The sequence below is a fragment of the Suricata suricatta genome, chromosome 4 (assembly GCF_006229205.1).
Source record: "Suricata suricatta isolate VVHF042 chromosome 4, meerkat_22Aug2017_6uvM2_HiC, whole genome shotgun sequence".
Classification (NCBI taxonomy): domain Eukaryota; kingdom Metazoa; phylum Chordata; class Mammalia; order Carnivora; family Herpestidae; genus Suricata; species Suricata suricatta.
The window spans coordinates 106,465,814-106,739,472 of NC_043703.1; the positions used below are offsets into that span (position 1 = coordinate 106,465,814).

General features: G+C 38.1%; 3 protein-coding genes and 2 pseudogenes across 10 annotated transcripts in view; 1 reads left to right on the forward strand and 4 right to left on the reverse strand.

Moving 5' to 3' along the window:
• FAM161A (FAM161 centrosomal protein A) overlaps positions 1-22,359 on the reverse strand; it is a 48,627-nt gene extending 26,268 nt beyond the window's left edge. Inside the window, exons 1-7 of one of the 6 annotated variants that reach the window (XM_029937442.1) lie at positions 21,833-22,359; positions 14,185-14,423; positions 12,522-13,682; positions 11,992-12,159; positions 9,861-9,960; positions 2,202-2,356; positions 931-1,506 (exon numbers count right to left, since the gene is read on the reverse strand). In XM_029937442.1, the coding sequence (XP_029793302.1) occupies positions 1,368-1,506; positions 2,202-2,356; positions 9,861-9,960; positions 11,992-12,159; positions 12,522-13,682; positions 14,185-14,423; positions 21,833-21,991 (2,121 nt within the window). In that variant the 5' untranslated portion in view covers positions 21,992-22,359 and the 3' untranslated portion in view covers positions 931-1,367. Of the gene's footprint in view, positions 1-930; positions 1,507-2,201; positions 2,357-9,707; positions 9,961-11,153; positions 11,273-11,740; positions 11,892-11,991; positions 12,160-12,521; positions 13,683-14,184; positions 14,424-21,832 lie in introns of those variants that run through there. The other 5 variants (XM_029937443.1, XM_029937444.1, XR_003907836.1 and 2 more) reach the window with 5 other exon arrangements.
• Positions 22,360-34,040: 11,681 nt separating this feature from the next.
• Positions 34,041-49,185, reverse strand: CCT4 (chaperonin containing TCP1 subunit 4). The gene is made up of 14 exons (XM_029937447.1): positions 48,926-49,185; positions 46,455-46,507; positions 45,417-45,506; positions 44,393-44,501; positions 43,170-43,312; positions 41,870-41,991; positions 40,707-40,839; positions 39,370-39,509; positions 37,345-37,441; positions 37,157-37,267; positions 36,931-37,061; positions 36,571-36,805; positions 34,855-34,968; positions 34,041-34,627 (listed from the first exon to the last, which is right to left on the reverse strand). The coding sequence occupies exons 1-14, from the start codon at positions 49,050-49,052 to the stop codon at positions 34,613-34,615; spliced, it is 1,620 nt and encodes a 539-aa protein (XP_029793307.1). The 5' UTR covers positions 49,053-49,185; the 3' UTR covers positions 34,041-34,612.
• Positions 49,186-56,306: 7,121 nt separating this feature from the next.
• COMMD1 (copper metabolism domain containing 1) lies at positions 56,307-243,245 on the forward strand. 3 transcript variants are annotated; one of them, XM_029937449.1, is made up of 4 exons: positions 56,307-56,523; positions 136,464-136,745; positions 138,434-138,553; positions 243,006-243,079. In XM_029937449.1, exons 1-3 carry the CDS (start codon positions 56,347-56,349, stop codon positions 138,506-138,508), a joined length of 534 nt encoding a protein of 177 aa, XP_029793309.1. In that variant the 5' UTR covers positions 56,307-56,346; the 3' UTR covers positions 138,509-138,553; positions 243,006-243,079. The 3 variants fall into 3 exon arrangements, with proteins under 3 accessions (XP_029793309.1, XP_029793308.1, XP_029793311.1); XM_029937448.1 differs by lacking the exon at positions 138,434-138,553 and having other exon boundaries at positions 56,312-56,523; positions 243,006-243,245; XM_029937451.1 differs by lacking the exons at positions 56,307-56,523; positions 138,434-138,553 and adding an exon at positions 104,765-104,891 and having other exon boundaries at positions 243,006-243,245.
• Positions 135,485-136,256, reverse strand: LOC115289863 (annotated as a pseudogene).
• LOC115289865 lies at positions 141,691-141,944 on the reverse strand (annotated as a pseudogene).
• Positions 243,246-273,659: the final 30,414 nt, after the last annotated feature.

A 273,659-nucleotide genomic window follows, 5' to 3' on the forward strand; every position in this document is an offset into this window, starting at 1 on the left:
GTCAGTTGGGTGTCTGACGTTAGCTCAGGTCACGATCTCAAGGTTCGTGAGTTCAAGCCCCGCATCTGGCTCCCTGCTGTCAGCGCAGAGCCCACTTCAGATCCTGTCTCCATGTCTCTGCCCCTACCCGACCTGTGCTCTCTCAAAAATAAAACATTTAAAAAATGATTTTTTTAAATAATAAAAGTTAAATTTGTATTTCTTGGGAGATTTGCCTTGGACAAGTTACTATGTACAATTTCATCATATACACGACAGTGTTGATATTTACCTTCAATTAAGATAACTCAGATGTTTATAATCACTTCCATCATAATACTTGGTGTAAACATTTTTTCAATAACTTACATATCAAAAATAATTTGGAATAAGACTAGGGATAAAAAGTAATGAGAGGGGCACCTTAGTGGCTCAGTGGGTTAAGTGTCCGACTTCAGCTCAGGTCATGATCTCACGGTTCGTGAGTTCAAGCCCCATGTCAGGCTCTGTGCTGATACCTTGGAGCCTGCTTCGGATTCTGTGTCTTCCTCTCTCTGCCCCTCCCCCACTCACACTCTGTCTCTGTCTCTCTCTCAAAAATGAATAAATGCTAAAAAAATTTATTTTATTTTATTTTTATTTTTTTAATTTTTTTTCACACATGCAAAACCAAAGGGCTTTATTATTATTATTACGGGCTTATAAGCTCAGGCTCACAGACTTCACCAACATAGTGGATCAAAAAAATTTTTTTTTTAAAGTAATGAGAGTGTGGATAATTTAATAGCAAACTCTCAGTGCAGAAATGAATGCAAATTTGTAACTATATTTTCTGTATTTTATTCCTTTTTAAAAAAAATGGTTCAGATAAGAAACTTAAAATAGCCAGTAAAACAAGTGCGAGGATTCATTTTCTGAGATGTACTGCAGAGAAAAAGAATGGGCAAATAGTAAAATTTTAAGATTTTTATTGATTCGGGCTTCCCAGAAAAATGATTTCAAATCACCAAAAGCTAATACTTCTTGCTGCTCTCAATGCTAAGCCACTTTTTTTCCCATCCCAAAAAAGGAAGTAACACATATTTTTATAACTTTTTTTTTGTGACAACCGCAATTCTCAAACGCTTTTTAAAAATACAAGAAGATCAAAGTCACACAAAAATTATATGTAGTGATTAAAAAACCTGAATAGCCAAAGCCTTACTCTGACCCAACAACCATTCATTTGGCTGGATTCGGCCTTTTCAGGCTACATATGACCTTGCTCAAGAGCCCTGCACGTTACCCCAGGGTCCCGATGACATTCTGAACAGCAGGAGCGCAGATGCTAACGCCCAAGGCTGCAGTCGCCTGCAGGGGCTCACACAGGAGACCCCGCGGATTCCATGTTACTCCTTAACAGATTTCTCATCTCCACTCTCTTCATCAGCTTCCTCTTTTTCCTTGTAAGAATCCTGGCTGTTGGTATCAATAAAATAATTTTCTTCCCCATTCTCTCCTTCTTCTATTCTTTCTTCTTCATTAAGGCTGAAGGAAGAAATTTATCAATCTTTCACAAGAAAAATGACTTGGTTTAAAGGTCAACAAACCCTTTGCAATGTATGCCATCAAGTAGTCAGTCTTCCTCAAGTGTACCAACTCCGATTCATCAAGAAAACGCTATAAAAGTGCCAAGTGGGAACTAATTTATTTCAAACCCTGATTGACTCTCGAAACTCCATTTGAAAGCATCTTAACTATTTTCATCATTTATGTCTGTTAGAATTTAAATTATTCTGCTTTAAAAACAAGATATCTCATCACCATGTAATGTTTTGAATGTGTCAAGCGTTGAAGTATCAATCTTTTACAACAGTTCACATGTATTTCGTGAGGTTAAAAGATCTTTTAAAAATCCAGAACAGTTTTATGCTTTCCTGTAGGTAAGAACTTTTTCAAAGGTAAACCATTTATTTTTTTAATTTCTTTTTTATTTTTATTTTTTTTATGTTTTATTTATTTTTGATACAGAGAGACAGCATGAGAGGGGAAGGGGCAGAGAGAGAAGGAGACACAGAACTGGAAGCAGGCTCCAGGCTCTGAGCTAGCTGTCAGCACAGAGCCTGTCGTGGGGCTCGAACCCACGAACGTGAGATCTGACCTGAGCTGAAGTCGGCGGCTTAACCGACTGAGCCACCCAGGCGCCCCAAAGGTAAACCATTTAGACATCTTATATATGTTACCTTTCTTTATCTTCAGTGAAACTTTTCATCTCTTGATTGATGATGTACTCAAATATTTTTCCACTTTGGCCTTTCTTTGAAACAAACTCATCAGATAGTCCTAGTGCTTTTAGGGTGTTAGAATAATGCTTTTCTGCTGCCGTTCTTGCATTTTTCTATAGGAAAGACAAACCTTTTTAGATGAGAACAAAAGACTTTAAATTTCCATTATAAATGTATGGGTTAAAACTCCAGTGAAAATTAAATTCATTAATCACAGTTGGCTGAAAACAGGCAGGCTCTCTGACCAGCAAACCTACTTGCAGGCATATACCCAGAGACGGTCCTACAGATGTGCCCCAGAAGACATGTACAAAAACATTCCGGATAATTCAGTTTGTAAACAACCCCTAACTGGAAACAATCCAAATACCTATCAATAATAGCATGGCTAAATAGTGGTCTATTTACACAACAGAGTAAAAGAAAGCAGAGATGATGAGTGAACTCTGCTTGTCCATGACAACATGGATGGATCTCACAAACATAATACCAAGCAAGAGAAGCAAACCACTAGAAAATACATACAGAATGTAGGATTCATTTACATAAAGTCCCCAAACAGGAAAAACTATACTGTGTAGGGATAGGTACATAGGAGGGTAAAACTGCAAAAAACAACAAACAAACAAACAAAACAAAACAGTAATGACAAAAACCAGAAGTAATCTCAGAAGTTAGGGCGGTGGCTCCCTCCAGGGGAGTGGGGGAGGGGTTCAATCTGGGAAGGGCACGCAGGGTTTTTGAGGTGCTGGCAATGTTCTACTTGTTAACCTGGGTGGTAGGCACTTGAGTTTTGACCTATGGTTATTCTTTACACTACACCTGTTTTATATACTTTTTAAAAATAGGATATCTGGAAGAAATCAGGAAGAAAAGAAGTTTGTGAGTTGTCAGAGGGTTCTTTTATTTTATGCACCTCTTGTAATTTTTACTCTTTACATGCCACATCTCTAATTCACCAAAGATGATAAAATCTTCACTGTTGCCTTTACTCTGGAGAAAGCAATGGATACACCAAGAAGAACAAGAATTTTGAGCTGGGCTCAAATCTCCAGAATGTTGTCTCCTGGCTTTGGGAGTGTGATGACCCTCTCCTACCTGAAGCAAGTCAGGAGTCATCACAGTTCCTGAGACCACAGGCTTTCCAGGGTCACAAGATGACAGAGATTCATGCTAGCGCCTCAGCTTTAGTCAATTTTTACCTCCTATGAGTGGATATGAACTAGTCAAGGGCCAAGAATTGCCATGTGGGGGTCCCTGGGTGGTTCAGTCGGTTAAGCATCTGACTTTTGGTTTAGCTCAGGTCATGTGATCTCACGGTTTGTAGGATGGATCCTCTTGCTGGGCTCTGGGCTGACAGTATGGAGCCTGCTTGAAATTCTCTCTCTCTCAATCTGCCCCTTACCTGTGCTCTCTTTCTCTCAAAAAAAAAAAAAGATTGGTCATCTGGACCTCCAACTAAAACAAGGTGACTAGAAATATACCAATTCCAGCACACCAATGGCACCCCATATTGGAAAGGGTGTGGGGAGTACCCCGTCTCACCCCAAATTTAACAAATAAAGAAATCAAGACACTCCCTCCACCCCCACTAAGGTTACGCAGTTTGCTTAAGGTCACAAGGGTAATGAGGGTAGAACCAAGTCTCTTGACCAGTTCCTGGGTCTGTTCCACTATCATATTGCTTTCTCTAACTAGTACTAGTCATCCTGGAGTTTGAAGGCGGCTTAACCCTGACTTCAGCAATTCAGGTGTCACACATTGATCTGACTAACCTAGGGACCCCAGCATAATGAGGGAACATGGCATCTAGTATTTCATGGGAGAAACAAAAATAGCAAAGACCAATTGCAATGGATAAACTACCCCCAGTGATTTTCTGATGCTCTGGAAAACTGAAAAAGCACTGCTAAATGCACCCACTATGAATAACAACAAATTTTAGAAAAATAAATTAAAATGCAATAAATAAAAATGAAACGTAAATTAAAAAAGAGGCTATGAATATCAACAGACAACCCTCGAGGAACTAAAAGCCATGGCAAAGTTAGAAGATAAGAACTATGCCTCAAAGACAGTAAAGTAGAATAAAGAAACTCCAAACCTAACCCTAAATGCATTAAGAACAATATATGCTTATTTAAACAAATTAAATATAAAAGAGATTAAAATGATACCAAAGCTAGTACTCAGAAGTCTTCATTTGAATTTGGTTTAGAATTTAACATCTACTCAATAAATAACCCTGTGATTTCTAAGAAACAGGACAACACGGTTTGTTCTGTATTGGATCATAGGCTTACTCAGCTAGAGAATAACTCAACAGCAGCAAGACCACAATTAACACTAATAAGTGGACAATGCATAAAGTTGTGAGTGAATTTATGAAATAACAGCTGCTAATTAGCAGCAAAAGTCACAGCAAAACAGACTGCAAGAAAAAAATTGTACTAATCTATGTTAACAAAACCAAAGCAATGGTGAGTCACTGCCAGTCACTCTATATATAGAATTAATTACCCTTTAATATTCTATATCACGGCGAATAGTGTATAATTACTCTTTGTTAATTTTTTAGAAGTTTACTTATTTAGAGAGAGAGGGAGAGAGAGAGAGCGAGTGAGTGAGCAGGGGAGAAGCAAAGAGAGAGGGAAAGGGAGAGACTCCCAAGCAGGCTCCACACTGCCAGTGTAGAGCCCAGCACAGGGCTCGAGCTCATGAACCACGAGATCACGATCTGAGCTGAAACCAAGAGTTGGACACTTAACCGACTGAGCCACTCAGGTACCCCAACTGGGTAACTATTCTTAATTGAAATAAACATTTCTTCTTTGCATTTCACCATACAAAAAAATTGTACAGACTATGAAGTAAAAGGGACAATTAAAATAACTGCAATTATTTTATTTTATTACCAAATACTGTACAAAAATAGTGTTTTTTTTCTTCAGGAAATCAAAATAACATGCAATGACAAGTTTGTCTATAAATCAGTGCCCTTATCTGAAGGGGCAAAAGCACTTATTTTTCATAACTATAAGTTTCATTTACAGTAATTATGTCATTTATTTAATTACTGAATACGAATTTTGTAACAATTTCTCATGGGAGGTAGAGGGTGAGGAGTCAGAAAAGTGTTTTGGACAGGGGAACAGGGTATGTGAGGGCCAGAAGTGACAGAAGTAGAAGCAGCTATGAAACTGACCTATGTTTTCAACATTTAAAACTTCTTTACAGGATTAGTTTCACATGCACTACTTATTTTGCCTCATTTTCTCTATGCTTAGAAACGGAATTAACAGCATGGCAAAACTGCTTGCTCATGCTGAGACTCATCACTAGTAGGTCAGGGCACTGCTCTCAACCTGGGCTAGTCCCAGAAGAAAATGAGAAGTCATCATTTGGCTACTTTGATCATAACAGTTCAGTTTTGGTTCAACAAATGTTTAGCATCTCTGCTGTCCCAGACGTTCTTCTAGGTGCTGGGAATACAGAGATGTGACCACAACCCTCAGAGAGACCCTGAAACAGTTAATTCCCACACAAAGCAGCAGGAGCAAAGACAGAGGTATGCTGAGGGCAATAAAAAACAGAGGAAAGGGTACCCAATCCAACCTGGGAAACAATGCAAGAAGTGATTTTATAGGAAAACTTGAAAGATCAGGAGGAAAAATAGGAAGAGGTTCTAAGAGTGTTAAGAAACAGCATCAATAAAGATTTCAAGTTTGAAACTAGTAGTCTGGTATGATCTGAGAGAAACTAGTAGTCTGGTGCGGTGGGGGCTGGAGGGACGCTGCGGTAGATGATGTAATAGGTCAGAATGTAGAGATCTATACATGCTAAGGCTCATGGAATTATCTTCTGGGAGAAAGCAGGACACCTTAGTGTTAAGTGTTTGGAAGGGATGACTTGGGTCCAATCCTAGTTCCATTACTGACTAACTATAAACTTTATTAGTTACTTAACATTCTTTGAACTTCAGTTTTTTCCTCTGTAATACAGGAATACCCACTTTGGGAGGTCAAAGACTCTGGCTTTGGCTCAGGCCATGATCTCATGGTTTGTGAGTTTGAGCCCTGTCTCAGATTCTGCAATGACAGTGCAGTGCCTGCTTTGGATTCTTGGTCTCCCTCTCCCTCTCTCGGTCCCTCCCCTGCTTGCACTCTCTCAAAAATAAATTAAAAAAAAAAAAAGGAATACCCACTTCTTAGTATTATATGAAGAAATTAGTGACAAGATTTCTTCTTCTTTTTTAATTTTTTAGGTTTATTTATTTTGACAGGGAAAGAGGGCACAAGCTGGGGAGGGTCAGAGAGAGAGAATCCCAAGCAGGCTCCACACATCAGTACAGAGACTGACACAAGTCTCAAACTCACAAACTGGGAGAACGACTTGAGCCCAAAACTAAGAGTCAGCAGCTTAACCGACTGAGCCACCCAGGTGCCCCAAGATCTCTTAATACCACTCACTGAAAATGAGAATGAGTGGAATCAGTGAAAATGGATGATCGTCATTGTTTTCAGAGTTATTTACTATGAATTCAGGGTTAAGATTTGTCAAGGGAATGGGAATGGTAAAATGAAGATAGAATGGGTGGCTTTGCAAAGAGCAAGGGAGGAAAATGAGTCAAACCATTAAAATAACTCAGAGAGGAGATTATGATAGAGACTTCACCTAGCATTTCACCAGCGGGAATGGAGAAAGGAAGATCCAAATACTATTTAGGAAGAACAGTTTCCAGGTCTCTCAGTAGCAATTGAAAGAGGGAGGAAAGGTGGTTCCCAATCACCAAAACTGTGGTCCAACAGAAATAGGAAATCAAAGAGGAAGACCCTAATTTCAGCAAGATGAATGTAAGATGCCTGTGGGAAATCTGTGTTGAGAGAAATACCAGACAGACAGACATAAAAACCTGCAGCTGGGAACTGGAAATAACTACTTTAGGAGCTAAAAGTCCATCACTTTATGCTAAATAGAACAGCTTATGATGATTTTTCCAAGTTGACACCAAAATATTAAAAAGAGACATCCACCCCTTAAAATGAAAAACATTACATAAAATTATACCCAAATCTGTAAGTAAAGGGTTCCCATAACTTTCAGAGACTGTGATATGTAAATTCACTTACAATACATGTCTGTCTTCAGTGAGTCATTGGAAAGAACTGTCCTATAATGCTGGCAGGAAGCTCCAAATATAACAGGTTGAAATTCAAAACACAATACCTGTAACCTCCAGTGATTCTGTCTATTGTTAAGCTCTGTCACTCATAAGAACACCTCCCTTTTGAGTACAAAGGAAAAGAGGGTGCGAAACTGACAAATATCTCTTAGGGGAAGATTGTAAAACTGATTATAAATTTAGTAAAATCAGGATTCACTGTCCATAGGATCTAATTATTTTCCAATGAAAAGCAAGTCCTTTCAGTAACTGTAAATAAGAATGAAAATTATTGATTCACTTAAAAAATCAATATACAAAATAAAAAGGCAATGTACTGGAGAAAATATTTGCAGATCATTTATCTGACAAAGGGTTAATATCCAAAATATATAACGAATGCATACAAGTCAAAAGCAAAAAAACTAATAATCCAATTTAAAATGGGCAAAGGACCTGATTATTTTTCCAAAGAGGATATTCAAATAGCCAACAGGCACATCAAAAGGTGCTCAATATCACTGGTCACCAGGGAAATGCTAATCAATACCACATGAGATACTACCTCACACCTGTTAACAATGGCTATTATCAAAAAGACAAGTGAGGATGTAGAGGAAAGGGAACCCTTGTGTACTGTTGGAAGGAATGGAAATGGAAAATAGTACAGAGGTTCTTCAAAAAAATTAAAAATAGAAATACAAAGGGCACCTGAGTGGCTTAGCTCGCTGCATGTCTGACACTTGGTTTTGGCTCAGGTCATGATCTCGCCGTTTGTGGGTTCGAGCCCCATGTCAGGCTCTGCACTGATCATGCGGAGCTTGCTTGGGATTCTCTGTCTTCCTCTCTCTCTGTCCCTCCCCTGCTCTATTTCATGCTCTCTTTCATCCTCTCAAAAATAAATAAATAAAAATTAAAATAAATAAACAAAAGAGAAATAGAAATATAATAGAATCCTGCAATATCCAACTTCTGGGTATTTATTTGAAAAAAAACAAAATCACTATGTTGAAGAGATTATCTGCACCCCCACATTCAATGCAGCATTATTTATAATGACCAAGATATGGAAACAAAGTAAGTGTCCATCAGATGATTAATGGATAAAGAAAATGTGGTATATGTGCAGTGGAATACTGTTCAGCCATAAAAAAGGGAAATCCTGCCACGTGCCACAATATAGATAGACTTTGAGGACTTTATGCTAAGTGAAATAAATCAGGGGAAGCAAAGTCACTATATGTGCACTCTAAAAGCAAAAACAAAAGAAACTCCTCTAGAAAAACAGATCAGATTTGTGGTTATCAGGGGAGTTGGATGAAAGTGATCAAAGGTATAAGCCTCTAAGTTATAAGACAAATAAGTACTGGGAATGTGATGTACAACACGATGACTCTAGTTAATACCACTGTATGGTATATTTGAAAGATGCTAAGAGGGGCACCTGGGTGGCTCAATTGGTTAAGCTTCCAACTTCGGCTCAGGTCATGATCTCACAGTTTGAGTTCAAGCCCTGCATCAGGCTCTCTGCTGTCATCACAGAGCCCACGTTGGATCCTCTGTCGCCCTCTCTCTCACCGCCCCCCACCCCCCGCTCACACACTGTCTCTCTCTCTTTCAAAAATAAACTTTAGGGGCGCCTGGGTGGCTCAGTCAGTTGAGCCTCTGACTTCGGCTCAGGTCAGATCTCACGTTCATGGGTTTGTGCCCTGCGTCGGGCTCTGTGCTGATGGCTAGCTCAGAGCCTGGAGCCTGCTTCCGGTTCTGTGTCTCCTTTTCTCTCTGACCCTCCCCTTCTCATGCTCTGTCTCTCACTGTAATAAAATAAATAAAACATTAAAAAAAATTTTTTTTTAAAACTTTAACAAATATATTACTTAAATTAAAAAGCTGCTTAGAGAGAAAATCCTAAAAGTTTGGTAACTATATTAGGTGACAGTTATTAAGTAAACTTAAGGTGGTAATCATTTTCCAATATATGTATATCAAGTCACTACACTGTACACCTTAAATTTATATAGTGCTCTAAGTCAATTATATCTCAGTGAAACTGAAAAAAAAAACCTGGCAGAAATAAATCTGATTCCATTAACATTTTGTTTTATTTTTTAATTCTTCAAAGACTTACAAATCATATCATGAAGACTCACCTTAATATCTGACTAAGTTGGTATTAAAAAGAAAAGCCTAGCCATGAAAAACAGGTTGTGAAACATTTTGAATATGACTGGATTAGCAGCATGTTATCAGGCTGACACGTCTTATCAACAAGATTTAATGTTCAGATTTGAGCAAAAACTTACTTGTCTGATTTGATGAAGCTGTCACAGAAACAATATGTCTCAATAAATTATATACGACATAGAAGAAAATTGGACTGTAAATTAGGAGCTAGAGATGTTAAATTAAAGAAAAAACCAAACTGACAGTAGCTCTTAAATTCCAACGAACACAACCTGAGCAACTCTTTCAAATAGTAGTGGCCTGGTTTTTAATTTTTCTTCTCTCTCTTCTAGTTCTCGTTGGTATTCTCTCATCCTTTCCTTTTCACTCTTTCTAAAATCAAATAAAAGGAATGGAATTTTAAAAAGAAATAATAACTTGCACATATAACATTTAGCTTAGATGATAGATCAGAAATTAAATTACGAGCACAGCTTACAGTTTACCACAATTCCTTCCCTAGACTCGTACATTTTTGTGGAATGCAGAGTAAAATCCCTAGGTTATGAGAGCACACGTTTTACACACAGAGAACAGTCTGGAAACTCTGATGTTTCTGAAATCTTCAAGATTAAAAAAAAATTATGTATTAAAATGCTTCAAACTGGTATGAAGAGATGAATAAACGACCTCTTATCTCATTTGTAAGTGCAAAAAAATCAAGAAAATTTAGTATGAATTAGATATCTTCTCTTTAAGGAATTTCTTCTGAAAAACAAGACCTTGTTCTTCTTTTTTTCCCCTAAGTGAGATCTCCAATAAATCAGTAGCAAAGTGAATTAAATGGGAACAGGTCAGGGGAGAAATGGGGAATATGTTCCATAGAACATACAGAGGAAAAGAAGCAAAATACATAAATTCACAGTAAATGTCCTCACTATTTGGACAAGATCCTATAATGAATTAAACTATGCTATTTCCTCCATGTAAAATATACTAATATTACCAATATTTCATGGGTTAGAGAAAATAATTGTACTACAGAATGACAATTATGTTTAATTATACACAAAATTGGTATTATGAAAAATCCAGTTTACTTTCTTAAGGCGTATAGTCTATTTCTAAAAATTTATGCTCAAGTTCATCAAATTAAGCTCCCTCTATCACTGAATTACACTGATATACGTTATAAGGGATATAAACATAATATACATTATAAATAAATATAATTATTATTAAAATAATTTATTATTAAGAAGGAATACTCATAATTAAAAGCAAATATAGGGGTGCCCAGGTGGCTTAGTCAGTTGAGTGTCCGACTCTTGATTTAGGCTCAAGTCATGATCCCAGGGTTGTGGGATTGAGTCTCAACTCTGCACTGAGCATGGAGCCTGCTAGGGATTCCCTCTCTCTCCCTCTCTCTCTCTCTCTCTCTCTCTTTCTCTCTCTCTGCCTCTCTTCCTTGCTCCTGCCATCTCTAAAATAAAATCCTAAAATAAATAAAAAATATAAAAATAAAACAAACATAATTTGGGGGTACTTATAAATCAGATTAAAAATTAATAAATCATATTACTTACCTGGCTTTGGGGGAGATATTTTCCTACTTAAACATGAACATTTTTACATAAAAATGTTCCTCTGGAACACTGGTTTTCAAACTTTGTACTGCAGAATTCTAGTGTTCTGTGAAGGGGTTCTGCAAATATTTTTATTTATTTATATTAAAACTGCAACAAAATGCAATACACACCACTGAACACTTATACACACGTGTTAACTGACACATCACATAAGTGTGTTAATTTGTGATATTAGATTTCATGCAGACCTCAGAACAGAGCTCTCTGACATATTTATTGAAGAGTATTCTGAGATTACATGGCAAATTACTAAAAAAGAGCTTTGTCTGTGTTAATCAAGATTTTTCTATGTTAACTATACTGCAAATTAAAATTCAAAACTTAAAAAAAAAGATTTTTCTCAATATTCTGCTGTGCAATCAAAAATGGCCTAAAGGAGGGGCACCTGGCTAGCTCAGTTGGTAAAGCATGCAGCCCTTGATCTCAGGGTTGTATCATGTTCAAGCCCCACAGTGGGCATGGAGCCTACTTAAAAATAATATGTATAAAGAAAAAGAATAGATACTGACATAAGATTACAACTATTAACTAATGCCACAATGTAAAAATGTTCCTATTCATCAATATGGCTTGATGGTCCTTACCATGAGGTGAGCACATGTGGCGGTTCCCACGAGGTGAGCGCCAAAGAGAATGTGTGTTCGTTGAGTATAAGTAACTGATAGCAACTTGAATCTGGAAATTAAGTTCTAATTAATCTATTCATATATCGTATCCACTGATTAAAAAAGAAAGTTTGAAAACCAATGATCTTGGAGGTTCAGTACTCTTTTACCTGAGAGACAGGACTCTGGATTTAGACATTTGAGCTAAACTTTGATGTGAGTCATAAGCCTTAGCCCGGGTTGTCAGGAGTTTCTGCAATTCTTTCATTCTTTGCTTCTGTTTAGTTAGGATCCGATTTCTCTCTTCTTCCAACATTTTCTTTTCCTCAAGTGATCTCCTGAGGGCAACAAACTAAGGCTTAATTCACGTCAAGCCAGTGAGAATGCTATTTAGCACAGATTTAACATGGGAAAATCCAAAGGCTGGAAAAAGGCAACCTTTTGAGAAGGCTCTGACTTGCTGGAACTAGAAATCAACAGGCTGACTATAAACTTCTCTATCCCCAAAGATTCATAAAATAGAAAATACATTCATTTCTTAGCAGAACACCCTCTGGCAAAATGCTCTATACTATAGTGTAAAATATATCACCAAATGTAATTTCTTCATATTTCCCAATTCACCAACATAAAATCAATAGAGTTGCAAACACGATTTTAGCAACCAGGAGTCAGCTGGTCCGGTATCCTAGTTATTTACCTTGTGGCTTGTTCTCTTCCTCTGGAAGACACTGTGGGCATCGGAGGGTTGCAGTTACAAGGCACAGGCTTTGCACTTGTGCTTCTTACTGGTGACTTGTGCCTTGGCGACAGATAAGGCCGTGTTTCTTTTAAATGTTCTTCATCTGCTGCAATGTCTGCCAAAATTTTTTCTCTCTCAATGGATGCATTGGAGGCTGCGTGAAGATCAGACAGGTTACGGACAGTTAGGAATTTTGAAAACTTCTGTTCCTGGAGGCATTTCTGATATCTCTTGGGAAGGTCTTCAAAGTCAGCAGTTTGGTACTTAAAGTTGTATTTACGCTTCAACTTTTCAGCCTGTTCAGGACCCTTGGGCTTCCTCGTGGCACAACTTCTGTGACCTGACCTGCGAGGCAGAGGAGACGAATTCTCTAAAAGCTCCTGGGCTCTCAGTTGCGTCCTAATATTTCCACAGGGCTCTTCTTCTAACTTTCCACTGGTAACCGAACCATAAGTAGATCGAGGTATAGGTCTGGCCTTAAATCGATTTGTTTTCTTTTTAGACTTAAACAAATCTCTCATCTGCTTATCCCGGATTGCTTGCTTCTGTTCCTCCCTTGCAATAAACTTAAATGGCTTCTGTGAGGCCAAAAGGGCTTCTTTGTTTTTCTCCTTCATATATCTCCTGCGTTCTTCATTCTGCTTGACTATGTCATGATAAAGGGGGAAAAAGACGAATGCTGGAACTGGATTGGCTCGGAACTTTTTCTTACACTCTGACTCCTCCTCTTGTTTTTTGAGCAGTTGGTGTACCATTTCAGTATGTGATTTCGATTTCATGTTCTCTTCCTTTTTCCTCTGTTCCCTAATCATCATTTGGAAAGGCTCAGGTACTGTAATCTTCGGCACCCATTCTTTTGGTTTCTTCTTTGTTTTTCCAACTCGGAAGTCAGCATGTCCACACCGAATATAATCTTCCACAGAGAAGTTTGTCCACATGTTGTTGATGAGCTCTTTAGCATAGCTCATCGCTTTCGTTTTCTCAGGATACTCTTTTTCTAAGTTGGGCAACTCGTCTTCAGAGGAAGACAAAATCAAGGAGGGAGCCTGCCATAAATCAGGCTCTGAAAAGGATGTCATTAACGAGATAGGGTGATAGGAGTTCTTTTCTGATTCAGACCTAAACGAGAAGAATAGTTTGGTTACACTCTCAGTTGCATGTGACCAAATATACAAATTAAGAACTACTTTCTTTTTTTTAATTTATTTTTACTTATTTTTAATGTTTAATTTTGAGAGAGACAGAGTGCGAATAAAATCCAACATCTGTATATCATTAAAAGTACAAAGAGGGGTGCCTGGGTGGCTCAGTCGGTTAAGCGTCCAGCTTCAGCTCAGGTCATGATCTCACAGTTTGTGGGTTCAAGCCCCACGCTGGGCTCTGTGCTGACAGCTAGCTCAGAGTCTGGAGCCTGCTTTGGATTCTGTGTCTCCCTCTCTCTCTGCCCCTACCTCACTCGTGCTCTGTCTCTCTCTGTTTCAAAAATAAAGTATATTAAAAAAAATTAAGTAAAAAAAAGTACAAAGGGACAATTGAGAAAAGATATTGAGATAGTTCTGTTCTGCACTTTTAAGTATACATTTTATTTTATAGCTCACAAGTAATGCATGTATACAGTTACCTGGAAGGAACACTAGAAGCTTCTTCCCTGATGACCACTGGCTGAACTTCCTTTAAATTTAATTTATTCTGGTACATTTTCTCTAATTTTGCCATAGCTTCCAAGTGGGCAGCTTTCAGCTCTTCTAGTTTCCTAAAATACTCTTCATTAGAGTGGTAAACATCAGAGAAGTCCACCAAGTCCTCACCACGTACGTGTGCTTGTTCATCCACGTCAGAAATGGTGGTGTTAAAATCAGTCTGGTAGGAAGGGGGAAAAAAACCTGTTACAGAGTGTTTGTAATTGAAAGACAAATTAAATTGACACCAAATTCCCAATGCTGCTTCTTAAAGTGTACATTTCATTAGGTTATATGTTACCTGTGGGCTACATACATGTAACAAATTCTAAGTTACTTGTGGGCTGTGTATTTTTCTTCTAGTGACATTTTGTTAAGAATGAGAGAGACAGGTGCCTGGGTGGCTCAGTCAGGCATCCAACTCTTGATTTCAACTCAAGTCATAATCTCAGAGTCATGGGATCTGGTCCTGAGTCAGGCTCTGTGCTGACAGTGTGGAGCCTACTTGGGATTCTCTCTCTCCCATTCTCTCTGCCCCTCCCATGCTCATGCTCTCTCTCTCTCAAAATAAATAAACATTAAACAAAAGAATGAGATAGATATCAAGTTGCCAGAAAATAAATGCTATTTAATTCACTTTATAAACGATGGCTAGATTTCCAGATCATGTACTAAACCTTACACTATCACAGAACAAAACCAAACCACCCTTTATAAAGAGCTTCCTTCTGAATTACAAGGTTTTTTTTTTCCCAAAGGCAAGTTCTTTATTAATTATTTTTGTTTTTTAGAAAGAGAGCATGTGAGCAGAGGAAGGGGGAGGAGGAGTAATGGGACCTGCCTGCACTCACACAGCTAGGAATGAACAGAGCTGGTATTCAATCCCAAATCTGTTATGCTCCAAAGGCACACAAAAGTCCTCCCAAAAACAGGAGAGGTTTTTTATCCACAATTGGAAGGAACAGGCATTATGTGTTCAGAGAGGTAGTCTGAGCGGGGGTGGGAAGTTGGGGGTGATGAAAAAGGCAAGTTGAGAGCCCCAACCAAGACCCCAGGTGGCCAGGCCATAGCCAACAGGAGCCCTGAAGAATGTGAGTAAAGCAGTGGCATGGTGATGCTCAGGAGTCTTTGTAGCACATAAGGAGGAGGGAGTGAAAGAAGGCAGCAATTAATGGGCTATTGCAAAGGTCTGAGTTAGAGATATTAAGGGCAAAATGAAGGGAACAGCATCAGGAGCAAAAGAAAGGAGGCTTGATAATGGCCTTGATGGTGGGCAAGAAAGTCAAAAGCTTTCTGTGTGGAGTACTGTCTAGGTAGATGATGGTGCTGCCTTTCATCAATATAGGGAAGGAAACTAATCTCTGTCTTAGACACACTGAGTTGGAGGGGAGGGGAGGGCAGCCAGATGTCCAGGAAACCACAATGCACACAGATGTGACAGGTACAGTCTTGGATGTGGATAAGATTGCCTAGGGAGAGCAGAGCAATGAGAGACAAGAATCTGAGGATGGAAATGATGGCAAACACCAACATTTAAATAAGCAGGGAGAGGAGGACTGATATGAAGGAAAACGTGATCATGAGAGATACAAAGACCCAGTGATAAGGGTTTTCAAATAAAAGGAGCTTTAGTTTGGTTTGAGTTTGGAAGATAAAGGAAGGCTTCCAGGAGGAGGTGATATATGAGATGAGTCAGAGAATGGAAGAACCTGGGGGGGTCAGAGAGAGTGAAGGAGGAAAAAGGAAAAGGGGTACTCCAGATGAAGTTAAGTGACATTTAGCCAAAGCAGCACAGGTAGGTGACATGGTGGGGAGCAAGGTACAGGATAAGAGGAGAGTAAAATGCATAAAGCAATTCTGGGGACAAAGCTTGTACAGGGAGGTTAGGGTAAGCAGGAAGCGGTTCCCATTTCTGATCTAACTACTGGCTCCTAACCACTCACTGGTCACCTGGTTTCAGCCCCCTTATAACCCTTCAACAAGAAACAACTGTATGGAGGTTAAATAACTTCAATTTATCATGCCTTGGGAGAAAGATTACAGACATGGTTTCAGAATTCTCATTCAAGCCTACGTTCTGCACTTTTTTTAGCCATGTGACATGGGCACTTTCAGTTTTATGATATGTAAAATAGGTTTGCCAGGTGTTAAACTATTGTTTCTTGGCTCCAAAGCCTCCCTTCTATAGCCCGTTATGTGATGCGGGAGATGGGACTCTGCAAAGAATGTTTCTCTTTTGCCAGTTGTTCCCCCACTAGACTGCCAAAAGTAAGGCTAGAGGGAAACTGAAGAGCCGGAGGAGGAAGAAGGGACTTTATCCCTTCCTGTTAGTTCTCTGTTGACTGAGTCTCCCTAGCAATGGTTCTTCCTCTAGGCAGTAGCAGTAGTTCATTCTAGTAGCAGTAACTGACTCCAGTTTGTAGTTTTTCCAATGCTCACTGAATCAGCAAAATCATCTCAGGACCTTTGCACTTGCTATTCCTTCTCCCTTCAGGTACTTGCACAGCCCACTTTTTCACTCCTTCAGGTCTTAATGAGATGTCATCTTCTTAACAAGGTTTCACTGACTACCCTATTTGAAATTACAATCTCTTTCCACCTCATTGTGAACCTCCCTTTTCTGCTTTATTTTTCTCATAAATATTCACCTCCAGATGACATTCTGCATGAATTTACTTTTTGAGTACCAGATGCCTTGCCTCCCTACCAAAAAGTAAGCATCACAAAGGCAATGATTCATCTGCTTTGTTCAAGGCTGTGTTCCCAATGCCTAGAGAAGTATTTGGCCAATGGTAGATACTCAAATATTTGTTGAATGAATGAATATAAGCTAAAAAAATTAGGTTTACACAGATGGAAGATAAATATTCCTTCACATAGGTCTGAATCATCTGAAGAAATACTGGCTGCCCTAAAAAGCTATATTCTAATCAGTATAAAGGAAAGGGCGTATCTTCCAAAGACTATAATTAATATTCCAAAGAACTGATTTTAGGCAAAAGCATCCATGTGCTCTTCACTCATTCTTTTAGAACGTCTCTTAAAGGAAGTCTTATAACAATCATTTTCACACAAAGGATAAAATATATTTGGACCTGGAAAAACTGTTTGAAAAGGTTTTAGAAGGATTAACTAGCTTCTGACAAGATGGGACAGTAATCTCTACAAAGTAATGCCTACAAATTATACTTGGGCATTGATTTTGGCATAGTATCCACTCCATTTCAGATTAATACTTCTAGCTTTTCAGGTAAACTGATGTCACAACGTTTTATCTAAAACAGATGAAAGGTGGGGTGCCTGGGTGGCTCAGTCAGTTGAACATCCAACTTTGGCTCAGGTCATGACCTCAGTTTGTGGGTTTGAGCCTTGCATCAGGCTCTGTGCTGACAGCTCAGAGCCTGGAGCCTAGTTTGGATTCTGTGTCTTCCTCTCTCTTTGCCCCTCCACCACTCACACTCTGTCTCTCTCTCTCTCCTTCAAAAATGAATAAACATTAAAACATTAAAAATAAAATAAAACAGATGAATGGTTGAAGCACCTGGATGGCTCAGTCAGTTGTGTCCGACTTTGGCTCAGGCCATGCTCTAATAGTTCGTGAGTTCGAGCCCCGCATCAGGCTCTGTGCTGACAGCTCAGAGCCTGAAGCCTGCTTCGGATTCTGTGTCTCCCTCTCTCTCTGCCCCTCCCCTGCTCTACTCTGTCTCTCTCTCAAAAATAAACATTAAAAATTTTTTTAAGAAAAAAAAAGATGAATGGCTAATAAGCAATTTCTAATTCTAATTTCATCTCCATCTCTACACAATATTTAGTAAATATATAGAAAATATTTAGTAAATCAAATTACCTAGGCCAAGGGCATTATTTTCCAAGAACTTAAAACAGTACCCTTTCCCTTGAATTGTTCAGCTTTCTATGGAATGTTGTACATGCAGCAGCCACCGGATTAGAGGATAATCTTGCCTAGACTGGCCTGACCTATTTAGACGATGACTCCTTCTAGCACATGTTGCTTCATTAGTAACTAGGACTCACAATTATTTGTGCTATAATTCTATCTAGTATCATCTGCAGTTCCCAAATTTTTATTTAAAAATTCTTTTGCATTGAAAAGACTTCTAAGGGATAAGGTAGATTTATATATACTAACATGGATAAACCCCCAATAAATGTAAGAGAAAAAGCAAGCTGCAGAACAATATGTGTAAATAAAATGTGACCATATATTAAAATATTATGTACATAGGAGATATGAAAAAGCCCAGAAGACTGTACATCAGTTTCAAAACAGTGGATATCAATGGGGGTTGGGGGGGTCAGATCTTCTTTTTGGGGGGAGAGGTGTTACAAGGGCCTATGCCTTATTTGTAGAATTTGAAAAAAAGTTTTAAAAATGTTTTATTTATTTTTGAGACAGAGAGAGACAGAGCATGAGAGGGGGAGGGACAGAGAGACAGGGAAACACAGAATGTGAAGACAGGCTCCAAGCTCTGAGCTGTCAGCACAGAGTCCGATGCAGGGCTCGAACCCACAAACGTGAGATCATGACCTCAGCTGAAGTCAGAGACTTACCCGACTGAGCCACCCAGGTGCCTGAAAAAAAAACTTTTTTAAGATTTTATTTTTGGGGCATCTGGGTAGTTCAGTCAGTTAAGCACCCAACTCTTGGATTCAGCTCAGGTCAAAATCTTGCAGTTCATGGGTTCAAGCCGTGCACGGGGCTCCCTGCTGCCACTGCTGATGTGGAGCCTGCTTGGGATTCTCTCTCTCTTCTCTCTCTCTGTCTCTCCCCTGCTCACACCTGCGTGCTCTCTCTCTCAAAATAAATAAACCTGAAAAAATTTTATTTTTAAGTAATTTCTATACCAAACATGGGGCTTGAACTCACAGAGTTCAAGAGTTACATGCTCCACCGAATGAGTCAACCAGATGCCCCTGTAGCATCTGAAATTTTAAAAGGAGAACGTGTTCATGTATTACTTCCATAATTAAAATGTAACTTAAAAAATAAAATGAATGTTTTGTGAATACTAATACTACATTAAAACCGAACAATTTCTAATGGATACTGGGTTTGCCTGGCACCTCCATACATATTCCTTCTGGAAGGTGGCGCTCATCCTCTCCCAGCAGAACTGCTACCTTTCCCTTGCTCTTCTATTACTCTCACACCCTGCCCCCAACTACCCGGAACTCTTCAATTTCTTTAAGAGGACAGAAACCATCAGATGGAAGTTCACTCACTTCCCCATCTACAAAACTGCCCCCTTTGTGTCCCTTTTCTCCTTCCCTCCTGCTTCAGGGAGGAAATGTCCCTTCTCTTAGCAGCACTTAACCCTCTCCCTCATCACTAAAACCAATGAATAGGAAACTTGCACACCTTGCTAATAACCCTTTGCCACTGTAGCTGGTCCTTAATCTCTTTTGCCCCCCCTTTCTCTACCTATTAAATGCTAAGTTTTTTTTAAGTTCATTTATTTGTTTTGAGAGAGGGAGAGACTGCACAAATGAAGGAAGGGGGAGAGAGAGAGGGAGAGAGAATCTCAAGCAGGCTCCGTGGTGTCAGCATAGAGCCCAATGCAGGGCTCAAACTCACAAAACTATGAGATTACGACCTGAGCCCAAATCAAGAGAGTCAGAGTCTTAAGTGACTGAGCCACCCAAGCACCCTTAAAAAATATATATATATTATATTATATATATTATATATATACACGCACGTATATATGTATGCATTTTTTAAAATATATTTTAAGTTTTATTTATTTACTCTGTGTGTGTGTGTGTGTGTGTGTGTGTGTGTGTGAGAGAGAGAGAGAGACAGAGAGAGAGAGAGAGAATGAGCAGGAGAGGGGCAGAGAGAAAAAGAGAGAAGGAGAATCCCAAACAGGTTCTGTGCTGTCAGTGCGAACCATTGAGATCATGACCTGAACTGAAATCAAGAGTCAGATACTTAACCAACTAAGCCACCCAGGTGCTCCTTAATATATGTATATTTTGTTAAGTAGACTATGAGAAGTAAGGGAGATGATTCATTTTCAGAAATACCAAATAAAAGCTGAACTGTCTAGTTAACAGTAGGTTTACAACCTGCTGGAAATATGTACAAACCCTCCCTGACAACGGAGTCCCAAACCTTCACTTCACTTCATGGTCTTCTTCCCGTCTCCATTTCATGGGCGTATTTTCACGGGCTTTGCAATGAGTATGCGCCAAAGAACAAAGGGACGAGGGACTGAAAGTCGCTGTGTCACCTCAGGGAATGTACATTTGTTCTAATCAGACTTTTTGCTTTACATGGGCATAGTGACATCTTGGTAAGGCTGTAACCTCTGTAGTACGCAGCCAATGAGGAACCAGGGAGGGACTTGCATGCTATGAAATAAATTGTCTGCTGTAACTGCCCCAAGGGTGTCCATTAGACACCTGCTCTTGCAAGAACGTTGATTAAAGCCTCACTTCACTGTGCTCCAAGCCTCTGCATCCCTCCTTTGTGTTGATGGGCATTTTTCTAACAGACTCCTCACCCAACACAGGGCCTAAACTCATAACCCTGAGATCAAGAGCTGTATGCTTCACCTAATGAGCCAGCTAGATACCCTTTAAATGCTAGGTTATTTTTTAAACAAAAAATTTAATGTTGGGGTGCCTGGGTGGATCAGTCGGTTAAGCATCTGACTTGGCTCAGGTCATGAACTCCTGGTCAGCGGGTTCGAGCCCCTTGTCAGGCTCTGTGCTGACAGCTCTGAGCCTGGAACCTGCTTCAGATTCTGTGTGTGTCTTTCTCTGCCTCTCCCCTGCTCGCCCTCGGTCTCTCTCAAAAATAAATAAAAACATTTAAAAAATGTTTTTAAAGAATTTTTAACTGTGGGTAAAGAGGTTTATACCTGCACATGAGAATTAAAATTCAATGTTCCAAGTCTTTTAAGCGAAGAGAGTAAATGGCAGACTCGGCCCTCTACCTGATGGGCAGGTGTTCAGGACACATGAGAGACTGAAAATTGATCAGTGCAAAGGTTGTCTCACTCTGAAGAGTCGTTTAGGAAACAGTAATTTTCTTCTTTGGATGCTTAATTTTAATCTGTATAATTTTGATCTGCTCACTGCACTCTTAAATGGTTTTAAAACCGCCTCTCATGTACAGTGTTAAGATCCCCTAATAACCAAGACTTTTAAGGTTACAATAAAACACACCCGACAGCACAGCTGATTCACCTGAATTTTATGGGTTATCCGCTATTGGGACATCAGTTTTCCCCAGGTTGAAAAGAAAAAGAAATAACTATGCCCAACAGATGCTGGAACAAAAGGAGTAAACTTCTGTACTTTGTACTCTCTAGAAATAAAGTGAATGCTTTCCAAGAAATTTTTACAATCTCTTCAGAGAAAATGAAAGATTTCCCAACGCCTCAGCTTAGAGTATTTTCCGTGGGGGCAGAAAGAAGGTGGCGGGTCAGGTTTACCGGGTAGGGAGGAGCTGGACTGGGTGCCGCGTATTCCAACCGGTCCTTCACCTTGCGCGAACGCCGACCAACCCCCACCGGCACCGGGCGGATGCCCAGCCCCAGCCACGTCCCGCCCCCGCATTACCCGCGCCCGCGCCGGCCGCACTGCCTTCTCGTCCGGTTCGCCTTTCTCTTCCAATACGGCCGCCGCCCCCAGGGCCTCCGAAGGCTCTTGGCGTTCGTACTGGGCGTCCTGCGCTCTGGTGCTGGGATTTACCGGAGTTTGGAGGCTGGAGGCGGCCATCACCTGGCCGCCGAGGCCTGAGCGCCAGCGCTGGCCTGCGGTGGGGAAGCTGGCGCGGCCTCGGGCAACCCAGGCGGCTCCTCGGGGCGGGCGGTTACTAAGGGCTCGGTAACTAGGGACGCTACAGGGGCCGCAAGGGGCCAAAAGTCATTCAAACTCTTTCTGGCTGCGGGGAACCCAAGATGAGCGCCTCTGGATAGGGAGTACTAAATCTTTGAAGGTTTGTAGGGTTGGCGGGCAGAACAGGGTACCTCTTGGCCAGCTTCGCGCTTCACCTAACCGCGCACTTCTCACATTACACCAATGAACCAGCTCGTTTTGTAGGAGAAAAAAGGCGCATTTTCACTTGTTGAAATAACACTTTAGAAGGAGAAACGGCTGCAGAGGAAAGCAGAGGATGTTATTGTGTGGCAGTCTCATAATAGAGGCAAGGTTTGCTTCTGTTAATCTTAACACGTCTCCCCTGGGAGCCAGAGACTGGAAGGACTGAGGTACACTTTACTTTAGTTGACTTGAGAGCTAGCAGCAATCAACCAATCCGAAGGAGGCTTCTAGTTACATTCGCATTTCCCCTCCTGGTTTGACCAATAAAAGTCCAGAGTTGGATGGAGCCTGGCCCACCCACCGGTGACTGATAGTGCAGGTGTAGGAACCTGGCGTTTGCTGGTTGGTTCCATCCACTTTATAGTGGTGGGGTTGAAGGGTGCAAGCGCTAAACAGTAACCACAAACACACCCCATCTCCATCTCACCCCATCAACAGCTCCCACTTAGTATTTGGGCATTTCAAATGGCGCCTTCCCCCTACCTCAGAAGGCTGTTTAAAAGAGGCCTAGCCTTAAAATAGCAGGCGTGATATAGTCTAAGTCCCTACTACCACAGGCTGAGGCTGCCTCTACCCTCTCCTCCCTATTCTTCAGCCTTTTCCTGCCGCCAGCCCTACAACTAGCCATAGCTACCATGAAAGGTATAGTGACATCTAGAACCTACGTATCTCTGAGGTCCGAGCCCTGTTTTTTAAACTTTTCTTTGTTTTTCATTTTAACCAAACTTTACAACCATTGTGGGGCTCTGCTTAAGGAGCCAGTGCCCCTGAGGCCCTCCCCCTCCTTTTTTAAATAACACTTTCTTTTTTAAAAAATGTTTTTAATGTTTATTTTTTGAGAGCGAGAGAGACAGGGCATGAGCAGGGGAGGGACAAAGAGAGAGGTAGATACAGAATCCAAAGCAGGCTCCAAGCTCTGAGCTGTCAACATAGAGCCCTATGCGGGGCTCAAGTTCCTGAGCCACTAGATCATGACCTGAGCGAAAGTCAGGTGCTCAACCTACTGAGCCACTCGGGTGCCCCTACCTCTGAGCCCTTTTTACCAAGCCTTCCTTGTTCAAGGGGCTGGACTGTGAGCACCTGCAAAATCTCCCGCTTTACCACCTCCTTCAGGCTGTTCTTGTTTTGGCTAATAATTGCTTTGCACACTGGCACAGATACTGGCTAGATTCAGAGCAGAAGCCAGAGCTAGAAGCTCATAAGATATGAACACCCCAAGTGACCAGAGTAGAGACTTCTAGTCATTCATGTGCAGATGATTCTGTGGCCACAGGGGCCCCTCTTGGGATTTGGTGACCCCAAATAGCAAGACAGACCTTCATACAGAGGCATGGCAAATGGAAGATTAGAATATAGTAGAAGGAATGAGTGTGGAGGACACCGTCATGTATGTAAGTAGAAGACCAGAAAAGTTTCCATTCACCAACAATATTCTAAATTTGCATATATCTAATGATATAGCTGCAAAATATATAGAGCAGAAATGGACAGATCTACAAGAACAAAATGACAAATCTCACATCATCATAGGAAGAACTTTTCATACTTTTGTATTGAGATGTAATATATACAGTGAAGTGAATAGATCTTAGATACATAGTTGTATGTATTTTGACAAATGCATACACTCATGAAATCATACCACCATTAAGATATAGAATATTTCCATCATCCCAGAAAGATCTCCTGTGCCCCTTCCCAGCCTGTCCATTCCATCCCCTTGACTGTTATAGAACTTCATATGAATGGAATCATACAGTATGCACTTTTTGCTTTAAGATTTTTTGCTCAGCATACTAATTTTGTTTAATTCATTCATGTTGTATATATGAGCAGTCTGTTCCTTTTAAAGTGCTGAAGAGTATTCTTTACTGAAGATATAATAGTTTTCCAATACTGGTAGAATTTTTATTTTTTAATCTTTTTGTGCTCTCCATAATGTAATAGTTACATACATATGTAAGGAATACTCTTAAATTTAATCTGCACTATTAACTATTATAATAATTTTATTTTAATAAAAAATTTTTAGTTTTTTGCATGCTTTTCTTTTTTTGTCCTAAATGTTTATTTTCAGAGAGAGAGAGAGTGTGTGTGAGCAGGAGACAGGCAGGGACAGAGAGAGGGAGAAAGAATCCCAAGCAGGCTCTGCACTGTCAGCACAGAGTCTGACTTGGGGCTCAGTCCCCCAAACCATGAGATCATGACCTGAGCCAAAATCAACAGACACTCAACCAACTGAGTCACCCAAGCACCCTTCTTTTTCACTTTTTAAAGTTTATCCATTTACGGTTGATGGTCATTTGGGTTGTTTCTTTTTCTTTTTCTTTTCTTTTTTTTTTTTTCTCTCCCAATTTGTTTCTATCAAGGAGCAGACACCAAAAAAGAGTCAGAAGTGCAAGAGATTTACTGGGGGAAATTCCTATGAAAGATTAAAGGAGAAGTAGGGAAAGTCTTCAGGCTAAGATCAATCTGACACTTGAGGAAAGAGCAAGAAAGAATAATTGTGTAGGAGGAGTTTGAAACTGCAATGTAACTCTGAGAAAGTCTCAGCCAACTAAAAAAAGAGCTCTAGCATAAGGATTGTTCATGGAGGAGTTCCACAATGGGCAGAAATGGCCAGACCCCACTAGTCCTGCTGTCTCATCATTGGCTACAGCTCCCTGCAAAGAGCATGTTTTGGGATGGAACACTGCGGAGAATCCTAAAATGCTGTGGCTGGCTGCCAGCTGTAAGCTAGTGGAATGCTGATAAATGGTTAATGACCAGCTCTCTCTGGGGGAAGGTGAGTGAGGGAGTGATTGTGTGTGTTTATGCTTTTGATAAATTTTAGTGATACAGGCATACATTGTTTTATTGCACTTCGCAGATACTGCATTTTTTTTTTACAATTTTTATAAATTATAATCCTGCATTGAGCAAGTCTGTCAGTTTCATCTTCCAGCAGCATTTGCTCACTTCCTAGCTCTATGTCACATTTTGGTAGTTCTCACAATATGTCAAAAATTTAAAGTTATTGTATTATATATGTAACATAATATATTTATTATTATACTTTAATATATAGTATTATATCATTTACGTTATATAATATTATATGTAATATATAATACCATATGACATTGTTATATATAATAACATATATAACACCACATAATATTATTATATATGTTGATCTGTGATCAGTGATTAAAACTCCCTGAGGGGCGCCTGGGTGGCTCAGTCGGTTGAGCATCCAGCTTTGGCTCAGATCATGATCTCACGATTGTGGTTCAAGCCCCATGTCAGGCTCTGTGCTGACAGCTCAGAGCCTGGAGCCTACTTCGGATTCTGTGTCTCCCTCTCTCTCTGACCCTCCCCTGCTCACGCTGTCTCTCTCTGTCTCTCAAAAAAAAAAAAAAAATTAAAAACACATAAAATTCCCTGAAAGCTCAGATGATGGTTAGCATTTTTTAGCAATAAAGTATTTTTTAATTAAGGTATATACTTTTTAAAAGATATAATGCTGGGGTGCCTGGGTGGCTCAGTCAGTTGATCATCTGACTTCAGCTCAGGTCATTATCTCACGGTTCTTGAGTTCGAGCCCCGCATTAGGCTGTATGCTGACAGCTCAGAGCCTGGAGACTGTTTTGGATTCTGTGTCTTCCTCTTTTTCTGCCCTTCCCTGGCTCTCACTGTCTCTCTCTCAAAAATAAATAAACATTTTAAAAAGACATATTGCATACTTAATAGACTATGTATTTATTTATTTTAACATAACTTTTATAAGTACTAGGTAGGAAATCAAAAAATTCATATGACTTGCTTTATTTTATTGTAATATTTGCTTTTTGCAGTGGTCTGGAACCAAACCCCTAATATATCCAAGGTATGCATATAAAGGGTTGTAGCACAGAACTTCTAAATAAAATATACTATACTCTTTACTATAAATTCCTTATAAACAGTTGATTCTCCCAGAATACATTTTTTTATTGAAGTCTTCTATCTGTAGCCTACCTATGGTTGCAACTGATCAACAATGTAGTTCTAGCATGAATGTTGGTTGATACTTTTATTTAATGAAATGAAAGTGAAACATACAAGGTGTAAGTCACAATTTCAGTTGTTTGTCAAAGTTGTGAGAACTTCTTTGCTAAAGTAAATACTTTTCTAATACTGGAAAATTTTTCCTTAATTTTTTTGTGCTAATCACTTAAAAACCACAGATTTTTAAGTTTTTCTGCATTATTAACATTTTCTCCATCACTTTAAGTTTAAAGGCAAAGTCGTAGGGGCACCTGGCTGGCTTAGTCAGTAGAGCATACAACTCTTGATTTTGGAGTTGTAAGTTCCACGTTGGGTGTAAAGATTACTTAAAAAATACAATCTTAAAAAAATTTAAGGGCACCCGGGTGGCTCAGTCAAACATCCAAATCCTGATTTTGGCTCAGGTCATGATCTCATGGTTTGTGGGTTTGAAACCATGTTGGGCTCTGCACTGAGAGTACGGAGCCTACTTGAGATTCTCAATCTCTCTCTGCCCCTCCCCTGCTGATGCTATCTCTCAAAATAAATAAACTTTAGGGGTGCTACAGCTATTTTAATTTCTGCAGCCATTGCTGTTCCCACAGCCACAGCAGCACAGGAAAAAGGAGGGGCAGAGCCAGACTAAGAAGGAGACTGTAGGTAAAGCTGAGGATAGCCTTAATGATTTAAAAATCACCTGTGTGGGCCCTGAGATCAATGTGGAAGACTCAAGTGTCCCTGGTCATAGATGGAAATGTTTGTTATTATGTAAAATTTGTTTGGTTTGTATGCAATTCCATACTGAAGTTGCAAAAATGTGTTTGTGCTTTATAACATTTGTTGTAATAAATGCTAAGTTGAAGTCTGCAATGTTAATACGCGGGGGGAGAGGGTGCGGGCACCCAGGGGTGGCTCAGTCCGTTAAGCCACCACTGATCATGTCCTGAGCCAAAACCAAGAGTCAGATGCTTAACCAACTGAGCCACTCAGCTGCCCCAGCATCTATATATGTTTAAAACAAAACTTTAAAGAAACTAGCAATAAAAGGAAATTTCCTTAACTAAGTAAAGGGCATCAACAAACAAAAAATAAAACAAAAAAATAGCAATTATAGTTAATGGTGAGAAGATGGGCAAAACAAAGATGCCCACTGATTAGTTATTTATGTCATGCTGTATACTATACTACCCTAAAACAATAAACATTATTACTTCACCTAGTTTCTAAGAGTCAGAAATTTGAGATTGCTTGGCTGAATGGTTCATGCTCAGGGTTTCTTGCAAGGGTAAGTCAAGTTGTTGATTAGGGATAGTATCTCAAGGCTCTGCTGAGACTGGAGAATCTGCTTCCAAGATCACTCATGTGATTGTTGACAGGCCTTAGTTCCTTACTAGCTATTGGCTGAAAGCCTGCATCCATAAAGCTTCCCCATAATATAGCAGCTAGTTCTTCTCAGATCAAATAATTCAGGAAAGAGCAAAAACCAAAGAGCATCCAAGACAGAAGCCACAGTGTTTTATAATCTAATCCTGGAAGTGACATGTCACTTCCATTCCATGGTTATTGATCATATGCTATCATTAAACCCTGGTACAATGTGGGAGTGGGTGAAGGTTATGCAAGACTGTGAAAACCAGAAGGCAGGAATCATTTCACTGAATTTTTCATTTGTAAACATTTCACTTGAATCTATTTTATATCCTTCATTTCTCTCATCATGTTCATATTTTCTTTTACATGCTTGAGTACATATGGAAAATTTATAAAAGCTGTTTTTAAGGCACCTGGGTGGCTTAGTTAAGCATCCGACTCTTGATTTCAGCTCAGGTCATGATCTTAAGGTTTGTAAGTTTAAGCAAACTTTGGGCTCTGCACAGACATTGTGGGGTCTGCTTGGGATTCTCTCTCCCTTTCTCTCTGCCCCTCCCCAGCTCACATTCTCTCTTTCTCAAAAATAAACTTTTTTTAAAAAACTGTTTTTAGGTCTCTGTTAATTCTGGGTCTGTTTCTCCTAGTTGATTTTTTTCTCCTTTATGCAGTTTCCTGCTTCTTTACATGACTAATATTTTTTCAATTTGTTTTTATTGTGGAAAAATATGCTTAAAATTGACTATCTTAACAATTTCTAAGCATATAGTTCAGTGGTATTAAATACATTTACATTGGGGCGCCTGGGTGGCTCAGTCGGTTAAGCATCCAACTTCAGCTCAGGTCATGATCTCATGGTTCATAGGTTTGAGCCCTGTGTCAGGCTCTGTACTAACAGCTAGCTCAGAGCCTGGAGCCTGTCTTAGGATTCTGTCTTCCTCTCTCTCTGACCTACGCCTGCTGATGCTCTCTCTCTCTCAAAAATATTTAACAATTTTTTTTTAACATTTATTTATTTCTGAGTGAGAGAGACAGAGCACGAGTGGGTGAGGAGCAGAGAGAGAGGGAGACACAGAATCCCAAGCAGGCTCCAGCCTCTGAGCTGTCAGCACAGAGCCTGATGCGGGGCTCGAACCAACAGCAGTGAGACCATGACTTGAGCTGATATTAAACACCCAACGAACTGAACCACCCAGGCATCCCAGTGCCCCTCTCTCTCAAAAATAAATAAAACATTAAAAACAAATTTACATTATGTAACTGTCACACTATCCATCTCTAGAACTTTTCCTTTTGTAAAACAAATACCATACTCCCAGAATGGAAACTCCCCATTTTCCATTCCTTCCAGCCCTGGCAACTACCATTCTCACTTCCTATTTCTAAGATTTTGAATACTCTAAGTACCTCATATAAATGGAATTGTATTTATCTTCTTTGTGAATGGTTTATTTCACTCAGCATAATGTCCTCAAGTTCATTAATGTTGTAGTGGATGTAAGAAATTCCATTTAAGCCTGAATAATATTCCACTAAAAAAACCCTTATTTATTTTGGGGCGGGGGGGAGTGCAGAGAGAGAAGAGAAAGAATCCTAAGCAGGCTCTGAACTGCCGGTGTGGAGCTGAATGCGGGGCTCAAACTCACAAACTGTGGGATCATGACCTGAGCAGATGTGAAGAATCAGATGTTTAACCAACTGAACCACGAAGTGTCCCTGAATAATATTCCATTGTATGTATACATTATATTTTGGACACTTGAATTGTTTCCATGTTTTAGCTTTTGTGAATGATGATACTATGAATAGGGGTATACAAATAGCTGTTTGAGACCCTTTCAATTCTTTAGATTATATACCAAGAAGTAGAATTGCTGGATCATATGGTAACTCTTTTTATTTCTAAAAATTTTTTAGTGAGAGAGTGTGTGCGAGGAGGGTCAGGGAGAGGGAGAAACTGAAGTACGCTCCATGCTCCAAGCAGAGCCTGATGTAAGGGTTGATATCATGACCTGAGCCAAAATCAAGAATCGTATGCTTAATTGAGTCATGCAGGTGCCCTGGTAATTAAATTTAATTTTTTGAGGAACTGCCATACTATTTAAAAAAAATTTTTTAGTGTTTATTTTTGAGAGACAGAGAGACAGACAGACAGCAAGTGAGGGAAGGATAGAAAGAGAGACCAAGAATCTGAAGCAGGTTCCGGGCTCTGAGCTGTCAGCACGACCTGAGCCAAAGACAGATGCTTGCCCAAGTGAGCCACCCTGCCATACTATTTTTTTTTAATGTTTATTTTTGAGAGAGAGACAGAGAGAGAAAATGAGTTGGTGAGGGGCAGAGAGAGGGACACAAAGAATCTGAAGCAGGCTCTAGGCTCTGAGCTGTTAGCACAGAGCTCAAATATGGTGCTCAAACTCACAAACTACAAGATCATGACCTGAGCTTAACCAACTGAGCCACCCAGGTGTCCCCCAAATTATACCTATATACACTGTGCGCCCAAAAACATAAATTCTTTTAAATCCATTGTCTCTGAATTATGTAGAAAGACTGAAAAGTTACAAACTAAAGTTACATTACGATCTTTTAGACTTGTAATTTTTCTTTAAATGTTAATCAGTTTCCTAAATCATACAGAAGAGAAGAAGAGTAGTTATGAGCCATTGTTACCCATGTATTCACCTTTATTGAGATCCTTGTTTCTCCATACAGCTTTGGGTTAGTCTTAGGTCCTTCCATTTGCGTAACCAATGCTTTTTTTTATTGAATGCCAGATATCAAGAATTTTAGACTACTGAGTGCTAGAGTGCTGGCTTTTATCATTAAAAGTTCTAAGTTTTGTTCTGATACATAGATAAGATTTGGGATTAATTTGATCCTTTTTTTTTTTAATTTATTTTTGAGAGACAGCATGAGCAGGGGAAGGTCTGAGAGATAGGGAGACGCAGAATCCGAAGCAGGCTCCAGGCTCTGAGCTAGCTGTCAGCACAGAGCCTGACCCAGGGCCCGAACCCACGAACCATGAGATCAAGACCTGAGCTAAAGCTGGAAGCCGGATGCTTAACCAACTGAGCCACCCAGGCACCCCAGTTTGATCCTTTTAAAGAAATCTTGTTATGATGAGTCTAGGGCACTCTTTATTCTAGAATTAATTTAGTCTCAATACTAAGGCAATAGCTTACTGTAGCTCTATTCCTGACTCTCTATAAACTTTATCTACTACTTTCCAGTGGTTGTTCCATGGATTTTGCAATTTTACCCCCCAAATATAAAACTGAGTATTTGGTCAAGAACTCAAGACTATTCCTACACACCCCTCTGGAGCAATCCCTGTGAAATTTCCTCTTACACTACTTTGTGACACACTTCTAGCCACCTTAGTCCTTCTGACCTTTGATCCCTATCCCCTCAATTCAACAAGACCACTGGAAAAATAATCTGTATACTCAAGAAGAAAAAACTCAAAGGATTCACACTTAAGACACATCATTGTAAACATGTCAAGAGAGAAATCTTAAAGCAAGTGAACAATCTGAGCAAGATGCTACTTTCAAATATGCTCGTAATTTCCTTAGAAGAAAAAGGTGAACCCAAGAAAAATACACCCAGCTGAATTAAACTACCTAGTAACATACATAACATACAGTATCTCAAATACCTTAGTACATCAATTCACCTTTATGAGCTACACCCATTAACACCAGGTATTACAATTTTGTCGTATTTCAGGTACCTTTTTCTCCTCCTTTCCAACGACAGCTGCAACTTCCATTCCCTGCCACAAGCAAACTTTATGTTTTTCAAGGTAATGTGGCATTAACATAGTATGTATCTTTTAATGTTTGTTTATTTTGGGAGAGGAGGTCAGAGCAGGGGAGAGACAGAGATGGAGGGAGAAAGAGAGAATCCCAAGTCTCCACACTGTCAGCGTGGCACCCGATGTGGGGTGTGACCGAAGTCAAAACCAAGAGTCAGGGGTGCCTGGGTGGCTCAGTCGGTTAAGCGTCCGGCTTCGGCTCAGGTCATGATCTCACGGTTCATGGGTTCGAGCCCCGAGTCAGGTTCTGTGCTGACAGCTTGCTCAGAGCCTGGAGCTGCCTCAGATTCTGTGTCTCCCTCTCTCTTTGACCCTCCCCTGCTTGCGCTGTCTCTATCTCTCAAAAAAATCAATAAAAAACAAAAAACCAAGAGTCAGATGCTTAACTGTGCCATCCAGGTTCCCCACAGTTATTTCTTAATCAGTAACATGTGGCTGGGCGCCCGAGTGGCTCAGCCGGTTAAGTATCTGACTCTTGACTTTGGCTCAGGTCACTACCTCACAGTTTCTTACTTTGAGCTATGCCTCAGGCTCCATCCACACTGATCACAGAGGGTCACTGGATTCTCTCACCCTCTCTGCTTCTTTCTCAAAGTAAATAAATTCTAAAAAAAGAACTCCCACGCACGTGTAGACCTGTTTTGTACGTTTATTTTTGAGAGAATGAGCAGGGAAGGGGCCGAGAATCCCAAGCAGACCCAGCACTGTCAGTGCAGCAAGCTCACTCACAGTGGGATTATGACCTGAGCCAAAATCGAGTTGAGTACTTAAACTGAGTCACCCAGGCACCCCACGTGTAGATGTTTTTATTAGGTTTCTTTTGTGCTGATGGAAGTTTTTGAGTGTCGTGCCCTTAAACCACATTCCTCTAAGTCCTATGGTTTCTACTGCAAAATTTTGTAGATCATGATTTTTAGGAATGTCATGTTAGAGAACTGTATGGCAAAATGTCAATTGTTAAGTTTAGACAGAGGGTATATACTGTTTGTGATATTCTTTAAACTTTTATTTAAAAATGTTCATAATAAAATTAAAAAAATAAATAGCACTCAGGAGGAAAAAAGTATGCAAAATCTCTGCCCTATTAAAGTACAATAATAATCCTTTCTCATTATTAAAAAGCACATATTTTGGGGAGCCTAGGTGGCTCAGTTGGGTAAGTGCTGGACTTCGGATCAGGTCATGATCTCACAGTTCCTGGGTTCGAGCCCTGCACTGGGCTCTGTGCTGACAGCTCAGGGCCTAGAGTCTGCTTTGGATTATGAGTTCACCTCTTTCTGCCCCTCCCCAGCTTGAGCTGTCTCAAAAGCACACCTTTTAAATATTTAAGAATTGTAGAGCTATATAAAACTTTCTGAGCAGTCTCATTTGGTCTCCCATTCCTTAAAAATATAACTTGGATTACTTCATAAACTATTGTAAAAGTTGAACCAAACCCTAAACAAAGTGGTTGGTGGCTTAATTTCTATCATAACAAATTCAATAGAAAATATGAGTAATAAACATTTGTCTTGGGTTCCCTTTAAAAATTTTGTTATAAGGGCACCTGCGTGGCTTAGTCAGTTGTACATCCAACTTTAGCTCAGTTCCTAGCTCATGGTTTCTGAGTTTGAGCCCCACAAAAGGCTCAGAGAATAGCTCAGAGCCTGGAGCCAGCTTCAGATTTTGTGTCTCCCTCTCTCTGCCCTCCACAGATAGCAAGCACTCTTTCTCTCTCAAAAAATAAACATTTAAAAAAAGTATTCTTTTTAAATTAAGAATTTTGTGATATAAACAACTTCTATTACTTAGGTATTGCCTACAAACCTTGTGTTAACTGATAAATAAAGCTCAAAATGTAAATCATTTGGGTTTGAGCTTTTTAAAAAATTGTATTTTTGAAAGAGGGACAGAGACAGAGTGTGAGTTGGTAAGGGGCAGAGAGAGACACACAGAATCCAACGCAGGCTCCAGACTCAGAGCTGTCAGTATAGAGTCCAACGCAGGGTCAAACCCATGAACCCTGAAATCATGACCTAAGCTGAAGTCGATGACTTAACTAAGCCACTCAGGCGCCGCTGGATTAGAGAAATTTTTTGACTTAATGAAGACTTAACCATTTACCAAATTAATTACTTTAGTTCATTAACTAAATGAGTTACCAGATACAAAACAAACTTCATACTGGTTGGCTGCAATTATTTCTCCACAAATTATTGAGGGCCCCAGCTGTATTCATAATAATCTTTGTGAAATACAACACAGGAGATGGTGGGCCAACTGGTAGCAGATTGTATAGGCCCGAGTTATGGTCTACATCAAAAGTCTGGCCTTTATCCAAAGGTAGTCAGAAGCCATGGGAATGCCTAACGTATTTTTAAAAATCACTAGAATGTATAGAACTGATTGGAAGAGAGCCAAAGCAAGAAAAGAGTAGTTTGAAGATTCTACATAATTCATGGCAAGAGATGAAGCTTGTATCACGACAGAGGCAATGAAAGATACTATAAATCACTGAAGAAATGATATATTAATCCCTCTGCACAAATAAGATTTGATACACATATGCGTATGGTTTTATTTGTAAACGGAATCCCAATTATCACAATAATGGTTTTCTTGGAGGAAGGGATTAGGATGATATGGTAAAGAGAACTTTTCATTTTTCACTTTGTATCTTCTTACATTGTTAACTTCTAAAATGGCATATATAAGACTTTGCTATTTTTGTGTAAATGGGGATTTATCAGAGTGATGAGCATATTGGGCCATTTAAAATTCTCAATACTTGTTTAAAACAAACAACGTAAAGTACTCAGGATTGCAACCTCAAAGAATCAACAGGTGAATGTGAATTCATTTTCTTCTTATATAGGTTTTTCAAGAGTATCAGAAGTAACAGACTATTGAGAAGGGCCGATAAATTAATCTGTCTTTTGAAAGAAAACATTTAATATTTTAATTAAATTGTGTCAAACAATTTCAAGCAAGTGCCAACTGAAGACCAGGCCTGGGAATTTGTAGAGGAAAACAATCTTCCAAATAGCAAGGAACACCAAGGTGATCTTCCACTCCAGACATACTGTTAGTGGCTGTGATGGTATCAGTTGGCCAGGGTTATCTGATTATCGAGTGTTTACCTGACAAGAAAAAAACTTGAGTTCCACAACTTGTAATGATAAATTTTTAACGCTAGTTTAGGGCAATCACGAAACCACTCCTATTTTTATAAGCAAGAAAAGACTAAGTATGAACTGTTATCACCTGATGACCAACAAAACATCATTTACTACCCTGCTCCCTTCCCAAGACTCTTTAAAAAATATGCCTTTCTGACCTTGTAGAGAAATTCACAATCTATACTTACCACATCATCAATTTTCAGAATGCTCCGGACAGTTTCAGTTGCTAGAGTCAGTGCACTGACTGAAACCAACAGAGGCTGGACAACCAATTCCTCCAAAATGTTGGAAATACCACCCTGCCAAATAGCACAAACTGCTTTTAGTATCTGTAATTATTACTTACATTACCAACTACAGTTACCAATATGACTTAATAAGCCCTTTTAAACCTAGTTTTACCCTACTCCAGTCAAAAGTACTCTCTACTAAGCTCTTCTCTATATTATAGGTTGTATTTAACTAAAATTTGGAAGAATTAAATTAATGCTAGATCCTCCCAATCCTAACCCCAAAACAACTCTTATTAAATTAAAAATAGGCAAAAATTAATCATAGTAATTAAAAACTTAATAAAATCTTTAATGCTCAAACCATCCCTGAATCCTAATTCTAAATTTGGCCAAATCTGATCTGCTCTGCCTTTACATCTCTCTCAACTCCTACTTTTAAATTGTTATTGCCACTATCTTAGTCGCCCTTCTTTCAAGATCATTGCATTAATTTATGATGGCCATACTTTTCATCATCTTAGCTTCTGATTAAAAAAAAAAATTAGTAGCTCCCAAGTATTGGACTAAAAACAACCTCACCCCATACCTGTCCCAACACTAAAAGGTGTATTTAGCTCTTACCTAAGTTTCCCAAGCTTAAATTCCAGTGTATCACCAACATATAACCCACTAAACAACATGAGTAACTTCCTGGACCCTTTCCCTGTAAAGTATTTGCTTCTTCACCTGAATCTCCTCATTTCCTACCAACCAAAGTTGTGTCTTCATGAAGTGTTCCTTAACCAGGCAGCACCCTTCCTTTGAAGTTCTGTACCATTCAGAAAATATTACCATGGATGTTCAGTTCTTTTTTCCATTATATATTATTTGTCTCTTCAATAAAGACACATTAATACAAAAGGGGAAATGATTATGGTTGTATGTGTTTACCCTCCACAACCATACTTGGCTGCTGGCCACAACAGCAGCAATGATTAACATTTACATAGCGTTTACTCTGTGCCAGGCACCTTAGCAAGAGCTTTCTAGTTGGTAATACATTCAATCCTCACAATAGGCCTTTGAGGAAATTGTCTTTGTTTTTACAACTGAGGAAACTGAAGCACAGACCAAGTAACAAACTAAAAGTTACACGATCCTTAGGTACCAGAACAATACCAGAATAATAAAGAATGCTTTTCAATTAAGGCATCATCTTCATTCTTACTCAATGGCCTAAAGTAATCTGCAGGTCTCATACTTAAATCCAAGATTACTTTTTTTTAAAAAAAGTAACGTTGGGGAGCCTGGGTGGCTCAGTTGGTAAAGCGTCCAGCTTCAGCTCAGGTCATGATCTCACAGTTCGTGGGTTCAAGCCCCGCACTGGGCTCTGTGCTGATAGCTCAGACCCTGGAGCCTGTCTTCAGATTCTGTGTCCCCCCCTCCCCTCCGCTGCTCACATTGTCTCTCTCTCTCTTTAAAATAAATAAAACATTACACCCAATGTGGGGCTCAAACTCACAACTCAGAGATCAAGAGTCACAAACTCTTCCAACTAAGCCAGCCAGGTGCCCCAAATTTCAAGATAACTTTTAATTAGAAAGTTTTTCATTTAACAGATGATCGTGAAGCTTTTAACATTGTAATCAACATTTTTTTTTTTACAGTAACTAAAGACTAAATTATTACCTTTCGGACATTAATACCAGTAGTTTTTTCTCCTTGGGCATGTCGGTTTCTTAGTTCTGTTACTGTAGAAATGGGATTCAAGCCAGCATTTTCAGCTAGTGTAGATGGAATGACTTCCATAGCATCTGCAAAAGCACGAACGCAGTAGGATTCCATGCCACTCAATGTTCGTGAATATTCAGTTAACCGTAGGGCCAATTCTATCTCTGGAGCACCACCTCCTGCAATAAGAGCTCTGAAATTCACAAATTTTTAGGTTATTTTATCCAACAGAAAGGTAATTCTAGTAAATATTTATACCTTGAACAGTCAAAATGAAGAAATTTAATGCTCAAAATATTACTCAGTAACTTGTATTACCTCTTCTTCACTAAACAGCGAATAACACAAAGGGCGTCATGAATGGAGCGCTCAGCCTCCTCAATCACCAATTTGTTAGAGCCGCGAACAACAATTGTAACTGTTTTTCCAGGGCTTGCACAGCCTGTAATCTTTAGTATACAAACTCCAAATTAGGTATTTAAAATAAAGGCTAAAACAAACAAAATATCCAGAGAAATAAAAAGCTTTATTGTAATACTGTTACCTTGAGCAGTTTGCCAGAACCATTTAAATTGACCTCCTCAGCTAACTCAGCGGATCCCAGCATGTCGGCAGTAAACTGGTCAATATGAGCAACTGGCTTGGTTCCAATTGTCTAGAAAAAAGAGCAATCCACAAATTAAGACATCTGATTACAACAATATTTTCACACAGATGTTAGGAATATTTTACCTTACAAATGAATTCAATGTCTTCTCTTTCAATATCCTTAACCACCATAATCTTCATTTTGTTCAGAAAATGTAATGCAAGGTCACTAAGAGCATCTCTGAAATAAAAATCAGGGAATATGTCAATGCTAGATTAAAATAACCATTTTGCCATTCAACTGCTTTTTATTTTGTCATTTGATTAAAAAAAAAATTGTTTTAAAGCTTGTTTATTTGTACTGGGGGGGGGAGGAGGGGGGAGCTGTGCAGGGGCAAAGCGAGGGAATCCCAAGCAGACTCTGCACTGTCAGCACAAAGTATGAGACAGGGCTCAAAACTCATGAGCCGTGAGATCATGACCTGAGCTGAAACCAAGAGTTGGACACTTAACCATGTGAGCCACCCAGACAACCCCCAAAATTTACATATAACTTATTACTCCCCCTGCCTTTTTTAGAGAGAGTATACATGAGCAAGGGAGGGGGCAGCTGGGGGAAAGGAAGGGACAAGAATCTCAAGCAGGATCCACACTCTCAGCTCAGAGCCTGTCAGAGGGCTTGATTTCACAACCCTGGGATCACGATCAAGCCAAAATCAAGTGTTGTATGCTCAACTGAATGAGCCACCCAGATGTCCTGACCTCCCGCAGACTTAACTATTACTAATTTGAAGATCAGAGCCATACGGAAAACATAAACACTTAATATTTTGATGTTACATGTAGTAAATGCTGTATTTAAAAAAAAATTTTTTTTGAGAGAGAGAATGCAAGGAGAGGGACAAAGAGAGAGAGAGAGAGAGAGAGAGAGAGAGAGAGAAAATCCCAGGAAGACTGCACGCTTAGCACAGAGCCTGATGTCGGGCTCAAACCTACGAACTGTTAAGTCATTACCTGAGCTGAAATCAAGAGTCTGATGCCTAACCAACTAAGACACTCAGGCACCCTTACACTGTATTCTTAGTACAGCTAGAGAAAAGCAAATGTTAAGAAAACCACGAGGAGTGGTACCTAGATGGCTCGGTCAGAAGAACATGTGACTCTTGATCTCAGGGTCATGAGACAAGGGGGGAGGGGGCAGCACCTTGTGGCTCAGTCAGTTAAGCGTCCAACTTCAGCTCAGGTCATCTCACGGTCAATGAGTTTGAGCCCCGCATCAGGCTCTGTGCTGACAGCTCAGAGCCTGGAGCCTGCTTTGGATTCTGTGTCTCCCTCTCTGCTCCTCCCTGACTTGCGCTCCGTCTCTCAAAAATAAATATCAAAAACTTAAAGAAAAAGAGCCACAAGGAAAATATATTTACAGCACTGTAAAAAAAAAAACACAAACAAAAAACAAAACAAAAAATCCCAACCACATTTAAGTGGGCCCACAATTCAAACCTAAGTTGTTCAAGGGTCAACTGTATATCACACACACTTAAATCATCACAATGGGAAGACAACCTATGTTAGAGGATTATCAGAATACAATGTTGTCCCACCAATGCAGGTTCATCCTAGATTTCCAGTGATTTACTCACTTTCAATGTTTCTTACAATTGCTAAAGATCCAAAATAAATGATCATTAAAAAGAGAACAAAAGATCAAGGAAAAAAAAAGTGAACAAAGAGGGTAGCCTGGTTGCCCAGTCATTTTGAGGCTGGATTTCAGCTCAGGTCATGATCTCATGGTTTGAGCCCCACATCACGTTGCTGTCAGCATGAAGCTCAGTTCGGATCCTCTGTCTCTCTCGGCACCTCCCCCTCACATGCTTTCTCTCAAAAATGAATATATAAATATATAAATATTTTTTAAAATTTATTTTTGAGAGAGAGAGAGAGCGAGCGAGCGAGCAGAGGAAGGTCAGAGAGACACACACACACAGAATCTGAAGCAGGCTCCAGGCTCTGAGCTAGCTGTCAGCACAGAGCCTGATGCGGGGCTCAAACCCACGAACCGTGAGAACATGATCTGAGTTGAAGCCGGAAGCTTAACTGACTGAGCCACCCAGGTACCCCTCTCAAAAATAAATATTAAAAAAAAAGTGAACAAAAGAAATAGCCCCACACCTCAGGATAGACTTCTGTATGAGAAGGACATTACATCCTGTTTTTTTAATTTGCTTCACTAAATTTAAAATATAGGCTCTCTCCTCTCGCAGCACTCGGTCCATCTGGACATAGTCAGAAACTACTATTTGATTATCCATCTGTTGAGAAAAAGAATAACATATTAATCAATTGCCTTGTAAGAGTTGGGGTTTTTTTTTGCATTTAGGAGATTTTTAGTGAAAGACAGACTTTTAATGGAAATATCACATATCATGTAAATTCAACCAAAATCATACCAAGTAAGAAGTCATACAGGCACACCCAGAAAAGATCTAGGAAGATGAATACAAGCCAACCATAACTCAGGTCTTTAACTTTCATCTCTACACCTTGCTGTCTATATTTTTTGCCAGTACATTTTTGGGATTTGTAAAATGATTGTCCTATTTTATGAATATGTCAATTTTCTTCATACAGATATGTGCATGCCTGAAATAACTTCAGTTAGATCCTTTTTACTCTATGGCTTGTTATTCAAACAAAACAAAAAAAACTGGTATGCTGAAAGGAGGTACCAGGGACAAATCTTGTTAATCAATGGTGTATAAAACAATTTTTCTACGGGTTAAACTTTTGGGAAACACAGGATTAAATAAGAAACATAAAATACAATACAATGTAAAATGGGAACAAATCTGAACCAAGTGAAAGGATCAACCAACCACCCCCTTTTGGAAATGGCACTTATGAATAAAAAATATGAAAACACTTAAAAACATTCCTTTAGAGTATAAATAGTAATCTGGCTTAGTTTCATCTGTGATAATGTAGGACAAAAGATCTGTTGCTATATTGTGGGTGGAAGTTTCTCAGAAACCTAGAAAGAACCTAGAAATCTTTTCCATAATCTATTTCTTACATAGCCTCTGTTGCTATCTGCCTTCATCTATGAGGGTTGGCACTTAGTTCAATGACAGCCAATTGAAGTTAAAGATTTATCATGTCTGTCATCAACAATTTCTACTTTTGTCTCAATTTTATTTAATATTTTATTTTTGAGAGAGAAAGAATGGGGGAGAGGCAGAGAGAGGGAGACAGAGGATCCAAAGTAGGCTCTGCACTAATAGCAGAGCCTGCTTCAGGGCTCAAACTAAAGAACTGCGAGATCGTGACCTGAGCTGGTCAGACACTCAACTGACTGAGCCACCCAGGCAACCCCTCATTTTTAATTATTTTGAAACCTATGGTTTTTATTAGTAGTATCAGTATTTTTTTTATATTACCAAACAAAACTCTAACTATTAAAAAGTTAAAACACACGAACAAGGAACCAATTTCATTTGACTCTTACTTACATCAGTTTTGGGGGCAGATAAGCAAAACTGAATAAGCCCAATCTTAGCCTTTTCAACTCTGGTTATGCCAGAATTTGCCACCTTCTGTGTAAGTACCAGCCCTTCCACCAGCTCACAGTCGTCAATCGTCCCACTAAGAAAAAAGAAAATAAGGAGATAGTTAACAGGGGGTAGAAATCTGTTAAGTTTAACAGATTGCTAATAAGGTCACTCCTGGGTCAGTTGCGCGTCTGACTCTTGATTTAGGATCAAGTCATAATCTCACAGTCACGATATCGAGGGCCCAGGTCACGCTCCATGCTGAGTATGGAGCTTGCTTGGGATTCTCTCTTTGCCTCTCCCTCCATGCCCTCTCTCAAAATAAATAAACATTAAAAAAAAAATACAGTGAGCCAAACAAAATCTGGGAGAAATAACTATTTTTTTTAATGTTTTATTTATTTTTGATACAGACAGAGACAGAGCATGAGAGGGGGAGGGGCAGAGAGAGAAGGAGACACAGAACTGGAAGCAGGCTCCAGGCTCTGAGCTAGCTGCCAGCACAGAGCCAGATGCGAGGCTCGAACCCAAGAACGTGAGATCTGACCTGAGCCGAAGTCGGAGGCTTAACTGACTGAGCCACCCAGGCACCCCGAGAAATAACTATTAAAAATAGATCACTAATACATTAAAAATCATTAGTTGAATAAAATGGGAGTCACACTTATTAGTGCCCCCATCCTGAACTTTGATCACACCACTACCTTGCCATCATAAAAGGATATAAACTCTTGGGGCGCCTGGAGTCTGCTTCTGGTTCTGTGTCTCCTTCTCTCTCTGCCCCTCCCCCTCTCATGCTCTGTCTCTCTCTGTATCAAAAATAAATAAAACATTAAAAAAAAAGGATATAAACTCTTGAGATTCCCATATTAATACAAATTCTTAAAATTAACTTTTCCTTAAAAAGTTTATTTATTTTTGAGAGCAAGTGAGGGAGGGGCAGAGAGAGAGAGGAAGATGGAAGAATGCCAACCAGGCTCTGTGCTGATGTCCTTAACATAGGGCTCAAACTCATGAATCATAAGATCATAACCTGAGCTGAAATCAACAGACAAGATGCTTAATTGATTGAGCCACTCAGGGACCCCTTAATTTTCACTAAAGTTAAAATCAGACTTACTTACCCAAGTTTCTTAACTATTTTAATATCTCTCAGATCTACACTAGTAGCGGTGGCTGGGTCAATCACTTTCATCACTGCATTTACACTCATTGGAGAAAGCAGACTTGAATATTGAGAGACAACCTAGAATTAAAAAAATAATACAGTTAGCTTCACAACAGAAAGAAAATACTCGTTCTTTAATGATAAAGATTTTCAAGAGGTGATCCTAGCTACTTTTCTTGGGTTGCAGAGGGAGAGCGAAACATGAAGACATTCCATACAAAATATCTTATCCACTCATGTTGTCAGTCACCAAGGGCACAAAATATGTACACTTGCTTTCCTGTTTTATTAATTTAGTAGATAGACTGTTTGAATTACTAATAATTCTATAGAAAATCCAAAAGCCAAGTTAACTTTATGTAGACGATTCTTATCTAAAATGACCTTAGCCCTTAACATTTATATACTCACTCAATCTTCAGATGAAGAAATTCGTAGAGTCACACAGCTTAGTCTAGTGATGAACCCAGCACTAAACCCAAGCAGTCTAGACTCTAGGACTAATGCTTGTAATCAAGCTATTCTATGGTTCCATACTACAACTGTGGACATTCAACAATATCATGTATGTGACTAACACTATCTAAGCTCCCCCATTTAACATCGAAATAAAATGAATGTATCGATATAATGCTGATGAAAAAACGGGGAAAATATGGGAGGGGTGAAGAGAATGTGACAGAAAACAATTAGCATAAAATGTGCAAGAAATTCTTAAAAAATCAGTGCTTCAAATTTGAAAACTAAGAAAAGCAGCACTGATTATTAGTTAAGAGGGACTATGGATAAGCAAACCTGTACTGGGTTCCAATTTCAACTTACCCCTTATTTTTTACTTATTTATGAGAGCGCAGAAGCATGGGGGGGGCTTGGACAGAGGATCCAAAACAGGCTCTGTACTGACAGAAGAGAGCCTGATTTGGGGCTCAAACTCAACCACTGTGAGATCATGACCCAAGCTGAAGTCGGACACTTAACTGATTGGACCATTCAGGTGCCCCCCCCCTCCGCAACTGACCCCTTATTGATAGGTCTTGGGTTAGTTACTTACCTTCACTACATCTATTTTCCCATTTGTAAAATAGGGATACAATTTATTTGAAAGCCTTGGAGGAAATTTGAACTAATTTAGTTGTACCAATCATTCAGTTACCTAGACACTCCACACCTAACATTTATGAATTGTTTAACATCAAAAATCACAACATAGGAGTTGCAATTCTTAATGAAGTTTGGTCCCTTAGTACTAATCTTACCTTTGAGTTCAATGAAGTGGTAGCACTATTTAATAAAGTTTCTCTGTCACTCAGTTCCACAGGTCGAGACATGTCAGTCAAGATTTCAATACCCTTTTCCAAAGCCTTCTGGAATGACTCAGAAATGATGGTTGGATGAATCCCTGTTTGTTAAAATTTTGTTAGTGTAACATATAAACAACACTTGACACATATTATAAATAGAAACTTTCCATTATCATTTCAAAGCAGTCATAATTTTAAGAAATTTTTGAAAGTTTACTTTGAGAATGAGTGAGTGGGAGATAGAGAGAGCACAAGAGCAGGAAAAGGGCAGCAAGAGAGAGAGAATCCCAAGCAGACTGCATGCTGTTTGTAGAACTTGATGTGGGGCTTGATCTCACAAATCATAAGATCATGACCTGAGTTGAAATCAAGAGTTGGATGCTTAACCAACAGAGCCACCAGGTGCCCCAAAGCAGATATACTTTTTAAACGATCTAAACTGAGGCTTCAGTTATAAATAAAATGGTCTGAACAATATTAGCTGCTATTATGGCTAATAATTTATTTCCACTTAATTTGGAACAGATCAATGCTGCACTTCTGATATTTAAGACCAAAGCCAAATTTTATAATTTTCAAAACATCACAAATCTGCTTAAGAAGTAGAATAAATGACAGAAGAGTCGCTACTATGATTAAGCACTATTTACCAGTAGAACTATTTCTCCCAAATCACCGTTCTCATTTAGAGCCTAAGATCAACAATACCATCACAACTTATTTTAGAAAAGCAAAATTCAAACATGTTCCATTCAAAATGAAACCTGGTTTAAAAAAAAAAAAAAGGAGGGGTGCCTGAATGGTTCGGTCAGTTGAGCATCCAGCTTCGGCTCAGGTCATGATCTCGCGGTTTTTGAGTTCGGGCTCCGCGTCGGGCTCTGTGCTGGCAGCTAGCTCGGACCCTGGAGCCTGCTTTGGATTCTGTGTCTCTCTCTCTCTCTCTTATCCTCCCCTATTCCCACTCTCTCTCCCTATCTCTCAAAATTAAATAAAAGAACATTAAAAAACATTTTTTTTAAAAAGGAAAAGAAAAAATTTCTTATTCATATGATAAACAGCAAAAATTAAACTAAAAGTTCCTAATAAAAAGATCTGTTATTCCAAATCAACTATCAAATCTCCTATTACTTAACAACTTTTGGCCTTTATTTAGTAATAAAACATGTCCCGTGTCCTACCTTTCTGAAGAAGCTTGGTGCAGGAATCTAAGAGAGAGCCAGCAATGATGACCACTGATGTGGTGCCATCTCCTGCTTCTATATCTTGTGCCTTGGACAGCTCTACCAGCTAAGTAAACAGAACGTGCTAAGTTGCTCAATGAGAAATGCGAGGACCCAGTAACATCTAATCGAAATATAAAACGAATGGCCTTCCTATCAGGGTCACAAACAATTTGACTATTATCAACACTGTAAGATTCAATAAAATTCTTGATTTCTTAGGTTTCATTTTAAAATGACTAATATATTTGTGACACAAAAAATTCTGCTTATATACTCTCTATAAGAAATTACATTATGATTTCTGGTTGAGACTATAGTATTAGTCTATTGTAATAGTTCAGACTATTGTAAATTTTTTTTCCCCAGCTATTAAAAAAGGTTCTGTCAGAAAGCATAAATGATGTTGTAGACTTGGAAGCTAAAAAACGAAGCATTCTAGATGATTAAGTGTCAGTTTGGAGTCCTCTGGAAGCTTATCCGAATTGAATCTGTTTAAATATAATCTGATTTGCTTCAAAAGTCAACTTTCCGTAACTAAATAGAACTTTCTGATAGGAACTTCTTTTCATAGATATGGTGATTTCTCACTTGACACTGGAATCATCATCACACTTAGTTGAAAGGGTAATTATTTTTTAATAAACAGTATAAGTTTAGACTTGTGATTTATTTTGCACAAAATTAAGATTACATTGCTCTCTTCCAACTAACACCCACTAAACAAATAATTCACACCATTTCATGTTTTTATCTTTTTCCTTAACTACCTGGCACATTCCTGTGGACAAGGAATTACAACCTTGCACTGAAGAGCACAATGCTAGGCACACAAAGCACCCTAAAAACATGCTTGCTTAACATAAAGAAATTAAATTCACAATGCTTAAATAATACAATGTGATCTAATAAACACATTTAACTGTTTACAAGTATCAAGCAATACACTTAAAACACCCATGTCATCTAAAATTATACTTACCATTCTGGCTGCTGGATGTAACACTTGCATTTGTTTCAGAATGGTGGCCCCATCATTTGTAATGGTCACATCGCCTTTTCCATCTTGAATCTGCAAAGTTTCATTTTTTGAAAAAGCTCTATTTCAAAAATTGTTTTCTTTACACTGGACCACGACACCCTAAAAGCTCTACTAACTTTAAAACTCCTCAGTAGAAAAGTTAACCTATGTTTGCATAGCTTACACCTGAGCTTAATATCAAATTCTCTTCTTTTATGTTAGTAGAATAACTTAAGAATATACAGCAAAAAGTTAACTTTACAAGTCAATACTCGGCATTAGCTATTTTTTTATTTGTTTGAAGTGAAGGAATCTAGACAGTAGATAGAATTACTATCATTCCCGGGCTCATATCCATAGTAAGAAATGATACCATGGATCTCCAAAAAAGAGAGCATCATGAACATAATGAATACCCTTCTCACAGTTGACAAAGAAACTTATTTCTTCATATTCTCAACAAAGGGCAAACATTACTAGCAGAGGCAGATTTTAAAATATTGAGAGGGAATAATGATCTTATATCATGAAGACAATCCTTCATACTGTTTCTTTAACTCTTATTTTATATCTCAATCAGCACTGAATTTGAGGGTATATTTCTCAAAAGTTACTGGAATCCACTGAAATGTTGTATGCTACCAGCCAACCAAGGTCGAAGAACAAGTGAAGTTCTACAGACCCATAGAAGATCACAGTTAGTTATCAGTAAGAAAACAGTGAAATCAAGCGCTCACAGCTATAGCCTTATTATACTTTCCATGTTTCCAAAACAACAGACAACTACTCTGGCAGACGTACTTTCAATGTTAAAAATGTCAAACAAAATATGAATTATGGTTAACTCCTTTTCACTCCAAAGCAATCTATTATTCTTCTAAACTTTCAAAAGCAACTTTCTAATACTTTTGTTCTTTAAGCAGCACATCCTAACCCTCTATCTAGAGTATACAGTGTGGACAGTAGCCTCAATATATATGGAGTAAGTCAGGTTTTTACCATTTTATCCATTCCTTTTGGTCCAAGGCTCGTTCTGATAGCATCAGCAACAGCTGTAAACAGAAGAATTCAAGACTCTTAAAAAAAAGCAAAGTACCTCTCCTTTCAAATGATCATTTTGTCCCTATTAGGATACAGTATACAACTGTTTAGAGTGTGCCCACTAAAAAAAATTCATTAATACTAATCTACTGGAAATAGTAATTCCTTGAATTATATGACATTTCACCCTTTGTCAGTAAAGTCACTGAAAATTATATTTATGACCTACCTATGACAGAACAAATGGAGGATTTACCTGATCTTCCTCTAAATATCAAAATAAGTACAATGTAGTCTGAGTGAAGACTGTATTTTCTCCATTCCTCAAGCCTTGCTAATAAGCTATGTAATTCCACTTATTTGTCTATTCTGTCTCTCCATCTTTAGAGAGTAATTTCTGAGGATAAAGAGTTTGTTCACTAATGTGGAGCTACTATATATACATAGCCCAGTAAATATCCTTTAGACACCCTTCACCCCTGCCACCAAATAAACCAAAACAAACAAAAAGCCCAAATCTTAACCCAAACAAAAACCCAAAACTAAAACCCTAGCTTTCAGTCAACATCAATACACTATGAAATATATCTGGATATGCAATCTACCATTTCAAAGTTACTTATTCTTATTATTTGTCCCTAGAATGTTTCTATTTTAATAGTCCATTTACTATTTTCTAAGAAAAATTAGATGTGATGAACAGTCAGTCAAGTCAAATCCCCTTTCCTCTGACAAGCCTAAGACAAATAATTAGACCTTGTCCTTCCTTACACACCACCTCACCCCATATACACAAGGCTGAGATTGTGCCCTAATCACTGCGCACTCCACAACCAGCGTAATACTTCCCCCTTTATTGTGTGAATAATAAAGATCTTCAGAGTAAGTATGTGCTGTAATTTAAAAATTATTTTCTAATCAATTATTTCATAATTTTAGGCTGCTGTTCCTAATTATACAGTCAATATTATGCTTTCAGGCCACTGTAGTGTACTCACATGGCCATAAAGAATTATGGCCAAGCAGTCCAATTCACTTCAAGAATGCCCTCACATTCTGGGCGCCTGGCTGGCTCAGTAGGTAGAATATAGTGGGTTCAAGCCCCATTGTGCGGGTAGATTTACTGAAAGAAAAAAAAAACACCCCAAACTCTTGACATTCACCCACAAGATGTTAGAAAACACATACTACTAAAAAAAAAAAAAGATTTTAGACTGCTTACATCTCCAAAACTGTCTGATGTTTAACATACTGTGTGACACACAGTACAGACTGTTAAATGACTCATGCTGAATACTACTAAATTTTTTTTGACATTATCAACCAATTTGGAGGGGGGCACGTTTTATAGATAATATCTAAATATAAACTGGCTCCCTGAATTAAACCAAAAATGCACCTAAACTTAAGCAACTTTCTTAAATCAAGTGTGTTGAGTTTTGTCTGATTTGGAAAGACAAGTTGTGTCTGTTCTGAGTTCTCTTCATTTAAAAAGGTCAGGTTCACCGATAATTCATATGGCCTCTGCTCACCACGCCCTTCAAGATTGGTCCCATTCTACCCTTACAAATTCACCTTTCACGTCTGGAATACTGTGTTTCAATACTCAACACACACTAGGTAAGATCTCCAAGCCTTCGGTCTCATTTTTCCTTCCAGACTCTTCTATCTCAACTCGACTACTCCTAATTCACACAATTCTAAAAAGGAGCGAACATTTTCCTCAATTTTATGGGTGAGGAAACCCTGGCTAGAGGTCGAAGGTCACAAGGCCACGGAAAGAATGGTAACTCAGATCTTCCTTTCTACTACCCACCGAAATATTCTGTAAGACGAAAACACCAACATGCCTGCCACATTTCTAGACCTGTTTGGTTGGTTGCACACGCAGCGAGAACCTAAAAGCAGAGCCCAGCTTTCCATATTCCCGAACGGGACGAGTAAGTCTTCCCCACAGCCCAACACAAAGGGCCGCGCCCCAAATTAAGCGCTAAATTCTCGTTTCATTAGCTACCCCAAGAGCTAACTTACATGGTTCTTTTACAAGGACAAGAAACTAAAATGTATTGTGCAAACAACATTCAACCAGTGGAACCAATAAGCAGATAAGCGACAGGGCTCTTGTGTCAGATCCCAAGTGACTGCAGCGTGCGGGCCTCGGCCGCTTTCTACTCAAGGGTGCGGAGCGACCGAGGACGAAAAATAACAGGGGTCTAAGACCAGAATGGGGCCGGTCCAACGATCTCCGTACGAGGCGCTGGGGAGTACCGGCAGAAAACAGCACAGGTCCCTGCACAGAGAGACCTTTCCCTCTACCGCTGGAAAGACAAGATCTCAAGGAACAGAAAATGAGCCTTGGCAACCCAAAATCAGAATGAGAGTGCAGAACTCGAGTCCGCAAGGCCGCAGTCAGACCCAGGGAGCGATACCTTTGGCCGCGGAGATGTTGCTGAAACGGATCTGGGCCGGCTTGTCGCGATCCTGATAGGCACTTTTGTTGCGGCCGCCGGCAGCCCCGGCGGGCGCCCCGCTCCGGGGAGCCGCGTTCTCGGGCATGGCAAGCTTGGCTGGGTCTGCGTGGGCTTGGGGTGGACGGATGGACCTGGATTCCGGTCGGGTAACGGAACGCGCCCACCGCCTTCACGAACCTTCCAGAAAGCGGCGCGAGCGCCGGGAGGAGGAGGTGGAGAAGGGGGCCTGCCGGCTGGCGCGGCGCCGACGTGACGTAGCAGGCTGCCCGCCGCGCGCCGGTCGAGGTAGTTGTGCCGGGGATCTCGGGGTTTACAGGGAATGTTGGCCCCGGGCCCTGGGGGTGGAGGCGCGGTGGGCAAGGACTCTTGCGGGGCCGACCCGCCATCCCGTGATTTTTAAAGGCGGGTGTTGGGCACCCACGTCGCCTGGGCTCTATGCTCGCCCGTAAGGTCCCTTCCGTTAATTCAATCTGGAAGCGTCTGGGCCGTGGGGTGGTTTCCCGGGTGACTCTGGAGCGGGCGGGGCTGAGCCGGTTTTTGTGGGGCCCGCTTAGTCTTGTATTTTATTCATTTTGAAATAAATGACTATGCGGTTTTGTTCATTTTGAAATAGAGTCGGAAGAAAGAGATTTGGAATGGGTATCTTTTCACATGCTTGAAGTGTTGTCTATTGATTGATACTGAGTGGAAGTTAGAGATTTAAATGTACCCTTGCTAAAGCTCAGGAAATTTACACGTTTTAAAGCTATGATTGCCTGCCAAACCAGCAATCCCTGAGCAGTGCAACCTTCTCGTTGCGTACTGGTTTCTTATACATAACATAAGTCACTCACAGGGAGCCAAAGCATTTTAATTACCATCATTTAGTTCAGTTATGTGCTAGGTGCATTGCTAAAACCCTTTACATGTTTTATCTCATTTAACCTTCACAATACAATAATTCTATGAAATGAGGGCCATTATCTTTTTTTTAATGTAAAAAATTTTTTTAGTAGATAAGGGAACGGAAACACAAAGAACTGAAGCTCAAGGGATACCTGTAAATAGATTGAAACTGTATTCCCATACAGAGCCACTAACTTCCCAGGTAATGAGCTAAACTGTTGGGCTTCTATGACTACTGTGTTTTATTATGGAAGTTCATGTAGGCAAAGTTCATTCAATATTTATTCACAAATACTTATTAAGAGCCCATAAAGTGGTAGTTGCTTGGGATAAGTTCTAGGTTAAATACTTAAATCTGTGATCACACTCATTCAGGAAATTAGCAGTAGAAGATAAATCTTCCTGGATGCTCTCTGAGCTGTATGCTTTTGACGCTGACTTCTCTTTTATTCATTTATTTTTAATTTTTTGTTTTATTTTTGAGAGATTGTGAGTGGGAGAAGGGCAGAGAGAGAGAGAGACAGAGAGAGAAAATCGGAAGGAGGGTCCAGGCTTTGAGCTGTCAGCACAGAGCCCTATGTGGGGCTCAAACTCATGAGCTGTGAGATCATGACCTGAGCTGAAATCCGACACTTAACCAACTGAGCCACCCAGGCGCCCCAAAAGTTTGCATATTTTTAATACTTACTGCAATCCAATTCTAATGAGGAATTAATGTATATCAACACTTTTAAGCAATCAAATTTTCAGCATAAGTTGGGGGGGAGGTAAGTAAATCCAATTTGTTACAGAAAAAGAAAAAATACATTTATAACTTGAAACCTTTAGGATAATCAAAGCAACTGTCTTACCCATGGAAACTGTCCCAAAAAGCCACTAATGGCACCTTCCAAATTCTGCTCTGTCCTTTACATCTAATAGGTCTACTCCTTACACTAATAAAACTAGTAGAGTTTAAGCCTTTAGAGATCATGTAATTCAATCCTATTACATAGCTGATGAAAATGAGACCCAGAAAAGTTAAATGACTTGCCAAAGATCACGTAACTAATTAGTAGAAGAGTAGAACTCAAAGCCAGGATTTTTGGATCCACAAATTAATGCTCTTTCCATCATCACACACTTGTTTCCATCATCCCACATCAGTTGTCTCAAAAATAATCATAGGACGTTTATGGCCACATGGAAAAAGTCTGGACTTTTTGTTTATGTATTTTGAGAGACAGTGTGTGAGATAGCACAAGTGGGGAATGGGGGAGGAGCAGAGAGAGATGGAGAGGGAGAGAGAGAGATGAGAGGGAGACACAGAGAGAGAGACACAGAGCGAGAGAGAGAATCCCAAGCAGGCTTCACATTGTCACTAGAGAGCCAGATGCCATGTGGGGCTTGAACACACTAACCATGAGATCATGACCAGAGCTAAAATCAAGAGCGGGAGACTTAACCTACTGAGCTGCCTGGGTGCCCTGATGTCTGGTCCTCTTAAAAGATAAGCCAGGGGTGCCTGGGTGGCTCAGTCAGTTAAGTGTCCGACTTCAGTTCAGGTCATGATCTCAGTTTGTGGGTTTGAGCCCTGCATCAGGTTCTGTGCTGACACTTAGCTCAGAGCCTGGAACTTGCGTTCGGATTCTGTGTCTCCCTCTCTATCTGACCCTCCCCTGCTCACGCTGTCTCTCTCTCTCTCAAAAATAAAATAAAAACATTAAAATAATTTTAAATATGCAAACTTTTGTATGCTATGCAAAGCACTGTTGCTAGTGAAGGATGGAAATATTGAAAAAATCCTATCAGAACCAAGCAGACACAAAGCATGAGAATATTGGCAATAGTAATAGCCTTATGGAGTTTCTTTAATGATTTGTAAAGTAGGTTTTATAAAACAGTGATAGTTGGCAAACCATCCAAATGAGGGTTGCCTTCTCTAAGGATGGATACTGAACCACTTACTAAGCCCTAATAACAAGACTGAGCTAGGCAGTGGTAGAGGTTGGCAGATGAAGGAGAGATGTGTATATATTCTCTCTTTTCACACCAGAGACAATGATAAAAACTTTGGTGGTGTGAAAACAATGGTTATTATGTATTATCTTTTTTTCTTCTCCCTTTCTTTAAAGTTACTGATACCACCATTAAGCCCTATTTTCCTTAGCCATATTGCTTGCATCATACTTTTGTTTCTTTGTTTACCACATTACATGAAGCAGGGGCCTGTTTTCCTTAAATATACTTTGATTTTCCTATTTTTCCCTGAAGGATTTATAGTTCACATTTTTATCACTTTGTAAGTTTCCCAGCGAAAAAAATCCCTGTCTGAAAATGGGAAGAGGAAAAACCAAAAGGGAGTGCTGGCAAACTTATAAGCTTCATGACCTGTTGTAAGTAAACCAGATTTTCTATTTAAAAATAGGAATGAACTAATGTTTATTGTGGTATTATCAAGAGCTATAAATATTGCAGATTTGTGGGAAAAATAAATGTTGTTTTGGGGGTCAAGATGTGGGAAGTACACAAAAAAGTATCCAATGGAAAGAAGAAAATTGAACCTAAATCTAATCAAGTTCCTAGATCTGATTTCTTTTTTTTAAATTTTTTATAATTTTTTTCATGTTGTATTTATTTTTGAGAGAGAGAACAAGTTGGAGAGGGGCAGAGAGATAGGTAGACAGAGGATATGAAGCCTGCTCTGTGCTAACAGCAGTAAGCCTGTTTTGGATTCAAACTCATGAACTGTGAGATCATGACCTGAGCCAAAATCCAGAGTCAGACATTTAACTGACTGAGACACCCAGGCACCTCCCTAGATCTAATTTCTAATTTATAGATTAATAAAACATACAAGGGTAGAATATAGTTTTATTTATTTTTAAAGTTTATTTATTTATTTTGAGAGAGAGAGAGAAAAAGAGCACAAGTGGAGCGGAGAGAGAGGGAGAGAGAGAATCCAAAGAGGCTCCTCACGGTCAGCGCAGAGCCTGATGTAGGGTTTGATCTCATGAACTGTCAGATCATGAGCTGAGATGAAATCAAGAGTTGGTAGCTCAACCAACTGAGCCACCCAGGCATCCCTGAATATAGTTTTTAAAAATGATACCATAAGGATACGATCAATAAAATATAGAATGTGGGAAACTCTTTAGGAAAAATGACCTGCCAATAAGTTACAAGAAAAGAAAAAAACCCATGAAGATGGAAGAGGGATGTATAGATTAAAAGATACTTCAGATAAATAAAGAATGGGGCACCAGGATGGCTCAGTCAGGGGAGCATGTGACACTTGATCTGGGGGCTCTGAGTCTGAGCTGCATATTGGGTACAATGAATGCTTAAATAAATAAGTAAATAAACTTAAAAAATTAAAAGTATGATACAAGCAATACGGTTTAGTAAAATAGGGTTTAATTGTGGTCTCAGTAACAAACTAATGTAAGGGAGAAGAGAACTAATTGTTTCTTACTGGTTAGGCAAGTACTTAAATACTCAGATGATTAAAAAATAGGAATTTTGTGAGATAGAAGTCTGAATATCGATTTATATTTATTTACTTTTTTTTAAGTTTTTAAAAAAATGTTTTTTATTTACTTTTGAGAGAAGGAGAGAGACAGTGCTAGCAGGGGAGGGTCAGAGAGATAGGGAGACACAGATTCCGAAGCAGGCTCCAGGCTCTGAGCTTGCTGTCAGCACAGAGCCTGATGTGGGGCTTGAGCCCACGAACCGTGAGATCATGACCTGAGCCGAAGCCGGACGCTTAACCAACTGAGCCACCCAGGCGCCCCTCAATTTATATTTAATAAGTATTAAGAAAGTTATATTTTTATGTGGGATAATTATTATGTTTTTAAAAAAGCATTTCTGGGGCACCACGGTGGCTCAGTTGGTTAAGTATCTGACTTCAGCTCAGGTCATGATCTTGTGGTTCATGGGTTCGAGCCCTGGATTGGGCTCTGTGCTGACAGCTTGCTCAGAGCCTGGAGCCTGCTTCAGATTCTGTGTCTCCCTCTCTCTCTCTGCCCCTCCCCTCCTCTTTCTGTCTCAAAATAAAATAAATACATTTAAAAAGTTCAAAAAAAGAATAAAGGGAACTTACTTATGTGGCTTGTCTTGGGTGGCTGCAAGATAAGTAGATTTTTGTATGTATAATCTTAAAGTTTATATAAAGTCCTTAATTGGGATCAGTCACATATACCATCCAGATAGTCTGAACAACACCTTACTCTCTATAGTCTATGTCCTTGGAATAGTTCCCACTGTGGGAACTGGGCAGAATGTGCATTCCAAGGACAGGGAGTGGGTGAGGAGCCTCTGATTGCCCAGGTCCAGCTCATGGGTCAACTAGTATCATGTCTTCTTGACTATCTCCTTTAACACTACTCATCATTAAGCCATTCCTTGATATACACAAATAAGTTAATCAATTTTCTTTTCTCTACTATCAAATCTGATAGTTACTTCTAGGTACTGAGTATTGTATTTTGATCATTTGCTTAAGTCAAGGAGTAAAAAAAATAATTTTCCCTTTATTCTTGTAATTCTTAGCTGGGACTCCTAAAACAAAAGGCAGACTAATGAGAAAAACAAAACAAGTTTATTAACATATATCCCTAATGTATACATGTAAGATACCCAGGGAAAAATGAGTAACTCAAAGTAATGGCTTAGAACTCTGATTTACATACTATCTTCAGCTAAAGACAAAAGAAAAAAGATGTAAGGAAGGCCAGTTATGGGGAGATGTCCACAAAAAGCACAGTAAAGAAGAATAAGCTTTGTTACCCAGTTTTAATTCCATGCCTTCTTCATTAGTAAGGGTCTACAGTTGTCTCCTGCAATTAACTTTGGTCCTTCCTGGTAGACACCTTTGAAATTTACATTCCACTTTCAGGCAAATAGTGCCAGAAGCTTTTTTTCTGTTTTTCTTCACTGCCTTTAGCTCAAAATAATCCTTATGCCAAAATGGCATATTTTAGAGTGGCATATTCTGCTCCCCTTCATTTTTATATAGAATCTTCCCTTACCAGAATGTAAGATTTTAGGACAGAGATTGTTTCATTCATTTTCGTATCCTCTGACGGCTAGCAGAATGACTGGCACAGAGCTTTCTGTTAATAGCTGCTGAGTGGCTGGCTGATTAGAGAGCGAATGGTAATTAAAGTAGAATTTGAAAAGGTAGAGTAGAGACAGAGAACAGGAAGAGTTTATCACGAAACTTTGGGGCCCTTATGTTTGCCCATTATTTCAGTTCACATTTCTTATTTTAACATTTTCAGAGATGGGAAAACCTTACAAAAACATCTATTTCTGGTCTAAGATCAAACAGCCTGTGAACCATAAAAGGAGTAGTGTAAGAAAAATGACCAGTTACTTAATGGAACTTAGAATGGAAATCTATTTGGTCATAATGAAAAGGAACCCTGTTTCCTGGAAAGGCTGTCTTAGGTGTTTGTGTTTTTCATTTGAGCTAGGGCTTCAGGTTTTTTTCTTTTGCTGTTGCCTTGCTTAGGCAATTCTTTTTAAAAATTAATTAATTAATTAATTTTAGAGAGTGAGAGAGAACAAGCAGGGAAGGGGGAGAGGGAGAGAGGGAGAGAGAGAGGGACGGAGAGAGGAGGGGGGAGGAAAGGAGAGAATCTTAAGCAGGCACTATGCTCAACATGATGACAGACTTGGGGGCTCAATGCAACAAACCTGGGATCATGACCTGAGCTGAAATCAAGGTTCGGGGTGCTCAAGTGACTGAATCACCCAGGCACCCCTCACTTAACATATTTTTAAGATTCATGCATGTTATAGCATGTCTCAGTACCTCATTCCTTTTCTTTCTCTCTCTTTCTCTTTTTTTCCTCATTCCTTTTCATGTGTGACTAATATATTGAGTTTTTGAAATTATATGGGTAGAAAGTTATATAATCTATGCATTTCATTTCAGGATTGTAAAGGCGTTAACAGAATATTTATTATAAAAAGCATTGGATCAAGCTGCTGATCTAGCTAGAAAGACAAGACACACACACATATATAAAGGCAAGTAACAAACCTAGAAAATACATTATATTATTAGGCGTTAGTTAACTTTTCTTGGCCAAAAGGTGGACAGGTAATGATCAGGCAGAGATTACATCTGAGTTATAGAGCCTGTTCAGATAGGGATTGGCAAGGCCTGGATGAGATGCAGCCATTTGAAAGTTAAACTACCACCTTAGTTCATTGAATAGTTCCCCATCTCAGGTGATCTTTCCTTTCAGTAGGCCTTGGAGTAATGAAGGGAATCGGCGGAGTAAAGTGATTCTTTCAGAACTGAATGGATAGCTCCGTGGTGGCAGCTCAAGGCGAGAGATTTTTGCAGAGCAAATCTGGTAAGCTACCAATACCGACCGCTGGTGGAATTTCGCCCTCATTTGTTCCGCGCTCTTTTGCCCGGGCCATTTCGGCCCATCCCGCGTGCCGTAGTGAGGCTGTGCTCAGCTGTTGAGGGGCGGGGGCGGGGCCCCCAGCTGACCATGGCGGGCGAGCTTGAGGGTTCCAAACCTCTGAGCGGGCTGCTCAGCGGCCTGGCCCAGGAAACTTTCCACGGGCATCAGGGCATCACAGAAGAGCTGCTGCGGAGCCAGCTGTATCCAGAGGTGTCGCTCGAGGAGTTCCGCCCCTTTCTGGCCAAGATGAGAGGGATTCTTAAGGTACCGGTCCTCCCTGCAGTCGCGGCCACGGAGCCCAGTTCCTTCCCCACCGTCCTCAGATTGGTTCCCCAGAAGCTGAAAAGGCTTTCCTTCTGACGCCTCCACTCCGTGGGCTCTACGTTATGTTTTTTCAGATCTGAGGCGCTTGCCCCTTCGCCTCTTCTCACTTTCTTAGGGGTGACCCTTTTCTGCTCAAGCTCCCAGCCTCGCAGCAATATTGACCAACACGCACTGGAGAGGACTCTGGGGTTTTTTCCTCAACTTTTTCTCTGTTGTTGTGTGGGAAGCAATTTCGAGTTGCCTCGGCATATCTATCTGTGCGCCCCGTATTAAAATGAAAAGTTAACTACTAAATCAGCTTCCCCAGGTTGTGGAAGTGGAGAATGTTTAAGTGAGCCACTATATGCTGGGATAGGGGTGGATTAGTTGGAGTGAACCCCTGGGAAGTAGTGTACTGTATGGCTAAGAGAGCACGTTTATCAGCTTGAAATCAAAGTATAAGTCAACGTGTCCTATAGAAATGTAATCAGAGCTAAATATATAATTTAAAAATTTCTAAAAGCCACATTAAAAAAGTAAAAAGAAACTGATGAAATTGATTTTATTTCATTTAGCCCAGTATATACAAAGTATCTTTTTGTGTAATCGACATACAAAATGTTAATATGGTATTTTTTTCACCAACTCTTTGAAATACTAAATGTATTTTACACTGAAAGCACATATCAATTTGTATTACCCGGATTTCTTAAAAAAATAAAAAAATTTAAATGTTTTTAATTTATTTTTGAGAGGCAGAGAGAGCGCGAGCAGGGGAGGGTCAGAGAGAGAGGGAGACACAGACTCTGAAGACAGGTTCCAGGCTCTGAGCTTGCTGTCAGCACAGAGCCTGATGCGGGGCTTGAACCCACAAACGGTGAGATCATGACCTGAGCCGAAGCCAGATGCTTAACCGACTGAGCCACCCAGGCGCCCCTAAAAAAATTTTTTTTTGAATGCTTATTTATTTTTGAGAGTGAGAGACAGAGTTTGAGTGGGGGAGGGGCAGAGAGAGAGGGAGATGGAATCTGAAGCAGGCTCTAGGCTCGGAGCTGTCAGCACAGAGCGTGATGTGGGGCTGGAATTCGAGAACCGCGAGATCATGACCTGAACTGAAGTTGTATGCGCAGTAGACTAAGCCAGCTAGGCTCCCCATATTTTATTTTTTTTAAAGATTTTATTTTAGTTTTAGTTTTTTAAATTTTTAATTAATTTTTTTAATGTTTATTTATTTTTAGATAGAGAGCAGGGACTGGGCAGAGAGAGGAGAGGCAGAATCCCAAGCAGGCTTTGCACCATCAGCGCAGAGCCCAAAGCAGTGCTTGAACCTACAAACTGTGATATCATAACCTGAGCCGAAAAGAGTTGGTTGCTTAACCAACTGAGCCACCCAGGTGTCCCTATTATTATTATTTTTCAAAACATGTATTTATTGTTGAGAGACAGTGAGACAGAGTGCCAGCAGGGGAGGGGCAGAGAGAGAGGGGGACAATCGGAAGCAGGCTCCGGGCTCTGAGCTGCCAGCACAAAGCCTGATGCAGGGCTCAAACCCACAAATTGTGAGATCATGACCTGAGTGGAAGTCTGATGCTTTATCAACTGGGCCACCCAGGTGCCCTAAAGATTTTATTTTTAAGTCATCTCTACACCCAATGTGGGGCTTGAATTCACAAACTTTGAGCTTAAGGGTTGCATGCTCTACCGACTAAGCCAGCCAGACACCCACCCCTATTCTGAGTAATTTTAGTTGATAACATAAACACTAATGAATGTCTTCTGTTTCTATCAAATCTTATTCGTGAGTGGTCGGAAAAGGTTTCCTAGAGAATTTGACTTATGTGGGTTTCTGAGGTGTTTGCTAGGCTTGTAGGGGGAATGAGGATGACAGACTGCAGGCTAAGAAGTAAGAAGAGCAGGTGTGCAGCCAGTGTCTCTGGAACTCCAAACATTGGGAGCCACTACTCTCTAGATGGACAATATTTTGATTCTTTCATTTGATTATGAGATAAAAATTGGAGGATACCCAGAGAAGACATTGCCTAAAAACTCTCTTCCTTGTTTTCATTTAAATATATTGCTGAATAATATCCAGGTATTGCTATTTCTCCTTCCAATCCTCTGTCTGAGGATGGGATACTTCAGTTTTCTGAGTAATTCTGGGCTGAAGAGCTAGCGTGGATCACTTGGCGTAGGGAGTAGAACAGAGGATTTGCCTGTGCTTTGCAACACAGCCTCTGGATTGAGATGCCAGGGAAAAAGCATTTGATTGTTTGACTTAGGACCGAGACTAGATAATACCTAGTTCCAATATTCATTTACTTTCTTAAACAACACTGAGGTTTAAACCTCTCTCTAATTCTTAAGAAAACATAAAAAGCAAACAAGATTTCTATTTTTATTATTTATTTTGTTAAATGATTATTTGTTTTGAGAGAGAGAGAGAGAGAGAGCGAGCAAGCGAGCACAAGTGGGGGAGGGGCAGAGAGAGAGGTAGAGAGAGAATCCCAAGCAGGCTCTGCATTGTCAGCACAAAGCCTGATGTGGGGTTCTGTCTCACGAACCATATGACTTGAGCCGAAATCAAGAGTGGGACGCTTAACCAACTGAACCGTCCAGGCATCCTGCAAACAAGATTTTTAAACAAAAGGCTTTGAACATGTCCTTCTGCAATAAAAGAGAACATACACAAACAATCATGATTCAGGGATACTATAGTATTTGGAAATAGGGGGCCGAGTAAACTACTGTAGACAGAAAGAGGTATTAGTTCTTTGAGACCAGTTTCTTGAGGATGTCATTTTTGCTATTCTCTGTTTTCTTTTAAGTTTTTAAAAATGTTTTTTATTTATTTTTGAGAGAGAGAGAGAGACAGCGTGAGCAGGGGAGGGTCAGAGAGAGAAGGAGTTACAGGATCTGAAGACAGGCTCCTGGCTCTGAGCCAGCGGTCAGCACAGAGCCTGACACGGGGCTTGAACCCCCAAACCGTGAGATCATGACCTGAGCTGAAGCCGGATGCTCAACCAACTGAGCCACCCAGGTGCCCCATTTTTGCTGTTCTTGAAGAAAGTGTAGGATATTTGAACCTGAAATGATGAGGAGCCACATAGGGCATTCTAGGTTAAGAAAATAGCAGGAGTGAGATAGGAGACTGTAGAAGCAGGTTCAAGAAATGGTAAATAGTCCAGTCTGATGATAGCACAGTGGTAGCCAGTATGGAGTACTGGTGGAGGAGCCAAGAAAAAAATGAAGCAACCTTTTATTTCTACTAATCTCAATTCCTGCTCTTAAACAAGGCATTATTTTTTTCCCCACTGTGGTAAAATACTTATAAAATTTATAATCTTAATCATTTTAAAGTGTACAGTTTAGTGGTGTTAAATACATTTATAATGTGCATCCATCGCCACCATCTATATAACTCTTCTCATCTTGTAAAACTGGAAATCTATACCTATTAAACAATAACTCCGCATAACTACCCACCTCCGACAAGTCTCTGGCAACCATCATTCTACTCTCTATTTCTATGATTTTGACTACTCTAAATATCCTGTGTAAATAGAATTATACAGTGTTTTTTTTTTTTGTGGCTGACTTATTTTGCGTAGCATAATGTCATCAAGGTTCATGTTGTTGCATATGTCAGAATTTCCTTCCTTTTAAAGGCTGAATAATATTCCGTTGTGTGTGTATAGCACACTGCTTTATCCATTCATGTCATTGGACACTTTGGGTGCTTCCATATTTTAGCTATTGTGGATTATGCTGCTGTGAACATAGGAGCGCAGATATTTCTTTGAGACCCTGCTTTCAATTCTTAGGGAGATATACCAGGAGGTGGAATTGCTGGATCATATGGTAATTCTATTTGTAATTTTTTGAGAGGAACTGCCATTCTCTTTTTCACAGTGGCTGGACCATTTCACATAACAGTACATAAGAGTTCTGATTTTCAATTTCTTTATATCCTTGCCAACACTTGATAGTTTGTTTTTTTTTGTTTTTTGTTTCGTTTTGTTCTTTTGATACTAGCCATTCTAATGAGTATAAAATGGGCAGGGTATACATTTTTACATACTGATGACAGTAGAAGTCAAAACATTTTTTCTTTTGTCTTTGAGACTCCGTAGAGTCTCAAACACGCAGGCTAGAAGAGCAGAAAGGAAAATACTGAAAAAATGCAGGAGTCTAAGCAAAGAGAAACAAATTGAGGATAAAAGTGAGTAGTATCTCCTCTTATTTGGTGACCATACCTTTCAGTCACCTATAGAGAATTAAGTTCTGTGAAGAAAGTGAAAATGAAGAGGGACAACAGGGGTAGGAGGAAAGAAAGGAAAGGATAACTCCCAGCAGGGAATAGGCAGTGGGTATACGTGTTAGGTATCGCCAGCTGCCTGCATTCATTGTTTCAGATCTCCTGAGCTGCAGTCTTTCCCTTTAACCTTCATATTGTGTGCCCAGATGTAATGCACTGATTGTTGGCATTTGTACTGATTTCTTTTTTTCACTTGGAAGGAGCTTTCCTACATTACTTGGCTGGGACATGGATCCTCTTGAGTATTACCTATTGCTCACAAAAGGGCAAATCTTCCTTCTGCTTGTAGATATATGAAGCTGGCCATTCATTTGCTCTAGCTGCTCCTGCGGAGAGTGAAACCAGTGAATCGAGGGGTGTGTTTAATTAGGGAGATGACATTGTATATAAATACTCTGCCATTTTAGCCTATTTTGGGTGTATATTTATAATTTCAACTTCTTCTAGATATGCATTTGCATATTTTCTATTCTTGTTTCTACTGTTAACCTTGCAGGGATGCTCCTTGTAGTTTAATGGAATTCTAGAGAAATATCTTACTTTACTGAAGCTAGATCACTTTTTGTATACTTATGTTCTGTATTCACGACTGCCCTGTTGGTGATAATTTTATGTTCCCTCGCTGAAATTTCATGTTAAACAAAAAAAATTATTAAAATTTTATTTTAATTCCAATGTGGTTAATATTCAGTGTCACATATTAGTTTCAGGTGTGCAGTATAGTGATTCAGCAATTCCATACATTACCCAGTGCTCGTCTTGACAAGGGCACTCCTTAATCCCCATCACCTATTTTATGCATTCCCTCACCTGCTTCCCTTCTGGTAACCATCAGTTTGTTCTTTATAGTTAAGAGTCTGTTTCTTGGTTCCTCTCTCTCTCTTTCTCTGTCTCTTTTTTCACTCATTTGTTTTGTTAAATTCCACATAGGAGTGAAATCATATGGTGTTTGTCTTTCTCTGCCTGACTTATTTTGCTTAGCATTATGCTCTCTAGCTCCATCCAAACAAAAAACACTCCTATACTACAAAAGTCAAGTTATAGTCAAAAGTTAACTTATCATGGGGTGCCTGGGTGGCTCAGTCGGTTAAGCATCTGCCTTTGGCTCAAGTCATGATCTTGTGGTTCGTGAGTTCGAGCCCCACATTACAGGCTCTGTTGACAGCTCAGAGCCTGGAGTCTGCTTTGGATTCTGTGTTTCCCTCTCTGTATGCCTTCCCCTGCTCATGCTCGCTCACTCACTCGCTCTCACTCTCTCTTGCTCTCTCAATAATAAGTAAACGTTAAAAAAAAGTTAACTAATCCATTTCTCTTTTCTTGTATGATTTGAATTTAAAAGTATGTTTAGAACTTTTTTCTTTTTTCTTTTTATTTTTTTTAAGTAGGCTCTATGCCCAACCTGGGCTTTGAACTTACAGTCGTGAGATCAAGAGTTAGTTAACATGCTCTATTGATTGAGCCAGCTAGGCACACCTGTTTAGATCCTATTTTAGAAGTCTTGAAATGCAAGCAACAGCTTATGGATTGATCTTCCTGTTCCACTCTTAGCCCCTGTAGTCTGTTCTCAGTACAGCAACCAGGGACAGCTGCCAAGGTTTATTGTTTCAGATAAACAAGGTTTATTGAGATGTAATAGACCACTGATCCTTTTAAAACACATATTGTATTTCTTTGGTCTTTGGTTTTCAACCATTCCACATTCATGGCTTCTTATCAAACTTACAATAAAATCCAGTCCTTTTACTGTTGTCCATAAGTCTTTGTGGTCTCTCCCTATCTCTTTCTTTGATCACATTTTCTCCTTTCCAGCTACACTAACCTTCTTGTATTTATGTAAACATGTTAAGTGCTGACTCTTCAGGGCCTTCGCGGTTGTTCCTCTGTATGCCTACAATAATCTTCTGCCAGATAGTTCTATGGATTGTTCATTTGCTTCATTCATTCTCTACTTAAAACTGCTTTTCTGTGGCTTATCCAAAGAGTCTCACCTTTCCTCCTGTACTGTTTTTATCCTACTTTACTTTTCTTCTTACTCAGTACTACTTGAAATTTGTACTTATTAGCTTGTTTATTTGTTGACTTCCCTATTGGAATTAAAGCAGTAAGAGGGCAGGACTTCATTATTTTTACCTTTTTTATTATTACTTTTAATCCTGTTTCTAGCATGTGGGAGTAAAAATCTGTAGGATAAGTGAATGAGTGGACAATACTTAAATATGCAGATTGTGGTTAGGAGGATAAGCCTCAGAGAAACCTACACAATTTCTATGTGGAGAGAACAGGAAGGTATAATAGTCTAAGCCAGGGGTCAGCAAACAATGGCCCATGGGATGAATCTGGCCTGCTGTCATTTTTATTTTTTAAATTTATTTAATTATTTTTATTTTTTAAAGTTTATTTATTTATTTTAAGAGGGAGAGCATGGGAGGGGCAGAGAGAGGGAGAGAGAAGCCCAAGCAGGCTCTGCACTGCCAGCCTGGAGCCCAAAGTGGGGCTTGAGCCCATAACTGTGAGAACATGACCTATGCTAAATTCCAGAGTTGGGGGGTGTCTGGGTGGCTCACTTGGTTGATCGTCCATCTTCAGCTCAGGTCATGATCTCATAGTTCATGGGTTTGAGCCCCGCATCAGGCTCTGTGCTGACTGCTAGCTCAGAGCCTGGAGCCTGTCTTCAGATTCTGTGTCTCTTTCTCTCTCTGCTCTTCCCCTGTTCATGCTCTGTCTCTCAAAAATAAATAAGTGTAAAAAAAAATTAAAAAAAATCCAGAGTTGGATGTTTAACTGATTGAGCCACCCAAGCTCAAAATTTTATTTTTAAGTAATCTTTACACCCAATACTGGGCTCGAACCCACAACCTGAGATCAAGAGTTCTACCAACGGAGCTAGCCAGGTGACCCCGCTGCCATTTTTATAAAGTTTTATTGGAGCATAGTCATATCCTTATTTGTTTACTTTTTGTCTGTAGCAGTTTATATTATTAACAACAACAATTTAGCGGTTGTGACAGAGATGTGGCCTTCAAAACCTAAAATATTTACTATCTGAACCTTTACAGAAAAAAATGTGCTGACTCCTGTCTCAACATCTATTCTTAAACTCCTGTTTTTTTTAACTTATTATTTTTTTTAAGTTAAAAAATTTTTTTATTGTTTTATTTACTTTTGAGAGAAAGAGAGAGACATCTTGAGCAGGGGAGGGTCAGAAAGAGAGAGAGAGAGGGAGACACAGAATCTGAAGACAGGCTCCAGGCTCTGAGCTATCTGTCAGCACAGACCCTGATGCGGGGCTTGAACCCACAAACCGCAAGATCATTACCTGAGCTGAAGCTGGATGCTCAACCAACTAAGCCACCCAGGCGCCCCTATTTTGTTTAATTTTAAAAAATTTTTAAGTAGACTCCATGTCTAGTGTGGGACTTAAGATGAGGCTTGAAATCATGACCCTGAGGTCAAGACCTGAGTTGAGAGCCGGAGTTGGATACTTAACCAACTGAGCCACTCAGGCACCCTTTAAACTCTTATTTAATATTTGGAAACAATATACTATATAAAAATATTTTTTTAATGTTTATTTTTGAGAGACAGAGTGCGAAGAGGGAAGGGGCAGAGAGAGAGGGAGGGAGATGCAGAATCTGAAGCATTCTCCAGGCTCTGAGCTGTCACCACAAAGAGTGACATGGGACTCAAACTCATGAACCACGAGATCATGACCCCAGCTGAAGTCAGATGCTTAATTGACTGAGCCACCCATGTGCCCTGAAACAATATACTATATAAATTATGCTTAGAAGTTGTTTACTTGATAAAAAATCTGAAAGCTGGAAATAGGGACTATTTGGTGTCCTGTCTTCTTGGGGAATTTCACTTCTTGTTCTTTAGGTTCATGAGATCTGTGGTAAATAAGAAATGAGCCTTAATGTTTCCGTGGGACTAAGTGTCTGTTCTTCATAAGACATAGAATTTGAATTTGGATTTTTAAAAATATTCAGATTATGTTAAATTTATGTGTTTATTAATATAAAATAATACAAAATGTAATGTTATAGATCTGCAAATCAAGTAAAAACTATCAACATGGAAACTGGTTTAAACTTATGTAGGAAAGTAACTTATCAATAATATAATATTAAGACTTAAGGGGTGCCTGGGTGGCTCAGTTGGTTAAGCGGCCGACTTCAGCTCAGTTTATGATCTCCTGGTTTGTGAGTTTGAGCCCTGCATCAAGCTCTGTGCTGACAGCTCACAGCCTGGAGCCTGCTTCAGATTCTGTGTCTCCCTCTCTGTCTGCCCCTCTCCCACTCATGCTCTGTTTCTCTCTGTCTCAATAATAAATGAAAACATAAAAAAAAATTAAAAACAAAAAGATTTAAGGGGCACTTGGCTGGTTTAGTTAGAAGAGCATGTGACTTTTGATCCCAGGGTTATAAGTTTGAGCCCCATGTTGGGTGTAGAGGTTACTTAAAAACATGAAATATTTAAGGGATACCTGGCTGGCTCAGTTGGAAGAGCATGTGATTCTTGGTCTTTAGGTTGTGAGTTCGAGCCCCATGTTGGGTACAGAGGTTACTAAAAATAAACAAATAAACTTAAAAAAGATTTATAATAGTAAAAAACTATAAAAATATTTCTGTTTTGTCTTACCTTAAATATTTCTATTTTAAATCCCTGGTTCTGTTTCTCTTCTTGAAGCCATAAGAATTTGTAGTTTGAGAATTAGATTGACTGGAAAGAAAGGACCTGTGGTAATAGAGGATTTGTATATCATGTAATTCAGGCGTATCACCTGAAGAATGCTGGATTTGACTTTTTTGTTTTATAAATATTGAGCTACCTGTGTGTTTTCCTTTACTAATTTTATTATATACATTATTTAGCCTTATTAAAGAAAGTTTAGAAATGTGAGATGTGTAAAAAACATAATGCCATGTGGTGACATAACCACTATTAATGTTGTTGTGCATTTACTTATACCACAACTATTATTAAGCATCTTAGTACGTGCCATGCCCTGTGTTTGGGATACAGCATACAGCAATAAACATCACAGATACAATCTCTGCTCTTGTGGAATACATAATTCCTGAAAAATATAGACATTAAGCCAGTGGTTATCTTTTGAAACAGCAGCCAGAGTGTGCCAACTGATGCTGGTAGTAGGCAGTTTAGAGTGGTTCAAATCCACGCTACAACATGAACAGAGAAAGAAAAGCTGGGAAAGGTCTACTTATTAGATACAATGAACTAAAAGGACAGGACAGAAACAGCGCAAAAGTAATTTACCTCAGGTCCCAAGGTCCGGGGTTTCTCATGAATATGGTTGACTACAATCATGGTATCTTTACTAAATGAGGTTTGGACTGCTTTGGCACCTTATTTTAAGATTCTTGACTTGGTCTTTAAGGCCACATTCGCTGTCAGAACATTACCCGAACAGTCCAATATGCACACTTAGAGTAGCTCCATCTTCTTGCTGGGCTCAGCTTGCTTTTTCTGTCTCTTCTCAGATCTTGGAGCATGTTCTCACGTAGTTCCTTAAGAAAAGGTATATGAGAGGTCAACTTTTTTTTTAATCTTAAAAGACTATTTTTATTCTAGTCTCATACTTAATTGCTAGTGTGGTTGAAAATGCATTTCTAGGTTGTGAAATTGACTCACAGTTTTGAAGTTGTGACCTTCTTCTCTGTAAGCTTTTGAGATTTTCTTTTTATCCTTTATTTCCTTAAGTGTCCTTGGTTTGTGGTTTTCTTTTATTTCATCATTTTGGCCTCTGTGGACCTTTTGTATTTGGAGACTCATGACCTTTACTTCTGGGAAAAGTCGTATTCCTACTTTGATGATTTTTTTTCCCCTCTTTTTTTCTCTATTCTCTTTTTAGCACTCTGATTTCAAATGTTAAGCTTTCTAGACTGAATTCATAATTTTTCTTTTAACTTTCTCTTTTCCATTTCTTTGTTTTTTCTTCTACTTTTTGATCAATTTCCTAAACTGTATCTTTTAGCATTTTAATTGAAATTTTCACTTGATCATGTTTTTAATTTCCAGGAATTTTTTTTGACATGGATAGTATACTACTATGTTTAGTCAATATATGGGAGAAAAAGTTTTTTCTTGATCCTCTTAGGGACCTGGCCATGTCTGAAAATTAAACTGACAAAGACAGATTAACAGGAGAAAAACATACAAATTTATTTCATATAAGTTTTGCGTGACACAGGAGCTTTCATAAGGAAATGAAGATCCAAAGAAAGAGTTAGACCTGAGTATTTTATGCTGGGTTTGGTGAAGAGGGGACAGTCACGAGAGGAGCAGGGGAGTGTGAGGTAATTGTAGTAAACTGGGAGAAACAGCTAGGCCTGTTTGTAGGGTTCTTCTTGGCGTCTCTTTGTTTTTGGAGATGAGGATGCTCCTTCTGGCTGTAGAGAGGGCACCTCTCACATGTCAATTTTCTGACCTGTTTCAGGAAAAGGGAGTGAGGGAGAAGGTCAGAGTGACCCTCCTCTGCCTTTTCTCCAACTACTTCATTTTCAAACAATCTGTATGCCAGCTGTATTTTTGGGTAGCATGCCCTGAATTCCATCACTAATAATCTTTTCTCTTTTTTTAAACACAAGGGGGAGCATACAACACATAATTTTCTTCATTTGAATTAAAAAAAAATTTATGGGGTACCTGAGTGGCTCAGTCTGTTGAGTGTTGACTCTTGATTTTGGCTCAGGTCTAGGGTTGTGGGATTAAGCCCTGGGTCAGGGTCCTTGCTGAGTGTGGGGCCTGCTTAAGATTCTCTCTGTCCCCCTCTGTCCCCCTCCCCTGCTTGCACGTTCTCTCTCAAAAAAGAAAAATTATCATGAGTGATTTTTGTATGGGATTTTTCAGTATTAGGAATTTGGTACACTTGTACACAGCACTAGTGAAAGCTTTTTTTCAGAGGCTTTTAATGAACATTGTATTGCTGAGATGTTTTAGGGTCTGATATAAGTAGAAGATGTTAACTTCTGGCAGAGGGATACCCTACTTAATCTTTTTAATATTCCAGTTGTTTAATGTTTTTCAAACTGTGGTGTGTATTTTTGATTTTTAATATTTGTTTATATTATTTTAATTTTTTAATAATGTTTATTTTTGAGAGACAGAGAGACAGAGCACGAGCAGGGGAGGGGCAGAGAGAGAGAGGGAGTCACAAATTCCAAAGCAGACTCCAGGCACTGAGTTGTCAGCACAGAGCCCGACGCAGGGCTTGAACTCATAAGCTGTGAGATCATGACCTGAGCTGAAGTCAGATGCTTAACCGACTGAGCCACCCAGGTACCCTGTTTATATAATTTTAAAAGCACAATTTAACCCTAGTTTCCAGATAACCTGGAAATTTTTGTGGAAAGTATTTTATAGTAAAAGCTTTTTTTTTTTTTGGTAAAATCCGTAGCTTAAAAGTTCATTTGGTATTGTTTATAAAATGACTTGAGTTGACTGCTCAGTGATAATTTTTAAAAAATGTTTAGTTTTGAGAGAGAATGCATGAGCAGGAGAGGGACAGAGAGAGAGGGGTACACAGAATCCAAAGTGGGTTCTGTGGTGACAACAGTGAGCCTGATGTAGGGCTTGAACTCACAGACTGTGAGATCATAACCTGAGCTGAAGTTGGTCACTTAACTGACTAAGCCACCCAGGTACCCTGATAATTTTTTTTTATCATCAAAGAATGGTATTTCAGCTTCTGGTTTTATTTTTTTTAAGTTTGTTTGTTTTGAGAGAGAGAGTATATAGAGGAGCTGCAGAGAGAGAGAGAAAGAGAGAGAGAGAGAGAGAGAGAGAGAGAGAGAGAGAGAGAGAGAGACAGGGAGACTATCCTGAGAGAGAGAGAGAGAGAGAGAATGTCCTAGGCGGGCTCCATGTCAGCACAGAGCCTGATGATGCAGGGGGACAAACTCACAAACCATGAGATCATGAGATCATGACCTGAGCACCTCTCAGCTTCTGTTTTGAAATTTATCTTGTGGAATGTATCTTGTACCTCATTCTTGTGGGGAAAAAAAACCTAGGATACTTAAAAAAAAAAAACCGTATTTATTTATTTTGTGTGAGAGAGGTAGTAAGTGTGAGCAAGGTAGGGGCAGAGAGAGAGGGAGAGAGAATCCCAAATAGACTCTGAGCTATTAGCACAGAGCCCTGACGTGGGGCTCAATCTCACAAACTGTGAGATCAAGACATGAGCTGAAATCAGGAGTTGGACATTTAACCGCCTGTGCTAGCCAGATGCCCTAAAAAAGCCAGAATGCTTTTTATTTTTATTAAATTTTTTTCAGATCGTTTTATTTTAATTGAAAAAAATTTCAGAATCCTTTAAAATTTTGAGCTTTCTTGTGTTTCAAATAGAGTTTCTGCATTTATTATATAATGTAGAAAGATTTTACTGTATAAGATACTTTTTAATACATTATTGATCTGTCTTTACAGTTGAACAATGTGTAAAGCAGCATCTTTTTGACACTTCAGTGTAAGAATGAGCTTCACCTTTAAACAGTTCAGACAGCAAATACTAAATAATAAATCAACTTGATTATAAATAAGAATGCAAAATATTTGGTCTTGAAATGTGTAGATTAAGAGACCTGGATAGAAGAGACTGAAAATATTGACTTATTCTGATAGGTTTTCAGGATTCATTTGTCTTTGTCTTCATCATTGTTTCAACCGTAAGCAGTAGTAGTTCTGCTTTTCTGTGCTAGGCGGCAGTAGAATATTGGCTTGCTAACATTGCTGGAAGCAACATCATGTTTCAAATATTTTTTCTCTTGAATTGTTCCAGTTAAGAAAACAAGGTTGGCTACTCAGCAATAAGAATTTCTTATCCAAAAAGGAGTGTCAATATTTTGTTTTATATTTTGAATTCAGAAATACCATTCTCTGGAAAATTTAAAGCTCTATGAACACATTCCTTTTGCTACCATCTCCTAGTTTTTTGTAACTAAAGGTTGCTAGTTTCATTGAATACTTTTATGAATTTAGATTATAACTTGTGAAATGCAGTTCTACTTCTCTGAAGGATTGGGAAACCACTGTTTAGTAAGATGTTACTTTTTTCTGTGTCACTGGACATCATATGGTAAAGCAGCAATTGCAGATTACCAGCTGGGATTTATTTTAATGGGCTCAGATGAATGCTATGAAGGGTGTCTGGCTGGCTTAGTTTGTAGAGCATGCGACTTGTGATTTTGGGGTTGTGAGTTCAGGCCCCACTTTGGGCATGGAGCTTATTTAAAAAAAAGAAATCAAGTGACTCGTAGGAGGTGTTCTATAAATTTGGCTGACTCAGACGGAGGAACATGCAACTCTTGATCTCACATTGTGAATTTGAATCCCATGTTGAGTGTAGAGATTACTTAAAAAAAAACCCAAAACTTAAAAAAAATTAATTGAAGATCTGTTTTTGATTTTCTTCCTCTCAAACCATTCTGGGTCTGCAAACTTGATGGGTTGAAGGAATTCCCGGATAGAGAGATTTTAAAGAGAACTTCTGTGTTTGATTTATCTGCCTAATATTTACTGAGCCCCTAATGTTCTGTATACCTGGCTCTGTACACAAAGGTGAGTATCACAGTCCCTTTCTTAAAGAATCCTGTATTATTTGGTTAATGCCATAAGAAATATATAAAGGTGAAGTGGATCCTTATTTTATTTTATTAATTTTTTTTTAACATTTATTTATTTTTGGGAGAGAGAAACACAGAGGGTGAGCGGGGGATGGTCAGAGAGAGAGGGAGGTACAGAATCAGAAGCAGGCTTCAGGCTCTGAGCAACCGGTCAAGACAGAGCCTGATGCGGGGCTTGAACCCATGAACTGTGAGATCATGATCTGAGCTGAAGTTGGCCGCTTACCTGACTGAGCCACCCAGGCGCCCGGATCCTTATTTTAAATTATAGAAATATGAGAAAGCATTTTTTTTTGTCCTAATAAAACACCTTTAATTTTTGGCTTTGTCTTAATGTAATTTTTTAAAGAACGCAATTTTTATTAATTTGACTTCATTATTTGTTTCAACTAATTCCTTTAAAAATGCCATGTTATACTAAATTAAAGAAATTTTGGTATGGGTTGTGTTATGTGTGCTTTATGTATGGTTAACTTAAAATTTTTTTTAATACCTATTTTTGAGGGAGAGCAAGAGAGAGAGTGTGCGCTTGTGGGAGCAGGGCAGGGTCAGAGAGCGAGGAAGACACAGCATGTGGGGCAGGCTCCAGCCTCTGAGCTGTCAGCACAGAGCCTGATGTGGGGCTCAAACTCCCAGACTTAAAGATCATGATCTGAGCCAAAGTCAGATGCTTAAGCACTGAGCCACCCAGGAGCCCCATATGTGTGATTAACTTTTAGTGTTTTTGTATGCCAGTCTGGAAATGGCTCTGAAAGATTATTCTGTATATTATTCTGTTATGACATCTGATCATGGTACCATTTATGAAATCCTTATTTCCATTTTGTTTTCTGAGGGTACGTTACTTGAGAAGTTATCAAACCATTTAACATTTATTTAAAATACATTCACTTATTCAAATTAACACTTATTGAGCACCTACATGCCAGGTCCTATGCCTGGCATCAGAAACATCAGTGAATCAAACAGATAACTTTCTTATCTCTTAGACTGGTCATTGAAGGAGGGTAGGAGTATCCTGATAGGAAACAAGAATATGTGCATAAAGGAATGATGGCAGAAAATGTATTGATTCGTTTTTACATACTTCTTTCCCTTTACTTCTGATATTGTTTTTGATTCCTTAAAACCAATGGAAGACAGGTGCCTGGGTGGCTGAGTTGCTCTTGGTTTTGGCTCTATTCATGATCTTATGGGTTCCTGAATTTGAACCCCATATCAGGGTCTGGGCTGACAATGTGAGGCCTGCTTGGGATTCTCTCTCTCTCTCTCTCTCTCTCTCTCTCTCTGTCTCGCCCTCGCCCTCGCCCTCGCCCTCGCCCTCTCTTCTCTGCTCCTCCATCACTCGCTCCATCCAAATAAATAAATAAAACTTAAAAAAAATGAATGACAAACATTTACCTGGGATAATCTGTTTTATATCATTACTGTGTTTGGTTTGACAGAAAACTTTAGTTATGGGGTCCCTGGGTAGCTCAGTCGGTTAAGCATCCAACTTTGGCTGAGGTCATGATCTCACTGTTTATGGGTTTAAGGCCCACGTTAGACTCTGCACTGACAGCTCAGAGCCTGGAGCCTGCTTCAGGTTCTGTGTCTCACTCTCTCTCTGCCCCTCCCCTACTTGTGATCTGTCTTCAAAAAGAAATAAAAACAGGGGCGCCTGGGTGGCTCAGTCGGTTAAGCCTCTGACTTCGGCTCAGGTCAGATCTCACGTTCATGGGTTCGAGCCCCACGTCAGGCTCTGTGCTGGCAGCTAGCTCAGAGCCTGGAGCCTGCTTCCGGTTCTGTGTCTCCTTCTCTCTCTGCCCCTCCCCCTCTCATGTTCTGTCTCTTCTGTATCAAAAATAAATAAAGCATTAAAAAAAAATTAAAAAAAAAAGAAATAAAAACATTAAAAAAACTTTACTTAGAATCAAGGTGATAAATGTTAATATATTTTATTTAAATTTGATGTTCAGAACAAATCTAGTATTTTATTTTTAATCATCAAGATTTGCTTAGTATAAAATAAATTACTTGATATACAAATATAAAGTGACTTCATTTTATTATTCAGAATTCCACACTGAGGGTTCCTTTCCCACTCATATATCATACATCTAATTTACTTTCCTTTAGATTCATTTTAATTATCTGTCTCTAAAGTCTTTGTATCATTTCTGGGATTTTAGCTAGTTCTCTATAGAGAGAACACTTTAATTTTATTTTTAAAAATTGTTATTGGATATAGCGTATATACAGAAATATACACAAATTACATGTGTGCAGCTTAATGAATTTTCCCAAACTGAATGTATGCATGTAACGAGCAGCCACATCAAGAAACCAAGTGCTACCAGCATCCTGGAACCCCCTTAAGCTCTTTGCTAATCACTAGCTTCTCCTCACTTTACTAACTTCTAATACCACAGATTAATTTTACCTGTTGGTAAGTCTTATATAAATGTAGTCTTACAGTACATATTCTTGTGTCTGTCTTCTTTCACTCAATGTTATGCTTATGAGAGTCAGCATTATTGCATATAGTTGTATATCATTCTTATTGCTGTAGAGCAGGGGTAAGCAAACTGATCCACAGGCTAAATCTGGCCCCTGCCTGTTTGTGTACAGTCAGTGAGCTGTTTTTGTTTGTTTGTTTCTTTTTTTTTTTTTACATTTTTAAATAGTTAATAGAATTTCTTGTGACCTAAAAAACACATGAATTTCAAATTTTAATGGCTTATAATAAGATACATGGTTGCTTCTGCTCTATAAGGGCAGAGTTAAATAGTTGCATCAGAGACCGGATGGTTACTGTCTGGCCCTTTATAGAAAAAAATTTAAGTATAGTATTGCTGCCTGTAGGTGCAATGTTGTACAGCAGATCTCTAGAGCTCATTCATCTTGCTTAATTGAAACTTTTATGGCTATTGATTAGTAATTTGCCATTTTTCCCTTTCCCCAACTTGTATACCACCACTCTGATACTTTGATTCCATGAATTTGACTATTTTAGACGCCTTCTGTAAGGGGAATCATGCAGTGTTAATTTTTCTGTGACTGGCTTATTTTCACTTAGCATATTGTCCTTAAGGTTCGTTCGTGATATTGCATATTGTGAAATTTCCTTCTTTTTAAAAAAGATTTTGTATTTAAGTAATCTCTACACAACTGTGGGACTTGAACTTAAAATCCCAAGATCAGAGTTGCATGTTCAACCAACTAAGCCAGGTGCCCTGAATGTCCTTTTTGTTTTTCACAGATTTTATCTTATTTTTAGTTTTTTTTTAGATTTTATTTCTAAGTAATCTCTACACTTAGTGTGGGACTCAAACGTAACACCCTTTAGATCAGGTGCACATGTTGTATCAATTGAGCCAGGCATGCACCCCAAAATGTCTTTCTTTTTATTTATTTTATTAAAAATTTTTTAACGTTATTTATTTTTGAGAGAGAGACACACAGAGCATGAGTGGGGGACGATCAGAGATCAGAGAGAGAAGGAGACACAGAATCAGAAGCAGGCTCCAGGCTCTGAGCTGTCAGCACAGAGCCTGATGCAGGGCTTGAACTCTTGGACCGCAAGATCGTGACCTGAGCTGAGGTTGGCCACTTAACCTACTGAGCCACCCAGGTGCCCCAATGTCTTTCTTTTTAAAGGCTGAATAGTATTCCATTGTATGAGAGCCATGTTTAATCTACTTGCAGGTTGATTTGACAATTAAAAAAATTTATTATTTATTTTTAATTTTAAAAATGTTTTGTTTATTGATTTTGAAAGAGCAAGCACACGTGAGCATGTGTTGGAGAGGGGCAGAGAGAGAGGGAGAGCAAGAGAGGAAGAGAGAGAGAGAAAATCTTAAGCAGGTCCAAGCTCTGCACAGAGCCCAATGCAAGGCTTAATCTCATGACAGTAAGATTGTGTGACCTGAGCTGAAATCAAGGGTAGATGCTTAACCAACTGAACCACCCAGGTGGCCCTTGAGAAGTTTTTATATAGTTTTTTGGGCTCTGTTTTGTCCTTACAAATAGATTGGAGATAGGAACCATGCCCTGAGTGGTATTTCTTCTAAACTCCTGTATACCTGAGACATGTTGTGCTTTGAGGCTGCAAATAATTAAATCATTCTTCTTCTTCTTAAGTTTTATACCTTTCTCTTTTTTCTACGTTTTATAGCCTGTCCAATAGTTCTTTAATGGCCTTTATTAACTATGGCCACAGCTAGTGTGGCATTTTTGTGTTTTCTCTCATTCTTATTTTTCTTAAATTTTTTTTAATGTTTTTTTATTTATTTTTGAGAGACAGAGAGAGACAGTGTGAGCGGGGAGTCAGAGAGAGAGGAAGACACAGAATCTGAAGCAGGCTCCAGGCTCTGAGCTAGTTGTCAGCACAGAGCCTGATGCGAGGCTCGAACCCACCTACTATGAGATCATGACCTGAGCCGAAGCCAGACGCTTAACTGACTGAGCCATCCAGGTGCCCCGTCTCATTCTTATTTTTCTTAATTGTTAAGTATTTAAATTTCTACAGGCTCAGGACTGCCTCTCTTATTGCAGACCTATGAATTTAAGGTGGTAGTGGGGCTCTGGTTATAAGAGATGACCTCTAAACAATTTGGTTTCTTAAACAGTGATTTTTTTTTTTAATTTGAGAGCAAGCACAAGAAGAGGAGAAGGGCGTGGGTGGGGGGGGAGAGAGAGAGAGAGAGAGAGAGAGAGAGGGAGAGGGAGAGAGAGAGGGAGGGAGGGAGGGAGAAAGAAAGAATCTTAAGCTGGATACACGTGGTGCTCTATTTCACAACTCGGGGATCATGACCTGAGCTGAATTCAGGAGTTGAATACTGAACTGATTGAGTCATCCAGGCGCCCCAGTAATTTTTTTTTTTTACATAAGTGTTAATTTATGAACTTGAATTGGATACTAATCATATGCTCTTTCCCCAGAGAAAGGTTTATGGTCTGTCAATGGTACTGCAGAGGAAGGGAAGAGGGGGTATTTTTTTATTTTGTAATTGCTTCTGGAGACTTTCCCACACTTACGTCTTTGAGCTAGCCACAGAATGTTCTTTGAGAAAAAGCTAAATTCTTTCTCCATGAAATTAAAGAAAGGCTAATGTATTGCTTGGAGTGTTCATTAGGAGGAAACATTCATTGTTCTTCTTAATGGTTTTTTTTTCCGTTGCTGACTGAGATAGAAGTCCTACCCAAAACTAAAAGAACACAGATGATCAGTAGATTATTGGATAAAAATAACTTGATAGAATGAAAGCTAGTTAGTAACAGTGAGCTTCTATTACTAAAGAGAGTAATTTAGAAGTATCTAGAACATCAGTGTTTTTCCTCTGGCATAAATAGCCACTTAACAGATCCACATCATTTTGGTTTTCCAGTGAGTATATAGGGAATCCTATAAGAGTTTTACTAGAAAAAAATCCTGGGTTTACTCAAATATATATTTTCTTTCTTCAGTTATATTCCTGGGAGGTAAACATTTGTAATCACTTAAAATGTGTTAAATTCTTGAGTTTAGTTATTTACAGAAGTATCAAAGTGTCCTATAAATACATCCTGTTGGTCATTGTTTCTAAGAATTAGTCTAACCAACAAATATTATTTTGGGCAGGAAGGGTGATTGATTAATTTCATTTACTTTTCTTGTTTTGCATGGTTTTTTCATTTTGATCTCTAAGAAGCAGTCCAAAATTGGCAATGCTACTGTTTCTTTTATTTCTTTTATTAATTTACTATGTTTTCTTAGTTACATAGTTACAAACTGGAAATGTAGGTTTTTAAAAAATATATTGATTTTGAGAGACAGAGCACAAGTGGGGGAAGAGCATAAAGAAGGAGAGACAGAATCCCAGGCAGTCTCCATACCATCAGTGCAGAGCCTGATGTGGGGCTGAGCCATCCAGATGCCCTGAAATTTAGTTTTTTGAGCCCTTATTTAACTTTTAATTTTTTTCTTGTGATGGGTTTTATAGAGCATTTTGGGCTTGAATATTTGTTATCTTTTTACTGTAATAACATTGTATAAGAAGAAATATAGAAGATAATAATTAGGTTTATAGCTCTTTTAATACAGAAAATGACCAGATCTTGGTTTATAATTTGTATTATGATACTAGAAAGCTTGGTGACTTTTGGCATTTAAAATTGATATGGGGTTTTGTTTTGGAGGAATCTGGCCCAATGTAGGAAGCATTCTAAGAATTTGCCCTGAAAACAGAACCTTAAATTTTCAGTTTTTTTAAAAAAATATTTTGTTTTTAAGTAATGTTTACAATCCAGTGTGGAGCTCGAACTTACAACCTCAAGATCAAGAGTTGAATGCTCTACCGATTGAGCTAGCCAGGTGTCCCATTAAATTCTGTTTGGTTTTATAGATTCTGTTTCTACCTTATTTATATAACTTTGTGGCTATTATCTTATAAAAGTCCTTGTGGTTTAGTTCCTTTTAGAATTTTAGGAAACTTGAATTTAATTAGAATGTGGAATAATTCAGAGATGCTATTAATTATAATTATTTTAAAAGACCCTTTATACACATCTAGCCAATGATTGCATATTACCTATGTAAGAGAAGGTTAAGATAGGGATAGACATCTGTTTTGAGGAAAACAATTAAGAATCAAATTCATAGAATCACCATTGACTTTGCTTTGCATGATTACTGGGTTAGTATGTAAATTTGTTCTGGAGTGGCTAAAACCGTAGATCTTTTTGTTGAATAACAATGTAATTTAATATAATCCTAATGTGGTGTTCTGTAATTAGACTTGGGTAAAATGGAAGGTAGCAAATTGCTTTCAGGATATATGGCCTCAAGAGATTTTGCTGAAGCAGATACTAGGCTGCTCTTTTGGGCATTAAGAATATTAAGATTTGAAAGCTGGCTTGATTAGTGGACTTGAAAACAGAAAGCATCACTTTTTGTAGAATATATGTCAAAGTTTGTTATTAAATTGTAAACCCTTTTAGTACTCCATCAGGTTAGGCCTATAAATTAATTTTTTTCTGTCTAGGTGAATGATAGATTTTAATTACATGGTGAAATATGTATGCAGTCTTTCACTTATTTTTATATTCATTAAACTATGTGCAAAGTATTGTGCTCAGTCTGGGGGGGAATATAAAATTAGTAAGAAGGTATGTATTTCACTTGGAGCCTGTAGTTTACTGGAGTAGGTTAACAGGTATGTAAATGATAAGAATTAAAAGCAAAATATGAAGCAGAATCAGTGAGTTGTAATTAGTTTCGATTATTAGAATGTAACACCATTTGTTTGGTCTACTTTAAGTTTGGTCTAGAAGGTAACCTTGCCACAAGCCGAATAAGGGATTGTTGGTGTAGAGAACTACATTAAGACCTGTAAGTATGGAAATGTGTGTTGAGTTCAAGGACTGGCAAGTTTACTCTCAGACTTGTGAAATACAGTATGATAAAGGGGACCTGATTGTCAAGAATGCTCTGCTAATGCATTTGGACTTTATTCTGTCGGTAGCAAGTGATGAAGGAGCGTGGGACAAGCTTAGGGCAAAAAAAGGCTGACCGCACCCCTCCGTCTCTCAGGTGGAGTATGTGTGATATTTCTCAGACACTCCTGGCTACACAAGAACAAAGGAAAGGGGTTAAAGTGCTTACATGGTGATATTGGAAACGAAGGCAAATGAAAAATTAAATTCCCTTACTGCCTATAGTCCATTGACAAGTCCTTGAAACACGCAGAATGACTTCCCTCTGGGATCTCAGCTGACTCAAGGATGACACTTCGCTGGGGGCAAAAGAGAACCTTGGCTTAAAATTATCCCAACCTCAAGGATCCTGTAAATCTACTTCCTTTATTTCAGCTGCCCCAAGATATATGCTGGCAATCATACTCCAAGCTTATGGCTCTCTGATACACATCTGAAGGGTCTCATGACAGAGGTTTTATTTAACAGTAATAAATGGCATTTCCCTAGCAACAGCTTGCCCCTTCAGGTCCTGGCAACCTTGCTTCCAAAATGCCTTAGAGACTTACTGTGTCCCTGACCCCCTTCCAACCTGAGAGAATATAATGAGTTACCCATCACGACCCCAGTGCAGCTCTTCCTGCCCACAGGTCCTGTCCCTGTGTTTTAATAAAATCACCTTTTTGTGCCAAAGACGTCTTCAACAATTCTTTCTTGACTGTTGACTTAGGACCATCCCATCATCACCACAAAACTTCATCAGCAAGGAGCCAGTGAAAGGTTGTGATTGGATAAGTGACATAAAATCAGATTTATATTTAGAAAGAAAATTTAAGTAGTCTAAAGCATGAACTACTTCAGTGTAGCCATCCATTGATGTAGTTCTCTAGTGTTTGTGGTAGATTTACTTATTTGTGAGTAGACCACATGACCCACCTACCCTTACTCATTATAAGATTAAATTCCTGGTTTACTTAGCAAAGTAAATGCAGAGAAAAATGCAAACACATTTCACTTTAGCTTCTCTTGGCCACCAATGTTTCTCTGCCTAAAACTTAATTCTTGGTACACACCTGCCCTTTTATATGACTCACATCACCATTCCAGAACACCTGATCTGCCATGTTTGCGTCAGTGAAGCTTCATTTGCATCATTAAAGTTGCTTAGAAGGATCAAAATCAGTTTACATTTCACCACATCCTATTGCTACTTACTCAGCCCAGATTTTCAGTAAACAACAAAATGGTTACATGACTGCAGCAAAAAGAAAGCAACTGATACAATCCACAAGATGAGAGGTTGATCCTGAATTGTGAAGTTGATGTTCACAGTACAAAATAGTGAATTTTTGATTGCTCTAGTACCTTTTACTTATTTCCTGCCCTATTGTGAATTTGCATCCATTGTGTAACAAATTGAGTTAAAAAATTAGTGGGTATAAATCTGGAAGTCCTGGGCCTGAAGACTCAGTGGTTTGAATTAGGCTGTAATTGGGACAAGCCAGTAGATATGCATTTAGTTTCCTCTATGTCTTAGTCTTCTTGGGCTGCCATAACACAGTTCCATAGATTGGGGGTTTAAGCAAAAGAGATTTATTTCTCATGGCTCTGAAGGCGGGAAGTCTAAGATCAAGTGCCAGTTAGGTAGGTTCTTTTGACTTGCAGGCAACTGCCATCTGACCCTGCATGTATAACCTCTTCTTTGTGCACTTAGACAAGGAGGGAGGGGAAACTCTCTAGTGTCTCTTATAAAGGCACTAATTCCATGACGAGGGTCCCACCCTTATGTCCTCATCTAACCCCATCCTCAGATACCATCACATTGGAGGTTAGGGCTTCAACGTATGAATTTTGGGAGGATACGCACAGTTCATAACACACAGCAGACATTTTGTCTCCATAATAAGTTGTTTTGATACTGTAGGTTTGAGGAGGATATTAATCTTTATGCTTACTATTTGTGTATACATTTCTCCCTGGGAAGTTAATAGCCATCAGAATCTTTTAGCTAATGAGTTTGACATATTTAAACCTGTGTGATGCTCTCATTCTGAAGTCTACCAAATTTAAATTTTTTTGTTTTTTGCACAGAGGGAATAAGCAGTAAACATAACAAGAACTAGACATGTTTTTAAGCTGTAGTGCTGGCTTGCTCTTTTGACTTTGCTAGAGGTAGATAACAGTGTCAGCTCCTGGGAAACAACTCAGTCTCCTGCTCCCCTCCTCCCCATTTTTAAGGATATTAATTTTTTAAAATAATCTCTACATCCAATGTGGGACTCAAACTCACAACCTGGAAACCAAGAATCCTAAGTTCTACTGACTGAGTGAGCCAGCTGGGCACCCTTTCCCTGCTCTCTTTAAAAAATAAAACAATGGGAACTGAGAGTTGAAGGGGAAGGGGGAGGGGGAAAAGAGGTGGTGGTGATGGTGGAGGGCACTTGTGGGGAAGAGCACTGGGTGGTATATGGAAACCAATTTGACAATAAACTATTTAAAAAAAAAAGGATTCTGAGTTAATATTATACTCAGGTGAAATAATACCCTTGTCAACTTGTTATTATGTCATAGGCATGCTATAGGAGAGGATATACACCTTCCAGATGTGTCATTTTCATTAAAGCTTTATGTTATAAATACTAAAATAAATAAATAAATAAAAATAAAACAATGGAAATTTTTCTCTTGACCATGTGTGTCTCTTGATATGAAAACATGCATTTACTTTTTTCGTGGTAACTGGGATCATTAAAACACATTACTATTACTTTTAAAAATGTAAATAGATTTGGTATTTAGAATAGTTTTAAGTTTACTGCAAAGTCAAGCAGAAAGTGCAGAGTGCCCATATATTTTCTACTCTTACACATGCATAGCCTCCCTATTCTCAATATCCCACCTCTGAGTGGTATATTTATTCCAATTGATGAACTTACACTAACATACCATAATCACCCAGACACCATAGTTTATATTAGAGTTCACTCTTGGTATTATACATTCTATTATGAGTTTGTTCATGCATGTTTAAGTAAGCTCTATGCCCAGCATGGGGCTTGAACTCTGGACCCCCAGATCAAGAGTTGCATGCTCTTCGAACTGAGCCAGCCAGGCGTTCCCCGTTGTCCCCATTATGGGTTTTGACAAATGTGTAATGATGTGTATCTAGCATACACAGAGCGTTGGGCTCTGTGATAGCAGCTGTGAGCCTGGAGCCTCCTTCAGACTCCATGTCTCTCTCTCTCTCTTTGCCCCTCCCCTGCTCATGCACTGTCTCTCTCAAAAATAAATTTAAAAACATTAAAAAAAATTTTTTTTCGTGACATAGATATATTTACCCAGAATAGAATCTAATTGCAAGTGCCAAGTAGTCTTGAGTTGTGTCTAAATGTTTATATTACTTTAGAGTATATCTGTATTTTGATTACATATTATATGTGCATATAGATAAGAGCTAAAAGGGAACTTGAAGTGATTTGTTGGCCTACCTTCTGTTTTCATTAGAGTTTGTAAAGGAAAGTAAAGGGAAGCTTGAATAGTTTACCTTTTAGGGTGTGTTAGAATATTTGATATTTGAGGTGATTTAGTTATAATTCAGGTCATTTGTGAAGTCTTTGTGACATTTGTGGTAGATATACATTTGAAAACTCTTTTTAAAAACTTGGTCATTTTTTGCTGTATGCTTGATTATATTCCAGAAACACAGCAACTTGAGAAAAAAAATGGAATATGGATTTTAGTGGCTTTATACATTTAAAATATTAATGATGCCTAACGTACCTAAAATACCATACCCAGGGGTCTGTAATTCAGGTTGTTAATGATTTCTCACCATAAAATTCTTAAATTCCACTCCTACATGTATTTTTATGTTCCTTTGAAATTTGTCAGATGTTCTCTTGGATTGTGTTTTTCTTCAAACAAAGCAAGAATAAGACTTGAAAACAAATTATGTCAGTAGTGTGCTAAGTCTAGTTGCAACAGAAAAAGACCACAGATTAACAATTTAAAAATAAAGATTTTGCTATTTGAAAAAATTTTTTTAATGTTTATTTATTTTTGAGAGAGAGAAAGCACAAGTGAGGGAGAGGTAGAGAGAGTGAGACAGAGGATCCCAAACAGGGTTCAAACTGACAGCAGAGAGCTTGATGGGGGCTCGAACTCAATGAACTGCGAGATCATGACCTGAGCTGAAGTCAGCTGCTCAACCAACTGAGCCATCCAAGTGCTTCTAATGATTTTGCTGTTATAAGAACTGCATTGCACAAAGGAAGGAGGGGAGTGCTTACCAGTTACAGGTTGAAGATTACTACCCCATTTCCTTAGTATATCAAATTATATTTTTTAAATAGGAGACCTTTTCTTAATGTGTGTATGGGGGCATGGGGAGTGAATTGATTTCCTGCCTGACCCTCTGGTAGGAAAGAGGAGACTGGAATCTCAGAGGACATGAAATCTCATGATACTAGGCCTTGAAAAAGGGACAGAGTCAGTAGTCTTATGTTAGTAAACTTTGTTAGGCAGACTGATAACAAGTATTTGAAAAAGAACATTGTGTTTGTTCAGTAAACAGATTTATCTGTTATTTAATTCTTATTCTTTAACCATTGAAATTTTATTGCTTTATCATGGAAGATCTGCTTAAAAAATTTTTTTTTAAGGTTTATTTTTTTTTGAGAGAAAGAACAGAGAGAGAACGAGTGAGCAGGGGAGGGGCAGAGAGAGAAGGAGACACAGAATCCAAACCAGCCTCCAGAGTCTGAGCTGTCATCACAGAGCCCAACATGGGGCTTGAACTCATGAACTGTGAGATCATGACCTGAGCCAAAGTCGGAGCCTCAACCAACTGAACCACCCAGGCGCCCCACTGATTTTTTAAAAATATAATTCAGTGAATACCAGAGTTCCCACACAATACCAGTCCCCAAGTTACTTTTTTTTCAAGTTATTTTTTGGGGGGAAAAAACCCCCAAAAGCATTCAGTGATCAATTATCATTGAATATGCTACATACTGTATTCCTTTCTCAGAGATGGGTATTAACATTAAAGACACCCAGATATTCTGCATAAAGAAGCGTATTTAGGGGTGCCTGGGTGGCTCAGTCAGTTAAAAGTCTCACTCTTGATTTCAGCTCAGGTCATGGACTCATGGTTGTGAGATTGAACCCTGCAGTGGGCTCTGTGCTGGGTGGTGGGCTCTATGCTGGGCATGGAATGCTTAACGTTCTCTCATCCTCTCCCTTTGCCCTTCCCCTACTGGTACTCACTCTTGCTCTCTCTTTTTCTCAAAAAAAGCATGCTGAACTTTTTTGACTCGGATTTCTCAAACTTATTTCATCATTGGAACCCTTGTTTCTTTTTTTTCTCCCACAGTAGGAGAAAGAACTACTTATATAATTCTTACTGAAAGCTGGGTACTCTTTTAAGTGCTTTATATATATATTAACTTTGTTATGTCTCCTATCTTTTGTTTCTCCCTACCCCCAAGTACTAGTACCTCACAAACTGATGCATGGAACCAGAGGCAGTGTAGTATAAAAGATTTGGAGCTAGTCCAGATTTGGGTTAGAATCTAGCTTGCCATTTATAGCTTGTGATCTTAAGCAAGTCACTTAATCTGTGCTTCAGTTTTTTAAACATAGAAACAAAAAAATTTGAGTTCTGAAATTCTGTTAAACAAAATTCAATTAATAAATTTAAAGATCTAGGGGCACCTGGGTGGCTCAGTCAGTTAAGTGTCCAACCTTGGCTCAGGTCATGATCTTGTGGGTTGTGGGTTCAAGCCCTACATTGGACTCTGTGCTGACAGCTCAGAGCCTGGCGCCTGCTTCAGATTCTGTATCCCTACCTCTCTGCCCCTCTCCCACTCATGCTCTGTCTCTGTCTCTCTCTTTCTCTGAAAAAGAAATAAACATTAAAAAAATTTTAAATAAATAAATTTAAAGATCTAAAATATGTTTATTCAATAATTCGTGAATCAGGCAGCATTTCATCTAGCAAATAGAAAGGAACTCTCAGGAGCTGTGCAAAATGGAAGGTTTTGGGGGCATCTGAATGGCTCAGTTGGTTATGTGTCCCCAGGTTTTGATCCTTGTGGTCATGGGATCAAGTTCCACATCAGGCTCTGGGCTGAGCATGGAGCCTGCTTGGGATTCTCCCTCTCCTTCTACCTCTCTCTCTGCTCCTACCCTGCCTATGTGCACTGCAAATGTACTCTCTCAAACAAAACAAAACAAAACAAAACAAAACAAAACAAAACATTTAGAAAATCCAAAAACAAAATGGAGGTTTTTATAGGCAGAAGGGGGCAGTCTTTCTAGCAAAGAGAAGATTGTTTCAGACAAAGTTATCTTCCTATGGGGGATGGAAAGAGTCTTTTTGGGTAGATTAGCTCACTGGTGCTATCCAGGTAATAACAGATTGACTGGTTAAAGATTGCATTTCTGGGAGAAGCTGAAACTACAGTTAGGTTACATACTAAGTCTTGTTTTTCTGATGTGAGGCTTAGCACAAGTGACTCCATTTTGTGCCTTTTGTTTCTTTTTTTAACATTACAAACATAAGAAAAATAAGGAATAATATACCCTTCACCTCATTTAACAATTAACATTTTGCTAGATTTTCTTTTCTTTTAAAAAAATTTTTTTTAACATTTATTTATTTTTGAGAGATAGAGACAGACAGATCATGAGCAGGGGAGGGGCAGAGAGAGACACACACAGAATTGGAAGCAGGCTCCAGGCCCTGAGCTATCAGCACAGAGCCCGATGTAGGGCTCAAACCCACGAACTGTGAGATCATTACCTGAGCTGAAGTCAGACGCTCAACTGACTGAGCCGCCCAGACGTCCCTTTCTTTTCCTTTTTAACTGGAATTTTTTAAAGTATACGTACTTAATGATATTTAACTTTAACTTTAGTGTGTGTCTCTAAACCACATACCATAATGTTGGAAATGCTGTAGTTTAGAGCTGATGGCCAAGAAAGAATTCTTGGAACATCTTAGGTGCAAAAAGTTGGTTTTATTAAAGCATGGGACAGGAGCCATGGGCAGAAAGAGCTGCACTGGGCTTGTGACAGGTGATTGATTATACACTTTCAAGTAGGGATAGCACAAGCCTTCAAGGTATTTTGGAAACAAAGTTTCCAGGATCCTGAGGGGCTAGTTGTTAGGAAAAGGCCATTTATTACCGTTTAGTAAAAACTCAGTCATGAGATCCTTCAGCTGTATGTCATTGGGCCATAAGCTTGTAATGTGATTGCCAACAAATATCTTAGGGGGGAGGTAGAGATAAAGGAAGTTTCCAAAGGCATTTGTATATATATGTTAAAGTAGACTTACAGGATCCTTGAGGGTCGGGATAATGTTAAGCTAAAATTGCCTTTTGCCTTTAGCAAAGTGTCATCATCCAGGCAGCTGAGCTCCCAGAGGAATGTCACTCTGCCTGCCACCCGTCTGTCAATGGGCTGTAGGCAGTAAGGAAATTTAATTTTTCACTTGCCTTTGTTTCCCACATCAATATGAGTATAAAACTGACATGTTAATAATTCCTTAATATTCAGCGTTCCCCTAAATGTCCCCTAGACATGTCTTTATTTTTTATTGTTTATTTTTGAAAGAGAACAAGAATGAGCAGGGGAAGAGTGGAGAGAGAGGGAGATAAAGAATCTGAAGTGGGCTCTGCGTTGGCAGCACAGAGCCCGATGTGGGGCTTGAACTCACCAACCGGGAGATCATGACCTGAGGTGAAGTTAGATGCTTAACTGACTGAGCCACCCAGGTGCCCCACCCCTAGACATGTCTTTTATTGCTGATTTATTCAAATGAGTATCTGGCTCCAGACCGCTCGTTGTATTTGGTTGTTATGTCTGCAAGAAAATTTAGAAGTAAAGATGAGGCTGAGGGAGCCATTTTGGGATTTTAGTGATGAAGTAACACCTGAATTCCCTACAGAGCTTGAGGAGTAGGAAGGAGGTTTTGGAGTCTAGACTAGAAACTGGAAAAGACTTGGAATACATACACTAAAGATGGAGAAATAGATACTAGATAGCTTTGGTGAATGAGAGGCTAGCAACAGAAGCGTTGAGAGTTAATAATCGACATTATCTTAGATGATCAAACTAAGCATCCTCAAGAGACAAATTGACATTTGTGCTTGTTATATAATATTTTTATTCAAAAATATACAAACTGACTCTAAAGAGAAAAAATCCTTGCAAAACAGCCAACCTAGACTCTTCAAAAAGTCAGGAGAAGATAGGATCAAGGGTGTAATCTTGGAGGCTGGCTACTGCAAGGAGGAACAAGTTTTCTAAGCAAAGAACACCATTTATTTTGGAATACTCAAGTGAAGATTCTAGAGGGCTTAATTAAATATAAGGAATATGGGGTTTAGGAAAGATCAAGACTGGAAGTCATCATGATAACAAGGATAGTACTGTTAAAATGTAATTTTCCAAAAAAAGTCAAATTGGACTCCGAGATACAAAAATGAACACACGTTAAAGAATTTATTTTACTCATATGAGGCAATAGGCAGATATAACATGTTCAAAGGAAAAAATCAAAACACATTTATATAGAGTGAAGGAATGGAGATGAATTGCCATTTGAGACTAGATAAAACCTGATGTTTTCCTACTCTAGGGAGGAGAGGAGATGTCAAATTACTATTCGATAGAACACAATTTGTATATCTGTCAGGAATCTACCACTTACAAAGAGTTGCTACATAGCTCACGGGCATATTTATCTGGACTAGAATCTGATAGGCTGGAAGAGTGTGCTGTAAAGGATACATAGGATACGTAGGATTTGTTCTGTGTTCCTCAGTTAATTCTGACTACAGTCCAGTAAGGCAGATGTTGTTATCTTCATACAAGAAATGACAAAGTTGGGGTTCAGAGTAGATGAATAACTTGCCCAAAATCTTAAATAGGGAAGTGGAATTAATACTGAACATAGGTTATTTTGACTCTTAGTTTGTGGTTTTAATCACTCATAACAGATATGGAAATGGTACTGTGTAGATAAAGGAGGAAACCACTAGTTTCCTGAGCTATGTTCTAAAGGAGTTGGAGAAAAAATGGGGGTTGTTGGGGGTATTACAGCCAGAGGAAGCAGCATGACTCATGGCACTGACTTGTAAAAGATCATGGGGTATTTGGGAAACAGTAAAAAAAGTGTCTGAAACTCCCATCTTCCTACTTTTAAGAGTACCTTCCATTGGTGACTGAATAAGAGGTTTGGAGGACACCTAACTCCTTTTACGAATTTGTGAATTTTAGGAGGCAGTTTATTACTGTAGAAATAATAGGATCTAGGAAGCAGCAAGACCTTAGTTAAAAAATCTCAATACTATAGTTTATTAAATGGGTAAGGACAATTAATTGCTTAATATTGGCTTCAGTTTCTTTACATGCAGAATAAGAAAAATAATTTCTGATTCGGCTACAACTACTAATTAATATATGTAATTGTCTATATATATTGTGTATGTAATTGTATATATATATATGTGTGTGTGTGTGTATATATATACATATATATATATACACACACACACTTCCTAAATAGTACTTGGTGTATGGTCTATATTTAAGAATTGCATCTGTTATTGTATTCAAATTCTGTGTGGTAAAGTGTTAATAATCTTTATTCCTTTAGGAAAGCCATTTACTTCAGGGATCTGAATTTAGATCCCCTGGATACAGAATATATTACAAGGGTCCTTGACAGCCAAAAGAAGAGGCCAGGAGGAGGGCACTTATGGGGAAGAGCATTGGGTGTTGTATGGAAACCAATTTGACAATAAACTATTTAAAATAAAAAATAAAAATAAAACAATAAAAAAATAAAATTAATCATAAGCATTTTCATAAATAACATACCAGTAAGACTTTCCTCATTATATAGTTAGATTTTAGTTATTTGTCTTTGAGAGCTACATCCATCTACAGTATACAGTTTTAGACACAATGGTAACAGTCCTGTTAGAAGCTAAGTAAGATGCAGGTAGGAGCATTTTAATATCTTGTTTCAGTATCCTACAGAGCTAGCGAAAATTTTCAGTTTTGGAGAAGGAATTTGTCATATATTATTGACATTTTTGGGAGTATGACCTTATCTATATAATCACGACCACATGTTATTAAAGTTCCAAGTGACTGCTACTGAAGTTCAAGAAAAGTGGGAATTACCCAATAGATAGAAGCCAGCTGACTTCCAGGACAGTCATTTTTGCAGGGCAGAACTTGAACAGTCATCAGGATTCAGCCTTGATGCTGTACAGGTGCATCTCTTTTGTCCTGATGATGTGGAAATGTTGGGGGTTTGGAGCAGTCTTTCAAGAAATAATTCCTAAGACATCTTCAGTGCAAAAAGGTGGTTTTATTAAAGCATGGGACAGGACCCTTGGGCAGAAAGAGCGGCACTGGGGTTGTGACAGGTGACTGATTACATACTTTCAAGTTGGGAGGCAGTCAGGGATAGTGTAAGTCTCTAAGGAATTCTGGAAGTAAGGTTTCCAGGACCTTGAGGGGCTAGCTCTTGTTAGGAAAAGTTTATTTATTACACTCTAGTAAATCCTCAGTCATGAGACCCTTCAGATGTATATCAGTAGGCCATATGCTTGGAGGATGATTGCTAACATGTATCTTAGGGGTAGAGAGAAAGGAAGTTTCCAAAGAAGTTTTTATATGTTAAACTAGACTTACAGGATTCTAGGGGGGTGGGAGGAGAGACGGGATAATGTTAAGCTAAGATTTCCTTTTGCCCTTAGCAAAGTGTCAACATTCAGGCAGCTGAGCTCCCAAAGGAAGGTGACTCTGCCTGTACAAGGACTTATTAATGGCTTGTAGGTAGTAAGGAAATTTAATTTTTTCTTTTTTCTTTGTTTCCCATATCACTGGCTTCCAGAACTGTTCAATTTATCAGAGAATACTTTAGGTAGAGTTTTAAGTAGGCTTCTAAGAGACTGCTAGGTAAGCCAAAGGGCATTTTTTTGGGGGGGGGGGTCACCTTTTGGTTGAGCTCAGCTGTCCATTGACTAAAATCTTTGTGTCCATCATTCAAGACCCTTCTTTCTATCATTGTGTTACGTGGAGCATTAAGATAGTAATTGGATGGTTGCTTTCATTGCAACAGAGAGAGTTGAGGCGTTGTGGCCCTTTGGGGTTCTTTGGATAAGAATCAAGTGTTAGGTATGCTGAGGATCTAAGAGACTTTATTGAGAATTGGATAAAGTTCCAGAAAGCTTGGTGAAGTGTTGTTAATTTCATTTAGTAAAGGCAGCTTGGGGAATTAGTCTTGAGAAGATACGGAACTTTGTATTTGAGAATGTAGCTGGGTATTGCAAGATTTCTATCATGATTGTGTGTCTCTAAGACCCTTGAAACACCCCATGGTCTTTATCAAGCTTAGTGGTTTGAACAACAGCAATACCCAAGCATTTGATAAATGAATACCTAAATATTTTAATTTGTAGTAGATAGTAACATACTCATAGCTTTATGGTCTTTCTTGGTTCAGATAGTCCTCTTTTGTCTTACATCATTTCTGCTCCATGTCAAGATCTTGGGGTCTCCTAATATAGTTCCAGAGGCACAGTACATGTCTCCAGATTACCACAATCAGCTTCTCCATTTTCCTGGAATAACGCCTTAGATTTCAGTGTGAACAATCACATTTGTTTGTGTAGTTATTTTCAAGTTAAAGTTTAGTAGATTATTAATAAGACAATATATTCATTTAACAGAAAGCACTCTCTTTCTGTTATTTATTATGATTTAAAATTTCCTTTTTTTTATCCATTATGTATATAGAAACTTGAGGTACTATTGCAGAAACTAAACTTGTGTCTTTCTCTTACTATTTAACTTTGGGAATTTGACATCGATGGGAATGAAAACCACCTTCTCTGCAAACCCTGACAATTTAAGAGAGCTTGTCTTTTTTGTCAAATTGGCTGTAAAAGTTTTTTTCCTTCTCTGCTGACATTCTTATCTGACAGTATGTCTAAATTTGCAAAGTTCTTTGGATATAATGTATAGGAAAGTGGATTTCTATAAAATGGTACACTCATTCCTGGCATTTTCTTGTTATTTCAGTTGTCTAACTTGCTAAGAGAGTCAAATACCACTCATGTTTTATAGACCTCTCAGTAATAAAACAGACAGCTGTATTCCATTCATAGAGTTCAGATGAGACAGATGAGTTAAATACTGGTTGGCTATGGACTCTGTTCCCTCCTTTCAGTTCTTGGTTCACCACAGACACTGCTGAGGCTGGCGCTAAGTCTGAGGAACAAAGAAAAACAGGGTAAAGGCAACTTTCATTTTTCTTTTTTGGTATAAAACTAAAATACCTAAGTCCAGTTTAAGCATCAGCAACTATATATTTAAAACCAAAATGAGGGGTGCCTGGGTGGCTCAACTGGTTGAAAGTCTGGCTCTTGACTTTTGCTCAGGTCATGGTCCCAGGGTCATGGGATTGAGCCCCACATTGGGCTCTGTGCTGAGTGCAGAGCCTGCTTAAGACTCTCTCTTTCTCCCTCTGTCTCTCTCCCTCCTCCTCTGCTCCTCTCCCTTTCTCCCAAAGGCGTTCAAGCTATTTCTACTCTGTCCAAAAAAATAAAAAAGAAAGAAAGAAAAAAGAAAGAAAAGCAAACTGAAGGTGCCTGGCTGGCTGGGCTGCCTTCATTGGTGGAGCATGTGACTCTGGATCTTGGGATTGTGGGTTTGAGCCCCACGTTAAGTGCTGAGATGCTTAAAGGTAAAATCTTAAAGAAAAAATAAAGGCAAAATGAATTTAAGGGGTATTATGTGGTGTGTGTATGTGTGTATATGTGAGTGTGATGTAGAAGTAGAGTGAAAAATACATTTTACTTATTAGAAGGCCTATCCCTTAGATGGAACAGTTGGGGAGGCTGCCCTGGAAGGACCATGGGAGTGCTGCCTTATAAAGAGAGCTAGGGCATACGTATCCCACACACATTAATGGAGTTTAGTCTCAGGCTTGTGCTCTTCTAGGCTACCAAATCAGTAATAAGCTCATAAATGAGACTCATTTTTTCCTTTTAAAAGGTTTAACAAGTTATGGGTTGAAATTTTCAATTAAGGGAGAATGATATAAGTCAGGGATATGAAATTGAGAAGTAAGCAAGATAGACAGATGGCTAGGGTATTGCATCATTTACTGGTTTGCCTTAGTGAATTAGTGAAAGACCTACCAGAGTCAAATATTACTCTCCAGTGTTCATAGTCTTCAGACTACTGAGGTTATTTGTATTGACTAGACTCTATTGAGAAGGCTATCTTTCCTGTTTCATTGCTTGATGTTGAGAGTAAAACTTAAACTTGGGTGCAGTGGTTGGGGCCTGCAGATTAACTGACAACAGATTAACAGGATAGAAGACTAAGTTTATTTGGGATTGCCTGGCATTCTTGAGGGAGTGCTCAATAGCCAGTGACAAAAGTTTTGTATGCCAAACTTAAAGGTAGTGGTAGTGGTCTTTAGGGCTTCACTGGAAAGGTGTGGGAGGTTCCATTGGGCTTTTTGATACTAATGGAATGGACATTTATATCCATGGTAGCTGTAATTGCAGTAAACTTGGGGGGTGGGTGATAAGATCTGGCTTAATGGCAGCTATGTTTGCAGGAGGCTCTGCTTTAAGTCAGATAAGGATGGTTTAGATAAGATTTCCTTCTGTATCTTCTTTAGCTCAAATGTTTTCACTTTAATATAATCTTTATAGCAATTCTGAGGATTTGCGTGGGTCTCCACATTTGTTCCATTTGAAATTTCCCTAGAAGTTTCACCTTAAAAAAAAAGAAGCTAGGTTGATTGCAGTGGAGAAAAGATTTGAGCTAGAAATTGAGAGGTAAGAGATGGGCAAAGAGAAAAACATAGATTAAAATGAGGAAACAAAAATAAAAACAAAGATTAATGGTTCAAATAGACTGTAATCCATTTTCCGAGTCCAGAGAGCAGCCAGCTGAGATTTCTGTGTGTTGGGCTCAAAGGGTCTTTAGGTGGTGGAGTAAGAGATCAGTGTCTGGTTATTTCCCAAAGCAGAACATGGAAGTTTGGTGAACTTCCTGAGTGGCCCAAACTGTTGTAGTAACAAGCTCTTTGAAGTTAATACCTAGTTGCCCAGCATCAAAAGTTTGCAGGCCTTTGGGACAAGACAGCTTAGAGCCTGAATAAGGATCTGGACAGTCAGGTTTTAGTTGTCAGTGATGTCAAGTCAGGAGAGTGACAGAAAAATTGTAAACACTAATTACTGACAAAATATGCAAGATGGCAGTATCTATTTTATACAGAAACGAAAAATAGCTCAAAGACAATGAACAGAACTACTAGTATCTGATATCTTGTGGGTTATGGTTTTCTTATTTATTTATTTGTTTATTTATTTAGTTACTTACTTAGAGAGGGAGTGCAAGCAGGGGAGGGGCAGAGAGAGGTAAATAGAGAATCCCAAGCAAGCTCCTTGCTGTGTGCAGAGCCCAATGCAGGGCTCAGCTTCACCAACCATGAGATGAGGACTTAAGTTGAAATCAAGAGTTACACTCTGTCTTTCTCTTTCTCTCAAAAATAAACATTAAAAACATATAAATTAAAGTCCATTTTGTCCTCTACAAGTATTATGACCCTGGCTGCCTTTTCACTTCCATTTGCATGATAAATGCTTTTCTGTCCCTTCACTTTCAGTCTGCATGTGTCTTTAGATCTAAAATGAGTCTCTTATAGGCAGCATATACATGGGTCTTGCTTTTTTATCCATTCTGTTACCCCACGTCTTTTGATTGGAGTGTTTAGTCTGTTTGCATTCAAAGTAATTATTGATAGATATGTTATTGCCATTTTGTTACTTGTTTATGCTTGTTTTTATAATTAAAAAATGTTTTTTTCTGTTTTTTATTTATTTTTGAGAGATGGAGACAGCTCAAGCAGGGGAGGGTCAGAGAGAGGGAGACACAGAATCTGAAACAGGCTCCAGGCTCTGAGCTAGCTGTCAGCACAGAGCCTGACACAGGGCTCGAACCCACGGATGTAAGATCATGAGCTGTAGTCAGATGCCCAACTGACTAAGCCATCCAGGCACCCCTCTTTCTTTCTATTTTGAATGGTAGCCTTGCTGGATAGAGTATTCTCTTTTTCAGATTTTTTTCTTTCAGCACTTTGAATATGTCATAGCACTCCCTACTGGTCTCCAAAGTTTCTGTTGAAAAATCAGCTGATAACTTTATGAGTTCCCCTTTTAGGTACCTGTTTTCCTTTTTCTTGCTGCTTTTAAAATTCTCTATCACTACTTTTTGCCGTTTTAATACTATGTGTCTTGGTGTGGACCTCTTTGGATTAATATTACTGGGGGGGGCCTCTGTGCCTCTTGGGTCTAGATTTCTGTTTCCTTTTCTGGATTAGGGAAGTTTTCAGCTATTATTTCTTCACATAAATTTTCTGCCTACTTTTTTCTCTTTTCTCCTCTGGGATCCCTATAATATGAATATTATTATGCTTGATGTTGTTGCTGAGTTCCCTTAGTCTGTTTTCATGTTTTATTACTATTTTTTCCCCTCTCCTGTTCAAATTCAGTACTTTCCATTACTCTATTCTTTAGGTTATGGATCCATTCTTCTGTTCCTCTAGTCTGCTAGTGTACTTTAAATTTCATTTATTGAGTTATTCACCTCTCATTGGTTCTTTTTTATGTTTTCTATCCCTTTGTTGAGGTCTCAACTGAGGTCCTCCACTCTTTTCTCCAGTTCAGTGAGTATCTTTATGACCATTACTTTTTTTTAAAATGTTTATTATTTTTTTATTTTTGAGGGAGACAGAACACACAAACAGGGAAGGTGCACATAGAGAGATAGGGACAGGGGATCTGAAGTTGGCGCCATGCTGAGATCAGAGAGCCCGATGAGGGGCTCATACTCATGAACCATGAGATCATGGCCCAGGCGAAGTCAGATGCTTAACCAGCTGAGCCACCCAGATGCCCCTATGACAATTACTTTAAATTCTCTATCAGGCATTATACTCATCTCTGTTTCAGATAGCTTTTTTGCTTGATTTTTGTCTTTTTTTTTCATTTGGGACATACTTCTGTATCTCCTCAATTTGTCTGCCTTTGTGTCTGTTAGGAAAGTCAGCTATGTCTCTTGCTCTTTCAAGTTTGGCCTTATAAAGAACAGATTTTGTCGTGTCCTGTAGTGCATTGTCCACTGTTCACCAGAACCTGACACTTCAGGAGTTCTCCTGTGTATGTTGTGCTTCCTATTGTTTTTTAAAAAAAATTTTTTATGCTCTTTATTTATTTTTGAGAGACAGAGGAGAGACAGCGCGAGCAGGGGAGGGTCAGAGAGAGAGGGAGACACAGAATCTGAAGCAGGCTCCAGGCTCTGAGCTAGCAGTCAGCACAGAGCCTGATGCGGGGCTCAAACCCACGAGCTGTGAGATCATGACCTGAGCTGAAGCCATACGCTTAACCAACTGAGCCACCCAGGTGCCCCGCATGCTTCCTATTGTTGTGGCTGAGCTGCTTTTGCTTTCAGCCCAGTCATCTACAATGTCCCTTTTTGCCTGTTGTGGGCAGGATTTGGTCCCTGTGTTATTAGCCATTCTGGGGCTACCTTGGGCTTGGGTTGAGTCAGACTAGGCTTTTGCCATTGACTTAGTAGCACTGAACTGCAGGGTAGTTTCCCTGTCTTGTTCTCTGAGAAATTTTCATTGGTGGGTAGGGTCTGTGGTCCACCAGATGTCTGCCTCAGCCTCCTACCAGGGCTGTAGTTGGACTAGTGTGTGTGGTTATTGTCCCTTCTCCTCAGGAGGAGTCACTTTGGAGTGGTGCTTGCCCCCATCTGGGCTGCTTGCACACTGCCTGGCTTGCGGCACCACTTAGAATGGGCTCCAGCCAAGGGTGTATTGGAGGGGACATGTCTGCAGAATACGGGGGAGGCTTGGTTCCAGCAAGGTCCCTGCAGGTCTCTGCAGGTCTTCTGTGGGAGAGGGCCTGCAGCTGCCTGGGAAAACTCCTGTGGAGGCTGGGTTAGTGGGCACAGAAACACAGAAGCATGTGGAGGTGTTGCACAGTCTTAATAAGCTAGGTGGAGATTGTGGGTACTGTGCTGTTTCCTGCAGGTGTTTGTGTATCTAGGCTCAAGGGTGGGGGAGGAGAATGACACTTGTCAGTCTTTTTGTTCTTGGAGAATTCTCCCAAGGATCCCCACCCCTCCAATACACACTCTGAGATTAGTAAACAAATCTCCCTGTTGTGTGGCCCAGGTGTTTTCCACATTGCTGCTTCTAAGTTGTGTCTCAGCAGGGCTATTTGTTGTGCTGTGTTTTTTAATGGTGGATACTCCATTTCCTGTTGCCCTCCAGGCTCTCCTAGATTCTAGCTTGCTGATTTTTAAAGCTTCATGTGGTAAGTTCCACTGATTGAAAGAACTTGCAAAGTTAGGCCCCTTTAGTTTTCAAGTCACATGTTATGGGTATTCATCTTCCCAGTGTGGGTCTCCCATGCCTGTGGTGCCTGGTGTGTGGTTCTGCTCCTTTCCCCTATATGCCTATCACTTCCTTCCTTCCTGCAGACACTCCCATGAGTCCATTTTGTTCCTGACTGTGTCTCTGCCCTTCCTGCCCTCTTCAATGTGGCCTCTTTGCTACCTTTAGCAGTGGAGAGGGTTCTGCCAGTGTTTGGTCATTTTCTGGTCATTATATCGGGGCAGGGGGGCGGTATAATCTAGTTGTATCTGTGGGACAAGGTTAACTTAGGATCCTCCTACTCAGCTGTCTTTCAAAGAATTGTTTTTGCTCTTATCTTGTTCATTCTGTGTCTGTTTCTCCAAGTGTAGTGAGTCCATCTGATGTACTGTTCATGGCTGTGAACATATATTTAAAACCTTTGAAAGAACACAGTACACTAGGGGAAATACATAGTGATGACTGTCAGGAGAATAATACCAAGAGTCTGAAGTATACTACTCGTTAGTCATGACCCCCATGAACCAGACTAGTTGATATGAAATAATGTGACAGGTGAATTGTTTGCTTATTTCTTAAGGTGTAGGTCCTGGTATAGAAAGAGGTATTTGCTGTGGTACAGTCTCCTCTTTGTTCAGCCAAAAGATAATCTAAAACAATTCTATTATCTAAAACCACCGCAGCCAGAAAGCCTATGGATTTTTATAGTTTATCTATGACCTTAGGGGTACAGTCAGTGGTAGGTGTCAGAGTTTAGGAGCATTGTTTTCTTGTGAATTGGCAGGGTAGAAAAGCTAGTAGTAGAACAGGAAATGAAATAAAGTTTCATATTGATAATAAAGATCTTGATCGGTGGTGTTGGGAGAGCTGTCTTTCTCAAGACATTGTTTGCTTCTGAGGAGGAACCTCTCCAGTCAGTTTTAATTTGAGATCCCCAGCTGAATAGTTCTAATAGTTTGGAGAAACCCTTTGTAATTGGGAGATGTGGACCCGATGTTCAAGGTCTTAAAGTTAGGGTCTGTCTGGGTAGTAACTAGGTATGCTCCCTTCCGGTGGAGTTCAAGGGCAGTCTTTTTCTTGGTGATCTCTGGTCAGAAGGTAGGAGAAAATTGGAAACATCAGCTTGGAGAGTTGTAGCCAGGTATTACAGAAAACTGGAAAAATTCAGGGTTCAGTCAAGCTTACAGGTAGATAACAAAACCTCAAAGACAATGAAAAGGACCAGAACTAATACCCACAGGGTGTGGTATAATTTACCATTGAAACTTAATTTTTCTTTGTATATTACCCCCATTTCTATCAGTGGTAATAAAAAAGTAAGACTCATTTGTATGCAGAATAAGTTTAGTCTCCTTACTTGTATTGATTATTTCCATGAGTGCAGTATGAATGAGAATTGACCATACAGGTTATTTTTAATTAGCTGTGTAACTTTTCATAAGGAATCTTGAATTGGACTTTCAAAAAGTGTTGTGAGGCTAGGAAGATAAGCCAAGGACTCACCATCTGGCATTGTCTAGAACACCTGTAGATTTGAGTATATTCTTCTCTTCTTGAGATCCCCAAAATATCCTGATGTTACTGGGGATGCCAGAAAGTGAACTTTCTTACTAGTAAAACTTGGGGGGGCACTGGGGTGGCTCAGTTGGTTAGGCTTCCAACTTCGGCTTAGGTCATGATCTCACAGTTCATGAGTTTGAGCCCTGCATGGGGTTCTGTGTGGACAGCTCAGAGCCTGGAGCCTGCTTCAGATTCTGTGCTCTCTCTCTGCCCCTCCCCTGCTCATGCTCTGTCTCTTTATCAAAAATAAATATTAAAAAAAGTTTTTTTTACAAAAGACTTGGAAACCTGCAAGCAAGATACCACATAGTTTTTTCAAGGGGCTTTATTGATTCCATTAAGTCAACATTAATTTTATTTAAATGTTTGGACATACCTGATTTAATGGACATCATTCTCAAAGATAACATTCCAGTCAAAGCTTTGGTAATATAATGAATGTTTCTAATTATGTCCTGTTATAAGGGAAATAGATTTTTCTTTTCTTGAACTTATGAAAATAACTATATTGCCATTAAAGTAAGAGTAAGTTTCCAAATTCTGGTGGGGTCAAGTATGGAGGAAAAGTAAATGTTCATACTTTATCAAATTGCTTTATGTCATAAATAGCTTAAGAAGAAAGAATGTTTTCCTTATACTTGGAAAATCAAAACATTAAGGAGCTAGCAATGTTTCAAACAGAAAGTCCTACAAAATTATAATCATCCTTATCACTTCATTCAGTCTCATGTTATTCTAATTGAACCCACTTTTTCCAATAAGATTGTGTGAAATTCTTAATCACGTTTAGTGCTATGATCTTAAAGTTATCAGAAACCTGTATTCCGGAGTACTTGTCAGTCATTTCCATAACTTTTTCTGAAGATGAAGTACTTTTGCAAATGCGTTGAAGTAAAGCGGTAACTGTAAATGATAAAAGACTTAGGAAAGTGACCATGGTTAAAGATCTGAGGAGAGTTTATTTGATAAGGAAATTTATTTCTGTGACATCCAACAAAGTAAGATAATTGAATAATGAGAGTATTGACAATGTCCATGATCTTCAAACAATTTCTGGAATACTTATATCCACATATGTACAACAGTGGCTTCCCAACTGACTTAACATGGCAACAAAACATAATTAATAATTACTTTTTTACAAGGTGAGAGAAATTCTTTGAGATTTCTAGGGACCCTCTGGGAAATATAAAGTTAGTTTGAGGTCAGAGAGACTCCATTTAGAATTTGAATTGCGGGGGTTACCTTGGTGGCTCAGTTGGTTAAGCATCTGACTTCAGCCCAGGTCATCATCTCACTGTTTTTGAGTTTGAGCCCCACATTAGGCTCTGTGCTGACAGAGCTCAGAGCTCAGAGACTGGAGCCTGCTTCAGATTCTGTGTCTCCCTCTCTCTCTCTGCGCTCCTCACCTTACTCTCTGTCTCTCTCTCAAAAATAAATAAACATTAAAAAAACAAGAATTTGATTTGGGAAGTTGCCAACAGTGTTAAAAGGTTTGAACATTTAATTAAATATGATCATAAATGATAATGAAATAAATAGCATTTCATAATATTTGTTTATTATCTGCTTAACCAAAGTGACCATAGGTTTTATAGGCAGAGATGAAAGGTTACAAACCTTAGCTCTTTTAATAGCAATAAGACTCCCTTCTTCCAAGTAACCAAAGATCTGAGAGGATAATTAACCTGGCAAGACATAAAATCTTTGCTTTCCAGGTAGATTGTTCAAAAGGTAAAGAAATACCTCTCATAATCTCTTATCAAGAGCAGACCAATCGTTCAAGAAAATTTTGTACTTTTAACAGAGAGAAAACTAAATTCTAATTTTATGCTAGTGTATAAAACTCATTAAGACTCATTCTTTAAAAACTCAGAGAAGTTCTTCCCAACTTTAGCTATCTTGACTACACATACATTTCTTTTTTTTTTTTTTTTAAATGTTTATTTTTGAGAAAGAGACAGCCCAAGCAGGGGAGGGGCAGAGAAGGGGACAGAGGATTCAAGCAGGGTCTGCATTGTTAGCACATAGCCTGATGCAGGGCTCGAACCCATGAATTGTAAGATCATGGCCTGAACTGAAGTTGATCACTTAACTGACTGAGCCACTTGGGTACCCCACAACACATAAATTTCTATTTTCTTTTCAGTAAATTTTATTTTTTCATTTCAGTAAATTTTTATTTACTGAAGATTATCCTAGATCACATGAACTTGAAAACCATTTAGGTTAGTTTCTGTATTTCTGAACACTTAACTTATATAAGCACTTATTTATCTTTATGCCAATTAAATAGAAATCTTTTACAAATTATTAGAAGTACTACTTGGAGGTAGAAAAAGCACACATCTATATAATGTGCATATACAGGCATACATAAACATACAGACATATGCAGACTTACAGCTTTTGTTTTAAAATTTTAGCTAGGGGACAGGTACGATAATAGAAAACTCAGTAGTTTATAAAAGAACATCGGGATCCAAATTGTGTTTCTGGCAGCTGAAATAAGATTACCTGCTCAGATGACTTCAAGTTTTTACTATTTGTAAACCAGAATTTTAACATTTTTCACTCACCTAGTTTCCAAAAAGCTTTGTTTTTGTCCTGGTAAGAATGGTCTCCCTGATATTTGCATTTTAGAGAGATGGCTTTTGGTCCCTACAGAAGGCCAGGTAGAACATTCACATCTCAAAGGCACAGTGAAGGGTTGTAAATTTTCTCCAAAAAGGAGTTTTGTTTACACCTGGACAGATCTTCTGCAATATCTGTAAGCATTTTGAGTTGAAAATGGGAGATTTGGGATTGATAAAAAAGATAGATGGGCTTTGAATGCTTTGAATTGTTTCTAGAGTTGGATTTCTGTAAAGATATGATTTGTAAGACAAGGACAGTTGTTTTTAATTCCTCAGAGAATTGTGTTTCAACCTCAGTGATCTAGGTCTCACCCACTTGCCCAACTACATTATCTTCAGTTTGCTTCTTTAAATTTCCAAATTCCAACATATGGATTCCAAAGCATTCCACTGTGCATCTTATCCTAGGGGAGAAGGTCTAAAACAAACATTTCTATCAGCATCTGAACATCAATTTCTAATTTTGCCACTTTTGTTCCTACAGCTCATTTAAAATCTTTTCAAATATCTTATTATCAGGTTTTGTACAGGAAAACAAAATATTCCTGGTAGTACTGAACTCTTAAAAAACTTACTATTTTTCTCTTTTTCTTTTATACCACAGGTAACTATCCTATGACTTAAAACCAGAACCAATGAGCCTTTCATGATCTAACTGTGGACAGAGGTGTCCCCAAAGAGGATGTGAAAGATGTAGCCCTCCCAACATCCAGAACCACTCTGAATGAAGAAAGACTTAGATAGTTCCTGTGAGAACTGGCATCAGTTGATAGGATACTCAGTGCAATTGGGTTGCTTCTGTCCAGTCAAATTGTTGGGGTCCCCCAGCTTTATGATTGAGCTGCCTGCACATATAAAAAGTTGATGATCTACATACCCAGACAGGTGGAAAGTTAAACCAAATTCACAGGACACAAAAGAAGACAAAGAAGAAGGCAAGTAGGAAAGAATTGATAAATAATGAATACCCCCAATGAACAAATTCATAAGAGTATGAATTTGGAAAGGAAGAGACAATGTGAAATTTTACCTTCCTGTCTTGACTGGTCACTAAGGACAGAAATCAAGAGAGCTGACTTTGGATCTCATTTGCAGGCTCCAGAGTGAGTGAGGTACCTTAGTAAGTCCCATCCTGGTCATCAGAAAATATAGAGGAAGAAAAAGAATTTCTCTACTCTGGCTGAAACCTTTTTTCGCTAGGGTACCTCAGAAATGCATAAATTTATCTAGGTAAAAGTTTCCATGCTGGCCATTGTAATTCAGGATTATCTTTGGTAAAGCTATCCACTTGTTCAGAAAAATATAGGTCTAGGCCTGTAATTTTTATACATATAGTTAAATAAAGTCCCAGGTGAAAGCGACCTCAGACTCTTTGGATTCATAGGAAACCAGTTTTCTCTCTCTCCCTCTTTTTTCCCTTAAAACAAAATTTTATTTGCCTGAGGGCTCATACTGGACCCAGTCTCATTTTTTGAACCCAGTGTGACTTTGGACCCAGTCTGAACAAAGAAATGCTCTTAACATAGTCTGAGAGGTCATGATACAAAAGCTATGGAACTCAAATATCCTACAGGGACTTATTTAAGGAGAAAGCAGTGAGTGCATGGACCCAGTGAATTCTTAAGATGTGTTCATTGCTTTTTGCTCACAGGAAAGGTCAGTGGTCTTTCTTAGATTCCTCTTCTGACACCTGAATTGTTAAAAGATAAACTGAGGCATATTAAAACTTTTAAGAGTTTGAATAGAAATTGATTAGAAGCAAGCAGCAATACAGTTAAATTGCTTTTATTAAAATCATAAAGACTGGTTCAAATTATACTGCAGTTGGGAAAATAAAGCCCTTTAAAACCATTTATGATAAGACAATTTTGGTAAAAGCTTAACTATCCACAATGTCATCATTCTACCAAAGCAATTTTCATTTTAATAATTTTTCTAGGCTTTGTTTACATGTTAATTTTTATGTAGTAGTAGTCATATAAATTGTAACCTGATTTTTACATGAAAATGCAGAGTTCCATCTTAGATTTTTCTAGAGGCAGACCTCATGTTTGTTATCCTGGTGTCAGAATATGTTAGGTCATATTAAATAATTTTTTGGCTCAGAAATACCAGTTTCATGTTTCTGTCTAGTGTTAGTAATTATTTTTATTGACCATTTAACCTTGTAGTGTACTTATTTAGTGCACATTTGGATTATTTCTAGAATTTCTTATGGATAAAATTTCAATTAGTATTTTTATACATAGTTTTTCCTTTTGTTGAATTATGGATTTGGTTTATTTCATAGGAATAAGTTATTAGATGAAAGCTCATGAGCATACTGTGTTTTGTCATGTTACTTTCCATGAGGTTTTCCCACTTTATAAATAACTCACTGTACTAGCTTTACTGTTTGGGGTTAGTATTGTTTAAAATTATGTTTGTTTTTGTTAATTTAGTTTTACATAGTATCTTAAGACTTAAAAAAGTTTTTACTTATTTATTTATTTACTTTTTCATCCTCAAGTTAGTTAACATACAGTGTAATCTTGGCTTCTGGGGTAGAATTCAGTGATTCATCTCTTACATATGACACCCACTGCTCATCCTGAAAAGTGCCCTCCTTAATGCCTGTCACCAAATTAACCCACCTCCCCACTCCATTGCCCCTCAGTTTGTTCTCTGTATTTAAGAGTCTCTTAAGGTTTGCTTCCCTCTGTGTTTTTATCTTATTTTTCTTTCCCTTCCCCTATGTTTATCTGTGAAGTTTTTCAAATTCCACATATGATTGACATATCTTTCTGTAACTTGTTTTGCTTAGCATAATATCTTCCAGTTCCATTCATGTTGTTGCAAACGGCATTCTTTTTTCATTGCTGAATAGTATTCCATTGTGTGTGTGTGTGTGTGTGTGTGTGTGTGTGTGTGTGTGAGAGAGAGAGAGAGAGAGAGAGAGAGAGAGAGAGAGGGAGAGAGAGAATGTGTGTACACACGCACGTACCTATGTATACATACCTCATCTTCTATAAAGGTTATTTTTATCTACTTCTTCTATTAATATTACTTTATATATATAAATGTTATTCTACAAATGCTATTTTATACATGTTATATGTTCTTCTGTAAATGTTATTTTATCTAATTCTTAACAGCACTGTGAGTTTGATATTTCCCTATTTTGCAAATGAGGAAACAGATTTAATGAGCCTCTTCTAAGAGTCATACAAAGTTGTTCATAGAAGCATCATTATTGAATTGGTCAGTTTTTTCATGGCTGAGAAATATTACCCACTTTGTACACTTTGAATCTAAAAACTCATGTCCTTTAGTTATATTGGATCATTTCCTTCATACCATTTTTTTCTTTTCCTGTTATTGAACTCAGGGTTAGGCCTTTTTGCCAGATTCCTTTCATTTTCTTAGTCTTTTTTTTCCCCTTATTTTTTTATATCTATGGTTTTTTTCACTAACTTTCTGAAAATTTTCTCAGCTGTTCTCTTTTGAATTTTCTATTTCTGCTCTTTAATTAGTAGTTCTTAGTTGTTCTTTAATGTTCCTTAAAAAAAAAGGAGTTTGTTATATTTGTTATATGAGCAGTTTCTTCTGTATTTTTGATAATGTTAATAATAGGCCATTTCATGGATTTAATAACATTTTTTGAATTTTCTATTTTTTAAAAATACTTTCTTAATGTTTGTTTTTGAGAGAGAGATAGAATCCAAAGGCTATAGGCTCTGAGCTGTCAGCACATAGCCTGAGACGAGGCTCGAACTCATGAACCACAAGATCATGACCTGAGCTGAAGTGGGATGCTTAACTAAGTCACCCAGGTGCCCTCTGAATTTTCTATTTTTTTAATTTTCTGTTTATCTTGGTCTCTGTCTTTCGTGTCAGATGCTTTCCTCAAATATTTGGTGCCTCTTTGTTGTTCATATTTAAGAATGATGTATTAAAAGGTTGATTGGGGGGTGCCTGGGTGGTTCAGTTGGTTCAATGTCCAACTCTTGATTTTGCCTTAGGTCATGATCTAATGGTTGTAAGATAGAGCCACGCATTGGGTTCTATGCTGAGCGTGGAGCCTGCTTGAGATTCTCTCTTTCCTTTCTCTCTGGCCCTCCCCTTCTTACTCACGCACACTCTTCCTCTTTCTCTCAAAAATAGAAACCTTAAAAAATATTCTGAAATATTTGAATTTTTTAAAAATTTTTTGAGAGAGAGAGGGGTATGTGTGTGGGTACAAGCAGGAGAGGGACAGAGTAAGAGAATATTAAGCAGACTCCACACCCAGCATTGAGCCAGCTTGGAGCATGATCCCGTAACCCCATGAGTATGAGATCATGAACTGAGCTGAAATCAATAGTTGGATGCTTAACAGACTAAGTCACCCTAGCACCCTACTTTCTGTAATTTCAAGGTGACAGTTATAAGTATCTTATTTAATGGAGAGGACTGTTTGGGTTAGCAGGTTGATTTTTCTGCTAGGTTTAGCTACCCAGTGAGACTGTTTCAAAAAACCAGAGCTAAAACTATTTCAACACAAAAACCCACAGTGATCTATAGGCCTCCCACTAGACTGTAAACATGGTGTGAACAGGTGTTTTAACATAGTGTCAAGCTATGTGGACCATTAGTAAATAGTTGGTGATTAGTTATTAACTCTGAATAAAGTATATGAAGTACATGGCCAAGAAAGATCATACATAAAAAGCCAAGTGAAGAATTTTCAGTATTTTGTTAATTTTTTACCTTAAAAAAACTTTAGTAAGAATTTTTAGACATATGAAAAGGTAAATAAGTTGCTGATAATGAAGTATCAAGACTTGATTTCATTAAGGAAACAAGTAGGTTCTGAATACTGCCTTGAAAACGCCAGGAAGTTGGCTGGGTTTGCCTACTAGCTAAGCACACCTCTTAACATATTAAAATTCTTGTCTGAGCACAGATTAAAATTCCTATCAAAGACCTTCCCAATTGCCTAAGGTTGTTTTGAAATTGTGGATGTTTAATCTTCAGTTGTTATGGGTATTCTATTACATGCTGTGTGAATATATTTAACCAGATTCCACACTTACTATAATATAATATTTACTTTTATTTTTTCTCATTCCCATCTTGCTCTCTATCCAGATTTGAGCTTGGTTACTTGTCCAACTGTCTGCCCCTTATGGAACATTAGAGCAGCCAGTAAACTGTGAAGTTCCTTGTAGAGTGTCTGTTAATAGTTGCACAAGTGATTCAGCTTTAGAATATGTCCAGAGGTGCTCTAGGTAAGTCTGTCATTGGCCAAATTTTTGTCTTATGAAACCAAATTAGTTTCTTGTTTAATGTGTAAATTTGTTAAATTAGCTTGCAGAATATGGAAATAATGCCCAACTGAAGCACCGGTCAGTTATGTGTTAAACCTCTTAATGGGAAATATGAATTTGTCTTTGAAATATGATTTGATTTAACTTGTTTTTAGCTATTTCAAATTAAACAAAGTTGGACTTTGTGTACAAAGGCTCCAGTAATTTCCCAAGTCTTAGAGACATCAAATAAACAGAGACTTTATTATATAGATGGCAACAAATAGGACTAATTACACAGATTTGTGTATTCATTCACAGGGATGAACTTGTCTGTCTACTTCATAGCTCATTTTTTGCTCTAGCTTCCTTTTATTGGTAATTTTCAATTGCTGAATAATTGTGTAAGTTGAGAAATTCTAAATGAGTATAGACTTTTTTCTTTTTTTCCCCTGTAAGAGAAGCCAGGCATAGTCAATAGTGGTTTATAAGTTTGCTGTCAACTTGAAATATTTTCCTTTCTCCTCAGTGAAAAGTAATAGCCTGTTTCTCCTTTCTTATTTTTAGTTTTGACTTTAACCTTTCTGACTTTTCCATAGCCAGCACCTTATTTACTTCATGGTACTCTTTTTTTCCTTTGTTCAAATATAACCTGGAGTTTTATAATAAGTGGAAATGAATCCAATTAGCTATTAGTTGATAAAGTCTGATAAAAAGTAGTTTTGCTTTAAAATGCAACTCACCTAAACTGCAAAGGCAATACAACCTCCAGTATGTTGGAGTGTTTGGGCGGTTCAGTTGGTTGAGTGTCCAACTCTTGGTTTCAGCTCAGGTCATGATTTCATGGTTTTGTGGGCTCAAGCATTGCATTGGGATCTGTGCTGGTAGCACAAAACCTGATTGGAATTCTCTTTCTCCCTCTCTCTGTTCCCTCCCCACTTGGGCTGTCTCTGTCTCTCTTAAATAAATAAAACTTAAAAAAAAAAAAGTATTTCAAAACCAAAAAAAAAAAAAAAGAAAAAAACCCTTCCAATATGTTTACCCTCAGTAGCAGTGCTTCTTTAAAAATTTTTTTTATTGGGTTATAATTGGTTTATAACATTATGTTGGGTTTAAGTGTACAGCATAATGATTCAACATTTGCATACATTATGTATTGATCACCACAGTAAATCTAATTACCATCTGTCACCATATATGTATAACTTTTAGGATTTACTATCTTGACAACTTCATGAATGCTCTACATTGTTGATGTTAGTCACCATGGTGTTCTTTACATCTTGTGACTCACTTATTTTATAACTAAAATTTTGTACCTCTTGACCTCCTTCTTCTGTTTCACCTACTTCCCAACCAGTATTCTGTTCTATATATCTATGATTTCTGTCTTATTTTCTTCATTTTTTAAAGATTCCACTTATAAGTGAAATCATATTTGTTTTTCACTGCTTGAAATATTTCACTTAGTATAATTCCTTCAAGTTCCATCCATGTTTTATGACTGAGTGGTATTCCTTTGTTCTCTCTCTCTCTCTCTCTCTCTCTCACACACACACACACACACACACACACACACACACCCCATATCTTCTTTATTGACTCATCCATTAGTGGACACTTAGGTTGTTTCCACATCTTGGCTATTGTAAATAATGCTGGGATGAACAGAGAGGTACATATATCTTCTTGAATTAGTGTTTTAACTCTTCTCAGGTAAATACCCAGAAGTGGAAGTGCTGGATTGTGTGTTAGTTCTATCTTTAATTTTTTGAGGAACCTCCATACTATTTTTTTTTTAATGTTTATTTATTTTGGGAGAGAGAGAGAGAGCAAGCGAGGAGGGACAGAAGAGAGGGAGAGAGAGAGTCCCAAGCAGGCTTCACATGGTCAGTGCAGAACCTGACATGGGGTGCAGTCCCTTGAACTGTGAGATCATGACCTGAGCCGAAACCATGAGTCAGATGGTTAACTAACTGAGCCACCCAAGTGCCCCTCCATATTATTTTCCATAATGGCTCTACCAAGTTAAATCCCCACTAATACTGCATGAGAATCACCTTTTCTTCACATCCTTGACAATACTAGTTATTTCTTGTCTTAAATAACCATTCTGACTGGAATGAGGTGATACTTAATGGATTGGATTTGCATTTCCCTCCTAATTAGTGATATTGGCCATATTTTCATGTGCCTATTGTTCATTGTATGTTTTCTTTGGGAAAAACATCTATTAGGTCCTCGGCCCATTTTTTAATTCGATTATTTTTGTTGTTGTTGTTACTGAGTTACAGGCGTTCTTTTTTTACATTTTTTTTTAATGTTTATTTTTGAAATAGAGACAGAGCGTGAGCGGGGCAGGCACAAAGAGAGATGGAGACACAGAATCTGAAGCAGGCTCCAGGCTCTGAGTTATCAGCACAGAGCCCAGCATGGAGCGTGAACTCATGAGTTGTGAGATCATGACCTGAGCTGAAGTCTGACACTTAACCAACTGAAGCACCCAGGTGCCCCAAGAGTTCTCTATATATTTTGGATATTAATCCCTTATTAGTTATATCATTTACAAATACTTTCTCCCATTCGGTAGGATATCTTTTAATTTTGTTGGTGGTTTTCTTTTTTCTGCAGAAGTTTTTTAGTCTAATGTAGTCCCACTTGTTTGTTTTTGTTTTTGTTGCCTTCACTTTTTAAAAAATGTTTATTTTTGAGGGAGAGAGAGCTCATGCACATGCGTGCGTTCAGATGGAGGAGGGGCAGAGAGGGAGACACAGCTCTCTCAGCAAAGAGCTGACACGGGGCTCAAACTCATAAACTGCAAGATCGTGACCTGAGCTGAAGTTGTATGCTTAACTGACCAAGTACCAAGTTGCCTTCACTTTTATAGTCCTATTCAAAAATTAATTGCCAAGATTGATATCAAGTAGTTTGCCACCTATGTTTTCTTCTAGGAGTATTATTATAATTTCAGGTCTTTATTCAGTTCCTCAGTCCATTTTAAGTTAATTTCTGTGTATGGTGTAAGATAGTGGTTTAGTTTCACTCTTGCAAGCGGCTGTCCAGTATTCCTAGCACCATTTGTTGAAGAGTCTGTCTTTTTCCCCACTACGTATTCTTGCCTTCTTGGTCATAAATTAATTGACCCTCTATGCATGGGTTTATTTATGACTTCTCTATTCTGTTCTGTGGATCTCTGTATCTGTTTTTATGCTAATACCATTTTGTTTTGATTACTAAACTTTGTAATATAGTTTGAAATCAAGGAACATGATGCCTCCAGATTTGTGCTTTCTCAAATTGCCTTGGCTAGTCATTTGTAATTCTACATAAATTTTTAGCATTATTTGTTCTAGTTCTTCTTTATTTTAAAGTTATTTTATTTTGAGAGAGAATGAGCATGAGTTGGGGAAGGGCAGAGAGAGAGAGAGAGAGAGAGAGAGAGAGAGAGAGAGAGAGAAGGAGAGAATCCAAAGCAGGCCCTGTGCTGTTAGCACAGAGTCCAATGAGGGACTCAGTCTCATGAACCATGAGATCATAACCTGAGCTGAAATCAAGTAGGACTAACGAGCTGAGTTACCCAAGTGCCCCTTATTTTTTCAGCTTCTGTGAAAAATGCCATTGGTATTTTTGTACAGATTGCATTGAATCTGTATGTATTTTTTGGGTAATGTGGACAATTTAACAATATTAATTCTTCTAATCCATGAACATGGAATATATTTCCTTTTCTTTGGATCTTCTTTAATTTCTTTAATCAGTGACTTACGGTTTTCATTGTACAGGCCTTTCACCTTTGTTAAATTTATTCCTAGTTGTTACTACTATTTTTTAATGCTCATTTATTTTTGGCAGAGAGAGGGAGGGAGGAAGGGGCAGAGAGAGAAGGGGACAGAGGATCCTTTTGTGCTGACAGCAGCAAGCCCAATGTGGGGCTATACCAACCTTGAGATCATGACCTGAGCTGATGTTGGATACTCAACTGACTGAGCCACTCAGGCACCCTTTCCTAGTTATTTTTGATGCAATTGTAAGTGGAATTATTTTCTTCATTTCTCTTTCTGATATTTTGTTGTTAGTGTGTAGATACACAACTAATTTTTGTATGTTAATTTTTGTATCCTGATACTTTATTGATTTTATACCCTGATACTTTATTGACTTTATTAGTTCTAACATGTCTTTAGGATTTTGTAATATAAAATTATGTCTTGCACAAATAGTAAACATTTTACTTCTACCAGTTCAATTAAATGTCATTTACGTGTGGTTTTGTTTTTTGATTTTTGTTTTCTTATTTTTCGCCTAGTTGCTCTGACAAGGACTTCCAATACTATGTTGAATAAAAGTGGGGAGAAGGCATCCTTTTCTTGTTTCTGATATTAAAGAAAAAGCTTTTAGCTTTTCCTGTTGAGTATGATGTTAGTTGTGAGCTTGTCATATTGTGTTGAGGTACCTTTTCTCATTACCCACTTTGTTGAGAGTTTATTATAAATGCATAACAAATTTTATCAAATGCTTTTTCTGGTATCTATAAATGATAATATGATTTTTATTCTTCGTTCTGTTAATGTGTTGTATCATGTTCATTGATTTGTGAATATTGTACCATTTTTGCACTACAGGACTAATTTGGTTTGCTGATATTTTTTTGATGATTTTTGCATCTGTTTTCATCAGGGATATTGGCCTATAATTTTCTTTTTTGTGATGTCCTTGTCTAGTTTTGGTATTAGGATAATGCTGGCCTTGTAAAATGAGTATTGAAGTATTCCCTCCTCTTCAGTTTTTTGGAAGAGTTGGAGAAGGATACATATTTAATCTTTGAGTGGTAGAATTCACTTTTGAAGGCATTTGGTCTTAAACTTTTGTTTCTTTGGGAGTTTTTTTGCCCTTACTAGTAATCAGTCTTTTTAGTTTTTCTATTTCTTCTTTATTCAGTCTTAGAAGATTGTATGATTGTAGTAATTTACTTTTTTTTTCTTAGATTGTCCAGTTTGTTGTCATATAATTATAGTAGTCTCTTATGATCCTTTATATTTCTGTAGTATGTGTTGTAACCTCTATACTTTTAAACCCAATTTTATTTGAGCCTTCTCTCCTTTTTTTCCTTTGGTGAGTCTAGCTAAAAGCTTGTCAATTTTGCTTATCTTTTCAAAGACCATCTCTTAATGTCATTGATCTTTTCTATTGCTTTTTTTAATTTTTTTTAATGTTTTATTTATTTTTGATACAGAGACAGACAGAGCATGAGAGGGGGAGAGGCAGAGAGAGAAGGAGACAGAACTGGAAGCAGGCTCCAGGCTCTGAGCTAGCTGTCAGCACAGAGCCTGACATGGGGCTCGAAACCACGAACGTGATATCTGACCTGAGCCGAAGCCGGAGACTTAACCGACTGAGCCACCCAGGCGCCCCTCTATTGCTTCTTATCTTTTATTTCAGCTCTGATCATTATTTTTTCCTTCTACTAGCTTTGGACTTCATTTATTTTTCTTTTTTAGTTCCTTTAGGTAAAGAATACAAATTGATCTTTTTCTTGTTTCTTGATGTAGGCCTATAAATTAACTTCCCTGTTAGAACTGCTCTTGCTGCATCCCATTGATTTTGGTATGTTGTATTTCCATTTGTCTTTACAAATTTTTTTCCCTTTTGTTTCTTTTTTGATCCAATAGTTGTTTAGTAGTATGTTGTTTAATCTCCACATATCTGTGATTTTTCCAGTTTCCTTTTTGAAATAGATTTCAAGTTTCATTACAACCTTTCTGGTTGGAAAAGATGCTTGATGTGATCTCAGATTAAATTTTTTGTGATTTGTATTGTGGTCTAACTTGTGTTCTCTCCTGGAAAATGTTCCATGTGCACTTGAGAAGAATGTTTTCTGCTGGTTTTATTTTATTTTATTTTTAAAATTTTATTTATTTATTTACAGTAAGCTCCATGCCCAATGAAGGGCTTGAACTCACAACCTTGAGATCAAGAGTCATATGCTCCACTGACTGAGCCAGCCAGGCTCCCCCTGTTCTGCTGCTTTTAGATGGAGTAATATATATATATTTATCTATCTATCTATCTATCTATCTGTCTGTCTGTCTATCTATCTATCTATATCTATTAGGTCCAGTGTGTCATTTAAGGCTGATGTTTCCTTATTGATTTATTTTTAGCCTGGATGATCTATCCATTGTTTTAAGTGTGGAGTTAAAGTCCTTTGCAGTTATTGTATTGCTGTTAATTTGTCCATTTAGGTTTGTTAATATTTGCATTCTTTATTTTAGTGCTTCTCTGTGAGGTTCATATATATTTACAAATGTTAAAACTTCTTGTTGAATTTATCATTATGTAATGCACTTTTTTCTTTTAAAGTCTATTTTGTCCCATATGAGTGTGCCACACCACCTTTCTTTTTATTTCTGTTTGCATGGAGTAATTTTTCCATCCCTTCTCTTTCAGTCTTTATGTGTCCTTACATCTGAAGTAAGTCTCTTTTAGGAAGCATGTCAGAGTCTTGTTTTTTAATCCATTTGGCCACTCTATGTCTTTTGAGTGGCAAATTTAGCCCATTTACATTTAAAATAACTATTCATAGGTATGTACTCATTGCCAATTTTTAATTGTTTTCTGGCTCATTTTGCAGTTCTTTTCTGTCTTCTCTGTTCCTTTCTTCTTTTGCTCTCTTTCCTTGTGGTCACTGTGTCTTCTCCCCAGTTTGGTGAGCATCTTCATGACCATTATTTTGAATTCTTTAGTCAGGTAGATTACTTATCTCCATTTCTTTAAGTTTTTTTTTTTGAGGTTTTATCTTGTTGTCTCATTTGGAACACATTCTTCTGTTTTCTCAATTTGTTTGACTCTCTGTGTTTACAAGTATTAGGCAAAACAGCTACCTCTTTCTTTCTTGGAAGAATGGCATTCTGTAGGTGATGGACCTTTTTGTTCATCCTTGGCCTAGCTCTTGGTTATTTCTTAAATCTTTATGGTTGTCTCAGTAGCCTGATATATTCTCTTTTTTTATTTAAAAATTTTTTAAAAATTTATTTTTGAGAGACAGCGTGAGTAGGGGAGGGTCAGAGAGAGGGAGACACAGAATCAGAAGTAGGCTTCAGGCTCTGAGCTAGCTGTCAGCACAGAGCCCGACGCAGGGCTTGAACCCACAAACTGTGAGATCATGACCTGATCCAAAGCCAGATGCTTAACTGACTGAGCTACCCAGGTGCCCCCTGATTTATTCTTAATAGATCCCCAGTGTTGAAGGTGTTCTAAGACCTGCCTGTAATCCAATGGGAGGGATCTTATTTGACACCTAATTTTAGGCTGATTGGAAATCAGACCCTCAGACTGCAGCTTAAAAATATATACAGTCCTGTAGGGTCACAATTGTAAACTCTGCTGGCCTTTAGACCAGAAGCTGGAGGTGTCCCTTGGGAGACAGTTGCAGATCAGCCTTCTAGTTATATGTATAATCTCCTTCTGAGGCCAAGGGAGTGTGCAAGGATAGTGTCTCCATTCTTACATTCTCTGAGAGCATCTCAATAGCCTCTAGAATGCATGGTAGACCTGTAGCTTGTACTTTAGGAAGCTCTGGACTAGTAAGTGGGCCTTTTTCTGAGGAAGACTGGGGTGTGTTTTAGCCTACTGTTTATGCAGTGCCCTGGCGGGTGGTAGCCTACCAAGAACTGTCTTTTGGGTTGTTTCAGCCCAGTGGAGCCCAGGAATACAAACCCCCTTGGCCACCAAACCAGGCGATCAAGGGGTGTCCTTGTATGGATTCCATGTGCCTGTCAGTTTTAGTGGAGTAGGTGGAGAATGTAGAGAGTAGGGCAAGCTCTCTGGGTTTAGCAAGGTAGAAAGAAAAATACCTTGACTACATGCTCACCAGCTTCAGTGGTATATCAGGAGAGTGCATGTTCACATGCAGGGGTGCCTGGGTGGCTGAGTTGGTTAAGTATCCTACTTTGGCTCAGGTCATGATCTTGCAGTTCAAGGGTTCAAGCCCTGCCTCAGGCCCTGTACTGACAACTCAGAACCTGGAACCTGCTTCAGATTCTGTGTCTCCCTCTCTTTGTCCCTCCCCTGCTTATGTTCTGTGTGTCTCTCTCTCCCTCAAAAATAAACAAGCATTAAAAAAAATTTTTTAGGGGCACCTGGGTGGCTCACTCAGTTAAGTGTCCGACTTCGGCTCGGGTCATGATCTCATGGTTCATGGGTTCGAGCCCCACGTCGGGCTCTGTGCTGACAGCTCAGAGCCTGGAGCCTGTTTCAGATTCTGTGTCTCCCTCTCTCTCTGCCCCTCCCCCACTCATGCTCTGTCTCTGTCTGTCTCTCTCTTTCTCTCTCTCTCAAAAGTACATTAAAATTTTTTTTGTTTTTAAAGGACCGTCTCCATTCCCTGTAACCTTTTGGGTCCCTAGGATGATAAGCCTTGTTGGTTTTCTAAGCTACATGTTTTGGTAGCTCTTCTCTCCAGTGTAGGTTCTAAGGATTGGGGTTCCTTACTTGAGACAGAAACCTCTTGCTTGTTGGAAAGAAACTCCAGACTGTGAGGTCCCTCCCTGTTGTTGGTTTCCATTCCAGGAATGGGGTTTTTGGCAAGACTGTGTCTATGCCTTTTATCGTTTGTTGTGGAGGAGCAGTTCAGCTAGTTTTTAGTTATTTTTCACAGGGAATTGTTCCATATGCAGATACAGATTTGGGGGGTCTGTGGGAGGAGTTAAGTTCAGGACCTTTTTCAAATCTTGGACTGACCTTCCCCTTCCTCCTCAGACCAATTTTAGTTCTTCTTGAATAATGCCCTTTGAGGACTGTGTGTGTGTGTGTGTGTGTATTGTTTTTGAAAATTCGGGGGCACCTGGTAGCTTAGTTAGTTGAGCAACTGACTCTTGGTTTTAACTCAGGTCTTGATCTTATGGTTCGTGAGTTCAAGCCTACGTTGGGTTCAACACTACATTGGGCTCTATGCTATGACAGTGTGGAAGCCCGCTTGGTATTCCCTCTCTCTCTCTCTCTCTCTCTCTCTCTCTCTCTCTCTCCCCCCTTTTCCCTCTCTCTCTGTACCTCCCATGTGCTCTTGGTCTCTCTCTCTCAATATAAATTTAAAAAACCATTTTTTCAATTTCTCAGCAAAAATACATAAAAATAGAAGATCCAGTTATTGTATTATTAGATCAATTGACATAAAGTTCATAAAATTACTATCAGATTACCACACAAGTTTTAAATGGCTACTTTCAGTTTCTATAATCACATCACAGAGGACTGGTAATGAATTTGTGGGCTGGCACTGGTTTGCTAATCACAGTTTGGGCAGCATTGCTCTGAATTTTCTCGCTAATTGGGAAAGCCAAGGATGCTTTTAGTAACATCAGATTGAACAATTTTCTCAGGAAGGTTCATATGTTATTTTTCCTATTGAGAGTGTAGGAGTAGGAGTGGTAAAAACTCAGTGATCGAGATTATACTGTGATAACCAAGTGACATCACAAAACTAAATGAGGTAGCACTAATTCTGTAAATATTCAAAACTGAATTGTAAAATATTAACTTAGGAGAGTTTCCATATTAGGTCATCATCTTTTTCTTCAGGGTTAAATTAGGCCTTAAAAATTTTCTAAAAAGTACATTCATTCCTGAATGGCAGTTGGGAGCCCGCTCTTATTGGCCTTTAAACATTTTGCTCTACTCTAAAAATACAAAAGTTGAGTGATGTCAGAGATAGAGTCTGGGAGGAAATAAAACTTAAAAGATTTAGAAAGATGAACCATTTCAAATTCCTATTTTGGTAAGTCAAAAACCATTGAATACTGGCAATTTTATGTGACTTAATCTGTAGATGTAGCAGCACAGACTTAATATTTGGGGGTGGGGTACATCGAGATTGTTTAGCACCATCTCTTTTGTTTAATTTTATGGAAACTCAAGCCTGGAGAAATATGCTTGAAACCACAAAACCATTTTCTAACTAACTGTTAAGAGCAATAAATCAAGTTTCACTAATTTACTGAAGGTAAAGGACAAAACTGAGTTGCTTTTCTTTTGGACTCTTTTTTTACTTATGTTTTGGACCAAATTCTATTTAAAATAACAGCATAAACAAGTTTTTTAAAACAAGACATTTTTCAAGAGTTTTAGAAAATGCTAATTTCAACCATTTTTTTGGACGGCTTTAAACGTGCTTTAGTTCATTATATAATTTTTATTTCAGGAGGTTATAGAAATGCAACTAAGTTCTTTTTACCTGATATTTGGTCTTTAGTTGTGTAAATAAGTATTTCCAACAGAAAAATTTCTGATGGAGTAAATCAAGAGAAAAAACATTTTCCTTAAGACCCTTTACTAATAAGCTAATATTAATAATCTCTAGAGGCAAATGGCTTTAATTTCTCAATGTCTTAGTTCCTTTGTGCTAACAACTGGCAGCATTTTGTACTTTATAGGCTTAACTACACATTTTAACAGCAAATTCTTGGAAGTTTGACAGAATGAACTGTTGAGAAATAAAGGTTTGTTTTTGGTTGCCATGAGTAGTTTCTATGGAGGTTGAACTATTGTTAGTTCTTGGTAGCCTTCTATATGCTTGTCAGTCTGTTTTCTCCAGAAGTGATGAATTTAAATCTGCAAGATCTGTTCCAGTTTACTTACTCAATGGAAATTAGGGGAGTGCATAGTTTTCTGAAATTCATAATTACTGTTCCTTTAAGTGGTTGGAGAAGCAAGTATTTCTATTTCATATATTATTTAATTAATAATCATTTTTCTTCTTGGACATAACATAGCCACTAAAGAATTAACTCTTCTTTATTCATACAACTCCTTGGGCATATTCCAGCAAATTTTTTTTCTTACAATATTGAAAGCTCCACATATAATATTACTGATAAAAGAGTTATTTACAGAGTGAAAACAATGTTAAGTATATTATTTGTAGATAAGGATATTCTGTTTTTTTTAAAAAAAGTATGTGTGTGTGTTTGTGTGTATACGTTATTAGCAATACAACCATGACAAAAAGAATTTCCTATAATTAAATTTTTGTTCATTCTTGGGAAAGTAGAATTACCTAAGTTTAAGATCATTTTGTATATTGGTCAGTAAGATACTTATCCTAGAAACTTCTTATTCATCTTTGACAGTATTTTATTTGGTTCATTAAAAATAGTTACAAATTATGATATTATACTTATTGCTTATGTTTTGTGAACTTTTAAGAAATAGTGCTTTGGGTTATTGATTTCATGTCCCTAATATTTATTCATCTTGGTTATAAGAACCAACACTTCTCATATTAATCCAGGTTTATTATATTCAACTATCAATTTTGCTTTCCTTTTTTGATATGGAGTAACACTGGAGAGATTCTTAGATTATAATGACTATAGGCATGGTTAAAGTAAAAGAAATCGCATTAAGTAGAAAATTCTCATTAAAGAAAATTTGTAAAGTGTTAAAAAGTAAATAAAAAATTTAAAACTCTAATTTTAACGGTGATAACTACTTTGGTATTTTTCTTTTCCTTTGCGTATGTGTTGTTGGGAGGGGAGAAAGAAAGGCAGGAGGCCTCTTACCTTTTTTGTGTATTTTAAAACAAAGGCTCATACAGAAGAATTCCATATCATTTATGTGGATGCTTTCATTAAGAAGGTAGAGCCTAACTTCCTGTTCCATAAATGGGGGCCTCTCACAGTGACTTCCTTCCAAAGAGTAGAGAAAGTTGGGGAAATTATTTTATAGTGGAGAAACCTGACAAACATTACTTCAGTCAGGTGTCATTAACAGAGATAAGCCATGTTGATAGCATGTGCCCTTGATGTGGTAAGATGAGAATGGTGACTTATCTCTGTGGTCTTCCTGCCCAAAACCCCTAACACCAGTCTGACCATGAGAAAATCATCAGGCGGATTCCGACTAAGGGGCACTCTCCAAAATAACTGACCAGTAATCAAAACGTTCAAGTTATCAAAAACAAAAGTGAGAAACTATCATAGCTCCTCGAACAAGGAGAAATGATGACTAAATATAATGTAACTTGGATAGGATCCTACAACATTAAAAGGACATTAGATCAGCGGCACCTGGGTGGCTCAGTTGGTTAAACATCCGACTTTGGCTCAAGTCATGATCTTGTGGTTCGTGGGTTCAAAGCCCATGTTGGGCTCTGTGCTGACAGCTTAGGGCCTGGAGCCTGCTTCAGATTCTGTGTCTCTCCTTTCTCTCTTTGCCCTTCCCCGCTCATGCTCTGTCTCTGTCTCAAAAAGAAGTAAAAATTTTTAAAAAATTTATTTTTAAAAGGACATTAGATCAAAAGTAAGAAAGTGTGAGGGTACCTGGCTGGCTCAGTTGTAAAGCATGCATCTCTTGATCTTGGGGTTCTGAGGTTAAGCCCCGTATTGGGTGTAAAGATTAGAAAAAAAGGTAAACTTAAAATAATTAAGAAAGTATCAAGATAGACTGCAGTTAATAATAAATAAATTATCAATATTGGTTATAATTATTCTAAGTGTAGCATAGTAATATAAGATGTTAATAAACTGGGTAATTGAGGGACACCTGAGTGGCTTAGTTGGTTGAACGTCTGACTTCAGTTCAGGTCATGATCTCATGGTTTGTGGGTTCGAGCCCTGCCTGCTTCAGATTCTGTACCTCCCTCTCTCTCTGACCCTCCCCTGCTCGCATGCTCGCTCACTCTCTCTCTCTCTCTCTCTCTCTCTCTCTCTGTCTCTCAAAAATAAAAATAAAAAACATTAGAAAAATAAATAAACTGAGTAATTGAATGTCTAGTATATTGGAATGCTGTACTGTCTTCACAACTTTTTCTGCCGATCTGTTTTTAATCCAAAATTATGTTTTATTGAAAACATAACAGAAAATTACAGATCCTGTTAGAGCCCTCTATATATCTCTCACATTCCATTTTCCCTGTCCTCTGAAGTAATCACTATCCTGCATTAGGTGTTTAACAATCTCATGCAAAGTAAAACTTTACAGTTTTACTACATACGTTTTTTAAAATTTATGGTATTTGCCATCTAACAAAACTTCGTATAAATAGCATTACCTTTATGTGTTTGTGTGCAGTTGTCGTTTTTGTTGTTTTTATTGTTCAGCATTCTGTGTTTATGTGTTATCCGTGTTGATAGATAGAATTCTAATTCCTTTACTAACGTTCCTAAATGGAATTATGCAGTATATACTCTTTGTGTTTGGCTTCTTTTATTTAGCATTATAGCTGAAATTAATGCATGTTGTATCTATCAATCATTTTTTAAAAATAGAGTATTTTCTAGAACAATTTTAGGGTTAAAGAAAAAATGAGTGGGAAGTATAAAGAATTAACCTTACATGCCCTCACAATCCTTGCTCGTGCAGTATCCTCTATTATTAGTTTCTGGTATTAGTGTAGTACAGTACATTTGTTACATTGATGAGCTGACTAAAGTCCATGGTTTGCATTGAAGTTCACGCGCTGGTTGTACATTTTGTTAGTACATTCTGTCTTTAACATTGTATAATGGCATGTGTTTACCTTTATAGTATCGGATTCTGTATAATATTCAGAATAGTACTATTGCCTGAAAAATCCCATGTCCTCCACCTAATCGACTCTTCCTTCCTCTGAACCATTGGGAGCCACTGATTTTCTTACTGTGTCCATGGTTTTTCCTTTTCCAGAATGTCATATAGCTGGAATGACAAAGTATGTAGCTTTTTCAGGTTGGCTTCTTTTATTTGGTAATGTGCCTTTAAGGTTCTTTTATGTTTTGTTTTGTTTATACTTTGATAGCTTTTTTTCTTTTTTTCTTTTTTAAGTAGTACTGAATAATATTCCACTGTCTTGAGGTACTATACTTAGGGTTATGGTTAGGTTAGCCATTCCCCTACTGAAGGACATCTTTGTTGATTCCAGGCTTCAGCAATTGTGAATAAAACTGCTATAAGTATCCATGTGCAAGTTCTTGTGTGGACATAAGTTTTTAATTACTTTAGTTAAATGCTAGAAAAAGGGATTCTTGGATTGTATGGTAAGAGTATTGTTTAGCTTTGTAAGAAACTGCCAGTGCCCTCTTAGGTGGCTATTCCATTTTGCATTTCTACCTGTAATAAATAATAGTTCCTATTGTGGAACAATAGGCATTGCTTTTTCTGCATCTATTGATATGATCATATAATTTTCCTTTTTTAGCCTATTGATATGATGGAAAAAGATAATATATGTATTTAATTAATTTTAATTTTTTTAAGTTTATTTATTTATTTTGAGAGAGAGAGAGAGAGAGAGAATGTGTGAGTCCAAGCTGGATTGGGGCAGAGAGAGAGAGAGAGAGAGAGAGAGAGAGAGAGAAAGAATCCCAAACAGGCTCCACACTGTAGCATAAAGACCAACACAGGACTTGAATTCATGACCTGGGCCGAAATCAGTAGTTGGATGTTTAAGCAACCGAGTCACCCAGGCACCTCGATATGATGGGTTATATAAATTGAATTTTGAATATTGAACCATCCTTGCATATCTGGAATAAATCCCAGTTGATTGTGGTATATAAATCTTTTTAGACATTATTGGATTCAATTTGCTAATGTGTTGTTGAGGATTTTGCATTTATGTTCATGAATTTTGTTTGTTTGTTTTTGTAATGTCTTTGATTTTGGTATTAGAATAATACTGGTCTCATGGAATGAGTTAGGAAGTATTCCTTCTGCTTCTATTTTGTGAAAGAGACTATAGAGAATGGGTGTAATTTCTTCTGTAAGTATTTGGTGAAACTCACCAGTAAAGTCATCTGGACCTGGTATTTTCTGTTTTGGAAAGATACTAATTATTGATTCTATATCTTTAACAGACATAGCCTATTCAGATAATTGATTTCTCCTGAGTTTTTCTAGATTGTAAATTTCTAGCAACTGTTCCATTTCTTCCAGGTTATCAAATTTATGGGCATATAGTTATTCATAATATTCCTTTATTATCTTTTTAATGTCCATGAGATCAGTAGTGGTGACCTCTCTTTCCTTTCTGATGTTAGTAATTTATTTGTTCTCTTTTTTTCTTAGTTAACCTGACTAAAGGCTTATCAATTTTATTGGTCTTTTTGAAGAACCACCTTTTGGCTTAATTGATTAAAAAAAATTAATGTTTATTTATTTTTGAAAGACAGAGAGAAAGAGTGTGAGTGGGGAGAGGGGCAGAGAGAGAGGGAGACATAGAATTTGAAGCAGGCTCCAGGCTCTGAGCTGTCAATACAGAGCCTGATGTGGGGCTTCCAACTCACGAACTGTGAGATCATGACTTGAGCCGAAGTTGGACACTTAACAGACTAAGCCACCCAGATGCCCTTCACTTAATTTATTTTATCAGTTGATTTCCTGTTTTTAGTTTCATTAATTTTTGCTCTAATTTTTATTTCTTTTCTTCTGCTTACCTTGGATTTCATTTGCTTTCCTTTTTCTAGTTTCCTAAAGTGAAAGTTTAGGTTATGATTTAGATTTTTCTTCTTTTCTACTATATGTATTCAGTGCTGTTACAGTTGCCTTCACTGCATCCTACAAATTTAGATATTTTTATTTTAGTTTTGTTTAAAATATTTTAAAACTTCTTTTGATATACGTGTGATATATATAAACTTCCTTGACATATGTGTTATTTAAAAGTATGTTATTTTAATTTCTAACTATTTGGGTGTTTTTCAGCTACCTTTTTGTTACTCATTTCTAGTTTAATTCTGTTGTTGTCCGAGAGCAGACATGTATGGTTTCTATTCTTTTTAATGTGTTAACGGTATGTTGTATAACTGAGAATATGGCTGTGTTGGTCAGTGTTCCATGTAAGATTGACAAGAATGATATTGTGCTGTTGTTGGATGAAGTACTCTGTCAATGTCAATTAGATTGAGTTGATAGTGTTGTTTATTTTAACCGTGTTCTACCTACTGGGTCTTTTAATTACCAGTAGAGTGGTGTTTAGTTCTCCAACTATGATAGTGGATTTATCTATTTCTCTTTGCAGTTGTATCAGTTTTTATGCCATATATGTTTTACACCAATTAAAAGACTGAGACTGTTAAAGTCGATCAAAAAGTAAGACCTAACTCTATGTTGTCTATGAGAAACCTATTTTAAATATGAAACATACTGATTAAAAGTAAAAAGATGGAGAAAGATATACCATGATAACACTAATCAATGAAAAATGGAGTGGTTTTATTAATTTCAGACAAAGCAGAGTTCAGAGCAAGGAAAATTGTCATGGATAAAGAGGGACATTACATAATAGTAAAGGGGTCAGTTCTTCCAGAAAATGTAACAATCCTTAACATGTATGCACCTAGCAGCAGAATGTCAAAATACATGAGGCAAAAAGTGGTAGAACTGCAAGGAGAAATAGACAAATCTACTATTGTACTTGGAAACTTCAACACCCTGCTATTTGTAAAGGACAGATACAATAGGCAGAAAGTCCATAAGGACATAGTTGAACCAAGCAGGTCAATCAATTAACTAGATCTATTTGACATTTATAGAATATTTTGGTGGGAGAGGAAGGGAGACATGAAGAGTTAGAACATAAGGGGTTTTTTAGGGCAGTGTAACTCTTCCGTGTAATATATAAAGGTTGTTATACATCTGCCAAAACTTACAAAATGTATAACAAGAATAAACCCCTAATGCAAACTGTAGACTTTGGTTGATAATGATGTGTCAGTATTGATTTGTAGCAAAGTACCACACTGATGTGGATGTTGGTGGTATGGGAGGATGTGTGTGCAGGGGTTGAGGGATGTGGGTATGTGGGAACTCTGTGCTTTTTGGTTAGTTTTGCTGTGAATGTAAACTGCTCTAAAAATTAAAGTTTCTTAGTTAAAAATTAGAACAAATGTATCTGAAACCTAATAGTTTCTAAAGGATACTTTCTAAAAGTAGTTTCAGAAAGGTATTTCCATTTTTATTGAAAATTTTGAGGCAGAAGTATGTGGCATTGAAGCATTGAATTCGGTGATAATATGGAATCACTTTGTTCTGATATGTGAAGTTTACATTGTATGAGAGTATGTATCTCACTAAATACCATTTATCTATGTTTATTTTAAGCACTGAACCTTTGTTTTGAAATACCACTCTAAAAAACAGGAAGCTTAATGTAAGAGCTGTGTTTTGTCTACCAAAGAATAATAGGAACTCTCTCTGGTTTACTTTTAGTACCAACTGTAAATACTGTTGCTTTCAAGCAGAAAGAAGAGATTAATGATTATATATAAATATTAAATTACAGGGGATTGCTTTACGACTAACATGCTTTGGGATTGATTAATATTAATGTTTCCCATTTTTCAATATTAGCCTCCTAATTTTAATTACTTGATACCTAATGAGCAGTGTACTAAAAAAGGCATCATTATCTTGAGTTCAGTTTGTTTTGTTTTGTTATTTATTTATTATCTTAAAACAGTAGCAGTCATTTATTTAGCTAATGAATCGGAACTTTAGGCAGAGCTCAGAGGGGAAGGCTGTCTTCATACGGTGTCAGCTCAACTGGAGGCTATATGATCCATTTCCAAAATACCACATTAACTGGCTATTTGGTGCTGGTTGTTGGCTGGGAGCTTTAATGATAGGCTGAGGGCTAGAGGCCGGAGTTCTTATAGTCTCTATAAGCTCCTTTCAGTGTAGTGTATGGTTCTAAGAGCAAGGCCCTTACAAGGAACAAAATGGAAGTTCCTTAAAACTTGAGCCAGAAAATTGGCACAGCATCACTTGGCCATGATCTTTTTTGAATTTGCTTTTTTTCTTAAGGACTTTAATTTTTAGTTTTAGGTTCACACCAAAATTGAGCAGAAAGTATAGAGTTTCCATATGCTCCCTGTGCCCACATATGCACAGCGTCTCCAACAATCAAAATATCTTGCACCAGAGTGGTACATTTGTTAAAATGGATGAACCAACATCACCCCAAATCCATAGTTTACATTAGGGTTCGCTTTTGTTGTTGTATATTTAGTGGATTTTGGCAAATGTAAAATTATGTTTATCTACCAGTACATTATCATGTAGAATGGTTTCACTGCCTTAAAAATCCTCTGTGTTCTGTATATCCCTTCCTCTTCCCCCTACCCCTGGCAACCATGAATTTTTTTATTATCTTTATAGTTTTGCCTTTTCCAGAGGCAAAAAAATCCTTATGATTTTCCTTATCTTACTTTACTGTAAGAATATGGTATATAAAAACATGACATACAAAATATATGTTAATTGATTATGTTATTAGTAAGATAAGATTTTTGGCCAACTGAAGACTATTAGTAGTTAAGTTTTTATGGAATTAAAAGTTAGATATGCATTTTCTTCTTTTAATTAAAAAAATTTTTTTTGTGTTTATTTTTGAGAGAGAGAGAGTGAGTGAGTGGGAGACAGGCAGATAGAAAGGGAGACACAGGGTCTGAAGCAGGCTCCAGGCTCTGAGCTGTCAGCATGGAGCCCATTGTAGGGCTCAAACTCAAAAATAGTGAGATCATGACCTGAACTAAAGTTGGACACTTAACCGAGTGAACCACCCAGGCACCCCTGCATTTTCGATTTTGCTGGGGGTGTCATTGCCCCTGACCCCCGTATTATCTAGGAGTCAGCTCTGGTTGGAATTGCCATGATATTTTGGATAAGCAGTCACGTGGCCCATATTATTCTCAGGGATGGGATATAGACTCTTATCTTTCAGTGGGAAAAGGGTCTTGGAATTTTGTAGCCAGGTTCAGAATTGCCACATTCTATATTATAAATAAGGAAATCCAGGTACAATAATACTAAAAGATTTCCCCAAGGTTAAATGAATAGTTAAGACCAGGTTGTTTAGCTTCTTGATTCCACATCTATCTAAATAAATATTCACTCATGCAACATGTATTTACTGATTACCTACTATGTGATAGTCACTATGCTAGGCCCCAGAGATTAAATATAAACAAGTAGTGTAAGGTCTCTGCCCTCTAAAAGTGCTTATATGTGAGAGCAAGTTATGGGGCTGGCAGTTACCCTACATTGTGATAAATACCACTAGGTTACTATGCAGCCTACAAAGAGACTTCTGTTCTAGATTTGGTTGTTTAGGGAAGACTTCCTATATAAAGTAACATCTGTATTAAAGCTTGAAAAAAGGTAGTGTCAACAGAAGGGATTGAAGGAGCAACAGCAAAGTAGTTCTAGACAAAAGGAACAATATAGGCAAAGGTCTAGAGGATTGGGAAAGAACGGCAGTTTTAGCAGCTAGAATGAGTACAGTATGGATGGAGAGAGATCAAGGGAGTGAAAGACTGTTAAGAGGTTGGGGAAGATGAAGAGACAAGAAGCTAGACAGGTGGAGGAAGTACCTCTTCATGATTCACCTTATAAACCATATTTAATAACTAGAACTGAAATGTAGAAGCTAGAGAAGTCTTTACAGATTTCATTTTGTAATTAAGCTTCTTATTCAGAGATAATTTGTAGATTTATATGCAACTGTAAGAAATAGAAAGAGCTTTCCTTGTATACTTGACCACTTACCGCTAAACCTGTTGGACAGCTATAGTACAACAGCACAACCACTTATTGACATTACTACAGTCAGGATACAGAACTTTCCATTACCAGGAGGATCCCTCATGTTGAAGTTTTATAGCCACATCCATTTTCCTCCCACTCATCCTCACTCCTTTTTTTTCGAACAACTGACAATCATTTTATTAAAATAGTTGATATAAGTATCTGCAGTGGTGACTTCTGCCTTGACTTCTGGCTAAATACTGATGGAAGTCATCTGTTTAACAATCTCAGCAGGACTATGCAAGTCAGTGAGTCACTTATGGATCCTCATCTGAAAAACATCCCAAGTCTTAAAGTCTCTAGCCCAAGAGGTTTTTCTTGTACCGATTAATCTTAAGAGTCTCGGTAGGCATTTGAACTGGTCCTTTCACTTTGTGACTTTTTTTTCCTGTGAGCCCCTGTCTAGTCAGCTACAGCTTTTCCAGAGATTTTACACTGTGACTGATTCAGGTAATTCTAATTTGGTGAATCCACCACCTCTGGTTCTACAAGTGTTTTTCTGGTTTCTTTCAAAACAGCTGTGATGTGGCTTCCTGACCAACTTGTTCCTGGATAAAAGTATGGTGTGAGTGAGGAATCGGAGCCAGTGGACCTGAGCTCTGCTGCAGCTGTGACCGTGTCTTCTTCAAAGAGCCCTTACTCCTTTTTAACCCTTGACAGCCACTAATCTGTTTTCCATTTCTGTAATCTTGACCTTTCAAAAATTATTATATAATTGGAATAATACAATGTATAACCTTTTCTTTTAAAAAATTTTTTAAAAATGCTTTATTTATTTATTAGAGAGACAGAGATAGAGTGCAAATAAGGCAGGGGGAGAGAGAATCCAAAGCAGGCTCCCAGCTCTGAGCTGTCAGCATAGAGTCTGATGTGGGGCTCAAACCCATGAACCGTGAGATCATGACCTGTGCTGAAGTTAGTTGCTTAACCAACTGAGCCACCCAGGCGTCCCTAACCGTTTTTTATTTAGCGTAATTCTCTGAGAATTTGTGCAGGCCGTAGTATCTGTGGTCTACTTCCTTTCTATTGCAGAGTAGGATTCACAGTATGGTTGTGCCATAGTTTATCTGTTTACCTGTTGAAGGGCATTTATTTCTAACTATTTCTGATTTATTTCTAACTGTTTGCTATTACAAATAAAGCTGCTGGGAACATTTGTATATTATATAATTTTTTCTGTGGCCCCAAGTCCTCTTTTCTATGGGGTAAATTCCCAGGAATGTTACTGCTAGGTCATATGGTAATAACATGTTTAGTTTTATTTTTTTAGTAAATTGCTGGTCTTTTTTACTGTGTATGTACCATTTTACATTTCCATCAACAATGTATGAGTGATCCAGTTTCTCTGTATCACTGACAGTATTTGGTCTTGTCACTGTTTTTAAATTGTAGCCATTCTGGGATCCCTGGGTGGCTCAGTTGGTTGAGCGTCCAACTTCAGCTCAGGTCATGATCTCACGGTTCATGGGTTTGAGCCCCGCGTCGGGCTCTGTGCTGACAGCTAGCTCAGAGCCTGGAGCCTGCTTCAGATTCTGTGTCTCCCTCTCTCTCTGACCCTCCCCTGCTCACACTGTCTGTGTCTCTCAAAAATAAATAAAAACCATAAAAAAAATTAAAAAAAAAAGTAATCATTATAAAAAAAATAAATTGTAGCCATTCTAAGTGTATAATGATATCTCATTGTGGTTTTATTTATTTTTATTATTAGTTTTTCTATGTAATCTCTACACCCAGGCTTGAACTCATGACCCTGAGATCAAGAGTCAGTTGGCTCTACCAACTGAAGCAGCCAAGAGCCCCTCATTGTGGTTTTAATTCAAATTTTTGTGTTGGTTAATGATGTTGAATATTTTTCATGCACTTATTTTCCATTTATATATCCACTTTGGTGAAATGTCTATCATTTTTTGTCCAGTTTCTAAAGGAATTGTTTGTTTTTTAATGTTGAAATTTTAAGGCTCTTTTTGTATTCTAGATATTAGTCCTTTGTCAAATATTTGTTTTGAATTTTTTTCTCCGAGTTTGTAGGTTGTCTTTTTATCCTCTTCACAGTGGTGTTTTTTTTGTTTGTTTGTTTGTTTTTGCATAGGACAAAAGTTAATTTTGATGTGGTTGTATTTAACAGTTTTTTCTTTTATGGATCATGCTTTGGTGTCAAATCTAGGACCTCTTTGTCTAGTTCTTCATTATAAAGATGGTCTTATTTTTAAAAAAAGATTTACAGTTCCAGGTAACTGCCACCTGGGTGGCTCAGTCAATTGAGCATTTGACTCTTGGCTTCAGCTCTGGTCATGATCTCACAGTTCGAGGAATCAAGTGCTGCCCTGTCTCTTTGTTAACAGTATGGAGCCTACTTGGGACTTAGGATTCTCCCTCTTCCTCTCTCTCTCTGCTCCTTGCCTGCTCACGCATGCTGTCTTTCAAGTAAATAAAATTTAAAAATTATAAAGAAAAAGATTTACAGTTTTATATTATATCTAAGCCTATGATCTATTTTAAGTTAATTTTTACATTAAGTTAGGAAGTTTATGTTGAGGTTCTTTTCCTTTTTTTAACCAAGTGTATCTACTTACTCAACTACCTTTTTTTGAAAAAACTTTTCTGTATTGAAAAGATTTTGCACCTTTTATTTGTGTGGGTCTATTTCTCTGTTATTTATTCTGTTCCACTAGTTTATGCATCCTTTCCTCAATAAATATTGCAGTCTTGATTATATATCTTAAGTCTTGAAAGGGGGAAGACTGATTCCTTTCACTTCATTGGGTTTTCTTTCTCAAAATTGTTTTATTTCCTTTGGCTTTCTGTATAAATTTTAGAATAATTTTGTTTGTATATATAAAAACTCTTGCGAGGAGTTTGATAGGAATTGCTTATATATCTGTTTCTTTTTTCTGAAGGAGCCTTGAATAACTTGGCATGCTTTTCCCTTTTCCTCCCACCTAACTTTTTGTGTTCATTTGAAAGTCCAGTTTCACATTTATAATTATTAATTTTTAACATTTAAAAATTGTTTTTGGATCATTATATTCCGATCACATATATCTTTAGCACAATGCTGATTTATGTTGACTAGGAGGCCAGCAGTTTCTCTGGGCTGCCCACTATCAGTGACATAATGTGGGGTCACTCAATGATTATAGTCTAGAAGCCGCAATTTTCTAATAATGCTAATATGGTTTGCATTTTTATTTTTTATTCAATTTCTGTTTCCTCTGATTTTGTAGCCTAGATTACCTTTGGCTCTGAGCCCCTTGCTCTGCAAGGCTAGATTAGGCAAACAAATCAACACTTTGGGATTGTTTTTTTATCTTTGTCTAGGAGTTCATGGTTTGTGATATACACGAGAGGATTTCGTAAAGTAAGAAATTGATGACTTTAAGTAATTCTAGACTTTAGGTTGATCTGCAGCATTTACTATTTTTGGTTTAAATAGTTGTTGATATGGTTGCAAGTGCTTTTTAGACCATGAATTCGAGGCCTTGTGTTAGCTGCTGTAATTGCAGAAATATGTAGACCCTGCTCTTATAGATTAGAATCTGTCGGGTGAAATATACTTGTAAACAGGTAATTTCATTACATTGGGGTAAGTGTAATGACAGAAATAGGGAATTTTTCGAATAGAATAGGGGGCTACTTCGGTGACTCAGTCAGTTGTGTCCTACTCTTAGTTTTGGGTCAGGTCATGATCTCGCTGTTCGTGGAATTGAGCTCCTCGTCAGGCTTGCACTGACAGTGTGGAGCCTGCTTGGAATTCTCCCCCTCTCCCCCTCTCCCCCTCTCCCCCTCTCTCCCCCTCTCCCCCTCTCCATCTCTCTGTCTCACTCAAAATAAATAAAGAAACTTAAAATACATATATATCTAAAATACAAAAAAGGAATAGAAAAGAGCTCTTACCTACCAGGGGAGGAGGAATATTGGAAAAGCCAGGCTTGAAATGAGCCTTGAATGGTGTTAGGAGTTAATCTGGGGAAGGACATTTTATCTGATGGAAATTAATATGATGGAAGGGCATTTCAGGCAGTTAGAATAACAGACAAAGGCACATACAAAGAAGTAGCCTATTAGGATTTCTGGTAGGAGAATTACAAACAGGTTAGTGCTGTGTGAATGACCAGTATGGGAAGCAGGAAGTTTATGAGGCACTAAAAGATAAGCCAGACCAGATCTTGTTGTGTTGAGCTTAGACTTTATCCTCAGTGGTTCTCAAACCTTTGAGGTCCATTGTTTCCTTCATTTAGTAAATATTTTCTAATGCCGCTTTATTATTGTTAAGTAGAATTTATTTATAGTTATAATTCATATATAATAAAACTAACATGTATCATTTCTAACAAATCAACATGATGACATAAATGTAATATAAAGTCAGGTTCTAAGGAAAATAAAATAATAAAGTAAATTGAAATATGTATTTTAAAATGTAAATGTTCAGGCGTTACTGCATCAGAACGTACAATGAATCAAACAGATACTTCTACCTCTATGTAGAATCCCTGTGAATGTGCAGCAATAAACATGGACTTTTATAGATGTATTGGTAATTCAGATACATTAGTTGGTATTGCCATTGGTAATTTTCCAAAATGTTCAACAACCTGTTTGTAAAGACCAAACTAGAGTACAAATAATACTAGTTTCATTCCTATAAAATTTGGTGTTTAATAAAACTGCAAAAAAATTTTTTTTATGAAAAAAGATTAATTTCTAGGTTCTGGTAATTATAAACAGGCTTTTCCACATAATGTTAAATGGGAAATTGCCAAGTTATATGGAACATGAGTCCATTTGCTTTGTGGGATGTTCTTGAGAGGGGGTTGGTAAACTATATCCCAGAGGTCACACTGCCTATTTTTGTATAGCTTATGAACTAAGAATGGTCTTTATATGTTTATTTATTTATATGTATATTTTAAGTTAGCAGGGTTTTTTTTTTTTTAAGTTTATTTATTTATTTTGAGAGAGACAGGGACAGGGAGCAGGGGAGAGGCAGCTCTAGAGAGAGGTAGAATCCCAAGCAGGTTCTGTACCACCAGTGTAGAGCCCAGTGCGGGGCTTGAACTCCTGAAACTGTGAGATTATGACCTGAGCCAAAATTAAGACTCGAAAGCTTAACTGACTGAATCCCAGAATGGTTTTTATATTATTTTTAGAGAATTGAGTCTATGGCCATACCGCCCTGAATGCACCTGATTTCATCTGATCTCGGAAGCTAAGCAGGATCGGGCCTGGTTAGTACTTAGATGGGAAAGTTGGACCAATAAAAAAGAGGAATATATAATAGTGATGGTAACACATTTATAGAAAGTTTGTCAACTCATTTTCTTGAGTATTGTAGAAGGCTGATCATGCCTAGATCCTACTCACTAGATGCTAACAGCACTCCAGTCACTATGAAACCAAACACAACTCCAACATTTTTCAAGTGACTTTCCAGGGCAGCACTACCTTGTTGAGGACCACTACCCTTGATGGTCAGTTTTTAATATTTTATTCCACCATGACAATAGTAATATGCATGACTTATTCCCATGTAGAGTTCTTTTGTTTGTAATTTTCTCTTTTTTCCCTTTTATTAAAGGAAACAATTAAAATGAGGCAAGAATTGGGGCACCTAGGTGGCTCAGTCAGTTGAACATCTGACTCTTGATTTCGACTCAGGTCATGATCTCATGGTTTTTGAGATCAAACCCTGCACTGGGCTTTGTGCTGACAGTGCAGAGCTTGCTTGGGATTCTCTTTCTCCCTCTCTCTCTGCCCCTCCCATACTTTCTGTCTGTCTCTCTCTCAAAATAAATAAGCATTTGAGAAAAACAAGGCAAGAATTGTTAATGTAAGGTTAACCTTGAAAACTCTCCAGTTTATACTTATAAAAGGAAATTTTTACAAACTTCAGTACTTTTACTACTAATAATAACATTACTTGTAACTTATAACTTACATAGGAATGTTTTACAGCTGGCTGATAACTGCTGTAGCAGCTCTTAGAAACCTTAAAACAGGGAAATGACAGTATCCAATTGACATTTTAGATAGATTAATTTGGTGAGGTATAGGAGATAGACTTGAGGAGGTACGAAGTACAAACCTAGCTTAGGTACAAGATGGTGGCCTCCCGAATATTCTATACTGAGTAGTAGGGACAGAGCAGAGGAGACACATTATTAGAGAATTATTTCAGATATAAAAATCAATAGAAGTTGATGAATAAAATGTAGTTCTTAGTTCTTAAAGGCTTAGTTCTTAACCTTCGTTGCTCATTAGAATTTTGGGGGATGCTTTTAAACAATGCCAATGCCTAGGCCTCATTTTAGGATTTTTAGAAATCAGAATTTCTGGGATAGAGTCTGGGAATTGATATTTTAAAAATGTACCTCATGATTCTAATGTGCAGCCAATGTTGAGAACTACTAGTTCAAGTTGTGGAGGAGAGGGAAGAATAAGGGATAAATGAGTACCAGGCTGCCAGCTAGGGCTACTGGTCGACGTAGGTGACATGCTTTAAACAGTGTCTATTCCATCGTAGCTATTCAGATATTTCTTGAATAAAGGAGCTATTCAGATATTTCTTGAATAAAGGAGGACTGATGACTCTGAACTTGAACCAAAATCAGTTTTTTATTTAATTTCTGATTATTCTAAATTTGGATGAATTGACCCCAGGATGAATTGGCCCCCCAAAAAATAATCCTGTCATAGGTAAGGTTGTATCAGGATAGATATCTTGATATAATTTGAGGAAAAGAATGATATAAATCACCAATGCTGTGAGGTGCTATTGTGAAGCAAAGTGCCAGTTGAAATAATTTGACTTGATTATAGTACATTATACAAATTGATATTTCTATTGAGTGGCTTAGATAGAGAATTTGGGTCCTCATGCCTGGCAAATAAGCAGGTATTCAATATATGTCTATTAAATTATAGACATATAATTTATCTTTCTGGTAATATCTTTACCAGTATGTTTGTCTTTCAGCCCCAGTTCTACTTCGTCTACCTATATGCTACCTCCTTTATACTCCTCTGTTTTCACTGCTACTGCCCAAGTTTGGTCAGGACTGTTGGTTCCAAATGATAGGAATATAGCTTAAACTGTCTTGAATAGTAAATTGAATTTTTTGGTACCTGTAGGCGGAAAGGATGCTGAGATAACATACAGTATTAAAGGAAGCTTTATAGGAACCAGGGCCTTGGGGATTATTCAGCAGGGATATCATTCCATTAGAACCACTCTCATCTCTGCTTGGCTTTGTTCTTTTTTATTGCAATCAGGCCTTTGCCAACAGATCAAAGATAGCTGTCTGCAACCCAGCCTCATATCCTTCTGCTTCTATGACCCCAAGACGAAAGACCATTTCTACTCCTATTCTAAATTGGGAGATTGATTTGAAACAGCTGTTGTGTCCAAAGAAAGGAGGATACTATGATTTGTCTGGTTTAGAGCTCATACCAACCCAGTGGCCAGGAGAGGATAAGGATATACCAGAGAGGAGGCAATGAAAATCTTGAGACCAACTCAGTAAATCACTCTCCTCTCCAAGGCTCCATTGCCACAGACCTTTGATGATTTTCCACTTTGGTTTATTTAGCAACTTAATATTCACAAAACAGCAATGATGATTAAATTTGAAAATTTATGGAGAAATGTAGAGTAGCATACAATTTTAGAGTAGTATTATTGTAAATGAACTATTTGAAGATGGACTACACAGCTAACATAATGCATTCATTTAACAAAATGTACTTAGTTCTTATATGGACATGCATTGTATAGTTGTAATACATCAAACCAAACCTGGCTATAAGGCATTGTGAAATTATTTAAGATTTCATCAAAGGATGAGCTAATTCGTTTTCTTGTTTTAGTATTTAGTTTAAATTTTTTATTTATTATTTTCCCATCATGGAACTCGATATTTAAGTATTAGATTCTAGTTATTGATATAGAATTTGAGTGACATGGAATTATTAACAAGTAGCTTTTCTTTTATCTTTTTAAAAAAATGTTTATTTGTTTTGAGGGACAGAGAGAACATGAGCAGGGTAGGGGGAAAGAGAGAATTCAAACAGGCTTCATGCCCAGCACAGAGCCCGATGTGCGACTCAGTCTCACGACACTGAGATCATGACCCAAGTCGAAATCAAGAATCAGGGGGCGCCTGGGTGGCTCAGTAAGTTCAGCGTCCAGCTTCAGCTCAGGTCATGATCTTGTGGTTTGTGGGTTCGAGCCCCGCATCGGGCTCTGTGCTGACAGCTAGCTCAGAGCCTGGAGCCTGCTTCGGATTCTGTATCTCCTTCTCTCTGACCCTCCCCTGCTCGCGCTGTCTCTCTTTGTCTCTCAAAAATAAGTAAAAAACATAAAAAAAGAAAGAAATCAAGAATCAGATGCTTACCCGACTGAGCCACCTAGGCACCCCAACAAGTAGCTTTTCTGATATTTGATATTCATAAAAGGAATATTTTTATTCTTTTAAAGAGCTAATTCTCATTACTGTCATTTGATGACCCTTTTTTTTTAAGGTTAATCATTTAATGTATTAACATTTTCACTTATAAACATACAATTTGCATATATAGGGAAAAATAGGTTCTGTGGACACAGAGAATAAAATAGGGAAGCAATCAGAAAACAGATCAATTCGGGGCTGGGGGGGCAGGGAACAAAACTGCATTCCATGCCTGTGTCTACATAAACTTGGGAAGGAGAAAGAAAAATGAAACAGGATCATAACTTATATAGAATCTAAACTTGAGCCATTCGTCTCAATCATAGGAACTTCTCCTTATGATCCAGGTCTTGGGTCCTGCTCTGGCCAGTTTCAGGAAGATCATCTGAAACATAGCCACTGGTTTTTCCCTTCTGTTTACAACCTAAGACCCTGAAGTTCACTCCAGTAACTAAAAAAACAATCAGCTTGGCACGTGTGCAATGTCAGTGGCCAACTTCTTCCACACATGAAAGTGAAATGCTTACTCACACCTGAACAAGTTCCTTCAACCTCATCTGACTTCTTTAGGATTACCTAAATTGAGGTGATCACAAAGCTGGCATCTACAGAAATTGGACCAAGGAAATACAGTATCTCAGCCCATCTTTATACCTACTATGCATTTCCTATATACCTACTATGCATTTCCTAGCAGCATCAAGTCACTGGACACTGAAGTTTCAGGTTCTACTATGTCTGCCCAACAGGGCTAGCCAACAGAGTGCACATACATGTGCCAAGCTTCAGTTCACACCTCCCCCTTCCATCAGAGGGGACTCTGCTTTCCAGACATTTCAGTGACATAACTCAGTACTCTGTGGTTCCAGTAACTCCAAGTTCAAAATTAATGCCCCAATACCACATTAAAAACTGTTGATGATTTTGTTAGTAAAGCATATAGCTCTTAATAATGACTATCATCTAAACAAAGCAATTCTTAACTACACAGGATGTAAATTAATCATTAAAGCAATTTTTAACCGTCAAAACCAACACTGTCACACATCACATCTGGCAGTTTTCCACCATCTCAAATATCCAAAGGGATGACGGTCAAGTGCACCTCCTTTCAACTAGAAACAGACTCTACAGTGTCAGTGAGTCCAGCAGAACTGCCCAGAAAAACAAACCTGACTGTGGTCACCATCAAGTTCGTTTGCCAGGTGGTTTCACATGGAGATCTATTTAAGTCTGCTCAGAGATGGAGTCAGTTGACCTATGAAACAAGTTGTGCATGTCACTGGCCACAGAAGATAGGAAGTGTACTTTGAGTGCTGGGCAGGAGTGTTACTGTGCTAAGCTGCCTTAGTAGAAGTACATTTTTTAAAGCATGCAGGACAGAAAACTGGACTAATTATGGGCTTTATAAATTCACATAAGGAAATAACAGAAGTGCAGGATTATGGGTTTTCCAGAGCTTCACATATAGCTGGTGCTCAAAATTACATGGTTTAAGCTTCTCTATCAGGAATAAAAACAAAGCTGGGTCCTGGCCAAGCTGGGTAGTATCTTGACAGCAGGTCATTCATGCCTTTAGGCATCATTTCCAATCTATAACCTGAGTCTCCCCCACAGCCATGGTCCCATAAGCCCCCACTATGCTTCCACCAGGGTTCCCTGAACCCTAGTGCTTGGGGGAGAGTCACAGTGCCCTAGTCCTGCACAAAACAGGTATTCAGAAGGACAGAAGAGAGGAAAAGAGCATCCCCTGCACAGTGCAATCTCTGGAGGCCTGACACAGTAACACGGTAACTATGGCTCTCGTTCCATTTTCCTCACCATTCTTTCAATACCACTTTCTCAGCAAGTAGAAAAATAAGCTATGAGTAGGCTAACGTGGCAATAAAAATACTCAGAGCAGACACTAAAACATAAGGTCGTCTCTGAATAAAGCAAATCTACCTCCACATACTTGAAACTGTTTTGCCTTCTTCAAGTTTTAAAGGATAAAACTTTGAGACTTAAGTCAATGCCTAATGTGGGATTATTTCCCAAGGATCACTACCAAACAATGAATAAAATAAAGAAGCAGCATTTAAGAGGAGGTGGGAGGGGAGTGGAAAACGGGGAGGGGGGCTGACCCTCCCCCATCATCCTGAGCAGTCAGCCTTGCTGGTCCCAGAGGTCCCAGGGATGCCACCCCACTGCCTCAGGGAGGTTCCTGGTTGCTTACAGCCCACAACTCCTGAGGTTACATGTAGCCGCTCTGATCTGAGGCTTCAAAGTTAATGTTAAACAGAAAGAAGCTGCAGTCCTCCTTGTCACACCACTCACGCATACATCACCATGTACTAGCACAACACTAAATTATCCCTTAAGCACTACACCTAACTCTGAAAAGAAAACACTATTCTAAACGGGTATGTCCAAAATAAGGTATTCCAAGAGTTCTAGAAGGAAACTCCTGGAATGAGCCAGTGCCCCAGAGAGTCCATATTTTGGCTAACAGAAGTCAGAAGCCTTCTCTACAGTACGTGTACGGACTAGTTGTAACTATGATGTCATCACTTTCAAAAGAACAACTAAAACTATTATTAAAAACATTTATCACCAACAGAAATGCCCTGCAAATCATATTATTGCACACAAAGTATCAGAAGCTATGCACGTCCAGATCTGAAGGACTCTAGAAGACCCAGAACAGAGACCCTAAGGCCATGCCGGTGGCTGCTCCGGCCAGCATGCCCAGGGCCAGATCACTGTCGCTGTCTCGATACCGCTCCCGAATGATGACTTGGTTGGCAGGCTGTTGTCCATAAAGTCCTGCATATGGGTACTGGTAGGGTACAGCATAAGCCTGTCCATTTGCAGCATAGACAACTTGAGTTCCTGGAGGGTATGCACCACTGTATGGACCATAGCCATATGTCTCAGTGGGTGGTGCGGCATAGGCTGTGTAAGGAGGAGGAGAAGCCACAGCTGTCTCATCATACAGGATTTCTGAGCCAACGTAAGCTGTGTTCGTCCTGGAATCCTGGAGTGTAAATTTCCAGGCCAAACAATCATCTGTGCTTTCTGCACAAAGACTGATAGTTTTCCCATCTCGGCAAACAATCTGCAGCATACAGTCTTTTGGCTTCCCATCTGGAGGCTGAATATCCCGACACTCATGCCCCATGCGGATGTTGATGCAGTCCACTGGCATGTGAACCTTATCCTCAACACTTGCCGAGTCTGGTCATCATAATAGATCAGGTGACCATCTGACCACAGGTCAAACCAATTCTTCTTCCAACGCTTCAAAATAGTACTTTGTCGTAGCAACCATCCACTCTTCACAAATGCCATCTTTCCACCTGAGAGCTACCGGGCAGTACCGTCGCGGAGCACCAAAGCAGGACGGTGGAACGCAAGGAGGCCGCCAAGGCTCTTCGGCTGCAAAATCTTGATGACCCTTTTTGAAAGCTTATTCAGTGAATAGAGTCATTCAAAATATGACCTGTAGTTAAGCTTTCTTTTTCTAGTTATTTACCAAATTCAAATTACATTGTATTTTATGTCTTTATAGTCTATTGCATCTGCAGACATGGATTTCAACCAGCTGGAGGCATTCTTGACTGCTCAAACCAAAAAGCAAGGTGGGATCACGTGTGATCAAGCTGCTGTCATTTCCAAATTCTGGAAAAGCCATAAGACAAAGATTCGAGAGAGCCTCATGAACCAGAGCCGTTGGGACAGTGGGCTTCGAGGCCTGAGTTGGAGAGTTGATGGCAAATCACAGTCAAGGCATTCAGCTCACATACACACCCCTGTTGCCATAATGGAGCTGGAAATAGGGAAAAGTGGACAGGTAAGTCCAACTTCAGTTAATTTACTTTTATGAACTATACTTCCCATTACATATTAGCTATATATTCAGATTGATTTTATGTTAACAGTCGTCTTTGCAGAGATAACAAAAAAAATAATAGGAAAAGACTTTGTTTCTTAGAATCCCTTTTCAGACATGAAATCATCTGAAAATTTGGATACTCCTGGTGTTGAATAGAATCTAGAAATCAGCCTCATCGTCCTGGTAGCTATCTCAGAATAACAAAATGAGCCAGTTAAGTGATTGCACAGAGAGTGGCCACTACTCCATTTTGGTTGGATCTCAGAATTCCTGGCATCTGGTCAGAATCCTTGGCATTTGGTCAGAATCTCCAAAGCAATGATAGAGATGCTAAATAAAGACCAGGAATTGAGATTAAACAACACAGAACAAAACTGTCTCACTCAGTCATCTTTATGGGCAGTCAGATATAGGAGGCATTGTATCTTAATTACAACAATGTATTGTTCCTAAAGACCCTAAGTGTGCTATATCTCTGGCCTTGAGCCCACCAATAATTTTTAATTTGATCTTGATTATTTACAAAACAGTTTCTCTTTTTCTTGCAGGTTCCATAGTCATTATAGCAGATAATTTTAACGTTTACATTGTTTTTCCTGAAGTCATTCAGTTTGTGCTTTAGATGACTGCCAGATCAGACTTTTAATGACCTGGTATGTCTTTTGGGGGTGGTGGCGGAAAGCAACAACCCATAATTAGGAAGATAAAACCCAGATCACTGAATTAGCCAACCAGATTTATTTTCAGCTGAATAATCAAATAAGTGCTTCTATTGCATTCTATAGTAGAAATTTATTTTTCTCCTAGGGATGAGAGCATTTTTTTAGCTGTCATTTTCCCTCACATATTCGTTTAAGTTTCTTAGGATTTTTCAACATTTGTAGTTCCATAATGACACTGATTTTAATTTAATATGTAGTTCCTCTTAAAAAATAATTATTTTACAAAATACATTTGGAGAATCTTTTATTTAGTTATTGTAAAATAGTGCTGTTGCTTTTATTGACTTTGGTTTCTCTGACCTTAAAGTCCATTCTCTTACCATTGAATTGTTAATATGCCTTCCTTCTACTGTTTCTAGACCAAAAACATGACAGATTAGAAAGGTCTGATAAGTACACTTGGGTATCTAAGTGTTACCAACCATTTGTCCAGGCTATTCATTTTTAATTTGGCAGTAGTTATTATTTCATTTTGTCTTTATGTATTTATCATTTGGGCAGGAATTGAAAATGTGTATCTATTTTACGACATTCTTACAAAGTTATTATACTACTTCTTTAACTTGGTATTTTCTTATTGATTGAACTCAGGTTTATAATGCGCCTTTTGATTTTAGTAACTTAAATATTTGAATAAATACCTGAATTTATTGGATACTGCTATGGGGATTTTAGAATCTACTTTAAAATATTTAAAATATTGTCTTTGATCTTGTTACCCTAAGTGACATTCTACTGTGTATGTGTGTATGTGTAGAATGACTTTGTCAATCAGTAAATCACTACAAATGATTTATTGGCTAGCTTCAGGGATATTTTGTGATCAATTAGAGCAGGTTGGTAAACTCTTTTTTAAGTGGCCAGATATTTTATGCTTGACAACCCTATGGTTTCTGTCATAAATACTCATCTTTGTTGTTGTAGCTCAAAAGCAGCCACAGACAGTATATAAATAAATGGACATTGTTGTTTCCAGAAAGTTTATCTACTATAGTGTAATCAACAGTTCTTAGAAGTCAGAGAGTCCATAAGCACTTATCTAAGGTGAGTTACACAGGTGAGGTAGTATATCCCCATTTTCTATAGAAGGTATCTGAGAAGGTATCTGACTTGTTTTAGACAGAGCTAATGTGGTAAAATAGAAATCACTAAATTGATTTTTTCCAAAAACCATTGACACCAACATTTAGGAACTTTTGTTAGCTTCTCACAATATTCTGTGCCAAAAACACAAGTTAGTAATACAATATGGCAGTCAACAGTATTGGTAGGAATATTGCTCAGCAATAGAAAGGAAAGAACTTTTGATGAACACAACGAAATGGTTGATTATCAAAGTTATTTGCTGTGTGAAATAAGCCAGATACAGACTTTTTTTTGTCACAGTGTATGATTTCATGCATATAAAATCCTAGAAAATGCAAAGTAATAGTAACAAAGTGTATGCCTAGGTTAAGAGTAGAGGGATGGATGGGTTAGATTACAAAGGAGTGTGTGAAAACGTGTAAAAGTGATAAAAATATTTACGTTAATTGTGGCAGCAGTTTCATGGGTGTATGCATATGTCAAAACTTATAAAATTGTATACTTTAAATGTGTACTATATTGTACATTACTTATACTTCAAAGCTTTTTATTTAAAAAGTGGTCACTGTTGGAGCACCTGGGTGGCTCAGTCAGTTAAGCACCTGACTCTTAATTTCAGATCAGGTCATGATCTTGTGATATTGAGCCCCATGTTGGGCTCTGTGCTGGGCGTGGATCCTGCTTAAGATTCTCTCTTTGCCTCGTTCGTACTCTTTCTGTCTGTCTCTGTCTCAAAAAACAAAAAAGAAAATTGATTACTGTGAAAATGATTGAAATTTCTCTTTAACCCACAAAATACTTTGAATGCAAATATATCCTTAAGTTAAGAAAAGTTGTAAAGAAAGAAGTAAACAATGATATAACCTAGACTGGCAATAACATATACAGCCCCAATCCTATAGGAAATGTTTTTGTGAGATCTGGATCCTTGGTTAGTTCTTCTGTTGGCTTCTAAGTGATTATTATTTATAAAGTAACCCACTATATAAAATTTCCAGTTTTTAGAACATCTGTAGGCAACAAAGTCAGTTATTTTCATATGTAGACATTGAATGAACTTGTGAGAGAGAATTGATGATTCTAGGATACTAAGAGGTTGCTTCCAAGAAGAATGACCAACTTTTTTGAACTGTGTGTATGTGCGCACGCATGTATGTGTATTCATATACCCGAAAACAACTAAATTACTGTCTTCAGTTTATGTCATTTTAAATCTGTCGTTCTCAAAAATGGCTACACATAAGAATCACCTGTGGAGTTTTAAGATTTTTCATGCTTAGGACAGTGCTCAAACCAGTTAAATAAAAATCTATGAGGATGGGACCTGGGCATCAGTATTTTTTAAAGCTTGTGATCCCAGTATTTATGTAGAGTTGAGGTAGCCAAATAATCTGGTTTGAAGTGTAAATAGAGCTTGGTATCAAATTTTTATAGTGAGAATTCAATATATGTCAACATATTTCTACTTAACCACAATTTATGGAGTGCCTGGGGACTCTTTTTAGGGAACTAGATGCAGTAGTAGTGGGTTTTTTGTCTTCCCTTCTCTATTTAAATTGCTGTCTCCTGCTCAGTTTGTCTGCATTACTTCTCACCTTGGCCCAAAAAGTACATTTGACCATCTATGGCCACGTATGTATGTGCATTGACTTTTTAAAATTAATACAATATAAAATAGTTTTGAGATATGAGGAAGCCAAAGTAATAGATAAGTAACTAAAGCAGTATACATTTATGGAAATCTGAAGAGATAGAGAAAGAGTATGCACTTGTGACCTAATTACTTATAGTGAATATTTTTCTTTAGCAGAAATAAAAAATTTTGCAACAATAAAACATTAACTCAGTGATAACCATACACAGAACATTTTGAGAAAGGAAAGAACATCAAATGCTCTACTTGTGTGATTGAGAGCCTATCATATTTAGTCACAAATCACTTAGGGTCTCCAACCCTTGAGGACTATTGAAATCCAGTATGTATCTTTAGAAAAGTTTTGTTATTTTATGTACTTAGTTAATTCCATGTTGTTTTCTTTCCTGGAACTTAAATAGAGATTACCATAGAAAGTTTTGTTTTTTTAAATAGTAACTTTTAGGGGGATAATTTATATATTTGGTGGAGTCTCATTTATGGTTTTTTTTTTAAAGACTGAATTTTGATATTTTATGAAGATGTACTGATTTTTCTTTTGTGACTTTTGTTTTTTGTTGATTTATTTTTCTTATTAATCTCTACACTCAGCGTGGGGTTCAAACTCACAACCCTGAGATCAAGTGCTCCATGCTCTTTCGACTGTGCCAGCCAGGCAGCCTTCTTTTGCGACTTCTTGTTTTCAAGACCAATAAGACATTTTGTAAGGAAACACTAAGCTACAACCTCAGTGCTCAACTATTTAGTAATAAAGCTCAAATAAAAATTGTCCTTTCAAATACATTTTGGGGTGCCTTTTTTTAAATGGCTAATGTTTTTGCTGTTTTTAGACTAGGTTTTAGTGTTCCAGGCACTCCCCTAGTTATGTGTGCGTTTTCAGCAGACATAGGAAAGAAGATGGATAGACTGCATTTTGACTGATCTGTTTTTCTGACCAACTTATTTTATGTTCAGTCTTGTCATTTATATGCAGGTAGAATAAGACTATAATGATATACTCACTCTAATTTACAGAATGAAAATAGTTTAGACTCTGGCTTAAAAAGCCAGCATTTGGCTGAAGGAGTAAACATCTAATCTCAAAGGAAGTATTCACTTATATTTAATTTCCACAATTCCTTTTAAAACTAAATGCACTGATGATCTTGTGTAATTCTGGCTAATAAGGAGTAAGAACATGCTAAAACCTATGATTAATAAGCAGGGTTTTTTTTGAGGAGTCCCATTTATTGAATAATTATTGTGAACAGCATGGAATTTCTGAATTCCAAATAAATAAATTTTACTTTCTGAACATTTGATCTGTTACTTTTTAGAACCAACAGGCTTAGTAACAGTCTCAAGTTGACCTGACAATGGCTGACAACCTTCCGCCACTGGCCTTTCATATCTACTTAATAACAAGACCTTTGCTGCTGCTGTCATTTTTCCAGGGGATGGCCTACTGCTCTCCTTTCTGTACAGTCTGGGCAAACTGACTGGTGATAGATAGCAAGAGTAGTGTCAGTGAAGCAGCCCACACAGTAGAGAGACAGTTTTCAGTGCCAGTGTCTAGGTGAGTCCCTGGCTTCTCCACACATTTATCCCAGTAGCTCCATGAAGGGATGCGCCTATGCAGTGAACCGTGTGCGCCTTCTGTTCAGCTGCCACCAGGCGCTGCGACTCTGCTTCGTCTGCCTCACCCAGCTCTGCCATTGTCCACCTCAAGCTTGGCCAGTAAAAACCAATTTCTGCTGAGCTCTGTTATGCACCACCGTAGCTTCACAAGCTTGAGCACTGCCCCCAGAACTCCCTGCTTTGAGTCAGAGAAGAAGCCAAGTTTAAAATACACACACATTCCCTCTCTGGCCCTTTCTTTCTCCCTTACATAGAAACATATGTACATATGTACAGTTTATGTGTGTGTATGTAAATATATGGAAGAATTTAAGAAATTAAGAAATATAAAGATAGGATACAGGATGAATAAAATGCCGTTGTATTTTATCAATGCTCAGTCACCATTTTAAGATCATGTTGCTTTACTCCAAATAGCTACCAAGGGGAGCTTAGCTATCTCATTTGGTTATATTAGCTGTAATGGTTGGCCTATTTCTGATAATTCTTGTAAGCTTGATTTTCATTTTCAGCAATGTAATAAAGGAAAGCTTCCAGAGAAATTAGTGAAGCTAACTTAATAAACAAACCCCTTTGCCAGTAGGGACTGGTGAAATTCAACAGTTTGCAGGATAACTGAATCAGTTTAGAATGCATTTTCAAAATAAATGTTTTGTTTGATATTTTATATCTGGTTTAGAACATGAAGTTTATTTAAACTTTAGTTCTGAATGGACCAACCCTTTTTTGTAGCTATAAGATGTGTTTCTTAATAGTTTGTGTTTTAGGAGTGCCTGGGTGGGTAGTCAGTTAAGCATCCAACTTCAGCTCAGTTCATGATCTCACTGTTCGCGGGTTCAAGCCCCATGTCAGACTCTGCTGACAGCTCAGAGCCTGGAGCCTGCTTCGGGTTCTGTGTCTCTCTCTCCCGCTCCCCTGCTCATGCTCTTTCTCTCTGTTTCTTTCAAAAATAAGTAAAATAAACATAAAAGTTTGTGTTCTAAAGTTGAGATCCTAAATTTATAGTTTCAGTATATAATTTATAGAAGACAATGCCTAAAGTCTATAACCACATAGAAAAGAAAGAGAGTAAGAAATTTTGTCTCCCTTGAAAGCTATTGTGAAACATACTGTTCATATTTGCTAAAAAACAAACGTGAAGATCCAAAACTTAATATTTAAATACTGACTAACTCTGAATTAGCTATTTACAAAAATACCTGATACAGAAGGAAGTGTTTACCATAAAAGGAAAAAAAGATGCTACAAAACCCTGTTTAACATTACTAATTAGAATGGATATTACATAACAGAGGATATGTAATAGTTAATGGGGAGAAATATAAGTTTAAAGTTGTTATCTAATTATGAAAGATTAAAATCAGCATTATCTAGTAGCTGATAATTCACCAGTTGAAAAGTAGACATTTTGAGTATATTTTATATATTGTACTTCTTATTGTATAATAGGAAGTAGTATTTCATATTTTTGATGTGTTAAATATTAGTTTGCTCCACTTTTAATCTAGTACTTGGTTTTTCTTAGCCCAGTCTTTGTTGAAAAATTTATATAATGTTTTGCATTTATTTTGATCTAAGTAATAGCCTCTTGAGATTTCAGTTACTTATGAGCAACATTTGACATACTTGAATTCTCTTCTCATTTTTTTCTTTTTTAATGTTTGTTTATTTTTGAGAGACAGAGCATGAAGAGGGGAAGGGCAGAGAGAGAGCAGGAGACACAGAATCTGAAGCAGGCTCCAGGCTTCGAGCTGTCAGCACAGAGCCCGATGCAGGGCTCGAACTCATGGACCGTGAGATCATGACCTGAGTTGAAGTCGGCCACTTAACTGACTGAGTTACCAGGCATCCCTTGAATTCTTTTCTTTAAAACACTTGTTCTTCCAGGATACTACATTTGCCTAATTTTCCTCCTAGCTTCCTAGTCTGCTCTTTTCTTCCCCCTTTTTAGATATCTTTTGCTGATTCCGTCTCATTTCCCCAATATCTGAAAGTTGGAGTGTCCCTGGCCTTAAGTCCTTGGTCCTCTTTTTCTATCTGCAACACTTTTCCTAGGTGATCTTATCCATTTTCATGGATTTAAATACCATCTGATGCTAACAATTCCTTAATTATATCTTCACACTGGATTCCTTGCCTAAATTCCAGGTATATTTGTGATCTACTTGAGAATTCTATCTAAATGTGAAAAGGGTATCAAAAATTGAGGGGTGTCTGAGTGGCCCAGTCGGTTAAGTATCCAACATTGGCTCCGGTCATGATCTCGCAGTTTGTGAGTTTGAGCCCCCTGTTGGGCTCTATGCTGACTGCTCAGAACTTAGAGCCTGTGTCAGAATCTGTGACTTCCTCTCTCTCTCTCTCTCTCTCTCTCTCTCTCTCTCTCTCTCTCTCTCCCCTGTGCATGCTCTGTCTCTCTCTGTCTCTCAAAAAAATAAATAAACATTAAAAAAATTTTTTTTTAAATTGACTACACCCCAAACTAAGTTCCTTATATGCCTCCCAAACCTATTCCTCTTTCATTTTCCACATCTTAGTCAGAGGTCCATTCTTTCAGTTTATATCCTCTCTTACATCCACATCCAGTCCATCATCAAATCCTGCTGGATTTAATTTTAAAATATAGCTAAAACATTACTACTTCACATTACCCACACTCCTCTGTTCAGATAACCAACACTTCTCTCCTAGATTATAGTAACATCCTCTCAACATCTGCTCTTTAACTTATTCTCAACACACAGTCGTATGTCAGCAGAGTGTCTCAAAGTGTAAGATAAATCATTGTATTCATGGTTCTCATCTGTAGTGACTTCCTATCACAATCAGATTAATAGCTGTCTCCTTTATTCCTTTTTCTCTAACTAGACCCTGTTGTCTCCTTGCTGATTCCTGGAATATAGCAGGCATGCTGCTTCTTTAGGTACATTTGTTGGTCCCTCTTTCTGGATTGATCTTCCTTTAAATATCTGCAATACTGACCTTTCCACTTTCCTGACATCTTATTTTTCTATTTTTTATTTTTAATTCTCATTCTCATTAAGGTTTTCACTGACCAGCCACCTCTCTAAAAGTTCAGTTCTCCAGGGATGCCTGAGTGGCTCAGTCAGTTAAACATCTGACTCTTGATTGTGGCTCTGGTCATAATCTTGGAGCCCTGTGTTAGGCTCCATGCTGTCAGTGTGGAGCCTTCTTAGGATTCTCTCCCTCTCTCCCTCTCTCCCTCTCCCTCTCCCTCTCCCTCTCCCTCTCTCTGTTCCTCTTTAGTTCTCGTGCACACACACACTCTTTCTCAAAATAAACATTTTAAAAAATGTTTCTCTTAAAAAAAATTTAGTCCTCCACTTCCTGCTTTATTTTTAAAAATGTTATTGAGCTATAATATCCATACAATAAACTGTATCCATTTGAAGTGTCCGATATGATTAATTTTGGCTGGCGTATACACTTAACCAAACTACCACTATAGTCAAGAGACAGAATGTGTTCATCATCGGTCCCCAAAGTTTCATTGTGCCCCTTTATAGAATTTCTCCACCCCAATTCCCAGACAACCCCTGATCTATCTTTTGTTGTTATCATAGATTAATTTTTTCTCTTCTCTTCATGCCACTTATTACTACCATACTATATATTTTTATTTTACTTACTAATCTTGCCTGTACTCTTCATTAGCATATAAGAGGGCAAGGATTTTTACTGTTTTGTTCACTGATGTGTCCTAATGGTCTAGGAAGCTGCCTGGCACCTGATGTTCAGTAAATATTTGTTGAATGAATAAGTGATTCACATAATCCACTATTTACTAAGCATCTACCATGTCTTCAACACTGTGTAGGTGTTGGGGATATATCAGTGAACAACACAGAGAAGGCTTTTATCTTAGGGAGCTGATAGAAAAAGAGTAGCAATTAGTGTAAGAAAGTATATCAGGTTGAAGAACCTTACCAAAGCTCAGAAGAGGGAATGGCCCTTTTTGTCCAGAAAGTTGAGGAAGGTAGTTCTGAGGAGGTAACATTTGCATATGACTTCTCAGACAACTTCAACTCTCCTATTCAGAGCTGAAAGTCATGAACGAAGAGAAGTTGGTACAGGCAGTATGAATTCTTTAGAGTTTATGAACACAGCCCTTGAATTTGACAGGTGTGACCTTTGGTAGGATTTAGTACAGGTTTCTGATGCTAATCATTTCTTTCTCTCTCTCTCTTTCTTTCTTTCTTTCTTTCTTCCTTCCTTCCTTCCTTCCTTCCTTCCTTCCTCCCTCCCTCCCTCCCTCCCTTCCTTCCTTCCTTCCTTTCTTACTACTTCCCACCTGTTATTTTTTAGTTTCTTAACCCACAGGCAGAAAGAAGTAGCAAGAAGTAAATTGGCAGAAAAATTATTGTAAGCAAAAGCAAGACTCATTTAGTGATGTGGTCTCAGTGTCATTGAATATCAGACTCACCCAGGGAGCTTTACAAAATTAGGGATGCCCATGGGACACCTGGGTGGCTCAGTCTGTTGAGCATCTGACTTCGGCTCAGGTCATGATCTCATGGTTCATGAGTTTGAGCCCTGCATCCTGCTCTGTGCTCTGCACTTTCAGTGCAGAGCTTGCCTGGGATTCTCTGTGTTCCTTTCTTTCTGCTTCCCTCACCTCATGCGCTCTCGTTCTCTCTCTTGCACTCTCTCTCTCTTTCTCACAACAAACAGGGGTGCCCAGGTGCCCAGATCCTACTTCAGAGTAAGGGGCTACTGTCTTAGCTTGAGTGAGGAAAGGCTTTTCTAAGGAGGCAGGCTGATTTAGGAGCACAAAATAGAGAGGGAACAGCTAAGGTACAAGAAGTTGGTTTTGGTAAGAAATTTTTATTTTTATTCTAAGTACAATAGGATACCATTGGAAGGTGTCAAACAAAAGAATGATGCAATTTGATTTATGGTCTTATAGATTCACTTTGATTTACGTATGAAGGATGTATTTTAGTACATTCCAGAGTGAAACCATGATACCAAGACCCCCTGCCCCCCCACAAATCACTAAGATTGGAATTGTTTTTTTGCACGTTAAAAGCAATTCTCTATTTTTGCTTCCAAATTTCTGTGATAATATTTAGGTAAAATGAGATCTCAAAGAAAAAAATAAAACAAAATCCAAAAATCTCCCTCCTTCAATATGTTGGCAAGGCTAAATATCCAGAATGAACAGAGCCAAAATTCATACTGCACTTCCAAATGGAGTTATATAGTCTTCTGACAATCTCTACTCCACATTTCCACCTCTGCCCCACAATTTTGACAGTTCTCTTCCTTTTTAAATTTTATTGTAACATGTTCCAAAATTTGTCAAGCCCAGGGATAACTAATAAAAATCAGTATTGTGCCAAAGGAAAAAAAAAATGAAGTGAAGAACACTTAGAGGTGTTGTAGTGGTCCAGATCAGGTGATATTAACAAGGAAGGTGGAGATAATTTTAGCAGGCAAGGTGGAAAGAAGTGAGCAGACAGAAGAAGTGTTTTGAATGCAGATGAGATACTTTGAGATGAGTTGGAAAAGGAAAGAAAGTGAGGAATTAGAGATACCTCTGGGTTTTTTTTTTTTTGCATAAATATGTTAGTATAAATTGGTGATTATGGTTTAACAGTCTTATTGCCAAGTTGACCATCCAATATACAACTTGAGTTTTTTAATAACTATAATTAGACCTTCCACTTGGGGAAAACATAAATAAAAATTTAATGTCTGACCACTGAGAAAATGCTGCTTGTGCTAAAGTAATTTTATTTTTAAACTCCAAATTTATAGAGATGCATTTGGGTTTCCTAAACTTAAACTTTTCCTAATAAACTTTCAAAGAAACCATTGTTTCTTAAGATGTGTCCTTTTCTGTGTGTCTATTATACTTCAATAAAACAATTTAAAGAGGGAGAGAGAGATTTGAGTGTTTGGATTTGTAAGCTCATTGACCCTGGGAGAATGGGGCTTTGCCACTGCTGAAGTCCTCAGCTTCTGACTCGTCGCCTGCCAACAGCTGGCCCCTGGTGTTGGACTTCATTCAGATTGTTGCTGTTCAGACTCTCTGGTTCTATTCTTGAGGACAGATAGGGTGCTTGAAAGGAAGCCAGGAAACCAGGCCTTAATAGGACTTGGAAATAATTTTAGATGTAAGTTCTTTGCGCTAAGCTCAGAGTGACAATGTATCCTGCTCAGCACTGTTCAAACTGCTAGTGTTTTTTCTAGGTTTTGTATCCTGGCTGCTTGGCTGTGGGCTTCATTCCATGTATGCCACCGCTCTACTGCCAACACGAGGGTAGAAGGCCTCTGGCCCAAACTAATTCTTAGCTCTTGTTTTTTACTGTACAAAATATACATAACATAAAATTGATCGTTTAACCACTTTTAAGTGTAGAGTTCAGTGGTAGTAAGCACATTCACAATGTTGTATAACTTTTTCATCATCCTCAAACGGGAATTTTACATCCATTAAACAGTAATTCCCCATTCCTACCTCTCTCCGGCCCTTAGCAATGTCTTTTTACTTTGTGTGTCTGTAAATTTCCCTATTCTAGCTACATCATATAAGTGGAATCATAGAATATTTGCCCTTTGTCTGGCTTATTTTGCTTAGTATAATATTTTAAGGTTCATCTCTGTTACAAGATGTGTCAGATTTTCATTCCTTTTAAAGGAATTATGTATATACATGTATATGTATATACCAGATTTTATTTATCCATTAGTAGAGTGATGGATATTTGACTTCTTTCCATGTATTGGTTATTGTGAATAATGCTGCTATGGACATGGATGTACAAAAATCTATTTGAATCCTGCTTTTAATTCTTTTGGGTGTATACCTGGTAGTGAAATTGTTGGATCATATGTTGATGTTGTTGAGGAACTACCAAACTATTTTTTACAATGGCTGCACTATTTTACATTCTTTCCAGCAATGCATACGTATTCCAGACTTTGCACATCCTTGTCTGTTGTCCATCTGTCTGTCCGTCTGTCCTTCCTTTTCTTAATAAATCGCCATCCAGATGGGTGTGAAGTGGTATTGTGGTTTTGATCCCCTAATGATTAGTGATGTTAAACATCTTTTTATATGCTAATCTGCCATTTGTAAATTTTCTTTGGAGAAGTATCTGTTCAAATCCTTTGCCCATTTTTTAACCTTTTGTTGTTGTTGTTGCTTTTGGTGTTATTATCGAGTTGTAGGAGTTCCTTATATATATTCTGGGTATCAGTCCCTTACAGATATATGATTTGCAAATATTCTCTCACATTCAGTTGGTTTCCTTTTCACTTTTTAGGTAGTATCCTTTGATGCACAATTTTTAAAAAATGTTTATTTTTGAGAGAGAGAGAGAGAGAGAGAGAGAGAATGCACGCATGAGTGGGGGAAGGGCAGAGAAAGGGAGAGAGAGAATCCCAAGCGGGCTCTGCATTGGCAGCACAGAGCCTGATACAGGGCTCCATCCTGCAAAGCCATGCTATCATGATCTGAGCCAAAATCAAGAGTCGGATGCTCAACTGACTGAGTTACCCAGGTGCCCCTGATGTATAAATTTTATTTTTATTTTAATATAGTCCAATTTATCTATTTTTCTTTTGTTCCTATGCTTTTGGTATAATATCTAAGACATACTTGCCAAATTCAGTGTCATGAAACTTTTCCCCCTATGTTTTAGCTCCTACATTTAAGTTTTTGATCATTTTTGGGTTAATTTTTTATATATGGTATAAGGCCATTCTTAGCACTTTTGTGTGGATTTTTAAAAGTGATTTCTCAGTTGGAATAGAGAAAGTGGGACTCTTGAACTTGGAAGCTAAGTTTCAGGTTTCTCATTTTTCTGAACTTTCTTGATAGCTCTGTGTGTAATTAATTAAAGAGAGCTTAGCAGTATCACTCAAGATGCAGGTAGCAATAAATGATGAGTGGTAGTCACTAGGAACGAGCTCAGATTAACTGCCAAATAAGTTCATCTTTCTTTTTATTGCCAGGGTTATTAACATAAGTAGATTAGAGGAAGTCAGTAACAAAGGAAGTATAGCTGAATTTTAATAAGTCATTTGATAGTCTTGTGAATACAGTAGAGAAGCACGAACTGAATTATGATGATAAAGCTAGTGAGTACATAGCTAAATGAGTGGTCACATCCAAACGGTATTGATCACAAAATGAGTTTGATTGGTGATACCTTCCCTTCATACACTCTCTTAGTCTAAAGAAAATAGCCTTGTCTTCTAAGAATGTAATTTAAGGCTTCCATGCCCAATTACCTATATATATTATACAGTCTAGCCAAGCAGAACTCTATTTTCTATATACATATAGCTTTTCTTGTTGCTGTTTGGAATGTACTTTATCCACTTCCTATTTTCATGTGGTAAAATCTTTTCTCTTCTTCACAGTCCGTATTACTGAATACCTCTGTCATGATTTCCTCTCCAATTATGTCAACTGGCTCTGATAATCTGAATTCTCAGGATATTTTGAACTTTAGTTTACCATTTGATACAACATAGATTTAAAAGAAGAAACATGGGGTACCAGGGTGGCTCTGTCCGTTAAGCTTTTGACTTTGGTTCAGGTCATGATCTCAGTTTTGAGTTTGAGCCCTGTGACAGGCTCTATGCGGACAACTCAAAGCCTGGAGCCTGCTTTGGATTTTGTGTCCTCCCACCCCCACACCACCCCCTTTCCTCGCCTGCTCATGTTTTGTCTCTCTCTTCTTCCAAGATAAACATTAAAAAAATTTTTTTAAAGAAAAACAAAGCATGTGTATTATTGTCTAAATTAAGCAAAAAAAAGTTATGTGAGTTATATACTTAGGAAGGCCAAATATGTTTCCTGGGTTTAGATATCTCTTGGCTTTATTCATCTTATTCTATAAACATCATGGAGGTAACATGATGGTTATCAGGCACAGACTCATCTTTTCAGCTTAGCAATACCAGTGGGGAAAGAGAGGCTTCTCTCTTCCCATTATATATATGTGTTGATTAAAGACTGATCCTTATTTTTCCTGCTTAGGTCACATGGCTACCCATGGAGAAGTCACTCTTCATAGGAATTAGGGTAATTTAAGCTTAAAGTATTTGTTCAGCTCTTTGACAAGGATAAGGTAAGGTGTAGATTGACAGCTGATACTATACAGAATAAGGGAGTAGGTAGATTCACAAAGAAATTAGACATACTGCAGAAACAAAACCAATTTTATGTCCATTACATTGTCTTATTAGTTTATATCTTCAAGAAATATACAATTTATCATTAATATTAGTATCCTTTAAAGTGTCAAAATATTAAATAGGTATTACATATATTTTTGAATGATTAATAAGGGAGAGAATCCATATATTAGTTATCTACTGCTACATAGCAGTAGATAATTTTAGACCCCTAAAATAGGGGCTTACAACTAACATTTATTATCTCATGTAGGAGTTGGAATAGGGATTTGGGAGGAGCTTAGCTAAGTGATTCTATCTCATAGTTCCTATTGAGTTCCTATTGGCCAGAGTTGTAGCCATCCCAAGGATTGACTGGGGCTATAGGATCTGTATCTAGGTTCACTCATGAGGCCTCAGTTACTTTCTGGTTGTTGGCCATAGAGTGACATAGAAACTGGTTTCTTCCATAGTGAGTGATCCAAGGAAGAAAAACCAAGTAGGAAGCCACAGTGCCTTGTATGACTTACTGGTACATCATTACTTTTGTTTAAAAACAAAAAAAAGTAGGGGTGCTCAGGTGGCTCAATTGGTTAAATGCCTGACTTCGACCCAGGTCATGATCTCACGGTTTGTGAATTTGAGCTTTGCATCAGGCTGTCTGCTGTCAGCACAAGAGCTCACTTCAGATCTTCCGTTCTCCTCTCTCTCAGTTCCTGCCCCACTTTCTCGCTCTTTCAAAAATAAACATATTTTTTTAAAGTAAGTATATGTCACAGTTTATTTTTGCTGGGAAATAATGGGGAAAGAGCACTAGAACAAGTATGGAATTAATGAAGTTAGCTCGTATTGGTGTATTATCATGTTTTAATTTTCATCCATTTAGCAAATATTTACTAATGTTTAATATAAGAATAGTAATAGCTATTATTTCTTATATCCTCATCACACTCCAGGCACTATTCTATGCATTGACTCATTTAGTCCTCTTGCCAACCCTCTGAAATAGGTATGATTTTGGAGGAAGGAGCGAAGGTTATGGATTAACTTTATTTTAAAAATAATTATAGATTTACACAGAAGTTGGAAAGATAGTAGAATGAGTTCCTTTATTCTCCTCATCCAGTTTTCCCTGTTCACATTTTGTATTACCATGGTGTATTGTAAAAATAAGAAACAAACACTGGTACATTGGTACTAAACAAACTACAGATTTTATTTGTATTTCACCAGTTTTTCCATTATTCTCTTTCTCTTCAAGGATCCAATCAAATGTACCACTAAGTTGCTGAATAAACTACCAAAATTGTATATCATCGTTGTGTCTCCCTCACTTCCTCTGGTCTGTGACAGTCTCTCATCTTTCCTTAGTTTTCATGGCCATACAGTCTTGAAGAGTGCTGGTTAAGTCATCCTGTAGAATGTGTCCCAATCTGGGCTTGTCTGTTTTTCTCATGGTTTGACTGCATTACAGGTTTTGGGGAAGATTATAGCAGAGGTGAAGTGTCTTTGTCGTCACACCGTATTTGAGGGTACATCACACATTAAGGTAGTGTCTACCAAGTTTCTCCATTGTAAAGTTAACCATTTCCCCCTTTCCTTACCCTAGTCTCTGGAAGTAACTTTTTTTTATTATTGTTGGAACCAAGTCTCCAAGTTTAGCCCACATTTAAGGGAAAGGAAATTAGCCTCCACCTTTTGAAGGAAGTGTCAAAGAATTTGTAAACATATTTTAAATCATTACAGTACATTCCTGGCCAGAATTGTTGATGTTTCTCTCACATGTAAAATATACTTGCCCCCCCTCCCAATATCCTGCAAAAGTCTCTCCATTTATAGCTTCAGTTTATAGTCCAGGATATCATTATGTCCATCAAGTCTAGGTTTTTGCATCATAAGATGTAGTTCCCAAATTTCAGCTCCTTGAATATATTACCTCTCTCTCTGAAGATCTGTGAAACCAAAAAGACAAATGATCTGCTCCTGACACACCCAGATTATAGTAGTTAGGCCAAAGATAACCACTGTAGGCTTTCTTGTTCAAAAAGAGGGAAAATATTGCCACAAAGGTGTCATTACTTCATACTGCTTCTGAAATTCAGCTAGACACAGGTTGGTAGTACTTTGATTAGAATTCAGAATCTGGGAATTTCTCCATGGCTCTTAGTTTTGTCTCCTAGACTTTTGCTTACAGTTTGAGTTAATTGCACTTGTCTAGTTTCCTGCCCAAAAGGACTCTTTATTTTATACTGTTTGTGTTCCTTTTAGTCCCAATGGGCAATGTTTCTGCCACGTAATTCTCTTAAAAACTTTATGGATCTCCTATAAATCTTATTTGAGCTCACTCCATTAGATAAAAAGCCACACTTAAAAATCTCTGTGAGATAAGCCATTTTCTATCTTAGGATTCTGCTAAGGGAAGGTGGTCTTTAGCTTGTTGGAAGCTCTAGTGTTTGGTTAAAAGAATCTGTGAATTGTACTTTTAAATCTTTAAAAGGCTGTCAACCTGAGTGGTACTCGGAACCACTACCTCAGAGCTTTCTGAAGTTATGACAAAGAATTTTATAGCTATATTCTCAACCTCATCTTTGAGACCATGTTTTCGTGACAATGCTTTGCATTTGAACTTGGTTTGAAAGCCATTTTTTATTTTAATATTGTTTGCATCTGGAGAGACTTCAAAACCAACAAGTTCTGGCTGTTTTTTGCTAGAACTGTTTTTGAGATGTTTATTAGGAACTTGGAAATTTGGGGTGTGGGTTTCAGTGGTGTAGGCTTGGCAAAAGAAGAGGTCTGGGAATTAGGTGCATTTGTTTAGTGGTTATTGAATTCAAGAGATTATTGAGACACATAAGGAAGGCCAAGAGCAGAACTTTGAGAAATGTGGACCTTTAATGGGCAAGTAAATAAAGACTGTGAGGGAGGTGAAGTTGGAGGGGAGTGGTCAGTGATAGATAAGAGAAATGAAGAATTTAGGACTGGAGAAGTATTGGCCATGGCATGGCTTGTTATTTTATATGCTGGATTTGGTGGAAAGTTTTTCAGTTTCCTCTTTATATAATAAACTCTTTGAGCCAAAGAGATTAATGCCTTTTTTTAAAAAACCATAAAGTGTATAACATTAGCCTTTCTATTAAGGTGAAAGATGAAAACACAGAAACACAACTTTGCTTCTTTCTAGTTTATCTAGTTTTTTTGTTGTTGTTGTTATTCATGCTTTTGATGTCAGATCTAAGAATCTATTGCCACTGTGTCACTAAGATATACTCCCATGTAGCTCTTATATTTAGGTCTTTGATCCACTTTATTTAGTGTATAGAATGAGGTAAGGGCTGAGTGAATTTTTCCTTTTGACATATATTTTATTTATCTGTTGATTTGTTTAAAAATTTTTTAATGTTTATTGTTGAGAGAGAGCAAGCAAGCACGAGTAGGGGAAGAGCAGAAAGAGCGGGAGACACAGAATCCGAAGCAGGCTTCAGGCTCTGAGCTGTCAGCACAGAGCCCCATGCGGGGCCTGAATTTATGAGCTGTGAGATCACGACTTAAGCCAAAGTCAGACATCCAACCAACTGAGCCACCCAGGTGCCCCTCCTTTTGACATATGTTTTAGATACAAGAACTCCAACCAGTGAATGTGTAAGTTTACTCTTATATGTGGAAGACAGGGAGTATCTAATTCAGAGTATAGGCTATTTATTAATTTTTTTCCTATAATGTAGTTTTGTTTGTTTGTTTTGTTTTTAACCCATGACCCTGAGATCAAGATCTGAGCTTAAATGGAGAGTTGGATGCTTAGCTGACTGAGCCACCTATATAGAGCCACTATATAGGTGGCTTTATTATATTATATTAAAAACTATATATATTATATAAAACTATATATATTATATTAAAAACTATAATGTAGTTTTTAATTCTTCTATAGATCCCTAACAAAGTTGCTAAACCACATTTCTTGAAATTTGTTTTTGCTTTTTCACTAACCTTTTAAAGTTTGATTGTGAATGAGGATAGCGCTAGAAAGTGTAAGTCAGATATTCTAGGATCTGTTTTCTAATACTGTTTTACCAGTGCTTCCTCTCCCTTCATATGAAATAGGGACCAATGTACTTGATGAACAAATCATGAGAGTATTTTTAGCAGTATGTTTAGCTGTTGTCTTTGGAATGTGCTTTCATTCTAGTCTCAGGTTTTTATTTGCTTTTAACAATTGAGTAGGGACTACTTCTGAATAACAGAATTCCTTTTTTTTTAAATTTTTGATGTTTTTTATTTATTTTTGAGAGACAGAGAGAGACAGTGCGAGCAGGGGAGGGTCAGAGAGAGAGGGAGATACAGAATCTGAAACAGGCTCCAGGCTCTGAGCTAGCTGTCAGCACAGAGCCCGATGCGGGGCTTGAACCCATGAACCGTGAGATCATGACTTGAGCTGAAGCCAGATGCTTAACTGACTGAGCCACCCAGGCGCCCCGAATAACAGAATTCTTGTAAATTCATACTTTGCACCCCCTCTGCTTCAGTAGAAGTGACATATAAAATAAATAGAAACTGAAAAAACTTTGTCATGTTAAAAATAAGAAACTTGACTGTAAACCTGAAATGGAATCAGAGTGAAGTGATGAGTAGCACTAAAGATATGGGTCTTTAAGTCTCCATACTAAGTGTTGGTAGCTCAGAGTTTGGTTCCTCTGCAATCAAGGGAAGTCGATGTATTTCACAGACACCATTCATATAAAAATTTAAAAAATAACCAGATCCCTTAAAAAATATACATGGTGGGGTGCCTGGGTGGCTGAGTTGATTGAGCATCTGACTTTTGAGTTCAGTTCTGGTCATGATGTAATCATGGGATCAAGTTCCATGGGATCAAACCCTGCAGGGGGCTCTGCTGACAGCACGGATTCTGGTTGGGATTTTCTTTCTCTCTAGGTCTCTCCCCTGCTTGTTTGTGCACACATGCACTCTCTCTCTCTCTCTCTCTCTCTCTCTCTCTCTCTCTCTCTCGTTCTCTCTCTCTCTCGTTCTCTCTCTCAGATAAATAAACTCAAAAAAGTTTTTATTGAGGGCTAATCATAAAATTTAGACTAGTAGATACTGCTGAAGAGTTGAGAGAGGAAAATGGGGCAAAGTTAGGGAAAAAACACAGTGGCTTTAATGGTGTAAACTTTTATTAGTTAAAAAACACGGAACACAAAAATTGAGTTGTGTGTGTGTTACGGAGGTAAAGCGATTCTCAGGAATTTAGCCTAAGGAAATAATCAGAGGTTGAACAAATATTTATCTGTGCAAATATTTATTTGAAATTTATGTGGTAGTAAATTAAAAACAATTGAATGTCCATTAATAGAGGAATGGAATGGCTGGTGAAGGAGAATCAGGGAATAACCATATCAATGGTTATATCCACTCTATGAATAAATATTCTACCAGTATTTAAAAAGTAACATTTTGGAGTGCCTGGGTGGCTCAGCTGGTTGAGCATCCAACTTTGGCTCAGGTCATGATCTCATGGTTTGTGAGTTTGAGCCCACATCCAGCTTTATGCTGTCAGCGCAGAGCCTGCATCAGATCCTCTGTCCCTCTCTACCTTTGCCCCTCCCCTGCTCACCTGCATGTTCTCTCTCTCAAGATTAACATATTTTAAAAAGTAATGCTTTTTACAAATTATTTAATGAACAATTATTTGCAATTTTTTTAATTGGAAAAAGTTCATGAAATAATGTTCAGTGTGAGGTGAAAAAAGCAAGATATGTAACTATGTATAGCATAATCCAAATTAAAAAAATTATTTTGTTTTGGTAAAAGACACAAAATTTGCCAGTGACATTTTTAAATTTTTTATTTACAACTGACATTTTAGTTCACTGTTATGCAGCGAATATGCAGATTGTATCATAATCTGAATCTTATAAATACATATGTGCTGCACAGGAAAAACATACCAGAATAATACACAAAAAATATTCTGGTAGATTGTTTTAGGGTGAGGGGATATCTATATTTTTTACTCTGTATCCTTTTAAGTATCTTTCATATTTTTCTGGTGAAATACTTTGTTTTCTATTCCTAAGAAGTCATTCTAAGCTTAAATAATAATATTTATTTCGTTTGTTTTTAATCATTTTAATAAAATGTTTTCATTTCATTTACTTAAAATGTCACAGAAAAGGGTGGAGGGCTTGAATAATTGTTTATTTATTAAAAAAAATTTTTTTTCATTTATTTATTTTTGAGAGACAGAGAGAGACAGAGCACAAGTAGGGGAGGAGAGAGAAGGAGACAGAATCCGAAGCAGAGCCCAATGTGGGGCTCGAATGCGCAAACTGCGAGATCATGACCTGAGCCGAAGTCAGATGCTTAACCAATTGAGCCACCCAGGAACCCCTTGAATAATTTATTTTTGGCATGTGTCCAAGAAAATGCTTTACTACATTAGGTTAATAATAAAGAAAAAAGTTAACTGAGAAGTTAAGTGACCTTGGAGATTAAACTTTGATATAACATTTCAGATGTTTTCTTGGTTGATGGACAAATTGTACTATTTTATTGAGGTTTTCAAATCTATTAGTAATTATTTGTGTTAATATTTTCTGGTCATAAAATGTTCTCCCTATGTGTTTTATACTGCAACTAGCAGTATTTAGGTGATGAGGTTGTGGAAGAAGTCTTTGCACTGTGCTTGGATTTAAATATCCTGGAGACAATATTTTATTTTACTTGCAATCTGCATGAAGTAAAACTAGACCTAGGATCTTTTTCAACTAAAGAAGAGGCTTACAGAATTTTTAAATTACAAATCTAGTGAATTTCCATATAGTATATGTGACTGTACTCTATACATACGTAAATTATACATATACCTTTTGCTGGTGATGGTTATGTTATAGGGAGGTTAAATAGGAATTTTGTATTGAATCTTTTGGGAAGAATTTTGAAGTTATTCTATGAATATGTCAGAGTATCTTACTTCTGCAGGCCTATTAGCCCTATATCAGGGAGTATTTTGAAAATTTAGGATATTTACTATAATATTATTTTCTACCCAAACTTAAATATTACCATTCTGACTTGTAATTTCTTTTCCTCTCAACTAATTCTCCCCTCCCCCGAGTTTTATTGAGATACTGACTTAGAACTTATGTAAATTTAAGGTGTACAACATGATTATTGATACCTGTATATATTATAAAATGATCATCATAATAAGATTATTTAATACCTCTGTCCCCTCACATAATTACTGTGTGTGTGTGTGTGTGTGTGTGTGTACGCGCACACACACACATGCGCATGGATAGCATTCAAGATTTACTCTCTTAGCAACTTTTGAGTATATAATATTGTTCTATATACTCTTTTCACCATGCTGTACTTTAGATCCCTAGAATTTATTTATCCTGTAGCTAGAAGTTTATACTCTTTGACCAATATCTCCCCATTTTCCCCACCTTCCAGTCCTTGGCAACCAATTTCTATTTTCTATTTCTATGAGTTTGGCTTTTTTTAGATTCCTCATATAAGGGAGAACATTTGTCTTTCTGACTTATTTTACTTAGCACAGTGTGCTCAAGGTCCATCCATGTTGTTGTAAAAGGCAGGATTTCCTTTTTACAGCTGAATAATACTCCACTCTGTGTTTGTATATGTATGTACCATGTTTTCTTCATCCTATCATCCATCTTTGGCACTTAGATTGTTTCCATGTCTTGGCTGTTGTGCATAATGTTGCAGTAAACATGGACATAATTAGATATCTCCTCAAGATAGTGGTTTCATTTTATTCAGATATATACTCACTTCTGTGAGACTGCTGAATCATATGGTAGTCCGATTTTAATTTTTTCAGGAACCTCCTTCCTGTTTTCCAGTTGTGGCTGTACCAATTTATATTCCCACCAACAGTACACTAGGGTTCCTTTTTCTCTATAGCCTCTCCAACATTTGTCTCTTGTTTATTTTGTTTGTTCGTTTTTAAATATTAGCTATTCTAGGAGTGCCAGGGCGGCTCAGCCAGTTAAGCGTCCAGCTTCAGGTCATGATCTTGTGGTTCGTGGGTTTGAAACTTGCATCCAGCTCTGTGCTGACAGCTCGGAGCCTGGAGCCTGTTTCAGACTTTGTGTCTCCTTCTCTCTTTGCCCCTTCCCTGGTTTACACTCTGTCGGTCTCTTCCTCTCAAAAATAAGTAAACATTAAAAAGAAAAATAATAAACATTCTAACAGATATGAGGTGATACCTCATTGCGATTTGATTTGCATTTCCCTGGTGATTAGTAATGTTGACCATGTACCTGTTGCTATCTGTATGCCTTCTTTTGGAAAAAGTCTATTCAGATATCTTTTGCCTATTTTTAAAATGGACTGTCTGGGGTTATTTTTGTTTCTTGCTATTGACTTATATGAATTTCTTACATATTTTATATACTAACCTCTTACCAGAGGTTTACAAATATTTTCTCCCATTCTATAGGTTGCCATTTAATTTTGCTGATTGTAAGAAGCTTTTTAGTTTGATGTAGTTACACTTGTTTGTTTTCTCAATCAAGGTTTAAAAATCCAAAATAACTGGCACACATGGGCATTTAACCAAAGCAGTTATTAATGCTATTATAAAGTCTGTTAGTTCTGTTCTCTCTCTGAACAATCGAATTTTCCTGTTTCCTGTGTAATCCTGGTGCCTTTTTTTTTTTAATTCAACCCAAGAGAAGAAAGTAGAGGTGGTGCTAAGCCAATAATAATTTTTAGAAGATCATTTGCTACTTGACAGATTAGCAAAAGCCCAGTGGGGATGTACTGTTCTTTTCCCTACTTTGCACATGGGGAACGTCGGCCATGAAGAGGTGAAGTAATTTGTGCAGGATCATACAACTAGTAGAAGAGAGAGCCAGAATTCAGACACAGGCCTGCTTGAGTCCAATCAGACCTTAAGTTGTAACTCAGCAACCCATTTAGCTACCTGTTGCTTTGTAATCAGTGATCTTTATCACTTTTAGCCACCTAGGACAGTCTTTTTTTGGAGGTATACCTCACCCTTTGATACTAAGGCAACTGTACTCTTTAGGGGGAAGATGTCATGAAAAGTATGGGGGAAAAGTAGTAGATTCTGGATCCTGACATTCCTGGACTTAAATTCTACCTCTGATACTTACTAGCCAAGTCACTAAATCATTATGATCCAACTATACAGTAATTTGATTTAATGAGTTGACTCAGTTATTATTAATCTTTAGAAGAGCATATTCTACTAAGAATTATTGTTTGGAGTGTCTGGCTGGCTCAGTCAGTAGAGCATGAAACTCTTGATCTCTTGAGGTGAAGCCCCCATGTTGGGAGTAGAGCTTACTTAGAAAGTATCTTTAAAAAGATGATTATTCTTTTATGTTAAGTAGCATACTCTCTACAGGGTTGTTTTGACTCATGATTTGTGTCACCTGTGTCATGTCAGGTAAAGGGTACTGGTGGTACATGGAACACTTCCTTCAGAACCATGTGGAATATGGGCATTGCTCTGCTTCTTTTGAGACATTTAAATCTTATGTATAATTATGTGACAGAAAAGAACATCAGTGTCTTCAAGTCCTGTGCATTAATCTAAAAATAGGTAATAATAGCAACTAAGTTAATTTTCTAGTTTTCGTAGTTCATGTTAACCTGTTTTGGGCATTAACAAACAGCAGATTGGAAAATCCTCTTCAGTTTAGAATAGTTTACCTTTAGAATAGTTTACCTTTAGAATAGTGACCGACCATACCATAGTATTCAGGAAGAACACAGAGGGAACTAATAGTCACCAGGGAGAATTCTGCTCAGATGACTTCATTGGTTGTAGTTTTCTGGAAGAATCTTTGCAGAGGAGGTTTCCAGCATGATCACTCTGTCTTTAAGTTTCTGTAGAGGTATGCAGTTAAGGTCTTATTTTTCCAGTAGGAAGGGAAGGGCGGTCATTTTCTGAGAGAAAAGAGATGATCTCTTTGTCTGAACTTTATTATAGAGTCTTAATCTCCAGTTTTGGCACACTTTAATTGAATGTATGATAATAATTCAGCAAAATATTACTTTTAAAAAATTAGCTTTTAATGCTTTACCTAAACTGTAAGTGTACATTTTTTGTAATTCAAGAATCCAATAGTTTTATTAGCACCATTATTTTGATAGATTTTTTTTCAATTGACTGATAAAGGTATTTGGTTTTCATCAAAATATTCAGTTGGATTATTTTGGAGCAAATTCCAGAAATGATTTATTCTGTAAAAATCTTATGTCTCTTTATATATATAACCACAATACATAATGACATCTGAAAAAAAATTAACAGTATCTTATTAGCTGTCTGGTCATTGTTAAAAATTTTCCCAGTTGTATAACATTTTTTAAAAAGAGGTTTTCTTCTACTCTACACATTACCTTTGGTTAATATGATTTTTAAGTCTCTTTTACTCTGTAGATCCTATTGTCCTGTTTTTCTCCTTTAATTTATTAAAGAAATTGAGTCATTTGTCCTGTAAAGTTTCCCAAGTTCCAGATTTTGCTGATGGCATTCCCATGAAGTTCTTAATTTAGCATGTTTCTCTGACCCCTCTATTTCCTGTTAGATCTAGAGAAGGGTTTCTCAGTCTCCACTTGCCTTTTTTTTTTTTTTTTGCTGGATAATTTTTTGTTGTGGAGAATGATGTAACATACATTGTAGGATGATGTTTAGTGTCTCTAGCCACTACCAATAGCACCTTTCCCACTTTCCCAAATGTGGCAATCAAAAACCTTTACTGACTTTGCCAAATGTCTCCCAGGGGCAAAAATTGCCCCCATAGAGAACTGCTGATCTAAGAGACTTGTTCAGATTTAGGTTAACTGTCTTAGCAAGGATTCTTCATATGTAGTGGTAGTGTTTCCTGTCTTTTCTGAGCACCATTTTTTATCTTTCTTTGTCATATACATAGTCTTTTAATAGACCATTTACTGAAATTAAAACATTTCTTATGCTTTAGAAGCTTTAATTTTAACATTCGATATTTATTTGAGCATATTATATGGTAATATCCAAAATATATTTATTTTGAGCTTTAAGGAACCAATGTATTTTACAAGTGGATAAAAATAAATACAATACACAAGATGACGATATCCTTTTGAATTTTTTTTTTTACAGCTCCCAGGGTTTCATTGTAGGTTTATAGTTTTTATATGCAGATGATTCTTTGTTTTAGTATTATTTTTACAAGGGACAAGTTATTAAAAAATTGACAATACCTTGTAACAATTCTAAATCTAATCTCATCATCATTAGATTAGAATAATTCTAGTTCTAATCATTAATTAGAATTCCAAATAATTAATAAAAGGGAGTATACATAGGCTAAGTATATCTTTGAGGTGTTGTGAAAAGTTTTCAAGGTTTTTCATCTCCCTGCCATGCTGCTCATTGCCCCACTACTCTTTTAGCTTTCTTAGTGATTGACTTTGGTTTCTTGACCTCGTAATGAGTATTCCTTTTCATCTTTTATAGCATAAGTATGTGCTTGCGCTAGTAACAAACAAAAACCCTATTCATTTTACTATCTGCCGCCATTTCCTTTCCCTTTACTCTTAGGAACTCTCCTCTGGCCCCACACCTGCCAACTCCAGCTCTGGTTGGGTTGCCTTCACTTTTAGACTTCTTTATTTCCTTCGTTAATCCTTACCGTCATTACATACAATCAGCCCTGACTCTAGTGAGCCAGTTCTCAGAAGACAAAATATGATTAAGTCCTAAATTAATGCTGCTGTGTTAATGAGTACTTTTTCCTTTTTAATCAAATTTTTACTTGGAAACTCAAATGCATTCAGTAGATACTGTTTCATATTTAATCCTTTAAGTACTGAACTCTGTCATTAAAGATTATAGATATTTTTTTATTCCAGTAATTGGCATGACTGAAATGTTAAGAAGCATAATACTCATTGGTAAGATACAAACAAAAAACCACTACTTGTCCCTAAATGTACTTCACCAAGTGAAACTTGTTGGTAATTAAAATTGATTAAGTCATATCTGATTTGTTGTTTTATATTAAACTGAAGAGCCAAGGTATCATCATCTTTCACTGGGTTTATAGAGGCCTCTTGCGATTTATGTTAAACTAAATTTTGTTTCATTACTTACTTTCATGATGCCACATTTGTGTTGAATTTTGTTTTTGAAGATCTTTGTTTTGTGATTTTTGGGGAGTTTTAAAATAAAAATGGTTTTGTATTCTGAGGAAGAGTTCAAATTTAATCTCTAATGAATTATGAAGAAAAGGCTTAGATGGTCGGATTCCAGTAATCCTTACTCAGATCATCTGTCCGACCCAGATAGAAACTGCGTTGTTTTAGCTTCCTTTATGTTTGCTCTTAACATTTGCTATCACATTGACAACACCGTTGATTGTTGCTGCTGTGTAATGATCTTTTCTACTACACAGTTAATCTTTTCTTTATAGTCTTCAGTGCCTGTATAGGCACTTGAGTTTGTATAATATCATCTAACACTTAGTTACATATCCCTTTATAATTTGCAAATTCATCTACCATATAGTTTCTTATTTCTCTAGTTAAATTTAAAATTTTTTTAGTACAGGAATAGGCTGATATGTATCTTACACTGAACACATAGAAAATATTCAGAATATACTTTTGATTGGCAGGTAATTAAAAACTGCCCAGAATATACAGATTTTGTGAAATTGGTTTAAGGAAGCATTACTTCAAAGTTGACCGTTCTAGAAACCATTGACTCATATTAGTAAAAGTGCTATATCTGCTTTTCAAAGCCTAAAGTGTATTCTTTGAAATTAAAAATTGTTTACTTTAGTGGAACCTAATAGTCTCATGTAGACTTCCCCCTTGCTACTCTTTTTATATTGGGTTAGCTTCTTTAAATCAGAGCAGAAATAGGGGTGTCTGGGTGGCTCAGTCAGTTAGGTGTCAGACTCTTGATCTCAGCTTAGATCTTGATCTTTGGTCGTGAGCTCAAGCCCATATTGGGTTCTGCACTGGGTATGAAGCCCACCAGAAAAAAGCAAAACAAAACAAACAGGGACTCCTGGGGGGCTCAGTCATTTAAAGCGTCTGACTCTTGGTTTCTGCTCAGGTCATAATCTCACAACTCAATAGTTCAAGCCCTGCGTGGGGCTCTGTTCTGACAGTGCAGAGCCTGCTTGGGGTTCTCTCTGTCTCTCTCTCTTTCTGCCCCTCACCCCTGTTTCAAAAATAAGTAAATAAACATTAAAAAATTTTTTAAAAAAGGTAGAAATAAAAGTATATTATGTTAAATCTTCTCTTTAGATTCCTGGGACATTTAGGTTTTGTTTGTTTGTTGTTTTACTAACTTAGAAAGACCTGAATATAGCAGGACCTGATTTACTTCCCTGTTTCTTTGGATACAAGATTATCTGGACTAATTTACCAGAAATGATGAGGAAATTATAGTTCTTAAATGATTTCTGTCGAGTGGATATACATTAGTTATGCTTTTAACTCACTTTTCTTTGTTAATGAACAAAGGCAAGTGTGGTATATTTTTTGGTGTGCAAATGCAAATTAGGAGAGGGAAGAATAGAAAAATCTTTCTTAATTTCTGTCTTTCTTTCTGTCTTTCTTGTAGGCTCCATGCTAGGCAATGTGGGGCTTGAACTCATGATCCTGAGCTCAAGACCTGAGCCGAGATCAGGAGTCAGGTGCTTAACCAACTGACTGAGCTGCCCCGGTGCCCCCCAAAAACTCTTTTTTAAGGTTACTTCTTAAAAAGAAGTGCTTTGTGTAGTAAGGATTCAAATACTTGATTGTTTAAATTGCCCAGCTCTCAGTTACTACATTTAGATGTTAAATTTGAACATCTTAGGTAGTCAGCTAGTGAATATAGTAGATATCACATGACAGGAGGGACACACGTAAAAAGGTGTGACCACCACCTTTTAAGGTTTGATAAAAACTGAAATTAGAAAATGTACCAAAAGAATCTGTGAATTTAGAAATTCGGCCTTTTGGAGTGGAAATATCAGGTAGCAGACTATGAATTAAGTTTGGTCATTTTGGTTTCCATTAACAGTCAAACTCAAATCATGTCAAGGTATGGAGGATTTATTTTAAGGGTACATGTGGACTGAAACTGAGCCTAGTTAGCTCCTGGATTGCTCCAGGACTTAAATCTCTTTTTGACTCTCTGCTTTTTTCTTCTCTCTGTCTCTCTCTTTACTACTCCTTTCTTCATAGTCACTTTTTCGCTGCACACTCAGTCCACTTTTCTCTCCTTTTGGACAGGCTGCTTTCGTTTGCTCCATCATAGCAACTATATTTACAATTCTCTTGTCTTTTCCCACCCTTCTCTCTTTCACAACCTTTTACTGTAACTTTCCCTAGTAACTTCAGTATTCCTTACATGTTTCCAGATGGTCAGGGCTCATCATTTTATAATTGGGTCATATCTACCTTGACCAGGAAGTTGTTAGAATATAAAGTACATAGCAGTTGCAGTATAATGGTCAGTCGCCACAGATAGGTTTCATAGATCACTGTGCAAAGTTTTCTCAGTGTACAGAACAGCAGATGTATCTTTGCCCTTTGATTTCTAGGGAGAAATTGTTAAAAGTCTCATCCTATGATTTTGAATGCTAGATTGTTAGAGATCCAATTTAGTTATATACTAAGTAAGAAAATCAAGTCATACTCTACCAGTTAGCACATGAAGCTGAATTCACATGCTTTATCCTCATCCTTTTTGTTCTCAAAACAACCAAAAACTGTTCTGTGTAAGATATTATTTTACATGTTTAATTCTTTCAGTTGTTTTAGCAAGCAGGAAGCTTAGAACAAGATTTCAGTATTTGGTTTAGATAAAATTTTTGTTAGGGGTGCCCTGCTGGCTCAGTTGGAACATGCGACTCCTGATTTTGGGGTGGAGTTCAGATGTGGTGACTACTTAAAAAAAAAATGTGGTAAACTGCTTGCAGGTCCAAGTCACTACAGAACAAACCTCTGTGGCACAGGGCTTTAGAGTGGAGTAGGAATTTACTGCTACATACTTCAAAGAATTGTATCATTTTGTATACTGGTACATATTCTTTCAAAATGGTAACACCTCTCATTTAATGCTTTCTCTAAAAGTTTTCATGATCTATCTCTCCATTTTCATTTTAATATATAATTTGTTATGTTAAAATTCAAAGCTCAACTGGAGTATTGCTCAGGCAATTGAAATAAGTTCTTACTGACAGAGCCCTCTGATTGGTGAAGACTTTCCGTTCTATATCTAATGTTGAGAGAGAGCCAGAGTTTGTGTATAACCTGTGGCTATCAGGGTAGGGGAGTTTCTCAGGAGAAAGGTACAAGCATTTTTCTTCTTGAGATAATAACAGTAAATAAATATGGAATCTTTGCAAGTTTAGTTATTAACAAAGATAAATTAAACCTTCTATTTGTAATGACTGGTGGGTAAAATCGGCATCTTTCACACGTGTACTAGTTACGTGATCTTTAGCATTTTAAATTATCTTTGATGTATATTATCTGATAATTACAATACTGTTTTGAGGTAAATGGTATTGTTGTTAAAATCCCTTATAACAAATTAAAAGGTTGAGAGACAGAAAAAAATTATTTGCTTTACTCACATGGGTAGTTGGTAGCAGAGGCAAGAAGAAAACCGTTATATTCCAGTTTGCTGTCCATTTTGGAAGACCACATAGTCTTTGAAGTATGGGCTGTTACAACTTTAGGAATATTAAATGTGACACAGTTAGTGAATATTTTTGGGTAAATAGCTAGTTTATTGGACATAATGTATTTAGTAGTAAGAAAAGAGTGGGGGTGATCATTGCTTTTCTGGAGTGGATGTAATAAGGGCTGTAGGGGTTTTTCTCTGACCTTGTATTTTGACCTCATCAGTTCTTTCCTGATGCTTTTTGTATATGTTCTCATGGTTTGGTGGTTTTGTACATGCAGTCATCTCCACCCTGGTTCTCTTCCGAATTTGAGGTTTATTTTCAGAGGTAAATTAAGTTTGAGGTTTGCTTTCTATTTGGCACTTGGGATTAATAAATTTGACTTGCCGGTCGACTACTGCTTCAACCCTGAATGACTTATGCTGATATTTTAAGAAATAATACTTTGTTTTCTGAGCCTTGTTTGTCCCTCTGGCAGTAGTCCTTTTGCAGAAGCTTGCAGTAGGAGTAAGTAGTATGATGGTCTACTCAGGTGAGTGTAGACAAGGAGTTCATGCTCTACTTTGCCTTCAAGTACATTTATTTATGCCAGTTGTTGAGAATGTCCTTTACTCTTCAAGGTTCTTTTGGGTGGTCTAAGAATTAAATTGACATGAGATAGATTAACAAGAGAAAAATCAAATTTAATTACTTACATAATGGGGTGTCATAAGAAAATGAGGCCCACAGGCAGTCAAGCGAATTAGGCTTATGTGGGATCCATAGCTAAGGAGAAGAGTGTGGGGATCTGGGAATTCAAAGGGAAGGAGACAATTCACAGAAAGATGAAAACAAATTTTTGCTGGGCCATGCAGAAACAGTGGAACAGAGAGGAATTTTAACGAATAGTCTGCTAAATTCTTCCTTGTCTACCACACCTCGGTCATATTATGCTGTAATTATCTATGCAGATAGCTCCCTTCCTGGAGGAGGTTCTCTATCTAAATTGGTTTAGAGAGTTAGGGGGAAGGTCAAAGCTTGGTTCTTCCCAAGCCTTGTTTCTTAAAAATAATCAGCTTAAAATAATCCACATGGCAAAGAGACACATTCTGGGGTGGTAACTTTTGCTCCCCTACACTGTAAGTGTTGTTGCCTCTGCTTTAAATGTCACTCCATCGGCAGTACATGTTGCCTTTTAGGAGCTCTCAAAAAACCTTGGAATAATCCTTTACTTTGTCAGCTCTTCTGCCATTTTAGAGTTCCTAGAGTGTTCAGCTGCTTTGAAAAGGATTATTGGCTGAGTCTTGGCACATCCACCCCCACACCCTGCTTTGCCTCATTTGTAACTAGAATAGTTTATAAGGTGCCTTCGATAGAATTAAATTTCATTTGAAGAAAGGTATCTATATTTAACTTTGGAAACAAATAGCTAGTTTTCATGCCACAATTGTAAATGAGGTGATAGTATTACTAAAGAAACAAAATATTCCTCCCTTCCTATCATATCACATGGGAATAGTTCAGTAATTAGTAAACCCTATGTGCCCATGATCTTTGGGTGATGCAATCGGGATATAACTTTCACTTCCTTCAGTATATATTTATGACTTTAAAAATTTTAGATATGATAGCGTGACAGGTGTTATTTTATTAGTGATTAGTCTTATTCCTGTTTGGATTGGAATATAAGTTTATATATTTCTCATAGGGAATAAGACAGAAAGGTGACTCTGGTGGTGGTATTGTTATGATGGGTTGCAGTTACGAAGATCCCCGGAAGTGCCACAGAGTCCATCATGGATGAAGAAAGGTAGAGCTTAGGGGTACAGCGCTCTGGCCTGAATATCCACTCCATTTGGAGCAACTACAATTATATCTATGAATTAGTGGGGTTCCACAAAATATTTAGTTTGAAAGAGGTTTCTGGGGCTGAAATTTGCAACCATTAGGTTTGTAGAAAGACCTAGGAGTTAGGAAACCTAGGATCCATTTCTGACAGTCCCATTAACTAGTTTTGTAATACAGACAAATCATTTAACATATTTTTCTCAGTTTTTCATATATAAAATAAAACTAATTCTTTGTACCTCAGAGTTGTTTTCAGATAGTGGTTTTAAAAGTGAATACAAGAAATATAATAAAAATTCTGTTAGTAATAGCAGCAATTCCCAAGAACTGAGAAATCTAAAATGGTTTTGAATTTTGTTATAGAATTTAGAATAATAACTATGGGTTTTCTTTTTCCACTTTTCTGTAATCTAAGGCATTGTTATTCCTTTTTATTTATTTATTTTTTTAAATGAGATTTGTTGGGACACCTGGGTGGCCCAGTCATTTTAGTGTCTGACTTTGATCTCAGCTCAGGTCATGATCTTACAGTTTGTGAGTTTGAGCCCCTTATCAGGCTTTGTACTGATGTTGTGGAGCCTGCCTGGGAGTTTGTCTTTCCCTCTCTCTCTCTGCCCCTCCCCCACTTGCAGTTTTTCTCTCTCAAAATAAAATAAATTAAAAAAAAATAAGATTTGTTGGCAGACTTCCTTACAACTTGCTTTCTGATGGAAGATAATGACTATTTTTTTATTTTTATTTTTTTATGTTTACTTTATTTATTTTTGAGAGACAGAGAGCGTGAGCAGGGGAGGGTCAGAGAGAGAGGGAGACACAGAATCCGAAGACAGGCTCCAGGCTCTGAGCTAGCAGTCAGCACAGAGCCTGATATGGGGCTTGAGCCCACGAACCGTGAGACCATGACCTGAGCCAAAGCCAGCTGCTTAACTGACTGAGCCACCCAGGTGCCCTGATAATGACTGCTTTAAAACATACTCATATAACACACAGATGTGTATGTGTATATTTGAAATTTGTATATTGATTTTCTTCCAGTTTCTAAGAGCATAAGTAGATAAATAAAGCTTAGCTTGGGGAAAACTTTTACCTTTCCCTACATTTCAAGAGAAATAAAGTCCAGGATGTTTGCATTCATTTTCAGTCCTTGAAAGGCTAGAAAATTTACCTGAAATTGGATCAGCAAATTTCCTAATCTGATGTTAAGTAACTAATTAGCTGGGTTGAATGCTATTTCTTTTCTTTCCTTCTAGCAGAGAATTTGCGCTTCTTTAGGAAACCATCCCCTAGCCTGTATATTTATTTAAATTCTACAGCTTGTGAAATCACAGGGACAAGCATAAAGATAGATCCTATTCAGAAAAGGCCCAGTAATTGTGTCCTAGTCTTCAAGAGAACAAGCCTTTGTTCTTCTCTTTCATCTAGTGGAGTAGTAGAAAGGCCTCTCTTCAAGGAGTTGATTAGCCAGCTTGATTCAGAGAGAAGTCAGAATAATACTCTAGGGTGGAGCTGACTGACTTTTTAGCCCTTAGATAGTATACGCAAGTTAAATACCTAGGGAGGAAGCTGTTCCTTGCATTGCATCACCGAGTTGGACAGCCCAAGTTACAATTTTGAGCCCAGCTACCCAGTTTCTGGTGAGTAGTTATAGAAGTAGAGGAAAGCAGTCCTCTCTGACAGTGGAGTTTCGATCTGCCTATGTTAAATGTGAGATATGCCAGAATAGTAGTATTTCCTAATTTCTGGATGTTAACAAAATTACATATCTGAAAAAAATTATTTTTCTATATCTAAAACCCTTTCTACTGAACCAAAAAAAAAAAAATCCTTAGGACCAGGAATTCCATAGGAATTAAGGAACTTTAAACTGGTCAATTATTTGTAGTTTTATTGGGACAGTGACGTGTAGTTTTACTGACCAAAAGTCCTGCTAGGAGAAGTTTAGCAATTCTATAAGAACTTCAACAATAGCCATCTGTTGATTACCTCCTATGTGCCACTTCTTAAAATAATATTTTAAGGTACATAACTGAGGAATGATGTTCGGGATATTAAAACAACATACTCAAGGTCATTCAACTCAAGAGAGTTAGAGGGTTGAACCCAATGGTCCCTAGTTGTACAACTCATTTTTTTTCCCTAACCATGCTCTCTCTCATTGAAGAATCATTTATGAAATACATCTCTTACTTTTCAGAGTATAGTTTCTCTTTAAAACAAATTTTGTCAAGTGATTCCTATTTTGCCTTTATTTTTTATAGTAAAATTAGCATCATATGCCTAAAAATTAAAATCCAAAAGACTAAATCAAAATATTTGAAGAAGAAAGTTAGGGTTGGAATCCTTGAAATTATTTATGCCCAGCCTTGATTTGCCTTGCTGAGAGTTTTAATACTTCCCTGTCAGCCTGTTTCTTGTTTGTGCTGTGTTCTTTAGTACGAGATTTTTCCATGGCCATTGATCACCATCTTCCTCTTCACACTGCTATACTTACTACTCCTAAGAAATTATGGGATCGTTTTGTTTCACACTGTGGTTGTCTTTCCTGGGCAGTTGGAGGCCCCTGAAATGTTGGGCATCCTGATTGGATTGGGGGTCCCTTGGTGTTGCTGGTAAAAGAATTCACCTGAGACAACAAAGGAGTTAGAAATGTATTGAATACAACCACAAGGGAGCTGTGGGATGGGCAGGACGGCAAAAGAAGACGGTCTGCAACAAAGCAGTGGGTGGGGGCTGTTTTTGAAGAGGGAAGGGGAGGAAGCATGGCAGTGTATAGAATTTAACCTTTCTTGGTAACTGTGTCTGGTTGTCAGTGAGGGCCTATGGATATTTGAGGTGGGTCATCCGATGATGGGCCTGTCTGTATTCAGCCTTGGGGTCACTGTGGCCCTTTCTACATTCTATTGCTCAAGCCTATTGCCTAGAAGCGGCCTCTCACACACCATCAAAAACTTTGCTTTTGCTGCAGATACCCATGACTCATGTAGTGATGCAATATTACATTTCGTCAGTAGGTGCCATCATCTAACATATGATTTGTTTCACCTTTACTTCCTTTACTTAAGGCGTTAGTTTATTTTAAATGAATCTATTTCTATTTGGATCAAACATTTTGGGTCTCGGATTTATTTATAATGAAAAACGCTTCTAGTTTCTTTGCTTCATAAGTTGTATTTGTAAAATTGATGTGTGTTTTCTTCTGCCTGTTTTAGTAATTAAAGGAGTTGAGTAAGACTGAACTGTTTTTATGTATTTTATATGCGGGCCCTGGGGTAATGGTGCCGTTCGTAAAAACAACCCTATGATGAAGGTGAGATATTAGGCCAGTCAATGCTTTTATAGTCCGAAGGTATTTATGAGAAATTAAAATATCTCAGTTTATTTATTTTACATGTTTATTTATTTATTTTGAGAGAAAAAGTACGTGTGTGGGAAAGGGGGAGGAGAGAGAGAGAGAGAGAGAGAGAGAGAGAGACAGAGATGGAATGAGAATAAATCCCAAGCAGACTCCATGCTGCCAGTACAGCACAGAGCCCTTGACATGGGGCTCAATCTTAGGAACCATAAGATCATGACCTGAGCTAAAAATTAAGAGTCTGACACTTAACTGACTGAGCCACCCAGCCTTCTCTACCTCATTTTATTTTTAAAGCCAAACAGTACTCCAAACCTATTTTTCTTTTATTTTTCTTTTTTTTAAATATTTTTTAATGTTTTTATTTATTTTTGATACAGAGAGAGACAGAGCATGAGAGGGGGAGGTGCAGAGAGAGAAGGAGACACAGAACCGGAAGCAGGCTCAAGGCTCTGAGCTAGCTGTTAGCACAGAGCCTGACGCGGGGCTCGAACCCATGAATGTGAGATCTGACCTGAGCCGAAGTCGGAGGCTTAACCAACTGAGCCACCCAGGCACCCCTCCAAACCTATTTTTCTTTGAAGATTTAGACACTTGAGAAAATTGTCCTGTATCCTCTAACTTTGGATTAAGGATCACTGAGTGTTCAGTCTTTCATCTACTAAACACACACATTTTTATTCAAAGGGGCTAAAGCCCTGTCATCCATCATCTTGAGGTTTGCCTATGAGTCACAAGCCTTTGGGAATACTAGCTAAGCCAGTGATACTGGTTATAGCTCTAGGCAAAGGGAGTAGTTTATATCTTGGCCACTTGGAGATTAAACAAGAATAGCAATTACTGTTCACTGAAGATGTCTCTATTTAATAATGGCTCAATAATCTAAATTCTCAGAATTGAGTTCACTGCCTTATTTCATATTTCTTTCTTAGCTGTCCCCTCTTCAGTTTTTTATATTAAAAATTTTTTTTAATGTTTATTATTTTGAGAAATATACAGAGTATGAGTCAGGGAGGGACAGAGAGAGAGGGAGACACAGAATCAGAAACAGGCTCCTGGCTTTGACTCCTCAGCACAGAGCCCAATGCAGGGCTTGAACTCGTGAGTGGCGAGATCGTGACCTGAGCTAAAGTCAGACACTCAAACAACTGAGCCATCCAGGCGCCCCAAGTTCTTTATATTTTTGTATATTTTTAGAACCAAACCTCCTTGAAATCAGTTTTCATTTCCATTAGAAAAGGTTTCTAGATTTTGTTACTGTTATTTTGTGGTATCTCATTTGCTGAAAGTATGTCCTTATCTCCTCTGTCCTTACCTCTAAATTTAAGTTAACTTGAACTTTATTTCTGGAAGTTAGGTCCAACTAAGTCTACCTGCCAAATGATTAGAGAAGTAGCTGAATAGACTTTTCTGTATTGTTCTCCTTCTTTCTCAAGCTATTCAGGATGTCGTAGGGTTTGAAATACCATGAATCTGAAACAAAGATGGCAAAGTTTGCCAAAAAAGTAAAGGAATACTGACTTGTTTTTCATGTGGATAGCATGGAGGAAGTGTAAGTGCTTACTCTGGGAAACCTAACCTAATCACTTTTTTTTAAATTTTAAAGATAACAGACTTTATTGCCCAGCATATACAAAACTTACTATGAGGGGATCAATATTAAATAAAATAGTAATTTTTGTCATCTGCTTCATTTCATGTCTTCTTGACCAATTCTTCATTTTTCCTTACAATTGCATGCCTTTGAGGCAATGAAAAAGAAATTTTTAATGTTTATTCATTTATTTTTGAGACAGAGAGAGAGCATGAGTGGGGAAGGAGCAGAGAGAAGGAGACAGAGAATCCCAGGCAGGCCCAAGCTGTCAGCACACAGCCTGACACGAGGCGTGAACCCATGATCCGTGAGATCATGACCTGAGCCGAAACCAAGAGTTGGATGCTCACTTGACTGGGCCACCCAAGTGCTGCTTGAGGCAATGCAAGATTTTTGACCACCGTAGTTATGGACTTGAACATTCATTTGTAACTACATGTAAGCTCATCACATGTAGTTGTGTTCTTATTGGTTTTATCACAGCCATCCTGTATGAGGTTTGCTTCTGGAAAATGTCATGACAGCCTTCATTCATCCTCACCTCATAGGCTCTCCTGCCTCTCAAAGAGCCAGATGACGGGGCCGGCACATGCTGCTGCCCAGCCCAGATGGCCAGTGGTGCTTCATGTGCCCTCCGCCTTCCGGGGTGCCCTAAATAAGCCCTAATTAAGCCTTTTTCATGCTTCATATTATCTCAGATGTCCCTTGTTTATGGAGATTTTATCTTGACTTCCCTGTCTGGGTTAGTTACTCTTGTACTAATTTCCATAGTTCCTCTCTTTCCCTTTTATAATGCCTATCTCATTTGTAGTGGCTTGTTTACTTCGTCTCTCACCAGACTTTAAGGGCCATAAAAGTAGGAATTATGCTTTTCTTATTCCTTGTAAAATCACAAGTGCTTATGGCATCACTAGGCATAGTGATCCCAAATATAAACTTGTTGTATTAATGAATAAAAGAAATGTTATGAGAGGCTAATAATTCTGGGTAAGAACTTGCCTAACTCATTCTCCCCAGAATTTTAGTTCCCTAAATGAAGAACTCCTTACCAGAATCTTTGAGCTATAGTTGACCTTTGAATAATACTGAGGTTAGGAGCTCCAACCTCCTCCCCATGCAGTTGATTATCCATCGATAACTTCTGACACCCTAAAAATGTAACTACTAATAGCCTCCTATTGACTGGAAGCCTTACTAATAACAAATAGTTGGTTAACACATTTATTATATGTATTATATACTGTATTAATAAAGTAACCTGGAGAAAAGAAAGTGTTATTAAATTCATAAGTGAGAAAAAATACATTTATAGTACCATATGCATATTTATTGAAAACAGTCTGCATATTAGTGGACATTTGCATTTCAAACCCATGGTGTTCAAGGGTCAGCCGTACTTTGCCTGAGCAGAGACTGAGAGAAGAACCATAAAGATGAATATGGAGTAAGTTAGGTGTTTTAAGAAAGATCCTATATAATTTTCCAACGTGAGGAGAATAACTTTTAATAACAACAGGTGCACTTTGTTCCCTAAATTTATTGTAATGGGCTTTTTGAGTATGTGTATTTTATTTTTTTACTTCTTTCTGGTTAGGCTCTATGTCAGTTTTTTTCTTGGGTACCCATTTCAACTTATGATTTTTGTCTGAGCATTCATTGGTTTGATTTATAAAAGGGATTACAGATTTATAGGTATTCTGCATAGTAACTAGCAGAGTGTGTGTACCTTTGTGTGTGGGTAGAGCCTGAAAGATGGGAAAGAAAACAAAATACTTATTTAAATGACTTTAAACCATATCTTAAGAAAAAAAATCTTTTTAATGTGTTTTCATTTTTGAGAAACAGAATGTGAGTCGGGGAGGGGCAGAGAGAGGGAGACACTGAATTTGAAGCAGGCTCCAGGCTCTGAGCTGTCAGCATAGGCAGCTCGAACTCACAAACTGCCAGATCATGACCTGAGCTGAAGTCGGTAGCTCAACTGACTGAGCCACCCAGGTGCCCCTGACTTTAAACCATATCTTAAATAATAAGTGTTATTGTTCACAATAGCCCTGTATCATTCACTGTGACATTAAGGAATATTTGTTATGTTATTTCTAGAATATTTTTGTTTTTTTAGAGGGAGGGAGCATCGAAACATTTTCCATAGAAAAACCATGATCCTCAAGTAGTAAGGTTTGGTGTTTTGATATTTTTATGCCCCCAACATAGGGCTCAAACTCACAAACTGTGAGATGGTGACCTGAGCTGAAATCAAGAGTCGGATGCTTAACCGACTGAGCCACCTAGGCACCCCACAAAATAGACTTTAAAGGACTGGCATTATTCTGGTTTGGTTTTTTTTTTTTTTACTTTTTTTTTTTTAAGGGTAAACCAAGCATTGTGATGTAGTAGCCAGTGTCAAAGAAGAATGAAAAGAAGTGACAGAATAGGAGTTAGGGACCAGAGTTCCTTTCCTTCTCCCATTATCTACCAAAGAAACAATCTAGTAAGAATGGGCTTCTGCTCATTTGTATGTAGGACCTCCAAGGAGTAGGCTCCCTACCATGAGAAGAATGACCTAGTTTCTTACGTATAAACTATTAGAGGCGTTCTGTCACCACATTCATGTTGATTTGATCTGTCAGACATTGGGGAACTGGGATTATTAAGTGTTGTTTTTATAGAAGAAGAAAGTGAGTCCTAGATAAGGTATATAACTTCATTCTATTCGGTTGTTCTTTAGCAAGTGCTAAATATGTAGCTCATCTGTGCTACACAGGTTCACTGCACAGAACTTGGACTGGATGAGGCGATTAGATAGGCACTGGGGGCGTAGTTCTGACCAGTAAAATTTATAACATGATTCAGAGGACTTTGGACAAAACTACTGTACAACTCAGTCAAGTGAAATGAAGCTAGTCAAAAAAAAAAAAGAGTTCATGAAATGGTGACTTGAGCTGGACTCTCAGAGGGTAGGATTTTCCAGACCCCCTTGTCTTCTCACAGAACCAGGGTTTAGTATCCATTGTGGTATTCATTGTATGCCACCACTTTATGCCTGAAAAAAAAATTATTATAGAACTCACCATGAAACATTTATTGAAGAAGTTAAGCAAAGAGAAGAGCTTGTGAGTCCTTACATCTGTTCTGTTGGCTTGATTCCCCAAACACCATTTCTTTTCTTTGCATTGAAGTTTAACAACCTAATTCAAAGAATTTAGCCAGATTGCAGGTTTGAGAGAAGAAATTATGATGATTTCTTCTCTTCTATCTCTTCAATTCATGATTTACAAAGCTTTCATGGTTTTCAAATGTTTGGCTCGTTATGGGAGGTCCAGTACTGGAGTAGGTGAGTAGGTGAGTACATGACTTACAAAGATAGGACTAGACAAGTAAAATTTTTGTAAAGCAAATAGTGTTTGGTATCTCTGTGTTGTCTTTGGATGCAGATTAGAGGTGTTGCTCCTACTACCACCCTCAACTGTGGAAATGAAACAGAGTTCCTTGTTTGAGATACATTAAGAAATATTTATTCCATTTTACTGGACACTAGAAACTATTCAGGAATGTTAAAAATACATAGTGCCTATTCCCAAGTTCTTTATAATCTGTTTGGAAAGACAAAAATGAAGAACATAACCTATAAGTTGCTAGTATTTTACAGTTTATAAGCACTTTTGTCACATACTCTATTTTGTTAGATTTTCAGAATCACCATACCAGTTGATAGTTGACAGACTAGAAGCTACACGATTTAAGTCCATTTGGATGAGAAACTAAATTTCAATATTTATTTGATGTTGACCTTAAAAATAAAAATGCCATGAGGCTCCTAGGTGGCTCAGTCTGTTGAGTTTCTTACTTTGGTTCAGGTCATGATCTCACAGCTTGTGGGTTCGAGCCCCATGTCGGGCTCTGAACTGACAGCTTGGAGCCTGGAGCCTGCTTCATATTGTCTCCATCTCTCTTTCTGCCTCTCCCCTGCTCACACACTGTCCCTCTCTCTCAAATATAAATAAACATTAAAAAAAATAAAACAAAATAAAAAAATAAAACAGCCACTATTGATTTATTTGGGAATAAAAAATTTATTTGGCAAACCATAGGCAATTTCTGAGAACAAAGAGAAATGCTCTCTTACAGAGGACAGGAGGGAGTTTGGAGGAGCTGTTAAAAGCAAAAAGTGCTGGAGTAAACTGGCAGTTTCAAGTGTGGCTGCTTTTCATTGGCTGAGTTGTGACAGTCTCTCATTGACTAGGCTGTTGCTTGGCAAAAAGAAAATCTTCCTCCTGCTGTGGTAGGAAATTAATAGACTTCCTGTTGTTAATGAAAGGTAATGGCTCTTCCTGTTGGGGTCTGCAATTGAGGGTGAGTGGTAGGGCTTGAGAGCTCTTCCTTTTGACCTCCTGACTCCATTCTAAATGAGATTTCCTTAGGGTGTCTGGGTGGCTCAATTGATTAAGTGTCCAACTTTGGCTCAGGTCGTGATCTCATGGTGTGTGAGTTTGAGTCCTGTGTTGGGCTCTGTGCTGAAATCTTGGACCCTCGTGCCTGCTTGGGATTTTATGTCTTCCTCTCTCTGCCCTTCTTTCTCCCAAAATAAGCATTAAAAAAATTTTTTTAATGAGATTTCCTTTATTCACTTACATATAGAATTACTACGTTTTATAGTATGGACAATAAATATTAGTGGGCATGTAAGAATGAGAGAAACTATATTCTATCAGTAGATTTTATTTTATTTTTAATTATTTTTAATTAAAAATTTTTAAATGTTTATTTAATTTTGAGAGAGAGAGAGAAAGACAGAGCGTGAACAGGGGAGGGGCAGAGAGAGAGGGAGGCACAGAATCCTAAGCAGGCTCCAGGCTCTGAGCTGTAAGCACAGAGCCCGAAACGGGGCCGGCCCAAACTCACAGACTGTGAGATCATAACCTGAGCCAAAGTTGGTCACTCAACCGACTGAGCCACCCAGGTGGCCCTATTATTATTTAAAAAAAAATTTTTTTTAATGTTTGTTTACTTTTTTTCCAAGAGAGACAGCACACGAATGGGGGAGGGGCAGAGAGAGAAAGAGGAAGACACATAATCTGAAGCAGGCTCCAGGCTGTGTCTGAGCTTTCAGCACAGAGCCTGACGCTGGACTTGAACCCACAAACTGTGAGATCATGACCTGAGCCGAAGTCGGATGCTTAACCAACTCAGCCACCTAGGTGCCCCTATTATTATTATTTTTTTAAGTAGGCTTCACAACTCACAACCCTGAGATTAAGACCTGAGCTGAAATGAAAAGGCAGACGCTTAAGCAACTGAGCCCATTTTAAGAGGTTCACAAACTCCCTGAAATTATGTGGCGAGGCATTTTCTTAGGAAGAGGGTTCATCAGATTTTTTTCTTTTTTTTTTTCTTCAAATGATATATAATAGCCATTTATTTAATCAGATTTTGAAAGTGAGTCTGTGTCTCCCAGAAAGAGTTTTAAAACTTGTCTAGATTATTTGGAGAACACTGAAGAGAGTGAGGCCTTGAGATGACAGTGGAACAATAAGCCAAACAGAGAGAGCGTGTACACAAAAAGGTGACAGCACCTCAAATTTCTTCTTTCTTCTTTAACTAGTAGTTCCCTGAGTTCTTAATCGTCAGCACGGATTCCTAATGGGGTACACCTTCTTTCTGATGCTACTTTTCCATGGCATTGTTCATGCTTCCCTTTGCTATCCTCCATTTTCCAAGAGTCATAATTGGTTTGGAAAAGAGAGATTACATCATAGGTCTTAATAATAATTGTTTTAGATATTACTTACCTAGTATAATTTTTTTCTAAAGTGACAGAAATATAGTTAAGAAATGATAACACATTTAGTAGCAATCATGATAGTTTAACCTGAAAATTGATTAGTTGGTTACCCAATACTGAGTATATTGTATCCACATGTTTTAGCTTATTTAATAAATATTGTCAGACACTATAATGGCCCAGAAACTGCTGCAAATACAATAGCTAGGAAAAACAGACTTAGCCCTTACTCACGTGGAGCTTTCAAAACAAATCCCACAAATACGTTTATATTTTATAAACTCAGTTATAGTCTTCAGTGTGTCCTTTTGGGAAAATCCCTAATAAGATAGGACCCCTTTCTGATAGTTGCTCTTTTTCTAGATCAATAGTTTCCATTAGGGCTTGCAGCAGAGGGATTGCCCCCAGAGCATATTTGGCAACGTCAGGAAACATTTTTGGTTGTCCCAGCTGGGGAGATGCTAGTGACATCTAGTAGGAAGAGACCAGGGATGATGTTAAGCTTCTCATGATGCCCAGGACAGCCTCCACAGCTAGGAATTATCCTGCCCAAACTGTCAATAGTGCTGAGATGGAGAAACCCTGCCCTGGACAGACATTTCAAAGTAAATGAGCGGGGGCGCCTTGGTAGCTCAATCAGTTAAGCGTCCAACTCTTGATTTCTGCTCACGTCATGATCTCACAGTTTGTGAGTTTGATCCCCTCGTCAGGCTCCCTGCTGATAGTACAGAGCCTGCTTGGGATTCTCTCTTTCTCTCTCTCTCTCTCTCTCTCTCTCTCTCTCTCTGTCTCTCTCCACCTCTTCCCTGCTTACTCTTTCTCTCTCAAAAGAAATAAACATTGTTTTAAAAAGTAAATGAACAATCACAGTTGCTGAAAGGCCTCAGGAAGACAGAGGCAGGGCTTCCTCAGGCATTCTGGGACTGCAGTATCATGCTGCCCTACGAGCCGTCTAGTGTTTCCTCATTAAAGGGTTTCAGTCTTTATCAAAAGACCCTCAAACTCTGCTTTTGGTTCATCTCCGTGTATGTGGTTAATGTAATAGGGCTGATGGCTTGGATTTGAAGTCTAGAACTATGGTTTCCTTTAAAAACATTACCCAGGGTGCCTGGGTGGCTCAGTAGACTATGTGTCCAACTTCGACTCGGGTCATGATCTCACTGTTTGTAAGTTTGAGCCCTGCATCAGGCTCTCTTCTGGCAGCATAAATCCGCTTTGGATCCTCTGTCTCCCTTCTCTCTACCCTTCCTCTGCTCCTATGTACTCTCTCTCAAAAATAAACATTAAAAAAATTACTCAAAAAATGTAGCAGTTTGATTAATATATTCCTATTCTCACGATCTCTTATTGTCAATATTTCCTGAATTGTATGAATATATCTAACAGGTAAATCCAAAAACATCTTCATTGTAGACTGATATATAGGAAGGACTTAGAAGGGAATCAACATAGATGTTTATTATTAAATGAATACTCTGTAACAGTGCTTCATGTGCATGGGAACAGCTGGAAGTCATATTAAAACGGAGGCCCAGTATATCTGTGGTGAGGCCTGAGATTCTATATTTCTGTCAAGCTTTTGGGCAGCAAGGCTAGATGAAGCATTAGATCATAGCATAAAATAAGCATACTTGAAGTGTCACTATTCTCCCAACAGAGAGGAAGATTAATTTTTAAAAGGCTTTTACTGCTTTTAAGTTATTCATAATTTCACTGTTCAGTTCTAAAAACAATAAAACTAATGCTGGGGTAAATTTGAAATATAGAAAAAAAAGAAATCTCTAGTACTGATTTCCACCACTCCAATAAAGTTGCTAGTATTTTGTTTATTTTCTTTCAGTTACTTTATCTTAAGAGTTTAAAAAAGCATATTCTTCAATATAAGGTATGCATTATACAATTTTATTTCTGCTTTTATTGAAAAAAAGGGAAGGAAAACATTCTCCTTTATGTTTTTCTCACTTTCCTTGTCTTTTCTCCTACTGCATTATATTGTTTAGCTTTGAATAATTCATTTTAAGAAGGAATTTATCACTTAGGAAGAAGGATAAAGGATCACATGTGTTGCTGTAAAGTCTTCATTTTGTAAGATGACTATGTCACGTGGTGGCTAAAAATGTATTTCTTATCATTGGAAAAAACAAAGCTGAGAAAAGTCTATCTCTAAATTTGATTTTCTTTTTCTTTGGAGATGTATAACTGATACTCTGGAACTTGACCCAGTCAAGGAACATCCCATTGCTTTCTGAAATTGGATGTATTTTATTTCCTTAAGGAACTAAGCTTCCTTATAGTGGGAACATTTGTCACAAATGTAAAGTAAAAGTACAAGTGTACCTTGATATATGCAATTACTAAAAATCTGTGAGTTGAATGCTTGGGATTCTGATTCTTATTTTCCATTTACTTGTGTTATTGGTTGAGAAATGCACTCTAATGAGAAGATTGTAAAGATACTTACAGATTATTAGAGAAAATACCGTTTGCTCAATGCTTTTGAGGCAGCTTGTTTATCTTATTTCCTACTCATCTTAAGGCTCAGTATATCTGATAGGCTTATAGATTGACAATTAGTTTATATTCTGGAGTCTTTGATTAAAAAAATTTTTTTAATGTTTATTTTTGAGAGAGAGAGAGAGTGAACAACCTTGAGTAGGGGAGGGAGAGAGAGAGAGGGAGAGAGAGAGAGGGAGGGAGGGAGGGAGAGAGACACAATCTGAGGTGGGGCTGAAACCCACGAACTGTGAGACCATGACCTGAGCGGAAGCCTGGACACTCAACCGACTAAGCCCCTAGGCACCCCATTTTTTAAATTATTTTAAAAGTCTATTTAATTTCTAAGCCATTTGAGGCCTCTAAAGTTTCAGTGAGGGGCGCCTGGATGGCTCAGTCAGTTGAGCATTCAACTTCGGCTCAGGTCATGATCTCATGTTAGTGAGTTTGAGCCCCGCATCGAGCTCTGTGCTGACAGCTCAGAGCCTGGAGCCTTCTTCAGATTCTGTGTCTTCTCTCTGCTCCTCCCCTGCTCATGCTGGCTGTCTCTGTGTCCAAAATAAATAAACATTAAAAAAAATAAAGTTTTAGTGAATCATACAGACTTCTCTAATCCCCATTCATAATTTGTAGAAAGCATCAGGTGTTTTTTAAAATTGTAGAGTCATTTTACAGAGTTGTAAGAAATTTTATTGCTGTACTGAAAAGTTTGCCATTATTTTCGTATTGTACCTTGTCATTTTAAGTAAGTGATTAATTGATCAATTGATTTTAAACCTGAATTCTTTTTTTTTAATGATTATTTATTTTGAGAGAGAGTGAGAGCATCTCAAGCAGGCTCAGTACTGTCACCATAGAGCCTGATGTGGGGGGCTCGAGCTAACAAACCATGAGATCCTGACCTGAGCCAGTATCAAGTTGGATGCTTAACCAACTGAGCCACCCAGGTGCCCTGTCAGTGATTTATAACGTACTTTCTTCCGCTTATCTTCAGTCTTTGTCTTCTATGACATTTAAATCTTTCAAGCCTCTTGATACTTTAACAAATTTCTGACAGTGATTATATAGTGTATCCTATTGGTTATTTACAGTGATTGTTTTATAGATTTTCTTAGATGTGACTCTTCCAGGAATTGTTTTTTAAGTCTCCTATGGTTATATCATAATTGGTTCCATTTGGGCCTCCTGGAATTGACTAAAAGCAACACTGTAAATAATCCAAAGGTTTTTAAAGCCATATGTTCAGTAAAGCCTGTTAATGGTTCAGTAAGCTCATATACTGTCAAGTATTCAATGTGATTAAGCTTCATAGCATTCTGTGAATATGCCGAAGACTTAGCTCATTCACTTAGCTCAGTTCCCTCTTTAAAGACTCTTATTTATGCTACACAAACAACTCTTCAGATCTGCCTCATTGTATTGGAGGAATAGTAATTAAAATTTCCTCACCTCCTTTCCTAGAGAATATATCATCTTCTCATTCTGCTTGAGTGGGGTGACTCTACACCTCATTCAAAAAGAATCTCTTTACCATCCTATTTTTCTTTACTTAGTGTATTAGTTGGTATTACATTCAGCTGTCAGTCACAGAGATCCAAATTAACAAAGACTTTAAAAAGGTAGAATTTATTTCTCTTTTATGTGAAAGTTCCAAGATAGTCTCTGTTCTGCACAGACCTCAGAGTCCCAAGCTTTTCCATTGGATCATTCCATTGTCCCTTGGGTGTGATCCTTGTCCTCATGTCCCAAGAAGACATTATATTCAAATCTCAGGCAACAGGATGCAGGAAAGTGTCAAAGAAGATAAAAGGCATGTATTTTTTTTATCCCTTGAGGAAGATTCTTTGAATCTGCCACAGTGGTTCTACACTTATATCCTATTGGTTAGAACTTAGTCACATGGTCATATTTAGCTGCAGGGAAGGGAAAGACATGTTTTTTTTTGTTTATTTTGAGAGAGAGAGAGAGAGAGTACGAGCAAGCGAGCGAGCACGAGTGCATATGAGCATGGGAGAGGCAGAGAGAAATGGACACACAGAATCGGAAGCAGGAGGGCGCCTGGGTGGCTCATTCGGTTAAGCGTCCGACTTCAACTCAGGTCATGATCTCACAGTTCATGGGTTCGAGCCCCGTGCCGGGCTCTGTGCTGACAGCTAGCTCAGAGCCTGGAGCCTGCTTCAGATTCTGTGTCTCCCTCTCTCTCTGACCCTCCCCTGCTTACACTGTCCCTCTCTGTCTCTCAAAAATAAATAAAAAACATTAAAAAAAATTAAAAACAGAATCTGAAGCAGGCTCTGCCCTTTCAGCACAGAGCCTGATGCAGGCAATCTCACAAATCTGTGAGATCACAACCTGAGCCCAGATCAAGAGTAGATGCTCAACCAACAGAGCCAACCAGGAATCCCAGCATGCATGTTTTTTATTTGTGTAGCTACATGTCCAATTTATTACTATGGAAGAAGGGACGATGGATATCAAGGAGTAGCTAGCAATTTGTCACACTAACCATAATATCTGTTTAATTTACTGTCAGTAAGTAGAAAAAATTTCAACACAGTTTATCCCAATTCAGCTGTGATACAATTGATAAGAACTTTGGTTACAGTTGACTATAAGAATAGGGGGAAGAAATAGAACTGACATGAGCTTTATCAGTATATTCATATAGCTCTTCTCTTTTCTAATTTCCATATTTCTGTTTATTATGATTTTCTGTTTATTTTTCACTAATCACTGCAGTTTCTTTATTACTTGATCCAAAGAGACAGCTGACCAGAAGAGTAGAAGATCCTTCTAGTCTTCAGACTTTTGGGCATGAAACCTAGACTCATTTTGAAAGTATCATCTCAGGGCCCTTGGGTGGCTCAGTTATTTGAGTCCCAACTCCTGATTTTGGCTAGGGTCATGATCCCAGGGTCATGAGATCAGGTCCTGTGTTGGGCCCCATGCTGTGCGTGGAGCCTGCTTGGGATTCTCTGTCTCTCTATGTGTCTCTCTCTCTCTCTCTGTCTCTCTATCTCTCTCTTTGCTTCTGTCTCCCCTATCTCCTCTGCTTGAGTGCTCTCTCTCTCTCTCTTAAAAAATTAAAAATTAAGTATCATTCTCAATACCTTTTGTAATTCTGTCCCACCTCCTTAGAAAAGTATGTGCTTCTGAATGCATCAGAATATTAAAATGTGAGTCATAAAATAATGAGAGGAGGATGAGTGTGGGAGCAGGGAAAAAATGGTTTTTTAAAACGTTTTTTTTTTAAATGTGTATTTATTTTTGAGAAAGACAGAACATGGACAGAGAGAGGGAGAGAGGGAGACACAGAATCTGAAGCAGGCTCCAGACTCAGCTGTCAGCACAGAGCCGGGCGCGGGGCTCGAATCCATGAACCGTGAGATCATGACCTGAGCCAAAGTCAGACGCTTAACTGACTGAGTTACTCAGTTGCCCCCAAAAATGGTTTTAATAGAAAAGTTTTCCTAGTAAAGCCCTTACAGGGCTTGTGAGCCAGGATACTATCCATAGAAACAGAACACGAAATCTTGAGACATTAGGATCCCTGGAAAAGAAGACCGAGAGCAGCTAATAGAAAATAATTTTTCCCTATATGTTGGAAAGTACTAACCTTGTCTTCTTTTTAAGTGTCAAATTTTTATTAGTAGGGCTTTGTACAGTGAAAAGAAATGGGCTAATGCTTCCACCTTGCCTTTACAGTGGATGAGGGGCAACATTCTTGACTCCTGATGATCCAAATCTATTTTACAGGCTAATGATCTGACTCTTAAGGTTGGGATTCTGAGAAGAAAAAAAAAAGAACAGAAAGGGTCAGTTCCTTCCTTTCAGTTGTCTGATTTAGCTTAGTGAGTTCCTATGGAATAGACTTGCTTCAGCAATTAAATTTCAGGGATGACTGAAATGGTTGACAGCATTTGCTGTCATTTGTTGCAGCGCAGCAAGATCACATTTGATCAAAGAACACATTTGATCAAATTTCAAGGAGCGGTGGGCATGTCTCTGGATTGATGTTTACCCTCAACCTCAGAGAAAAGAGCTTTATGTGAATGAGGTTTTTTATGTACATAGAGAAGTTATATATTGTTGAATGTTTCATTCTAATTTTTATTCATTTAAAATGACTCCTGGGGGCACCTGGGTGACTGAGTCAGTTCTGGGTGACTTAGTTAAGCATTAGACTCTTGGTTTTGGCTCAGGTCAACTCTGAGCTGCTTTTGGATTCTGGGTCTCCCTCTCTCTCTGGCCCTCTCCAGCTAGTGCCCTCTCTGTTTGTCTCCCTCTCCCTCCCTCTCTCTCTCTCTCAAAAATAAAGATTAAAAAAAATTTTTAGTAAAATAAAATCTTAAAACGAATAAATAAAATGAGGCCTAGAAAACCAAGAGTTTTAGTGGTTTTTTTTAATTAAATTGCAGATCTTTTAGAAATAATTCTAAGGCAAGCTGAAAGACACATTTCCTACTTACAGGGAGCACTTTTCAGATATCTCTAAGTGTTTTAAAAACAATTTTTTTGTAGGGGCACCTGGGTGACTCAGTCAGTTAAGCATCTGACTTTGGCTCAGGTCGTGATCTCATGGCTTGTAGGTTCGAGCCCCATGTTGGGCTCTGTGCTGACAGCCTGGAGCCTGCTTTGGATCCTGTGTCTCCCTTTCTTTCTGCCCCTTTTCCCACTCTTGCTCTGTCTCTCTCAAAAAAATTTGTTTTTAATAATTTAAAATAAAAAAATAATTTTTATATGCAGAAACTTAAGTGAACTTAAGTTATTTTCCCAAGACAATGCAAAGTTATAATACTTAGGAGAAAATAAAAGAAAACACATTATAAATCTAAAATAAATACAAAAAACTAGTGGACATGCTTACCAAATTCTAAGAAACCGAATTCTGTGTATCATGGGATAGAAGAATGCAAACCTGTTATTAGGTCTCTGTACCACAGATAGCTGCCCAGATTGATTTTGTTTAAATTTCCCCATGAGTTTTGTTATGAAAAAATTTTAAATATACAGAAAAGTTGAAAGAATTATGCTGGCTACAACTGTACACCCACGATGTATATTTTACAATTGTAAAAATTTTACTCTTTTTACTTTATCACAATCTTTCCAATCATCTGCCCACCTATTTTTTAAAATAGTTTTCAAAAGTAAGTTGTAGGAATTGGCATGCTTCTTTCTAATTCTTCTACACACATTTCATTAACTAGATTTTTTTCAAGGTAGAATTTGCATACAGAAAAGGGCTTAAATCCTTAAATCTGGGGGCACCTGGGTGGCTTAGTTAGTTGAGTGTCTGACTTTGTCTCAGATCATGATCTTACGGTCATGAGTTCGAGCCCCATATCGGGTTCTGCACAGGCAGTGCAGAGCCTGCTTGGGATTCTGTCTCCTGTTTCTGACCCTCTGCCACTCAAGCTTTTTTTCTCTCTCAAAATAAATAATAAACTGAAAGTGCTTAAATCTTAAATATAGCATTTTTTGAATTTTGAAAATGCATACACTGGTGTGACCAAATCCCTATCAAAATATAGATTTGTATCACCTCAGAAAGTTCCTTCTTGACTTTTCCTAGTTAATTTCAGCCCCCAGAAACAATTGCTATTTTAAATCACAGATTAGGGGCCCCTGGTGGCTCAGTTGGTTAAGCATCCAACTTTGGCTCACGTCATGATCTCACATTTGAGCCCCATGTCAGGCTCTGTGCTGACAGCTCAGAGCCTGTATCCTGCTTTGGATTCTGTGTCTGTCTCCCTCCCTGTCCCCCCACCCCCTTCAAATAAACAAACAATAAAAATAAAAAATCAAAGATTAGTATAGAACTTCGTTTAAGTAGAATCATAGTATTTTTTTGTGAAAGGCTTCTCTCAGCATGTTTTTGAGATTCGTTGTATTTTTTAAAAATAGTTTATTGTCAAATTGGTTTCCATATAACACCCAGTGCTTCTCCCCACAAGTACCCCCCACCATGACCATCACCCCCTCCCTCCCTCCCCCTCCCCCTTCAGTCCATGGTTCGTTTTCAGTATTCAGTAGTCTCCCTTGATCTGTGTCCCTCACTCTCCCCCACTCTCTTTCCCCCTTCCTCTCTTCATGGTCCCCTGCCAGGTCTCTCCTGTTAGACCTATGAATGCAAACATATGGTATCTATCCTTCTCTGCCTGACTTACTGCTCTTAACATGACACCCTCAAGGTCCATCTACTTTGCTACCAATGGCCATATTTCATTCTTCCTCATTGCCATATAGTACTCCATTGTATATATATACCACATCTTCTTGATCCGTTCATCAGTTGATGGACATTTAGGCTCTTTCCATGATTTGGCTATTGTAGAAAGTGCCGCTATGAACCTTGGAGTACATGTGCTCATATGCATCAGCACTCCTGTATCCCCTGGGTAAATCCCCAGCAGTGCTATTGCTGGGTCATAGGGGAGTTCTAGCGATAGTTTTTTGAGGAGCCTCCACACTGTTTTCCAGAGCGGCTGCACCAGTTTACATTGCCGCCAACAGTGTAGGAGGGTGCCCGTCTCCCCACACCCTCGCCAGCATCTATAGTCTTTTGATTTGTTCATTTTAGCCACTCTGACTGGTGTGAGGTGGTATCTCAGTGTGGTTTTGATTTGAAGTTCCCTGATGATGAGTGACACTGAGCACCGTTTCATGTGCCTGTAGTCCATCTGGATGTCCTTTTTGGAGAAGTGTCTATTCAGGTCTTCTGCCCATTTCTTCACTTCATTTTTCATGTATGGAGTTTAGTGAGGTCCTTGTATATTTTGGATACTAGCCCTTTATCTGATATGCCATTTGCCCCTATCTTTTCCCATTCTGTTGGTTGCCTATTAGTTTTTTTGATTGTTTCCTTTGCCTTGCAGAAACTTTTTATCTTGATGAGGTCCCAGTAGTTCATTTTTGTTCTTGATTCATTGTACTGTTGCATGAGTCAGTAGTTCATCCATTTTCATTGCTGAATGGTATTACATTGTAGGAATACACCATAGCTTATTCATCCATACTACAGATGACCATCTAGGGTGTTTGCAGTTTTGGACTATGAGATGTATAATAGCTAAAAACTATAATATAATATATAGTTATCTGTATATGTATATGTGTACATGTGTGATCTTAGAATGTTAAACTACTTTGTATTTCTAGCTCAAGATACAATATTTTTTAATATATTGCTGATTTGATTTGCTAATGTTCCATTAAGGTTTTTTTTGCATTGATGTTTATGAAGAATTTTATTTAAAGCTATTAATTTCTCTTTGAGCTGTTTTATAGTTTAACATAAATTTTCAGGGCACCTGGGTGGCTCTCTTAGTTGAGCATCTGACTGTGGTTCAGGCCATAATCTCATGGTGAGTTTGAGTCCCTCTTCAGGCTCTGTGTGTTTTGTGTCTCCTCTCTCTCTGCCCCTCCCATGCTCATGCTCTGTCTCTCTCAAAAATAAATAAACATTATAAATATGTATAAATAAAATTTAACATAAATTTTCAAATGTTGCATTTTCATTATTCAGTTCAAAATTGTGTCTAATTAACCTTGTGATTTTTCTTGATTCATGGTTTATTTGAAAATATTGTGTTTAATTTCCAAATACTTGAGGTTCTTCTAGGCATGTTATTAATACTTAATGATGCAATTCAGTTTGTTCAGAGAATATATTCTATATAAGTTTTCAACAAATCCTTTGAGATTCAGTGAGACTTACCTTCTAGTATATTGTTGAATAGATATGTTGTCTAGATTGTCTGGAGTATTTTACAAATGTTAATTACATTAATCTGGTTAATAGTCCTATTCACATTATCTATGTCCATGCTGATTTTTTTTTGTCTAGTCATTATTTCAGTTACCATGAGAAAGGTGTTAAGTCCATGATCATCATAGTTGAGGGTTTAAAAAAAATCTATTTTCTCTTTAATTCTCTCAGATTTTCTTGTTGTAGGTTAAAGCTCTGTATCAGACATATACACATTTATGATTTCATTATGAAGTATTACTCTTCATCTCTGGTAATATTGCTTCTTAGAGTCCGTTTTACCTGATAATAATATAGCCATTTCAGCATTCTGATGCTTACTTTTTTACATTATATGTCTAAGCAGTGCTTTTGACCTGTCTTCATCTTTTTGTTGTTGTTGTTGTTTTTATTAATGTTTATTTTTGAAAGGGAAAGCACAAAAAAAAAAGAAAGAGGAGGAGCAGGGAGAGGTGGGGACGGAGGATCTGAAGTAGGCTCCGTGCTGACAGCAGGGAGCCTAATGCATGGCTCAAGTTCACAAACTTGATATTATGACCTGAGCTGAAGTTGAGTGCTAAACCAACTGAGCCACCCAGGTGCCCACTGTCTTCATCGTTTCAGAGGTGTCTGTTTAAATAGCATATAGGTTAGTCTTGCTTTTGAAGTTCTTCATCCATTTATGTTTAGTGTAAGTATTGATAGGGTTTGATTTAGTCGACTTGTTATGATTTTTCCCCCAGTTTCTCTATCTCCTTTTTAAAAATTCCTTTTTATCCTTTGTCATTTCTTTTGACTTGCCAATTTTTTGGATTATTCTATTTTAATTTCCCTGTTGGCAATTTAGGGGCACCTGGGTGGCTCAGTTGGTTGAGTGTCTGGCTTTGGATCAGGTCATGATCTCGTGTTCATGGTTTGAGCCCCACATCAGTCTCTGTGCTGACAGCTGGCTCAGAGCCTGGAGCCCGTCTTTGGATTCTCTGTCTCCCTATTGGCAATTTAGGTACATCTCTTTAAAGGGTCCTACTAGTGGGGCACCTGGATGGCTCAGTCAATTGAGTATCTGACTTCTGCTCAGGTCATGATTTTGTGGTTTGTGAGTTTGAGCCTGTCAGGCTGTGAGCTGTCAGTAGCCTGCTTCCTGTTCTGTGTCTCCCTCTCTGCCCCTCCCCCACTCACATTTTTTCTCTCTCTCTCTCTGTCTCTCTGTTTCTATCTCTCAAAAAAAAAAAAAAGGGTTACACAAGAGATTGCATTACCATCCTTAACTTTTCACAGTATATTTAAAATTAAACTATACCAGTTTATATAAAAAATGACTTACAAGTATAGAATTCTGTTTGTCTCATTTTTTATGTATTAATATAATTTTTTGTCTTCAAATGTGGTAGCCCATATTTTAATATTATAACATTTGCTTTAATATGTATTCCTAAGAAGTTAAGAGAGAATAAAACATAATTTTATATTAATCATATTTTTACTACTTCACGGCCCTTCATTTCTTTTTGAAGATCCATATCTCCAGTCGGGTTTACTTTCTCATCAGTTCGACAAATTTCCTGTAGCATTTCTTGTTGTGCAGGTATGTGAACAGTGAATTTGCTTAGTTTTTCTTTACCTGAAAATATCTTTATTCATATTTATTCTTGATAGATATTTTTGCTGAATATGCAGGACCTTACATTGTTGTTCCACTGTTTTAGATTTCCATTGGTTTTCTGATGTATCCTCATTTGTTATGTGTATTATGTAATGTGCCATTTTTCATTGGCTACGTTAGGGTTTTCTGTTTATGTTTAGCTTTCAGCATTTTGAATATGATATGTGTGAGTGTGGATGTCTTTGTATTTATCCTTGGGATTTTTTTGTTTCTTGAACTTGTACTACATTTACATCTTCAAAAAATTTAGGAAACTTTTGACTATTATTTTTTCAAGTACTTTTTCTGCCTCATTTTTTTTTATGGAAGTCCATGTACACATATGTTAAATGTTTTACTATTGTCCTATCCCTTTCTCAGTTTCTTTTTTACTTCCTCTTTTTCTATTTTTCGCCTTCTACTTTTTAAATTTTTTTTAATGTTTATTTATTTTTGAGAGACAGAGCATGAGCAGGGGAAGGGCAGAGAGAGAAGGAGACACAGACTCTGAAGTAGGCTCCAGGCTCTGAGCCTGATGCAGGGCTCGAACTCACAAACTGCAAGATCATGACCTGAGCTAAAGTTGGATGATCAACCAACTGAGCCACCCAGGTGCCCCTCGCCCTCTGTTCTTTAAACTAGCTAATTTCTGTCAATCTGTCTTCAAGTTAACTGACTGTTCTTTTATTTCCAGTCTGCTGTTTTCTCCATTTATTGTATTTTTTATAGTTTCTATTTCTCTGCTGAGATTTCCTATCTGTGTGTCATTTTCAAATATCTTTTTTCTTTATGTCTTTAAATACTAGTGTCATTGTAGCTATATCTACTAATTCCAACAGCTGGATCATTCAAAGTGTGGTCTCTCTCCATTGACCTTTTTTTTTTAAGTTTATTTATTTTGAGAGAGCGAGCACACACACTAGTGCATTAGCAGGGGAGGGGTTGAGAGGGGAGAGAATCCCAAGCAGGCTCCATGCTGTCAGCACAGGGCCCAATGTAGGGCTCAAACCCACGAACTGTGAGATCATGACCTGAACCGAAATCAAGAGCCAGATGCTTCACTGACTGAGCCACCCAGGCACCCCTCCATTGGCCCTTCTTTTGAGTATGTTACATTTTCTGTTTCTGAAGAAACAGCTTGTTTCTTCATATGTCTAATAATTTTATCATATAATGGACATTATGAAATACATTATAAGTACTATGGATTCTATTATAATTTCCCGAGGACTGTTGATTTGTTTGTGTGTGTGTGTGTGTGTGTGTGTGTGTGTGTGTGTGTTCTTAGGCAGTTAACTGGGCTAAATCCAACACCAAACTCACCCCTGCAATGGGTAGTAGCTTAAGTTTCTCCTCAGAACTTTTAGCTTTATCTGAGCTACCTGGAGTCTGTCCCATGCATGCAAAGTTTATGTGTCAGTCACTTCAGTAGAGTTTATATGCACAATGTAGGCGTTCTTCTCTGTGGCTAGCTTTTGTTTGTGAAAGGATTTTCCCTCCATTTCTGGGTGTTATGGTAACTTCAAGCTCTGTTCTCTCAGTTCCTGAAATCAGAAAGACTGAAGATTTCTGAATTTTAGCTGCCAATCCAGCACTTACTGGAGTCTACTGTCAGTAAAAAGCTGTTTAAAATTGAAAAAAAAAGATTGGGACACAGCAAATTCTCTCAGCCAGCACCGTTCCTAGCTGTTGATTCCCCAGCAGTTTCTGTCTGCTATTGTTTTTCATTGCTTTCTTAAAGTTGGTTCTTTTTTTGGCCAGTTTTTAGAATTCTTCTCTTTGGGATGGTAGGTTAAATACAAGCTACTTCACCATAGTGGAAGTAGAACATTTTCGTTTGAAGACAAGAAGGGGTGGGCTACCGAAAGCTATTTTGAGGAAAGAGCCCTCCAAGCAGTGACTTAGGCTTTTTCTCCTCGGCCATTATAGACCTCAGGGACATAGTCTTACTGATATTCTATGCTTATTATTATTAGAAATTAGAAATAATGTTGTATGATTTGGGGGAAAACCTGGGTGTGAGTTGGATGGCAAGAGACCTAAACTGTAGCCCAGCTCTTAGAATGACCAGGTTTTTCTTATGATTCCAAGATTAATTTAACTTTTCATTTTCTTAGAAAACTGAAATGTCCCTGTGCATTTGTATTTTAAGTTTTATCAGCATCCTCATATGGCTTTGTCTTGACCTTCCATTCTAGTCTTACCAAATGTATTTATAAAATGCTTTTTGTAACTAATGTTAATATTTGAAATATCCTTTTGAGTCCATAGAATTTGAGTTGTGATAATAGAAAAGTAACATAACTCGATGAAAAGTAAAAAGTAGTACTTAATGGAAAATCAAGACTCCTTGAAGGAGGAGGAAAGTAGAACAGTATGCTAGGTACATATAGTCTCATCTTTCCCAGCACACATTTGAACACTTTTAGTATCAGCAAAACTTATCTCTGTAATTAATTTTTAGACTTAAATTATTTGAGTCTCATCAGAGGTTAACAAAAAATATTGTAGTTTACTTTAGATTAGTTTACTTTAGATTTTCCTCACACTCTGGAGCCTGTGAAGTTATGAGACTCGTTAAAATCTTCAAATATTATACTGGTGCTAATAACACATCTGCTACTTGTACTCTTTGTGTCATCATTACCTAGTAGTAAAATAATACATTGCCCACCAACTCAGTACTCAGTTTACAATACTGAGCAACAAGCAACAGAGGCAACACCGGTTTAACTAGCTGTTATTGAGTAAAGGTGAAACTCTTAAAACACATCACACCTGAGCCATCCCTGCATAATCAACTTAGTCTAGTTGAGGTCTGCACTTTGACTTGCTTTTTCAATAGCAAGCTTGTACTTGTGTACATCTCTACATTTTCCTGTGTCTGGTGGCATGTGCTTATGAGGAAAAATCTCCAGCTGATAAGGTTTTAGAACCTATCATATTTATGTGGTTCTTGCTTTTCATTGTGGTGTTTTGTTTTGTTTTTTTCTGTTTTTACAACTCAGATTCTCTGGACTTAGAAGATTGTTTCAAATACTAACATTAGTTGCATTCAACATTATAAAAACACTTTCTTTAAAAACATAAAAGAGGGGTTCCTGGGTGGCTCAGTCGGGTAAGTGTCCAACTTCAGCTCAGGTCATGATCTCACTGTTTGTGGGTTCAGCCTCTGCTGATAGCTCAGAGCCCAGAACCTGCTTCAGATTCTGTCTCTGTCTCTCTCTACCCCTCCTCTGCTCACATGGTTTCTCTTTCTCTCTCTCAAACATAAACGTTAAAAAAATTTTTTTTTAATGTAAAGGAAAGCCAAGGATAAGAAATTTAAATCCTAAATATTCCTGTTTATGATGAAATAATGAGGGGTTGGCCCTGCTGAAGAACTCTGATAGGTCTATAATATTGAGTTAGAAGGTCACTGAAGACCATCTTGGAGCAGAAGAATACAAACATTTGAATAAATTGTTTACTCTGACAAATTTGGGTTGTTATGGAGTCAGTGAACACAAAACAGTGTGTCCCAGTGTATTTGAGTATTGCGTTTTTGTCTCAAGAACCATGAAGAGTGTGAGATTTTACCTTACTTGCAAGCTAACAAGTTAGTTTGCCACAGTTTAATGGATGCTGGCAGGTTCCTTGGTCAAAGACAAAAGACTTTTATTTACTCATGGCAGTAGTAACAGTAGCCAGAGCATCAGCATTTGCACCATGGACCCAAGTCCCTGTTCTACCAGAATGATGCCAAGAGGGCCAGGTGACAGCTGCACGTGCAGCTGATTACATTTTAGGAGAGGAACCCTGAGTCCTGGGCAGAGACATTATCTATATTATACTACACAGTAAGCAAACCTGCTGTCTATTCCAAAGGGTGACTATTTTCCAAAGCTGTTTGGTGTACTAACATTTTTGAAAAGATAGTCTGGAACAAAGAAAGTCAGGGCTTTGGCTAACAAAACATTCAGAAATGTGAGAGACATTCTGTGGAGAATTATCTCTCAGTGGTGTCCTTGAAGATTTTCTTTTAAAACATAATAGATGGGTTAACCAATTTAGAACAAATCGCATGAATAAATGTTTTATTCTTTTCCTTTTAAAACATTATTTGACAGGGGCACCTGGGTAGCTCTGTCAGTTAAGTATCCAATTCTTGATTTCAGCTCAGGTCATGATCTCACAGTTTGTGAGTTTAAGTCCTGCATCAGGCTCTGTGCTGACAGTGTGAAACCTGCTATAGATTCTCTCCACCTTCCCCCAGAATAAACAAACAAAAAAAAAAACAGTAAAAAAATTATGTGACAAGTTACTTCTATCCATATAACACATTTAAAGCCCATTTACATCTGTTTTTGTGTTACCCTACCATCTCTTTATGAAGTTAGTAGAGCGAACAAAGTCAGCATTTAGGTGAGAAACTGAGACACAGTATATATATATATATTTTTTTTTTTAAATGTTTATTTTTGAGAGAGAGAGAGCACGCACGTGCAGGGAAGAGGCAGAGAAAGAGACACACACAGAATGCGAAGCAGGCCCCAGGCTCCACGCTGACAGCCCAGAGCCCGACACGAGGCCGAAACCACGAAGAGCGAGATTATGACCCGAGGTGAAGTTAGATGCTCAACCAACAGAGCTACCCAGGTGCCCCGAGACACAGTATATTAACTACAAAAGTATTCTGATTGCCAATTGTGCCTTTTTTACTAAACTGTATAAAGGAAGTCTCCTCAGTCTTGGCATATATCTTTGTTAGTCTATTTGAATCTCAACATAAAAAGCAAATTGTTTTACAATCACAAATAAAATATTACCTCTTATTTTCATACTTAGAGATGTTAAAACTTACTTATATCTGTGAAGCACATAGGAAGTACTCAGTAAATATTTCTTAAATGATAAGATGAATGAACAAGACAGGTTTTCTTACAGTAAAATCAAATATCAAGTTCTAGAGCACAAGGCCATATTCCTTAAAGCAATATTGCTACATTAATTTAAATATTTTTGGGTAAAGAACTTGGCCTGTATGTTTGCTAGAATTTTTAGAAATTAAGAAGCTCTTTTATATAAATTTGACATCAGTGTGGGCATTTTTAGCATTTTTCTTTGAAATTAGAGCAGCCACTTGAATTTAGTGATTATATTTCATTTCTAGAAATTCTATTTGGCTCCTTTTAAAATTTGCTTGGTCATTTAAAATGATATATTGTTTTTTATTCTTTATCTTATGATTCCATTTTGTGAAGTTCTTGAAGGCCTGACTTCTGCGATTTGTTTCTACATTCTCTCACTCGTGGTGACTGTATTAGTCAGTGTTCTTTAGAGAAGCAGAACCAAAAAGATAATGTACAGATATGTAGATAAGAGGAGTTTTGTTACAGGAATTGGTTTGTGTAGTTATGGAGACCTAGAAGTCCCATGATCTACTGCCTGCAAGCTGGAGACAGGAAATCTCATGGTGTAATTCAGTTTGAGTCCAGAGATCTGAGAATCAGGGGCACTAATGCTATAATTCCCAGGCTGAGGCTGAAGGCTTAAAAACCAAGAACTCCCAGGTCTGAGAGCAGAAGATGGATGTCTGAGCTCAAGAGGAGAGAGAGAGAATTCACCCTGGTTTCTCCTTTTTGTACTGTTGAACTCTGGATGGATTGGACAGTGTCTACCCATATTGTGGAAGGCATACTTCTTTACTCAGTCTACTCATTCAAATGCTAATTTCTTCTCCTCCTCACGGACACACCCAGAAATAATTTTTTCCCAGCTATCTGGGTATCCCTTAGCCCAGTCAAATTGACGAATAAAATTTGTCACAGTGGCTTTTTTCTTTCTGTATTTTATAAATTGGGAGTGGGTTCTCATGTGATCTCTTTGTTCACTTTTCTTAAATGAAGCAGATTTTTGGCTTGTTAACCCTTTTGCTGAGGAAGAAGAGCTCTGAAACTTGTAGCTTTATCCAGGAGTCTTAGTTGCCTCTTGCCTTTTATGGAGCTTCTGCATTGAATTAAAAACTACTGATTTTAAGCTCCCTCTGTTTTTTCCCCTTTTGCTTTTTTGTGAGCTTAGCTATTTATTTAAGAGGATATTTTTTATATTTAGCCAACATTTAAAATATCTTTTAAGGGACATTTTATGTCTTTTAAGTAAGATTGTCTGCTCTGTTCTCAGAAACTCAAGTCTCTAGTTACTTTAACCCATATAGTATTGTTAAAATTATTCTTCAGTGGATGGATGCAAATATGTAATTTAATTTTTTTTTGTTTTTTATTTATTTTTGAGAGACAGAGACAGCACGAGCAGGGGAGGGTCAGAAAGAGGGGGAGATACAGAATCTGAAACAGCCTCCAGGCTCTGAGCTAGCTGTAAGCACAGAGCCCAACGCGGGGCTCGAACCCAAGAACTATGAGATCATGACCTGAGCTGAAGCTGGATGCTTAACCTACTGAGCCACCCAGGCGCCCTGAAAATATGTAATTCAAAGGAACACAGTCAGCCTAACATTTTTACAATGACGAATACTGATAGAATAATAAGGCTGACTGTGTTCCTTCGAATTACATATTTTTACATTGTCAGTGGGTGATGAGGCTTGAAATACTATCAAGAGGATGCAGAGATTCAAAATGTATGGATCCAAACTAATTATAACTCCAGTCTATCATGACCTGGGAAATTACAATCACTGTTATACTTTTGTATGCACTAACTTACTTTACTTACTTATTTATTTTAGAGAGAGAGAGAGAATGAGCAAGGGGAAGGGGGGAGAGAGAGAGAGAAAGAGAGAGAGAGAGAGAGAGAGAGAGAGAGAATCCCAAGCAGACTCCATGCTTAGTGCAGAGCCTGACATGGGGTTAATTTCCACAACCCTGAGGTCATGAGCTGGAATCAAGAGTCAGGATGCTCAACTGACTGAGCTACCCAGGCACCCTGAGGATATAATGTTTATTATAATTGTTCATTAGTTTTTAATAAGGCCCTCTGAGTAAGATTTTTGATTATAATTCAAGGCAAAAATTAACCTACATGTTTCTTTATAATTCAGAAGAGGAGGAACAATTTAACTAGAAAACTCATTGTGATGGTTTGAATTCTGTTATGTAGTTAGATTATTAAATTAGAATTTTAAAAACTGTGAAAGAAAATAAGAAATAAGAATGAGAAACAGCTAGTCACCAGGGAAGAGGAGTATATTTGACAAATCTACTGGGGTTGATGCAGTGGTTGGGTCTTTCCATTTACCACTGTAGAAGTACAGCAGAATTAATAGTGATATTTCCTGGTCAGTTTGGCTGGTTATTGGCTGTTAAGCTGCTACCACTCAGACTTAATTTGATTTTTTTTTGAAAGAAATGTTGGAGAGAGAACAGTTGAATTCTTGAATTACTTGTCATTTCTAATGTCACGGTAATTTCCTGAAATTACCAATAGAAAAGAAACTCCCCACCTTGCCTTTTTTTCTCCGTTTGTTTACTAATGTGCTCTCTTAAGATGGTCTTTATTTAGAATTTCAGTACTTCCACTATAGATTGAAGAGAAGAGGGCAAAATCTTCATGAAAGTTGTTATGAAAATGCCTAAATTCCCAGGGAGGATTGAGGGGAAATTTTGACTTACAGATGCTTCACTCTTATAATGATTGATCAGGGATGCAAATCAAAACCAAATATATAGAAATTTTCTAGGCTGTTTGTTATTGCTAAAGTCCTAGGTTCAGGTTTCAATATTCAGATGTGAAGAAAAGGTAGAAATGGATATTTTACAAGTACTTAAAATTAGACACCTAAATGAAAAATTAGGAAAAAAATATTTTGTGTTGCCCATTCAAGGCGTTTTTCTGTTTTCTCAGTTGACCTCCAACAATCCCATGTGGTAGGTATCATTATCCCTTAGAGACATAGAGATAAGTGATTTCAGTTCATTGATGATGGACTTGTACTAGAATTAATTTCTATTGATTCTTAGTCTCATGTCCTATTTATAGGATGCTGATTACTATCTCAAAGCCCACTTAATGAAGAAACATACTGATTGCAATATAGCCATCAAATTAAAGTCATTTGGTGTGTGGCCCCAGTTAATTGAAAAAGTGTAAACACATAGGTCAGTGCAAGAATATAGAGTCCAGAAATAGACTCACATGTACATGGCCAGTTGATTTCAACAAAGATGCAAAGATGATTCAATGGAGAAATGATAGTCTTTCCAGGAAATGAGAGCAAAGGAGCATTTGCTATTAAAAGTGATTTGCAGAGAGGTACCTAGGTGGTTCAGTGATTAGGCATAAGACTCTTGATTTTGGCTTAGGTCATGATCTCATGGTTCATGGGATTGAGCCCCACACTGACAATGCATAGCCTGCTTGGGATTCTCTCCTTCTTCTCTCTCAGCCCTTCCCACTGCTCACATGTTTTTTTCCTCTCTCAAAATAAATAAATAAACATATTGACAAACAAACAAATAAATAAAAGTAACTACCAGAAGCTACAGCAAGAATAGTGGCTACTTCTAAGCCTAAGATTAAATATTGCCTTTGGGAAGGGGGAAGGGGGATGCAAGAGCTTCAGAGATATTCATATTGCATTCCTCAGCTGGGTGATAGGACACAACTTTTATTACTCCTTACATTAAGTCGTACATATCTCTCGTATATATTTCCAGAATACGTGACCAAATTTCATTAAGAAATATGAATAAAAGTTTAATTTTCTAAGAATACTAAAGACTTTTGGAACATTAGAGTACCACTGTCAAAATCAGTCAATTCAACTTTATTAAATAGTTTTTGTCTGGATCTGTAATATTTGGGATTTAGGAAAAGTTAGCTTTGTTGTAACAAAGGGCAGGTGTTTTTATATTCTGACTTTCTTTTTAATTTTTCTCGTGTTGACATCAAGTTTTAACATGATATTAACTCTATGTGTTTTAGGAATCTGCAGAACAAGGACAGAGGCAGATATGGTTGATTTGGAGATTTTCAGTAAGACAGCTAAAATAATTTAGCAAACTGATAGTAAGTGGCATGAGAAGAGAGCCTCACTGATTAAGGCCAGGCAATATGACTTGAGAAAATAACGAGAGCTTAGGTGGTGGTAGGAGTAGACACTCAAGACGGAAAGCCTACCGTCTGAAGGTGAAGGGGCTGGTATGATGGGAAGGGCAAAGACCAAAGTTGAATGAAAAGAAGTAATAATGCATATTGCTGGGGCATGAAGGACAAACCTTTCTGGTTATATTTCTTCCTGTGACAAGTTTAAAGGGGAATAAATACTAGTTTTCCATTTTGCTCTAAAAAAGTGTTAATTTCCAATTTAACTTTATCTTCTCATTGTAACATTTAACATCTACTTTGCTAACATTATCACTTGTGGCTGAAATACAAGTTGTTGAGTTAGAATATAAGAGAATGGTTGGTTCCTGTTTACTCCTAAGACTAGAGTTTTCTCCAGCACTAACAATTTAGATATATCTATGTATCTATACCTACACCTATATCTGTATCTATATCTGGTATAAAATCTTAAAGGATATGCTCTGCAATACCACAATATTCAATTCTTTTTTTTTAAATGTTTGTTTTTGAGAGAGAGACAGAGTAGGTGGGTGAGGGGGAGGGAGAGGGAGACACAGAATCTGAAGCAGGTTCCAGTCTCCAGCTCATCAGCACAGACGCCTATGTGGGACTTGAACCCATGAAGCATGAGATCATGACCTGAGCTGAAGATGGACACTTAGGCAAGTGAGCCACCCAGGCGCCCCTACAATATTAAATTCTGGTGCCAATCGTCACTAGGAGTTAGCATAGTCTCATAGGTTAAAGGCACAGTCTCCAGGACACTGCCCTCACTTCAGACTCTGATTGCAAACTTTGAGGTCCCAGAATACCAACACTTCTGACGAACTGGATACAAATATGGGGGTTTCTACCAGACCCCTCAGATTCAATAAATAGCTGGGAGCTGGAACAATTCATAGAGTTCAGGAAAGCAGTGTATTAATGATTATAGTTTAATTATATACGATACAAATTAGTACCTGCCAAATGAAAAGACCTGTAAGTTGAAATCTGTGAGCATTCCACACAGAGTGCTTTCATGCTTTCTGCCCCTGGAATCAAGACACATCACTCTATTTGCACAAACTCCTCAGAGTTCTTCTGTGTCCAGAGTTTGTACTGGGATTGCATTACCTAGCCATGATTGATTATATCATTGGCCACACAGTTGAACTCAGTCTCTAGCTCTCCTGCCTTGCACATAGGTTGGGCTGATATTAAGTGGCTCAAAGCCAACCCCCACCCTGTGGTCATGTAGTTGGTCTTTCCTGCCTTGCCAATCCCCACCGAGTCATCTCTTTAGCATCAGCTACCTATGGGCCCACAATGATTCACCTCATTCGTGCAAACTGTCATGGCCCACTCATGAATAACCAGATGTTCTGATTACTGGGGAATACCCAAGGGTATAGATGTTCTGTCCAAGGAACCAGGTACAAAGACCAGTCAAATTTGTGTTGTACAACACTCTGGTTCCAGAAGGTTAAATGGTATTCAGGGATTTTGTTTTCTCTTTCTGAAAAGCAGTGTCTAATTTGTGTTCTCTATTTTGTCTGTTAGCAGTTTCTCAGCACAGGTAAAACTAAGAACCAAGTGATAAAATCAAAAGCATTATCTTCTACTCTCACCAAAGTTTTGAAGCTTCTATCAAGAGAAATATATTTGCAACCTCTGCTTTTCCTTTGAACCATTAAGGCATAGATTGCAAATTGGTGACTTGCAGGTTTTAGCAGATGTTTTATTGGTCCATACTTTTTAAAAAGAATCTGAATTACATGCTAACATTTTAAGAAACTGAAGAATTCACATTAATGTGAACTTTCTGACTTGTCTTAAACTCAAAGACATCACTAGACCCGTGTTCCTATTTAGCAGTACTTGGCTGAAATGAAATACTGGCCATCTCCTTTAAAAGATGATTTAGAATCTTCTATAGCTTATCACAGTTTTTACCTGCATGCATCACCCTAAACTTATCCCACAACTTGATTTTTAAAGAAGATGAATTAAAAAGAAACTAAAGTCCATATATAATGTATCAGCCTCTGGCTGGAGCCCTTTATTTTATGTCATCTCGGCTAATTCCAGATATAATTCTGTGCGGTAAGCATTGTAACTCCCACTTTATAGTTGAACAAAATGAAACTAGCTAAGTGAATTTCTGAAATAAATTTTTCAGGGCTTCTTAATACATGGAAGAACTAGAATTCATATCACAATGCTTATTGGTTATAGTTCTGCTAACATGGCCCCATGCCTTTTTTTCCTTCTTCCTTTCTTCCTTTTTCTTTCTTTTCTTTTTCTTGTCCTCTCTTTTCTTTTTCCTTTCCTTTCCTTTCCTTTTCTTTTTCTTTTCTTTTCTTTTCTTTTCTTTTTTCTTTTCTTTTCTTTTCTTTTTTCTTTCTTTCTTTCTTTCTTTCTTTCTTTCTTTCTTTCTTTCTTTTTCTCTCTTTCTCTCTTTCTTATATGTGAATAGGAGTGGGAGGAGAGGGAGAGAGAGAGAAAGAGAGAATCTTAAATAGTCTCCACTCCCAGTGCGGAGCCTGACACAGGGCACCATCCCAGGACCCTGGGATCATGAACTGAGCTGAAATCAAGAGTTGGATGCTCAACCAACAGTTATTCATGCACGCCATCCCAGCCCATTCTTAAAGGCAGGTTCTAAGTCTTACTCTTCTTTATATCCCCATATACATAGCACAACGGCTATAAATGTACTCAGTGTTCCATGAATGGGTGTTGATTTCAATTGGATTTGTTTGGGCAGAATTGAAATACTTGGCAACTAACTAGATGTTAGCCAAAAGGAAAAGGAAAATGTCAAAAAGGACTAAGAGAATTTGAGGCTGGTGAGTGGAAAGATAATGATACTCTGGAGAAACAAAACAGAGTAAAGACCAAATTTGAGTGACAAAATGGCTAATGTATTTTGAATGATTTCTGTGTGTCAGGCACTATGCTCTTGTCTAGACCTCATAATCTTTTGTTAAAGGAACTACTCTTTTCTGCATTTTACAGAGAAGGAAATAAGCTCAGAGTTTTTAAGTAATTTACTCATTGTTTCATAGCTGGTAAAGTGGAACTAGGATTTCAACCTAGTATTATGTGGCATCAGAGTTCATTTTGGGGGACATATTTATTAGGTTTAAGTCACTGGCAAGATGGCTTTATGGTAATGTCTAGCATATAGTTGGAAATACAGGAATTATGCTCAGGCGATGTTGGGGCAGAATTACTCATCTGAAACTAATCTGCAGAGAGTTATCATAGTGATAGATTTGTTCACCTTTATCCAGAGAAGGAGTAAGGAAGATAAGAGATCCAAAGCCAGAAAATTGAGCATCTTTTTACTGAGTAAGAAGAGTAAAGATCCCTTTTACCTTTGGAGAATAAAAATGTATTATTAAGAATAATTCTTGGGGCACCTGGATGGCTAGTCAGCTAAGTGTCCAACTTTGGCTCAGGTCATGATCTCACAGTCCATGGGTTCGAGCCCCACATCGGGTTCTGTGCTGGCAGCTCAGCCTGGAGCCTGTTTTGGATTCTGTGTGTGTGTGTCTCTCTCTCTGCCCCTCTCCCACTTGTGCTCTGTCTCTCTCTGTCTCAAAAATAAATAAGCCAAGAAAAGAGAATAATTCTTACGTGGAAGTTCATTTTCATGTTGTTTAAACATAGCTAGCAGTACATATTTAATATGGTTTAAGATAGGGGAAAATATTATTCATTCCAATTTTGCAATAAAATTACAAAATTTTGTAATAAAATTACAAAATTTATTTTGTTAAGAATACCTGTTAGAGTTAGTATTATAAAAGAAAGATGGGGCACCTGAGTGGCTCCATCAGTTAAGTGTCTGACTTCAGCTCAGGTCATGATCTTGCTGTTCCTAAGTTTGAGCCCCACATTGGGCTCTGTGCCTATTTTGGATTCTGTGTCTTCCTCTCTCTCAAAAATAAACATTAAACATTGTTTTAATATATGTATTATAAAAAGAAGAAATAGTGAGGTAAGATTGAAATATATTTTGCATATAACATGTAAATTTGATGTGTCCAGCGTGTTGATTTGAAATATGTATTGTTTATATATTTATATATTGACTTATATACTGTTATATGATTATCATTGTTGCAATAATTAACAATGTGGTAGGGTCCCCTCCCTAAGGGAAAAAAACCCTCAAGGCAGCCTGGCTATACATCCTTCACGACCTTGTAACATGAGACCACTTAATCAAACTGCTTGTTTATGTGTTACCACATATGGGCGACAAAAAGGTAGAAAATATATAAAAAATACACCATGTGGTGTTCAGGGTTCAGTTCCTTAGATACGAACCCAACTGAGCCACGCTGGCACAAATGAAGTTGCTTCCTGGAAAGAACAGCTTAGTGTCATGACTCTGTGCAAACATCCTGCTACAGCACCCCTATCACATCACATATTTATCTTTTCTTGTTAGTAGTTAGAATAGTTAAGATCTAGTCTTTTAGGAAGTTTGTAATACAGTGTTATTGCCTGTATTCACTAAACTGTGCATTACATCTCTATTTATTTACTACTGTTGCAACTTAAACAGCTGTCCTCCCCAACCCCCATCCCACTGGTAACCACCATTTTACTCTTTGTTTTCACAAGTTTGGGTTGTTTAGATTCCACATGTAAGTGATATCAGAGTATTTGTGTTAAAAAAAAAAAAAAAAAAGACTTCTTGAGGCACCTGGGTGGCTCAGTCAGTTAAACATCCGACTTGGACTCAGGTCATGATGTTGGAGTTCATGAGTTTGAGCCCTGCGTCAGGCTCTGTCCTGACAGTTCAGAGCCTGGAGCCTGCTTTAGGTTCTGTGTCTCCCTCTTTCTCTGCCCCTCCTCTGATTGTACTCTGTCTCTCTCTCTCTTTCTAAAAAATACACATTAAAAATATTTTTTAATAAAAAGAAAGAATACTTTAGGATTAACCAATCCCCTTTCCTATGTTGAGAAGTGACTGATCCAGGGTAAAATTTTCAGTTAAAGGTATTTTTCTCTCTCAAATGAGGGTTTTCTGATCTTTTTATTAATGGTGAACTAGAGTTCAGTGACCTATCAAACAGTTGATATTGTTATGCATATTATAGGTAACTTATATAACCTCCCACACATATCCTATTGTGTTTTATTTCCCTTTATGGATACAATATGTTTATGTGTTAACATCCTCTAGGCGATTGCAACTTGTGTAGTGACAAGGAACTAGTCTTGTTACTTCTGTGTTCCTAGAGGCTAGCACAGTGTGTGGTCATGGTAGGTGCTCAGAAACACTATTTTTCCTTTACACTATATTCCTAGAGATATCATTTAACAAGATCTCTCCGGGCGCCTGGGTGGCTCAGTCAGTTGATGGTTCAACTTTGGCTCAGGCTGAAGTTCATGAGTTCAAGCCCCATGTTGGGCTCTGTGCTTACAGCTCAGAGCCTGGAGCCTGCTTCCAGTTCTGTGTGTCCCTCTCTCTCTCTCCCCCTCCCCTGCTCATGATCTGTCTCTCTCTGTCTCTCAAAAAAAATTAAATAAATAAATGTTAATAAATAAATAAATAAAAATAAAAAATAAAAGATCTCTCCAAAGCAAATTCTGTCTGCTTATGCCTTTGTCAGACATCAGTAGAAAGAATTCGACAGAACTAGGAATTCATTGAGAATTGATACATAAGGCTTTTATGCAGCATTTAAATAAGTAAGGAGTAAATTTGAAAAGTAATAACTGTTTGAATACAGTCTTTACAAAAGATCTAGAGTAAGCATCCCAAAGAATTCTAGTTCTAGAAATGTAAATAGTTGTACACCTCAGATTTCCCCTTGTAGACATGGCTCTACATATCTTGTAGATATGCCCTCATACTATACCTGTCATTTAAAGAATATGCTTCCAAAGAGTGCCCTAAAAGAATACCAGGGCTAGTGCTATGTCTGGCTTGCTCAGTGTTGTATCCCTAGTGCCCAGCACAGTTGGCTATACAGAAGTGTGCTTTGATTAAGTAGATAAACTGTGCACTTGGTTATTGGTGCCTGAAATGTACATGTGGTCAGGGGAGAAGTTGGATACACAGGCCTAACAGCACAAGTAACGGAAGTCGTATGCAATTGATTTCCAGCTGTCTTTAAACAGTCACTATAAATGGAGGTGCCTTGGTGGCTTGGTTGGTTTAGCATCCGACTTCGACTCACATCATGATCTCACAGTTCATGAGTTTGAGCCCTGCGTCGGGCTCTATGCTTACAGCTCAGAGCCTGGAGCCTGCTTCAACCCTCCCTTGCTCACATTCTCTCTCTCTCTCTCTTTCTCTCAAAAATAAACATTAAAAAAATTAAAACAGTCACTAAATGGGATAAAAGTTCTCTTCTTAAATTTTATTTATCAAGCCTTTTCAAAAATTACAAAAGAATACATGCTCATAAAACTAGTGAAAATGCAAAAATATGAAAAACTTTAATCAGATATTCCCCAGTTCTACCAATGGAACTATTCTTTCACAGTCTTTCTTGCAAATACACAGAATTACAAATGAGGTTTTGAGGAGTGGTTGGAGGTTTTCTTTAACCAAAAAAATTGGTTTCTATTATACACATTACTCTGTCAACTTGCTTTACCACCAAAGAGATCATGGGCAACACTCCAGGTCAGTACAGAGGCATAAACCCTTTTAATAGCTGCATAGTATTCCACATCCTACTCAACTATATTTCCACTTTGTTTTTGTTTTTTTTTTTAATGTTTATTTTTTATTTTGAGAGAGGGAGAGAAAGAGAGAGAGCATGCACACCTGTGTGTGCGAGCAAGCAGGGGGAGGGGCTGAGAGAGAGGAGAGGGAGAATCCCAAGCAGGCTCTGCACCAACAGCGTGACACTAGGGCTCAAACCCACAAGCACTGAGATCATTACCTGAGCCAAAATCAAGAGTCAGATGCTCAACGGACTGAGCCACCCAAGTACCCCTCCACTTTGTTATCTTTACTAGTTGTTTTTGTCACTATAAACAGTCTAGCAAAAAATATTCTTGTGTGTAGATATACACACACACACACACACATATATGTATATATATACATACAGACATATGCTGGTGCTATTTTGTCATTAAAAGAGTCTAAAAATTAGTTTCTCTTGCATGGGGTATGTGTATTAACTATTTTTTCTTTCAAAAAAATTAATTCCACTGAAATTAACATATGTTGTATTAGTTGCAGGTATACAATATAGTAATTTGACAATTCTATACATTACTCAGTACTCATTAAATATACTCTTAATCTTCTTCACCTATTTTATCCCTCCACCCAGCCACCTCCCCTCTGATAACCATCAGTTTGTTCTCTGTATTTAAGAATTAATTTTTTTTTGTTTTTCTCTTTTTTTCTTTGTTCATTTGCTTTGTTTCTTAAATTCCACATGTGAGTGAAATAATATGGTATTTGTCTTTCTCTGACTCACTTGTTTCATTGACATTTTTCTATCCTCTCAGATCCATTCAGGTTATTGCATATATCAACATTTCCCTCTTTATTATGGCTCAGTAATACTCCATTGTATATATATGCCACATGTTCTTTATCCATTTATCTATCAATAAGCAGCTTCCATAATTTGGCTTTTGTAGGTAATGCTATATAATACACATAGGGATGCATAAAATTAATGTTCAAATTAGTGTTTTCCTCTTCTTTGGATAAATACCCAGTAGTAGAATTACTGGATCATATGGTAATTCTGTTTTAAATTTTTTGAAGAACCACCATGGTGCTCACCACAGTGGCTGTTTGCATTCCTACCAACAGTGCAAGAGGGGTCCTTTGTCTCCACATCGTCATTAACACTTGTCTGTTGTGTTTTTAATTTTAGCCATTCTGACAGCTGTGAGGTGATATCTCATTGTGGCTTTGATTTGTATTTCCCTAATGATGAATGATACGGAGCATCTTTTTTTTTAATTTAATTTAATTTTTTAATTTAATTTTTTAAATTTTTTAAATAATTGTTTATGGGGTTTTTTTTTTAATTTATTTTTTTGACAGAGACAGACAGCATGAGCAAGGGAGGGTTAGAGAGCGAGGGAGATACAGACTCTAAAGCAGGCTCCAGGCTCTGAGTTAGCTGTCAGCACAGAGCCCAATGCGGGGCTCGAACCCACGAACCGTGAGATCATGACCTGAGCCCAAGTCAGACACTTAACCAACTGAGCCACCCAGGTGCCCCCGGAGCATCTTTTCATGTGTCTTTTGGCCATCTGGGTGTCTTCTTTGGAGAAATGTCTGTTCATGTCCTCTGCCCATTTTATAAATAGATTATTTGGATTGTATGAGTTCTTTTTAAAATTATTTTCTTTCTTTAATGTTTATTTTTGACAGAGAAATAAACAGTATGAGTAGAAGGGCAGAGAAAGAGGGAGACACAAAATCTAAAGCAGGCTCCAGGCTGTAAGCTATCAGCCTAGAGCTCAATATAGGGCTCGAACTCACAAACCATGAGATCATGACCTGAGCTGAAGTCTGACATTTAGCCAACTGAGCCACCCAGGCACCTTAGTTGTATAAGATCTTTATATATTTTGTACTAACCCTTTATCAGATATGTCATTTACAAGTATCTTCTCCCATTTAGTAATTTGTCTTTTAGTTTTGTTGATGGTTTCCCTTTCTGTGCAGAAGCTTTTTATTTTGATGTAATTCTGACAGTTTATTTTTGCTTTTGTTTCTCTTGCCTCAGGAGACATAGCTAGAAATGTGTTACTGTGGCCAATATTAGAAATTACTGCCTGTATTCTCTTCTAGGATTTTTATGGTTTCAAATCTCACATTTAAGTCCTCAATCCATTTTGAGTTTATTTTGCTGTATGGTGGACAAAGTGGTCTAGTTTCATTCTTTGTCATGTAGCTTTTCAGTTTTCTCAATATTTGTTGAAGAGACTTTCTTTTTCCCATTGCGTATTCTTTTCTCCTTTGTTGAAAATTAATTGACCATATATTTGTGTGTTCGGTTCTAGATTCTCTTTTCTGTTCCATTGATCCATTTGTCTGTTTCTGTGCCAGTGCTGTACTGTTTTCATAACTTCAGCTTAAAGTCTGGAATTGAGATACCATCAGCTTTCCTTTTCTTTCTCAAGACTTCTTTTGGTACTCAAGGTCTGTTGTAGTTCCATACTAATTTTTGGATTGCTTATTCTAGTTCTGTGAAAAATGTTGTTGGTATTTTGATAGGGATTGTATTAAATCTTTAGATTCCTTTGGATACTTTGGACGTTTTTACCAGTATTTGTTCTTCCAGTCCATGAGCATGGAATATCTTTCCATTTGTTTGTGTCATCTTCAGTTTCTTTCATCAAGGTTTTATAGGTTTCAGAGTATGCACCTTTTACCTCCTTGATTAAGTTTATTTCTAGGTATTTTGTTATTTTTGGTGCAGTTGTGAATGGGATTGTTTTCCTAATTTCTCATTCTGCTACTTCAGTATTAGTGTACAGAAATGCAACAGATTTCTGTATATTGATTTTGTATCCTACGACCTTACTGAATTCATTTATTAGTTCTAGTAGTTTTGGTGGAGTCTTTAGGGTCTTCTATATATAGTATCATGTCGTCTGCAAATAGCGGAAGTTTTAGTTATTCCATACCAATTTGGATGCCTTTTATTTCTTGTTCTTATTCTGATTGCTGTGGCTAGGACTTCCAGTACTATGTTGAATAAAAATGGTGAGAGTGGACTTTCTTATCTTCTTCCTGATCTTAGGGAAGAAGGTCTCAGTTTTTCCCCATTGAGCGTGATGTTAGCTGTGGGATTTTCATATATGGCTCTAATTATGTTGAGGTATATTTCCTCTAAACCTACTTTGTTTAGGGCTTTTTATCATGATTGGATGTTGTATTTTGTCACTGCTTTTTCTGTATCTATTGAAATGATCCCATGGTTTTTATACTTTCTCTTGTTGATGTGATGTATCATGTTGGTTGATTTGTGAATATTGAACCATTCTTGCATCCCTGGAAAAATACTCCTTGATGATGGTGAATGATTTTTTAATGTATTGTTGGATTCGTTTTGCTACTAATTTGTTGAGAAATTTTGCATCTATGTCATCAGAGATACTAGCCTATAATTCTCTTTTTTAGTAGTATCTTTATGTGACTTTGGTGTCAGGGTAATGTTGGCCTTATAGAATGAATTTGGAAGCTTACCTTCTTCTGTTTTTTGGAATAGTTTGAGAAGAATATGTAGTAACTTCAAGTGTTTGGTAGAATTCATCTGTGAAACCACCCGGTTCTAGACTTTTTGTTGAGAGTTTTTTGATTACAGGTTCAATTTCATTGCTGGTATTCAGTCTGTTCAAATTGTCTATTTCTTCCTGCTTCAGTTTTGGGAACTTATATGTGTCTAGGAATTTATTGATTCCTACCCTGGTTGTATCTGTAGGTTGAGGTTCTTTATCTAAGATTTTTCTTGCTTGCATAGGTAACCCTGTATTGCTATAAACTCCCCTCTTAGAACCATTTTTGCTGCTTCCCCCAAATTTCGGACCATTGTGTTCTCATTTTCATTTGTCTCCATATATTTCTTTATTCCTCTTTGGTTTCCTGATTGACCTATTTATTATTTAGTAACATACTAACCTCCATCTATTTGTGCCCTTTCCAGATTTTTTCTTGTGGTTCATTTATAGTTTCATAGTGTTGTGGTTAAAAAAGATGCATCTTATGACTTCAGTCTTTTTGAATTTGTTGAGATTTGTTTTATGGTCTAATATGTGATATATTTTGGAGAATGTTTTAAATGCTCTTAAAGAGAATGTGTATTTTTCTGTTTTAGGATGGACTATTCTGAATATAGCTCTTAGATTCATCTGATCCACTGTGTCATTCAAAGGCACTGTTTCCTTGTTAACTTTTGGTTTGGATAATCTACCATTGAGTTAAGTGGTATGTTAAAGTCCCCTACTATTATTGTAGTACTATCAATTACTTTATTTGTTTTTTTAATGTTTATTTATTTGTTTTAAGAGAGGGAAAGATTTAGAGTGCTAGCAGGAGTTGGGCAGAGAGAGAAGAAGAGAGAATCCCAAGCAGGCTCCGTCAGTCAGCGAGTAGTGCAGGGGCTCAAACTCACGAACTGTGAGATCATGACCTAAGCTAAAATCAAGAGTCAGATGCTTAACCAGCTGAGCCACCCACATGCCCCCATTTGTGTTTTTATTGGTTGTTTCATGTATTTAGGTGCTTTTATATTGGGTGTATAGCTTTTATAATTGTTCTATCTTCTAGTTGGATTGTTCCCTTTGTGATTATGTAGTGTCCTTCTTTGTCTCTTTTTTTTTTTTAACTCTATTTTGTTCTATAAGTATTGCTACCCTGGCATGCTTTTCATTTCTATTTTTATAATAAATGCTTTTCCATCCATTCACTTTCAATCTGCATGTCTTTAGGTCTCAAATGAGAGACCTGCATGTCTTCAGGTCTCAAATGAGTCTCTGCTTTGTTATTCATTCTGTTACCTCATGTCTTATGATTGGAGTGTTTATTCCCTTTACATTCAAAGTAATTATTGATGGGTATGTAGTTACTGACATTCAAACTTTTTTTAATGGTTGCTTTTGTGGTTCTCTATTCCAATCTTCTCTTGCTCTCGTCTCTCATGGTTTGCTGACTTCTTTAGTGATATACTTGGATTCCTTTCTCTTTATTTATTGCAAATCTGTTACTGGTTTTTTTATTTCTGGGTACCATTAGGTTCATGTTTAACATCTTCTGCATATAACAGTCTAGGGGTGCCTGGCTAGATTAGTTTGTAGAGCATGTGACTATTGATCTCAATGTCATGAGTTCAAGCCCCACATTGAGTGTGAAGCCTACTTAAAAATATGCATATAGCAGGGGTGCCTGGGTGGGTCAGTTGGTTAAACATCCAACTTTGACTCAGGTTGTAACATTGTGGTTTGTGAGTTTAAGCCCTGTGTCAGGCTCTGGGCTGAGCATTAAAAAAATATGCATATAGCAGTCTATATTAAATTGATGCTTACTTATTTTTTTGAACCCATTCTGAATCCATTGATTCATTTTTATAGATATACTTAATTTTATGGCTTTTGTGCTTCTTACTTTTGTTACTCCTGCCTATGGTCTGACCTTTCCACTCAAAGGATCCTCTTTAGCATTTTGTCTTTTTAAGGCTGGTAATGAATTCTGTTACCTTTAGATTGGGAAGCTCTATCTCTTCTTTTACGAATGATACCCTTGCTGGATAGAGTGTTCTAGGTTTCAAGTTTTTTCTTTCAGCACTTTGAATATGTCAAGCCACGGCCTACTGGCCTCCAGTTTCTGTTGAAAAATCAGCTGATAACTTAAAGGGTTTCCCTTTTATATAACTGTTTCATTTTCTCTGGCTGCTTTTAAAATTCTCTATCCCTAATTTTTGCCATTTTAATTACTTGGTGTGGACCTCTTGGAGTTGATTTTACTGAGGACTCTCTGTGCCTCCTGCTTCTGGATTTCTTGTTTCCTTCCCCAGATTAGGGAAGTTTTCAGCTATTATTTCTGCAATAAGTTTTCTGCCCCTTTATTCTCTTTTCTCCTTCTGGGATCCCTGTGATGCAAATGTTATCATGCTTCATGGTATTGCTGAGTTCCCTTAGTCTATTTTTATGTTTCATTACTATTTTTCTCTCTCCTCTTCAGCTTGAGCACTTTCCATTACTTTGTCCTCCAGGTTACATATCGGTTGTTCATCTCCGATTGGTCCTTTTTTATGTTTTCTGTCCCTGTGAGACCTCAGGGTCAACTAAAGTCCTCCAGTATTTTCTCCAGTGCAGTGAGTATCTTTATGACCATAGCTTTAAATTCTCTATCAGGCATTATTACTCATCCCTGGTTTAGCTCTCTTGTTGTGATTTTGTCCTTTTCTTTCATTTTAGACACATTCCTCTGTCTCCTCGATTTGTGTACTTCTCTGTGTCTGTTTCTGTGTGTTAGCAGCTGTCTCTTCTGTTCTAGAAGCGGTCATATAGTAGTGCAGTGCTATGTCACCTGTTCACCAGACCCTTTTTCTCCTGGGGTGTCCTATGTGTGTTGTGTGTGTCTTACTGTTGTAGCTGAGCTGCATTTGCCTTCAGTCCAGTCATCTGCAGTGGCTTTTTTTTTTTTTTTTTTTTGCCTGTTGTGGGCAAGGTTTGATCACTATATTGTTAGTGGGTCAGTGTGGGGCTGACTTGAGTTGAGTCAGGCTAGGCATTTGCCGGAGCTATGGTAGCACTGAACTGCATGGTGCTTTCCCTTTATTTTCCCCTTAGAAGTTTTCATTGGTGGGCAGGACCTGGAGTTAGAACATGTGCCTGCGCCCATTGCTAGGGCTGCAGTTAGGCTGGGTTGTGTGGTTATCTTCACCTTACCCCAGGGCAGGAGTCACTGCCTGCACACTTCCAGCCTTATGACACCACTTTGGACGGACTTCTACATCAGGCATGTTGGAGGGCAGAGTTCCATAGGAAAATGCAAAGCAGGGGGTGGTGGCACAAGGCCAGCAAGGTCAATTGTGGGAGGGGACTTGCAGCCACTTGGGAAAACTGCTAAGACCAGCTGGGTTGGAGGGTTGGCTCTACAGAAGCCCATGGGGCAGGGTACGCTGTTAGCAAAGCTCCATTCTGGTCCCCACAGGTGTCCATGAATTTTGGCTGAGGGGTAAGGGAGGGAAATGATGCCCACCAGTTCCTTTGGTCTTGAATAAGTCTTCCAAATATCCCTGCCCCTCTAGCACACACTCTGAGATTAGTAAGTAAACCTCCTTCCTGTATACCCCTTGCGGTTTTCAAACTGCCACTTCTGTGCTGTACCTCAGTGGTGCTGTTTGTTGTGCTGTCTCTTCGAGTGTGATGACACAGTTTCCTATTTACTTCAGGCTCTCTAGAGCAGAATCTGCTCGATTTTGAGGTTCCAGATGCTAAGCCCCACTGATTATAGAAACTTGGAAAGCCAGGCTTCTCTGGTTTTCAAAGGCAAATGTTATGGGATTCATTTTCTCAGTGGCAATCCCCTGTGCCTGAGATGCCTAGCTCAGGGTGAGCTGCTTTCCCCGCTCCATGCCCCTGGCTTCCCTCCCTCCCCACCACCGACAGTCCTGGGTTTGTTTTGCTCCCTGTAGCATCTCTGCTTTTCCTGTCCTCCTCGGTATGGCCTCTCGTCTACATTTAGCTGTGGAGAGTCGGTTTTGCTGTCTTCAGGTTGTTTTCTGGGTTATTTACACTGATGTGGGTGTTACCTTGTTATATCCATCCAGGACGCTTATACTATGCCATCTTCCCTGGAAGTTCTGTAATTTAGCTCTTAACAGCTGAATCACTTTTCAAAAGGTTGTAATAATCCACATCTCTCGCAGCAATGCATAGGATTGCTGCATTCCTACATTTTTATTAGCCCTAAATGTTATCACTCTTTAATTTTTCTTATCCTGGAATTTAATAAATGATACCTTGTTGTTGCTTTATTCTGCATTTTCTTGTTCACTGGTGAGGTTGCTCTGTTGTCATGTGTCTATTATGCATTTGGATTTCCTCTTAACTGTGCACATTCTGTGCCTGTTTTTTTTTTTTTCTTTTTTTGAGAGAGAGAGAGGATGTGAACAGTGTTAGAGGGCTGGGGTGGGGGTGGTGGAGAGAGAGAAAGAGGCAGATCTTAAGCAGGTTCCATGCTCAATGTGGAGCATGACACAGGGCTCAGTCCCGTGGCCCTGAGATAGTGACCTGAGCTAAAATCAAGAGTCAGATGCTCAACCAAATGAGCCACCCAGGCACCTCTCTCTCTCTTTTAAGTAATCCTTACACCCAGCATGGGTCTCAAACTCATGACTTTGAGATCAAGAGTCTTAGGCTGTTCCAATGGAACCAGCCAGGTAACCTTGTGCCTGTTTTTTCTATTGGATTGCATATGAGTTCTTTATCAACTTAGAGAAGCTTTTGTATTAGGAATTATGTATTATAGTTTATTGCTCTTTTTATATTTTGTTAATGTGATTTTTTTCTTTAGAATTATTCTAAATTTCTATATATTCAGATATGTCAAGCTTTTTTCTTTATGCCTTTAGGTTTCCTGATTTTTGTTAGACCTCCTCTAAGAATTATCCTGTTTTTGTTTTTGTTTATTTTTTAACATTACATTAAGTTTGTAACCCCTTAGAAATTTGTATATAGTGTAACTCAAGGGTCTAACTTTGATTTTCTGGTTGCTTGAAAGGTGTCATTTAAATATATAAATATAAAAAAAATATACACACACACACACACACACACACATACATACACTTGTTGGGCCTCAAAATTAACCTTGTACCCATTTAATTTTGTATAATCTATCAGTAGGTCAAAGATTAAAAATTGGATATATAACCCCTTCAAAAAAAAAGGTCAAATTCCAAAAGTTTGTATAAATTTCTGATTTGTAATGCTGAATTATTTTATTTCTCTGTGATGCTGAAGAGCAGAAGAAAACTTTTTTCCCCCATTTCTGAATGGATTAAATACATTTTTTCATATTGTATTTCATGTCCTTTCCATTTCTGTTTATCCAGAGCAGGGGTTGAAATTCTTTTCCCTGTAAAGACCTGGATAATAAATATTTTAGATTTTGTGGGGCATATATTCTGTGTCACAACTACTCTGCCATTATGGTGCAAATGCAGCCATTGGCAACGTGAAAAGGAATGAACCTGTTTTCCAGTAAAACTTTAATAAAACTAAGCTAGTGTTCTTGTAGAAGATCTCACTTTCTGGATATCTTACTATTCCTCATGTGATATTTAACTTACTCTTTTCGTTCCTGTGGTTCCTGTAAATTGAAAATTAAGTCTAGAGATTTGTTTCATATTAAACTTTTTTTTTTTCAATTTGTAGATGAACTTCTTAGTAGAAGTTTTGCTCCAAGAGAGGAAGGAGAAGTTATTTTTAGGTTGCAGAGTTTAATGGATTGATAAACTCTTAAGGGATCCGCATCTGAGAAAGGTTGGTCAGAATAAAGGGAATAACAGAAAATATTCCTGGGTACTGGAGACAAAGAAGTTTTTAGTTTTCATGAAACCATTCCCATCTATTGGTCATTCATGAATGGACACACTGCACTCAAAGTAGTCAGTCTGACTGGCTACTAAAATTCTGGCTTTAAAAAACTTAAGTATCTCTTTATTCTCTGCTAATTCAAGCACATTTTAAAGCTTGAAATGGTTTCTGGATTTGTTTGTTTTGTTGTTCTTTATAGGATCAACCTTAAGTACAACTTTTATTGTCATAAGTCAAGAGAGTAGATGACTTTTGCAGTGACTTCCTAATTCATTATTAAAATGTTCAGTTTTATGACGTCTCAGAAAGGTTCATTTGGTCTTTTTTGCACTTTGGTAAACTATGCCACCATCAATCTTTTTCTAAATGGTTTTCTGTTTTTTATTTGGCACCCATTAGTTCTATACATGTCCTGTCTGATTAGCATTCTTTTAAATACTGTGCATAGGCTCTACGATAGTTTTAAGTGGTCTGCATCTAGATTAGACAAGTCAAGATTTAGATCTAAGGGTTTTTTTGTTTTTTTAAATTTTGTAGCCTCTTTCAAGCACAGACTTAAGGTAAACGTGAGGTAGGAAAAATGACATCAGAATAATTCCACTAATCAGTGATAATTAAGGCCTTTCATCTGTGTAGTTCAGAGAGCTACAAGAACATTGTCTCATAATTCTCAAATGATTCTGAAGTGGGCAGGCAAATACTATTACCCTAACTTACAGAGGTAGGTTGTGGTCTTTAAAAGGTTAGAGAGCTGTTTCACATAGAGTTTTTAAAAACAAAAGGAGAGATACATTTTAGAAATTGTTTCTTCATCTTTCTAGACCACTCTAAGTCCATAGTTGCTCTTTTCAGAATTAATCAGGATTATCATAATGTGTTTGGAATTTTTGTAGTCAAAATATAAAAACATGAAATGAAATTTCCGTCTTCTGCTTAGTGCATTTCATGCTCAACAAAACATTTCTAGTGGTTGCTTACTAAATAGTTAATGATGATGTCCCCTCTTACCAAAATATTTCAGACTTTACAGAGAATAGTGAACACACTATCATTTATTATGTATCACCTTATGTCTTCAGTATTAATAACATTTTGTTCTTAAATGTTCTCTAGGACTAGACAGTATGCCTAGCATCTAAAACCAATTTGGGGTGCAAGTTATTAATATTCTTAACTGTTGAATACAGACTTTTTAATATGAATGTGTTATATTATTTCTTTCTCTTAGTTTCTGTTTGAGTCAGTGACATCACCGTCATAGTTTTAACATAGGCTGGAAATATCAGTGAACTTCATTACTTTTCTCTTCCTCACCTCCAGTCCATTTGGTTACCTGGTCCTCTATGTACATAATATTTTGTGTACCCATCTATCATTCATTCCCATGGCCACTGCCCTAGATCAGGTCCTCTTCTCCGGGTCTCTAGTCTTTTCCGAGTCTCTAGTCTTTTCCTATGATAGTTTTTCACACTGCTTCCTGAAATATACATCTGACCATTTAACTCTCCTTGAATGGCTTCTATTACTTGAAGTCCTAATGCCTTAATATAAAATCTTATCTTGGGGCGCCTGGGTGGCTCAGTCGGTTAAGTCTCCGGCTTCGGCTCAGGTCAGATCTCATGTTCGTGGGTTCGAGCCCCGCGTCAGGCTCTGTGCTGACAGCTAGCTCAGAGCCTGGAGCCTGCTTCCGGTTCTGTCTCCTTCTCTCTCTGCCTCTCCCCCTCTCATGCTCTGTCTCTCTCTGTATCAAAAATAAATAAAACATTAAAAAAAAATCTTATCTTGACTGTATCCTATCCTGATTCTCCTTCCATCAGACTAAACTTTTGAACTTTATATAAACATTCTACACTATTTTGTACTATTTACTATTCCCTCTTCTCAGACATATCTTTTATTTCTTCCTATAAAAATTCTAGTACAGATGCCATTTCTTTTGTGAATCTCTTTAATTCTTCCAGTGAGACTTGATGTCCCCTTTGTATATACATGTATAATACCTGGACTAAACCTTTTCTGTTACATCTTTTACATTTTATTCTGAATTGTAGTTCATTGTGTATATATATCTCTTCTACCATGGGTTTATCATGGGTGGAAACTGTGTATAGAACACAGTCACACCTTAATAAGTTTGTATATTGTAGTTTTTGCTTTCAACTTTTAATTGAAGTCTGATTCATTGAGCAGTTTCAAGATTTGATTCATCTTTATACTACCCCTAAAAAACTACTAGAAAGAATTATTTTGTTTTGCAGGTGATAAAAGTTTAAGAAAAAGTTGTCTTTGTATATGTTTCCTGAAATCAGCAATGTAGATAGAAATGGAATCTTCTTTAATCTGTAGTAAATCATTCTGTGTGTTCTACCTGTCTTCTTTTCTATGAAATTGTTGTAGGACATTGATACAAACTGACAGAATTCAAAACATCCCTTAGTTGTTTCCATTCTTAAATCCTTCCCACCAGCCATTCATTCATCATTTAGAAGTGCCTACTATGTTCTGGCACAATTCTAGATGCTAAAGATACAACTGTAAACAAACAATCTAGGTTAGGAAACAGTCATGTAGTAGGCATTAAAAAAAACAAATAGTTGTACAGAATGCTATAGTGCTAATGCTTTATATGTTTGTCAGAATCTGGGCTAAGTGGTTCAGTTTGAGTTTATTTTTTTTAATGTATATTTGTTTATTTTGAGAGAGAGAAAGAGAAGGTGTGTGTGAGCAGGGGAAGGGCAGAGAGAGAAAGAGAATCCTAAGCAGGCTCTGCACTGTCAGCACAGAGCCCAACATGGGGCTCAATCCACAAACCTGTGAGATCATGACCTGAGCTGAAATCAGGAGTCAATACACTTAACCAGCTAAGCCACAAATCCCTGCTTGTCTGTCACCTTCCTTGCCTGTGCTAAATTAGATTAAGTTTTATATTTTGGGCTCTAGATTACATGGTGAAGTATAAGTATTAAATTTAAATAGAATTTATTAAGCTTAAATATAATTTTTTGAGATAAATGTGTAATTCATGCTAAAAAATATGTGAGCTCTTAGAAAACTCGTATGAACATTAAATGTAAAAAGTTTTTAAAGTTTTATTTATTTATTTTGAGGGAGAGAACAATGGAGGGGCAGAGAGGGGTGGGGAGAGAGAGAATCCCAAGCAGGCTGCACACTGTCAGCACAGGCCCTGATATGCGTCTCAAACTTACAAACGTGTGAGATCATGTCCTGAGCTAAAATGAAGAGTCGGATGCTTAATTGACTAAGCCACCCAAGCACCCCATCAAATTTTTTTAGTTTTAATTTTTTCAATGTTAGAGGATACTTTTTAAAGACTGAAGAAAGGGACGCCTGGGTGTCTCATTCAGTTAAGCATCCGACTTTGGCTCAGGTCACGTTCTCACGGTTCATGAGTTCAGGTTCCATGTTGGGCTCTGCTGACAGCTTGGAGCCTGTAGCTTGCTTCAAATTCTGCACCTCCATTTCTCTCTGTCCCACCCCAACACTTGTGCTCTCTCTCTTTCAAATTAAACATTAAAAAAAATAAATAAGTAAAAAGGGGTGCCCGGGTGGCTCAGTTGGTTGAATGTCTGACTTCTGCTCAGGTCATGATCTCACAGTTTGTGGGTTCAAGCCCTGTGTTGGGCTCTGTGCTGACAGCTAGCTCAGAGCCTGGAGCCTGCTTTGGATTCTGTACCTCCCTCTCTCTCTGACCCTTCCCTGCTTGCGCTGTCTCTCTCTCTGTCTCTCAAATATAAATAAAAAACATTAAAAAATTAAAAAAATAAATAAGTAAAATAAAAAAATAAAAGATTGATGAAAAATTTTAGAAAGTAAACAATGCTTTTTCACTTTTGTGACATTAGATCTTTATATATGGTATTTGCTTGAATCTAAGTGCACACATGTACACACACATCATATTTAGTCAGATGAACAGTTTGTTTCCACTGGGTACCAGTTAATTTTACATGTTTGCTAATCTTTTTTTAGTAGTTTGTATTTTTTTCCAGTTTTATTTAGAAACAATGTGTTTGCTAATCTTAAAATGGCCATCACATCTACTTGGCTGTAAAAGTTCTCTGTTCTCTACCTAGTGTAGCATATTTTTTTGCTATAGCAAAAAGTGTCTGTCATTGCCTGGCCTACACTGCCAACTGACCTAATATAAGCTATTTTCCCAAAAGTCCTTGCTGTATGAGTAGTGAACTATTACCAGCTTCTCAGTCTTACCCAATGGCCCCAGCATATTAGATGAGAGGAAATGCTGAACAAGAATAGCTCATTCATAGGCTAAACAGATATTTGTTTATTTATTTATTTTTTATTTTTTTATTTTATTATTATTATTTTTTTAAATGTTTTATTTACTTTTGATACAGAGAGAGACAGAACATGAGAGGGGGAGAGGCAGAGAGAGAAGGAGACACAGAACCAGAAGCAGGCTCCAGGCTCTGAGCTAGCTATCAGCACAGAGCCTGACGCAGGGCTCGAACCCACGAACGTGAGATCTGACCTGAGCCGAAGCCGGAGACTTAACCAACTGAGCCACCCAGGCGCCCCTAAACAGATATTTGTGACATGGGTTTGGTGTGACAGCCTCTGCTCAGGCAGAGATAATAGCTTTGGGGTGAAATAGATTCTCCTAAGGATTTTCAGCTTACTGATACAGGGAAGCTGCTTAATAGTGATGAGCACTATAGCTGAGAGGTCACATTGGCCATCTGTGTACTGTATGAGTTTTCTGGAAAGGAGAAGATAACTGATGAGCAGAAGCACACGCTGTGTGTGGACTGTGTATATGCATGTATATGAGGGTTTGTGTGTATGTAAGAGAACAGCACATACCTGATAGAGTAACAATAGTTTTTGATGCTTTTCTGGGCCCTGAGAGGCCCAGACTGTCCTCCTTCCCCTCTTACAGACCTAGCATGCTCAGTCCCAACTCTGCACTTGCTGAAGTCTCCCTACATGTAGTCTTTCTCCCTGCTTCAGGCCATCCTGCATGTTACCACCAAGTTAGTGTTCCTTTTTCTTTTTGTTTGTTTATTGAGGGTCAGGGAGAGGGGCAGAGGGGTGGAGAGAGACAGACAAAATCTTAAGTAGGTCCATGCTCAGCACAGAGCCCAACATGGGGCTCAATCCCATGACACTGGGATCATGACCTGAGCCAAAATGAAGAGTCAGTAGTTCAACTGACTGAGCCACTCAGGCATGCACAGCTTAGCGTTCTTTAAAACTGCTCTGATCATGATGTTTATCTGGCCAAAAACCATGAATGATTCCCCCATTACTTTCATAATAAAATTTAAGTTCCTTAGCAGTGTGTATATGACCTTTCTCAACTGTGCTTTATAGGATATTTTGTCTGAAAGAACAAAGTACACATTTAATATATTTGATATTTTAGTATCCCAGCTCTTGGTGAAACTCAGTAGCTCTATTCTGGCCATTTGTCTCTGGGAATTTCAATAAGAGAATCAACTGGACTAGAAGCCCCAGAAGCATGTTGCAAAAGAAAACAGAGATGGCTCTGAGGTTGAAATAAGAGCTGCTAGAGGCATGTCTCTACATCTTGAATACACATAGTGGTGGGTTCGGGCTTGTGCCCTGGTGGAAGACTTGTGTGAGACCAGCTCTGTCCATCCAGCTTCATGCCTGCTGATAGGCAGTCTGATGAAAGCTCTGTCTGATGATTAACCTGACAATGTACCAAACTGTCCAGTAACCTTTTCTTTGAGTTTTAAATTCTAAATGTTTTTATTGATCAGAAAGAAATAGCCATTTAGAGTCCATTTAATTTTCACTTTGAAAGCCTTGACCACCAACTGTGCCAAGAGAGTTGACTTACAGTGTGGTTGGTTGAATTGACATTCTTCTGGGATTTTTTCAAAACTTCCAAGTTTCATAGGTCAGCACCCAGCCTTATCCTCTATTTTGAAAAAAGTAGCAAGAACAGCAACATGTAACTTTTGGCAAGATAGGAAATGCAATGATCCTCCTCCTCATAATGGCTCCTCATTATCTGTAACCTTTCTCTTTTAAAGATTATCCATAAAAATTTTAGCTCTTTGCTCTAGAATTCAGTGCCTTGTACAGTTTCCCCCTTATCTGTGTCTTTTCTCTAAGGAATTCTTCTTCAGCCAAACTAGCCTATACATTGTCCTTCCTCCTCCCAGCATGCCAGGCATATTTCTTCCTCAGAGTCTTTGCACATAATGTCTCCCCAGCCTGAAATGTCCTCTCGAATCTCTAGCTTGCAAGGCCCAGCTTAATGTTTACTTCCTCAAATCAGAATAATGTTAGTTCTATACCAACATTAATAAGTACTTTTAAAATCAATGATCTACCATTTCACTGGGAAAAGAAATCTGTACTATGAATTTATAGTAAGCTCTAGGTAAGTAGACTTTTTGCAAATAAAGTAAAATTTCAGGAATATCACATAAAACTGTAGTTTCTGGGAATCTTTTGAAATAACAAAGATCTGCCAACAGTAGGCCCACTTTTCTACAAGTACCAGGTGGGACGGAGCTGAGAAATGATTATCCTTTTAAATGATACTTGTATTTGCCACTTTAGTCCCACCACTCCTCACTCTGTCTCTATGTTGCCGCAGCGGGCTTTGGTTCTTTTTTAGGCCCTTCTACCCCATGGGCAATTGAATTTAAGCTGGTGGCTATAGAGATACCCAAAGAAAAGGAATGGCTAGTCTTCCAAGGCAAAAAGAAAGATTATCAAGTCCTTGATAATCTGTGTCTTAACAGCTAAGAGAGGTAATTTCTTACTAGTTTGCTATTTTATAATTGATGGTAATCAGTGAGAATAACTCATGAAATAAGGACACTTAATCATGGGTTAGGATACCAAAAAATGAAATACTTTGTTTTTTAAATGTTTGTTTATTTTTGAGAGAGAGAGAGAGAGAGAGAGAGAGAGAGAGCAAGCGAGTGAGCGCACTCATGCACACATGCGCGCCAGCAGGGGAGGGGCAGAGAGAGAGAGAGAGACACACACACACAGAATCCAAAGCAGGCTCCAGACTCTGAGCTGTCAGCACAGAGCCTAATGTGAGGCTTGAATTCATGAATGTTGAGATCTTGACCTGAGCAGAAGTTGGCTGCTTAACCGGCTGAGCCACCCAGGCATCCCAGAAATGAAATACATTTAAGAAAGTAATTTTTTTTACCTTGGCCCAGAGGAGGGAGTAATCACTAAGAAGGGCTGTCTGAGCCCTGATACCACTTTTTGGGATCCATTTCCTCTACTTTGGGATAATAGAATGGAAGCAAATATTTCAAAACAGCTATTATATAGGAGCAGGAATTAATTTTGTTCTCAAATGTAATTTCTATAACTTTTTTCATCAGACTTTTCATATAAACATTTTGGTTAGGCAGTAATAGTTGGTAATTGTCCAACATTTTAAATATTTTCAAGTTCTTTTTTAAAATATTTATTTTTGAGAGAGAGAGAAAGTCAGACTCAAGGAGTTTAATGAATTACCCAAGTTCCATGTGAATATTATATGATAGAATTGGAAGTAGATCCCTTATCTTCAGATTTCTTGCCTTGTGTTTGTAATTTTATATTGTCTTCATTATCTTCTTATGAATGATCTCTTCCTGCTTTTGTATGTGCTACCAAAGGATGGAGACAGTGACGCTAAGCCTGTAGTAAGGAGACAATATGTAAGAATTTAATTTTAGAACTGGGTCAGCCTTTATCTGTAATTTATTCATTCTTCTTTAACTTTTTGTATAAACTACCCACAAAGTGACTAAAGTTTCTTCATTAAGCCAAAAGTTTTGTTCTACATCTTTACTGTAGATAAAAAAAAATTGATCTTTATGATCTACTGAAATTGCCTTTTAAATTGTTTTAATTTATTGGGGGTTTTTTTGCTTTTTTTTTTTTCTGTTTAGAATGTGAGCTTCTTAAGGGTAGAAACTCTTACCTTATTTGCCACTGAACCCTCAGTGTCTAGAACTATCCTTGGCCTGTGTAATACATTCAATTAAGTATTTGGTACCTAATTTGCTGACTTAGTGTTTTATGATCCTCCATTAAGTATTTGCTATCCCAAATCAAATGTTGGTTGCTCTCTGACATCCACTTTCTCCCTTAGGTGCTATAGGGGTTGTCAGCCCTGTGAAGGGAAGGAGTGTGAACACTGATCTAGAGCTTCTTGGAGTTTATGTGGTAAAAGTCTCTGAGTTAGGTGGCAAATAGGTTTAATCTTTCCATACCTTTACTCTCGAGGCTGCTTGTACCTTAGTCCTTTGTAGACATCAATACTTTCAAATCCCTTCAGTTCAGAGGTATCATGTGTTGAGGTCAATCTGTACCATGAAGTGGGAGAAGTTGGGAAGGATTGCTTTTTAGACTGTAGTCAGAGTCTGAGATTCGACTCAGTAAGAAGTCTTCTACATGGTGAGAGTTCTGTGATAATGTAGCTGAGGGAAATACACAGACATGTTTGAACCAGTGCGTCTGCAAGTCTATTTCCAAGAACAGAAAGCACATAGAAGTCCAGATTCTAAAAGGCTAAGAAGGGCTTACTGTTTAGTACCAAGACTTTGCCAATTTCTTCATAGTTGAACTTGGCCTTTTCTGATTTCTAGGTGTTGAATCCATTGGGTGGTCTTGTTGAATAAAGACCTCTATTAAGAAGGGAAAAGAGGACAAATAGCATGTCTGATCCTTGCAGGGAGAAAGACTGTAAAAGAGCACAAAGCTCTCAGGATGTTAAGTAACACTGTAAAAATATGCAGGAGTTGATTTACTGTTTGGGGTTGTCATAGCCTGAAGTGGTTGATTCTGTTCCCCCATGTAAGAACATTTTTGTTTCTCCAGGACAATGTCAGGCCCCTGGAGGCTTTCACATGACTGTCACTATGAAGAGCCAAGTGCCTGTTTTGAAGAAAACAGAGTTGGTAGTTCAGGTGTTCAGCCAAAATCCTTATAAAGTGTCAGAGGACAGGATGTGTGTAACAGGGTAGAAAGAGAAACTAATAGTTACTGACAGTCTGTTTCACACTAGACATGGGTGAATGCTTGTAAATGTGCTTTTTAAAAAAAATTTTTTTTAATGTTTATTTTTTGTGTGTGTGAGAGAGAGAGAGTTGAGTGGGGAATGGGGCAGAGAGAAAAGGAGACACAGAATCTGAAACAGGCTCTGGGCTCTAGGCTGGCAGCACAGAGCCCTATGCGATGCTCAAACCCATAAACCACAAGATCATGACCTGAGGTGAAGTCGGACACTTTACCCACTGAGCCACCCAGATGCCCTGCAAATGTGCTATCTTACTTAGTCTTTATAAAGTCCTATGAGATAGGTATTCTTTTTCCATTTTCTATATTTGGAAACCAAGACATCAAGAAACTTAAATGACTTTCCCACAGCCACACAGCTAATAACTGAGCTAGATCTAAAGCCACATTGTCTAACTCTCAAACCAATAATTTTTCCCTCTTAATACTCTGAGTTCCATGGGTAATAATAGAGATGGCCCACTTCCTGATCATCCTATACAGGGAGAGGGAAACAGAGTATAAAATGGCAGAATTTACATGCATTTACATATTCCTTTCTAACTCTAACCTTCAACATGTTTTTTTTTCCAAAATGTGTTAAATATAGTGAACTTTTAAACATAGTGCTGAGATCTCATGAGGGAGAGGGTAGAGTAAGATGAGAAGTGTTTTCTTCCCCAAATTAAAGGTAATCTCAGAAGTATATGTGATTTTCAGAGGCTACTAGTGATTTTCAGGGTATATAGCATCTTCACTGGCATATGTTTAGATTTAAGCTCTAGTTGAGAATTCCATTTTGAAAGCAGTTTTACTTTTAATCTGAGTATTTCTTGGAGCTGACTCAGAATTAGGTTTTCTGTCCTGTAAATGACAGAATTATTAGAAGTTCTGTCTTAATGTTCACATGATAGCATTTTTCTTTTCATTAATGAAGATAAAGGCTGTGCATTGGAATTTTCTTTTCTCTTTTTCATAATACAGGTGTAAACCCTCATTTCAGCACAGTGATGAAAGCAGGATTTTCTGTTTGCTTGCTGGAAGCCCCGTCTTCACAGTTTGAAATGTGGGACACCCGAATTTTCTTTTTTGTTTCATTTTATTTTCTTTACCCTTAGGGATCATTTGTCTTTTATTTGAAATTCTAATTGACAGAGAGGGGAAAAACAGAAAAATTATGGAACATTTGAGTTAATAACATAGAAAAACCCATATTAAATTAGATTCCAAATCTTAAAAGTGAGTTTGTACTTTGATACTTTGAAGAATTGGTGCAGATATTATAATCCTTCTTTTGTTTTGTTTTGTTATAACCTTTTACATAGAGGACTGATCTGATAGAATTGAAATGGTGTTTTTCTAAGAGAAAGTTGGGAGGATGAGATTATCATACTGAAACAGTGGATTGGAAATGCTACGGATACCAGCGCCCTTGCCCTCTTGCATGGGCAAGGGAATTATGGAAATGAAGTATGAATGGCATCTTAACTGTGGACTTCCTGATTTTTTCAGTGTTATTGTTGAATATTAAAATAATCTCTCAATTTGACTTTAAGAAAATTACTTGATTTGGGTATTCTCTTCTTTCTTAGGATTGACAGGAAGGACAGAATTTGCACCTGAGCTCCTGATGAAGCTTTTCCTAAGAGTACTTGTTGGCAGTCCCCTAAACAAGTTCATGTTCTTGGCAGCTCTAGCCTGGAGTCTTTGTTTTCAGTGCCTTTGTCACACTCTTGCACTCCACTTCACTGGTCCATGCCATGGCAGGAGCTCTGCAGGAAGGAACATGCCCAGGGCGCCTGTGTGGCTCAGTCTGTTAAGCATCTGATTCTTGATTTCGGCTCAGGTCATGATCTCATGGTTTGTGAGTTTGAGCCCTGGGCTCTGTGCTGACAACATGGAGATTGCTTGGGATTCTCTTTCTCCCTCTCTATTTCTGCCCCTCCCCTGCTAGTACACATGTGCATTCTCTTTCTCTCAAAATAGATAAATATTCTAAAAAAAAGAAGAAGAAGAAGAAGAGGGAACATGCTCTGTGTAGTACTTCTGGTATTCTTCCACCAGCCAGGGCTAGTAGAGTACAGGCAGCCGCACGATATCCAGAGGCAGCCGTTAGGAGCATCCAGACAGTGAGCTGCTGCTGTTGCTTTTATATTTGAATATAGACTGGGTTAGACTAGATTGCTAGAGGCAGCCTGTACTATCAGAGTGAAAGTATTTCTTTTTCTCTTTGTCAAAGTAAGTAGAAATGCTGCTTAATCAACCAGTATCATTTCAGGGTTACTGGATATGAGATAATGGAGTAAAATCAAGAGGAAGTATAAGATACTTTTACACTAACCCCAAAACTGTGTTAAATTGCTTTAGATGCATTATCTCATTAAATCTTCACAAGTCTTACCTGCTAAATCTGTTAAAATTGCTCTTTTAGAGTAGAAAACTTGAACCTAGCCAGTTACACTGCTAAAAGTGGTAAGAGTTTTGATTTAGATCTGAATTTAGGTTTGTATGATTTCAAAGCTCATGTTCACTAAGTGTTGGGGGTAGGTACTTAGTGCGTAGATAGGCATTCCTTCACACCTAGAATCTCATCTTGAGGAAACATCAGACTAACCCAAATTGACATTCTATAAAATAACCAGCTTGTACTCTCCAGAAATGTCATGATCAAGGAACACACGAAAGGCTGACTGAGAAACTATTCCAGATTAATGGAGGCTCAAGACGCATGACATCTAAATGCAGTCAATGCATGAGATTTGGGAGCAGGAAAAAGGGCACTATTGGGGCATTTGATAAAATTTGAATATAGACTGGGTTAGTTAGTAGTGCTAATCATTATTATATAACCATGGCTAAAAATAAGAAAAATGCTCTTGTTTTTAGAAAACATGCACTGAAGTTTTTAGGAATAAAAGGACATAACATCTTCTACTTACTCTCAAGTGGTTATGAGAGAGAGAGAGAGAGAAAGAGAATGACAAGGCAAACGTGGCAAAATATAAAAGGTGAATTTGGGGAAAGTATAGGAAAATCATATTTTTGTCAAACTTTTTTGATTACTTGAAATGATATAATGAAATTTCAAAAATGCCTTATATTTTACAAATGTGGCTAAAATGACTCAGAAACAAGGAAACCCAACTAAGACAAGGCACCACAGCCAAAAATTAAGTACTCTATTAATATATGTCATACTATCAAAATATTTATCTTATATTTCCATTGGGAACATACCCCACTTTGCTTCAAAATAGTTACTTGTTTTTAACTAATATTTTTGTCCCATTACTTTTGACCCCTCTTCGATAGTTCATATTTCTGGTTTGTTTACATATGATCTTGGATAGAGTGGCACATGTATTCTTTTTAATGAAAGGATAGACTGCGAAGTAGAGTAAGCATTTTTCACTAATCATTTATATTTGTTTATTTTTATTTATAACAAATGTATATACAGCCTACATCCTCTGTGTGTGTTTTTTTTTTAAGTTTATTTATTTTGAAAGAGAGCACAAATGGAGTAGGGGCAGAGAGAGAGAGAGAGAGAGAGAGAGAGAGAGAGAGAGAATGAATTCCAAGCAGGCTCCACACACAGTACAGAGCCCAACATGGGTCCCGAACCCATGGACATGAGATAATTACCTGAGCTGAGATCAAGAGTTGGAGGCTTAACTAACTGGGCCACTGGCTTTTTCTGTTTTAGGTGATTATCATCAAGCCTTGCTAATGTATGAGTGAACTATGCTATTTGGGGTATCATCAAGAGCTCTCTTTTCCTTCACCCCACCCAGTCCAGTTCATCGTGGCTTGGCCAGAGAATAGCTGTAGGCCAAATATGAAGGATGTTAAAAGTTTGAATTTATAATTTAGTGTACTTACCTTTTTTTTCAGTACTTTTTCAGTCGTTTTAAATGTGAGATATAATTGACATATTAACATCATCTTATTTTCAGGTGTACAACATAATGATAATTGTATATACTGCAAAATGGTCATATTTATCTTTTTTGCATTCCATAAGTTGATGTGATTTTTTCCCAAGATGAATAATTTGGTGTTCTTGGATTAGACAGTAAGGCAGAACTGGGAATTCCTTCTGATTATAGATGGAAAGAACCTCAGGTTAAGCAGGTATTTTGGTTCTACTAACTGTGACTTGGAAGAAGTTGTGTGTGTATGTGTGTGCGTGTTTAGAGAGAGAGAGAGAGAGAGAGAGAGAGAGAGAGAGCGCACGAGCCAGGGACGGGCAGAGAAAGAAGGAAAGAGAGAATTCCAGCAGTCTTTGCACCATCAGCACAGAGCCTGATGTGAAGCTCGGTCCCATGAACTGTGAGGTCATGACCTGTGCCGAGATCAAGAGTTGGACATTTAACCAGCCGAGCCACCCAGGAGCCCCTGGAAGAAGTCTTAAACAGGAGGCTCCACGTATTAGTCAATTGACTAAGGTAAACCCTGCTTCTGCCTCTCCTGTTGATGGGAACAAGTAGCTATATATAAAACCGAATCCTTTTTGCTGCCCTCCCTCTGCCTTCCACTCACCGAGAGAGAGGGAATAAAAGCCATCTTGCCTTAGAATAAGAACTTAGTCCCTTTATAATATGATTCTCTACCCAGATTTCATGCACACCTTAGTTCAACTATGCTGCCATCCCATTACCCTTAAAACATGCTAGAAATCATCCTTGGAAGCTAGGATACACTCTTTGTCTATCCAGATATTTTTCTAGGCCACTTTAGATTGACTTTGGGTTATCATACTGTCAACACTCAGGTTTCCCTTGAGTCTTTGTTAAAGTTAACTGAATCATAGAATAACTTCCACATGAGGGTACTTAGTGACTATTAATGATGGTGTTTATGTTGTATCTATATGAGTCAGGATTGCAAAATGGTTAAGTGCTCAGACTCTGACTCTAGACAGACCTGAGTTTAAACTTGCTCTGCCACTTACTATTTGTGTGGCCTTAATAAACAGCTTCCTCATCTTTCCTTATTTTCTTCTTCTATGACATGGGATAAAATTATCCTCAACAACATGAAATGGTGCATGGAAAGCACTTAGTATGTAATGCCTGGCATTTTGTATGTGTTCAATAAATGTTAGCCATTGTTAGTTATCAGTGCTATTAATATTATCATTAGTGTAATTTCTGTGTCCCCCCTAATTTGCTAATGTTTTCAGATGCCTTCCAAAATATACTGAATGAACAGTGACCAAGTAAGAAATTATTTCTTTGCCAATTAGGAACTGACTACCTGTTCTATCTTTTGCAAAAAGAATTGAACTTTAATCTCTAGCTTCTAGAACTCTGGGCAATTTTAAGAAAATGTGGCTTTTCTTTCTTGTCCTCCATAAATTGGACCAGAAATATATCAAAGACCATAAAATCCACTGTATTATCTGATGAAGTCTTCTTGCTGGATGTAGCTGAAAAGATCTGGATCAGATGGATGAGGTCTGTCTGTCACTTCTATAGTTCCTCAGAGTGCTTTAGTTCTGGCTTGCTTTCTTCCTAGTTAATAGGGCTGTTCTAAGGATCAGATGAGGTCATTCATGCAAAATGGCTTTCTAAACTGTAAAGCACTGTGATAATGTGAGGGATGATTGTTCAAAGGCCCCAGCAACCTAAGTGAAGTCAGAATCCAACCATACGTAATAAAGATGCAATCTCCTCTCCTCCTGCCACTTCAGAAGTTTGCAGTAAATTATTTCAGCTAGAGAGACTTGTGGCTAACTTCATGCAGTGATTATGAATCCTTTTACTCTCACCCCTATATTCTCTCACAGAATGATGTACCAGATTCTGAATCAGTCTTCAGACCTGGACTTTGGGACCCAGCATGGTAGGCAGAGTACTACATAGGATCTGGGAATGAGGATTAGCAAAGATTTCTTTTGTGCCATTTTCCAATCCCCTTCCTGGCAGCTCTTATCCTGGCAGCCCGCATAGATTAAATGACATTTCAAAATTGAGTTCAGTGAGGATAAGACCATATGACGCTTCTGCCGTACTGGGCTGACAGCCCTGAGCAATCAGTAGATAATGTGCATGCACGTGTGTGTGTGTGTGTGTGTGTGTGTGTGTGTGTGTGTGTGAGTGAGTGTGCACATGCGTGCTTCTGGACTATTAGAAATTTGTTTCTGTACCATATGAACAGCAAGCCTAGAATTAATTATATATGAGATCCTCATCATTATCATCAATCACAAATACAGAATACTTGATAAACACAGGACCCTCCAAGCTTTGGTGTTTATTATGAACTGAATTGTGTCCCCTGCCAGTTCATGTGTTAAAATCCCAATCCTCAATGCCTTAGAATGGAATTGTATTTGGAGTTTTGTTGGAATCCTAACAAAATTAATCCCGCTTCCTTATAGCCTCACCCAAAAAAAATTTATCCAAAATGTTTTCTCCCCAAATCACAGTTTTCTGAATTTGAAAGTCCTCCTATCCTTAGTCATTTCATCCTTTGCCCCATTTACACAGCTTTATTTGCTATCTCAAGAGAAGGGCAAAGGTATGTGCTTCCATTTTAACTATGCCTATTTCTACTTAATTGTGCTATCATGAATGACTTAAATCACATTGAGACACCTAGGACATACATAGACGGTGCAGTTGGTAGAACAAGTTGGTGATCTTTCTAGTTGGAGAAAATCTGCAGTCCCAGAATTGGTTTGAGTAGTATGGCTTCTGCCTTCCTCCCCTGCCAAGGAGCTTGTCATTCATCCCTGCACTCTGGTCTTTTAATTGGATGTATTAAGATGTTTTCCCCATCTAAATCTGTAGATTATCAAGAACCGCTTAGAGAGCAAGTGCCATTGCATACTTTGTTTCTGCCTACATAATGGTATTACTTAAACAAGCAACTCTGGTTGAGTTTTGTTTTGTTTTGTTTTAATCTTCTCTATTCCTTTCATGTAAATATACTGTAGTTTGTTTATCAAAGTTGTTTGCAGATGAGTTTGCTCTGGAATGTGTGTCATCAGGAATGATGAGGGAGCCCCAATTTGAACTTTAGACTAAAATAAGCAACACTTTTTTACTCATGTGCTGAAGACTTTTGTCAATTTGGTTTTTCTAAGATTTGAAATCTTTTCCTCCTTCAGTATGACTTGCCTTTTCAGCAGTTTAGCGACTGTTCCTCTGGTTCTTTCTCCATTGTCACGTGGCAACTAGTTCTACTTAGCTAAAAGCCAATAAATATGATTTCTTGCAAATCAAACCAGAGCACCTAAAAATAGCTTTTTACTCAAATATTTTTCATCCAAAGTTTTTCAAAATACAGAAAATCTTAACACCTAAATTAAATCCTGCCAAAAATTAAAAAAGTTATAAAATGAACTGAAACACAGTGTTTCAAAAAAGATAGAAATCAGCCAATGATATAATCATATTGAGCTTTTAGTGTTTGTATAACTCAGCATCATTTTATTTTCTTTCGTTGGATGTTTCTAAAATAGTCTTTGTAAATGCTTAAGTCCTGGTGCTTATGTAAATCAGTACAAAATCAGGTTATTTCTAATTGGTTCCCATTCTACTCTAAAATGTACATGAGTCGAGCTGGAAAGTGTCTGAACTCAAAGTCAGATGTGGGTATTGCCGAGTGAATTGAATCAAAGACCTGGGAATTCTGGCCTTCACATAACTGGGGCTCATCTCTAGGTTTCTTGTTTTATCTAGTGGTAAAATGAAGATTGATGGTACTTCTCCCTTTCACTAAATCTACTGACCTGTACTCGGGAGCAGAATAGGTCAGGCTTCTTTGAAATCTCTGGAGGGAAAAGAATAGTAATAGTCCTGGTTTAGGAGTGCATAAATTTTTTTAATGTTTTTTATTTATTTTTGAGAGACAGAGAGAGATATTGCAAGCAGGGGAGGGTCAGAGGGAGAGGGTGACACAGAATCTGAAGCAGGCTCCAGGTTCTGAGCTGTCAGCACAGAGCCCGATGCGGGGCTTGACCCCACAATCCGTGAAATCATGACCTGAGCTAAAGCCAGATGCTTAACCAACTGAGCCACCCAGGTGCCCCAGGAGTGCATAATTTAGCCAACGAAAGAACTGTTCTATCTTGCAAGGTCAGACTATTTTCTTCTTTTCAGAAACAAGTCAGGGTTGCCCAGACCAAGATACGTGTTCCCTTTGACCGTTGGCAGGACAGGCATGTCTAGTTTTCTTCAAAGTCATTGGTCTAGATTTTTTTCCAGCTAAGAAATCTTAAACCAAAAGAATTGCAAGGTCCTGTTCTTGACACTGTCTTTTAAGAAATTCAAACAACTTTGAATGAACAGTGTTCTTGAGTCTCATTGCCATGTTGGTTCACAGGCCCTGAGCCTACAGGTAAAAATGAAAGTACAGTGGCAGAAGGATATGTGTGTGTTTCTTTGTGTGTAAATTCAACCTTTGGTACATTGAGATTATCTTACCAATGCCCCCTTTATAAAATTCCCTAGGTTTTCCTTGCAACCTTGGTGATTAGAAAGGTATGGAGAGTATGGGTCAGGGACCTGAGTAGTTTAAGATACTGCACCTATGGGATATGTGTATCTGATATAGGTTATGGGGTAAGGAGAAGGATTTGCCTTTGGTATTTTCCTAGTTCTTTTGTGTTTTCTGCCCTTCCTATAAACTCCCATTCCCCTTGTCCTTCTTGTTGCCTAAGCATCCCAAGTTTTAAGGCAGGCTACTTGGGTTTTTTTTCTTCCTGGAAGAAAATGAATCTTCTGATTTAAGTGATAGGAAAGTGTTAATGACTTCTTGCATTACCTTTTCTGGGAGTATTTATGCTTTAAAGATATTATCTAGGCTGAAGACAGTAGGCCCCCTTCCTAAAGAAAGGAAATATTTGGGAATAAGGAGATCTTTCTGACATGAATAGATATTTTCTCAAAGAAGACATACAGATGGCCAAAAGACATATAGAAAGATACTCAGCATCACTAATCATCAAGAAAATGTGAAGCAAAACCATAGTGAGCCATCACTTCACGCCTGTCTGCAAGGCTAAAATAAAAGAGGCACAAGGGAGCACTGGGACAAGCAGTAGTAGATCATGTAACTCTTAATCTCAGGGTTGTGGATTCAAGCCCCATGCTGGGCATGGAGCCTATTTTAAAAAATAAATAAGTGAATAAATAGACAAGAAATAACAAGTGTTGGCAAGGAAGGATATGGACAAAAAGGAACCCACATACACTATTGACAAGACTATAAATTGGTATAGCTACTATGGAAAACCATATGGAGATTCCTGAAAAAAAAAATAAAGAAATACTATATGATCCAGTAATTCCGCTTCTGGGTATTTATTTGCTCAAAGAAAACAAAAACACTAATTCAAAAAGATCTATGCACCCCTGTGTTCATTGCACCATATTTTTCAATAAGCCAAGGAAGCAACCTAAGTATCAATAGATAGATGAATGGATAAAGAAGATGTGTATATATCAGGTGTGATATACAATATCACATACATACACACACATATACATGCAGTGGAATATTACTAAGCCATAAAAATGAATGAAATCTTGCCATTTGTTACATGTGGATCAACCTAGATGGTATTATGCTAAGTGAATTAAGTCAGACAGAGAAAGATAAATATTGTGGAATCTGAAAAACAAAACAAAGCAGAAGCAGACTCACCTAGAACAAACTGGTGTTTGTTAGAGAGGAAGTGGGTGGGGGCAGGATGGGCAAAATAGGTGAAGGGGATTAAGTGGTATAGACTTCCAGCTATAAAATAAGTCACAGGATATAAAATAAAGTACAGCATAGGGAATATAGTTAATAATACTATAATAACATTATATGGTTTCAGATGGTGAACATTGAACATTTCAGAATGTTTATAAGTGTCAAATGGGTATGATTTTCAAAAGTTGTCATATGAAGATACAATTAAAGTTCTTTCCAATAGCTCTAATCTCCTTGTCTATAAAAGTTTTTGCAGAGCTTCTATGATTTAGTTAGATTAACCAGTGTAAATTTTACTTCCTATTTCCATTTTGTGGAAATATTTATCTATTTATTTATTTAATGTTTATTTATTTTTGAGAGACAGAGAGACAGAGAGACAGAGAGAGAGAGTGAGCACATGCTGGGGAGGGGCCGTGAGAGAGGGGCAGGTGAGACACAGAATCTGAAAACAGGCTCCAGGCTCTGAGCTGTCCATGCACAGGCTCAAACCCACAAACCATGAAATCATGACCTGAGCTGAAGTCGGACGCCCAGCTGACTGAGCCACCCAGGCACTCCCATCTTGTGGAAATATTTAAAAGATGGACCAAAACAAGGAGGAAAAAGTGAAGCAGCAGAGACTCAGATAATAGGTCTTTGAATAATTAAGATGATATTATAATATTTTTAAATGTTGCCTTTTTTTTAATGTTTATTTATTTTGAGAGACAGGGATAGAGGGTGAGCAGGGGAGAGACTGAGGGAGACAGAGAATCTCAAGCAGGCTCTGCATGGCCAGTGTGGAGCCCGATGCAAGGCTGAAAGTCACAGTGAGCTGGAACTCACAATGAGATCGTGACCTGAGCCGAAATCAAGAGTCTGATGCATAACTGACCCAGCCACCCAGGCACCTAAAATGTTGCCACTTTATGTAAAACCTGTGTGTGCCGCTTAGAAAGTTGAAGTTAGGTGCCTTAGATTTGTTTAGCAGTAACTTTGGTCAGTTATAGATCTGAAACGTCCTACATACCCAATCAATGCCTTTTTTCTTTTTTGAGTCTTGAGTTAACTAATGAAAAGTTCATTTTTTCTTTATATAATAAGAATTAGTGGGAGTTGTCAGATTGTCTCTACAAAAGTCCTTTGAAATGCCTGAATGACAACTCCAGAAAACTCAGTAATTATTGTCCAGTGATGATTAATGCTTTTATGATACACTGGTAATCCTCTGTCCTCTTCTAGGAGATAGGGGGAATATGGATAAGCACTTTGCCTTAGGAGCTGCCCTGGCTCTGAAATCACCTGGTATGTGCTGAGGCACTGCCACATTCATTTATTAGAGTGAATTCTTCTAGTTTTTGGAGATCCTTAGATCCACATAGCTCTTAGCACATTATAGGCACCTATTGCGTTTGGGGTGAGTCATTTTATTTAGAGCCTCCATCATTAAGTTGCAGTCTAAGTTTCATCTGTTTTCATCCCCAGTAGGATGATTTACTTTGTGATTTGCAGGACATTTTTTTCTTTTTTGAAAATTACATTAGCACGCTCTTTACGCAGTAGCTGTAGAACTTGTCAGCTGTTGTATTTGAAATGAGGATTTCCTCATGATAAAAATGGCCTGAGGGGGACCATTGTTTGTGATATGTATGGCTAAAAATTTTTGTTTAAAAAAATTATTGGGGCTTTTGGGTGGCTCAGTCATTTAAGTGGCCAAGTCTTAATCACAGTTCAGATCTTGATCTCAGGGTTTTAAGTTCAAGCCCTGCATTGGGCCAAAGGAAAAGAAAATAAATAAAAGATTGTAAGACACAAGTTTTCTTTTTTGAAGTATTTTTTAAGCTACACCGTAAGCTATCTATTGTTTTTAGATATAGGGTAAAAGAGCAGGTTGTAGAGATGAGCCGATGTTTCTGAAATCAAGACCCTTGATGCTAATTCTTTTTTTTTTTTTATGCTTATTTATTTTGAGAGAGATAGAGAGCTGGGAAGGGGCAGAGAGAGAGAGAGAGAGAGAGAGAGACAATCCCAAGTGGGCTCCACAGTCAGCCCAGAGCCTGATGCGGGGCTCAGACTTAGAGATTGTGAGATCATGACCTGAGCCGAAATCAAGAGTTGGACACTTAACCATCTGAGCCACCCAGATGCCCCAAGACCCTTGTAAATTCTTAATGAATTCCATGGTTTTTGTTGCTATTGTTGTTTTGTTTTCAGGACATGTACATTTAAAAAAAATATTTATTTTTTAATTTACATCCAACTTAGCATATAATGCAACAATTATTTCAGAAGTTGATTCCTTAATGCCCCTTACCCGTTTAGTCCACCCCCCCACAACCCGTCCAGCGACCCTGTTTGTTCTCCATATCTAAGAGTCTCTTATGTTTTGTCCCCTCCCTGTTTTTATATTATTTTTTGCTTCCCTTCTCTTATTTTCCTGTTTTCTATCTTAAAGTCCTCATATGAGTGAAATCATATGATATTTTTCTTCCTCTGACTAATTTCACTTAGCATAATCCTCTAGTTCCATCCATGTAGTTGCAAATAGCAAGATTTCACTCTTTTTGATTGCCAAGTAATACTCCATTGTGTATATACCACATCTTCTTTATCCATTCATCTATCAATGGACATTTGGGTTCTTTCCAAATTTGGGCTTTTGTTGATAGTGTTGTTATAAACATTGGGGTGCATGTGCCCCTTTGAAACAGCACACCTGTATCCCTTAGATAAATACCTAGTAGTGCAATTGCTGGGACATAAGGTAGTTCTATTTTTAATTTTTTGAGGAACCTCCATACTGTTTTTCCAGAGTAGCTACACCAGTTTACATTCCCACCAGCAATTCAAAAGAGATCCTCTTTCTCTGTATCATCACCAACATCTGTTGTTGCCTGAGTTGTTAATGTTAGCCATTCTGACAGTTGTGAGGTGGTATCTCATTGTGGTTTTGATTTGTATTTCCCTGATGATGAGTGATGTTGAGCATGCTTTCATGTGTCTGTTGGCCATCTGGATGTCTTCTTTGGAGAAGTGTCTTTTCATGTATTTTGCCCATTTCTTCACTGGGTTATTTGTTTTTTGTGTGTTGAGTTTGATAAGTTCTTCATAGATTTTGGATACTAACCCTTTATTCGATATGTCATTTGCAAATACCTTCTCCCATTCCATCAGTTGCCTTGTAGTTTTGCTGCTTGTTTCTTTGCTGTGTAGAAGCTTTTTATTTTGATGAAGTCCCAATAGTTCGTTTTTGTTTTTGTTTCCCTTGCCTTTGTTTCCCTGCCTTCTTGCAGGCAAGGTCAAAGAGGTTTTTGCCTGCTTTCTCCCCTAGGATTTTGATGGCTTCCTGCCTTACCTTTAGGTCTTCATTCATTTTGACTTTATTTTTGTGTATGATGTAAGAAAGTGGTCCACGTTCATTTTTCTGCAGGTCACTGTCAAGTTTTCCCAGCACCACTTGCTGAAGAGACTGTCTTTATTCCATTGGAAATTCTTTCCTGCTTTGTCAAAGATTAGTTGGCCATACATTTGTGGGTCCATTTCTGGGTTCTGGGTTCATTGATCTGAGTGTCTGTTTTTGTGCCAGTTGTTCTTCTTTTTAAATACCAAAATAATATTATGTAATAGTTCAATATAAATGATAATAGAAAAAAATTAATTAATTTTGGATAATTATCACCTGGAGGGCAGCCTTCCTACCAATTTAGGCATGATGAAAATCCTAGTTCTGCTAATCTTTGGATTCAGAACTTGAACTCAAAAACCGTGAGATCATGACCTGATCCGAAGTTAGACACTCAACTGACAGAGCTGCCCACTTGCCCCAACAAGTGCCTTCCTTAATACCCATCACCCATTTACCCCGCCCCCACCTGCCTCCCTTCATCACCCTTCAGTTTGTTCTCTATCATTAAGAGTCTCTTATGGTTTTAGGGTACCTATGTGGCTCAGTCAGTTAAGCATCTGACTCTTGATTTTGGCTCAGGTCATGATAGACAGTTTGTGAGTTCGAGCCCTGTGTCCAGCTCTGCACTGACAATGCGGAGCCTGTTTGGGATTCTCTCTCTGCCCCTCCCATGCTCTCTCTCTCTCTCTCTCAAAATAAACAAATAAACTTAAAAAAAAGAGTATCTTATAGTTTGTTTCCCTCTTTTTTCCCCTTCCCATATATTCATCTGTTTTGTTTCTTAAATTCCACACATGAGTGAAATTGTAAGGTATTTGTCTTCCTGTGACTGACTTATTTCATTGATAATATACTCTAGCTCCATCCACATCATTGCAAATGGCAAGATGTCATTCTTTTTGATTGCTGGGTAATATTCCTGTGTGTGTGTGTGTGTGTGTGTGTGTGTGTGTGTGTGTGTGTGTGTATGCTCATGTGTAACACATCCACATCTTCTTTATCCATTCTTTAGTTAGTGGACATTTAGACTCTTTCCATAGTTTGGCTATTATTGATAGATATTGAAGTTATTTAAATAGACATTACAGAGAAAGAAATTTTAGTATGTAGACAGAGAAAACCAAACACTTGTTTAATGACAGCCTTCAATTATTATGTAAACTAATAATCATTTATACTTTCTGACCCTGCTACAAAATGAGTTTATGCTAAAGCATTAACGATCTTGGCTTGGCAAGTAAGAGTTTCCTGAAAAGTATTAAGAGTTGTTACCTGGAAAAGGAGTTTCTTGGGAACCAGTGAGATGTCTTTCTCTGAAGTCATTTAAAGTTGCTTGGGTTTTCTGTTGAGTTTTTCTGTTTAGAGATGGTGGCCTCTTAGATCTCTTAGGGTTTTATAACTTTCTAGCTTCTACATTTTGGAGAGAATATTTGAATATTTTGTCTTTGCTTTCTTTTCTAATTTGGTAAAGTTATTTTTTTAACAGTATAGTTTATTTATTTTTGAGAGAGCGAGAGAGACAGCATGAGCAGGGGAGGGTCAGAGAGAAGGAGACATAGAATCCGAAGACAGCCTCCAGGCTCTAAGCTAGCTGTCAGCACAAGGCCCAGTGCAGGGCTCGAACCCATAAACCATGAGATCATGACCTGAGCTGAAGTTGGACACTTAACTGACTGAGCCACCCAGGCACCCCTGGTACAGTTATTTAAATCACAGACTATGTATTCTTTTTTTTTTTTAATTAATTAATTTATTTTGAGAGAGAGAGTATGAGTAGGGGAGGGGCAGAGAGAGAATCCCAAGCAGGCTCTGTAACACCACCACAGCACCCATTGCAGGGCTCAAACTCACAAACTGTGAGATCATGGCCTGAGCTGAAACCAAGAGTCAGACACTTAGCTGACTGAGTCACCCAAGTGTCCATAGACTACATATTCTTAATAATGATGTGCTTGCTTATTCATCTAGTAACTGCTTTCTGATTCCACCACATGCTGTATCTACACTCTACGGAAATGCAGCAGGTTCCAGCTCTTGACTCAGATACTTAAATACAGAAGTTTAGTCTTATCATCTCTCAATATTATATAACCAGTTAGACCCAAGTCAGGGTGGATGACTTTGAAAAAAAAAAAGAAAATCAGGGGCACCTAGGTGACTCAGTTGGTTGAGCCACCAACTGTTGATTTCGGCTTTGGTTATAATCCCAGGGTCATGGGATTGAGCTCTGAGTAGGGCTCTGTACTGAGCATGGAGCATGCTTAAGATTATCTCTCTCTCCTATCCTCTCTCTCTCTTCCCCTCCCTCCCCGCTTGCTCACACTTGCTCTCTACAATTAAAAAAATCAAATGTTTCAAATTGTTCTTATACTTTCTGTCTCTGGCTAGATATGCATCATGTGCATTCCTCCAGATATCTTCAAGTGCATTAGATGTATTTTCTGTAGGGTACCCCAGCCAAATGCAAAATTTGAACAAAGTCCCATGTGTTAAGCCCCAATTTAAAAGCTCTTGAATACCTGATAAAATATTTTGATAGCATAACCAGATGAAACTAAGCCTTGATAATAGTTTAAGATAAACTATTTCTTCAAGAATCATGAATGGTTATATGTCTTTCTAACATATTAATGTGTATTGTTTCGAGCAGGGAGAGGTGAAGATTGGGAGTGGTTGGACAATTTAACTTTGGAGTCTGTTTTTCTAGCCTGCTAGTCGCTCTAGTATTTGATTTTCCTTAAAAATAAACAACTTCACTGATGTTTAGAGGTCTGATCAAAGATAATTTGAGCACTGAAATATACAACAAATTAATGACCCCTTGTCAAAAATGATCCTGGCTTTTATTAATAAACTCTGCTCAGGTATTCCTATCTCTGTGATCAAAGTCCTTGATAATCTTTTCCCATATAAATGGAAAACCTGGTGAATTTATTATAATAACTGACTTTCTTCTTAAAAATGTTTAATGTTTATTTTTGAGAGTGAGAGAGACAGAGCATGAGTAGGGGAGAAGCAGAGAGAGAGGGAGACACAGAATCTGAAGACAGGCTCCAGGCCCTGAGCTAGCTGTCAGCGCAAAGCCCGATGCGGGGCTCGAACCCATGAATGGTGAGATCATGACCTGGGCTGAAGTTGGTGCTGAACTGACTGAGCCCCCCAGGCACCCCAATAACTGACTTACAATGAGGTTAAAACATGGGTGCATCATCTTCTGCCAATTTCCTGAATATATATGTTAGACTGGTAAATATTACTTTCTAGACTCTTGTTACAAAGGCAAAATGTTCAAAACTGTTTTAAAGGCAGGCTAAAGATCTCAGTAAAACTGAATGAAGAATAAGGCTTTCAAATCTGAGTCCAGTTCTTAGTTTAGCTCACTGGATTGTCTAATTTGCCATAAATTTGCTTTTCTTCCCAAAAGGAGATTACCCTTCCTACAGCTCCTCAACTGTAGCTCTCTCTCTTTCTGCTCCTCTCCCTCACTCTTGCTCACTCTCTCTCAAATTAAAAAAAAAAAACTAACATGATTATTGTTCATAAGGTTCTTGAATATAATCATTCTTAGATACATATAATTTGCCCCTGTTGCTTGAGACACTTTGGACCAAGTATCTATTCATTGTACATGAAATTTCTGTCACCACACTTAAAAGGCCTTTTTCTTTGATATCTACCTAATCTAGGGTTGATTGACTGGTCCGAACAGTATGTGCTGGGAATGTGTTTGATGGAAATCTTGGAGAGTTGGCTTGCAGCAAGTGGAAAGGCCTCAGAAATGTTTAAGGCTGTTTCAAGGCTGTTTCAAGACCTGGTTATCTTTAAATGATCTGGTTGATATTTTCCAAGCAACTTGGTCACAACTTGTTACAATTGCTAGTATAACCACAAAATCCAAAGTAGCTCAGTTACCAGGCTATCATGGAGCCAATCCAGATCCTCTGTCCCTTGTTATACTACTGGGTGCTATGGAGACTGTATGGACTTTGGAGTCAGCCAGAGCTAAGAGTTCACAGTCTGACTCTGCCCTTTTCTGATTTTGTGATACAGGTTAACCACTGTATGCCCCAGTGTCCTCATTTATACAACAGCAATACTTAAGTAATTACCTTAAAAATTGTTACGGGATTAGGGCATCTGAGTGGCCCAGGCAGTTAAACTTCGGCTCAGGTCATGATCTTGTAGTTCATGAGTTTAAACCCTGTGTTGGGTTCTGTACTGACAGCTCAGAGCCTGGAGCCTGCCTCCGATCATTGTCTCCCTCTTTGCCCCTCCCTCACTTGCATGCACCTGTGTGCTCCCTCTCTCTCTCTCTCTCTCAAAAGAAAAGAACATTAAAAAAATAAATTGTTATGGAATCAAATGTGATGACTGACAAAAAGAGCTTCTCACATGCCGTATAATGAGAACACCTGACATTTGTATGTCCCTTTACCATTTATGAAATACCTCATAGAAGTAGTTTTATTTAAGCAACTAAATGTGTGGATTTGCTCTGCCGGATAATATATCATTTAGGTATTGAGGCCTGAGTCAGGCTTGCTAAGTAGGGGGCCCTGGGCCTTTGGGACTGAGTCAGGCCAGATCCAGAGCCTTGGCTATCTTGAGGGTCTTTTATAAAACATCCTTTTATGTTTTCCAGGAATCTGAATTTCTGTGTTTGGAATTTGATGAAGTCAAGGTCAATCAACTCCTAAAGGAGCTGTCAGAGGTAGAAGAAAGTATCAGCACACTGATGCAGCCAGCCTAGCTGAAGATGGAGGTGTTGAAGCAAAGGTGTTCATGATCCTTCCCAGTGAGCTGGGGTGTTTTGTTGTTGTTCTGTTGGTGTTTTTTAAAATCTTATTCCCTCATTAGTATTAAATCCTCAAATTCAAATCTTGCCTGTCTTTGCTTTCTTTCTTTCTCTCATTCACTCTTAGAGTTGTACTGTGTGCAGAAGTTCTTATACTTCAGCGTGCACAGGTGCTCATAAAAGCATTTTTTAAAAGATTTTATTTCTTTTTTTTTTTTTAATTTTTTTGGTCTTTATTTTTGAGAGAGAGAGAGAGAGAGGGAGAGAGAGAGAGGGGCAGAGCGTGAGAGAGAGAGAGAGAGAGAGAGAGGCAGAGCTTGATTGGGGGAGGGGCAGAGAGAGAAGGAGACACAGAATCCGAAGCAGGCTCCAGGCTCTGAGCTGTCAGCACAGAGCCCGATGCAGGGCTCAGACTCACAGACCTTGAGATTATGACCTGAGCTGAAGTCAGACATTTAACCAACAGAGCCACCCAGGCGTCCCTTAAAATTTTAAGTAATCTGTATATCCAACATGGGGCTCAAACTCACAGCCCCGAGGTCAAGAGTCACATACCCCACTGACTGAGCCAGCCTGGCACACCATCATAAAAGCATTTTAAAAAGGAGACTTCCAGGACCCTATCCCTAGACTTGAAATCAGGAGGACTAAGTGGAGTCAACTTTAGAATCCCTTGCTGTGGTGGTTTGTTCCTAGAGAAGGATTTTAGGAATTTATACATAATAAATCAGAAGAATTAGAAAAGGGGGAAGAAAACACTTTACTGATGCAAATACAATGCTGACTACAAGCTGTGTGTCTTGAGCTAAGACTTAGAGGAGCCTGCCTAAACTAGAAACGGTGTACTGACCCTAGTATAACCAGTGATGCTCCTGGAACTGACACAGGTCTTCAGATTAGTTCTCCCTGTATCTGGGGGAGTCTGGTTTGATCTCAGCTACTGAGAAACTTGAGCTTTTCTGGAACCTAGAACTAAATGGTCTTTGTCACAAAGGGACTCTCTTCACTTACCTCAAGTGAGGATTATAAGTAGGGAAGGATGTCTGCTAAGCTGATATAAGGTCTTTTATATCAGAAAATTTTACTTAGGTGATCAAATAAAACCTCTTCAAGAAAATGTCAAAAACAAAAATTTCCTTAAGAAAACTAGTGTAGAGGTGCCTGCCTGTCTCAGTCAGTAGAGCATGTGACTTTTGATCCCAGGGTTGTGGGTGTAGAGATTACTTTAAAAACAAAAATTTTAAAAATAAAAATAAATAAATAATAAGAAATCAAGCTAGTATAAAAACTACATCATCATAGAGGAGTTGTACCAAACACCGAGAATATTCTAAAAGAAGGAAGCTGTCAACCAGTTATGGCCCTTGTTTAACCGGTTTTATCAAATCTGATACTGATAACATTTAGAAAGCTCAGTTTCCTTTGAGATGTAATGTGCTCCAAAAAATGTAGTTTCCTTGGTTAGTGGTTACAGCATATGTCAGTTCTAATGAGTATTCTAGGGCAGGAATAAGTTCTCTTCTGTTAAACATTTTCTCTCTCCTAAATGAGTTTGCAGACATTTTAGGAGCCCTTCCAACAACCAAGCAGAAAATATTAGCTTCCACTCTGAGGAGAACCATCCCAGCAGTTAGTGAACAATGACCCGAGGTTTTAAATGTAGCTCCTGTAGACGCTTGAGAAAACATTTTGATACAGTAAATAGATTCAGAGAAGGCGAATTGTTAAAAAACTTGCATTCTGTTTCCAGGGCTACTGTCATCTGATCCAGGAGAATTTAGATACAGTGTCTCCTGATATAAAGCAAAGGAAAAGAGCATCCCATCATATAATGGGATTCCAGATGTCACTGGAAGGAAGAGCTGTAGCTACCACATTAGTATTGACTCACGTATCCAGTGGAAGTCTGTGAAAGCCTAAAAGAATAGTTCATGGGCACACAGGGAGAGGAAATCGTTGTTATGGTTTGAAGCTCTGTTTAGTTCATCCTATGAAATTAAATAGCCACAAAAGTGGACATGGGCTTTCTATTACACCCTCAAGTCTTAGGTCATTAGAAAATCTGTTAATGTATACTGAGTTTTTCATCATCATTATCCTCATCATAGTAATAATGGTAGTAGTAAAAGAAACTGGTTGCTAAAGGTGGTCCCCATATTTCACTAAACAGTTTGGAATACAAGTGGTTTTAAGTAGGTTGTGTTTGTGTGTGTTATATTTAATGGTGATTTTTAAATATCTAATTACTGAAGGAATATATGTCTATGTAGTCTGTTGTGAGAATACATAATGCACTATGGACAGTTAGATGCCTTATCAGCCTAACCCGCAGAGATAACAGAAAAGAATGCTGGTACTAGGAGAAGAGTTGCCTTTCCTTGAATAAATTCCTAGACGTGGAACACATATTTTTTTAAGACTTTGATGAAAATTACCTAATTGTTCTCCGGAAAGGTAATATCAGTTTGTATTACCTTTAAGAAAGTATGAAGGTAAATCACTCTGTTTCTTGCTTAATTGGATATTATCTGTTTTTTTCTTTTTTAATTTGGGATCACTAGTTTTTTTTTGTAGATTTTTGAAAGGGACACTTAACTTAAACCAGGACACCTCCCTGGGAATAGTGCGAGAATGGAGAAAGAACCAGGGAAAGAGGAGACTGACCTACAAGTCCCAGCAGATGTCACTAGGTTTCCTACCTGTTTTATCCTAGGTTAAAATCACTTTGAGTTCAAGAATTGTGGAGCAAAATAAATATAGTCCTTATCTTGAATTAGGCCTTACAGAAGTTGTCCCTGCTTGAGCAATAAACACTCTAACTTCAGACTGTTTAGTAATAGTCCAGGCAAGCCAAAAGTTGCTTTTAGAATAGAGTCAGAAAGAAGCTTCAGACTTCAGTAGTTTCATGTTGATAGGAACAGAAGATTTGGCCTTGATCTCAGGCCTGGCTTTTCTTAGAAGCTCTGGTTTCTCTTGGCTTCATCAGTGAAGGTTCAGATTTCACCATTATAGCCTCCCTTTTCTTTTATTTAACATCTCTTCCCCTCATACTATTTTTTTAATCCCCTTTATTTCACTCATCCTGTCTACCTCCCTCCCCGGCCAACTACCAGTTTGTTCTCTATATTCAAGAGTCTGGTTTTTTGTCTTTTACTCCTTGTTTGTTCATTAGTTTTATTTCTTTTTTTAAATGTTTTATTTATTTTTGATACAGAGAGAGACCGAGCATGAGAGGGGGAGGGGCAGAGAGAGAAGGAGACACAGAACCGAAAGCAGGCTCCAGGCTCTGAGCTAGCTCTCAGCACAGAGCCTGACGCGGGGCTTGAACCCACCAACGTGAGATCTGACCTGAGCCGAAGTCAGAGGCTTAACCGACTGAGCCACCCGGGCACCCCTAGTTTTATTTCTTAAATTCTGCATGTCAGTGAAATTTTATGGTATTTGTCATTGTCTATCTGACTTACTTCACTTGGCCACTATACCATCCAGCTAATGATGTTTCCATCCATGTTGCTGGAAACATCAAGACTTCATTCTTTTTTATGGCTGAGTAATATTCCTCTGTGTGTGTGTGTTTATGGCTGAGTAATATTCCTCTGTGTGTGTGTGTGTGTGTGTGTGTGTGTGTGTGTGTGTACACACCACATCTTTATCCATTCATCCCATTCATCTATGGATGAGCATTTGGGTTTCTTCCATACCTTGGCTACAGTAAACATAAGGATGCATATACCTTTTTGAATTAGTATTCCATTTTCTTTGGGTAAATATTTAGTAGTAGAATTACTGGATCATATGGTAATTCTATTTTTAATTTTTTGAGGAAGTCCATGCTGGCTTTACCATAGTGGCTGCACCAATTGGCATTCTCACCGAAAGTGCACTAGTCTTCCCTTTTCTCCATACTCTTGCCAACACTTGTTATTTCTTGTCTTTTTGATTTTGGCCTTTCTGACAGGTGTGGTGTGATATCTCATTGTGGTTTTGATTTGCATCTCTCTGATGATTAATGATGCTGAGCACCTTTTTCCTGTGTCTGCTGACCATTTGTATATCTTTTTTGGAAAAATGTCTTTTTAGGTTCTATGCACATTTTAATTGGGTTATTTGTGGTTTTGTGTGTGTGTGTTTCTGTGTGTGTGTGTCTTTAATCATTATCCAAAAAGAACAATGGCATTTTAAAATTTCATTTAATTTCATTTTTCCCAAAAGTAAGAAGGTGGTGAAAAGCAAAGGATGACACTGAGTATCTGAAATCTTAAGTAGCTGACATGGTGTCAAGCCAGTAGTTACTGAAATTCCTTTTTCAGACCTGAGTGAAAATTTGGGGAATGGAATATAAATAGACATTTCAGGAAATTAATGTGAAACAGATGTTAGAAAATAATATTTTCTAAAGTGCATGGTAAAAACCTAGGCCAGTGAAGGAGCAAGGATATATAGAAAGAAGCCTTCTAGAGTCAGCTCAAAAATGACTGGAAATTTTCCTAAAAGAACAGGGTACCAGAAGGGCTGGGTCTTATAGGGTAATTGCCACCTTATAAATTTAGCAGCCCAACTTTGCAGCCAAAGTTTCTAATATTTTAGATGGTAATTTAGCTAGCAGAAGGGAAAACTCAAATAGAACATAATTAGTTTGCACGTACCTCTAGTTGCAAAGTATGCCATTTTTTAACCTCAGAATTTGAGAAATAGCAGTTGTTATCTAAGGGCAGTAAATTCTCCTTCTCTGGGAATGGCCATGATTGTCATAGCATCATGACTGACGGCAATAGTGAAGTAACCTTTGTTATAAAGGAAGCTGCCTGGACCTGCTTCCTGTCAGATAAATGGTGCCAACTGATATCTTGCAAGTTCAGTACAGATATTAACAGAATAAAATACTGAACCTGTACATGATTGCAGCAAAATATGAGTATATCATTTACTCACCAAGGACTCTAAGTAGGCTTTTTGTTTCTATTTTACTTACTCTTGGCTAGTTTCCTTTTCTTTTCTTTTTCCTTTCGTTTTCTTTCCTTTCCTTTTCATTTCTTCTCTTCTCTTCTCTTCTCTTCTCTTCTCTTCTCTTCTCTTCTCTTCTCTTCTCTTCTCTTCTCTTCTCTTCTCTTCCCTTCTCTTCTTTCCTTCCTTTCCTTTCCTTTCCTTACCTTTCCTTTCTTTCCTTTCTTTCTTAGGCTACATGCTCAGTGTAGGACTTGAAACCATGACCCCAAGATTGAGAGTTCATGCTCTACTGACCAAACCAGCCAGGTGTCATTGGGTAGTTTTCTGGTACAAGTACTGTTTATTCATTGGAGCAGACAGAGGAGAAATGGACAGAGGGTAGTGGGGTGGGAAATGGATTACACAAATGCAATTAGAGACTAAACTATTAGCTTAAAAGAAATTCAGGCTGAAAAATGAAAATAGTTAAAGTTCTTAATACTGTTGTTAAACTGTTTTTATATTAGAGAAATAAAAATGAATGTGGGTATTTTATGATTTATAAATTATATCTATTTTTAGAATCAATGTTAAGATTTAGCACTGGTCTCAGAATGACTGGGAAGCTTTTGGTAGAAGCAGGTTTTCATCTTTATAAAGGGGGAAACATCTGGACAGATGGCAGAGGACTTAAACAAGGCCATGGTCAGGAAGAGACTTCGGGGTACTGTCTTTCCATCTCCATATTATACATGCCAAACGCTCCAAAAGAATAATATGTGCTTGAAAAAAATACCTCTGTCCTTGTTCATTGTGTTTAGATAATGACAGTTCCTACAGTGATGCCTTTTGTATGCAGATATGACCTAGGGGATGTGAAGTCCTATGTCCTTCCCAGCCAGCATCCGTGTCAGACATGTGTCTGTGCTGAGGCTCTTTGTAGAGCCTAATGATGTTTCTGAGGACCTCGGCCTCCCTGTCCACTCACTGCCACTCATTTTAGGGTGCAGTGTGCAAGATGAGCTTTGCCACGTGAGGCTTCCTGGCTGTCTGCAGTACCCAGGTAGGCAGCAGATTGTCTTTATTCCAGCTGGACAACCATGACGCACGCTTGCCAAATACAACATAACTCGTGGCCATTAATTCATTCTAACAATGTGTGTAGTGAATTCTGTACCAGCTATTTCCTCATTATGGTTTTCTCAACACAGTCTACCCATGGTGTAGTAGAACAGAGATCAAAAGTTTTTTTTAAACATTTTAATTATAAAAGTAGTATGTGCTTGGGGTGCCTGGGTGGCTCAGTCAGTTGAGAGCCTGACCTTGGCTCAGGTCATGATCTTGCAGTTCTTGAGTTCAAGCCCCACACCGGGCTATGTGCTGACAGCTCTGAGTCTAGAGCTGCTTTGGATTCTGTGTCGCCTTCTCTTTGTCCCTCCCCTGCTTGTGCTTTGTCTCTCTCAAAAATAAATAAACATTAAAAAATAATAATATATGCTCATTAAAAAAGTTATTCATAATTATTGAAGTAGTGACTTGTATGGAGCTTTCTGCTTTTTAAAAAAACCTCTCCCAGGGTATCTGGGTGGCAATTCTTGATCTCAGGGTTGTGAGCCCCACATTGAATATAAAGATTACTTAAAAATCTTAAAATAAAATAAGTCTCTCTCCCTAGAAGTAGTTGTTGTTAACAGTTTGTGTGTTTCCTTTCAGATACACTCTATGTACACAAAAATATTTTATTATGTTTTCAAAGCATTATTTTAGACAGTATGAATCACAGCTGAAAGATACAGTAACAGAAATGAAGAAACACTACTGGGAATAAGCAGCCAATTAGATGACAGAGAAAATGGATCAGAGATCTGGAAGACAGGTTAGTGGAAAGCCCCCAAACTAAACAGCAAAAAGAAATAAGAATTTTTAAAAATGAGGGTAAGTTTAAGGGACTTTTGCAACACTTTTGCAACAACATCAACCATACTAACATTTGAATTACAGGGGTCCCAGAGGGAAAAGAGAAAGAAACAGGCAGAAAACTTACTTGAAGGAATAATAGTTGAAAACTTTTCTGACCTGGGGAAGGAAACAGACATTCAGGTCCAAGAGGCACTGAGTCTCAAACAAGATGAACCCAAAAAGATCTACACCAAATACGTTATAATTAAAATTCAAAAATAAAATATAAAGAATCTTCCCTTAAAAGCAGTAAGAGAAAAGCAATTAGTTACATATGAGGAAGTGCCCATAAGACTATAAGCTGATTTTTCAGCTGCAGTTTTGCAGCCAGAAGGGAGTGGCACAGTGTATTCAAAGTGCTGAAAGGAAAAAAACTTAGGACCAAGAATACTCTGCCTGGCAAGTTTATAATTCATATTGAAGGAAAGTTAGAGAGTTTCCCAGACAAACAAAAGCTAAAAGTTCATCACCGCTAAACTGGCTTTATAAGAAACCCCAAAGGAACTTCTTTAGGCAGAAAATAAAAGGCCATAACTAGAAATAAAGAATATAAAATGAAAAAAATCTCAGGTAACGGCAAAAATACAGTAATGGTAGTGGGTCAACCATTTATAAAACTAGTCTGAAGGTCGAAAGACAAAAGTAGTGAAACCAAACCAACTATATCTAAGTAATTGGCTAAGGCACACACAAAAGATGTAAAGTATATCAAAAACATAAAACGAGGATAAAATTCAATGACCTGAGAATATGTTTGAATTTAAGTGACCACCAACTTAAAATAGACTGATACATATATTTGTTGGTTTTTTTTGTGTGTGAGCTTCATGCTAACCAAAAACCTATAATAGATATACAAACAATACAGAGGAAAGAATCCGTACTTAACACTAAAGATAAATTCATTAAATCATGAGAGAATCAAGCAAGAGAAGATGAAAGGAACAGAGAAAAACTATAAAAACAGCTAGAAAACAATTAACAAAATGACAATACATGCATACCTATCCATAATTAAATGGAAGTGAACTAAATGCTTAAAAGACAAAGGGTGGCAGAATGGATAAAATACAAGACCCATCTATATGCTGCCTACAAAAGACTCACGTTAGATCTAAAGACACAAAGGCTGAAAGGGAAGGGAAGGAAAAAGCTTTTCCTTGCAAATGGAAATGAAAAGAAAGCTGGGGTAGCAGTACTTCTATCAGATAAATAGACTTTAAAATAACAATGCCTAGGAGCGCTGGGGTGGCTCAGTTGGTTAAGCATCAGACTTGGCTCAGGTCATGATCTCACAGTTCCGTGAGACAGCTGTGCTGACAGCTCAGAGCCTGGAGCCTGCTTTGGATTCTGTGTCTCCCCCTCTCTCTGCCCCTCCCCGACTCATGCTCTGTTTCTCTCTGTTCACGATAATAAATAAAACATTTTTAAAAATTATAAATAACAAAGCCTATAACAAGAGATTAAGAAGGGCATCACATTATGATAAAGGGATCAATCCATCAAGAAGATAAAAGTCTTGTAAATATATCTGCACCCAATGTAGGAGCACTTAAATATATACAGCAAATATTAACAGACAAAAAAGGAGACATTGACAGTAATACCATAAGAGTAGGGGACTTTTAACTCCCTACATATATCAGTGGGTAGGTTATCCAAACAGAATTGTGAAGGATAGAGAGTAAGTCTTTGGATCTGGAAGTGGAAAGGAAACACATTTCCAGGAATGAGGGGGGGTCATACCTCTCTATAGAAAGGGTCTTTCTTTTTTCTTGGTGGATGTTTACAAACCTGGATCATATCTGGCTCATCATCTTGGCCTCAGATTCTTAGTGATGAGCCATTATAAATGGAGAGCTTAGGAAAGGGAGATGAATGTGTTGTGTTCCCATGGAAGACAAACAAAGCTAAACATAGCCCGGGTAAGAGAATCTGACTGCCAACAGACATGGGACTGTGCAAGTGAACAAATCCCAAAGCTCACTCCCTCCTTAGGGAGTTGAGGTCAGAAGCAGTTTCTCTAGGGGCACCTGGGTGGCTCAATCGGTTGGGCGTCTGACTTTGGTTTTGGCTCAGGTCATGATTTCATGCTTCCTGAGTTCAAGCCCCACATCAGGCTCCATGCTGACAGTATGGAGCCTGCTTGGGATTCTCTCTCTTCCTTTCTCTCTGCCCCTCTCACTCTCTCTGTCTCTCTCTTTCTCTCTCACAAGTAAATAAAATTTTTTAAAAAAAGAAGCAGCAGCAGTTTCTGCAGCATCTCTAGCAGAGTTATGGACCTATTCTGATTTGATTGGGAAGGGAGATGAGGTCTGTTCAAGCATTGCTTACCTGCCCTCTGATATGAAACCCGAGGACCTAAATTGTGGAAAGGGAAGGGAAATGGAGGAGAATGTTGTTGGGGAGGAATAATTTTTCTCGACTATTCAAGATTCTTTTGGCTGGTCTAAGAATTAAATTGACATGAGATATGAGCAGGAGAAAATCAAATTTAAGTATGCATGTATGAGGATTCCATAAGAATATGAGGTCCATAAGTAGTAGACAAATAAGGCTTATATGCCATTCTGAACTAAGGAGAATGGGATAGGGGTCTGGGACTTCAAAGAGAAGGAAGACAATTCACAGGAAGATGAAAAAGAGTAAGTGTTTGGGAAACAAATGTTTACTGGGTCATACAGGAACAGTGGGATGCAGGGAGGAATTTTAACAAACAGACTTTGCTAAGTCCCTCCCTGTGCACCACCCCTAGTTCATACTATGCTGTGCTTTTCTATGGTGATAGCTTCCTTCCTGGAGGAGGTCCTCCGTCTAAATTGTTGTAGGCAGATAGAGGAAGATCAAAGGTTCCTAAAACCCACATGCCAAAGAGACACACTCTCCTTCCTTATAGTACTTTGAATCTTCTCTAAGAAGTTTCACAGACTACAAGTTGAGTTGTAGATACTGAGTGGTCTTTTAGTCCTGAGCATAGGTCACTTCAGTTAAACTCATTTTAGCAAGCTGTAGTGCAGGTATACTTCCAAAGCAGGTCTGTGGTTCAAGCAATCAGATATTAAATAAGAGGCATATCTAAGGAATTAAAAGTGGGGGGAGGCCAGTGGTTGGAGCAAATTATAAACCCAGTTTCCGAGTTCTGAAAGCAGCCAATTTAAAAGATTTTTAGGGGCACCTGCCTGGCTCAGTCAGTGAAGCATGTGAATTCAAGCCCCACATTGGTATGGAGCCTACTTAAAAATAAAAATAAATAATAATATGAAATGTTTAGATGTCTGGCTTGAGGAATCTTTATGTGGAGTGAATGCAGACAGTGGCAATCTGATAAATTTTCCCGGTTTGCGATTTGAATGTCTCTAATGATCATTCTGAGTGGCCACACAGCAATTGGCACAAGTGTCATTCATACATGAACTACATGAACTGTTGTAGTGATTTCTAGAAGTTTATATCAGGTCACTTATATTCAGCTTATAGGGCTTCAGGGAAAAGCACACTTTTAAATGATTCCACGTCAGACGGACAGGAGAAAAATTGGAAATGTTATATTAGAGGGTTTTAGCCAGACATTAGAGGAAACAGAATTCGGAATTTAGTCCAGTTTACAATGAACAGTATTATGATCTAATATCCACAGAGGTGTGCTATTTTGAAACAGTTATTTCTCTCAACAGTCACCCTCGTTTCTACCAAAAATAGCTAAATTAAGACTAATTTGTTTGCAAAATAAGCCTTGTTTCAGTAAACTTGGCCTGATTATTTGCCTAAGTGCAACAGCAATTGATTATATAGGTTCTTTTAAATCTACTTTGCTGGGACCTTTCATAAGGAATCTCCAGACTGAACTTTTAACTGCCAGATACTTGTCATTAGATTTTGCCTTAAATACCCACAACTTCAGGTCACTTTAGCTCTTCTCAAGGTCCCCCAAATATCCTCAGGTTCCTGCATCTGCCAGGAATTAACCTTTTTTACTTACCTGGTAAGGCTGCTGGGAACACTGTAAGCAAGGTATCAAGCTGATATATCCAAGGGGCTTTATTGGTTCTCTAAAGTCAACTGTAGCTTCTTAAAGCTATCTGGTCATATATGAATCTGTGTATATCCTTCAAATATGACATTCCAGTCAAAGCCTTGGTAATGTAACCAGTGTTTCCAGTTGTGTCCTGTTATAAGGAGAACAGATTCTTATTGAACTGATGCAAATAAACATGTTACTGTAAGAGTAAGAATATTCATTGAGAGTTTTTGAATTCTAGAGGAACCCAGTAGGAAGAAAAAGATAAATGTTTCAATTCTGCTTACAAAGGTATAATTTACCAAGTTGCTGTAAGGCATAGTTAGATTAAGAGGAAATGTTTCCTTTTTCTGGAAAACTAAAAATTAAAGAACCAGTGGGGGACAAGGGTGGGGCAGGGGGTGGGCACCTGGGTGGCTTAGTCAGTTAAGTGTTTAACTTCGGCTCAGGTCATAATCTTGCTGAGTTTGAGCCCCGTGTCATGCTCTGTGCTGACACCTCAGAGCCTGGAGCCTGCTTTGGATTCTTTGTCTCCCTTTGTCTCTGCTCCTCCCCCACTCACATTCTGTCTCTCCTCTCAAAAATAAATAAACATTAAAAAATTTTTTGAATAATAAAGAGCCAGCACTATTACAAACAAAAGTCTATAAAGATTATATCCATTTTCCTCAGTTTATTCAGTCCTGTGTCATTCATTTTTGTTCTCCTTGAACAAATGCCATTTTCTCTTTTCTTTCTGGAAATTTTTATTGAGTTCAGATTTATGATCTTATAGTTACCAGAACTTTAATAGACATATTTTTGGAAGAACACTTTTTTTTCTAATGTTTTATTTATTTTTGATATAGAGAAAGACAGAGCATGGGAGCAGGAGGGTCAGGGAGAGAAGGAAACACAGAACCAGAAGCAGGCTCCAGGCTCTGAGCTAGCTGTCTGCACAGAGCCTGACGCGGGGCTGGAACCCACGAACTTGAGATCTGACCTGAGCCAAGGTTGGAGGCTTAACTGACTGAGCCACTCAGGCGCCCCTGGAGGAGCACTTTTGTAAAAGCCTTAGAGCAAAAGAATAACTGCAAATGACAAAAGATCGCTTTGGGGCAAAATAGCCTGGTTTAAGTCTGATTAAGGTTGATTACAATGCAGTTGACAAAGAAATTTGGTTATTCCTGTGACATACAGCATTTTAAGATAATATCTAGAATTATGACTAATGACATTACATCAGGACTTACCAGAAGTTTTAGGAATTTTACATAATTTCTAGAACACTTATATTAATATTTACCCATAAGATAATCAAAAAAGATTTATCACCATTTATTTGACAATGTGTCTCATTAATTTAACATAATCAAACAAGCCAGTTGGTTTAATAGCTTTTATAAGGAGAGCAAAAAATCTTACAGTTTTTCAGGAACCCCCTGAAAAATCCCAAAGTTATTTTGAGGTCAAAAGGGGTTCATTTAGGGTTTAAATTTTGGGTAGTTTGTCAAAAATGTCAAAAAGGTTTTAAAACATTTGGTCAAACAGGATCAGAGATCACTGTGAAACATTACTTGGTTATCTACTTAACCCTGGTGACAAAGACTTTGCAGTCAAATGATCAGTAAAAGGAAAAACATAGCTGTTTTAATATTGAGAAGATTGAATATTCTTAATCAAAGGCTGATTAAGGCAACATGAAGCACAATACATTTTGATAAAACCCAGGCACGTTTCTGTAGCGTAGTGGTTATCACGTTCGCCTCACACATTTTGATAAAACCCAGAATATTTGTTTCCTAGGCAGATTACACTAAGAGGAAAGAAAAACTCCTTATAATTTCTCATTATCAAGAGCAGCCCAAAGGGTAAGAAGACTATCCTTTGAAGAGAGAGAAAAACCAAATTTTAATTTTGCACCAGCTTACTTTTGATATTAAAACTCATTTACCTAGTTAAGTTCATTCCAATGTTAGTCTCCACCATATGTAAAATTTGTTTCTGAAGATTCTTTTTCCATTATCTACAGCTTTTTTTCTACATTCAGATTTCATCCTGTTTTCTTTATCATAATCAGCTTTTTTTTTAAGTTTATTTATTTATTTTGAGGAGGGGGGAAGAGAGAGAGTCCTGAGGAGACTTCTCACTGTCAACACAGAGCCCAATGTGGGACTTGAACTCATGAACCGGGAGAGTCAAAATCAAGAGTCAGATGCTTAACTGACTGAGCTACCCAGGTACAACATAACCAAATTTACTTTAGGACAGATTTACTGTCTTTCCCTTAATAAAAACAGCTCCATACTTTATAAGTTTTCTTACCCAAAACATATCTGACTTTCCTTGGATACTGAGTTGTTTCCCTTATTCTAGTAGTTTCAATCACATATATTAGAATTCCTAACTCTTAGAAATTTTAATTTCTACTGAAATGAAATATAAGCAATTGTGAATTATTTATTATACCAGCATTCTTCAGATTGGCAAATTTATGAATACATTTTATAATTTCTAGAAACATATGCTTCTTCATAATTCAGTCTTTCAGCACAACACAAAACATGTTTATCAACAAACATGAATATCTTTAGTTCCTCCGTAATAGTGTTAAAAATTCAATTAGGAAATTTGAAGATCTAATTGGCAAGATTCATGAATTGAGTAACATCTTTTTTTACCAAATAGAACTCTGAGAGGCACCTGGGTGGCTCACTTGGTTGCGTGACCGACTTCAGCTCCGGTCATGATCTCGCGGCCCATGTGCTGGAAGAGCCTGGAGCTGTTTCAGATTCTGTATCTCCCTGTCTCTCTACCTGTCGTCCCCTGCTCATGCTCTCTCTCTCTCTCTCAAAAACAAATAAACATAAAAAAATTTTAGAAAAAAAAGTAGCTCTGAGGATCTATGTAAATGGAAGGCTTCTATAGGCCCAAAGGGCAGTAATTAGTGTTCCATATTTTATCTTATTTAGAAAGGATTTAGATATTTGATGAATTTAACTTAGTGTTTAACTTAGCATAACTTTAAAGTTTCAAGTTACAAAAAGATTTTGGAAACTATTTTGAACTACATACACCATAAAACATAATTTTTTTAAACTTTTTTTAAAGTGAGCCATTGTGGGGCTTGAACTCACAAACCTGAAAACAAGAGTTGTATGCACTGTTGATGGAGTCGGCCAGGCGCCCCCCTCATAGGACATAATTTTTGCTAAAAAGTTTACCAAAAAACTCTTACCTCATAAATACCTATCTAAATCATTTACTCTCAACAATTATGAAAATTTCAGGAGACATTAGACAAAATCGGCTACCATTTGAAGTTAGAGACAACAGGAACTTATTTGGCCGAGAAACCTAGGTAGAATAAGAAATTGCATGTCTGCATTATATTCAATCTTGATAGCTTTAAGACATGTCTATTTTCATCAAACCAACAACCTTAAATTAGCTTTAATACCAAATATTTTCCCATATCATGTGAACCTGAAATGCATTTGGATTAAGTTTCTATTTTATTTTTGAGAATTTTTGTAAATACTAAAGTTATACAAATCCTTTTCCTTAAGCTAATTAAATGAACTCTTTTTCTTATTTTGGCAATACCACTTTAGATAGAAAAGTATCATATCTGTAACACACGGACATAGATATACGTGTAGACAAATACAGAGATCTTATAGCTTCTCTCTTTAAAACAATATAAAACTCACTATGTTGTAACAGTTGGAATAATTTAAGTTTACTTGCTCAGATGGCTTAAGGTTTTATATTATTTCTGGAGAAGACTTTTAAGACTTATATTTGTCACGGAAGTGATCTTAAAGAGGCGGTGGTCTAGAATTTTGGCCTTTTTGCAGTTTGTGTTTTTAAAAGGCCTAGTTTTCTTTTCTTTTTTTCCCTTTAGTCTTAGGTGAGCACAGGAGTTGTTTTAGATACCTCCAGGGGTGTTTATATTTCAAAGACATGGTAAGATTTATATCTTTAAGGGATCGAGAAAGAATGCAAGTTCCTCCAAGAAGGACTTTGGTTTTCTAAGGCTAATAATTTGTGAGGTTTTTGAGATAAATAGGGAGGTTTTAGGATTGGTAAAAAAAAAAAAAAGGAATAATAGGTGGACTTTGGATTGCCTTTAGCATTGCATATTTTAGTTTTGCAAGGATTTGTCAGATAAGGACAGTTCTCATTTTTTTTTTTCTTATGTGAAGGACAATTGTGTTTCTAATGTCTTGATGTTTTTACAGTATCTGCAAAGGACTGAAGACAAATAGGAAGGGGTTGGAGTGGACTTTGAATTTTATTCTAAGTCTAATTTCTGTTCTTCGATCTTACTAAGGGAGTCTCTAAGGCTAACCATTTTACTAATAAGACAATGAGAGCTCTCTAAAAAGAAATTTCTTCTTTCAGTTATAGCCAGTTCAAAGGATCTGGCCATTGACAAGTTGGATCTCATCCTTATCTCAATAATGACTTAAACCAATATGACTTTTTAAGGCTTAACCATGGACAACAGAGGCATCCCCAAGGAGAGTGCAAAAATGCAGCCCTCACAAGACCCAGAAGGTTCACTCCCAAAGTTAGCCTAACAAAGATCTAGCCACAGATGGGGTGCAACCCACATTTCTTTCTGGTTATAGTAGTGACAAGGAAGGTTGAGACAACAGAGGCCCCTTCTGGACCATAACCCCTTATGACAAATTCCTCTGAGAATTGGCACAGTTGGACAAAGAGAATGCTGACTATTAGAACCACAGCCCGTTGGGCTGCCTGCCAGATTCATGCTGGTATATGTGTCCTCCAATTGCCAGAGACCAAAGAGAATATTTTCATCGGTTATAAAGCTAAGCTTTCAAGACAGAACAAGATGAGAAGGAAGCCTAAACCAGACCTAATGGTTTTCCATACCTTATTACAAAGACACAGAGGACAGAGGCAAAAGAAAACAATGACCATCTCTGAGAGGAAAAGGATCAATAGAAAACAAGAGTACTCTTAACAGGGGTACCTGGGCAGTTCAGTCGATTGAGCTTCTGACTCTTGATTTCAAGTCAGGTCATGGTCTTGTGGTTCATGAGAGTGAGCTTGGCGAGCCCCTGCTTAGGGAGCTTAGGATTCTCTTCTTCTCTCTGCCCCTCTTTCACTCATGTACATGCACAGGTGTGCACACACACCTCTCAAGCATTTTTAAAAAATAAAAAAACTTAGAGTACTCATATTTTTACCATAGTTTCTATACCCAGTGAACTAGTTTCACACAAGATCCAGTCAGTTAAAATTTATCCTGTGAACTACTTCAAATGCTGGGAAGGAAATTTTTTTCTCTACCCTTCAAGATTCTTTTGGCTGGTCTAAGAATTAAATTGATTTGAGATGTTAACAAGATTAACTTAATTAAGTCAAATTTAATGACTTACATACAGGGGCTCCATAGGAATATGAGGCCCGAGGCCCACAGGCAGTCAGGCAGTTGAGGTTTATATGGCGACTAGAGTCAAGGACAAAGGGTAGAGGGTCTGGAACTTCAAAGGGAAGGAAGACAATTCACAGGAAGATGAAAAAGGCGCAAATATGTTTGGCAAAGAAACATACAGAAATAGGACATAGGAATTTTAACAAACAAACTTTGCCAAATTCATCCCTGTCCACCACTCCTAGGTTATAGTACGCTGTGCTCATCTATGGCAATAACTCTCCAGAGGAAAGCCTCTATCTAAATTGTTTTAGGCAATTAGGCAAAGTGAAAGTTTCTTCCTGAGCCTTCTGTTCCTCAGAAATAATCACCCTAACATAATCTATATGCCAGAGATCTGTTTTGGGGGTGGCAAATTTTGCTCCCCTACAACATAAAAAAAGAACCTTTGTCTTGTTAGACCACAAGATTCATGTTCATGTCCCTTAATCAGTTTGTAGGAAGGAGTGGGGGTTCTTTTTAAAAATCCACACCTGGGGCGCCTGGGTGGCTCAGTCAGTTGAGCGTCCAACTTCAGCTCAGGTCATGATCTCACGTTCATGGGTTTGAGCCCCGCGTTGGGCTCTGTGCTGACAGCTCAGAGCCTGGAGCCTGCTTCAGATTCTGTATGTCCCTCTCTCTCTGCCCCGCCCCTGCTCATGATCTGTCTTTCTCTGTCTCTCAAAAATAAATAAATGTTAAAAATATTTTTTAAAAAATCTATACCTGCTCTTTCCATCAAAGTAGACTTCAGCTGTGGAAGACTTTTTAAAGGGGGCAAAGAATACGAAACTGAACTTTGTCCAAAGGGTTTATATTTGCTTTAACCAGTATCAGCCAAAGAATGGCTCAAGAAGGCATAGGGACCCTGTAACATTTTACTCTCCTGACACTGCTATCTGATTTGGTTTGACTGGCCAGGCCAGGGGATAAGGGTGAGGTGTCAAAATAACCATTTGCCTGTTAGTGTACCACCACTTCACATACCGTCTGTAGAGAATTTAGGGAAAAAACTTTTCCCCTAGTATCAAGTAAATAAATAAATAAAGTAAATGGTAAATAATAAGCAATTAACCAGATAATCCAGATCCAGGAGCATCTAAGTGGGAAAGCTATCACACTCACCCAGTTGCTGATCCTTCTTTTCATTTACGCTTATGCATGTGCTTTTAGTAAGGGGGAAGGATAATCTGAAAGCTTAACAGTCCCCTTCCCTCTCCCTGTACACCTAGGAACAGTTGAATAAACAGCCAAGGGAATTTGGTTCTGAAGGTCCCTGAACTAGAGAAATCTCTTCACTGGGGACCTGACCCCAGGAGGATCAACTTACAGCCCCAGGGGGCAAGCAGCCCAGGAACCAGTGCTGGAGTGGCAAGACCCAGCAAGTCCCTGTTGCCTCGTGGGAGCCCCAGGAGAGACGTGGATGCAGTGTAATCACAGGCAGCCCATCCTTTGTGGGTTGAATGCCACACCTAGTTTTGCACCTGGAAGTTTGACCAATGAACTGTGTGCATGGTTTGTTAAGGAGCTGGTTTGAGGAGACAAATAGCAATTAAACTTTTGTCCTTTCATTTTTTTATCTTATCCTGGAGGAGGACTGAAGATTGCTGGTGAGTTGTTCCATTTCTCACCCTTATGTTGCCAGGTGCTAAGTCACCCAGCTGCTCAGAATGAAGCACATGCTCTCAGCTAAGCCAGGATTTTTTGACAGATTTAAATTTTTTCAAATATCGGAAGTATCACCATAGTACCCGGAAATATCAGGACACTATAGGATTTCTTTACTTTCATAGTGTTTTTATGTTTCATTATAAATGTTGAGACGGGCGGAGAAGCATAATCTTCTCAGTGCTTTTCAGAGGCCATGAAGGGTCTTAATCAGGCCTGATATTCCAAAGTTACCTGACCGGCCTGGGCGGGGAGAGTGTAGGGCTGCTGGAGAGGCCTGGGCCAGCAAAGGAGGGACTGAATTCCGGGAAGAAGAGGGTTCCTCTCATTCCAGGAACTGAGAACTGTAAGAGTTACCTTAAGAAGGCGGTCGAGCAGCCATTTTGCTATGGGTTGGAGAAAAACACCGTACACAGACGACCCCTACCCCTCACCTGCAGACCTGGAATGTCCCGCGCCAGTTTGAAAACACCCAATCATGAAGCTCCAGCTTCCCATCACCCTGACAGAGGAGGCAAGCTATTCCATCCCGCCACATCCCTAAAATGCCCTTATTTGATAATCTGCCCTCCCAAGATCAAACCGGAACCCCTTCACCCATAAAAAACCCCACCCCTCCCAAAACCAGGTGCGACTTCCCTGACTCCCCACTCCTAGGGTCATGGAACCTTACCTGGGAATCGCAGATCCCAATAAAGGCTTTCTTGGCTCCATAACTTGGTCTCTTTCTTTCCTCTAGTCTCTGCCTCCATCTATTAAATCTTACAAGAACCCTGACCTTGGATTTTGGGACGGCAGATTATAGACTTCAAGGAGTTGTTTCATTTTGGTTTTGACTTTTTTTTTTATGAATAATGGATATATTATACTTGAGAAGCATTTAAACCTTACAAATTAAAGCTAAAGTCCTCTATGACCACTACTGTCTATTCTTGTTTCCTCCCCTCTGTCATTTTGAGTGTATCTCCTTCCAGTTTTTTAATGATTTTTACCTACGTAGATACATGCCTATACTTACAGAATTGTTCATATATTTCTGTGACATAAGTGCAATCATACTGCATGTATTGTCCTGAAAATTCCTTTTACCTCCATCAACATGTCTTGAGTCTGACCAATTAGTACCACAGAGATCACCAGTCTGCCAAACTGGTATAAAGAATACTTCAAAGTGGAAACAGCTACAGAAGATACTGAAAGAAATCACATCTGAATTTCCCTTTTCTGGTCAGGATAGAACTTTACCCAAGTCAGCTGCCAGCACTCTCCCCCACCAGCCCTTTGAGATTCCAAGGAGACACTGACTTGGGCACTGGGACATTGCACAAAATTTGTGTAAACAAGTCTCACCAGAACCGTCCATCCTTTGAAGCCCAAATACTGTGGTGAAAAGCTTTGCACATGCCTCTGTATACATGTGCAAAGATATCTTAGCAAACAGGAATTGCTATATCGTGGGTTATGTGCTTTTTTAGATTCTAGACACTGGTAAATAGACTGTGAAATGTAATTGTTTATCAATCATCAGTCTTCCAAAAAGTGCGATAAGGTCTGATTTGTAACTTGCCCTTTTTCCATTGTGTGAGTTCTCCGTGCCCTGGCTGATTTCACACTACTAATGTGACATTAGTAAACTTGGAGTTGAGATGAGATATGTACAACAAGTGCTTGCAAGCCGGCATGAACTGAGTCTAGCACAGTTCCCAGAATCCCTCAAACTCAGGATGCAGAAAGATGTTAGCAAATAGCCCACTAAAGTAGCCCAACCAATTTACACTTTCGCAAGCAGTGTATGAAGACATCCATATGAAAATATCTCAGTATTAACACAGTTCTTGCCAGTGTAATGAGTCAAAAACAGTATCTCATTGGGGTGCCTGGGCGGCTCACTTGGTTGAGCATCCGACTTCAGCTCAGGTCATGAACTTGTGGTTCATGAGTTCAAGTCCCGCATCAGGCTCTGTGCTGACAACTCAGTGCCTGGAGCCTGCTTCAGATTCTGTGTCTCCTTCTCTCTCTGCCCCTCCTTCCCCTCACTCTCTGTCTCTCTCTCTCTCCAAAAAATAAACATTGATTAAAAAAAATGTTTAAAAAAAAAACTATCTAATTTTGCCTTGCATTATCTCAGTCATGAGAGAGGTTGAGCATGTTTTCTTTGCTGTTTCTATTTCTTCTTCTGTGAAGTCCATATTCTTTGCCTCTTTTTCTTTTGAGCTGTTTGTCTTTTTCTTACTGATCTATAGGAAACTTTGATACACTCTGGAAACATATTATCCATCAAATTTTCAATCTATTCTAGAGAATGAAATCAGAGGAATATTTCCAAATTTTACTGAGCACCTGCTGTATGAATATACCCATCACGCACTGGAACCGAGAGAGGAAAAAGTGCACCAAACTCTTTAATGATGTACATCAAACTCTGTGTACTTGTTTAACATTGTGGTAAGGTCAGTTGAACACACACATACCAGTAATACTAATAAAAAGTAATTACTATGAAAAAAGATTGTATTTTGACTCAGCCTATTTGTCATTTTTTTCACAAGCATCTTATCAATCCTCACTTCTCTGAGGGTCACATAGGTCAGTGGACTTTTTTCTTGGTGGAATACATACACTAGCACTTCCTATTCTCACTGAAGTCTTTTGTACGTCTTCCTATGAGACCTCATCCCTCATTTGCTTTACACTGTTGGCCCTGAACTGAAAAGGTGGAGTGGTTTTCTCTCAGGCTGTTTCTCCCTAAAAATGACTGATGGTGTCACCAGCTTGCTGTCCTCTAGGATAAATTAAGAACCCACAGTTTTTCTCTGGGGTGGACAGTTCCCAGAATCTCTCAACTGCAAGATGCAGGAGATAGCTTGTGTTTACAAAGGCAGTGCTGTGTAGGTAGGAGGAAACAAAATAAAGGTCCTACATTAGATGGGAATGGTTATCTGCAAAATGCAGTTTTGACTGCTTCCAATTTGCTGCTCAGAGGGTTTTCATACTTGAACCAGACAGCAAAAGTTTTAAGTTGAAAGGATATTAAAATAGTACCAGGTGGTAATGTAGGTGTTAGGGAGGGCAACTCTTGAATTTCTGAATTTCCCTAGCATTCTTGCCCTTCCTCTTTTTCCCTACCACAATGTCCAGTAATGGTTTTAGTGAATTCTGAAAGAGGATCTTGATTCTTTGAATTATACCAAGCTGGAAACAGTAGCTTTGGCAGTATGTTGGAATAGCAGTAGTTCTTAACCAGGGATGGATATCACAATCCCCTGGGAAGTGTCAGTAAATATGTCAAACCTGCTGAATCAGAGTCTGGGTGGAGGGCAGGCACGTGCATCTGGCAGAAGTTCAGGAATGATTCACATGTGCCCTCACAACCAGAACTGCTACCCTGTTCTAGTGCCATTCAGTGACAAGAATCACTCTGAAGACAGACATTCAGAGTAGGTGTTTAGAAACATTTACAGCAATTTCACAGAGTATGTCTGTTAATTTTAAGTAACTTTGGGCTTGTATTATGCCTATCTTTTTTCATTTTATATTTTAGAAAATTATATATATATTCCAAAATTATCAAGCTGTGATAGATTGAAATTTAAAAAGTGGTCCTGTACAGATAGTTTGAGAAGCACTCTTGTAGGCTAGTTTAGCTGTGTTTAAGTCAGGCAGACCCAACTAAAAATTTTCTGGTTTGATAGTTTTATCATCTTAGGTGAGTAGTTAAGTTTTCTGGTGGCCTGTTGAGAGGATTAGAGATCAATGAATGTACCTAAAGTGTTTAGCACAGTGCCTGGCAATAATAGAAGTTTTTGGAAGCCCATCATGAAACACTTCCTAACAAAGCTATCTTCAGGTTGGCTGTTGAAGAATACATAGAATCATGGAACGTTGGGAGTGAATCTTTTTATTCAGGCTCATGTATCATGCCCTAACCAAAGTAGAGTGCATGGCATGACAGAGATTTGAATGACTTCCATACAATCATGAGTAAGGGGGCTTATTGGTCATGGCAATTATAGGGCCAAACTCTGGTCAGCAGACTGCCTCTCAACATCTCCTTCCTGCCTCCTCTCTCATATTCCCCTTCCCCATAGTCCTTTTCTCTAGTCTCCCCCAAAGATCCCGACTGCTTTTCATTTCTTAAAAGTCTTTTTTGTTCTTGATGGAGGAGGTGGGGATGTGGGGGTGGGGTTGAAATTTCTGACCACTTTAGTCTAGCCTCCAGTTAAAGCACTGAAAAAATTACCAGATCATTCATACTGGGCCATTTAAGCTCCTGCTGGCATCACGCCTCTGTCCTTGTTGTGCTAAAGGAGCATCTGTCCCTTCTTTTGACTTGCATTACAAAAAGCTCCTTTCCCTTACCTTCACCTTGGTAAGTACATTGTCATTATTACTGGGAGCATTGTGATGTGATAATCAAATACCAGTGTTTTGGCGCCAACGATTTTGGATTGAATTCTGACTCTGCTACCTGTTAGTTGTGTGGCTTAAGGAAAAAGTAATTTTTTAAAAATATCATAATTATTGTTAGGAACAACACAAATGTGAGCCCTTTGGTCTAACCTGAATATTCAGGAAAGTAGAATAAAATCAAAGGCTTTAACCAACCAGCCATCTTTCCTTGCAGGATGCATAGTTCTTTTGGATTACAGCACAGACCACTGGCTTGATCTGGCCCTAATTCTGAACTTCTCTGCTTAAGGTTTTTTAATTCAAAGCAGTGTGATTTAAAATTCCTCTGTCCCCAGGGGCACCTGGGTGCCTCAGTCAGTTAAGCATCCGACTTTTGATTTTGGCTCTGGTCATGGTCATGGTCTCACGGTTGGTGGGCTTGGTGGGCTGGAGCCTCCTTGCTGCACTGACAGTGTGGAACCTGCTTGGAATTCTCTCTCCCTCTCTCTCTGGTCCTCCCCCACTCATTCTCTCTCTCTCTCTCTCTCAAAATAATAAACTTAAAAAAAACTCCTCTGTCCCCAGCATTTCCTATAAACCAGAAGTTAGGCCTAGAATCTATTAATTAGCTCAAATTAAAATTTTTGCCCATATTTCAGACTTCATTTCAAATGGTACACTCATTAGGTCAGCTCTTCCCATTATTCAGAGCCATATTCTTCTGTGCTTTTCTTTCATAGCATCTATCACAAGTTATTTCTGGATTTTTTTTTCATAGATGTCTGTCTCACTTATTAGACTATAAATTCCTAGAAGGCAAGGAGCCATATTTGCATTTTCTTACTGTTGTACCTCTGGCACCTAGCATGGTACCTGGCTTCATGTAGCATTTAGTAAATATTTATTAGATGAGAAAGGGCACTACTTCATTCATTCATCTCCTTTAGGGCAAGAACTGTCTTATTGATGTTTGTGACCCCAGTATCTAGTTGGTCCCTCCATAAAGTTTGTTGCACAGGTACACAAGTTTTTTATGGTATGAGAGAGAAAGGCAGGAAGATAGGTCTACACAGAGGCCAACAAGATGAAAAAAATAGTTTCCTATCACCAGTGAACTCTTCTCGCCAAAGGGTTTAACCTGAATCTAGTCAAGTCTCCAGACCTAACTTCTAGCTTGCAGGAAATAAAGAAAAGAAAATTTGGCAACACTGAAGAAGCCATCAGACAAATCCAGAAATTGTAGATTATTCTGCAAGACTACTGGCCCTAGACAAAAGATAATCAAAAGAAAAAGATCAGAAGACTATTCTAGATTAAGAGATTGAAGAGACATAATATCCAGATATATTATATGATCCTTGATTGGATCCTGATTAGAAAAAGGTAATTACAAAAGATATTTTGAGTACAGTTGAAGAAGTTAGATGATAGTTTGGAATTATTGTTACTTTTTTTAGATGTATGTAGAAAAATGTCCTTATTCTTAAAATATGTATGATAAAATTTTTAGGGATGAAGTACCATGATGTCTACAATGTATTTTCAAATGTTTCAGCAAAAATAAAATACATATATAGATAAATATGGTCAAATATTAATAACCACTGAATCTGGGTAGATGGTATATAAATGGTCACTGTATGATGGGGTTTTTTTAAATCATTTTTTATGTTTTTATTTATTATTCAGACAGAGAAACAGAGCATGAGTGGGGGAGGGGCAGAGAGAGAGGGAGACAGAATCTGAAGCGGGCTCCAGGCTCTGAGCTGTCAGCCTAAAGCCCAATGAAGGGCTCGAACCCACAAACTGTGAAATCATGACCTGAGCCATTGGCCGCTTAACTGACTGAGCCACCCAGGCACCCCAGTTTTTTGTCTATTTATGGTTTATGGATTGGGGGAGGGTCAGGCTTACTGAGGTCTGATTTACATAGGGTAAATTCAACTTTTTAAAATTTATATACTATAAAGTTTTATGAATGTTTGCCCAATACACTTAGTCTGTAATTATGATCACAAGATCTAGAATATTTCTATCACCCTCAAAATTCTCCCTTACCTATTTATAGTCATCTCTTCATACTAGCCTCAACCCTCAGCACTATTGATCCATTCTCCATGCCTATACTTGTGCCTTTTCTAGAATGTCATATAAATGCCTTTGAGTCTGCTTCTTTAACTTAGTACAATAGTTTTGTAGCTTTGCTGTAACAAAGTACCATAAGCTAGGTGGCTTAAAACAACAGAAATTTATTATCTCACACTTCTGGATACTAGAAGCCTAGAATCAAGGTGTCAGAAGGACCATGCTCTCTGGATGGCTTTGGGGAAGAATCTGCGCATGCCTTTGTGTTAGCTTCTGGCCTCACTAGCAGTCCTTGGCATTGCATATCTTGTAGCTGCATAACTCCAGTCTCTGCCTCTGTTGTCCCATGGTATTCTCCCCATGCGTTGGCTCTGTCATTGCATGTGTTCTCCTTGCTTGTCTCTTAAGGACACCAGCCAGTTGGACTAAGGGCTTACACCCTATTCTAGTATGACCTCATCTTAACTAACTATACCTGTAATGACCCTGTTTCTAAATAAGTTCACGATTTGAGGTGTTTAGGTGTTACAACTTAATATTTTTTGAGGGGAAGACACATGGAGCCCATGATGCTTAACAATACATCTGAGATTCATCCATATTTTCCCGTGTGCTGGGAAGTACCCCTGAGGCTAGAGTGGTAATGACCCAGACTCCCTAGCCTCAGCAGCTAGAGCTCATTTTGGCTTTAAAATAAATACCCAGTTCTTTTTAAAAGTAAACTCTGAGACTGAAGAGTAACAGCCATCTTTGCTAGTCTCTGGGGCCTGACTTAGTGCTCCCTCAGCTATTACCCAACCTCAGGCAATTGTCAGGCCTCCCTGCCTCAGCCAGACCTGGTGAGAAACTTGCTGAAGTTGCAGAATCTGTGGCCTGAGAGGTAGCCCACAGGACAACTGCTAGTAACTGTTCATCTTGTTGCGTGTAGAAGTCCTCCAAAACAGGATGAGCAATGAGGATTCCAACCTGTGAACTGGGTTTCTCTCCACCTGCTTCCCCCCTTGTCTTCCTGGGGTACACACCTCTGTCATCTGTCCTGGGCAGAGATTTGTCTATCACATCCTATTCAAAGACTGTTGGTCTCTTCGTTTGTTCACCACCTCTGTGATCCTTTGGAGTTGGTTCCAAGAGACAATAAGAATCTAGGACAGACTCCCTGTAACGTGTTTCCAATGTAGTAGCCTAGGCAGAGAAAGACTTAGGACATTTTTTGGATTCCATGTCATGACCCTCTGGTTTCTATTGTTTTTCTGTGAAAAAGAAAAAAAGTTGGAAAAAGATGGAAGGTTAGCTCAGTTTGGTACCCATTTTCTGATTCCTGACCCGAGCCTACATCAAAAGTCCTAGGTAGGCACTGTAATACATTAGATTCTAGACAGTTTTTGGAGCGAGTCCTTCTGGATAGCCTTTGGAAGATACCAACCTACCTAAAACTATTTTGGATTAAACCCAACATTGTCTCTAGTCCAAAGGCAGGCCCCTTCCCAGGGGAAAGTGCCTCTGTTTATCAGGGCCACAGCTAGCTTTGAACTTTGCTGGCTGCCTTCGGTATGTGGATGATAGACAAATAAAAACGTTCTCCACTCACCTCCTTGTGGTTTTTCTTTGTCACCGGCTTCCCAAAGTGTTCTCCCTACAAATCAGTCACACCCTGTCTCATGCCTACTTTAGCCATATTGGAATTTCCCTCTTCCCCATATTCTCTCTTCCCCAGTCGGCTTCAGGTACTTCCCCAGCACTACCAATTTCTGGTCCCACAGCACCTACTGAATACAGCTAATCTCTACCTCACTATTGGTACATGGCTGCTGCTCCTATTAGGACAGCTGGTTGGCACAGCACTTTTAGAAAGCACCATTGAGGGTGCCTGGGTGGCTTACTCTGTTAGGCATCTGACTTTTGATCTCAGCTCAAGTCTTAATCTGAGGGTTGTGAGTTCAAGCCCCAAGCCCTGCACTGGGCCCCACACAGGCATGGAGCCTACTTAAAGGCAAAAGCAAAAACAAAACACACCATTAGACACACTCTTACTTAATGCTCACCCTAACCTTGTGAAGTAGGTACTATTATTTCCATTTTTCAGGTGAAGAATCTTGGACTCAAAGAAATAAGGTGACTTATCCCCAATAGCACAGCTGGTTTTGAGAGCAGCCAAATTAGGATTCACCAAGCCCTTCTAAGAAATATAAGATGTATGCCTATACTTGCTTTTATAAACTATCTGCCTGTTGAGAGAAGAGAACTGGGTGGCAGAGGGGCAGGAGTGGCAGGGAAGCTTCCTATTAGATACCATTGTGTGAACCGTGCTGCTGCATTAACCATTTAGACAGAAAAGCTTGTCCCTCTCTTTCTTCTTTAGCCTGATCTACTGACTCCTGTAGTGCCCAGTTAATAAGCCGCTCAGCCGAGTTCATCAGGACAATATGCTTCTGGAATTGACAGTACTTGGGGTTTAAAATTCAAGCACTGGTTTCAGTCTTCTATCATGAATTCATTCTATATTATCTAACACATCCAATCTCCCATAGAGAAAAAAAAAAGATCTATTTTCCTAGTCAAAGCAGACCAGTCTGCAGCTGTCTGGGCATCGCACATCAGCCAACCTACTAGGGTGCTGACGCTGCAGAGGAGCAACAGCATGTCGAGGGTCACCTGCCACTGGAGGATCTGGGACCGTCCACTGTTCAAGGCACTGAGATGTTTTGGCAGGCTGGGGGATTTTTCCCCCTCTATTAGATTCTTGGTTATATCAAGAATCAAGCTTGAGGGATTTGGACTTCCAGAATGGTAGAGAAAGGAGCTCAGCAGACCTTCTCCCCAGCAAACAATAATGTAAAAATTAAAGTCTCCGGAAATTGTCCTAAGGGCATACTGCAAATGAGGAAACATTCATTCAGAAAATCTAAGTCTCAGAACGGGAAAAAGCTATGGCATTTGAGACATGGACAGGCACCTTTACCCCTTCTCCCAGCTCAGGTTCTGGGAGTTCTACCTCAGGCATTATACTCCATGTGAGTGCAGCCAGGAAGACAGAGGCTCATCCCCAGAATCTCTCAGTCTGAGATCACAGTTTAACGCCAGGAGGGTTGGGCTGCCAGTTTTCTGACCCCCTCTCCCAGCGCCTCTTGTTGGAAAAGCTCCATAGCAGGCAAGCACAGGAGAGAGGACTGGGTCTCCCTTCCCCGACTCAGTCTTCACTCATAGAAATGGGATCACTTATGTTACTAGTGGGAGTGTAAAATGATGCAGACACTCTGGGAGTCAGTTTAGCAATTTCTTAAAAATCTAAACACACAACTACCAAACAACCCAGCAATTGCAATCCTGGGCATTTATCCCAGAGAAATGAAGACATATGCTCACATCAAAACCTGTACACATATGTTTATAGCAGCTTTATCTGTAATAGCTCAAAATTGGAAACAACCCAAATGCCCTTCAACAGGTGAATGGTTAAAGTGGCTCATCCATACAAGGGAATATTCCTCAACAATAAAAGGAAACAAACTATTCATCATGCGACAATCTGGATGAATCTCCAGAGAAAAAAAACAATGAGTGGGGAAAAATCAATCCCCAAAGGTTATATACTGTATTCTTTCATTTATATAACATTCTTGAAATGACAACCTTATAGAAGTGAAGAACAGATTAGTGGTTGCCAGAGATCAGGAGCCGTACGGGTAGGAGGGATGTGGGTGTGGCTATAAAAGGGTACATGAGGGATCATAGAAATAATGTAAATGTTCTGTATCTTGACTGTATCAATGTCAACATCCAGACTGTGATATTGTAGTACGTTTTTGCAAGATGTTACATGGGGAAAACTGAGTAAAGGGCGTATAAGATCTCTCTATTTCTCTCTGTTTCTTACAGCCATATGTGAATCTACACTTACTTCAAAATAAAAAGCTTAATTTTTAAAAAATTGGAAAAGATTTGAATGGACATTTGTCCAAAGAAGATATACAGATGGCAAGTAAGTACATGAAAAGATGTTCAACACCATGAGTCATTAGAGAAGTGCAAATCAAAACTGCAATGAGCTAGGATACCTATAACCAGAGCCAGACAGTAACAAGTGGTGAGGAGGATGCAGAGAAATTGGAGCCTTTTTACACTGCTGGTGGGAATGTAAAAAGGTACAGTCGCTTTTGAAAACAGCTTGGCAGTTCTTCAAAATCATAAACTTAGAGTTACCACATGGCCCTGTAATTCTATTCCTAGGTACCTACACAAGCAAAATGGAAATATATATTCATCCAAAACTGTTTTTCAGCAAAAGAAAGGAATGACCGATCCATGCCACAACATGGATGAACCTTAAAAACATACTAAGTAAAAGAAACCAGGCATTAAAGACCACATACTCTATTTACATTTCTTACATTTATAATTATATTTGCATGAAATGTCCAGAATAGGCAAATCTTTAGAGGGAAAATGGACTAGGGGCTGTCTGGGAGCAATCTGTGTAACTGTGAGTGGGGAGATGATTTCTTTGGGAGAGAATGAAAATGTCTTAATTTTAGACAGTTAATTTTACTGTGATGATGGTTGCACAAACCTGTGAACTTACTAAAGAACATTGACTTGTATACCTTCATTTTTTTAAAATGTTTTATTTATTTTTGATACAGATAGAGACAGAGCATGAGAGTAGGAGGCGCAGAGAGAGAAGGAGACACAGAACCAGAAACAGGCTCCAGGTTCTGAGCCAGTAGTCAGCACAGAGCCTGATGCGGGGCTCAAACCCACAAAGGTGAGATCTGACCTGAGCCGAAGTCGGAGGCTTAACCGACTGAGCGCCCCGCCCAGGCGCAGGCGCCCCGACTTGTATACCTTTAAATGGGTCGATCATACAGCATGTGAGTTATATATCAAGAAGTCTTTTAAAAAAGAAAACAATCAAGCTTGAACCCAAGCCATCTCTCTTTTGCATTATTAAATTTTTTTTTATTTAGAAGAAATAGTAAAGTTACAGGAAGTTGCAGGATTCACCAATTACTGAAATTTTGCCTATTTTTAGATAAAATTCCATCATCGACTTTAGGCTTTTGTATTCATTGGCTTTTTTCGGAAGGTCTTGGTTTCAGATTGTGTTGCTTACCCTTTATCGATTGTTCTCCTTCTGGACACTTGGCAACTTTGGAGACACTGTGGCCGCTACTGTCATGTGACTAGTCATGTGAGTACAGGCCCACGATGCTGCTAGACATCCTGCAATGTGCAGGGCAGTACTCCCAACAAAAACTTATCTGGACCAAAACGCTAACAGTACCAAGACTAAGAAACTTGCTGTACTCTCTTAGTGTATTTATCAAAAAGAGAAATATATACATATTTTTTTTTGCTTGAAAGATGCTTTGTAGTTTTTCTTTCTTTTTTTTTTAATAGTTTATTGTCAAATTGGTTTCCATATGACCCCCAGTGCTCTTCCCCACAAGTGCCCTCCTCTGTTACCACCACCTCTTTCCCCCCTCCCCCTCTTCCTTCAACCCTTGGTTTATTTTCAGTATTCAGTAGTCTCTCAGGTTTTGCGTCCCTCTCTCTCCCCAACTCTCTTTCCCTCTTCCCCTCCCCCTGGTCCTCCATTAGGTTTCTCCTGTTCTCCTGTTAGACCTATGAGTGCAAACATATGGTTTCTGTCCTTCTCCAGCTGACTTATTTCGCTTAGCATGACACCCTCGAGGTCCATCCACTTTGCTACAAATGACCATATTTCATTCTTTCTCATTGCCATGTAATACTCCATTGTGGGTGTGTGTATATATATATATATATACACCACATCTTCTTGATCCATTCATCAGGTAATGGACATTTAGACATTTAGGCTCTTTCCATGATTTGGTTATTGTTGAAAGTGCTGCTATGAACATTGGGGTACATGTGCTCCTATGCATAAGCACTCCTGTACCCCTTGGGTAAATCCCTAGCAGCACTATTGCTGGGTCATAAGGGAGTTCTATCAATAGTTTTTTGAGGAACCTCCCTAGTGGCTGCACCAGTTTACATTGCCACCCAC

Coding starts and splice junctions, on each gene's coding strand:
- COMMD1 (XM_029937448.1), top strand. CDS start 56,347: ATGGCGGGCGAGCTTGAGGGTTCCAAACCTCTGAGCGGGCTGCTCAGC. Junction 56,524..136,463: donor AGATGAGAGGGATTCTTAAG/GTACCGGTCCTC, acceptor ATGTCTTTATAG/TCTATTGCATCTGCAGACAT. Junction 136,746..243,005: donor AAATAGGGAAAAGTGGACAG/GTAAGTCCAACT, acceptor TATGTTTTCCAG/GAATCTGAATTTCTGTGTTT.
- CCT4 (XM_029937447.1), bottom strand. CDS start 49,052: ATGCCCGAGAACGCGGCTCCCCGGAGCGGGGCGCCCGCCGGGGCTGCC. Junction 40,840..41,869: donor AAAATAGTTAAGAAACTTGG/GTAAGTAAGTCT, acceptor CTTTTTTCTTAG/TGGGACGATTGACGACTGTG. Junction 39,510..40,706: donor TATCTGCCCCCAAAACTGAT/GTAAGTAAGAGT, acceptor TTTTCTCAACAG/ATGGATAATCAAATAGTAGT.